This window comes from Apteryx rowi, unplaced genomic scaffold (assembly GCF_003343035.1).
Source record: "Apteryx rowi isolate R43461 unplaced genomic scaffold, aptRow1 scaffold_87, whole genome shotgun sequence".
NCBI classification, from domain to species: Eukaryota; Metazoa; Chordata; class Aves; order Apterygiformes; family Apterygidae; genus Apteryx; species Apteryx rowi.
Window position 1 is genome coordinate 2,433,715 of NW_020451171.1, and position 254,503 is coordinate 2,688,217.

Here is a 254,503-nt window from a genome sequence, read left to right on the forward strand (position 1 = left end):
AATACATACAGCTGAACTAGAAGCTGTACTAGAAGTGGCTAGAAAATCAGACTTATGTGAGTGCTGTTAGCATGCTGAAATCATGTTTTCAGGGTTGAACTGGAGTRAAAATTTGAAACTTTCAAAAAATTTTCAGAGAACAGAAATACTGAAACTCCTCATTTAGAAATATTGATGTAATATTTTGGAAAAGTAGAAATGTTATAATGTTGAAAAACACTGTAATAAAATATTGGATATAATATGCTATATTAAACTACATGATGAAATTAGTAGTTGCTAAAAGTCAAAACAAAACAATATGATAAACTCAAAATTGCATTTTTTGTTTGTCAAAACAAATCATTTCTACATTAGTGGCACAAATAAGAAAATCAAAGCAATTTCCTGAGACATATTTTGCACTGAAAATGTCATTGAAATAGTCATGTTCCTACAAAATATTCCAGTTTCAATGAGTTTTCATTTTAAACATAAAATTGTTCTATCAAAAATGTTTTGACTGGATTTGCTCCATATATCTCATAAGTTATGAACAGTTTATATTTATATTTGATTTTGCTTTCATATGATGTCCTGAGACAGGTTAGTAAAAAAGAAAACCTCGCATTAGCAAGCTGTTAGGAAGTCAAGGGACAGATTTCTGAGCAGTATAAATACATGAGCCCATACCAGCAGAGTAACTGCCTCTGTGTTTTGAATTATTTTCATATAAAATTTAGCATCGACACGTCTGACATAGATGAAATCCCTATTATTACAAATATGATGTTTGGCATTCCGGGAGACTCACTTTGTATTAAACATCGGGAATCAGYAGGGTGGTCAAGCACATATTCTTATTTGCAATACGAATAATTTCGCTGAAGGCCCTGTGAGGACTCCCATCCTGAAAGGTGGTTGGGTGCTGAACTTGGCCGCGCACTTTGGGAAGACACAGTGACCGCCCTAAAGGGATTGACCCCAAACTTATTGAAGTCAGTGAAAGTTTTCCACTTAGTTCAGAGGTCTTTGGATCACACCCAAAGAAGACAAGTCTTGTGTGAAAAAGATGAAGGGGAAAGCTGRTATGTATTGCACTTGTTTATTTTGTTCTCAGAAATAGTTACAGCTGGGATCTACAGATGTAATCTCCCTCTATTTCTTCATGTCTAACAGTATTTGTTGCTAGTTGCTTGTAAGCTTTGTTGCAGAAGAGCAGTGTTGACTACCGGGAATTTAACCGTTCCTTTGAACACACCCATCAAGCGCCAGAAGGTTAAGTAAAGTTGAGAATAACTTAAATCAGCCTTGAGGATGAGTGTGTGGATTCAAGTAGCAAAGCCAGTAAACCGGGAGCCGAACACTCGGTTCAAAGGTGTATGAACACAGAACAGATTTATCGTAAGATAAAGGGCAAGGGGTTTAAGGCAGTCATTCCCGAGAAAGAGTAGCTCTCTAGCAACATGAAAAGTAAAATTTAGTCTGCAACTCCGTTTCTCACACTGAGATCTTCCAGGTAATAAAACAGTCTCTCAAGGGAGGTGACTGGAGCCTCGCTGTTTTGAGACGTTAAATGCTTGACCGGACAGAGCATCAGAAAGTATGTTGAAGAGAACAATTTTACACTTATAAAGAGAAGTCAGGGTTTCATAACAGATCTCTTCTACTTCTAGTATCCGAGATTTAGAGATAATTCTATGTGTGACCTTAGCAAGAGTACAGGGGGAAGAGGACAGTTCCACTGTTACCTTCCAGGACGAATCAGATTCTGAATCTTTTCTTTGCTTTTTCAATTTTTTTAACTATCCAGAGTTGTGAGAAAAATGAGATTACGAAAATCCTTTGTACAATTTCTAGTTAGTCTTTTCTTTTACTTTGTTTCCTGGATACAACTTTTTATATCCTGTAAGAACCTGCCCTGATCATTTATATCTGATTAGAAGCTTTGACCATGTAGTGTTTTAGCAAGCAGACTTTTAGTATGCGTATATGTATGTTTAATCGTGGGGTGGAGGTTTATGGGAAATTAGTAAGAGAGAAGCACATGTTCCATTTTAAAACTTAATAATTGATTAGAGAGATAAGTTTTCTTAAGTGCATTAACTCTCAGAGCACTGAGTGATAACATAAAATGTACATTTATCTGTCTCACTTTCCAGCCAAAATCTGTCATGTAAATTTAACTTACCAAGCTTTCCTTAGAGAACAAAAATGATCACACATCATTTCTTTTTTACCCAACCATTTTTTTTTGTAAAAGTAGCATCATGTGYTCCTCCTGGCCACTGGAGGGCAACATGTAGAGGGGAAATTCAGGGTCCTGCAATTATGATTGATTGGCTGGTGAGTCATTTATGGTTTTGAAGGAAGCCCATTTGAATATATTTACTGAAAGCAAATGACATTGTGAATTTTAATGTAATGTAGAGGAGCCCAGAGCTTTGGATGGGCGCCTGTTATTGTTAAAAATTCAATGAGCAAAAGGAAAGAAATGAGTAACCAAGACCAATGTGACCTTTACTAGTATTCAATAGGAAAAGGGTGCAAAAGTCTGACTGCAAAAATGCGCCCAAAACTGGCATGTAGCAAACATTTATATCTACCAACTAAGAAACCAGACAGAGATCCACATTACTGCRTTTCGATGCATAAGCCAGCCACTAAGTCAGAGAGAGTGCTAGGGAAGAAAACGATTCAAATTATGTTAATCTCGCCGTACGGTATAATTAGTGTCACTAACATATGGACACGGGGACTAGGAAGAAATCTCTCATGTCGGGGTTGTTCAACTCCTAGCTGCAACCTTTAGGAATGRTTTCTCCTACCTTTCTATCAGAGGCAGAAATGGAGAGCAAAYGGACCTCTGGGCTTTCCTGACATAACCACCCTTAGGTTGCTGTCCCAGCTAGGGAGAAGGTACCGTTGGGAAGGACACACCTCCGCTCCAGCTCATCATGTCAGATACCTTGGTGACACTGAGCAACACCAGAATGCTTAAAATTTCTGTACTACGTTTTGTGGCTGAAAAACAATCAATGTTGGTGCTGTTAGATAAATAACCTCCTTAATCAACTGCTCATAGGGCCCTGAAACCTTTTTAGTGTTTCTGTGCCTCCCGTTCTGAAACATTCCTGTGCTCAGCCAGGTGGTGACGAGGAGATGACTTCAACTTTGGCAACAGCTAGCCAGGTAATTAATAGGGAGTTATCTTAAAGGTACTGTTCRATTTCGTATTGAGGCTTGATGTCTTTTGGATGCTGTGTTGTACTTTGGTATAAAGAAGCRCTGGGCTTAAATCATTCTAGGGGGTTCTTTGGTGCTTAGGASACATTATTATATTCCACAGAGCGCTATAAAACTACAAATCACGAAACCAAGAAGAGTTTCCCAGAGTTGCGTAGTTTATCTTCRGCAAGTTGCTACATGTGCTTTTCATATTCACTTCCAGTTGTTCAGCCGCTTTAGTCAACACACGCAATTATGTAATCACCATCCAAATGTTTTCCTCACCGACTCCGGCCTTGACTGCAATATATAATACAACAACACACAGAGATCCCAACCAAGCTAGTACGGCAGCCAAAAGCATTTCTGCTGTATCAGCTGAGYGATAATTAATCCCGCTGAAAGGCCAAGCTAATTAGCATGCTGCTCTGCCCAGGCCACCGCGCAACTCTGCTTGCAGGACCTGAGCCGCTGCCTTTGCACGGCAGGAGCTGTGCAGGCCAGATGTACCCTGCGGTGGGAGCTAGCCCAGGTCTCTTCGGTGCAGGTGAGCCCTGAGGACCTGCACCTGGGGTGGTTTGCTCTGGTTCYCACCACTCCTCCCGCTGGCTAAATATTAGTGCCGAGGAGTCTCTATAACCATGCGGACTTTGCTTTTTTGAAWCTTTGAGCAGAAAGTGCAACCTCATTTCACTGAATGGCCATCACAGTAGAGCACTGAYGGGGGGCAACAACATGAAACAGAAACAGGGCGGAAACATCCGTTCACAGCTCCACGGCTGATGGGCATGCAGCCCCAGGCAGGACTTCTCACCTCCCTGACTTCTGCTTCCTTTTCTTTGAAGACATTTTACCGAGGGCTTGATTCAGCTACGGGCTCACATTCGAGTTATCCTTGTGGGGCTGGCAGACATGAAGCCGGCCTTATGGGAGACCTGACTCCTTTGACATCTGGAGACCAGAYATGAAACCCTTCAGTGCCTGAAACAACACTAGGTGCTTGGGTTTAAGCAACTGAATCCCATCGCAGATGTCCATACGGCTACCAGTGGGCCAGTTTAATGAGGGATTTTTTTCAGGTTAAATGGCAGTAATTAGCTAAAGGTATAAAACCCTAAACAAAAAAGCATTTTGCTGTCAAAACAGAAATGCTGACAGCATTTGAAACTTTGAATTCAGTGAATCAGCAGTCAGTGATTCTCAGTGCACAATGGGATTCATCTCCCCTGTTTTAGCTATCTACAATTTATAGTCTTGCTTAAGCTTTTTGCTAGGTTTCCTAAATGGAGGGAGAGGGAGAGAAGCACCTCCAGGAAGTGATTCATCTTCTCCTAAGATAGATGTCTGTAATATGTGGGATGAATCACAGTTGAAAGGGGATTATCGTTCTTCTTTGGCATAAAGGGGAACTAGATGACCTGCTTAAACCTGCTGAAGTGCACAGTCCCACCATTAGGGACCTCAGCTGTGTTTTCTTGCTAAAGCCTGAAAATTATGGGACTGCAAAAACTGGTTAACGTACCAATCATGCTTTAATTCTCCTTTCTGAGAAAATAAGTCTCAAGCAGACATTGGCTTCAGTGGGAGCGGAGATAGGCCAACAAGGGCTGCTTTTGAAAAATCCCCTTCATAATGGCCTGACTTTAGGGAAGAAAACACTCACTGAAGCCTGTGGGACCTGCTGAGAGTTCAGTGCTTTTAAAAAAGCAATCATTTATCTAGATGGCTAAATACACACTTAGAAGTACTACTTTGGCCACCATTGTTGGCAGAACTCAGCCAGAGTCATGAGGTCTGTAGAGAAAATAGACGGGAGCATCTCTGTTCACTCCAGGGGGACTGAGAGAAAGATGTCCACCTCCAGAGCAGCAGTAGATGCCAAACTGGAGGGCATCCAGCTCAGTGGCATGCAAGAAATATAACATATTATTTCAATGCAAGCATTTGGGTTTATTTGGGGAATCAATTAACAGTAAGTGCATACATCCATTTACAAAATGGTAGTGTACTAGACACATACACACACAAGTTGTAATTGAAAACTGAAATAACACCAGAAGGAATAATCATTAAAACAAAACAAAAAWAAAATCTCCAAAAAGCCAAGAATAATATTTAATAAAATAAAATAATTCATCCATCTGCAGTTATATCCTTAGGGGGAGGCCACAGACTAACAAGCAAACAAATCTAGATAGAAATGAAAATAATGTTGTGAAGGCAATGGAAGGAACAAGGGAGAAATTTCTTTGCAGATTAGCTGCTTATGAACCAAAAGTATTTCAGTTTGATCACTTGTTTGTAGATATGTTTATCAGAGGATGGGGAATTCCATCATATGTTCCTAACATCCTGAAGAATAATTCTTCTCCTCCTCTTCAGACATTTTACTATCACTATTTATGGGTACGGCCACAGAGTTTAGGAGCTCTAGTCAAAGATACCAGCTGAGGTCTCAAGAGCCTACTTTCTTTCCTTAAGCCATAGGAAGCACAAAGGTTAATCAAATGTGGTCTCTTCTTCATCTTTATTGTGGAGATGTAGCATCTGAGGCACCTAGAAGCCCARGGTTCCATAAGACCCTCTTAACAGCACCTGATAGGCACCTAACAGGCACCTAACACCCTCGGTGGATTTGGATATCTGCAAATCTTGAGACACATGGGACTCTAATTCAGTTTTCTTAGTATTGCGTTGCATGCTGGGAGGTATAGTCTTTACAGATACATTTCCAAAATTAAAAAATGGGAGGGAAGTACCRTTCTATCTTCTGTACATTTGGACATATGCTACACGGCCAAATAGTCCTCAGCAGAGAAAGTCTTAGGAGCCATATAATTAAGGCAGTGTATCTGTAAGAGATGTTCATTGACTGTCACCCACCGCACTTTCATTAACTGCGTGCAGGTAGGCCAGCCTGCAGAACAGCCAATCCGTTATGGCTTTGTGCTTTCACTTGGATCGCTCTTTTTTTTTTTCCCCCCCCAAGAATGCCATTCATAGAAATTAAACTTCTGTTCTTATTGAAATTCACCAAATCTACAGGAGAAATATAYTGTTTTCCATAGCCTACAAGTCAGAAATGGAAAAGATTTACTAAGATATAGGAACGCTGCAGCTAGATCAGATTAGCAGTGCTTTTAATCCAGTATCCTTCCTGTAAGAGTTCCTCTGAGGAAGACACAAGAATCCCCTTTGAGCAACTATGGACTAATTTTGCCATATAAGCCTGTCAGCAGTTAATGACTGTATACTCCAAAGTATGAGTTTACATTACATTATATTTCTATTATGTTTCTATCCTCTGCRATATAACTGAGAGTATTCCCAACTAAATCTTCTTCCTGCTAAATTACATGCCCAGTAATACTTTATAGCAGTGAGTTCCAGAGATCAGTTAAGCACCGTGGGAGGAAAAAGCAGAATCCCTTGTTTGCAATTTGTTTACAACAACAACAAAAATGTTTCTGAGTCTACTTTCTCCCTGTTGCCCAATATCTGACTCATCCTGTCCTTATCAGGCCTTTGTCGCGGTCTCTGATCTAGTCCTGCATCTCAAACGCACCAAGGTGCCTCATGACCTCCCCTAAGCAACTTTGCCATCTTCAAACCGTGCCTCTTTCCCGTCCCACACCCCACTGCCTTCAGAGAAGATGTATTAAATTAGTGTTTTGCCAAGTTCCTTTTGAATCCTTTGCCCCATTGAAAACCAACCACTTGTCTTGCTCTTTCTTTTGAACATGTCGCTCCCAGTCGCAGCTCGCCGCCAGCAAGGGAAGTCCTGGGGCGGTCTGTCTATCCCCTCTCCCACCACATCAGCCTTTTGGTAACCTGCAAAGAGCTCTAGCAGAGTGGACAGGTGGGTTTTTTCCTTTACAAAGCTAGGCACATGCAGTGTTTCAAATTGTTTCACCCGTTTTTTTAAGCAACTTATTTGGCCACTAATGAGTTCCTAAAAGCAGAGTTTTTACCTTGCTTTAATAAGCTATATCAGATATTATATAGCCCTGCCTTGCTTCCCACCTGAAATAATTAATCTCTTTTGGCTGATGGCTTACTTCTCGTGGCTTATCCTTTAAATTCCTCACGTCCTTCATCTTGCAGACCTCTCTGTGATTTCTGTTCTGTCTCTTCAATCGCATATCCCTCTGTCCTGGCCAGCAGCTGCAGTCCTGATGGCTTCTCTGATCGCTCAGCATTCAGGTTGCTGTCCCATTTGCAGAAGAATAAAGAGGGAAAGGACAAAAAAAGGAGGGCAAAAGCCAAGCTAGGGGATGTGGCACTGCCCCCAACCCAGGCTGGGTCAGATTAATTCACCTACAGTGAGCAGGGAATTGGAAGTTTTATTCATAACCAGTGTCAAAGCCTGCAGGGAGTGGGCAGATCTTGCCTGCTTGCTTTCCTTTCCTTTCCTTTCCTTCCCACCCCAYTCCTGCAGGTCACTCTGGCCCAGCAGTCAGTATCTGGTGACCGACAGCTTGTGGCAGCGAGGCTGTCTGGGCTGCTGCACTCCCCTAGGGATTTCCAAACAGTCTCTATTTTTATTACATCCACTGGTTCATTTGGAGTTTGCTCTTGAGCCAGCAAGCCCTCCACGTGGCCAGCTGGCCAAACTCCCTCAGTCTTCATTGAAATGACAGTCACTCCCTGACTATCCTCRCAGCCAGTCTTTGCACCTACCCCAGGTGGAAATCCAGATGCCATTCATTTTTGTCTCATATCGAGACTTTGAATACAGGAAATGCACTGACTGAACTATCAAGGTATCATAGTTTCCTCTTTTGTTTCTTTGTTGGTTTTTTTCCCCCCCATGTAGTGACAGATCAGAGGTCTCCGTGCCCTAATAGCACAAGCCATCCTTCATTTACCTTCCTCCATGGATGAACAACAGCCTACCGAAATGTTATTTGCCTCTAACGCTGGGTGGGATTCATTTGCCTGTACCTAGAAGAGTTCAGTTCAGGCATCTGCAGCTGACCTGGACTCCTTATGGTGTCCTTAGAATCAGGAGTGAGTGGTAGCTACTTTTAGGGTACAATTCTTTAGCCCTATGTTAGATATTGTATCAGGCTGACATGGACAGCACCTTTAAAGTGCTTTTTTCTCCGTTAAAAATGAGAGCTCATGCTGCATAACTCTTCCATAGATACTCACATTTAGTCAGATGACTGCCACCATTCGTGAACAACCTACATTTTGCACTATTGAACCTTGCTGCATTTCTATGACTCATGAACCCTTCCACAAATCATAATTTCCCATTGCATTGATAGTGTCCTCTAACTTCATGTCTCCAGCACATTTCATCAGTGTACCCCCACTTTGTGTGTGTGTATTAAATCAGTTCAGTGGCATGATTAGCCCCTAAGAAATTCCACTAGTAACTTCCCTCCATGCTAATGTCAGTCTTTTACTGAGACCCGCTGCAGTCACCCATGTAGCCAGTTTCTTGATCATCTATCAGTTCTTGCATCTCTTCTTTAATGAGTAAATTGCCATGTGTCAACATGCAAAATGCTTGACTGCAGCAAAGATTTTCTTTTTTTTAGGGACTTTATTCTAAGACAAGAGGATAACAACTCACTGTTCCTCCAGGTAGCTACAATGCAGCAGTATTCATTGTCCGCAGAGCTGTTTCATATAAACGGGCAATTGATTATATGTGTTTAACAGATGCCTTGCAATATCAATCCCATTCATGCATGTGTTTTATCTTTAATTTTTTTTCCTGTTGCATGATTCTTGGCTCTGTTTCACTGTACCGTAAGCATGCTCAGATCACTGCAAACAAAAATGGTATCAGCATGAGCAACAGTTGCACCTTGAGATCATCAGAACTGAAGCACATACCACTGAGGCCACCTGGTGTACAGAGCCGAGCTGCAGTCCACTGTGCCCGCTCCTTCAGCACAGGATAGCAGAGATAATTAAACAAACAAAAAACTCACCATCCTTGGGGAGGGCCTAGTGTGACTCCTCAGGAGGCAGGGTTGAGGTTGAATGTCCTTGCTCTGCAGAGGGATGTTTACGGTTGCACCAATAAGCCTTAATAGTGAGAGTAGTTTAGTAGTATGAGAGGGAGTAGACCTATAAAGCACACAGGCATCAGAGTAGAAAATGGTTGTTTTTACATATGGTAATRTCTGCTTAACTCTGCCTACATCACTCCATCCCAGCCATCAAAGGGACAAAGGCTGCCCTGCCTTCCCAATGCCCAATCCCGTTGCTGACCTAGGCTCAGCCTGCATGACTCCTCCGCCCTTGCACGATGGGTTTGCTCTGCCCTTATATGATGGGGTTTTTATATATATATATATATATATATATATATATTCTTTTTTTTTTTTCCACCCATCTTGAAAAGCATTTTGTCTGGCCACTTGGGTGTGAGAACAGCCTGAGTAAAGAGAGAACAAATCTCGCCATGAAATTAGGATTTGGAACGATCTCATGTAACCTGAGCTCGAAGGGGTTGGCTTGCCCTTAGCTTATACACATCCTATAGCCATTTGCAACCAAATCGCAGGGGCTGGGAGTGTATGACTCCTCAGAGAGATGCGGCTGGCAGGACTCAACGCCTCTCGTGCCTGTGTGCACGTGAAACACCACACACTGGGTCACATCATGGATGACAGCAACATGTCAACATATTACTACCAAGCGACTGGTGCACAGGTCTGTGTGAATGCCCTAGCCATAGGACGGGCGCATCTCCACGTGCGCTGGTTCATTTGCTGGATAAGAAGCTGAATTATAGGGTCATCTTGAGAGCTGGACCTCATCAGGATGAGTGCTTGGGGCCAACAGCCAACTATCCATGCGCGGTAGGTCCAACGCGCAGACTCTCCGCTCCGCGTGTGAGGACGAGCCCTCTATGAAGCAATTCGGGCTGTTTCAAGTCTCTCTTGGTGGCAGCTTGCCCAGGGAACGTGCCCTCAGACAAGACCCTGCTGAGCCATGGCTTTTCTCTGGCTTGAAGACTCTGGTACTGCCCTGAAAATGCATGAAATGCCATAGGGCTGACCTAGGGAGAGGAAACAGGGATCAAATGCACCGGATTCTCCCTGTCAGAATAAAAATCGACACAACTGAGATATAAAATATCTGAAATACAACCAGAGCCCTTAAGGAGTAAGCCTGAGTGGAAACTTCTTGCAAAAGCCATGCAGTCTCCGTGAATGTGAAGGAGATTATTTTTGCTAAATCAAAGGCAGAACRCTGTATTTGTCACCCATCTGCTGCAGTCTGGCTTGTACAAAAAATCCTGTCCATACATCTTCCATATGTTAGGAGGTAATTTGGATGTCTGAAAGTTAGTCACAGAGATACGAGGGAGGCGCAGTGTCATCTTCCCCAACCAGTGCATGGTTGTTCCCTGCAATACATTCCACAGTGGAGCTGGATTTTTTTTCTTTTTTTTTTTTTTTCTGTTCAGTGACCAAAAAGAAACCCAGGAGAAAATCCGCTGGACTAGAGCTAAAAGAAAAAATGTTCAAGATTTTCAGCTGGGCAAAAAAAAGCATAATAACCAACTTCAACTCGAAGCAATTTTTTGTTCGAAAAATAAATGTTTTATTATGTTCTAAGAATATTTGGGGGGGGGGTTTTAACCTTTTTTTTCTTTTTTTTTCTGGTCAATTTTTAAATGAATAATATGCTGTTTTGAAACAAAAGTCAAAATAGTTCTTAAAAAAAAACAAAAAAACACTGACATGAAATGTTTTGACATTTCCTGAACTGAATCATTTCATTTGGAAAAGTCAATGTGAAATGCTTTCAAAAATGGTATCTTTTGGGGGGGAGAAAAATATTTTTCTGGATTGGACCCAGATTCATGAATAGCTTGGGTCTCCCCAGAACTCTGTTTCTGAATAAATTTATTAGTGAGCCAAAAAATATATATACATTCCAGGTGTGTGTTCCACACTTCATTCCAGATAGTGTTAAAAAGAGGACACTAGAAAGTAAGTCCTCCATTTACACTGCAACTGCTCTGCAGAAAATCTCATCGTTAAGAACTGTATTTCTCCTAAATCTCTCTGGCCTGATTTTTCTCATTCCCTGAGAACGTCTTAACCAATTTCTCATTAGAGAGGTTCTGCTGACACAGCCACTTTCAAGCATCCCAAGCGCCCGCTAGCACAACAGACACATGAATAGCTTCTCCTTTTCAGGAGCCAAACCCTCAGCAAGTGCACAGCATGTCAACAGCTTTTGCTCCCTGATGATCAAATGCTAGAAAAAAATTAAATCAGTGAAGAGAGTATTGCATGCAGTGCCCCGTCTGCGTATACTCAGGGTATCGTGTTCCCCTGGACCTCAGCTAGGTCTGGTCTGGAGGTAATGCTAAGTCAAGGTGGACCAGTATTGCAACTGCGCAATGTGGAAAAGTGGTAACTGACCCACTAAAAATAAATGAACCACAATATCCTAGGCATTATTAAAGGGGATTATACTGTAGAAGCCATCATGCCTTGGGAAGCAGAATATAAAATCACAGAATGTAGAAAGAGGAGAAACTTGTTAGACCATCCAGGCCATTTTCTTGCTCATTTGAGAGTTGTCTCCAGAATATTTGCTGATGCTCTGTTTTGCCTGGCTTAAAATCTGGCTTTTGGGAGAATTTCAAATTATTCCATGCCCCCATAGGTCTCTTTGTCAGAAAATTTTCTTGTAAGATCTGTCCAAGTTTCACATTTTCTCTGTCTTAATTGAATCCTCTTGCTGCTAGCTTTACCCTGGGTATCACACCAAATAATTGCTGCTCGCCTTCGATGTTAACAATCTCTTGAAGTTTGGCTTCTCGTAACTCCCCTTAATTGCCTCTTTCACTGTATGCATATAGATATGATTCTTTTAATTCTCCCTAAAAATCCATGCCTCCAGCCTTCTGATCAGAGGAGAGCAACTAAAATGAAGTAATCCCGCTTCTCAACAACTTGCTGGCAATAGAGAGCTATTAATCAAACGCAGTTTTCCAGCTGCAGTTGGATTGTATATAAGTGGAGACAGACTGTGCAGGTCAGGACTGCAGTGATTTATTTTGGCATGCTCACCTATCTTTACACTTCTAGAAATTAGTTGTCTAATCTACATTAGGCATGGGAGCTTCCTTTGAAGACGTGGGAGAGAGAGGARGCTTTGAGTGACCAGGGGCAGCTTTGAGCTGTCCTCCAAGGGGACRCATGGGGAGATGGGTCGACTCCCTGGGACCGGAGGCAGGATTCAGCTCACACCAACATTTAGGTGCATGTAGGTGCCAGCACAAGTGTTGGATGTCCACACACCCATTACAGTCAATGAAGACCTTAATTTCATCAGTGAAGCCCAAAGAGTAATCCAGCTGACCAAGCGTAGGTATTTACTCTAGGATGAGCAGAACTGTCCTCTTTCACCATTCACTATATTAATCAAATGGTCACCGACTGCGATGGGAGCTGAGACATACACAGGTGAATTCCTCAGTTTAGGTGTCTTACCGTGCAAGATGAATCCTGCTTGTAGGTGTCTAATTTTCAGACAGCCAATACTGGGGGAGTGGTATCCTCTAACCGCTTTTTCAACTTCAGAGCTAAGGAAGGGTCTCTCTCCTACTGCTGAGAAATGTTTTATTCCAAATATCAGACAGACCAGGTTTTCATGTTTATTCCCTCTTTTATAGGTCAAGTTCTATTTTTGATAATTCCCGTGTTGCCAAAGACTGACTTGGGCTCATTCAGATTTAATTCAGCAATTTGTGTATTTCATAGAGTTTTAATTTAGGTTTATCTGGGTGTAAGAACTAAACTTGGTGAGAATCCTCTCTTGGGCAGACCATAACAATGTTGTTCCCAGCATGCAAAAAAATATGTTCCCCTAAGTAAGAGAAGTATACAGAGAAAAAGAAACAGCTGTTTCTACTCCTCTACTGTCACATAAGCCACACTCTCAGAACAGAGAGGTCCAGGCATTTTAATGATGGTTGATGGTCTCCTTTCTTGTGTGCTCAGCCTGAAACATTTAAATGGTGCCTGATGAGGCAATGGAAGCTGGAGGTTGAAATGGAAGTTTTCACTGAGAAAAAGTTGTTTCTAAACTGAGATTTAAACAAGTAATAATAATCTATTGCTATAAACAGTTTCCCTTAACCTGGTCCAGGAATTGTCATTATCTCTGAGGATTTCTCAGTTGGAATGAAAGGGAGTTAGGTAGTTTAGCTCCTGTGAAATAAGAACCCATTTATTGAAATAAAATCCCCGTATTTTGTAGAAGTGTGCTAGGTCTAACCTCAAGATGTAGACAGGAGAGTTTTTTCTTTATGTAGCTAGTTGTTCCTCTATTGATTTAAGTTCCTGGCTGGCTCCCCAGGATCACGGTGCCAGGTCTGTGTTGGTCRTTCATGGCAGTGACCCAGCACTGCTCCCATGCAAGGCTCCTATCCAAGGCAGGGTCATCAGATGCACCTTCATCAGATTGGTGTATGACGCTCTTTTGCCTTTCACTCGAACAACACGCTCCCTACATGACTGAATTATCAGGAACAGTACATCCAGACACATCATGGGCATAGGAATTATCTGACCAGCTAATTTGTAGCCAATCATTACACTCATCTGTTCCAGCAGTATTTCAAAATACAAACACTCCACAGAAGGCAAGGACATCAGTGCCCAAAAGACACTGCTGTGCAAGAAGACCCTTGTGGTCTGGTGTTTCTCCTCACTGTTTAGTTAAAAGTCATGACTTTGACAGCACAGCCTATTTTCTTAGTCCGGGAAAGAAACAGAGAGACTCAGAGGATCTGTCAGGGTGCATTTATCTCAATAAAGAGTCCTCTAAATACTCATTAAAACTAATTCTGTTCTCTTCTTTACCCTAAGGGCACTCCAACCCCACTTTAGATTACAGAGGGCAAGCGGTTTCCTTGGGTTCCTTTCTCAGATGATCCCACCGCAGCAGCATTAGTGAGGGCATGCTGGAGAGACAACTGACCAAAGCATTTGTTTTGGAGAGCAGAATTTAAACCTTCCAAATTTTTCCCATCCAGAACATCTTGTATAAGAAATAGCTGTAAAGACCCCGTTAGTATCAGGGCTTATTGCTAAATAACAGGAAAAAAACAGAGTTTTCCGGTTCTGAAAAACTCCATCAAGAGGGGAGCTTGTCTGTGTTTGCATGTTCCCTGCTGGCAGCACTTTCTCCCTCATACCACTGATTTCTTGTAGCATCAGGAATTATTTTGAAAACCTGGCAATGCTGGGGATTGGCCTGAGGAAAATAGTTTTGAATTGCTTCCTGGATCCTAATAATCCATCAGGAGTGTGAGCTGTCCCCTGGGTTACCTGCTCACTTTTTTAAAACAATTTTATGTAGTTAGATTTCAAAATATACTGGCTTCCAGCTACAGCAACCACATCGGCATCTGTTACCTATATCAGAGCTGCCCATCTGGGGACATACGGAGCTCAGCAATTTTGTTTCACAGGGGTGTTGAGAGAAGTTGCTGTGCTGTTTCGTTTTCTTCTTTGCCTGGCACTGAATCCCAGGCATTTCTCTTGGAGCATCTAACTATGATGCCCTGGTCTGAAATCAAGGACCTTCTGAGCCATGGAAGTTGCTAACTTCTAGACGCAGCCCAGCAAGGGTAAACAAATGGATCCTCAGAGTCCCACAGTCCCAAGACCACAGGTAAGGCCACCTGCTTGYGCTCCCTGAAATGTGTCTCTTGAAGCCAACACATTGCTGCAAGCAAACCCCAAAACAAAGAAAAAATTGGTGGATTTGGCTGATTTCAGGCAAAGGCTACAAAACATCCCGCTCTTGACTGAAGCTCCCAAGAGGTTCTCTTGTGTCAGACTTGCTAAGAGATTCCCAGAACTGGTATCTACTTTTGGAATAATTGTCTTGGATTTTGACTGTGTTAATTGCATCGATCTCCCTATCGATAATACCTTTGTAGTGCTTTGCTTTCCAGCCTGTGCCTCATCTGGGAGTACGTTCCCCAAACTACTTTTCAAGACTGCAGATAGAYCGTGCCTAAGAATATCATTCTCATTATCAATAAAAAGTAATAGGTACAGAGCCTGGGGTTAGACAGGACCATTACAATCATCTAATTTAACTTCCTCTATAACAGACCAGTGCAACTCCTTTCAATGAYACTTGCATCAAGCCCACAACTTTTACCTGAACAATGATATCTCCCTTCTGGATCTAAAGATTTTTAGRGAGGGAGAAGCCACTGCAGTCTCARATAAGATGTTCCAGCCTTCATGGCTACAAATTTGCCCATTTTTCTTCCTAACCTAAATTTGCCTAATTTCAGCTTCTGATCTGGCTTAAAGAGTGAACTAGATTGAAAATTACACTATCAGGCAATTCCTCCAGTACAGGCACCTCTTAACCTTTTCCTAGATAAACTAAATGGCTGGATCTTCTTAAAGTCGCCATGGTACAAATAATAAATAGGAACCCAGGTATCATAATTCTAGTTTGCCACCGCTTTGATTTTCCTGAGAGTCTATAAGGCCATGCACATTCAAAATAGAATACCAAAATAGAATATGACTCCATATTAAGTGGAAAACTAAATAACCTAAGTTTTCAGAGCACTTTTCATTAGCATTTAAAGCAGTATCTGAAATTAGGCCATGTATTTGCATGCTTATATTTCATGTATAAGTTCCATCCTTTAGGCAATGCTATTCCTTAAATTAAGGCCAATACTAGCCATTTCTTTTAATGTCAGAGGAGTGCCAAAACAGAAGGTCTGTCTGATGTCTAGACGTTAAACAAGCATGCATAAGGCCCACAGGGTTTTGTAGAAAGTGATAGACATGTGTCATACCTGGGCACCTCTGACTCCATAACCACACACTCAATTAAAAATGGGTTAGCAGTCTTCAATAAAAACCCTGTATCCATAGCAAAGTCTCTTCACTGCTCTGCCACCACACCCCAACTGTGATTCAAATCCATTGATGCCAGCCATGGGAATGGATTTGGATGCGTGCCTTTTCCTAAATGTCATTAGATGGGAATGTTCTTGGTCGGTGTTTTGTTTTGTTTATTTCTTTTGGAGACAAATAGGTCAGAGCATTCAGTCTGGGAAAAACAAGCCCATCCTGCAATGTCACTGAGCAAGTATTGGAGATTGATGCTGATGTTCTCCAAGTGCTGGAATTCGTTTTGCAGAGTTTGTCACTTTTCTAATTGAAAAAGCTGTCTCTGCAACATTTAGCAACTAAAAATATCGAGTGATGAAGCACAAAGAGGGGAAAAAAAATAAAAAGCCAAGCACTCAGCAGCAGACATCTGCCACCCTGAGTTCCAGGCCTTACAGCAAGGACACTGAGAAATGGAGCACCGAGACGTACCGATCAGCACATCTCCAGGAGCAATGCGTCCTGGAGCAGGGCACACATTTTTTTCACTGCAGAAAAACAAGCAAAAGCTTGCAATCAGCAGCTGACTATAGGCATGTGAATAAAGGTTTGCTTAGCAGAGACATTAATTCTGCATACAAATGATAGGCAGTTATAGCCAAGACTACAGAACATTAAATATGTCATAAGTGATAAAGATAGGTTCAGGCTGAAAAATTGAATTCTGCCTCGGTGCCACCTCCCTCCTGTTTCATCCCTTGTTCCCTGGCAGAATTAGTGGGCAATCAGCTCTGGGAATCGGGTGCTCAATCCACCTCTACCAAACAAGCAAAATCGAGTTCCAAATCCCCCAAAGTCATCCTGAAAACCAGCCAAGGTCACACGATGGAGTTAGTGATTAATTTTTCAATAGAACATTCGGGTTGTTTTTTTGTTTGTGGAAAATGCATCTATTTGAGTGAAAGCTTCATCCACAAGATTTCGTGCAGGGAAAAAAAATCTTCCTGATTTACCATGTGGAGTTGAACCCAAGTTTCCTAGATTTCAGGGCTAAGGGTTTTTAGGTATTCTGAGCTCTTTTTGCACTCATTACTCTAATGACAAATTTGGAAATCTGTCCCCTTCATTCTGATGTAGAATTGTTAAAAATTTCTGAAACACAACATTTTTCATGAAATAAAATTCGTACTTTCTGGCAATGTCAGTAGTCAAAAGATGAATAAGTTTCTATTTTCCCTCCATGAGAAAATCCAAGAACTTAGCAATGAAAATTATATTTAAAGAATCTTAAAAGCTGAGATGCCTGCAAAAATATTCTTGGCATACAAAAGCAACAATAATTGTGTTTGCCCCTATCGGATCTCATTGTCTACTGTACCTTGCAAACAGAACAAAAATACTTTCTGCATCAACAAATTTTTAATGCCATCTTAATTTTAACCATCTAAAAGCTGGTGACTAACCTAAAGTAGCTAAGCTCTTCTTGAAGTCACTGTGGAGAAAGACTTTCCAGAGAACCACTGAGACCACATGGAATAGCTGTCCAAGATGAATAATACAACTAACCAGGAGATGCCTTTCTGTCACCTATAAAAGGAGTCGAGATACATTAAAACATTGCAACATCTAAATTTGACATGACTAAACTTAGGCCAGAGGAATCCTACTCTTTGGATCTCAAATTGCTCTTAGCAGTTTTGTAAGCTGGCACTGTATTTCAATGGGTTTAGAAGTGAGAAATATAACTGTGATGCTTCACCAGCATCAACACCAAAGGATAAAATGCTGACTATGAAGACCTTGGCAACACTCCTGTAAACAGGCGCTTGAATACATAGAGCAGCAAAGGAAATAATTGAAATCTAAATGGAGCTGTGATTTATCTCCTGACATTAATGATATAAGACAGGATGACCCCAAAATTTCCAGATAAATTTGTGATGGATAAAAAACTTAAAGACCTCATACACAGAAAGAGGCATTGTTCCCTAGATATAGGTAGAAAACAGAGTTGAGGACATTGCATCCGATGGAAAAGTAAAATAGCTGAAACACACTGATGTGATCTTCCTGCCAGGACAAAATGGATGGCACTGAAATATCAGGCATACTTCGGGAAAAATTCAGTTCTATAGGAATTTAGGAAAATGCATTATCTCCACAGGGCTTCACTGAACACTTGCCTCCATCCCAGCCATAGCCTCTAAGTTCAGGAGCTCCAAACATCTTCCTCATCTCTGCTCTTGCCCTATAAAATTTCATCCAAAGTCTCAGTGTCATCTCACGTACAAAAGGCAATCCTTGCAAAATCATCTGAGAGGATTTAGAGGCACAGAGTACCCTAAGTGGCATCATTAATCACGAGGATATACAAGCCCTACAGTGTAAAAGTCCCTTTTCATCTCTGCTAGCTTTGGCTCCTCTAGCCAGACTCCAGCGATGCCTCTTATCATTATTGTCAGCAATGACAATAAGGTTTCCTTTCTCCTCAAATATCTGTCTCTGCACTATTTCCCTTCAATCTGACCCATCACACTGTCCCAGTCAGGCCTGGCCTGCCCCACACCGGAGACCTCAGCTCATGCTATGGGATGATCCCCTCAACAGAACTACGCAGCCCCTTCGTTCCCAGCAGCATTTCCTGCCCCAGAAGATCCCCTCTGTGCTCCGAAGAGATACRTGGACCATTGGTCTGATCCAGTATGACTGGATTTAGGACAGTCTTCATACAGCAAGATAGCCCTTGCCTTAGAAATTCAATGCCAAAGCTGAATTCAGTGAAATCCAGCCTAACTATACAGTGATTAGCTCTGGATTTGCTTTACGCTCCTTACAGAGGTAATTTCCCATAGCGCGTATCAGCCACTGCTCATCACCAGCTGATAAGAAAGGCTGGGACTGGTTGAGTAAAAGTGCACCTTAAGGAAAAAGAAGGAAAAAAAGGAAACACATCAGCACAGAAATCTGCATGACTGGGACTTTGGCCACAAAAATAACGCTTTCCCTTCATCCTCCCTGTCATTATGTATATTTTATTTCCTTAACTTATTCCCTCTGCTACGCTCACTAAAACTAGGCAACAGCAAAAAGTTAGACGCAAACTGAGCAGCCTGCCCCTCAGAAAGCATCCTGACACGCAGCTGAGAGCATCTGCAAGCCCAGGCTCCGGTGGGATGGCCCTGCACCCGCTGCCCCTTCCAGCACAAGTCCCCGCTGCAAGCAGGACGGTGCTGTTCCCGGACAGAGCTTGCTCCGAGGTTTCACAGTGAGCGGCGAGGCTCGGCTCCGCGCTCACGCCTCATYGGTAGCCAGCGCCAGCGCTAGCCTGAGGATCCGGGCTGAAAATGAGCATAGGAATTGTCATACTGGATCAATCCAATGGTCCATCCAGGCAGCGCTCCGCTTCTGAAAACAGCTGTTAACAGATGCTTCAAAGGAACTGTAATGGACTGTCGTGCGATCGTCTGCCCACAGGGGAAGTTTTCCAGCTGCAGGTAGTCGTGGGCTGGCTTGTATCCTAAAAGGTGGAAGATTAACATCTTTTCTGGGAGAAAAAAGCACTGGCCTGGCCTCCCAGTCCCTTTGGATCCAGGGGCTTTGCCTCCGAATCGAGAGCGCTCTCTCCAGTCCAGCAGTAAATGCTCCCACTGTCCGYGTAAAGCTTAAACTTTTGCCGTCCGCTGGGTAGAAATACCGAGCAAATAGTGTGTTGGACACGATCACACGTTGCTGTCACTTGTGGCTTCAGATTATTTTTCTCATTTCCGGCGGTCGTGAGCAGCGCAGTGGTGGCGAGCCCCGCTGTACGCTTYCTAACCTATTGGCAGCAATGACAGCTTGAATTTCGCAGGTTAGTCATGTGCCAGGTACAACATATTCCTCACAAGTATTGGAAAACATGCCATTGCCTTTCCACACTTCTTCTGACTGTAAGATGACAGTTGCTCCTAAGCTCCTATGAGAAATCTCAGTAAAAGCAAAAGGGCCCAAACTTTCTCAAACCTCATAAAAGACTCAGGCCCCAGTTTTAGCTCACTGTTGGGGATAAAAGCGTGGGAAAAGGAGTATTTTCTCCTCTCTAGTTTATCTAATCCATGATCAGATGCCATCACAGAGCTTGCCTTATATTATATTTCAGCTTGGTCTGCAGCCTCAGCCCCTGAAGTTCATGACGACATCCTAGCGCAGCGAATGTCCCTGCTGTTTCTGGAAATCAATGACACTGCCATTAAAATATATAATAGCAAAAAAAAAAAATCAAGAAACCTGCAGACTTGGCAACACTGCCAGCGCTGCCGAGAGCCCCCAAAAGCTAACAATGGCCATGGCTTTGAAATACTGCTGATTCCTCCTTTTCCCATTTCCCCCTGTCCCAGTGGTGTCATTTGGAAATACATTACTGCTGAAAGACTTTGGGATGTTTTAATTACATGTGACTAAAACTTGCTGTTGCTAGAATTAGTGCGCCTATGTTTACGATTTATAGGTCTCTGTTTCGACACTAGTGAGGCCATAAATAACATGAAATGGGCCCTTTAGTATTAGAAAATTCAGCGCTCCTCTCTAAGCCTCGACACACACACACTCAGAAACCCTCGTAMGGCTTGTGGCAAGCATGGTATGAAATACAATATGATGCCAAAAGTGCAGGGTGGGGGATAGGAGCGCGGTAGTAAATTATTTATCTAGAGAGCATGAATGTCGAACCTTCAGGCAAGGACTTGCCGTTGTTTTGTTGGGGCGGGAGGATTCGCGGCACCAAGRGCTGACGGGGATACTAATGGGTGTTTATTCCTGTAGCACACGGACTCCACTTGCGTAGATATCTCAGGGAACTGTATCATGGGGACCACCTACTTCAAACAGGCTGATGCCGGCAGCATATTGGACAAGGAAATATGCATTCAATAGAGGGACGCGCAAGGTGATGGAGCCCTGACTCCTGGGCTCTCTTCCCAACTCCGCATCCCTGTGGCAAACGGGCTTGTGGAAAACCATAAGCTTATTCTTCAAATTGCTGAAGTCTCGGGGGGGATTTCACACAATGTGTAGTCTTCAGTGCTGGAGTATCCCCACCACCCCTGGGCTGAGCAGATCCGTAGGGGCAGGAGGGAGGACAAGCCCTACCTTGCTCAGGGATACGCGAGCTCTCAGGCACGACTGTGCCTCTGCAGCAAGGCAGTTTGGGATTCTTGGTAGAAAAACGCTTTGAGATCTTTCCACGAAGGGTGCTAGAGAAGGTCCTGCTAGAGAATAACACTGAAAACATACACCGTTGAAAGGAATTATGTGGATTTTGCCTTTTTCGTTTTTTTCAGGACATACCGTAAACAGCTTATTTTCTGACTTTTGCTGTCCTCTCAGTTATTTCCTCAGTAATTTCTGCATGTGGAAGTCTGTGTGTGTTTCCCGAGAAGCTCACGTTAACAAYTTGTTTACTGGAATTCAGACTTAATAGATATTTTTATCTTGACACACAGCTTTTCCCAATCTATTGTTTCTGTCTGACAGTGAGCATGGGTTTGGGAATAAGGTGTGTGAACCTGACTAATGAAACTTTATTTCCATGTTTGTAGTATTTTCTAATATTTCGGCTGCATTTGCTGAAAAAAAATGGCTCCTATTAGAGCAACGGTGAAATAAAGACAAAAAAGACACTTGTGAATGTTCCCCTTGCAAGAGGGAATGAATTACAATTTACCTAGTAGGGCTGAACAGGTGACTGCAAAAGGAACTGCTTTTGACAGCAATAGTCTCTGAGCAGATAAATATTTGAGGCACAGGGTTAACTCAGGAGAGGCAGTATCTTGCTGTACTGTTTTTGTAGAAAATATGGACTTTTCAGGAAAATAACAAAATCCAAAATATTGCAGCCAAAAAAGCGAGCTCTGACAATTTAGAAAGGGTGCCTGAGAGTTTTGTTTTGTCATGTTCTCATTCCCTTGTAAAGGGCATGATGTCTGGTCGGAATATATCTTCTCCATGCCTTTTTGCTCCCATCACGGTGAAACTTGCATCAGAGCTGTCCTTGGCCAAGTTGAAATGTGTAATAGTGGGTAATAGAGCAAAATGAGAATGTAGGAAAACAGAACTAAAATTCTGCCATAAACCATTATGGAAGAACATCTGCTCTCAGTATTTCTGGGATTCTGCATTGAGTCTGTGATTAAAAATCCAATTTTTTTCTGCAGAAGGCAAACATTGGAAAAAACAATAACCTTTCACAATACAAATTGGTTAGAAAAATGTGGAATAGCACTCAAGCCTGTGTTTGAACCCTATTTGATTCTGAAGAAGCAACATACAATACACAATACCTCCACTAGCATCAGCTGATAGTGATTCCTGCCATATGATGTTTTATTGACCTTTTAAAACTTTAAACTACGTCCTACAGTTTCTTCCTTGGCCCGGGTCACAGTTTCTTTCTGATACTCTTGTGTGCAGTACCCCTATTTCCATGATTACAAACTCTGTCTATAAGGGACCTTTGAGACCATCTATCTGGCTAATTTTGTCATCTAGAATCCAGTCCTACTTGTAGCTTGCACCAGCTGTATTTATTTAAGATTCTTTTTTATAAACTCCCCAATAAAAACCCATGGCAGTGTCAAAGAGAAGTTTCGCACTGTAAAAATGATCCCTGGTGGAGGTATAATTTATATTTTTAAACTGAAAGCCATTGTCTGTGTAATAATGTTCTGACTATGGAAATCTGTGCAGTTTTCATGATTGCAGATGTTAGTCTTGACTTCACTTTTTCCTTTCTTTTTTTCATTTCAAAATGCTATATTTTCAAGTAAAATTAAAATAGCAGGAATAACACAGAAATGTTTGTGAGTGTTCTTACACCAAGAGTGAATAATTTACTGAGTTTATTAAAATACAAGCAAGGGGAAGAGAAACRATAAATCAAAAGTGGTCTTGGAGGTGATACATTTCATGTCACTGGAGATATGGACTAAATTCATGACTCGGCCACATAGCCCTTGGGTTACCTACCTGAGGTAATTCACTTAGCTGTCAGTCAAGGAAGCACTTAATAAGTTTTACATATATGCTGAAGGTCCACAGAACCTAACAGAACTTAAACAAGTATTCACCCACTTCCTGAGATATAAGCTGTTTCCTGAAGTTCCTTATCTCAATCAGGAATGCAATAACATTGCTTCCTCTCATCTTTTATTTACCTTATTTGTTGACATTGAAAAGTCTTCAGGAAAGGCTGTTTCTTAGATCCATTTGCACAGTACCCAAAATAATGGGATGTGTAATATTAGTAATAAATTCAGAATAATTAAATGTTTCTTGAAGAGACATGGTGAAGAGCGGGATTTGATGAGCTGTGAAACACATTCTGGGGGCATGAGCTGTGCAGAGAGAGATTCTTGTTGAAACTGGCACAGGGATTTTGGGGATGGACAAGAAATCATAGCAGCATTAGGTGAGGGCAGAGTGCAGGAAGGAGGAAAGAAAGGGGTTTTATAGAGTCAGAATCAACAAATGTACAGACAACTTTGAAATATGGGGGCTGGAGGGTTGAACAACACCCATTTCAGGTGAAAGCAATAGACTTGGTTGTGTTCCTTTGCCTTTGCAAAAAAATATAATGCCCTTGCTAGAACAAGGAAGGCCATTAAGACCTCAGTTTATCAAAGCTGCCTTCCAGCCATGCTTCTTCCATGTTGCTCCCTCACCTCACCTCTGGCAGATCCCCTAACTCCACCACTCCTCACTTTCCASCTCCATTCAACCCATAGCTATTGTACAGGTTGGTGCCAGAGCCTTCAGCACTGATTTTAACACAGCCATAAACAAGGGACTTTTACAATGGTCACGGCTGAAAGAAAGGAATAATGTCCTAGAAAAAACCCTGGCAGTAACATGGAAGAGCATCTGTGTGCATGGAAGGGCCATGATGCAGAGGGGATGATGGGTGAACCTACCATCAAGCTGACTTTCTAAATTGTTTTTTTTTTACATTAGCTGACACAGAGCACTTGGTAAAAAACGTCCCACTTCTCAGCGGTAACAGTACCATCCCATGGGAAAAAATGAAAGCTTGGGTAAGATCTCATGCCGGACTTTGCTACCGTCAAGGTCACGTGAAAGACACTACTCGAAGCTACGAAAGGTTTCTAAATTTAAAACAGACCCCACTTACCATGGCAGGCAATTGAAACTGTTTATCCACTTTGAACAGATAGAGTTACCTAATCCTTCTACGATTAGAGGCTAGCGAAGTTAAGCTAATTCTGTTTCTGCGGGCGCTGCTGCCTTTGATGGAGGCAGCTCATCTCGGGGAATGGCCCGCTGGTGTGATGGCGAAACAAATAGTTTTGTCCTTTTGAGCCAAGAAAAAAAAAATTATTATTGATTTTGGCTTAAGAGGGGTAAGTGCTTTCTTTACGAGTCTCATCATGGCTGGAGAGCTATTATTTTGGACATGAGCCTCACATACACTGCTGTGGAAGATCCAGTGTTGCAATATGCTGTCTTGCAGGAATTTACTGGGGGGTTCCCTCGGTCTCTCCAGGTTTTGGTTTTGCAGCCAGGAAAAGAGGGCTGAGTATACGAAACAGGCTCTCTACTGGCACAGAGTTTAATAGGCTCGACAGCCTACAGATATTGATCGTTTTGGGAGAAAGGTCAAGAGAACACAAGAGCCTCGCTGTTTTTCTACTTACGACGGGAGGTTTGGTTTATCATGAAAGACCACACAACCATCATCTAAATTCCCCTCTAAAACCACCAGCCTCACAGGGCTTTAAGACTGATTAGAAAGAGTAACAGTTGTTTTCTGAAGCGGCAGACAAGTTGAAAAGGACAGAGGCAGCGAGCCTGGCGAGGCCCCGCAGATGGGCAAGCCGCGTACAAGCGTTGCAGCTAGCAACACTGGGACGTGATCAGAAATGCAAGCGCCGGAGGTAGAGAGGCAGCCCAGGAATCGCCRCGTGGTGCAGCGCGCTTTGAAGATCAGTCTCGTGACAGCCAGATCCTGAAAACGGTCCTTCCGCTCAAAAAGGCCTCCTGCGCTCTGCAAAAATGAAGAGTGCTTGAGCAAGTAATAAATCTAGGACCGGCTCTTGTGGCCGTCGAAGGGGCACAAAGACTGTATGTGAATGAAGAGGGGCTATTTTTTTCTCTGCCAGCCTTTTGCATAATTGGAACCAAAACATTTAACTTTCCCTTGTTAGGCGGGTGTAAAATAAAATACTCCCTTTATAGCCATTAGTCACATTAATTGGGTAGAAGATATGGGGAAATCCTCTATAAAAAAGAGCAGCTATATACAAGCACAGTACTGCAGATCCTGAGACCGGGTCTGAAGCCTGGAAGCAGAGCAGGTCAAAAAAACCCTTTTTTTTCCTAAACAAAAGGCAAAATTAAAAAAAAAATCCCAGATGTAATTTTTCTTTCAAAAATTCACTGTTCTTGAGCACTTTCCAAGAAATTCCAAAAAGCAAATTATCTCAGGGTGATGTTTCAAAAAAAAAAGATGTTTTCTTTTAAAATATGGGGGAGTTTTGCCGAAAAGAAAAAATGACAGTTTAGGTTGCACTGTAACACAATATTTCATCTTATTTTGAAACGATCATTCAAAACAATTTTTTCTTTTGAATTTCCTGCAGGCAAACTTTTGTGTGTGCATATCTGTAYAGCTGACATTTTCTTGCCAAAAAGTAGGTTTGACAAAACTGTATTTTTTGGCAGAAGCACTTTCCTCCAGAAGTTTCAATAAGCCTTAACTTTAAGAAACAGATATGTTTAAACAAAAGGTCAGAGTAGAAAAACCAACAGATCCTGGGCTAGACACCCAGACAGCACAGGCAGTGGGTCAGCTGGAGAGCAAACTAAAAAAAATCCATCATCAGAAAGACTCGCTGCTGAAAAGAATTGTTGATGAATTGTACGTCAGCGGGTGTCTTCGGCTGTGAACCATAGTCATRTGCGAATGTCTGGGTGTGGGAGGGTTGTGAATGAAGGATTGTTCACGAAGACACCATAAATTAATGTTGTTGATGAATTTTTACCAYGGAGCACATGCAGATCCCGTAATAGCAAAACTTTATAACAAAATATCGTTAATCCTTTTCCCCTCCCCAGCTACAAGGGCTTTCCCACCTACCARGACAAATGTCATGGGAAGAAAGGCACCTTTTCTGGTCTACCCAGTGGCAAAGCCAGTTCTAAAAGCCTGATAACCACAGAGCCACGGGGACCATGGGGATCAGCAGTGCCACCTTTGCACATTTATACGTGTTCAGCCAAGGGAGCAGTCCCAGTGCTGCCTACAGGGCTGCTCTGGCGAAAAAGCTCCACCTACTATGAGAAAAGACCGCACAGCTGCATTATCATACCAGCAATGTCACGCACACATGCAATACAGACAAGCTGTTATTTTTGTCACAGGGCTYGCCATAAAATCCAACAGCAAGTCAACGGAAAGACTCTTGTTCATTTTACTGGGCTCCAAGTCGGGCATCCAGCCATGATCAATGCTTGCTGCAGTCGCCGGAAGTGCTGCGCTAGGCAGTGATTTAGCAGCTGGAGGAGCTTAGCCCTTTAACATGGGGGCCATCAAACAGGGGGTGCTCAGCCTGCCCCCTCCTAGGCACCCATCCTTGGTGTTCTCAGATAACTCCTTGTGAGTGTCTGCCTCTCCTTCCCATCTGGGAAACCTAGCGTGGGATTTAGGTGCTCAACTTTACAGGTCAAAGATGTAGATGTCACCCTAGCTGGTCACCTGACTCACAGGAACCACTCCAAAGGACAATTCCTGTAATCTTAAATCAGAGGATTCAGATCCCCACTTTCTCCACTGACTATAAAATGAACCACAGATGAATAGCTCAGGTGGAGACATCTACTCTTTGGACTCTTTCTGCCTCAGTTCCCCTGCTCTAAGYAACATCCCCACCTCTCATAAAGTATGATAATCTTGGTCTCATAACTAAATCAGAACAAAGGGCTTGCAGAGGTCATCGGCTTTAGCAATGTGTGGCACCTGTCCCGCCAGCCCAGAGCACAGGCAGTGTGAGATTGCATCAGCCTGAAACACTGCATGGGAATGGCTCACCCAAAGCCAGAGACATCTGTGGGAAAAACCTTGATTAGCTTCTCTCCTGCTCTCATTAGACCATGAAATACTAGCCCATTGGCACCTGCTCATTCAAACTTGGCCTGCTGCCCTGAAAGAGAATGGAGGACAAAGCCACAAACGGCACAGTTCCTCTCCTAAACCACAAAGAAAATAGAGCCAAAGTCCTTCCTCCCTGGTCACTAGATACTTGTGCACGTCTCACACACACAAACACATACAAACTCATCCAGAGGGGGCATCAGCCCTCAGGTAAAGCATCTCCCATCCTCCTCTTAATTTCCTAAAGACTTTCATTATCATCCATATATTATATGCTAACAAGAGGATGATATTACCAAATATGAGATCTTAGTAACAGAATKAGAACCACTTCTCTGTCAGTGCAAGAACACTTGTCAAGGCTTCAAAACTGGATATCTTAGAGATAAGCTCCTACTTGGACATGATTTTCAAATGTGCCTTGCACTCTCTAATTTCTGCATAGGAGAGACTTACCAGATGCTCACCAGTTTCAAAAAGCAGGCTAGCTTTTGTTGGGAAARTAAATGTGGATTTTCTATACTACGCAGACAGCATCTTGAGCTATCAGAGTATCTCTCTGTTAACAATTAGCAGCTCTTCTCTAAACCCGGTGGCTGCCMAGTAGCATCTACACAGTGTGGTAACATGTGGGAAAGGTATGGTTGAGGATTGACCACAATGTCCAGGCCATTGCTCAGTTTCTCAGTAGTGTGAGGTGATAACCCTAGACTGCAGAGCATTTCTAATGAGTTACTTTCTAGAACAGAGCTACAGCTTAAATAAACCTGTCGTAACGGTTTCACATATTGGTAAAAAGTTGCTTATGAAAGAGATACCCATGCCACACACCTCTGTAGACTTAATGAACAGAGTAGCTGACTGTCTCTAAGACATACAAGGACCACATCTAAAGAGGCTGCAAAAGACAACCCAGGGAAGAAAACCTGTTGTCAGAAGGTTTAACTTTGCAAGATAGGAATCTGCATCTCCACTGAAAATATAGTAAGGTGGAAAAAGTTGAAAATCAGTGGTAAATTCACCAAAACTGACTCAAGAATGACTRTGTACTTTCCWCAAGCCATAAGKAGCTCCCTGACAAGAGGCCCTGGGYACCATCTCCACAGTCCCATTAGGAAATACAGATACATTTCCTGTTCATGCTCACATGTATACATGTGAGTAGAGCAATGCTGTGACAGTGACTTAGACTCCATCATAGTTTGGTGATGTGTCCTCACCYGACCAGAGTTTTCAGCTTGGGGTTCTTCTGTGCTTGGACTTGGAAGTGTTCTGGTTCTCCGTGTTTTCTACTGCTATGGAGGAAAAACAAACTCCAAACTGAAGTGCCAAAGCAAAGCTGAGCATTGGGGCACAGCTCTGAGGTGGTAGGCATGGGTGGAAGTGTAACACCACATTTTTAATCTCTAGGAATTTGGGCCATGGTAAAGTCTGCAACGRAGTGCAGGGTAGTCTACACAGAGTGTTAGCAGTGGTTGTTTATTGGGTCTACAGGCATGTGAGTACTGGAGCAYGGTGTTACATGATAGTTTTTTAAATTCAGTTCTGCTATTGTCAAATGTTTTTTTGGAGACTGTGCTAGAGCACTTGCTATATTTGTTAGGATGTTGCTTTTCACTTTGAGGCTGTAAGTGATGTTTTCTGCTGGTCTTCCTGCAGAAAACTGTATCTCAGCCAAGAATCATAAGGATGTGTGAGCAAAAAGGGAGAAAACTGCACTGGAACTATATAAACACCTATTTAAAAATTGCATTGTTAAAATAACAAAAATACAGGACCAAATTCAGCTCTAGCTGTATTTACATATCTCTTCTGATATCAGTGAAATTGAGGCCATTAACACCAGCAGAACATGTGATCCATAACTATAAGTTCTGGTCACACCAGAAGAGTTCCAGGAGGCAAATGTTTTACTTGGTAAAAGAATATGTGGTGTCTGACTACGCGTCCAAATTCAATATATGAGATTGCCATATCCATGATATATATTTGCAAGGCATTCACAGAGTATTCAAATATATAATTTACAGAAATTAACATTATCCAACAAACAGGTACTCAATATYACTCAAAAACAACCCAACAGATTAATTTACAAAGATTGCATTTCTTTGTCACTTTCTTAACCTTTAAAGTAAAGCCTAATTCCAATCAGTTCAGTTATAAAGTCCATAACTCTTGTAGGTACTGCAGTGTGCAACACATTATCATTTTACAATGTTCTCCCTGATTTGCAGCACAAAACATGCACTCCTTATGGGAATTTGTTGGCAGGCATTTAGGGCAGCTGGAAGTGATCATGAAGTGCAATTACTGTCTGTGCATATCCACATCTGGAAAACAGTTCTTTGCAGATTTCAAAATAGCCCTAATGAAGAATGGAACCTTGTACTTGAATAGATGGAAAGGGTGAAGGGGTCTCAACGCCAAATTTGTTAGAGAGCTAGAATGAAAAGAACACACTGTACAGAAATAGAAAATAATTAACGGAAAATTAATTATTGTCAGAAATGTTTGCAATCATTCTTCATGGAGGGAGAAATATCATTCTTGGGCAGGGGTGAAGGGAAGTTCTCCATTAAATAAAATATTTAACATTTGCCATTAAAGATTTAACAGTGATGATATTGGCTGAATGAAGTATGTTAGGTGATATTATCTTTAACACGTAATCTCATGAAGTCTTGTGGCCAGAAAGACATCGGTTGGTGTGAGACATGCTAGGAGGTTTATTGAAAAAGGTCTAGGGGCAAAATGGAGGCAGCCCAAGAAATACCAGTATTAACATTTATGGGTTGCAACAATGGATTCCTTGTGATGGAAACCACTCCGTGACATGCTGCATTCARTCCTTTCGTTGCCTCCGAGAGTCTCCTGGATGGACACTCAAATGAACTTCACAGTAATTATTACTGCGCCATTGTCATCTTGGCCAGACTGGCCAAATTTTGAGTCTCTTTAGGATGACAGAGAGCTGAGGGTGGTCACTCCATAACATGCTGCTAGTATCTGTAAATTAACATGCACAAAAACCTTACTCTGGAGATGTTCCCATATTTTAGTCTCCGGTTTAGCCACACTGGGCTCAATTATTCTGACAGTATTGATATCCTTCAACTTGAGTTCAAAAGAGTGGATGCTGCTGCTACTCAGCACCTCCAAAAAATTGGACATATTAAACATASGGTACTCAGAACACGCAGTAATTAAGACACACATTTTCCCTACATTTAAATGTATTGCACAAACTGTCTAAAATTGGTCTAGTTTATGGAATTACCTAATGCTTTCTCTTTTGTTCCTTCTCAGAACAAATAATCCATTTTTCTGCTCTGTTTTATGTGATCTATATTCATTTTTTAATCCTCCCTCACGCACACTTTGGGATAAGGCACAAAGCTACAGCTCTGACCACTCAAGATCATTAAAGATCTCCAAATGCTGCGTTCTTCCCACAGTCTCACTTGTGTGAAATCATTCTGCCAGCCTAAATCTGCCGTAATGTTTTTCTGCATTCCTCCCTTCCCATGTTTAGTTGTTGATGCCACTAAATAGTTTTCGCTTTCTGCCCTGGAGGTAGGCGCACCATTTTGTCTGAGTCTAATAAACTGGATGTGCAATTTGCAAAATTTTTCGGCATCCTTCTGGTTGCAATGATCTTTAATGAATGTATCCGGGCACTTCAGTCCTCCCCCTTTTTTCCCCAAAGACCCATCTAAATCACTGAGTTTCACTCATTTCAACAGAAGCTGGATCATGTCCTATGTGAGCACTTCTGCACTTAATGAATATTAATTATTTTTCACAGGCCAAAGCTAAACAATACAAGTAGTTAACACAAACATAATCAAACAGAGCTCTACGATTATAGAAGACCATAATGACAAAGATTTTTGCAACCATGCTAAGAGGTCTTTTCCCTGAGGAAGGAAACGGAGGATAACGAAGGCAACAAAGGTTTGGGGGAGAAAAAAAGAAAAATTAAAGGTTAGTGAAGCCAGAATGGCTCAGGTGGAAATAGTGAAGTTCTGCTATCTTGAACTGATGCTACTCAGGAACAGGTTGGCCAGATCACCAAGCAGGATGGTCCCCACCATAGCCAACATACTGCCCAGAGCAGGACATGCTGCCCCCAGGTTTCCTAACCAAGCCTGACCTCTAACTAGCTTCTCTGCACATTGGGGCAAAAATCAAAAAGATAAATTATTGCTTGGGCAGGTTGTGATTTTATGCAAYATCCCGAGCCTCCTGGGTCAGCTCATCCCCGCATCCAAGAAGTGTTCCTGATGCACGGGCAGGACTGGGTGTTGCGATCTTGCTTGTAAAACAGAGTCTCATGGTGCAGCCAGATTTCATCAAAACAAAGCCAACATTAATGCACAGCTAGGYCCCTCCAATGGTGTTTTCTTATGAGTAAATGTTAGACTAAGCATCATCGAATGAAGTGGATTTTGGATTCCTTAGTGCAGAAGGAACCATCGGGAGGATCTGCCCCTAAATTAGCATCGTTGTGAGCACAAGATTTCACCCCATAATTCCTGCAGCAAGCCAATAATTTCTGGTGGAGCCGGAGAATCTCAGAAACACTTTGAGGGCTTTGCTCGAACCCTCCTGAAGTCACTTGTACCCCGGGAATCTCTGCCTTGAAACGGCCCCAGCCRGCCTCCTGTCCTCAGGCATTGCATTCCCATTGCCCCCTCACCTCTCCATCGGCTCCAGGGGACCAAGGAGGGGAATCAGAGGGGGAGAACATCGAAAATCTCAGCTCATGGTCTGTGTGTTGGGGGGCAATTCCAGCCCTCAGGCAGCCTTCAGGCAAAGGAACATTATTATTATTCTTTATCACAGTAGGACCTAGAGTCAGCCAATAGTTACACGAATAAAAAAGCATCTCCCTTGTAGCATTCACAATATAAACACACAAAAAAWAATAAGCAAAGCATCGCTGTCATTAGCATCATCCATACATTTTCTCTGGAAATTGCTTTACATTAGAAAACTACCTTTATAGTGAAACTTAATTTGTAATTAACMGGAGCTGTTTTCCACAGAGCCTTTTTTATTATTTTTATGCTAGAAACACTACCACCACAAAAGTCTTAGACAAATATTTTTGGTCAAAAGAGAAGTGTCATGAAGGCCTCAGGGGTGAATTTTGCTGCCTGCAGTCCCATTCTCACCTGGAAGCTGAACTCTCCAGCAAGAGTCCATCTCCCATAACACATCACAATCTGAGATTTCCCAAACGTACAACTTCCCTTCAACAAGAAACGAAACCACAATGTATTACAGGAGATTTAGTCCCGCTAGCAACTGGGTGCTAGAGGAAGATATGAGGAGCAAACTGCAATTTCCTTGTGGCAAAATATTGATAATATTTTGGGGACTGAGTTCATCTAAAATGAGATATTACATGGAAAATCATAATAAAACTAATGTTTTTCACCCCCCATGAAATTATGCAGAAAAGAAACTCCCATCCAGAGTTAATTTTCCCACTTCTCAGATGGAAAGAAAAGCACAGGGGAACTAAATGCATTTTCCAATAAATACATACTGAGCCTGTGACAAGGTATAAACTCAACATCAACACATCATTCCTAGCACTGCACAGATTTTTCTCTGCTGGAAGCAGGAATACAATTACACATAGGCCTCCAGACAGCTGGCTTGCAGTAGGAATTTTTCAACACTTTGAATTTGAGATAGATGTGAAGAAGAAAAAGCAACTATACCACAAACCTGGAGGGAAAAGTTTTGCCTATGGGAGATAATGAATATTCAAAATACAGCTTCCGCGAAACACCATAGCACCTTCGTCAAATACAGTTTGATACAAAATCATTCCTTGAACATTTTGGGTTTGGTCCACAAATCAAAGTGTTTCAGTTCAAAACAACAAAAATAAAAAATATAATTTAATCCTTCCCTAATGAAAAATATGATACTTCAGCAATATTTTTTCTTCTCAAATCCCTTTCTTCTCCATAGCCAATGTTCTGTGCAATCTGCATTCTCTGTCTTCATCTTCCAGATGAGGGTCTTTACACATATGTAAGTGAACAAATTTGCCTAAGGGCCACATGCTTATTAAGTCTTAATTAAGACTTAATTAAGTCTCTCACACATGCTCACACTGTCCTCTCTTGTCCTGTGGCAGTGAGTCCCATAGTTTAATTTTACATTAAAAGAGAAAGACTTCACTAAAAATACAGCCTGACAGATACTTAAGGAGAAAATTATTTATTCTGTCAAAYACTTTGCCTTCCCAAACAGAAGGTGTAAACCCTAATAAATTAACATGGTCATGAAATTAATGATGACTGTAAATTACTGAGATACTTTGCTCCTTTAATCAAATATATCCTAAGCAATAAATAAGAAGAAAATGTATACAGAGATATGGAAGGCATCGTTAAAAATAGTAAATAAAATTAAGAAGCTCAGGGGAGTACTGGAACATATAGGTCCATGCGATAAGCACTAGTTGATAAGAGAATTACTCCTGTTCTTTCACGGCAGACCCTACAGCATGGTGACCAGTATTTCTGACAAGTCACAGGAATAGAGCTTGGAAACACAGTGGAAATATTCAAACATGGAAAGAAAAACAACACTGAACATTATCTCCATTTTAAATCTTGGGTCGGGATCCAGTGCAACGTATAAACAACTCGGGAGCCACAGTGAGAAGCCGTGGGCTCCTTACAAGCGGAAAGAAAACACGTCAAGCTGTAGCGCAGGCAGTGACCCCCTCCTGACAGCAGCATCAATGCTCAGCACTTTGCAGGTTCAAAGGCGCTTTACGGGGGCTCCACGCAGCGCCTTGCGAGCTGCGAGAAGGGTCCCTCTTGGTACCCACGCCCTACAAGTGGTGAAACGAAGACCCCAAGGTCCAGTTTCATTTCAGTGAACTTCAGGCTGCTCAAGCGCTTGGGTTTGGGACACGATTTGCCTACGCTAAGGGGAACGGAGGGACACCCTCAGTCCTAATTCACGTCCTGTATCACCCAGTTTCCCCACTAGACATGGCAGTTTGTGGATTATAGAGCGTCAAAAGCTGCCATCTCAATTTAGGAGCCTTACTTATGTGTCTAAAGCTCAGGCAGGACAAATCCAGACCACGGCACGTACRCAGTCAGCTGAATGCTACACAGTAATCCAGGGGGAAAAGGGAAGGTCTGGATTTTGGTCATAATTATGCCAACTSAGATCTTCCACCCTTGTCCCTGTGTCTGTCCTCCCTGTGGACCAAATCCTGCTTTGTAGTGTCCTGCACACCTCTGAGCTTTGAGTGCCTAAAATAAGCCACTGTAGCAAATAATTCGCCCAGTTAACGCAGTTGCCAAGCAGGCGGGCTGTGGACCTTGGCTTTAGCACAGCAAACTTTCCCCCAAGGGCACGTTTGTGCCAGGCACTCAAATAAATGCACCCAGGCACGGAAATGCTAATTCCTTCTAGCTGTGCATCCTTCCTGGCGCCCGGATGCGGACCGCGGCAGGCCTCTTTGCAGCAGTATTGCTAGGTAATGACATCCAGGCGCCMCTAGCAAACACACATGTGYGTGCACATGCACACGCGGCGGAAAACTCCTCTTCCCCTGGCTTGACCTTGCCCTGAAGAAGCAGCCTCAAATTACAGAAATAATACAGAAATTGCCTCTTTCGTATATCAGGAAGAAGGGAAGATGAGGTGGCCTTGGGAGTGTTTTTTCCAGCATTTATAGATGTAGCATCTATAGGATTTCCTTTCCCTACTTAATTTTCCTATTCCTCTTCCCATTCACTGGGGAAGGAAACTTTGCAGGGACATTGTAAGCCGGCAGCTCTGGCAGAGACCGAGCACAGCGGTCCCTCGTTTGAGAAGGAAACTCATATTCCTGGAGCTCCGAGATCCATTCTTCCTCCCCATGGATGAATGAGTTCGTGGGGTCAAGGCACTTCGGATCAGCACCATGAAACAGCCAAGAAAGGAGCTCCCAGCGAAGCTACCCAGCTTTCCCCAAATGCTGCCCACTCCCAACTCCGCTTTCAAAATGCTTTGCCTACATTATCTCTGGCTCCCTTCTCCCCACCTGCCACTCAATCAGAGCTAAATGTCAAATGTCTTTGCCATCAGCCATGCCAGGCATGCTATAAAAAGCAGCTGTCTTCCTGACAAACTGCGCTCCCTGAAAGTCACTATTATCTCACATGGCTTAGTCCTGTCTTCAAATTTAATTTGCAGACTTTTTTTATTTTATTTTATTTTTAACACCTTCTGCCTCCAACAGCCCGTCTTGTCACCTAGGGTCATTCTGCGGCGGCGGCACTGCCCATGGAGCTTGCTCCCCTCCACACCACCCTGGTGCTCAGCTGGAGCAGGGACAGGTGGGAATGTCCGAATCCCCATGGGCACCAGGATGGACCCAGCAGTACAATAATCGCTACAACAAGCAGATACAAAAATCCCTCCTCACTCCCAACACCTTCAGAGAGGCGCTGGCTCAGGGCATGGCCTAAGGCTCCCTAAGGCTCATCTACCAAAGTGTGGTCATCAAACATGGCACCTGAGGTGGGTTCCCCACATTGCAGAGGGATGCCAGCCTAATCCCCCTCCCTGTGGCTCCCAGCCCAAGCAGGAGGGGAGGAAGGAGAGAAAAATGCCTTTTTCCCACACAGCTGGCTCAGATTCCACCACCGTTCCTCCCTTCTCCTACTGTAATTACCTGGTCCCTGTTTCATTCCCGAGCATCCACCACCCGTGATGTCTCCTTCAAGAAGCTGCTGTCAGCATCGATGATTTGCACAGAGCAGCAAATGGGGCATTTTACTCTCCAGTGTGACTCTAGCCCATCCTGCTTGCTTTAAACTTAAAATAAGGTTCTATTGTGAAAAGAGACTTTTCGGAAAAAAAAAAAAAAGACCATATTGACTACCATGTTTATTTGATCCCTGTGACATCAACTCTTCTTTGTCGCTGGGAAGGAAAGATATTTTTAGCCTGACTGTCGGCCCTGCAAATAGTCCAGAATTCAGACTACCTTCTTACTGCCTCGGCCGTTGCCGCCGATAAAGATTTTGCAATCAGAATGCAAGTTTACAGTGCGATGTGTTGGCCGCGAGAGAGCCCAGCTCTTATTCCCAGAGATGCGTCAGCTCTGCAGTGATAGGAAGCAAAACGCGGCAAACTTGCTTCTGTTCTCACAAAGGAAGATATGACTGAAATACAAAATGGTATATATAACACACAAAAAAAGTGAGACTCCCGGTTAAAAGAGTCACTTTTAATTCTTGCTTTACAGAATTATCTCTGCCAAGTTTCCTAGTGTTAATACATGTAGAAAATGCATTGCAAATGCAGGCTTGATCCAACTTAAAAATATTTGATGATGGTGTTTGTTTTAAATATTACTGAGGCAAGTCCATATTTGGGTGACCTGCTCCCAGAGGATTTCYTTCTGACACCGGATATTAAATGTACTCATAGAGTCAAGAGAATTTACTATTAAGCTAAGAGTGTGGTATGCCAGACAGGCTTTACCAACTGATTTCAGCTGAATCTGTGCCGGGTGGCCTTCACCTAGTCTCTCTTCTTCCTGTTAATTTCTACAGTCACTTAGAGAGACTTTGTTGAAAAACTAAATGGACAGAGATAATAACAGAGTCTCCTGATGTGGATGCAGAATTAATCTCATTTTAAAACTGAGACCCTGCCCAARGGCTTGGGAAAGCCCAGTTCAGCAAAGTATGTAAGCACATGCTTAAATCCATCACTGTTAAACACAACATGTTAGTGCTTCCCTAAAGGCTTTGCAGATTTGGGGCTCCAGCCTAGTTAGTAAATGTTGAGTGGCTTTGATTTTAGTGTGCCAAAGGAGTCTGAAAGCAATTTAATTTTGTAATGAGAATCTTTTCGCCAACAAAAGACAAGTGTTCTAAGTAGGCCTTTTGCTGTCTATTTAAATTAGATTAAATAAGATTATGGTATTATTAGCATTATTAGCATTATTATTAGCAAATTACTATTCACAGCACTTTTATTGTAGTATTCTACAATAAGGAAAGAAAATCTATTAAAATGATTGAGCATCAATACATAAGCTCTTAATAATCAAATGGTAGCAATGAGTTCATCTTTTAGATTCAGTTGCAAAAGTCATCATTTGCTAGTTAAATTCCAATTGTTCATTAGAAGAGATTCTCTGAGACTCAGCAGCTCTCTAATGATGATACATAGTCATTATATTTCAGTCAACCTATTCTTAGTACAGTCATTGAATGGCATTTAGTTGTTGCTATTTTATTATCATAATTGGCAAGTAATAATGATATCACGACCCAGAGCATCCCATCAGGCTTTCATCTTGTCAGACATCTTAAACCACGTCAATGAAATGTGGGTAGTACTAAAATTGGGATTTTTTTAAGGCAGAGGTACGTGCTGCATGAAGTAAGGCTCACAGATACATTGCTGGTACTCATTCCTCCAACTCAGGGCTGACCAGTAAGTCCAGTCGGTCGCGGGCAGCACGGCAGTAGTATGTATCAGAAGATAGTACCTGTGCATATCTTTGCTGTCTATGAACCACCTGTTGGGAAATTTTGAATTTCCAGTTCTCACTGAATAGTTGCAGTCTTGAACTTGAATTTGGCGGGGGCATCTCTCACAATTACTCGGCATTTTCTGCTCACACYGAAATCAGCGGCAGGACTTCCTTGGACTTCTGTAACAGTGGAGCTGTTTAAAAATAATTGTGGGTTTTCTAGGTTATTTCTAGTAATAGGGGAAATTTGTTTTCAGTTCTATTAGGCTTGATATTCTGACAGAATTTTGCACTGATTGAACTTTTGAACCTTTGATTAGCTGTAAGATTTTGTGCCTGCATATCTTGATTTCATATATTCACATTGTCTCTTGCTACACAGATAAGGAAGTGTAGACMTGCTACACTGAGCTGGTGTGCTGAGAGCAGTCAGTTTGGTCCCATATGTTCTGATATTCTAGTTTCAAACAACAGGTATCTCTGATATTGTATCTGAGACAATGATATTAGTTACATCTTTTTTTAATGTGCAAGCCTGCAGAATAAGTTAGATCAATGTGAATGAAATACAGATCCTYTGAAACCACTGTGCTGATTCCTACATAAAACTAGTCAAGTATCCTAATAAAGCCCCAGCAAAGGAGGCTTCCACAATCCCAGGAGGATGGTGATTTTGCACCAGCCACAAAATTTGGGCCATTTGAATCCTACATTTAAATTCCATTTGTTGTTGCTGTACACATTTAAACTGTGATAGCACTTTGAGCCCCACATGGGCCAAAACCCTCTGGTATCTGCTTAATTTTGGCAAGAACTTAGAAGCAGAGTTTCAGTTTGGAAAAAAGTCAAGCTCCTAGGAGAAGGATTTCAGCATACATTTAACTTGGAGCACTTGCTTCTGTGCTTTGCTGATCAGGGATGGATTTAAACACAAAGTTAAATGCTTTGCTGAATGGGACTTAGCTAAGTGAGAATGACTGCAGCTAGATAGGGCTGGTTGTGGACCCAAGGGAGAAAGAAAGAAGGGCACAACTTTGCTTCTTAAAAACCTCTGAACTGCTTCTGAACCATTTCTAGATATTACTTTTCTCCCATTTATCCTGCCGGAGTATTTATGGCATCAAGACTTAAACTGTAAAATACCCCCAGCTTGTGCACTCCAGTCAAAAACTGGTGGTGTCAAGTTATTGTCTTAGCCTCTCCTCGCAAATAAACAAACAACCCACTTTTTTAGAGAAGTGAGGTATCCATTTAACTGATGTGCATGATAGTTGGTGATAGACAGGCAAAGGGAGCATCTGCTCTTCACCAGGGGAGTTACCACAGCTGTGTGTGTGCTGCTGTTCACGAGCAGTCCCCTTCACCCTATGCTCCCCGGGACTTGCTGGAGCRCCTTCTAGACCAGCTGTAGGTCAACCCCACTGCTGAGGTAGTCCCAGAGGAAATACCTACTGCACCCTGCACTTCAGAGCCACCTAGAGCTCTCTGGTTAGAGGGAACATTGAGGTTACATCAACATTGTCCCTGTCCACCAAGACTGGGGGTGTAGGAAAGCCCCAGCAGGACCCTTGGAGGAGCTAACCCAACCAGCTGATCGCTGCCTCCCAGGAACAGAAGAGAGGGGGAGCACTGAGGTCCCAGTCCCTGTGTAGTGCCCCTACAAAATTGCCACTTCTCCAGCTGGTTTCATGATGAAACAATACATGATATTACAGTTTGTGGCATGACAGACTGCTATGTGTCAGAAAGGCTACAGCTCAGCACTGGTTTGACACATGAAAAAGCAATTAGGGAGACAAGAGAAGCCAAGTGTCTCAAGAAGAAACATGAAAAACTGTGGGACCCAGCTAATTCCAGAGGCAACACCACTTATATTATTACTTGATGCCAGCAGTTACAAAAATAACAACTATGCTCCTTAGCCCACAGTAATTCTCTCACATCGTCTGAGAAMAACCACATCACTATCAGCAAAATTGTTGCATCCATCTGGAACAAAAGCTCTGCAAAGAATGCAAGAGATACTGCAAGTAGGTCGCTACTCACCGATGTGCATGTCCCAGGGGACAGCTGCATGCACGCGAGCTAGTCATGTTGATAAGGGTGAGTCCACCTTGCTGGGATAACGACAGCACGACCCTCGGTCTGCTTCAGGACTGATATAGAAGCTGTTGTAACATCATCTCAGAGAAGGGGTAAAGGTTTGCCCTGGCTCATGTACTCTCCACTAGGAAGAAACCGTTGCCAGTGAGAAAAAGACAAAGAAAATGCTGGAATGTGGAGCGCACAGCTGCAGTATGAGGTGGCACCTATACAGAATGAGATGTCTATAGTCAGAAATCCTGGATTCCCATTGAGCTATCAGCCAAGAACAACATCAAGAATAGAGGTTAAACGAGATCCATGTCCAAGCTATGAAACTGAAGATAGCCCAAGATGTCCTACAGTCATTTAACTAATTAAGAAAACTGAAACAATCCCACAGAGTCAGGCTTAATCCTTTGCACTCATAATACCTCAACAAGTTCCTCCTGCCATGATAAAGGCTGTCAAGAAGCAAGACCAGAATATCCACAAGGAAGTTTTTGAGCCAGTCAGTAATCATTTGTATCCATGTCTTCAAGCTCAGCAAGAATGTGGGATGGGAATACACTGTTATTAGCACATTCCAGCTGCAAAATATTGAAATCTACAAACGTCATGACCTAACTCATGATTTTGGCAGCTACCACTCTCTCAAGGATCATCTACTTATATCAGATTCCTTACTTCATTTAAGAGACATGTTTTGAAACAACTGCCATGTAAAATTTCCTCTGCACTTGAGATTTTTTTTCTGAGGATGAGCCAACTATCAGAAGCCCGGTGAGGTGTTACACCCCAATGAGGCACAGCCCATGTGCAACTCTGCTCCATTTATTTACAAGAGCAGGACTCATCCTTGAGCATGTACAAATGTGGAGGGAGACAGTTCCTAAAGCGGCAGCTGCGAGGAGAGCAGAACTGAGATCACTTGTAGAACTGGGTATTGCCTTAAATCCTAGCCTGTGTACAGGCACTTTTATCCAGGGCTGGCTACCATGTTGAGCTCTGCTAATATCCGAGTTAGTGTGTGTCATCACTAATAAAAAGAATGGCAATCTGAAGAGTAAAAATAGGAGAGGACTGGGAAGAACATAGTCAAGTGAGGCGAACATCTCTAATGTACAGACTTTCTTATCCATCTTTATATTAAAGGATGCTAGTCTAAGATGGACCGCTGGGATCATTCATCATAAATCACCTCTTTACAGTTTCACCTGAAAATAGTGTCTAGCAGCTTCCTGAATGGTATTTGTATCAGAATACTCTTGGGTGGGCTAAGCCAATCACTTGTAAACCCCTGAGCAAGAAAGTGATTTCTAAAGTACGTTAAGAAAATTTTTCTTCAAAACAAAAAACTCCCAAAGAATCTAAAAATCCACACTAAAACAGCCTTGTTTGTGCCAACAAGTCCAGTTTAACACATCTCCCAGTCAAAAATGATGTATATATTAGTGTTATCACATGCAGCAATTAGAAACCTCCTGACATCCTGTTCCTTCTACTCCTTCCCCCTCTCCAATATTCAAAAGACTTAGGCTCTTAAAAACACCCACCCTCATATCCCATTCCCCTTCATGTCAGCATCAGCCAAGTTGCCCTCTTCCTTACCTTCTTTAAGTGTTCAAAGGTAATTTTAAAGAACACCTCATTTAGCTTTCATTTTACTTAGATTCAGTCTGCCCATAAATCAGAGTTGAAGGGGAACTGGAGAGGGTCTCAGCTAATCAAAGCTCCAATCTCTAAAATGTTTAAATATAAATCAAAATAGTTGAAGGCCCTCCAAAGCTTCAATTTTCTTTGAAAGCCCTAGTTCTTATTTTTTCTACACTTAGCTCTCAATTTCATCCTCATCCCTTGAAGGTATTTTTCTAAGTATTTTTTCGTCGTTTTCTCCAAGACATTGAGCTGCCTGGTTCAAGAATGATATTAAATTTTGACCTGTGAGTGAGCTGCTATTGCTCCCAACCAGAAGCGTTTTGTCCAAATTAAGGTTTTAGGGTTCAGATCCTAAATTGAAGTTTACTAATGACTTTAAGGCTAAAAATGTTCCTAGAAACTATTGAAAACATGACTTTGATCATCCATTCCATATTGCAGTCAGTACTACATGCTCCATATGTCAGAAATGATAAACTGTTCTTGCCTCCCTCTTYTGCCTCAGAAGTTTGGAAGTCTGCTAAATTAATCTGCTTACCTGTCTTTACCACATCTTATAGTTCTGGAATGCAATATGGGTTAGGAAAGTTAAGAATATAGGCTTATTTCTCTCTATTCCTCCCTCCTCTCCTTCCTGTGTTAAAGTCATTGCAAGAAAGGAAAAAATTACACATTGTAAAAGATATTTTTATCCTTGGGTTTAATCATTCRAGCATGTGAGTTTACCTAAAGAGTTCTCATTGAAAAGCCGATCCTTTCATTCTTCCCGGTATGTGTAGTATCAGCGTGTCTTATCAGTGCATTTCGTTTCCCTAAAAAAGCCCTTTTTTCAGAAGCCTCCCTTGTCACAGGTAGAAATGGGCAATGTACAACGTACAAATATACATGCATTTGTCTGGTGCGTGGTGCATGTGCACAAACATCTACRTGTGAACACGTTTCAGGATAAAAACACACTAAGTATCTAGTAACAGATGATGTAAGCATAGTTTGTATTTGATGTATTTGCAGCCGGCRTATGAGGTTATGCAAATCGGAATTTAAGAATATGTCCTGTAACATACCAGAACGTGGCCTGACCTAAGGTGCCTTTTTTTAGGAGATACTGCCCTCTAGAAGTACCTATTGCTCTTCAGTGAGTGGAGTGACCTTTCCAAACCTAAACATCTCCCTTTAGATGCCTGAGTTAGGGCAGATGAACCTCAATAAAAATACTGAGAACTGTACAGGGTTGGTAAACTGTTGAGCAGAATTTTCCATAAAAATATGCATTTTTGCTTGCTTTCATCATGAAACAAACGTGCCTAGTTTAGACTTGAATAGAATTTTTGAAGCCGTTTTGGTTTCAGCTGCCTCACACATGAAATTTCTTTGGGAAAGTTTTTTATCATTCAAAAAGCTAAGTTCCTATCAACCAAAAAAATTGACAGACCTTTAACTGCGTGTGAGTAAGGATCTCTCCAAGCTCTGTTTTGTCTTTGTATAGAATAAGTATAGCAGCTAGTTCAGAAATCCAGGACAGTACCAAACTGAATGGGCCAGTATCTCCTGAAAAGAGCAACTCCTAAATAAGCATTAAAAAAAAAGGGGGGGGAGAGACATCTCATTCCCATATCTTTACATAGAACTGCATGCAAAATCAAGGATCCTTAGGCTGACAGTCAATCAACTTTACCCTTAGAAGACATTAATTACAAAGATCTCTAAATCTCTTCAAGAGATCTCTTCTAGATCTTTTCAAGAGAAAAGCAAATTGGAAGAGGCACCATTTCTCAGTGACTGTCTTCCTTCCAGTTGGGAATAGCTAACAGAAAATTATGAAAAAATTGCTTTCTACTAATTCAAATGTTTTGCTTCACATTCTCTTTTCTGAAGTGTTACTATCTTCTAACACAAAACTGGGGAAAAGCAAAACAAAGAAGCATCAAAAAATAGTATAGATATTTTTGTATCTTGTTTTCATTCCTTTCTGAATCAAAATTCCACTAATATCTTTTGCAAAGTGTTAGCACATGGACAAAACCACTTCCTCAGGTGGGTGATAAATCATTCAGCTAAGCTTCTCTGAACCAACTGAAAATGCAAAGTAGGAACCAAACACATCTTTGAAGTGTTCCAACCCAAAGTACAGCACAATGCATGTACACACACATATACATAAGCAGAAAAGCTTTACTTGAAAATACAGGATAAAACAGTTGTCTACTTTCATAAGAACCAGGTACAGAGAAAAGTAATATATGGCTAAGAACAATATCRTGAAAATATCAAAGGAGTTCAAACTCTTTGGGACTGTATTGAGTTGGGAAGTGAGGACAGAAATAGGTCCTACGATGTCCTTCACAGTGAAAGGACGGAGAGGGGAGAAATTCTAGCTATTTTTGACATTACACTCGACCAGCAAGTGATGCAAACTATCAGCTTCTGAACAGTGGGGTGACTCGGGACCCGCAGTAGTGGGGGATCGGGTTTTAGGACTCTGATGGTTTCTTCCAATCTAGGTTCCCACGGGACCGCAGAAAGCCATGTCTGTCCTACACAAAGCTGCCAGTGTGCTATTTGAAATCTCTTTGGGAAGCTCAAGGCTAAAGGAAAGGCAGCAAAAATTGGATCCTTTCCTTCAATAAAGAGAGGTCATTTCCTTTCTTTCATGTTGTGAGCCTGCGTGACAACTAGCCGTACTGCAGGTGTCACTTGCCAATGTGCAAATGGATGACTATATAAATACTAACTAATCAATGGCAGGTATCAAAAGTGTAATTTTCTCAGGACTTTGTAGGACCTAGGTAAACTGCAAATCAGGCATGGAACTGCTGACAGATAGACAATACAGACCATTGTAYTGCTCTTACACGAGGACCTGTGGCACAGGAATATATTAATTTTTAATGGAAAATGTTATTCTTTATGGTCAGCTCTTTCAGCAGAATCATTTATCAAKACTGACACCAACCAGATACACTGTACATTGCTACGGATTGATGTTTGGGGTGGGGGGGGAATCTAGTGTTTACAAATGGCATGGTTTTTAAAAAAACACTACTTAAAATCAAGTGCAATTACAGTGCATTTAAATGAGTATTAAAGTATTTGTATTGCCAGTTTGCAAATTCAGCATCTTGAGAAGCCCAAATGGATTTTCATGTAATTATTGTCATTAACTCAAAGGAGTAAATGCTCAGCAGAGAGTCTGCTTAGAAAAAGCAAGCGCATAAACGTATCATTAAATGGCACCTTCATGCTTAATTCCTCACGTGATCTTCTAAAAAATACACCTCATAAACRTTGAGTAGCTCAGTGACATAGTACAAGCTTCCTGTCTGCATAGCATTAGCTTAAGGGAAGCTATATTTGGGGTCTTCAGAGGAGTTTCTGCTAGGAAGGTGACATYGAGAAATTTTCTTTCCCTGCAGTCCTATTTATCTGATTTTCTTGCTCACAGATCCATGCCTGCCTTTTTCTATATGTGCTTGGCAGAAAAAGCATTCCTCCATGTCCTCGCTCTCATAACTGTCCCAAGTTTCCCTTACCGCTAGTCCCTTATACTAGAAATTGCAGGGGGCAGAAGCAACTAGTACTGTGTATTTCACAACAAATCTCTGTCTAAATTGCCCAGAGTTCTCCAGTTCTTGTTAGGTTTGAGTACGCTCTAAAAGATGAGCTTTAGCTGTCGGTCATTAGCAGAGTCTAGAAATAGCTGGTAATTCTGGACTGAGAAATGAAGAATGTTGAGAAATATATCGTCTCTGCTACCACGTCTCCGAGGTCCTGCTAAGCCTTGCAGCAGTTGTGTGCACTGCAGCGCTACAAAACGCTGCAGAGACACTATAGTGCTGAGCAGCACAAAAAAAGTTTCTGGATTTGACTCAATCAGTGGCTCAGTGTGAGGCCTCAGATAGCTATCTGAYCCTCTATTTTCCAGTGGCAAAAGGGGGATACAAACACTTATTTTCATGAAATTTTCTCATCAGCGTTTAATGAAAGAGGATAGGAAAGTTCAAACCGCTAATCGATTCCAATAGTAGCATGTGGTGTCTTTTAATGGAAAATCCTCAATGTACCCCTAAAAATTGACAGCATGAGACCATGCATGATACAGGACTGTCCTTCTTACTGCTAGCTGATTTTTGGAACAAGGTGGACTTGGGATAACTTGGTAGGAAGAGGGGACAACGGAGTTTTTCAGCATTGGCTCTTCCTGCTGAGGCAAAATGACAGAGAAGGGGGCAAAAGAAAGATGACAGAATGAGCTTAGCCTAGCTTCAATGAACATCTAATTTTTGCCTAGAAACTCTGTCTTGGGAATCTTTGTCTGCATAACAAACCTCTGTCTCATGTGGTTACAGTGACATATTGAATAGTTACTAATAACAATAAGCAACATGACATTTTAGAAATTGCAAACATTTGCCCAGGATGAAATTAATTATTTCTTGTACTAAACCAATAAGGACTTTAGTCAATATTCTGAGCAACCTACTGCTTTCACCAACCTATCTCAGATGCCTTCACTGATATTCTGAGTACTTGCTTCAATGCCACAGAGGGAATATTTTCTCTCATGACTGCAACAAGCAGGTCCTTGTTCCACCCGGATGTAATATGCACTCCCAAACTGATGCATGAACTCAATTTCAACTGTTACAAGAGCAACTCCAAACTCAAAAATGTCAGTATGTCGAGCAGGGTTTTACTTTACAAACATTCCTTTGTTAATGAAATTGGAAAAGTTCAGAGAAGGAATTTTCCATGTGTAATCATTCGTCACATAAACACTACTTAAAAGTCCCTTTCCCCAAATTTGGTTTGACAGCTGCTTGGGAAAGAAAAGAAAAAAAAAATCCTAGCCTTATTGTTATATCAACAGAATGAACATCTGCAGGCTCAAGCACTGGAACCCAAATTCCTGGGTCTTCATCCAAGACGATGCTCTTTTACTTTAAGGTTGGGGTGTACCCACCCAGTTAGGACACAAACCTCAGCCTGATGGTCCATTCCCCRGAGACCAGTGCTTTTGGAGGACTCAAAGGAAACTTTGACACAGTTAGCAAAGGGGAAGCAGCTAGACTCTGTGACTTCTGCTCATTTCTCTGATCATAAAAGTCTTCTTCCTTCCTTGCTGCCGTTCATGAGATGATTGCACCTACTGCCTCTTATCTTATAAATAGATTGTCATCTCTTGGGGCAAGGGGGCTGGATCTTTGTTGTATGTTTGTACAGCACCCTGTGAAATGGTGATGGGATCTCCAAGGATTTCTGAGGTACAGATAATGAATCTGACAGACTACGCTATGGAGGGGCTGTCAATCAACAGCGAGCTATTCGCATATCCTCTGTCAGGCTCCCATCACTCCACAATAAGCTGTTGCCAGGGTTTCAGCACATAGAGAAGAGGGGAGTGGAAACAGCCTAGGGCCAGGAGGTGCAGCCAGGGCCAGCTCTAGGCAGAGGCAAAGCAGGCAGTCGCCTGGGGCAGGATATTGCTGAAAGGGGGTTGGAGGAGAATGGAAGACAGGGACAATAAATAGATATGGCCCTGCAGCCTTTCACCTTGGAAAGTTGCAGTATATAGAGTAGCAACTCCAAGTGACAGTTCCTGACTACATCTCCCCCTCCTTCCCAGAGCTCTTCCGCTCTCAACCTATCTGTTGGGTCTCCATCCTGTCCTTCTCCCTCCACTGACAGCAGTGGCCTGGGACAAACCCTCACCTGCCTTTGGTGCTTGGAGGAACTATGGGACTGATGGAGGCGATCTTCTAATTTTATGCTTATAGCCTGAAGACTATTGAGAACTTACAGAGGTCTGGGTACTGGCCGCTCTCACTGCTGCCATGAGCTTGACATTTGACYTGCTCTGTAAATCCAGCCTACCTATCACTCCAGCCATGAACCAAAGAAGGCAGGAAGTTTGAAAAATAMGTAGTCAATGAAAGAGGTTGGTCCATTTGTGTAGCTTTTGGAGAGATAAGACAGCAGGTGAGAAGGATGCCACAGAATAGAGAGAAAACCAACCAACCAAAAAATACGGGAAGTTAGGGAATACTGCAGAGGAAAAGTGAGTGTTGATGAATTATGATGTCCTACATGTCAGTGTGAGGTTTGCCCTTTTTCTGCTAATTCATACATGAATGAGAATTCTTCATGTGCATGGATGGGCTCCATAAGAAACAACGGGTGAAAAAGGCCAAGAAATAGCATTGTGTACCGTACATACTTCGTCTGCATCAGAAAAGCAGTGTGCTGTTTGAACCAGCAAGATAACTGAATGTTGAGGAATTGCTATGAATTTTGCAAAAAACAATGTTTATTTCCCTGAACTACAGTCATAATACACAGACTTTCCAAGGGTAAATTTTCCTAATTTTAAGGCTGTAGTTTCATCCCTTCCTGAAAAAAAAGGCTAAAGTGACCAAGTGATGTTATCATTGCCTTSTGCTGGCTCCTTGAACTTCACCGCTGTATGTATTTCCCTTGCTGCTGGTACCAGCCACAACCAGAATTGATGAAACTCTGCATGAAACTGAGAAAAGCAGAGATGAGGAGCAGAGATGTGCTTTGTAATGTACATAGGACACACTGAAACTTGATGTCAGGTTCCTAGGAGGAAGAACCTGTTTAAGATCACAACAGTAATGTTACTCATCACTTCTTAGTCTTGAATCTGCCTAGATGTCTCTCCCTCGAGACATAAAGAGAAAGAAAAATAGACTTTGACTAGACTTTGTCTTGGGCTGATATATTCAAAGCCTTCCACGCTTCCTTCAGGTAAGAAAGGGAACCTGTGAAAGTGAAAAGAGCATTTGTCTCTGTCTGTCTGTCTGTCTTTCTCATAAAGAAAGCTTTTTTTAAGCTCTTATTCTTGTTTTTCACTATGGAAATACAGGTTGTATCTAGGCTGGAGGACTGTCTGATGACAACCTACTAAAATGGGGAAGAGTAAGATAAGAGAAAGTGGAGCAAGTGAAAGGGGAAAGGATTCTTGAAACATATTTGTTACCTATTTATTTAATTTCAGAGCTTAAACTTTAGTTTAAGGAAACGCTGTCTTACACTTTCAACACTGGCACTTGAATTGATACACAAAGCCTTCATGGGACAGCTCAAACACTCTTCAGAAAAACTCTCAGCAAAAACAACCAGCAAAATACTAGACCTTTCAGTAAGCTTTTATCCAGCAAAAACAAGCACAACAAGAACTTCGAGAACTTGTAAGAGGAAGAGGGGCAATTATTGAAAATTCTTGGCAGGTTACCTTTAAACACTACTTCCCCTATAGATCATAACTCATAGAGGAGAGAAGCCAAGTTGCATCTCTTTATAAGATAGAAAAGAGCATAAAGATTTCCATAAATAGCCATTTTCTGCATTAAAATCTGCCTGTGGAGAATATTTCTATCCTGGTTTCCAAAGAAAATAAGGGCTTATGTGATCCAAGTTATGTATGTATCTGTTCATCTCTTTGTATCTCCCTGACAACTTTGGAACCTGCTTGAACCAAATGTGTTAGAATTGTAAAGGTTTCATGAAAATTTACAGCCTGAGGGAAGACAGAGACTTGATAAGTTGCACCAGCCAGAATAAGACAGGCTCCAGTTACCCTTTATCAGACACTGGAGAATCCATACTGGGGAGAAACATTATTCATATCACAACTATGGGAAAAGCTTCAGTTGGCACTTTCACTTGACAAGAGAGTTCAACCCCAAGACACAAATCCATAAGAAACATGGCTTCATTAATTCTGCTGCTCATGGAGCAACTCATTCCCATTAACATYTTTCGTTGAAGGTATTAGCAAAGATGACACTTCTTCCATTAACACTGTAGTCTCCAGTACTCAGAAACTGATGACACTATCTATAGCAAATCAAATCTTTTCAACATTTTGTAGGCTGGTGGCTCTTCTGGATCATATATGCAAACAAGCTCCTTATACAAGCATTTCTCTTACACAAACCTATTCCGTCAAGTGGCGAGACTATGGAGTCAGCTACAAATCGGAGTTCCTTCTGAGTGTGGTTTGAGTGTCTAGTAGGAGCACAGGACAGAGCCATCAAGGTTGCTACCTTTGGTGTTGATTGTAAAAGATCCTTTTCAAAGGAGGCACCTAGTTTCTGTTCACCACATGGGTAAAGAGTGGCTAAACCATCAGTGTCCATGGCAATCCCAGTTACTGGGTCGGTTACCTCACAGGCCCTTGGGACAAATCACAGTTCTTTTACAATCAGACAAGGGCCTGGGTATGTTGCCCTATATGTATGTCACCTTATACATATCAACCATTCTTGCTCTACAGCCCCCTTGGACTTCAGGTTCCTGTATCTCCTTTTTTGGGGAAGATGTGCCTGGGGATAGCAAGCAGGAGCCATCAATATTTCCCAGCACACTGCAGGCTGAAGTAGAGAAGGACAGGATCACCACACATTCCCCTAGTTAGCTAAGGCTTTGTGTGTGTGTGCAYGTGTGTGYGYGTGTGTGAGTGYATTGCAGCAGYGCTGCATTGAAGCTGCCCTTAAGYTCCTTCCGGTCCACACTAAAAGCCTCTCACCTGAGCATGTTGGCTGCTTCTCTCTAAGGCCAGACACTTTTGGCCATTCTGGAAACTCACCTGCTTTGCAGAGAAGACACAAGTCCATGCCAATTGCCTTTCAGAGTGGTCCCACAATTGCACCAAGGAAGCATCCATGTTAGTGCGGCACAGACAACCACGGSGATGTGCTGTGAAACATCCTAGTGGCGGACCTCTCAGTGGAGGTCCAAGCAGTGGTTCTGCAGTGCTGCRTTCATATCCAGGCTGTGGTAAGCCATGCAGTTAAGCCTGCAGTTAAGACATCCCCAAAGGTCACTTTCTGAAAGTTGTGAGGAGCAAGTGCTTCTCCAAATGACAACTACTTAGTTCAGTGCAGGATAGACATGATAATGGGGCAGCATGAGAGCAGTACCCTAAGTGAAAAGCCACCCAGGGCTCCTGTGGTKACTTGGCTGTCACCACATCCTCACYGCAATTGCAACCTGAGTTAATCAGAGTTGCACATACTCACAGCTTATATTTCCAGCAGTAGTATAGCTTCTGCCTGGGACTTTCTCAGACTGACATTGTTGAACCTCTAAAAGGTTAAACAGGCTATGGCCGTCAAAGTTATTCTCTTCACCACTGCCTCTGAACAGCCGAAAATATAGCCTTTTAGGAGAAAGGGTTTGATACCTCTTTGCCTTGTACATGTTGCTTTGCTACCCAGTCAGTCCCTACAGGGTATATATATGGTCCCATTTACAGGGTGCTAGCCTTTGAATCTGGAGATCCCAAATCAGCAGTGATAAGAGTAAGCATTTCACACCTGGCTCACGGATTTTCTGGGGAAAGGCCATGCCTAATAAAGTGTGCTTCTGATCAGGGACTCTGAGTGCTAACTAGAGTACAAATAGTATAATACTGTAACTCAGGGCCCCTCTCTTTCTTGTAAATAACAAAACATCAGAAAATTCAAGAAGATTCAACTTAAGCTACAAACTGTAAATACTGGCTGCTTTTGAGCTAGTGCTCTGAACTAAAAATCATGTTAAAGTTTTCTTATAATTTGGAAAGACACTTCATTTATACTTGCATGGTGGCAGCAACGGAAATTTTTCTCAGATTTTCCAAGGTGATTCACTCTCTGGCTTATAACAAAAAATTCCTTCAAAAAGCATCTTGAACTAGAATAAAAGTTCCATTCCTAGTAGTAACTTTAATAACCTTTCATGCTACCAGATTTCTATTTTAAGTCTTTTAGGAACCCCTCACAAGAAACAGAACCTCTTGTAGATATCTTCAGTATATTTTCAAATTCTTTGGGGAAACTTCAGTGATCCAATTTTAATTTTGAAGGTCATCTTGGGACTTGAACTTCTCTACAGCTGTTGAAGGCRTCCTGCTTTTTCCTATTCATTCCTTCCAACATTGCAGCACAAGGGCAATGCTTACAACATTTCTAATGCCTTTTTAATGATTCTTAATTGCCCTTTCTTAAAACAATTTGAGCAAMGGTCCTGATTTTTGGAATACGCTAGATAGCTTCTTTTGGAAAGTAAATCTGGTAATGAGTTGCAAATTGGATGTCCAAACACTGAGGCCCATAAAACCATCAGGCATCTTCTGTATCTCCGGTGGATCTGAAGAACAGAATCCACTGAACTCTGGCTATAAGGCGGAATCGACAGAACTAGGTGACTCCTGGTCTGTACTTGAATGCAGACTGACTCCCTCTAGAGAGAAGAGCCTCTTTGCCGTTTCACTTGCCAGTAAGTACAAGTACACTGCAGAGCTCCATGGGCTCTCTTTATGGATTCCATGCCATGTGCACTTGGCTTATTAATTAAAACATATTCTTTACTGTTTTCAATACATTAAATTGAATGCATCTAATGAATATCCAGCTGCACTTTTCCTTCTTTATACATAATAATTTAGAATCATAAATTGCACTCGTTCCAACCCGGGAACATTTTGCCCATTATATGGCTGCTGGTGATAATGTATCAGACAGCAATAATGATGCTTGATTTTCATAAGCTGCAGTAAATGGGAAGTGCTCAGAGCTACATGTTTTGATTAGCAGACTAAGCAAACCATGACATGAGAATCCTTATTTACATGGAATACTAAGACTTCTTTTCACAAAGTGATTTATTTAGCCAGAAGGATGCTTTAAGTGTATGCAGCCTGCCCTAGCTGAGATCTAGATCATTTCAAGGTGGACATCTCTGACGCAAAAACATTTGAATGATTGTCTTGTCTAACATAGATATGCAAAAATGCATGCTAAAATCCATCCTGAAGGTAATTTACCAAGAAAAGTAAGATCTTTTTTATTATTATTTTAATGCTATATGTGTGGAAGTTGAACCAAATGCAGAATATACTGGGGAGAAGCCTACAAACCTAGAAGAGATAATATTTTGACCCAAGTTAATATTCCGATGCATCTCAYTCCTTTTCTAATGCTCCTCCACCTTTCTCTGCCTAAGTCTTGTGTCCTCTCTGCCCTCCCTTCACTATACAACTATGCTGGTACCATTTCAGGAACACAGTCCCTTCCACCAGGGTATACACAAAGAAGCAAACATACACACCCATCTGTGTGCTCTGCATTGTTCCTTCAGCTCCACCTATTGGCATCCTAAAAAAAAGAGTGTTTTGGGGCARCAACCCTCTTCCCTCTATCTTGAGCACATTGCTCAGCCTTGCATGTTTACACAAGTGACCCGTTCCCCTGACAAAGCTGTAGTTTAGCAGGTTGAGGATATGACTAACCTCTAYAGGTTCAATCAGAGAAGCCTTACTCTACCAAGTTTAAACAGAAATCCTTCTTTGGATTGTGGCAGAAGTCTGTGCTTTAGTTAAGAAACTAAATACGAGCCAACCCAAAGGAAGAACTACCATTGTTACTGTATTCCTGACGGCCTGGTTTCAGATCTGATCTAAAGCCTACAAAGTCAGTGGTGGCTACCAAGGTGAACTATAGAGAAGTGGAGAAACAAAGGTGAAAGAGTAGCTGGCCAGTTATTTGTGGGGTTGGTGCAAAGTCTGGACAATGAGCGCCGGGCTACGTTTGTCTTGCTCCCTCTTTTTCTCCCCTRCTGTTGGGGACTTTTCCCCCCTCTGTAGTGCGAAAGGCCTTTGTGGGCCAGCTGAGACTAACCACATATCTGTAAAATACTGAATTGTGGAGATCTTCCTAAAAAAACCCCACTTTTTGTCATCCTTGCAAAGCTCTAAGTGGAGGAAGCATATAGGGAAGGGCAGAGCCAGACAGCTGGGGAGCTTTTGGCAGACATCTAACCTGCCACAAAGCCCTCCTCATCTCCTGGCTGAACTAAGCTTTGTGCAAAGTGCAAACACACTTCAGTTGCTCTTTCTCTGGGAAGAGCATGTTCAGCACAGGATGGCTGGTAGGTCCCACAGACATTGTACCTCCACTGCTGGCCCTTCTTGGAGGTCAGGATTTCTGTCTCTGGAAGAGTTCRTACAGGACACGAAACAGGCAGAAGAGCAGTGTCCTGCAGTGGAGGAGGCACCGGGCCAGGCCACATGAAATCTAAGCTCTCATTTGGCTCTGACTTGCAACTAGTATTTGACCCTGGCTAAAAAAGCACTTTCTCTCTTTGTGTCTCTCCCACCCTGTCTTTCATGTGTAGCTTTTAAACTTCCCTTTATGTGGGATGTACCAGGTAGTCCTCATCTTATCTGGAGCTGCAGGCACCCAAATAATTGATAACAAATAAGAACACAAGGGAGAGAGGTTTGACTTCCAGCTGTGCTACATTGCGCCTCTCCAGGCTGAGGAAGTCACCTACAGCCGAGCTGTCAGCCAGAGGTGGGAGTGGTGGTATGGGATTTTGGAGAGTTGCTCTGAAACCCTGGAATGATTTCTATTTTAAAATAACTTTTTTGATCCCTGGTTGGAAGGCATTGGTATCATTATGAAACAAGGCCTCAGGAACTTTTCTCCAGCGATATATTTGTTTAAGGTCGGTTTGGTACATAGCCCAAAGTCCTGGACTGTGCCCCTGTAAATGTTGCTGGCAATGAATCTGAGTGCTGATTACTTTCAGAGATGCACTCAGACCTCCCCAGGTCTCCAGGCATTATCTGAACCCTCCCAGTCTACAAAATGATGCTGGCAGTCACAGAGGAATGGATATTTCCATCACTTTTGGTAGAAATACCTTGACAGCAGCCTCTCCAAATTTGGAACTTCTGGTTCCAGAAACTAGAGATGGAAGGGGAGGGGGGAAGTAGAAGTATTTTATTTTCATGGCCTTAATAAAAGGTTGGCTGAAGACATCCAACATAGTCAGCAGTGAAACAGCATATCCGTCATGGGAACTGATGGGCATCATTACAGCTTTCATCTTCTCTCCTACATAGCTGAAGTTTATAGAGGACCTTGGCAAACCTTTCTGGAGATAACCTGTCACCTGGAAAGTTTACAGACCAGTACCTGCTCTTTGCTCTGCAGTATCTTAAGAGGAAAAGAAAGGGTCAAATTCATCTCCATGTAACTGAGCTGGACTGAGGGGAGTTAGTACAAGGAATGAATCTGCCCTGCAGTTTGCTGTATCTGACAGAGGTTACGTGATCTGATCTGATCCAGCTCAAGGCTTTGCAACACCATAGGCAAAAACTGAATATAGGCATCCCAAGAATGAGGAGCAGAGCTGAGATGGAAAGTCATGCAGGGGAGAGCCTGGAGAGCTGGATTTGCAGCTCCTCCTGCTGCCACAGGAATCGATTGCCATTCCTATGAGGGTCTGACATCTCCCAGGAGGAGATGCTGGGCCAGATAACTCGGTCTCTCCCTGGCAGCAGCCAGTCAGACACTCAGTGATCCTGGCAAAAGCAAAATAGACAAGAGCCAAAGCCATGGTGCCATCCAACCACTCGCAATCATGCCCACAGAGCGTACTGTTTCCAGCTATCTATTCGCCTTATATTTGGCCCTGTAGTGCCTGCAGCTTGAAACCGTTATGTTTTTGCTCACCACTTTCCTACTTTGAACAGCTCTGTCAGCATGTAGCTGCAGGAGCCACGTTTTATGTCGGGCTGCTGCAGTCAATAAAGGAGACACGTCCACACCCCGGGCTCCTTCGTGGAGACTTTTGCTCATGCCTGCAGTAGCTTTTTGGGATCCAGCATAAAAGCGGTTCCAACTGAAAGACTCATTTGAGTAGGAGAAAACGCAGGAGATGCTCAGGCTGCYGGAGGGAGTGTAGGCTGAGGACATGCAAGGTCTTCTGCCCAGGGCAGAGAGCACAGAGGAGAGCAGCACCCCTGCACRTTGTGCTCCAGCTACGGGACGCGGCTGCATCTGCGTGCAAAGCCTGCCAAGGAGAAGCTCAGACACCTGAAGTCAAAGGCACCAGATAAGGCTTGCCATTTAAAATAAGCGTGTGTGTGGGGAGGGGGGKTCCAGGGCACTCTGCGCTGGGGGGAACAAAAAAAAACAACAAAAAAAACCCCAGGCAGCCCTTGCTCTTGGTTGAAGTCCAAAACCGCACTGCCTTTTTATACATGAGTCATGAGTCTGTGGAGTTGTTCCATGGCCCCACACTATTTCTGTATCATTTCACACACATTTAGGAAACCAGTGCATAATCCTTACAGCTGTATATTTGTACTGTAAATTTACTGGCTGGTTCATTACCCCCTCCTTCCACGCGCATATATATTCATATATGCCAAGGCTGCAAAACCTAATTACAAACAGTGCCTAAAATTAACATACAAAATTTGCTCCTCTGTACTTAACTTCCTCCAGTATGATGGACAACTGCCCCTCGGTCAGGTATAACACAGGGAAAGAGAAGATTTAGATTTTTCATGTAGAAACGAGTTGTAAGGCTTTTCTGGGAAACACAGCATTTATTCCAGGAAGCTKCTATCAGAAAGTTGTTCAAAACAAGCAGTCATCTCACTAGCCTCCATTCCTTAATATTCCCCCTCCCCCATCATCTCCAAGTTATTATCTGTGTACCACATTTTTAAACTATAACAAAGAAAACGGAACAAAAAAAAAATCAATAACTGTCTTTACAGCTAGGAGGACAAAAACGTTCAACTCCCTAGCAGGAAAACTGKTTCTTTCTTTCTTCCTTTCTAATTTTAAACTTCACTTAAGGTTTAGTGATTGAACAAAAGCAGACAAAAAAATATTGCAGTTWTCTGACGTACAGAAGTGTAACACGAAGTCTGCTCATTATGGATAATATTTATGGCAGATCATAACATTAAATTACAACTCAGCCGCCTCAGCCAGAAATTTGTAACACCACACATGTGCTTCTAATTAAGGGCTTTTGAAGTTGCCCTGGATATTTATTTTCAGGGGATTTAGTGCACAGAACGATTAAAGTTTGCTCTTGTTAGGAGTTCTGCAATCTTAAAAAAAAAAAAAAAAAAAGAGAGAGAGAGAAAGAGAGACTGCAAATGGACCTCTAATATATACATTCATTTTTGTATGAATGTATACGTGCGCGTGTGTGTGTATATATATATCTATAAAAAATAAAAATGTGTGTGTTAACATAGATAAAATAATATATTAAAAGGAGGGAGACAAAGGGTTCTTTGTTTTAAATGTGGTCCAAGTCCAAAATTTGCGACCGTAATTTTGTTTATAGGAAATCCTTTATAATGCTAGTTTAGTGTTTCCATATGGAATTCTCATAGGACTCTTTTTTTTCCCCTCCCTTTTTTATTTGGATAAGGCAAGAGAAAAGTGAATGTACATTCCAAAGATGCATAGTCATTCCGGATCAAATTCAATGGATTCTGGCAAGAGTTGAAAAACACAGATGCAGTGTTTTAGGTCTCCTGCTGTGCAGCCTCCAGCCGTGAGTGTCTGGTTGAAGCACTTTGTAAAATCATGAAAACCCTATTAAATTCATGAAATATGATATACTGCATTTTCAAGCTAACTTTCCATTGAACTGTCCATGAAGATGGAATTTAGCTGGCTTGCTTATATGGCAAGCATGCACACATAAACACCCATGTGTGCACGAGCAGCAACCCAGTGGATAAGCCAGGAGTTGCTGCAATCTGTCGGGTCTTCTACAGCTGAACCTTCCTCTCCAAACCAAGTAAATCAAAGTTTGGGGATACAGTTCTCACCAAGCCTGCTCTACCTTTCGTACCGCTCAGCTCACTAAATGACCTCCCTGGAGTTAAAGTGCCAAAGAGGCCCTGAAGTTTTGGTGAAGGGAAGTTAGCATCCGACCTTAGGGCACTGTTATAGCTGCTTCCTTCTGACCAACGYGCACGCAGCTGCCCTCGTCCACGTGAAAACAAAATCCTTTGCTAGGGAGCTACCCAACCGAAAGCAGTGCGATATTCTTACCTCATTTCCTATTGGGTTTCAGATAATAAAACTATCATATGTTYAGGCTTGGATTTCTTTTCTCCTACTTAAAGAAAGGAAAAAAACAAAAGTGAGAGTGGTCCCCAGGGGAGAATTGTTCTGTTGTTAAAATGGTCCTTGAGACCCAKGCTCCTTGCATGCCTGTCAGAGTGAGAGAAATACATATTTTAGTAAAACTAGCCTGGCCTTGCTTATTTATGTCTAAGCGCTCACTTGGTTGAGAGTTGCAACAAGTTTAATAATATGCACGTGTACCTGAGCTCGCTATACAACTGCAAGAGGTWTTCTTTACCTCTGCATAAGGCAGATGGAGCTCTCCCATAAAATAAGATGTACTTCCAATTGGGCCTTTTATTCAAGGACCTGTAGGTACTTTAGAATCACTGAAATTCATAAATGTTCAGATCAGAAGGAACATTTTAGCATCCAGCCCATGTAATACGGACTGTAAATTTCATTCTSTAACTGCTGTATTGAGTGTAGTAATGTTGAATTCCAGTTTTGAGATGAAGACTTGAAGAGAAATCCCCTATTTTYGCCGGTAGTTTGGTCCAACAGCTAATCAACCCTTCTGCTAAAAACATTACCAGCAATAACCCATGAGGTTTATGATAATATTGTTAATGGGAGGATTTGAGTGGTATGTCCGTGGCTAGGATTGTCCACAGGAATCTTAACTCCAACCTTTTTGAGCGAGAATTGTGAYAATTGCTTCCTTTTCCCTCCATGATCTGATCAAATTCTGGTCCCCCCCCTCAAGACTGCAAGAGAAATATCCTGAACTTTGGCCATGTACTTAAAAAAAACAAATCCCTTTAGACTGGAAATAAGGACTGAAATGTCAGGACGACGGTGCGTGTTTGACACATTAGCTGGCCCCAGATATGCCTAGATGGAGATAATAGGTGGTTTGCTATTTCCCATTCAAAACAAGGACRAAGGAATGCCACAAGCCCCTTAAGTACTCACTCATGTTTTTATAAATAAAGTTTTGAACTTGAACTGGTGACACTGGTGTTTGCAGAAGGGTTAGAGGCGGATTCTCTTAGGCGGTGATCAAATGAATTACCTTCTGGAGCTGTCCATTTATCTCCATTGACTAAAAAGGAAGTCTAGTGTGCCTCACTCAGACTTATATGTCTTTTTAGACACTTATTTGGGGTAAGAATCCCATTTTTTCCTTAGGAAAATACACTGAGATCAAGACAACTGCCAAAGTGTTATTATAGCTGTGATTGTCTAGGAACATAAGCAGAAATGGATTTAGCAGAAATAATACCTTCTTTTTTTGTTGACTGGAGGTTACAGAGTGGTATATTTCTGTACCATGTGCCTCCAGCGTCAAAGGGTCAGACAAGTTATTTTATATGTTTTTAAATGTCATTGATATTATGATTCATAATACAATACTCTGTGGTCTTAATTTCCTTTAAAGCACTGAATCATACATTCCCAGATGCTACAGGAACATTAATTAATGAGGTTTATGTTAACAGACATCTTGAGAGGATTAACATGCAAAAATTAGATAACTAAGTGCATGCCATTTAGGCTTAAAGTGCAACTCCTGCTGTGTTGTGTGAAAATGTTATGCAGAAAAGCACCTGTATTCTCCATAGTGCAACAAAATAATGGGGGACTTATTAGGCTTTACTAATTTGATATACAAAGTGGCAGCTACAGGACGCATGCATTTACTGCTCTCTGCGTTTTGGCATGGAAGGCTGTTCAAAGGGAACGTGCAAAAGATGGTCTGGGAATGTTTTACTGGATATCCTGCGATCTGAGAGAAAAGAAAATGACAAATCTGGGAGGCCCTTGGCTTTTCCTCCCCTTCCCACTCTTACCTGAGCCCCTGCTGGGTACAGCCATCAGCTGATATCAAGCACAGGGTGCAGCACCCTTTTGACAGGGACAGACCTTTGGAAAAGTCCTATGGGGTGACATGTGACCAACATGCATGGGTTTGGGTCACACGGGGTCCCCGTCCTTTCAAAGCCCCAGGTCTCTCACCATTTCTACACAGTTTGGACTTGGATCAAAGTCTTTTCATGGAGCCAGGATCCTACTTTCCTCCAAATAAGTGTACCTCTTGTTTCTGCTTCCTGTCTATGAAATGGCTGGTGAGATACTTCCCTTCTGTAGCTTCATCCTCTCTGTCAGGTTACCCCTGGTCAGGTCACCAGATGATCACATTTCTCCTTAGTTACTCATCCAGCCAGAATGTTTCTTCCTGACAAGAACCTACTCTTTACTTGACTAGGGATTTCATATAAGTAGAAGATCCTGAAGATTTAACAGCTCCTTACAGTCTTCTCTGCACTGGCTTTCTTTTGAATTTCAAACCACCACAAAGGCAAAAATGAGCAAACACAGCAGACAGACCCCTCCTACACAAGCTTAAAGCTTGACAATACCTAAAGTTAACAGTGCTAAATTAAAATTCAGAAAGGGAATGTAGCTTCCCAGATCACCATGCTCAGTGGAACCCTTAAATTTATTTCACAGGGACCACTGAATTGTCAGTGGATAACTGACAGTTAGTCAGTTATCTGGTCAGGTAGTCTACAGGTCAGGTAGCAACTGACCTTATTATATTTGGACTGTGAACCCTTTGGAGCAGGAATGATCTTTTGTTCTGCATTTGTGCAGCACCTTCCAGTGTCCAGCTGCATGGTCAAAGCACCAAGTGCAACCGCTGTGCAAATAACATCACTTGGCCAAGTTATCACTAGGCTCAGTACAAATAGCCAATGGCTCCATAAATTGTCACTACCAACAGCCACAGCTATTTATTACTTCAAAACAGACCTGTTTAAGAACAGTGGTGTTTTGGATCACAATCTCTCCTCTTCCTCTCCAACAATAGCACTGTTAAAAAAGAACACTGTGTTCGTTGCTTAAACATAATGAAATGTTTTGTCCACCACACAAGGAGCTAGATCCTAAAATCTGCTCTGCTTCCTCAGGCAAAACTCCAGCAAGACAACTCAGAAAGAGCACATTGTTACTGCCATTCTGCTTGGTTTGCATTGGGGCTTTCACCAGGGAGTAGCAGGAATGGGCGTACTTCCCTAGTTATTTCCTAAAAATCCCATTTAGAAAATTTATAAGTGGAAATACTAGTTAGTTCAGATATAGTTCCCCTGTCCACTTGCAAACCCCAGTGACAAAAAAAAAAAAAAAGAATCCGAATGTCTCTCTTGCTTGTGATGTTCTATTTTTAGATACAGGCTTTGTGTTAGAAGTTCTATGGCAAGCTTGATTATATTCTCTAGTTTTATTCATATTATTCTTTTTAGTCATATTGTGTTCCTTATGGAAGCCTTAATCATAAATCCCACTGGGCTACATTCTGTGCATACTCAACCCAGAAAGACGGCCCTGCTTCAAAATAGCTTTGGATTGAAACGTGAAACAAGAGACAAAAGATTGATACAGACAAACAGATGGGAAAACACGAGCACAATACAGGGTCAGCTGAATAGGCAAGATCTCAACCCACCAGAAGCCTGAGTGTTACCAAATGCTACATTTTCACTGTTCAGACCACTGGGCTAATTTCACTCACTTATTTCTACAAAGGCAACTAGTCTCACCACCACCATCCGATTTGCCCAGTAAGCCTAGAAAAGACTGGCAGGTAGAGGGAAGAAGAGAAAATTGGAACCGAAAGATTAACATCAAATTTAACGAAGACCTAGAACTGCCTTTCCATAGAAACACTGGGGGAAGAAAACTGGCTGGTTTTCGAATGGACAAAGATGGGTCTGTGCATGGGATTATAAAATGTGTTGCCTGGTGGCAATCGGGAAATGGACTTGATGACCCAAGACTACAGTTACATATATAGTGAGTTTTTCTAGTTTTACACCCAAACTAAAAATACACAGGGGTATGTTTCAGTTCACCAAAGTGACATAAAGAAAGTAAAGGTTATTAAAAATGCAGGCTATACACAAAAATAGTTTTATGGAAAACAGAGGCCACATGTGGCTGAAAAGTATCAGCTAATTTTATGAGCAGAAATCACACTTGTATTGCAGATACACAAGCTGAACTCCTATTCCTGCAAACAAGCATATTCTTACTTGGTTCACTGAAGGAATCCCACTAAAGCAGAAGCTATTGTCTCCTTTGCCCTCTCAAAAAGGTAGTTTAACCTGCTCAGAACACTGTACTATCGCAGCTAAGTTACTTCTGGCCCAGATTTTTCTCACCATACTCTCCAAAAAGACTACTCCTATGCTTAAAGGAAGAGCTTCAGATCTCCTGCTTCCTGAAGCATTTAGAAGGCTCTACAACAGAAGTCAAAATAACAGAATAAAAGGACTCATGATCTCATGGTATTCTTGAAACTGCAAATCAAAGTCATGTAGCCCAAATTCACCTCTGGTGTGAAGAAGGAACGCAACCACCTTATTTTTGTCAATGGTTCAAAGCAGTGGAAATTTCAAACCAGTACTTAGTTGGGGAAGGAATGGCAGACCTTCGCGAGTGAAAGGGATTATCTAAATGTTAGCCGCTAGAGTGAGATGAAGAAAGAGTCACCAGCTCTTCTTCAGAGCTGAGACCCTCCTGCGCTCACTGTGGGCTGAACTCCTGCAGGGTTTGGGCTCTGCTCCTCATGCTTCAGCACACCCCACTCTGAATGTGGTCGATAGCCAGGATATGGTGGACTCTGCCTCACTGCAAATCCTCGTGCTTAGGTTGAGTATCCGCTGAGGTGTGATGTTATAGCTCAAGGAGAATTTGTGGGCTTGGTACAGAAAATTTTCCCTGCTTTGTTCAGCTAGTCAGAGTAGATAGTGTCAGGACTTTCTCCAGCAATAAAAAAAGTATAAATTCCTCCTGTGATTATGGGTATAATAGTTATCTATTCACAGAGCTGCTCATAAACACCTCTTCCTCATTCCCTCTGCCTCAGTAGCCAGTGAACTTCTTTCTAATAGCAGCAATAATAAATACCCAGGTGCTGGACCAGGCACAGCATTTCCCCAGTGCTGGCGCAGTGACTGTGTTTGGACACACACCAGCTACGGCAGAGCTGTCCTTTGCACAAGCTGTGGCCCTCAGTCGCCCAGGGGCTGTTTCGTACACTGCCGCTGCTGCCCTCATCACTTCAACGTGCTGCTTCTCCGCACTCCGATTTCTCTTGCTCCGGGACAGCACCTTCCACCCACCGGTCTCAGTGTGTTTGGGAACATGCATCAGTTGAAATCCAAAGTGGGCAACTATCAGTTAAAATCTGCATAGCCCCTGAAATGGCTGTATATACTGCAGTGCTAAAGGCCCCCATCCAGAACCCATTGAAGTCAAGAGAAAGAGTCATAATTGACTGCCATGGGTTTCGCATTTAGCTCATGAGGATTCGATTTCTAAGGCTGTTGATCTGTTGCCTTCCATGAGCACTAATTTTTCTAATGTATTTTTCAATGCAGTTCAGCTATCACTTGGATAATTTCAAATGTGCCTAGTCAGATGGATGTGCTGCATGCCATGGTCCATAAAAATGAAAGGTCAGCTATTAATTGGCCCCAGTTTAAGCTTAGTGACTTTGGAAAAGTCCCTTTCATAGCCACAATATTTAATTTATGTATAGATATACTTGGATTTATTTATTTCAACAACAAAATCCTCTGGTTTGCAGCCATTGATTTTATAAAAGAGATAATAAAAGTGTAATGAGCATAGAGATGCAAAAGTGGAAATGACACTGAGAAGGTAATAAACATTAAAATAAAAATATAAACAAGTCTATAAACCAAACCCTGGAGACATTTGCCATGTGTAATGTAACTTTTATACCTCTTACTTCATAATGCATAACTTTCAAAGAGAATTAATTTAATCCTTTTGCTAACCTTACCCAACCCCAATCAAGTAATAGGTAGTAAGAAAAACAATTATATGCACACACAGTAAGCTTTCATTTAGTTCAAGTGGTGATTCAAGTATTTTGATTGCATAATAAAGACCTGAAACCCATTTTACCAACAGCAACACTGAAACCCCAGCAACTCTGTTTTCTACATGAGACTGCCCGGACGTTTAAATCCTGCTTAAGTTTTTAAAACCGAGGTTTTACGGGATGCTTATCTGTGCTGGCCTCTCTAAATTTCATCACTTATTAGCCCTGATTCAGTAACACACTGAAAATACGGGAGCAGTCTTGCGGACGGGACTGGGCCTATGGCCAAAGTTTGCTGCCAGACCAACAACCGGCAGCGCCGGAGAGAATGACGTGGGGGTCCGAGCAGGCAGGAAGGGAAGGACCCACTGCCCCCTCGTCCATGCAGCACCACCCGCAGCAGAGGCTGCGGTTAGGGGCAGGTCAGGCTCAGCTGGTGCTAAGGCTTGGAGGGGTTCCTCTTCTCCCGAGGCTCCATTGGGCATGGCCAAGCGTCAGTCGAGCTCTTGGTAGGATGCCCAAGGAGCCCCACGCTGTCTGCGTGACACCAGGCAGGATGCACATCCTGGGACACCGCAACAGAGTTGCCAGGATAGACGCACAGGGTCAAAAAGCCCTTCTATTTATTTTTTTAAAATTTTTTTTTCGCGCACGCGCCTTTTTCACAGGCAAACACGCCAGCCTTAAGCATCTCAAGTCCAAGTCTCAGTTTCCCCACCTGTAAAATGGAAAACCAGACCCTTCACACACCATTCCAAGGCTCAGGATACAGCTATTCCTAGAGCAGACTGGGGCTTTAGGCAATGGAAGAACCACCATGATCAGAAAGTCCAGAGGCAAAAGAAGGTATATGCTGCAGAGAGCATACTTAAGAGGCTTCGAGAACCGGGAAAAATTAGATCTGTGCTAACAAAACCCTGTAGATTTTGCTGCCCTTGAGTTCTGGTGACGCGGCTGAGATACCTACAGTAGTATAAAGGGTGCAATCCTGTGAAGAGCTTCGTCGTTAGCCAAAGGCAAGATACACAGATTGATCGTTATTATGATTCGTATCAGTTTTAGTGCATCAAGGCAGTTACAAGGCAGGAATTGCAATGCCAAATCCCATCCCATGTATCTGGCTGCAAATGACAGTTGAACTTCAAAACTAATTCCCTTTTCCAGATTCTCAGCTTCTTAAGCATTTACAACTTAAATTACTTATCTCTCCATTACCTCAACCAACTTGTTGATATGTCAGATGAGGAACATGTTGGCAAATTGGCTGCAAATGTTTCTTCTCCTTCCCCTAGCATGTCCAAAACACACAGATTACGCCATCCTGAACTCACATAAACTCCCAACTGTGTTTATTTCAGAGCTGTAAAGCTGACTTGACTTTTCAAATTGATACAAGGAAATAGAAACAAATCACTTTACAGCCTCCAAGTTGGCTTCTGCTGCCCAAACATCTTTCTTTGTGCCTCAGGCCTCAACAATTCTCCACCAAATGGGTCTGAGAACAAGCCATGCCGATGAGTTAGTTCTCACACATGTCTTTTAGGGCCTTTCACACTCAGATCTTTTTCTTTTTTTTCTTTTAATTCTCAAATGTCTGGCTTTCTTTGATCATTCACATACTAAGGACCTTGCCAATGTCCATTAAACCAAATGAGATCTTCTCGAACAGTACTAGGTCAGCCTGTCCAAAAAGCTATCTTATGACGTTTTTCTCTAGTATAATCTATAATGAGAACTGTGCAAATAATTGATTTTTCATTTTAATGCTTGAACTTAAAAACTAAGAAAAAAAGATTAGCGTTGGATAAGTCTGAAACTGTTTCATTTCTCTCAAAGGAATGAAAACAAGCACACAGACACAATAAATGTTTTATTGTGGTATTTTTCCTCCTTTGAAAAATTATCGCTGAATTTAGCTAAACTAGGCTTTAAAAACATCAAAACTGTAACTCTTTGATTTTTCCCTTCCTGCATTTGATCTGTTTTATTTTCTTCTGACAAAGTACTCTGCTAAATACAGCTGTTATTTCTAGATGTGGAGTGACCTGAAACTTCTTTTTTAGCAATAAAATGCATCTTTCTCTTAAAAATATATTCTTCTACATACTGAGGGAGGGAGAGAGATAGCACAGAACGAAGCGATATTTTTACTCTTCCATGAACATTTTGGCTAGGAATTTCAAATGCTCTAAGATTGTTACTAAAATCTCTCTGGTAACTTGGGAGGTAGGTGCCGTTTCATCATCCCTAACAGCAAAAGTGGAAGAGCGAACAACGTTTCGCGGCGCGGGGAGGCAACGGGAACTCGCGGTACCCTGCCTAGAAAGCAGTATTCCCTCGTGACGGGGCAGGGAGCTCAGTCGCGGCATTTTGCTTGTACTGTAGAGGTGGAAAACATAATCCGTGGCTCAGAGGAGAAATATCTGACATCTAGGGCGACATTATTTATAGCGTGTCTTTCATTGACTGTATCACCACAGCATTTCAGCTCTTCCTAGGAACATGGGAAATCCCAGAGCGGCCTCGTGCAAGGCATTTTGTTCAGTAACAAGGACCCTTGGGTCCATCTTGACCCCAAATCTAACCCTGCCTTTGGCTCCCGATGAGGCACTCGGACTAAGGGATTCAAATCAAGTGGAAGCAGCCCTCGGCTTTGCTCTTCACAACTGGCAAACGTCAGCCAAAACCCTGGCTTTCCAATTCAACTTTTCATGACCCTCCAAAACTAATCCCAAACTTAGCACTGGCTTCAGTACAACTGGCAAATTGATATTATAACCTCGTTATGCATCCTTTAGTCTCATAAACACTACGTTACCCAAGCACTGGCTGCGGAGAAGGCACCCAAGGTCTCACAAGCCTAAGAACATGGCATTTAAATAAGGTGACTCGAGTTAGACATTTCCTCCACATGACAGCAAACTTCATTGAAACGAAATGTTGCATTTGGAGCATTACACTAGAACTAGCCCTAAATCTAGCTTTGGCTATAGATAAGGCAGATTCTTCTGTGTGAAGATTCACTGAGAGTAAAAGAAGCTGATACAAACTGTATTTTTCTTCACAGCAGTGCCAAAGTTCAGCAATAAGCTTGGATCTGCAATGCTTCCTTTCAAATCCCCTGAAAGTAATTTGAACAATAATATAGGGAATGAAAAAGGTATAAAGCATCACAGAAAACTTTAGCTTAAGGCATTCAAATAAACTGATACCAATATTCTGCATCATAGGAGTAACACATTTGAAAATAACCTTAGCCCTGTAATCACCAGTTTCACAGAAGCCATGCCTAATCTAAGCCTAGCCTGTGCTAGGAATATATATCATGCAAAAATGTGGAATAAGGCAACCAAATCAGCTGAGAGCAACACATAACTTTCCCCCACAGGATCAACAAAATACAACCCTAATCTTCATTCTGCAGCAATTCTTTTCACAACCATAACCGTATGCCAACACTAGCTTCTTACAGTAAAAGGCACACACTGATAACCAAAAATTAGGAATACAGCATTAAAAAAATGTAAAAATCCTGAACATATCTATTGTGAACAAATTTTAAGATTTCAAATATAATCCCAAGACCTGCTTCCATGTTCTTCCAAACCACTTCTGTACCTGCAACCAACCTTAAACCTCAGACAACCCAGGATGTGCCATTCAAACCAGTGCACACACGCAGCTGCGGGAATGAATGGGATTTTTTTCACATGCATGGGAATACATCACACAGAGACACTACTACCACATTTTCACCTCTTTCCACTCGAATAACAAGGTATGAATTGCAGGAACTGGCTATGACTTTGGCTCTTCTTCCTTGTTTCACAGACCCTAACTCTAACCTGTCTCCAACTCCCACTCCCTCATTCCCTTTCCTCTAGATGAGTTGAGCATTGACCAAATCCTGGCTCTCCAACCCTTCTTCTCTGGAAGCCCAACCTGAGCATGTATCCAACCCTTGGCAGGGCTATTTACAGTATTCACACTTGCAAATGAAACACAGGAGTAGGTCTGGCAAAATATGCTTACCACTCTCCCATCCCTTTCCTCACAAGCATCAGCGTTTCAGCTAGAGTAGATGCCTGCACAAATCCTAGTCTCCCTTGTCCACTGTACCATAGGCACTAACCCCACTCCCAATATTAGCTACAGACTAGGCATCCACTGGCCCCAGGTCCCACCATAGCTAAGACAAACTGTCACCTTGTAAAAACTACCCTCTGCATGAAAAAATAAATCAATAAACTGGGATGTGAAGCCTTGAATTTCACAAATCCTAACCCTGGCTCTATTTCGAAATCCACAACTCAGGTGATAAGTCTCCAGGAAACAAAATGCAGATTCTGGTGCTGGTAGAACTCCTCAACTTTTTCTTTTGTCTCTAGTTCAAATTCTCTCTTCTGCAGAAAAAAAAAGGCGGGGGGGAGGATATTTATATATATATATATATATATATATATATATATGACAATGTTTTCCATAGGAATAATATTTCCCGTCTTTCTGACAACATGCTACAAATGTCCATGTAAGGATGACTCTTCCTGTGCCTGGATACACACGTACCACTTCTCGAAGCCATAACTCCTCCATTTCATCATTTCCTGGCAAATGCCACTAGAAGCTTGGTTTGGCACCCAGTGATAACATCACCCCATATTTCTGGGGAGGGCTGAAACTGAAACTACACTTGACATAACACAGGGTGGCCTCAGAGCAAGCCAGGAACATCCCCCTTTGCCTACCCAGCTCACAAGGCACACTTACATCCTGGTGTCCAGAGTGGGTGACCTAGGAAAGGTCATCTACCTAGGACCCTAGGCATGACAGACCCTTAGATATGTCTATCTAGGTCTACAGACCCTACTTTAATGAAGCATATGTCTCCTTGGCCTCGCAAAATTGAACAACACAGGCTCAGAATCATCCGCTTTCCATCTTTGCTCTCTCCTGCTTTCCCACCCAGAGCTGATCTTTCTTTGGTTTGGCACAGTCCCACTCAGAGCCATGGTATCCCCTCCACTAGTACAGACCTAGGAGGCTTGGCATAACCTCTTATGCCCAGACAACAGTATAACCTGTCAGATGCTTTCACAGTCCAAGGGGTAGGGGACAGAGCTGCTGTCTGCTCATTGCACAGCACGAGGCAATCTGCTGAATGACAGGTACGCGGCAGAGGAATTTATCAAGGAGAAACAAGTCAAGCAAATTCCTGAGGTACAAATCTGACATGCACTCACTTGTCCAACACTGAGTTGGTTCAACAGCTCATGGCCTACACTGATGAGGGGAGGTCTGCTGCATGTCTCTGTTGACGTTGCCTAGATGCAGGGGCAGCGAGCGAGCGAGCCGACCCTGCACAAGGAGCACAGTGGCAGGCAGGCACGAGAAACCAAGAAATCTGACTGTGCTGCAGCCATCAGAGAAACAAAGACACGGGTTATAGTAAAGGAAGCGGGAGGCAACGTAGCAGGGCCACCACCAAGAGCGTGCATAGCTCCTGCTCGTGCCAGGGCAAGCTCAGTGGCAGGCAGCAAATATCTTCTGACCTGCCCCATGAACAATCTCCCTGGTGTGTCTGCTGGAAGGGTGAAAATTTCCTTTGCCCCCTCCACAAATCTACTGTTTAATAGCTTTGCCACAGCAGTCAGAGTTCCTGGACCACATGCTGCCCTTCATATTAGAATTAGGATTAAACTAATCTGTGCATTTGTTATCTGACCCTCATAGCACTCAAATTGAATTTAAAAACTTTTTGAATTTCTGATAAATAACACCTGCCTCTAATTAGAAACATCATTTATTCGGGTTTCACGTGCTTTCAACCTTATTAGATCCTTGTCACAATCCCGTGTGTGATTCGAGCATCATGCTTAAACACAAACACATTGACCACCAAAAACATGCCAAAGATGTCTTCTGATGGTAGGAGGCATATGATGTTTCAGTTATATGATATTACAGTTCCCAGAGTAGAATATCAAAACACCAGAGGAAAAAGTTCATAGCCACAAAACAAAGAACTCCACAGAAATGCGGAAGTCTTAGGAGACAGTGATTTCTCCTGAAAATCACTAATGCTATTCAGCTTTTAGCATTCCAGGTTTCCATCCTAAAAATCACACTTCATTTTATCTGTAACCTTTTATTACAGATATGTTAGACTGCATTTTTAGAAGGTTAAAGCAACATGAAATATTTTGAAAGATCTGAATTTTTTTTTTTAAAAAAAAAGCCATTTTCAAGTTTTCAAATTAGAGACTTTGGTAAAGGGGGGGGGGGTGTCATTCTGCTTTAGCAAAGCACCCCGTTTCAAAATTTCTAAATTCTCCGCAAAACAGCATTCCAGTTTTTCATCCARCTCTTTGTCTGGCTATAAATAGATATACTTAGTAACCTAGATGTGGTGTGCAGATATATGCACCGGTGGAAGGTGGTGTAGGACTGCACAGGAACGTGCACCGATTCAGTAGCCTGTAGAAACCCAACTCGCTCCTGCAGTAAACAAGCCACCATCCACTAGCAGTGCCAGGAGCAGCTTTGACATACATTAGCGCAAATCCAGAGCAGCTCCACTGAGGTTGAGGGATACGACCCTTCCCTCACTTATATTAGTGTTATTCTATTAACTACAGAGGAATAAATCCTGAGATGAAAACCAGACTCCATCAAGTAAACTCCGGACTTAAGCTGCTGCAACAAAAGGGACCCGGGGCCATGGAGCGGTGCCAGTTGCTGCCAGGAGACTCGGCAGCTCCGAAATTATTATCTGCAACTCTTGCTCCTCTCCACTTGCTCCATCTTGGGGTCTGAGGCAAAGGCCATTAACGTTACAGGAATCCCTCCATTGCATTCAGAAGGCTTAAGGCCACTTCCCCGTGTGCGAGTTTCATTCGTTTTGCTCATGAACAGCAAGATAACTACGCAGGTTTGGATATAAAACCCAGCACTCCAATTCGGCTATATTCCCGTAAGGTGCCCTACATTTCATTTTCTTCTAGTCAGTGAGTTCCAGTGCTGTTAGCAACTCGGGAAATTTGGCCTGTCGTCTATAATCTTTGAAGTGTAAACTTCAGACTCATGCAAAACGGAGAGCAGAAGTGATGAATGTATTTTCAGGTGAGTAACGCTGCAGACTTCAAAGGTTCACTGTTAAGTCTGTGAAGCTTCTTAAAGATTGTCACCTGAGTTTCTCAAAAGCTGGCTGAAAATGCGTCTGTACATCCAGATAAACGTATTCTTTGATCTGAGTGATAAAAACAACTGGTTTTCTACATGTAAACTCCTTTTTTTGTAAATGTTTATGAACTGTGGGAAATTATGTCTCTGCCAGAACTTAAAATAAAGTGATTCAATAGGTTTGCTTTACATTTACCATTCGTTACACTAACATAGCAAGAATCCCAACAGAGTTTTCAAGAAAGGTTCACGGTGTTGCAGTTACCAGGGAAACACACGATAAATTGTTGATATCTAAGAAAGAAAATCCCCATTAACTTTCTATTAAAGAACAAAAGATGTGAACTATATAGAGAAATGCCTTTATGGTTACCCTATTAAAACACTGTATGTTTTCCTTCAAATCTTAACCAAATATTGGCCAAGGTCYGACGTTTTTATTCGTTGTGAACAGCATCTAGCACTTTACAGTCTGTGGTCTACCATGCATTGTTAAAGACAGTCCAGTATCCAGCTGGTTTGGCCCAGGAATAGCAGACACCGGGTGATTGTTACCGCAGTTAAAATGTTTACAGGCRTCGTTCTGTTGGTGAGAGCTTTGATTTTTTCATGCTATGCTAGCAAAACCCGTGGTGTAACTTGCATCAAAATAAAGTTCTTTTGCCAATCCCTATGATTCGTACGGGGTACCAAATCCAAGTGGGAGGGTTTATGGCTATAGCTACCAACTAACTCTTTATACTATAGACAAGGTCTTTGAGTGTRCACCTATGATATTAGTATTTTAGTTTGGACCTGGAGCACACTTTTGAAATGGATCTTCCAATTGTCTCTTACCACGCTTCTGTTCACACCCCAGAGTGGTCTCAGACCATGCAAAGTGGATTTCTTTTGGATGAAACTAAACCAAAAGGTATGGTCTGGAAGTGAAGCTAACATACTCCAACCACTCATGATATTAAGCCACGTGAACCAGATTAGAGCTAGTTTCAAATAAAAGAGAAAGCACTTATAGCATGAACATCATAGCTGCTTCACTCAACAGCTCCGCTCATACTGGGCTGCTCTCCTTGCTAAAGGTGAATTTAGCCTGACACTTTTCCCCTTCTCTATTTCCCCTTTGCATTACGTGGAACTGGCCTTGGTCTAAAATAAAGTGTTACACGTCACAGACCACATTGGCCTCAGCAGATCAGTGATAGAGACGTGGATCCTTCAACGCCACCTTGCCCTCCATGCTCCAGGAGTGAGAACACCGCATGCCTTCACCTAAGCAGCTGCACTGAGATATCAGAAGACTTCCTTGTTCACATCTGCCTCTGCAGATCAGAAGGCCGGTTTAAGAAGTTATCACTCTCAGCTGTGAACCACCACCTCTCAGAGGGAGGTAATGACCCCTAGCTCAGCCTTTGGAACTGGCCACAAGAGCTGCTCCTACCTCATTACAACACTAACAGGCTGCCAAAAATCATATCTTGAGCAGCAAATAAGACCCAAAACCACAGCGGCAGCTAAGAAGGATCATTCTCATTTAATAGGTGGCCCAGAGGTAGGAAGGGATGTTCAGCAGCTGACTTCCCCAAGTTTCCACTGCGAATTAACAAGACAGCAGAGCTGTCTTCTAGTCTCTTGCTCCATTATTCTCAGATTGCCACTTTGGGGATTAAGGCATTAATATTGTTGGAGCTGGTGCTGGGACATCAATGCTTTGTCTCACAGAAGAGAATTTTTAAAGATATTTCTGGCAAATGGAGTCAGAATTATGGGTTGGGTGGATGTGGAATGAGAGAGAGAGTGAAGACTGGCTCTGAAAGTGAAGACAGCAGCTCATGGTCAACATGAGGGCTACAATCAAAATGAATTTTGGGAAGACGGTGCTACAACAGGGCAGAGATGACCATCAAGACCACAAAGACAGATGTGGTGCTAAAGGAGAAGTGATATGATGAGAGCCTAAGTGAGAGCTTTAGCTGCTTGGTTCAATAGAAAATATTTTCTTTGGAAAGACATCACACACAGAACCTGCAAGATTTAGACACAGCCTGGATGTGAGGCTCTAGACTGAGCTGAAAGAAAAGCAAGAGCTACATGTGGGGCAGACAGGATGGGGATGGTGACAGATGGGAAAGGAAAAACATACTGAGCCCAAGAGCACTCACTCTGGAGACTAGCGGTAGGGCTTTTCTTTGGCATGTCCATGGACACATCCCTACTCCCGAACAGACAAGGTGGCCTTCTGAAAATCTCTCTTACCTCTCCTGCCAGTTCTCCAGCTAAAGTGCAAAGTGCCTGTCTCTTCTTTTGTAAGAAAAGGCTAGTCCTGCTTATAGTCACGTCTCTGAGGCCATAATCCTTTAAAGGAAGGCTGATTACAGGGAAATTGAACTCTCTTTGAAGGCATGGCACAGGTCCCACTCCCCTTCTCAGCCCCTAGGTTATTTTGCTGGCTCCTCTGAACACCCAGCTTCTAGGGCATCTTAACAGAGCTGGGGCACTACTCCAGCTAGAGGTTAGACATCATGCAGCTTCCCACTGTGGATTTAGCCTTAGCTTTTAATCAGTTTCATCAAAATGTAAAATAATGGAATAAAAGTCTCATTTGAGTCAGCTGGACCAAAAGGTTGATCTGTTTTCTTTTTCCTCTCCTCAATTTTATTTTTACTGGTCTATTTCTTAAATTCATTCCTAAAACAAGCAGACCTTTTTTGTTTCCATTTGCAAAGGATGAAAAAAAAAAAAGAGTGAGACACACACAAAGCCAAAAAGAAACAGAGAATCCAAGTGGAGAGGTATGTGTTATTGGACAAGTGTTTAATTTATGGAACTTGGCCCGCAGAACAAGAGTTTGAATTGTACTTCAATAAGTGAAGCTCTTAGAATAAATGTGGCTTGTAAAGTTGTTTTACAGTCTGCTTTGCAGAGCAGCCAACACCTCATGGAAACCTTTGAAAAACATTCTGTTTAGAAGCGATGGTGTTTATATTTCATATTTTCTCTATTTGTTTTCCCCTCTGGTTTTATAAGTGAAACCATATGCAGAAAAACAGGATTTTTGAGTCTTAAAATATCTACCTGGGCTGACTACTTTTATTATTAAAAAAACAGTTCACATTTTGAAAATTCTTTATATATTAGGCACTTGGTTCAAACACTAACTTGCCCTTGTTTGATTCCCCAGCCACCTACAGATATCCTGAATGATCTTTGGATAGTCACTTAGCTGGGATTCATCTCCCCTCTCCCTAGGTATATGCAGTGCAGCTGTCTACATCTAAGCTGGCTGATTATTTTTCCCACACTATAGACAACAAATGCAACAGAGTTTAGGACATGATTCCTCTGCGCAGGATGAGATGGGATGAATCATGCTCTAGACCTGTCTATTGACCGGCTCTCCATTGACTATGGTGGGGGTCTGGATAAGTTGCTCAGATACAGACACCCAGACTGGAGATACCCTTGTTGTGTCAGATAGATCCCATCCGAGTCTCTCTGCGTAGCCAAAGGAACGGGACAGACACTTCTGGAAGGAAATTTATCCCACCTTGAGAACGACGACGGACATACCTGGGTGAACTGCCCCAGAGACAATACCCATCTCTCTACGCTGACCGTAGAGAGCGCCAAAACTGTAAGCCTTTAGATGGCTAATGAGAATTGAGAGGAAGCCCGCTCTACCAAGATCATTTAGGAGACCTGTGGTAAAGCAGGAAGTCAAACCCTCCTTCTCCACGGTCACACGCACATATACATTTATGTACAATCCATACATAAACTCACCATCTCACCAAGAGGCTAGGACAATCCAGCCAATAGACTTTGTGCCTCCCTTTGTCAGACTGGGAGATACTGCTGCAACGGAGGGGACAGAAGAAGCAGTACAGAAAAGTATCTCCTTGGAGCTAAGCACAGTATTGCATTACATAGAATACAGATTGAAAAGGAAGATACGGAAAGGCTCCAAGACCACATCATAAAAGCCAAGTATCTAAATTAGGATGTAAGAGTCATATTTAGCCACGTAAGTTAAATTGCCCCGATTGCTAACTCTGTTGTGTGGTAGTTGTGTTTATACAGATATGACAGAACTGCCTTGGAACGTGGGTTCATTTAATGCCTGTGATAGGAAATAAGTTTATTTGGGTATTTTGTTTCTTTCGGGTGGATTTGGTTTTTTATTTAAAAGTCTGTGGCTAAGCATTTATTTATTTTTTTTACCTGCTTTCTGCAACTGTATTACATTCAGCTTCGGTGACTATTTCGAAATGCCCTACTTCGTTCATTTATTTTCAGTGTCACGGGCTGATCCCTGGTAGAACCTTGCTCAGTAAAATCATTACGACTCAGCCAAGCATTCTATCACCATCCCGAAGTTTTGCCCTCTAGCTGTACACTATATTTCTTTACAGATTTCTTTTCTATTTCTTTATGGTCTGCTCTGAGAGCAACGTGCTTTTACAAAATGTTTCTTTTCAAGTCCCTATGAGGCCACATCCCTTGAAGTCAAAACTTTTTCTGATCACCTCTATGCTTTCAGCCTTCCCAGCTCCCCTGCTGATTTCTTTTAATCTCCATGTCCTGGAGTCAGGTGATACCATGGGACTCACATTAAAAAATAAGAACTGAAGTTTCTAGCCTGGGTGATTGCATGGGAAAGCTACCAAACACGACGACAAAAGACTCATATCCTGAAAATGAACATAGAAACCCAGGACTTGTTTAAATATCTTGTAATTTTAAAGCCAGGATTTTCACTCTGAGGAGGGAGGTTAAAGCACAGGCTTGCAATACTGGGAAAGGAGTAAAGAACGATTGCCCAGGCTTGGCTTCAGATACCTTAGTTTAAGGCTAAGCTGCCTATACAAACAGTAGAGAGAGTATGAGTTTAGAGCCATAGCTCCAGGCACATTTTCTCTGGTGGAAAAGCTGGTTTAAGTTTCACACATCACCCACCTCCCTGGTCACACATCATCCCGCTGTCCATGGCCCACTCAGCTGTATTGTTATTTTTTGTGGGGCCGTACAATAAGCCAGATCGCTGCAGGAAGACAGGTGAAAGCTGTCCTCCAGCCTCCCTCCACAAAATTTAAAATAGAGTCATGGCCCAGCACTGCATTGGTCAACTGATGGAGGGTACAAACTGCAGGTCAGGGGAAGTGGGAACTGCAGAGTTTTCTACCATACAACGTTAACATAAGAGCTCCTCGGTCTCCCTAGGCTTCAAGCACTTCTTTAGGGTGTGTTACAAGGTTACCCAATGAACATTTTCTCTAGGAACACAAGCCAGAGTTAAGACCTCTAGGAGGCCTAAATTCAAATCTCTGTGCTATCATTATCCCGCATACCAGAGTGCTATACCAGTAGTCTATTTGGAAATGCATGGGCACAGGTGGGTCTAGAGACGGGCCCAAACCACCAGGTATTACACTGCAGCCTGAGAAATGTTCATACGAAGCAGGACAGCTCATTACCACACTCATGAATCAGTGTTTGCTGACAAAACACCCTTTTCTCAAGAAATTCCCCATCAGTCCTAGGTGTGCCATAAGTGATTCAGGCTCTCATTAGCCCTAATTAGCTAATTGTTCAAATGATTTCTCTATTATTCGCAGCATATGAAGTCTGCGCCACAGAGCACAAGCCTATCAACTGGCAGGTGCTCACTGCAAAGAAACAGTGTCTTTCCAGGGTGACGTTCCTGCAGAGATCACTGTGCCCCTCAGAGCCCTGCTCCTCTGGCTGTTTGACCCCTTGAGCCTCTCTGCTGCAGGGCCCTATGATTCACCACCATGGTAGCACTGAGCATTTCAGCATCCCCATATCTCTTTTGCACGTTTTCTCTCCGTAAAAAGTTGGTAATTCTTCAGCTATCTCCTCTAGTTCCACCCCAGGTTGCTTTCCTGTCTGGGGTGGGTTAGCTTGCTCTCTTCTACACAGAGATTTTGTTCCCTTCTCATCTGTAGGGAGATAGCAAACAGGAATCATAGGAGAAGAGTATATTTTTTCTTAGCCCTAGAGCTTTGGTGCCCTTCTTGATGCAGATTACAGGCCTGTTACAGATGGCTCAATGATTTAAAGCACTAGCCTGGGACTCCAGATCCCTCTTCCATAAACTTCAAGGTTGACCTTGGCAAAATCTTTTAGGCTGGACTGTCTCTCACCTAAAAATAGCTATCTAAAAGCTCAGCAACCAGGCTCCCTCTATAGGCAGTGGAAAGAGAGAGGCATCCCCTTGTTCATACCCAAGATAGGTGTATAAGGAAAAAAGAAAAAAAAAAAAAAAGACATGACTCACTCTCCAGAGGCGCTAACCTTTCTCTATATTGACTGTGAAGGGCTCTCATGTGACTGCTTTGCACTGCACACCTAGAAGTTAAATTATGTGAGAAAGGGCCAGAATTTTAAAATTATATAGGTCCCACATCTCAGTTTCAGTGGGAATTAGGCAGTCTTGTAAATCTGGGCTTTAGAAGCTTTGCAGTGATGTTTCTGCTTTGACAGAACAGTAATTTTTCCTAGTGAGGATTAGAAGGACCGCAAGATGTTCAGATGCTATGAAGACACAGACACAACCATTTGGTATTTATTCTCCCCGTTGATTACAGCTGCACTGTGCTGCTGGTGGTGAATATCGTTCACAACAAAGGGGCCACTACCTTTCGTTGTGAATGTGTCCCCATGACTGGCAATCCCATGAGATGTCCCAGCCTCCTTTGTGTGGATCCCACAGCAGCTGTCCAAGCCCACCCTGCGTTATACCCTTAAACTCTTTGGAGAAGTGTCCTGGAAGAAGCATGAGCAAACAAACAAAACAGGCAATACTGAAGAAATATCTCTGATAACAGCAACATCAGTGAAACGTTACGTAGAGTAAGGGTTTTGGAGAGGAAACGACCCCTGTGACACCCTCTCCATGTGCTTGCCTGAGCCTTACTCTGGAGTCTCTTCCCTGCTCGTGCTGCTGACCTCCCATGCCTGTGTCCCTCCCAACAAACATGAGGTGTTTGCCTGACGCACCCAGGTTGAGTTTTTGCCCATTTTCCTCTACAGTCATCGGAAAGGATGGGAACTTCCAGAAGCAATTTGGGGCTGAGGTCAGTTGAATACCACCTGAAGGTGCCTAAATCCACACTGACTACCAGGAAGCCCAGGGCAATGGCACATCTTACACAGCCAAGTGTTTACAAGATGAATCCAGGCACAAATGCTCGATTCCCCAGTGGGACCTGGTCTCTTCCTATCTCACAGGGATGTAGACTCAGAATATTTGACCATGAGCAAATTCCCTCAGCCTAAAAGAGGCAGAGGAGGAGAAAGGAGACTCCTGCTCAGTATTCCCTACACTGATATCCTCCTGGCTGCAAAAGCAGCCTTTCAGAGCCACAAGCAGCTAGCCAGAAATGACAGTCACCAAGGCTGCTCTAAACTGACCAGTGATTTGACTCAGCCGCTGGCCAGAACCAGATTACAGATAGCAAAAAGAAGAAAAAGCCACCACCTTCCTCTTTTGCTCTTCTCTTGCTCCTGCACTAAGTGCAGCTGGGCAGAACCTGGGAACCTGCCTTGCTCAGGACCACACAAGACATCAGTAGCAGAAGAGGAGCTAAGTTTGGTGGTGTCTACTCCTTGTCTAACCACATTCATTATTTATTACAAATATAGAAGGCTCATTGCCTTCTATAATCTGCCACCCCCTTAGGATCAAGTGAACTGAGCACAGGTTTGGTTGACTTTTTACAGGTACACCTAATTCCCTTGCTTGCCAGTACATCCAGCCCAAGGCTGATGCTTGTGCACAAGGTCATTACAAAGACTCTTGCTGCGGTAGGGACAAGCTGCCGGCAGAGAGAGCCAAAGCACTAGAGAACAAGAGCTGCGCGATGCATTTCCAGGGCTGCACTGAACACTGTGCTTCCAGCAGTGAACGGAAAACCTCTGGTGATGTTCAAGAGCCCTCTTATTTGGGCATCCAGAACCACAGATATTTTTACTACCTGTCTGCCAGCGTTCCTCCTCGCAAAATATCCTTCCCTCCCGCCAGGCATCCCTCCTCACACTGCCCACCTGCTGCTACAGGCTTTACACTGACAGCCAGCCTGTCCGAGCTACCAGAAACCAGGCTCCCACCAGAAGGTGGTGCCCATATTACACGAAACACAGAGCAAGCTCTCTGCAACAYGGTCCACTTTTGTTCAACACCTGGAAAGGGAGCCACACAGCTCTAAAACAATCAAAGTAAAACCACAAAGCAGCTGATGCCAGACTCCCCTGGCAAGTGCAATAGCCTTTTTGCAAAAAATAACCTGCAGCGTAGCTCATCGGGGTGCAGCGCAGTGTATTTCATCTTAAGGGTTTATGCCTTAATGAGCTTTTTAGTGAATAGAGCTCTGCAATTGCAATTAGGAATTTAATAATCCTGTGATGCTGCCTGGACATTCACCTGCTAATTAAAGAGCATACAGCCATGAATCCATTTGGATCATCTTTGTCCAGAGCCACATTTGGATGTGGATTTCAGCACAATACTTTGCTGCTACCACAGTTTGCTCTTGATGGTCAAAAGCAGATGCGAAACACGGAGCCAGGGGAGGCCATAGATTTGCTGTGATATATGAGAGCACTGACTCAGAATTAAGAGGAATGCAGGCTCTGGCCTCTCCTCTGGTATTTTCTCATCTCCTGCTGTCCGCTGCTGTACTGGCAACTTGTGTTACATCCCTCAGGCTCTCTCCTAGCTGAATCGCAGCAAGCTCCCTCCTCAGCATCAGCGATAGCAGCCGTACCTGGCCAAGCGGCACTGGTCAGCATGCAGGTAGCAGTCAGCTGTGTGGCAGATATACATCTGGGTCATGTCCAGACCCTAATCTCCAAAAGCAGACACAATAGAAGCAGGCACACTGCTGCCATGGGCCGTAGCACACACGGCTCCTGGCAGTGGTTCAGGCAGGGTCATGGCCATGTGCACATCCCTTCTCTAGTGAATCGTCCCTTCCTTGACTAAGGACATCATCATGGGGCTCTAAACTACAGCAGAAACTAGTCAGGCATAACCAAAAAGGTTTTCTAATGCACAGGCTTCATGGTTTACAGTTCCTGCTTCAGCCTGAAGAGATGGAGCTTGGAGAAATTGTTGTTGCTGAATGTCCTAGTGAGAGAAAGCTGTATGCGGAGAAGAAGCCAAGAGCCCAGGACCTGCTGCAGAGAAGTGGAAAGCAAATCCATCAACTTTTTGGATATCTCACAGGAGAAATGAAAGAGTGTGGAGACTGGATGAAAGGTAAGCACAGGGCTTGTGTTTGGGGCTCTCCAGGTAGGAACAGCCAGCAGGGATCATCTGTCAGCACTTTCTAACACAGCGAGCGGTACAGTCAGAGCTCACTGGGAACTTCTGCCTTCTCAGCCCAAATCATTTTATTCTCAGAAAGGGAATCCTACTGCATCCTCTTGCCCTTACCATGACCGCTCACATAGTTCAGCGGAGAGAAAAGAAATTTTTTACACTTAATCAATCATGTGTCATTAGCATCATGTTTCTTATAGCCGTGTCCTGCATTACACACCAGGGCTGGGGAGTTGGTTTCATTTGTAAATGCTTTGGATCAATGAGTGTCCTCTCATCCATGTGTGGGCTGACAGCGGGGACTTGACTCCCGATTGTGCAGGGAAATGCTCTTGTATTACCAGCCTTGGGGGAACAATAAGCACTGTGGGTGTTATGTAGCTAAAAAATACAAAGCAAGTACTGATCTCCAAGTTTTACTGTCCAGACAGGAACAATACATGACCAGATGGCCTGTGTTATCCAGCATTATCAGGGATATGGAGCTTTGAGAGGCTGTTTAAGACTGTGGGTCCTCTATCAAGACTGGGTGCATTAACAGTACAACTCCAACAACAGAAGAGAAATAAGAGACGGTTGCATACCACCTGCCTACGCAGTGGCTATCCCTGGCGAGGAGGCAGCCAAGATGTCCCCAGGCAGGGAGCTTGGCCAGCCCGCAATGCAATCCCCAGCCACTGGAGGATTTCTCCTCCTGCTTTCTCTTTACTCCAGGTGTCCACAGTTGGTAGACAGCTTTTGCTACTCAATGTTCTGAGAAGTCTCCTGCCCCCCCCCTACTAGTTATATTTGAATACTTATAGTTAATACTTGTGTCTGAAACCAATAGCGCTGCTGATACATTTCATAGCTCAACACCATACATCAGTAAAAATTATTTCAAATGAGCCCAGTCCTTTTTCCCCTTCTGAGGGGCACATTCCTCCCTCATTGTACCTGTCCAGTTCCCCAACAACACAGCGCCTGGGGGAAGCTTGCTAAGCAGTCCCTTAGCTAGCACCCAGCCCTGGGTGATGCTGAGGAGTCCAGCTACCAGAATGGCACCCACCTCTTCAAAGCTCCTCTATCCAGGCTACTGTCCTCAGAAAACAAGACTGGAGACTCCAGAACAAATACAACATAGAAAGGAAGTGGAAGAGAAGGGAGGGTTGTTATTAGAAATAAGAGGCTGCACAGATTAAGAAGTAGTCTGACACTTTGTGCCATGCCCAATTAATAATTTAGTCAACAATACATTATTAATGTAGCTGAGTAATTCAATTAATTTTAATATTTAAGAACATGAATGAAAGATGCACATATTGCATGAACAGGTGCTATATTACGTGCAAACAGAGCTTCTTTCTCATTCAAATATTCTTAGTGTGCATAATAACACACAGCGATACAAAAATGGTTACACGCTTCCCAGAAGCGTGGTGCTAAGAGACCTCAAGTCAATTTGCAATAGAAGAAACAGCAGTAAGGAGTTATTGCAGTGCTGCTGAGACCCTTCTCTGCACACTGAAATCATGAGGAACACCACAGCTAGATAACGTCCAACAGGCAGCCCCCAGCCCTGCATACTTCCCACCGCCCTTATGCACTCACCCAAGTACTCGAGTTCAGCACCCATTTGCCTCTGCTCTGTCCGGATTCAATGGTCTTCTCTGGAGAGCAATTCCCATCTCGTATAGGCCAAGCTGCCTCTTTCCATTGAGTACAGTCAGAACTGTAACTATTCTCTTAATTTAGGTTCTTCAGTTCCTGAAGTCCATTTTTAGGGAAGGAAACACCTTTACCAGTCTGACCCCATCTCCTATACATGATGTGCCTCAATGTTCTGAGTCTCTAGCTTTCTCCCTAACAGTAGAAGTGTCTTCTTTTCATATTTCCCTATACATACACAAACTAGTTTCAGTCTTTGCCTAAGTCCCTCTGTGCAGCTGAATTATACACAGAAGTGGGTCTGCTTCCTCATTAAATTTATAGCAGAATCTTATGCAATCTACCAAGCAAGAAAGACTATTTTTGACCACCATAAATAAACCAATTTTTTTAATCCCTCCACAAACTTCATAGCGGTGCCCCATCCATCCCTGTTAGCCTTTCAAGTGCCAGATGCAAAATATGTTCAGACAGTAATAAATCAGAGACCAGTTTTACAGTCCTGTTGATACACTGCCTCTATTCTGCAGCCAGCAAGTGACTGTAAAGCCGAGTGTGCTTTGAGTGCTGCAACGATGTCTTATCTCTAGGCTTTTTATTTGATCTCCTTCAGACAAACCCCTAATGGTTCAGCTCGTGGACTGGATCTTGCGAGGGACCTCTCAAGTGATGTTTGTTAACAACCCTCTCAGCGGGATCATCATTTTAGTGGGGCTTTTCATCCAGAATCCCTGGTGGACGATCACAGGCTGTACTGGGACGGCCGTTTCGACATTAACAGCCCTGACCCTCAGTCAGGACAGGTAGGTGGTACTTGGAACAGGGTGCTTAATAAAAATTGGTCATTACATTATCACAGACATATCAATGGGTTGCAGCCCCGTGTTTGTGTAGCTTTGCTCTCCAGGGGTCGGTGGGCAGATAGGCCAGGGTGGCTTGGCTGTGCACACAACAGCACCATGCAGCTCCCTTCCCGCCCCGCGGGTCTCTGACACGCGCAGGTCAGCTCTGTTTCTGAGTCCTTCCACAGCTGCACCTGGGGCATCCTCATCCAAGAGGAGACCTCACACAGGTTTGGGCAAACCCCCAAGTTAGCTGTGTTCCCACCCATCATGTCCACCCACTCACATGGTGAGTTAGGTAGGAGACTCCGCTTTGGGGGAAATGGTGGCGGTTTTAGTCATGAGCTAGGCACCCAGTGACCAAACACTGTCAGGGCCTAGGCTAGGGAACAGCCAGCTGAGATAAACAGGGGAAGCACTGAACTCAACACGTCTCCAGCACTGGGTCACACATCTCGCTCTGCCTCAACATGTCCTCTACTACCCCACTGCAGTACCTCAGGCCCCCACAGCATCCCTACTGCCCACCACACAATGCTTTCAGCACCCTACAATGTCCCTTACAGACTTCTAAATGTCCCCACATGCCCCACAGCATCTCCCCTATCCTTCACAACACCTCCAGCTCCTCAGATGTCCCCCACAACCCCATGCACATACAGGCACACACTCTGCTCCATGTTGCTCCAGCAAAGCCAACTGTGACTTCTTGGTTCCTCTTCTCTCTCAGTCATTGACTCTTGAAAGAGTTTTTGTTCCTAAAGAAGGGAGATTTGCAGGTGCAGACTTGAGAGGTTTTTTTTGATTTCTCTTTTCCTGCTTGTCTCCTGTTTTAAGACTCCATGGGTTATTCCAACTAATCCAAGCTAAGGAGGTCTTGCAATCCCCTCTGTTTAGTGTCCCTTCCCTTGGGCTGGAAGAGGCAGACAGTGGCACCTTCACAGTGTCAGGCACAGAAGTCCCCAAGTGCCATGTTCACAGCTAAAAGCCATCAGACCAGCTTATGGATGGCACGGAGGTAGTTAGGTGAGGACAGCACTGTGATTCCAGTCCTAGGGTCCCTGAGGAACTGGCATGTCATGATAGCTGACTGTAGCTGTGAGAGCAGACAGTTATACCTCTCTGGTTACCATTAGGATATGTTATCATTTCAATCCCACAGGTTCTCCGGGTCACTCCAGATACCCCATCACCATTCAACAGGCTCCAAATTATGCCTTTCACTCCCCAGTGTGGGTTGAGCATACAGCAGCTACCTCACTGCTTTTCCACCCTTTCCCTATGGTCCCTTTACCAGGAGCAGGGCACTTGGAAATTGCATTTCAGCAAGTCCCTGGGACAGGTCACCTTCAGCAAAGCTTACTTCCTTGCACATATTCCTTTCAATCGCAGGTCAGCCATTGCAGCAGGGCTGTACGGCTATAACGGGCTCTTGGTGGGACTGCTCATGGCCGTCTACTCTGACAAAGGGAATTACTACTGGTGGCTTCTACCTCCTGTGGGGGTTATATCCATGGCCTGGTAAGTGTCACTTCTCTTTGCCCTGAGCACCAGTCACTGCTCCTCTAGTGACAATTTCTCAGAGAATGAGGATTCCAATATACTCAGCTTACACATATTGCGGGTCCTCTCTGCCCAGTCCCCTACAACAGCACCACTAAAATGATCCCCTTCTGTGGGCTGTGGCACAGCTTCTGCTGCTCCACTGTGGAGCTGGAAAGAGCATTGGTCAATGCACAGAGCTTGAAGGGCTTCAGCACGAGGCTGAGCGAACACACAACACCGATTACAGCACATGGACAAAGCTGCCCTACTTCACTCTGCAGATGCCCCTCGTCAGTAGGCCATGTTCAGGGTGGCTGAAATTGTGCCCAACACAAATGGTTCTTACATATCCAGGTGCTGAACTGACCTGGTGCTTTCCCTCCAGCTGAACTGTATCTTCCCCATCTTAGATACGCAACTAGTCATGAGCCGAATGAATTCCTCCAACTAACCGAGTGCCAGACAAGGTCCTTTTAAGATCAAGTTGACCATTTACAAATACAGACCTTAACAGCACTGCAGAATCCACCTAACAGCCTTAATTGAAATTAATTCAAGGTTTACATTTTAACCATTGTTAGTGATAAGAAAAATCATTATTGCATTTCACCACTTCTAAAATAAGATTTCTTCGTATTTTATTTCTTTAGTCACTCTGAATGAAGGTCATTTTGCAACAGCCTCTCAAAACCCAGAACATGTTGCAAGAATGTTTAGTCTGTCTTGTCTGCCAAAATTCCTTGAGGCTTTTTTATTCAGACTTTTTTTTTTAAGTTCGTAAAACTCAGGGGGAGAGCTGAAAGATTTTAAAATTAGACATTTCAGTGATTTTTTTTCCAAATGATACTTTGAATTTCAAGTTTAAAAGCCAGCATTTTTGAAATTTTTTCTTTTTTTTTTTTCTCCTGACAAGATGTATAGCTGGCAGAAATTATGTATTTCAACAGAGAAAATAGGACACCACTTTCACAGAAGTGTTGACTTTTTTCTACAGCTAAAAGCAAGGAAATCTGTAAACTGATCTGGAAACTGAACTTGTCATAAAAGAATAGGCTTCATCTGAGATTATACAGGGAGAACAAAGCATTTTCTCACTGATAGTATCAACACAACAGGACACAAGATGTTGCTTTTGAAATGCCAAATAGTTTGTTTTTTTAATCAGAAACAGCTTACGACCTTCTAGGACTCAAACCCAGCTTCTTGAAAAATGTATTCAAGTCTAATTTTAAGTGTGCAATGTCCACTCCTACTTGGAGGTTGACCGTAAGAGCTGCACATCAGGGAAGCTCAGCTGAAATCAACAGAACATGGTCCACTTCCATCAAGGACAGGACCTGGCTTTTCATCCCATCCCACACGCTTTCTGAGCCCCACAAGAACCAGATAATACCTTGTCAATATGCTCCCAGAAAGGCCATTCATGCAGGACACCCACTTCAACCAGAAATAGGGCAGTCTGGAAGTCTCCTGAGGAAAGCAGATCTTGTGAAATGTATATCCCAGTTTCTACAGCCGGGACCTTTGGGCAAAGCCATATACAGCATTTCAAATGCTTCTGAGCATTTCTTTGATCTCTAAATCATTTGAGGGTCACCCCAAGTACTTTACATACTAAATAGACTCGGTCATGTTTCTTAAGAAGGAAGCTCAGTTTACAGAAAATTCCATATTAATTTAGAAGTACTGTGCAGTGTACAGTAACATCATGAGCTTATGACCAATATCGCAGGATGCTTTGCCCCTGTAACCACTACAAACAACTCTTTTTCTTTTCAGTCCAGTCCTGTCCAGTGCTTTGGCATCAGTCTTCAGTAAATGGGACCTTCCTGTTTTCACTCTGCCTTTCAATATTGCAGTAACTTTGTATTTGGCAGCCACAGGACACTACAACCCCTTCTTTCCTACAACCCTCATCCAGCCTGTAACATCAGCACCCAACATCACCTGGTCTGCAATCAACGTGCCCCTGGTAAGCTTCCCTGCAACACCAAATTTACCTTATTTCATTAAAAAGGTGAGCGTGAAGGCATTCAGCTCTGGATATCAACTTTGCATGGGTCAGAGTGAGCATACGATATGCACAACCAGTAACAACTCACAGAAACAAACCAGGTCAGTCCTTAACAAATAACACTGCTGTAACAGACCCAGTGGCAGCCTTGGCTGATGCCCCAGAAAGGCTGATAGAGCCTGGCAGAGCAGAGATCTTGGACCTCTCACTCTACCTAGAGTTGGACTGTCCCAAAATAAGTCTCAAGTGATGTTGATACAGAAACACAGTACAAAAGCACATCTGGATACACGCTCCAGCTGTCCAGATGTGGTTAAAGGGACATCAGCAATACAGTCAGTGACAAAAAGAGGAAAGAAACACCATGGTCCCAGAGGGACTCATTTACACCCAGTCGCCTCAGTCCAGCTCTGGCACTGGAAGGGGCCTTGTTACAGAAGTAAAATACACACTCCCAAAGTAAATTCACACTCCCAAAGCAGCCTCAGGGGAACTTTAGTGAAGAAGAAAAACTATAACTTTTCTAGGCAGGAATTCTATGGTGGGGCTGGCTGATTTGAGTTAATTTGTACCACCATGACCTCCTTATGCTCTAGCCTTTAGCCAAARGGGTTTGCAGCACCTCCTGTTTACATACTTCCTATATAGTAGTTTTTTCTTCCTATCCTTTATTTCTTGGCTGAACACACACTAGAATCACAAGCAAGGCTGCTCTCCAGCTTCATATTCAAAAGAACCATCTGTTAGCCCAGAAGTTATTCAGGTATGTTAGGAGCTATACTGGGGTTACCCACTTATCTCCTATGTCATTGTTAGATGATCACATACTTCACGTACTCAGCTGCACCTCCTCTCTGATAAAGCCATCTTGTTCAATAGCAACACAATAAAGCTTTTTTTTTTTTCCCCCTCCTGAGTCTTTTCAAGTCAGCCTGATCAGCTGCATTTATTTGAAACTTTGAGGAATCACTGTAATATATGCCAAATTCTAGGATTATTGGACTAAAGTCCCTTCTAGAGCAAAACTATTCAGTCCCAGAAAGAGCTGAGACTGGAAAAATAGCGTACCACAATTCTGGTATCTTCTTCATACCATAACACACTCAGGACCAAGAGCCAGGAGAGACCATTAGAATCCCTAAGACGGACTTAATGAATAGTTTTTGCAGGCCTTCATTTTTACAGAGATATTTTCCTGAGCTGATCCCTTTCCTGCTTTCACTTTCTCAAAAAAAGAACCATATTACCACATTCCAGAAGAAAGGTCAGTCTGTCTTGGACTGATGAAGTTCAGACCAAACAGTGCACTAACTCCGCTTTGAAGAACATGTGTGCCCACATTCACCTGACAGTCCCAGGTTTACTTCCTTCCTAACCGATAGCTTTGACAAAATAACGGCTGTGTCCTCCTGAGTACAGTGATACCCTAACGTGCCCTTTTCCACTGGATGCTGCAGCTCTTGCAATCCATTCCGGTCGGTGTTGGTCAAGTATACGGTTGTGAAAACCCTTGGACTGGAGGMATCTTCCTCGTTGCTTTACTTATCTCCTCTCCACTGATTTGCTTACATGCTGCAATTGGATCAACAGTAGGGATGCTGGCAGGTAAGAAAGAGTATTTACTAAAGGCATTTTTGTATCTAGAATATCTTCAGTCAAGTCATTATATAACTCTGTCCAGACTTCACACTTCCATAGCTTTCATACTTGGGTCTCCACTCCATCTTTGAAACTGCCTGTAAATTGGAAGYCTTAGTGAAGGTTACCCAACATGGTGAAGGCAAGAATCAAAGAAGTTTTTTTTTTTTAAGTTCCGAATTTGTTACTAGGCTTTGCAACTCATGCAGGTGGTTTCTTCCACCCTGCTTACTCCTACTATTAGGGGTGATGAATCCCACAGAGATAAAGAAACCTAGAAAAATAACTCCACTGATCTCTTGCCACCACAAGCATGCAGATGTCTGCCTCAGAGCTGATCAGTCAGATCAGCTTCTTCTAGGATGCATTTTGTCCTCTCCTGCTGTAGACATTAAAAAAAAAAAAAAAGTTAAATGAATACTATCCAAAAAGGTCTGTCTCTCCACTAAYCAGAGAAACAACCTTAAGTTGAGAGAATCTGACCCTTGAAGTTAGGCAAGATTACTGCTATCTATTTGATCAATTATAATAAAAAATGTGATTGAATAAGCGTGGTCTTAGAACTTACTTAAAAAAAAAAAAAAAAGCACAGCCATCCACTAATAAGTTCTGATCTGGGKTCTGAAATGCTTTGTACAAGATGTGAGCTGCCTCGTGTCTGGGTTTTAAAACAAAACTATACACATTTTGTAYGGCTAAGAGCATTTGGCAGGTTTTGCACAGGTCTGACATTTAATCTTGAAAAGAAAGATCAAAAGAAAGTATTTGGGGACAGGCATGGTGATGAGGAACAGAAAAGAAATGAGAACATCACAGTGGGAAATATATTAATCTTAAAGGTGACATGAACAGCTACACCCAGTTGAGAAAAGCTGGGAACACCTTACAGTGGCCTGTTCACTGTGTATTGTGCTATCATTTTTAYCAGCGCTCATGAAGCCTGTGAGAAATCCTGTAGAAGCACTTATGAGGTCAGGTTTGGAGCAGACCCTCAGCTCCTATCCCACTGGAGAACTTCCACAGCAGTGATGGAGTGACCACATCCGAACATCTGGGGGACTAACTACAAAACACTTARGGCATAGCCAGAAAGTCTTGCCTGAAAGAGTCCTTGAGACTGGGCCAAACTCCAGCTCCAGGGACACCATCACAGCTCCAAAATAACAAGCCCCATCTGACTTCATCCTTCCCCTGCATGTGGCAGTTACGCGAGTGTGAGCACAGTTAAATTTGCACAGGTGTCACAGGAAAGACACAACGGACTCCCAGCAAACGACAACTCCTGCAGATACATTTCGTACCTAACCTCACAGCCCTGTTTTTTGTCTTGCAGCGCTGACCATTGCAACACCATTTGGCAGCATCTACCTCGGCTTACACAATTATAACTGTGCACTTGCTTGCATCGCGATTGGAGGCATGTTCTATGCCCTGACCTGGCAGGCTCATCTGCTGGCCCTTGCCTGTGGTACGTGTCTTATATGAAAAGGGATGCCAAAAAGATCTATGTAGCCAGGCAGTCTATGAACTGTGTAGGCTCAGAGYGAGGGCGACAGCTCTGCTGCAAAGCTAGGTACTACACAGGAGTTATTTCTGTGACGGCATCGGAGTTGAGCTTTGGACATCCAAGCAGCAAATGCAAGAAGAGAGGCTTTTAGGCACTCTTAACATAGAAATATCTAGAAAGGGCAGAAATGCAGTTTCTGTGAGAAGGCAGCTATGCCACAAGCAGGCCTTCAACAGATTAGCAACCCAGATTCACAGAAGCAGCCATTTCGTAACTATATATATCCTTAGAGGAAGCGTGTCAGAAGAACATCAGAGCTGTTGCACGTGGTCAGTTTAAGATCCATCTAGCCAAATACCTCGTGAGCAGCCAAAGACGGACACTATGGGAAGAGTTTAAGAACAGTGTAAGCATACATAATATCCCCATGAGGAGTCACCGAGCCTCCAATCATTTGCAATTTAGTAGCTTTCCTGAACCAAGTGTAGTTCCTGTGTACTTAGTATCGCTCAGTAGCTTTCTCTTCCATGACTCTGTCCTTGGGTCCCCGACCTCAGCTCCTGCTTTTCCACCTATGAAATCCTGTGACTAGGAGTCCTACAACTAACTACTCGTGGTCTGAAGCCACAGGACAGACTGGTGGAGAGTGACCGTGATCCCCCACTGCACACAAGTCAAGTTGAGTCAATGAATAAAAGATATACCACTGTCATCTATTCTTGATGAAACAGAGTGCTTTGCATTCACCACCCATCTAAACAAAGCAAATTTGGGCCAAATTTAGTTCAGACAGGCAGATGTAGCACTTTAAAATTCAACAATTAGTGAAAATGCCAATGTTAATCTCACAACAGGTAGCTGGGAAGATACTTTACAGGGCATTTGGAAAGAATTACTATTTCTAGTAATTTCTTTGGAGGGATGAGCAAGATCTTCTCCATCTTGAGCTGTCTTTTGTCTTCTTTTCTCAGCATTATTTTGTGCCTACTCTGGAGCAGCTCTTACTAATATGCTATCTGTGGTAAGTTTGTTTTTTTTGGGAGGTTTTTATAACAACAAAAAAAAAGTATTCTGGCTTTGTTATGATATCAGGACATGGAGAATTTTGTGGCATTTCCTTGACAGTTTTGACAGTACTGAAGTGCAAATTCTGCAGCCAGTGGCAGGTTTTGTACAGAGTCTGTGTCRGTTGAATTGTGCACTTACAGGCTCTGCAACCGATAATAAGATTTCAAAGACCTTCAAAGCGTCTTATCCACAGTAGGAGTATGCAYGTACAGGTGAATTCCAGCAACAACTCAGTTTGAGATATAATATTCAGTTGCATGCAATGTTTTTGAGCAAATTCCAGTGGTATAAAGTTTTCCTTGTTTCTTCTGAGGTCTTTTTCTCCCCCACTCCCATTATTATTCAAGTTTGGTCTGAATATGAGAACCAGTTTAATGAGGAGGAAAATCATTTTTTCTGTCTTTTGAGCTGTCCAAGTGCACTGGTCTCAGAGAAAGCTGAAGCTAGTACTGTCAARCTTTGTTTCTCTTTAAGGTCTCTGAGAGACCAAAGCAAAACCATATTTTAAGGAAATTGATTTGGCAACTTAAAAGAAAAAAAAAACATATTTAAAACAAGCAGCTTCACACATTAAATGCATTCACCTGGCATCCTCTCAATACAGTGYAGGTCCATGCAAAGGGTGGCTTTGTCAAGCACACCTGCTTTTAGGATGCCTTTGGGGGTTTTGTTTTGTGTTTTTTTTCCTAAAGATGAAAGACCTGGAAAAAATCAGAGACCCAAAAGTTAARTTTTTGTAATCAACTTAATTTGCCCAACTGAACCTAACTAAACCTGCTGCTTTTTCCTCCCACACACACCCTTAGGATCTTGGTTTTGGTAGATCCCTAGTCAACCCTAGAGGTGGGGTCACAGAGCAAGAGAGAGGGTTGGACTCAACACCAGTAATGCGTGGGTGTTGAGGACAGCGAGACAGTGAATCTGCGTGAATGGTACCTGCAGTACAGGGTATTTTGCAGGGCYGTGCAAGTGGGATTTGGTTTGTGGATCAGAGCACTTAAATGTCTGCCTGTGAGCTGGGTGTCTTGGCTGTCAGCAGAGCCAGCAGAGCTCTGGAGCTTGATTCAATTGCTTGAATATTGGTGTCAAGTGCCATCCTGACCTACACTTGGACCCAGGTCTCCAGTGTAGGATGCCTTACATTGCCCAACACATTTCGGATATCACTGGATACCGATGCTTGAGAAGCTGAATCAACATTTGGTCAGCAGAGTAACTTCCCAGACTGCATTGACTAGCTCTCCTCTGACTGTAGCAGGACCTTAGCCCACAGGTAGCCACCTCCACGTAGCTACCTGCTTCTGGGTATCCTCCTCTGGATCTGAACAGGGATCTGGTATGGGGGATTTGAGGAAGGCATGTCCTGTGTCAGAACTGTCCTCGGGGAAGCACAGACTCTCCCAGCTCCTCAGCTGCAAGAATTTAGGAACAGGCAGAAGTGAGCAAAGGGAACATGCAAAGAGAGATGCCAAAATGCACCTGTCTGTCCTTTCCTCTCCCAGCTGGGATTACCACTCTGCACCTGGCCTTTTTGCTTCTCCGCACTTCTCTTTTTGCTGCTCACTTCAGAGAACCCAGCTATCTACAAACTCCCGCTCTGCAAAGTCACCTACCCAGAGGCCAACCGGATCTATTACCTGAGGATGACGAGAAGAGCATCGGAGAGCAGAAGAGAGGAGCAGAAAGGAAAGCAGCCAAAACCCTCCGGCGATTCAAAAGCCCAAACTGGAGGCACCCCGCTGTGCAGTCCCAAAACCAGCCATGCTTACTGATTTCCAGTGCCCACGAGTCAGCAGTTTCAGCAGTTTTTCAGATACTAGCAGAGCAGCAATACTTTGCAGTTACAAATACCACCTTCAGCAGCGTTCTGCAGGCTGGGGAACCTGCATAGCGCGCTTTAGAAGAAACACGATTTGCCCTTGAGCTAAGCTTTCTAAAAAGCACTCAGGTAACACAGTAACAGCTGTCTTATCAATCCACATGCTGTTAGCTTGAAAGCCAACTCTTATCAACAATAATTATAAGAATGGGCAGAAGAACATAAACGCTGACAAGAGGCTGTATTTAATTTTAGATGGGTAATTTAACAAAATAAATACTCTGGGGGGACTTTGTATGTAATAATAATAAATAAGAACTGCATCAAATGCTGCACTTTGAATTAAGAGCATGTACATCTGAAAGTGGAATAAACACACTGATCTCTTCCTTTCTTGTTTCCCATCGATGTCTAACCCTCTTTATCCCACTTTAACAGCTATAGTAAACACAGGTAATGGTTTTTCAGAGTTTATACTATTTTTAKTGTTGCCTCTTGACTCATCATTAAGCTCCAAGACAATGAACATATGAATATATGTGCTTTAATCAGACTGGAAAAGTGACTAGGTAGTAACAATTGCAAACATTTTTTTCCTTGCATCGTTTTCCCTGTCTTGCAAATAGAAGATCTGTCTCCTGCTGAATGCACAGGAGCAAGTCTGAATCCCTGCACACATCCAGTGGGAAACAGGGAGACTTCACATGAAGACTGAGACAAATGTTTGCAGATGGTAGCAATTACTGCAGTTCTTTCTCTCCCCTTCCTGCAAGAGGATTTCCTTTACATTACGTGATAAGTAATGAACTAGCAAAAAGCTCTTCTTGATGTTTGAGCATTGGATTGGGATCCTCTCACCTGTCCTCGGTGTCTGGCCCGGCCCACCATATGCTCCCCAAGGCACCATCAGAGATGGTCATGGGAAACCATGTGGACCTTCTTACTGCTCTGCTCCCCATGAGTAGCTGTTTGTAACAGGCCCAAGGTGGGAGGAGAACGCTGCTGCTTTATGCTCCCTCCAAATCCTTACAACAGGGAAGGGCCAATTGCCCTAACAGGGACTTTTCTTAGGGACCTTTTCTAAAACCACCACAAAACAAGCCTAATAGAAAGGCTTCCTTGTTCTGAAGTCACTTAATTAGCGAGTAAACTCCTGGTTTCCTTCAACAGCAAAGATCCAAATCTATGCTGGCCTTCAACAGGCCCTTTTGCCAAAGGTGACTGATGGAAAAGGGCTTTCCCACCCAAGCAAACATGGAACCAAAGGACTTGAAGGTTTAAAGTAAAAATTCAGAGAGACTACACAGCCACGCAATGCTCAGATTAGATGTTGTCCTTCCCTCCTCTTGATGTGGTTAAGAACAACCACGTGAGGAAGCTTGTTCCCCTTGGGCAGCTCAGTCCCACCCCTCCAGGTTCCTCACCTGGACCACACAGCAAATCCAGTGTTTGTGTGGCCCTATCTGAACTGAAGCAGCAGAAATCCGGAGAGAGGGCTCACAGGAGCACCTTGCCCAGGCATCAGTGCTGCACCCCACAGCAAGAATTGCCTGCAAAGACTCCCGTGCAAATCCCAGCAACCTCCTGGAGATGCCGAGCTCTGATGAGCAGCAGGAGGCTGAAGGCAGAGGTGTATTTCTTTAAAACAGGAGCAAGAGAGAGGAACGACTAATTTAGGCAAAACAGATTGTTTGCACAAGCAATTTATTATCAAGGCATTGGACAAAAGCAATTAAGCCTTTAAGCTATCACAGAGGGCAGCTGGAAATGGAGCAAGAACCTTGCCCAGTGTTAAAGAGCATTTGTAGGCTGCACATGCAGCTGCCTGTTTCTGCATGGTGACTCCAGAAAAAGCAACAGAGGTCAAAGACATCATCAGAAAAGATGTTAGCAGGCAGGGAAGAAAGCACAGGGCCATAGGAAAACAGTGAGGAAGCCCAAGCTGCCCTTTGAGCCATGGTGCAAGCAAATCAACACTGGTAAAAAGCAGTCTCCTACGGTCACTGCAGACTGCAAGAGCAGGGATAAAGACACCCCAGTGTGACTTTTACTGCAGAAAAACAAAGAAAGGTGGAATAATACATGAAGTGATACACAGCTGTCTGAACACCTTCCCTTTATAACTGCCAATGAAATATTGGGCCCACCCAAAACAGCCAGACTTGTTCATCTGCCCTACACAATTTAGTTTAGCTCCTACATGCATCCAGCGTCAGAGAAACATTTGATTAGTAACAATGTTAAAAAAAAAAAACACTCTAATGAAGTCAGCTAGAATATTAGAATGAATACTACTGAAGAAAAACTCAACTGGGATTAATTACAGCATGCATATTATTTAGCTTTAAAAAAAGTCCAAGCACAATATGGATATTGGAATTTATGTCATGTAAAAGACACTACAAAAGCAATTCCTCAGTCACAAACAAATCCTGAAGTCAATTAGCAAAGCAATTGCTAGAGTTAAAGCCATCCATAAACAGCAGGGCACAAACAGAGCTGTTAAGTCTCCAGCTAATCAAAAGATTTGAATAACTACAGTCAGTACCTCTAATTCTTGAAAACAGAGCAAATATAAGGCATCTCCTAGAAGTGAGCAGTAGATGAGAGAAGTACTAACTACAGTTATCAGTGGTAGCCCCAGCAGTCTGCTGCCTATCAAATTCCGTAGGAAATACTCACTAAAAGAAAGAAAGAGTTTTCAGTTTTTAACGTGACTAATAAGTTTTATTCCAATTCCAATAGCCCCAGAGTTCTAATGTAAGTGTGTCAATTAAAAAGAGTAAAACTGTTCAGGAGAATAAAGCAAAAAACATCTTCCATAGCTACAGCTGCCACTCCAAGCAGCTAAACTCAACAGTGAATAAAATATTCTTGTACAAATACCTGCCCTAGTCATAGCATATATAAAAGCAACCCCCTGAAAATTTACCTTTAAAACTGAGCATCAGTGGCAAACAGGAGCAGACTGCAAGCAACATAGAGGAAACTGCAGCAGATGGGCATGGACATGACCATCTATGCTGTAATAACTGGAGCCCAAGGTAGAAAAACTACATATATTGTATGGCTCTAAGAAAAATCCTTACTTTATTGTTCCAAAAGTCTCTTTTCTCACTCTTCTAACTGATCCTTAACACCTCCTCCCTAATCCTTTCCTTTTCAAGGCAATGTTCCCAGCTCTTCTCACATAGACACAAGTGTTCCTGTTATTAAAATCAGTGGCAGACCCTCTTACAGGAATAAGTGAGGAAAGGCCAGGCAACCTCTCAGCTCCAGATATTGATGACTCCCAAATGATCTCTCTGTTAATCACTCTTCATAACCAATTAGCACAGCTGCACTGATAAGAAAATGTGGAGGGAAGGGATTTGCCTTCTCATTGGCCTCTAGTTCTAACAGAGATTAGTACCATGGTGCCATCCACCCCAGATGGGATATTTCCTAGCTGCTGGTGCAACATGTTTCCTATCTGGTTCCTTCCCTTTTCTTCTGATGGCCCTTTCCAAAGGGAGTTTGGGCTGCAAAACATTTGGGCCTCGGGGCAAGGCCCAGGCAATTAGATCTGCAATTTGATCTGCTATCACAGGTTAAGTGCACAAGCCCCACCACTCCAGCCCTTCCTCAACACCCTGCAAAGCCCATATTCCAGCTGAGAATACCTATTTTTTGCTTTCTGCTCATTTTCCTTTCCAACTTGCAGCAAGATGTAAGCTAAACATGAGCTCTTAAAACAGGGTGGCACTCTGTGCAGCAGTTTATAGCTTGCAAGGGCTCAGGTTGGAAATGTTTGCTTCCTTTTTGTTTTCATCAGGAAGCTCAGCTGAAGCCAAGTCTCAGAGGTTCGTTAAGACTGAAATTGTTAACTAGCCTTAGGAAGAGTTTGACAAGTTAGAGGTGCTGGAGGTTTGCAAAGAGCTGACAGGGGAAAAAAAAATTCTAGACAAAGGCTATTAGAGAATGTATGTTTAAAGATATATTTGCATCCTTCTGGATGCTGTAGGAAGTTCCTCTGAAGTTTGGGCAGCATCTTTTCCCTAGCTCACAGTGGCTGCAGCCCATGGTCAGCACCATCTCAGGTCCCTGTAGGGAAGGAAATTACCAACCAGCAGGGATTTTGACAGGAGTGAACAGCAGAAAGAGTAAAACAAACAACCTAAAATCTGCCAAAAGCCCGACTGGGGTGTGTTTCAGCTGTCTAACCCTCAGAAAGAAATTCTAGTAATGGAAGTTGTAACCCTTGGACAGGCCTAAAACTCACTCAGAGCTTGATCTGGAGCCGCAGAGTCCTTTAGACGCCCAAGCATAGAGACCTATGCATGCTCAAATCCACCCTGCTGACGTATAATAAAATGCATTTTATAAATCACTTCCTTCTTTGTGAATCTTGACACCAACAGCCTGAATATGGCTGAACCTCAGTCCAAGGCCAGAATTATTTCGGTCAAAGCCTAGCCTATCGTGGAGACATATCTACTGAGCACAGAGCAGCCTGACCTCAGCATTAGCTGAGAAATGGAGTGCTCTCTGCTGGGGTGTGAGGGCTTTAAAGGCCAAAAATAGCACTTTAAAACTTGAAAAATGCTCAGCTGGTGCTGGCCTGAGTAACTGAGGTTTCATTTGGGCCAGTGGCCAACACTGCAGCCATGTTTTCGCACCCAGACACAGAAGTTTTGAGTTCTACAAAGCTCCTCTAATAGCTGAGGGAAATCAGCACTTTTAAGGCAGTTTGCCAGACTTGCTTGAGGGTGCCATGAATAAAGGGAGCCAAATGTAGATATCTACATTTAGTCAGCCAAACGCCACCCAAACACGCAGCCTACTGCATTCAGAAGTGACTGAGAGGCACTCAGGAGAGAACAGCAGCACTTAAACATGGTTTCTATCCCAGGCTGCTCAAAACCATTCATTACAAGCTGGCAAGAACAGAGAATAATACAGCAACCTGCTGTGAATAGGAGTATGGAGACAGCAAATTAGTTTTCCAAGAGGAGAATCCCAGATAATTGCTTAATGGTGAAATGTAACAGCAGATGCACTCAGAGGAATTATCTGAAGAGAAGCAGAAAGATTTAACTGACCCTTGTTCAGCTAGGAAAATATGAAGGCTACAAAAGTAGGACTTACAATCTTCTGTCTCATCAAGAGACCAGCTCTAGACCGGGATGGGCTTTTTCTGCTTCAGAGGGGTTCAGCCCCAGAGTGCTTTTTCTGGGTACCCCAGTCATACAGGGGCTCAACACACTCTGAAAAAAAATCCCAAACTTTATATTTTGTCCAAGTAAGATAAGCTCCTAAAATTTCCACTTGCTGGAAAGTTGCTCTGTGCTTTCTCAAGGCCAGCTATCTCCAATCTGCAATGATATTCCCTAACACCTGAGGCTCACTTAGCCTTTTATAGATCGCATTTGCCGGGGTAAGAGAAATGTCACCATTTTAAGGGTGAGATTTGTGTGCTAAATACTGTCCTCTCCCTCCCCTGTAAACAGAAGGGTGTATTTTACTTTGGAAGATGGAAAAAAGAGCTCAAACAGGAAACAAACACTTGGTTGCAGTTGATTCTGCAGTTCTCAGGGGGTCTTTTACAAACTCCTGCAGCTGTTGCCACAGCTGGAATTCACACATCCCAGCAGCCGGCTGAGAAAACCAGGAATAGCTCTGTGGGAAGCAAAGGTTTCTTCCACCACAGTGTGTCCCTAGGAATGAGCAGAGAGTTTGCATCTGAGCACCTCTGACCGCAGCTCAGCAGCTCCCGAGCGCCCCCGAGTCCATCAGTACGTTTAGCTGCTTACACTGCCATGGAGCCGCATCCTCACGTCCTTCTCCGGGAACAGTCCTTTCCCTAAAGAGCTGAGGCAGGCCAAAATCTGCGCTCCTGAAATCACAGCATAGGTGGGGGCTTGGAAGGGACCTGGTGCAGCTTCACACGGTACAGCAGGGGTGAAGCACCAAATACAAATGGGAGCCCTTATGAACACAGCTATCTCAACCGCCCAAAACGCAGAGGCACAGGTGTGCGGGCTGCTCAGCACATTGCAGCAGCTGCAAATCAAATTATGCTGTGCACCGACTTGCAGAAGGCAGGGAGAGAGACACAGAGACACCCTTGAACTTTGCAACTAGAATAATCCGGAGTCTTTTTTCCCTCAGTTCAGGGCTCCCTAGTCCGCACCTGACCTTGCTTTTCTGCACTTCCCTCCTTTCAGGTAATTGCTGACAGCTTTGTTGCTCTGTCATCCACAAATTTCCGCTCTGCAAAACCACTTAGGCAGAAGCCAAGCAGCCTGCCTCCTGGCTGTGGAGAAACCCAGAAAGGCAAATATGAGGACAGACTATCAGCCCACTATAGTTTCTTACTGTAGCTGAGTGAGTGTATTTCACTTGTGTGAATTAAATCCCATTCAGGGCATTTTCCATTCCCAGGAAAAAAAATGAGCTATCCAGCAGACATGACTTTTTTTCTTTTCTCTATTACAAAATGTGAATCCTTCTTGCAAATGGATTTGCAGGTGCTTGCGTGCATGCATGAAAATGCTGCTCTGCAGTACTGCTCACAAAAATCCTTCAAGCATCTACAGCCAGCGTAACAACACCGCTACCCACTGCACTGATTATTATTTTCTATTGTTTCCACTGTCTGCTSGTTCATCTCTGGAAGCTACCGGTTGTCTTTGTCTTGTTTAGAGCTGCAACCCATGCTATGTACATCACCTTGCACTTCCACTAAGACCAACTTGGAAAGGCAATAGCAATCACTGGGATTTATATGCTGAAACAGTTTCTTTTAGGGATTATTGCAGTGTTCTCTTCTTTGCTGAAGCCTAACACATTTGTTTCCTACAACGTGCAGGTTTGTGAGAACGGTTTATTTCCTTGGAAGCTGTCACGTTCTGGGTGAGACTCAAGTCCCAACCATCAGGGCAGAGGAAGGGGGAAGAAAATAAAACTTTACTAAACTGAAATTAGATGGAGGGATAGTGCTGGCCGGAAAGAGGGAAAACAAATCCAAACAAGGGGACCCAGCCAGATGATTACACTCCGCTTTTCTTTGACCTGTATTTCACGACTCCCTGGTTTTTCTTCAGGCCTCAGAGACATCTCCTGTGCTGGACACCACAGCTACATCCATACCAGTAAATGGGACAGTGCACATCATCTCCTAGGCTTGTGAGTCCCTAGCACCATCCTTGGCATGTGTTGGCCTTGGCCAACTAGCACACTCCCGAGCAAYGCCCAGCTAGTGTCGCAGCGTTAGCCTGGGCCAAGAACCAGCCACACTAAGCAGTCTGGATGTGGCTGCCCTAGTTTCAAGGGCGAGAGAGTTTAATGCTAAACCTGGACACAGGCTCTTCCTTGCCAGTCGGCCTCAGGGCTAGAGACTGGTCCCAATGGCAAAGTAATTCCCGAGTACAGCCGTTGCCTAGATGCACTGAGGCGCAGCTCCCTGGAAAGCTGCCACCCACAAGCCATGGCTGGGACAGGGAGCAGGTTCAGGCCCTGGGTGCTGTCCCTGATGAGATTTAAAGATGCATCCCATCTGGCATATTGACTCCAGCAGGCATCCAACCAGTAGCCCTCAGGAGATCCAGTCTGTCCAAAGGCATATTACTCTTAAGAAGGTAACATATTCATGTTCTTCATTCTTGCTAGCAGCAATTTTAAATAAAAACCTTGAAAAATCTGCAACTAAGAGATGAGCTCTTTGCTAACCTGGTGCTCTAGCATTCAGAGCATCAACCTGCAAGAAAAGTGTTTGAATCTCTAGGTAATGTTGGCACCTAACTTCCGTGATGGCTTAAAGCTTATCTACACACTGCCTTGTGCCATAAACCATTTACATCCCCCTCTTCACACACGCCTGTCCCACTCCCACCCCAGGAGACAGAGACTATGGCTCTTACTCAAAAACTGGATTTCCAGATAGCAGCCACAAGCTTTTGCAGCTGCACAGACTGAGAAGGTGCAGCCTGGAGCCCTCAGGCTGGTGAGAAGGGACAGTGGGTCTCCAGAGCCAGTGGGCAGGGGAGAGAAGTGACATGAGCACATTATGAGAATTAACTATTTGGGGAGTTTATGTCAGCAGCTGTATGCAGAACCTTACAAATGCCCAGAGCACAGGGAGATTTGACTGAGCCAGAACCAGGGAACTGGTGTTTGATGATACTGATAGTTGAATATTTGCTCTGATTTTCATACGTGGCTGTGCTGGAGAWATACCACGAGAGGGAGACGGACACCAGAGAGGGCCGGCCAGCTCTCCTCTGCAGCCTTCCCAACAGCTGCTCGCTGGAGAAAATGTCACACGGTTGCTGTGCAGAGGAATGTCAAACAGCAGCTTTCTCTAGAGAATTTTTACAGGCCAAAATGAAGGGATAGAAGCACCCGCTCTCTTAAGTTTGGCTTTTGTTCCACTCTATATAAACCCAAAACTATTTCCCTCAACAAACAAGTGTGAGGTTGTGACAGACCTCTCGCATGCTCTGTGCTGAAACAGATTTTTCCACTCTGCTTTTGCTCATAAAAATGAGATGATGCAAAGCAACAAGATGCCAACAGACACAGCATTGCTGATGTTGCTCTTCTAGGCACCCTGCATCTGGGACCATCCAGCCCTTATCCAAGCAGAGGAACTGCCTTGCCAGCTCCCRCAGGATCACTCACAGGCTGGGCACTAAGCTCAAGCTATTAAAAGCATTTTATAATGATGACCTTTTGAAGCGAAAAAGAGTCTGTAAGAGTGCTGGTGAACAGGGATACGATAGGAGTGAAACTGTGTCTGAAGGAGTTTTCAGTCCCTCTTGTTCCAGACTTGGGCTGCAGGGCTGAAAGGAAAGGCTGGATGGGGCTATCTGAAAGCATATTAACTTTTCAATCCTTTGAGGAACAGAAAAGTGGTAACCGATTGCCACCACCTGGGAGACCGAGTGCTGCGGACAGATTTTGCCCACCAAGGAGCTCYTCGGAGCTGCTCACAGAGCTGCGGAGCTGTGATCCAACATACCTCGATTGCCATTGCAACCTCTCCACCCTCCTCCAGGAAACCGCAGCTTGGGAAAACTTCTGAAAGGGAAGCTGGACATTTAAGTTGACCCTGTGTGGAGCAGGAAGCTGCACAAGATGACTTCCAGGGTCCCTTCCAACCTGAATTATCCTGTGATCCTAACTCACTGAAGCAATTTGGTTGGAGAAGTGAACAGTATCATTTGGTATGTAAATTCAGCTTCTGGGACTGAATTGCCCATGAACAAGGCATGACGAGGAACCCATTAATACTGGCTACATTTCACACATCCATGGCCCAGTCTAGCACAGACAGGCCAGGATCTGAGTTTTAGCAAGCTGCAGCACTCCATACGTGGATTTACGTCATTTTAAAGCACCTGTTGGAGTCCACGAGCTGGTGCAGCTCTCTGTGCAGACCTAATCCCTGCAGCGTAACCTGAGCCGAGGAACACAGCCAAATCCAGCAGTATAATGGCAACCTGCTGCTGAGTGATTTCCAATGCATCTCTTGAAGGCAACCGAGCCTGGAAAGAGGTGTGGAGAAAGAGCATGTGAGGCTGGAGTAGGGCCATAAGAGTCCTTCCTGGAAGAGCTGACAAGTTTGAGTGCTGTACCTGATTAACGCAGCTAGACAGCTTCTGCCTGGCAGGCTGACGTGCTCAGGGATTGTTCAGGCATTTCTCTGGGATAGTCCAGATGCTATGCTGCGTGGCTCAACAGTCCCTAACTATCTGCTACTCAGGCTGTTTGGACACTTAAATGCTTCCCTCTGTATGCCCAGAGCCACTAAAATATTGGCAAAACTGAGCTTCTCCAGATCTTCCTTGAGTCCAGTCGGAATCCACCCATCAACTCCTCTTGTGACTGTGTCAACCACTAGGCTCAATCCAAGAGTCATTCTCAGAGCCACCTTCCTGCTGAGCACGGGAAGAGAGAGAAACACATCACCAGCTTCGCTGGCTGAGAGGTGATGAGTTAAGTCACAGATTCAGCCCTCCTAAATCACGCAGGATTTAGGTTCCAAACACCAACCCCAGTTGCCTTGTCCTCAGCAACAGGTGGTCTTCACAGGTGCCTAAAATCAATAGAGAACTCACCAGTCACTCATACATGTTACCTGTAGGCTCAATTCTCATCATTACATGATTTCCAGGCCTGGCACAGAGCTGGGGGACTGGGAGCCCAAACTAGTGGTACTCCAGCTGTCAGGCTATCAAGTAGTCAGCACATGAGCATGGTCCGCCTCGTCTGTTAAAASAGGAGCCAAACTGTGCAGGCAGAAATGCAATACTTGGGCAGAAAAGGAAAATGTAATAAAAAGCCTGTCTTTGGCCAGGGATGGGCCTTTTAAGCAGAAGTGAGGTGCTGTGGGTTCTGCTCTTTCCTCCACTGTTTAATCTGCAGTGCAAAACTCATCATCTGGAAAGCTAGGACCCTGTAGGGATGTGGCAATGGAAGTTCAGTCCCTTCCGGATACAGGCAGACCTGGAGCTGAGGTGTCCCACTCCCCAGGGAGAAGGTAAACAACAGGCAYATGACACCTCTTCCTCCTTTTTAAGAAGAGTGATCTCTGTCATTTTAGTCTTTCCACCTTGAATCCCAAACCCCAAAAGACAGGAATAGACACCTCAGCACTTGAGTCCTTCATACTTGTCCTGCATACAGCTGAAGGTTAGTGGTGGGCACCTAACTTGGACCGGACTGAATTATGCTAGGGAGGTTTTCCACGGCTCCCACCTTTCTACRTTGGTTGTATAGCAAATTTCAGTCCTTAACTTACGCAATCAGGATTATTTTGGCTGGGTAACGCACACAGCCATGGGCAGGCGTTCCAGCACCTGACTCCAGCACCCAAACTGGGATGCAGCCCAGACCTTTTGGGAAGATAACAATCTTGTTTGAACCTCAGGGAATCCCTAAGGCAGTCGCTGCAGTAGTTAACTGTGCCAGGAGTTGGCTGCGTCTACAGTCGAGTGAATCTGTCACRTGGCAATGGATCTCATCACTCCTCTGCCTCTAGTTCGCACAGTAGCTGCTATCAGAGATCTCATTCCCACATAGGGATCAGCAGACTGTGATCCCGTTACTTATTAACCAGCTCTTTGATAAGCTAAACAAAGAGTCATTACAAGACATCCCACCCAGATGTCAAATCCCGTGGCTTTTTTGTGAATCCCCTCCAATATGTCAGCAACCTCTTTAAGGTGCCAGAATTGGACAGGGCAGTCCTGAACCCGGTTCCCTTAGGACAACTTTGGCTGCTGGRCACTCGGAGTCACCGCAGGCGCACTACAGTGGGAAGCAGCGAAGTCCAAGAGCCGTCTCTGCGTGTCTGCCGCTCCCTGAATCCCAGCCCTTTCCCAGACTGCAGAAAAGACGCTGTTTTAAATGACACCGAGGCCGGGCAGCCCCCTGAACATCCCTGAAACGTAGGAGACATAAAGTCTAAACCTTGATCCAAGCTCTCTCCCAGAGGCCCAAATTCTCCATGAGGATCTCCCATCTAAATTACCCACTGCGTTTCCCTTCTTTTGAGATGCAAGGATTCATTTTACCAGGAGGAAAGCAAAGGCAATCCAAGGAGAAATGAACAGCAAAGAAAAGGAACTGTACTGAATAGGAACGAAGCCGCTTCCCCTGCAACGTCTCCTTATCTCATGTAACATGTACTACTGGGCACAGAGTCAGTGGACGGCAGCATCTGGCTCGCTCGCAAAGACTGCTGCCCGTGAGATTAGAGAYGGACTTGCTCACGCAGCAATACTAAGCTGACAAGTGCTATCAGAAACCCTGCGCTGAGAAAAAATGAATGCAGTCTCCTGTTAAAAACATCTCCATCAAAAGCAAGGCACCCTGGGAATGAACAAAATGAGAATAACATCATTTCAGTTAACACAGACGCTGAGCTTGTATTTCCACGGAGCTGGAAGCAAAGCCATAAAGCTAGATGGGTTCTGGTTCAACAACAAACTATTCACTTCGGCACTTGGGTGAAATTTCAGGGTCGCTTCTCTAAGCGATCGCTCTTCTACAGTGGTTTAAATTAGCATAACAGATTCCTTAAATTCACAAGCTTTTTCTCTGCCCTTTCCCATATAGTTCGCTCTCTCAAGACTTCCCTCTCCAGGCTCATCTTTGCCTTTCATAGCTATTTCACAGCCTTATAAACCTCTCAGATATGCCACAGTTCTAATATTCCAGATTCCTCCAGCAAGCCAGGGAGGTCAGGTTAAAAAAAAAAGGAAAAAAAAAAAGAATTTCTCAAATTACTGGTAAAAAACAATTAAACAATGAAAGGTCACCAGGTACTCGCTGGCAGGTCACCACTCCGGTGTGTTAACATGATTGTACCTCYGAAAGCTACCCAGAAACAGAGCCAAATGGACACACTGCTACACGGACTCCCAGTTCAGGGGTGGGCTCAGGGCAAAGTTTCCATGTCCGGCTCCAAATTATTATCGTGGCTCTGAAGTCTCCACATTGGGGACACCTCAACCAATGCTTTTGCTCTTGGTTTCCCCCTCCGCTATAGAGCCAACAACAACATCCATGCGGGGACAGAAGGATGCTGAGTTGCCTTRGATAAGGAGATTAACACTGGTGAGGTCTAGCTCAGGTCCACTGCGAGTCTGCTTTGAAGCCTTAGAGGCAGAGTCCTTTTAAGCGGAAGAAGGAGGAGAAAAGACTGGGTTAAAAGAGACTTAGTCAAAAAAAAAAAAAAAGGCAGCAGGAAAGAGGACATTTGGAGAGGCTGTTGGCAAGAGACCAAGGACAAAACAGAGGAAAGGTGGAGAATTCAAGCGGGAACCTTCTTGACACGTGTTTGGAGCTTGCAAAGTGGGAGGAGAAACAAGCTAATTAGTAATATCAGGACAGGAGCCATGCTAGCCTATATAAGCTGGTGGGGCATTTTCTTTTTCTATCGTAGCCCTTCTGYACTGCCCAGTGAAGCAACAGCTCTTCCTGAACTCATCGAGAAGGTAAGCATACTTTGTTCGTTTCTTTTAATGCACAGCAATAAACACGTACCACGTTACTGACTGACTGACTTATCTCTGAGTCTTTCTCCTCCACCAAGACACAAAAGAAACAGCCTTTGGACCATCCTCCTGAATGAAAGCAGTTAAGGCAGGCTCAGGAGGAACATTGAGGTTCGGGAAAGTCGCAGGGATCTTAATTATCAAGAATTTTCTAGCAGGCTGAGGACTTACTAGTATTTCTTAGCCCAGTTGGCTGAAACTTTGAGAAAAACACTGGAAGTCTCTACCATCTCCTTTCATTGCCTTTCTATTTTGCACAATGAAAAATGCCCAGATAGTAATAATATGCAGTTAATGTGATAGTATCTCTGGATTTCTCTGTCACAGAGACGAATCTCTGAAAATCGAAATGGGAATGGGTGTAATGAATATTTGAATCTGAGATGAGCTTCCTTTTTGAACTAATGCCTTGAAATGTATCTTCTGTGGGAAACCCTGACCTTCTCTTTAGCAAGAGTCAAGTGCATTATAATGCTCTGCTTTGGGGAATGTGCTTGAGCATGCATGTGGTCGTATACCCGACACAACACTTTATACCTGTCCAGCTTTACTCATCCTCTAGTAATTGCACAGGCTGTGCTGAAATCAGAGTGGGAGAGAATCTGGCCCTTTCCTCCTATTGTACTTGGATGCAGGAATTCCTCTAAAAACACACTGCGCCCAGCGCCGGCTGGCTGCACGCTGCACAGGAACAATTCCGAGAATGCAAGGTACAATGCCTGCAATTGTGTGGCAGCAGCCGCTCGGGCAAGCAAATACCACACGTTAATTCAAATCCTCTTGATTTACCGAGAATTACTTGAATTTTGTCAAAGAGGGAGGAAAATTCCAGCCAAGAGCAGAGAGCACCAGATAACTTTGCTGTATTTTCAGGGACAAAAGACCAATACTCAGTGACACCGGCACCAAGCTAGAAATAAGAATTACCCCTGAGAGTTAAAAYAATAAGCCAGATAAAAGCCTCTCTTCCTATACCAGCCACAAGCAGACAATGAACRTGTCTGGGGCTTGTCCCAATTTCAACAAGTGGATAAAAAAGTATTTGCAGGCCAGATGCTGCAGGACTGCGGCACCAGCATGGAGTTTGCTAGGCTGCAGCTTTAATGAGGCATTACTGAGATGCCGGTTGGTATGGCGTGACATGGAAGAAATGTAGACAAGTGGAAGAGAAATTGATTTAGGGAGACACAAAGTTGCATAACATCAGTTCTTTGCTACGAGACATTTATTAACTCTGAAAAGACGAGAAAAAAAATCAATAGATTGGCTTCTTGGCCCTGCAATGACTTCTTTTTCATTCATGAGAAACTTTTTTTTTCCTGTTCCATGTTCAGTGGTTCCATTACATAGCCAATACAAAAGTATTTAGATGCTTTTAGCTGAAAAACTTTCGGTCTTCCTTATGTGAGCATCCTTACTGAGGAAGGCAGTGAGATACTTATCCAATGGCACAAAGTTTTCTAGGTAAGAGGGGCCGCAAACTTCTGGAATCACTGGGGAACAGCAGCAGTACCTCAAATCTAGCTCTCACTTACATGATACACCACCCTAAAATAGTTTGAAAYGGTTACCTTGCATTTACCCCGCAGCACAAATCAGTACTTGAACCCCAGAGACCGGAATCACATCCTGACTGCTGTCCGCCTGGGTCATGCTGCTGCTCCTCAATCACGCTAAACTTCAACACCAGCATCAGGAATCCACGCTGGATCTCCTACCAACTGCACATCTGGAGCCTCTCTCCAGAGCTTATTCAAGATCATGTAGGGCACTTAAAGCAGCATATCTGAGCACAGAACTTACAGTCTTTAGTTAAGCAACTGAGATCAAAAAACACTTTTATAGAATGATGGAAATAAAAATATCCCTCCTCCCCTCCCCGCCCCCTGGAAAYCAAACACTCTGTTCCAGCAGAATAGTTCTTTCACAGTTATTTCCATTTTCCTCTTCCCTGCATCAAGAAAAAAAGCCTACTTCTGGACACTGAAAACCAATGTTAATTTAGCTTTAATGGCAGGTCTTTAAAAGATCTGCTGTAGACTGCCTTCACGCAATGCCCATCAGAATACACACTTTTCAGCTTATCTTTAAATTCAGACACCACTGTCTTAAACTTCTCTGAGCATCTCCATTGTTCTGGAGTCAACAGCTGGGATGAGACACCATTTGAAGGACTAACTCCCTGTTTCTTAYATTCTTTTTTAAATAGCTGCTATTGGCCACTCCATGAAACAAGATAATGTGTTAATGGACCTTTGGTCTGAGCATTTGTGTCAGTTACTGCTTCTTATAATGTCACAASTCAATAAAAATGCCCCCCAAATCCTTTTCTACCTCTCCTGATGTTGGTTTCCAAATGACTCACTGCTCCTTTCTGCTTTCTTTTGTTCACTAAGTAGAGCTAGCTTAAGTCCTCCATGGTCTGTGTTTTCAGACAAATAGGAGCTTCTGGGGAAAAGGTAGATACACATTTTGATACTTTCTAATGTAGATGCTTGCAATCATCTAGGGCATTAAACCCATGAAGGGAAAATGCAAATCATCCAGGAATCTTGGGCAAAATGAGCTGATCCTGCTCACCCCTAGCCATGGCGAGAAAGTCCCCACTGCTGTGGTGGTAGCCGAACCACCCCACGCAGGAAGACAGCCCTCACTCAGAGCCTGGGATGCGATTCGGGGCGGCAGTGAAGCCAGCGGACTAGATCTGGCTCTTTACAGTGCCATGAAGACACCACCTGAAACCAAGCATGCTCTTAGCCTGACTGTTACATACCAGGCTGCTCTGCAGATGATGGGTATGTTTCACACTGATTTCCTTCCCCTTTAGCACATATAAACTAATAGGAATGGCGACCCGAAGTTCTCTGAGAAATATATGCGATCCCTCCAATAGCCCACTCTTGAAAGACACATCACTTGACGGACAGAGACATAACGAATGTGAGTTTAAGCTGCACTGCTGGCCAGAACGTGCCCATGATCTCCCACCAAGCACTTCACTATTGAATACTCTGGAAGAACAGGTACGCAGAGCTTTGACGCAGCCTTCACTGGGGGTGAAGTTCAGGCCAGGATGGTGGCAGTGACTCACTTGGTCACCTGGTCTTCCTGCSATGCCAAGTGCATTGAGCTGATGCCCGTGAAAATCCAGAGCAAAGGAGTTCTCCAGACACAGACTTGCGCTGTGCAGTACTGACATTGGCTCTACACAATTTCCATCTTGGCAGCAAAGCCCAGGTCACTGCCAAATAGCATCTCAAACAGCAGATGAAAGGCTTCACATCTCACGGGAGCTTTTGTGCAATTACTATATATTCCAGGAAAAAAATTTGCATGAACAAGAAAGAAAAGAATCTCCACTCAGATGTTCACCACAGGAGAAGTCCTTTCCAGTTCATTTTGGCCCTGATTCAGTAAAGCCATGATTTCACGTTGCTTCACTAGGAATTTAATTATGCACTAAGTGCCTTCCTGTGGCAAAGCAACAAGTATGTGTTTTGATGAATTAGGGCCTCTAACATGACCCATTTTCTTCTCCACTGTGCAAGTTGACCAGACAATGGCTCTGACATTTCTCTGCGTGCACATTATGTTCCAAGCTGCAGAACATCTCCAAATTCCCGCAGTGCAAACAGCTCCCACTCAGCATGCAGGGAAGCATACGAGGTATGCTAGCACTGGACACACAACTTTTCTTTGCAATTGCAAATGCAAATGCAGCATCCCTTGCTTTTATGAATTAGCAACACAAAAAGCATAAGTTAGGTAAAAGAGAGAGATTCTTTAAATTGAAAATGTAAATGCACTTTCACCAATGAACAGCATTTATCTTGGCTGGAAATTTTTGCTACTTGATTTAACTGAAAGTGCATCCAATTCACTTATTCCATTATTTCAGAATAAAATATGAGAAAAGCAAAGGTTAATGAATCAAGGTAATGAATTATAACTGAGCCAGAAAAAAGCCTTCCAGCACTGAGAAACTATCCCTAGCAACACTCTCATCTTTTCTTCTCTTCCTTCTCTATTTAAGCTCCTTATCTATTGTTTCCTATCCACAGCTAAACTCCACACCCTTCTACCTAGTGGTGCTGTCTTCAGGCATTTCCTTGTGGAACCTACGCTTGCAGTAACTGGGCTCTTCCAGAAACAACAAAATCTTTATTTATTATCTGTGCAAACATTTTCTACTTCATGAACTGTCACTATCAGCCCTCCAATAATATATAATAAGAAATTGGCCAGGAGGTACATTAACCAGCCATTCCCTCAACCAGACTCAAAACCGCTTAACCATGTGTCTTAGATCTGCATGACTAACACCCAAGGGTGAGGCTGCTTTAGCTTAAGTAATCAGTCCCTATATTTTTGAAGTATGAATTCTCTTCCCCAGCTGCCAAGAAGGCTTATACTGAAGTCGCAAGAGAATCAAAATCTAATTCCAACAGTTATGTGCTTATATCATCTGATTTAGACTATCATCTCACAACCTAAATTCTTTATTTCTCACATAAGCTGTTATTCACCAGTCAAAACTGATGCAGCTCTAGTTTTGTACTCATTCAACAATGCACTTTGTCTCATGTTTTCTTTGCCCTGCCAACTACCAAAAATCAATCTGATTCTGCAGGAAACAGAATATACTCCAGGGAAAGGTTTGGCCATTTTTAATTTGCTGGCTCAATATTGAGAATTGGTTCTTAAACATATGAGGAATTGGCTATGAGACATGTTTAAAAATCCAGTATTTAAAGTTGGATGTAAGGGTCCAATCCAGKGGTCTGAATGTAGTTGTCTAGAGCCGTATGAAATACCCAAGGGTATTCCAGCAGCTGTTAGTCCAAAGAGCACAGGTCTCCGAAAGGGACAACATCTCTGTCACCCTTGTGTGGATGCCTCAGATACCCTCAAGCACCCTAAATTAATGCTAAACACCTCTGTTCAGCCTACAGTGCTCCCCTACCTTACTTAAGGCTTAATATAGTGTCTGCTAAACTTAGTAAGACTTTTCATTAGTCCCTGAGGGTTACTTATTACAACTGCATAAATGTGGTCACCTATCTTGTCTTATGCTGAAGAAAAATAGGCAGCACAGGCCACCTAACATGCAAGTCTACTGGGCGACTGACAGAGAGAAGGCATCATGACTAAAGCAGAATGGAAAATAAGCACTCTAAATATGGCCTATAATCTCTTAAATCAGTGCCTGGCACTTCTGAAGACAAGGCAGCTAAAATATAATTAAAGGGAGCAAAAAAATGTATGTAAGCATGTAAGTAACAGAGTGAGGCACTGCAAACAAGCTTCAAGCTAAGCCCATGTTCATGAGAAAGGCTGAACTGACCTCAGTAGGTGACCATGTAGAGACCTATGAACACAATTTTAAGTATCTATTATTGATGGCTGCAAGAAGCACCTACATAAATTCAGACTGGAAATACGGCTTAAGCAGCAGGGGAAACTTAATCATTGAGATAACTTCCTAGATGTGGTGGAATCTCCATCACGATAAGTCTTGAGATTCCACTTCCAGGGAGGCAGTGTCTCCTAACGTAATCCTGCCCTTCTTGAGAACACCTTTTCACCAGGTGGCCCTAGTTTCCAGTATGCAGCAATAATGAGCGGTGGGGAGAATAAATAGAGGCATTGTAATGTAATGTCATTTTTTTTCCATGAATTCTACCAAAGGCTCAGAACATCACCATGGAAAACAGCGTTGATGTTAAGATAGAAACCAAGGGGGAGAGAAAGCCAAGAAAGCAGAATCCATTGAGCAAAGGTGGAAAGAGAGTCTGCAAAGCTGTTGGCTACATCACTGGGGACATGAAGGAATTTGGAGGCTGGCTAAAAGGTAAACCTACTTCATTTTAACTAATTAGGGGATTCCAAAGAACTATATCAAAGGAATAATAAGTAACTTCTCAACCGTGTGATTCAAGTTGGAGTGGAACAGAAACGACTGCCTGGATCTATTTCATTTTTGTAGGAGAAACTCAGCTTTGTGCAGAGAGCCACATACTGCTTAAACCTTGAGGATGACTGAGATGACATTTACCTCCCAAGATGCTATGTATAACATGAATTTTGTCTGAGGGAACACAGCCCAGAATGCTTATTCTGTGTTCTGTCATTCCTTATAACATTCCCTCTCCTTTCAGCCGAGTAGTTTCTGTCAAGCCTAATGCCACTGTGAAGTTAAATTACACATAGGTAGGTGTGTTTGGTCCCCATAAAAAATCAGCAATGGGATACTCGCACAATTTGCCATCTGAGACACAGATGTCATAAATTAGCCAGTACATATGAAGCTGGTCCAGTGTACTTTATAACAGGGGACTCTGGCAACCACACTGTTCATCTCAGCTTTCCAGCTGCAAGACTTAATACAGACCATAATAAATCCTGGTCAGCTTTTACAGCCTTGTTGATCCATCGCTTCAGTCGTGCTGCCAAGTTCCACTGCCAAAACTCTTCTTGAGTTTCAAAAAAAACCATCCCAAATCAGTCTCATCTGTGCTTTTTTGTTTTTTTATTTAATTTGCTCTCTTCCAGATAAACCTCTCATGATCCAGTTTATTGACTGGGTGCTGCGCGGGATATCCCAGGTGATGTTTGTCAATAATCCCCTTAGTGGGCTTATCATAGTTGCTGGCTTCCTGGTGCAGAATCCTTGGTGGACACTCACAGGCTGTTTGGGAACAGTTGTCTCAACTTTAACAGCACTTATTCTGGGCCAGGACAGGTAAGTTCATCCTTTGCTCCTTGAAAACCAAACTGTCACTTCAATGCTGACATAGGTGTTAAACAAGCGACATGGATGAAAAGCATGTGTTTAGCCTTAGCTAAAACTGTTAGGAACAGACAGATCTTCCAACCAGCTTCATCTGGCATGTAGGGACACAGGGCACACAGCTGCAGTGCTATGCTAGGCTGCACAAATGCGTAAGGAGTAGTTGGGGCTGAGAGGACATTTAACTCAAGCATGTGAGATTGAAGGTCAGTGCATGAGATGTGGCAGGTCGTCATCATCGCACACAATCATGACTGCGCATGTGGAAGAATAGTGTGATGCGAGGGCAGCACCTGCAGGAGAGAAGAGTTCAAGATGGTTGGTTTTTGTTCCACACAGATCGGCCATAGCAGCAGGCCTGCATGGCTACAACGGGGTCTTGGTGGGATTGCTCATGGCTGTCTTCTCTGCTAAGGGAGACTACCACTGGTGGCTTCTACTTCCAGTGGCACTGGTGTCCATGACATGGTAAGTCACACATCTCTTTGGCTTCTTATTCCAGTCCCTGTGTCTCTGCACTGAGACTGAGCCATCGTATATTTATGTGCTGTGCTTCACAGGATCCAAATGAAAAAGAAACATAACTGGCATGCTTGTGCTTCTAAAACTATACCATTATCTGTACTTTTAAACTTGAATGTAAGTCCAAAACAAATGAAATACACACATAATCACAAATAAATCCAAAGTCCATGTGGAAAATTGATGGTTAACCATAGTTAATTCAATGCCTTAAATGTTAGCCATATTGCTGTGATGCATCAACTCATTTTTGTCTCATGAGAAACATTATTTTCACCATTCTCTGCCACCATCAACCACAAGTGTTTCATCTATTTAAGCCACCATATAAAAATGTCATGAAAATTTACCACTCTGGGTACAGAGATACAAAAGCTGTTCAGTAGTTCTAAGATGATGACTGATGCTCATGAAAACGAACAACTAATAATACTTTACTCACATATGTGACACCATACTCTGTTGGGTAGTTGGACAGCAAAAATTTTGAAAATTGGTCTTTGAGCCCCAAATGTCTGGCTGGAGATTACTAAACCATCCATGCAGATCATTGGTCTGACTGAAGTTCATGTGGTTTTATACTCACTTTAACAAGCACACTTTCGATGCCAGTATTTACTTCTGATGACTCCAAACCATAAGCTTAAACGAGGATACTTCTTTGCAGTTCACTCAGACCTGATGTCTGAGTGTCCTAAATTCAATCCATTTCAAGTACTAAAAGAAAAATTAAGCACTGAGACTGAGCTGGGGAATAACTCCTCTGAATCACTGGAGCTTCACCAGTTCACACCAGTAGGATCTTGGCCCCTTCATGGTCACCAAATTAAACACAGTATCATATTGCAAAACACRACAGGAACTCACACACTGCTAACTGAAATGCCCGGGGAAGGGTATGAAATTTGCAGAGTGACCCTAACATATCTCTCACTGTCAGAAAGACTGACGAAATCAAACAGCTTCTAAGAAAAAAAAATGGACAAAATGAATTTCCCGCAGTTGTCCAAATACTTTTTTTTTTTTTTTTGCCTAGCAGAGTTACTGAGTCATTTGTGATCACAAGCTCCTAGTGAGATCATTATGTTCTTCTTTCAGCCCCATTTTCACCAGTGCTTTAGGCTCAGTCTTCAGTAAGTGGGATCTGCCTGTTTTCACCTTGCCTTTCAACTTGGCCTTGACTCTCTATCTGGCTGCCTCAGGACCCCATAACCTCTTCTTCCCTACAACTCACATTCAGCCTGCAACAACAACTCCCAACATCACCTGGACTGATGCTGAAGTGCCAATGGTAGGATTCCCTAAAAATACAGCCTTCTCCATTTACAAAGAAATCCACTAGAGAGCCATATTACCTTCCTTTACATTACTGCAATAGGGCCTGGCAATACAAGGTTGCATTTATAAAACAGCTATTATCCAATACATAAGGGTTGACTCTAGGAATTGACATTTTTGATTGATAGCTTCAAAATGAGAATCTTTTTCATATCTGGTATCTTTTGTTTACAATTGGACCTAAATGTATATATTATAATCTTCAAAGAGCCTCTAAAAYCTAATTATCCATTACTATGGGTATACTGGTCACGGCTCCATAGCTCAGGTTAYGCTGAGACTCCAGTTAACTCACAGGTTAATTTTAGCGTTCTACACATAAAGTGTTGTGTTTTCAAAAATGCATCAAAGTGCAATCCTTCTGTTAAGAAATGAGCAAGCAGATATTACTATGACAGAATTATTACAAACTTGGGTGCAGGCACATATCCGTATATTTTTAGCTAATATTCAAGTGGGACCTATCCAAAGCATTATTTTATTCTCCTGCATAGCGCAGTAAACAACATGGATACTAGAGTAATAGCTTTCCCCTAAGGCTCGGTGGACTATTTTAAGCAGTTTCCAGGGAGTGATTAAGAAAAGGAAGTTAATTGATGCTAAACAGCAATCCACATAGGTGACATTTCTAAAGGGATCTTTATCTATGATGGATAATTTTATGGGGACAATAAACGGACTATTCCACCTGGGTGGAACAGAACATTTTGAGGAAGAGTGTCTCAGAATCACCTCTGCGCTGTAACCAAGTAGGACTCTGTCCCACCAACTCTGTAGCTCTCACGCATTCATATTCCTAGTGAATCCCAAGGGCGTTTGAGGTATACAAATAGATATACCCTAACCTGGAAAAAGTCTTGTAATTCTGGCCAAGCCAWACTGGTGTTCTCGTCCTCTGGTCTGACCACCCAGAGGTGAACGCCTTTTCGAAGATATCATCTACCCAAGCACTTCCGTCTCCTACATTCATTCTCATGTTCCATAACAACCTGTAGAAATGACCAAGACAAAGTCAACAGCACATGTAAAGTCAATAAAAAAACCCTTCTGAGCCCTTTAATGGAAGATATTTACCTTTGACATTATCAGAGACCAAAAATCTGGCTGAGAAACTCCCGATACCAGTTTAAGGAACAAGGCATTATTTATTTTCATTAAAGCCCTGTGGAAATGCCGTGCTGTCTCCCTAGAACTGTACAAACTTTCCACTTATAATCCGGAAAGCGAGACTGCATCCAGCAAATGCTGGATAAGAACCAGGCCTGTATTCTGGAGGCTGTCACAGTCTGTCCCAGTTTATTTTTTTCTTAGTATYTTAGAGATAAAATAATTAGAGAGATCTACCTAACTAGAGAGGTGTGATGCAGTGGGCAATACTTGATACATAGGGTGAATTTCTATACTGACGCAGAAGGTAAATGTTCTCATTTCTTGTGACTGACAGCACACCAAGATCCCCATTACCTAGCTTGCTTTTGGGTTACCTATTAACACATCCTATTGCTAGGTTTACAGAGGAAAACAAAGAAGCAGCTCTGGGGGATAAGAAATGCATGAATACATGAGAGAGAGAGTCGCAATAACTACCAGCTTCATCACACCCTGAGTCAACTGCCCAGAATAACTGCTCTGTTGCTAAGTGAAAGGAGAGTCATCAGTGAATTTGACAGGACATCAGAAATTTCCCTTCTCATCTGTCCAAAGTAGGGGCAAATCCATTTTTCTGGCAGGGGTTTCTAGGCCATGAATTATTATAACAAGGAGCCCCCTCAAGAGCGCATTTGAAGCCAGATTTCCCTTGGTTTCAAGGCTGACGTACTGAGTTGGATTTTTTGATGCGTGGTAGCACAGGCTGMTGCTGTGGGCACTAAAAGTCTGTCTTTTTCTTCCATCCAGCCAGCTGCTTTTACAAAACCTCCAGAACKTAACAGAACTTCTATCATTCAGTCAAATTAGGTTGAAAGTGGCCAAGAAAACTAGGTTTTTCAAAAAAACAAATCAACAAAGCAGATAACAAATTGTCCTTTTTTTCATTCTTGCAGCTGCTCCAATCCATTCCGGTCGGAGTTAGTCAGGTATATGGCTGCGATAACCCCTGGACTGGGGGAATTTTCCTGGTTGCTCTATTTATCTCTTCTCCACTCATTTGTCTGCATGCGGCAATTGGATCAGCAGTGGGGATGCTGGCAGGTAAAGATTTGATTTCTGTCACAGATTTATACAGAAGCAGAGCAAATAAAAGAGCTAAAGTGACTGGAACATTTACAGTCACAAATGTTTTTTCCATTGCAAAATGACGGCTTGAAAAACCATACAAACTTCTGTCTTAAAAATTCTTTTGATTGACTTCCCCATGTTCTTAACTCATTTAAGGCAGTGGAAATGTTGGGAAGAAAGAAATGCATTTTTGGTTGAAATGAATTTTTATCATGAAATACTTAATTTCTGGACACATTCTGATGTTTTTAGTTTAATAAAACTAAATTTAATTTAATAAAAACCACAGCCATGAGTCTGAATGTGCAGGCCTCAGGGATGCATTTACAGTCCAAATGTATCCTCGTTCACCCATATATCTTCCACTGAAATCATAGGGCCAAATTCAGCTCAGCCTCACCAGGGAAAGTCCAGAGTGGCTGCATTAGATTAAAGTGGCTTTAGTCTCAGATCGTAACAACATGACTACAAATAGGAACTTGGTGTACATACACAAGCTTGAGCCCTGGAAAGCTTGGATTCACTCCATTTCTCAGCTGCTTTTATCTCTTTGGCCAAGGAATGACACATCTTTGACTTATTTTACAGCACTGAGCTTAGCAACACCTTTTAGCAAAATCTACTCTGGCTTGTGGAACTACAACAGTTCCCTCTCTTGCATCGCAATCGGAGGCATGTTCTACGCTTTCACCTGGCAGACACATTTGCTGGCAATTGCCTGTGGTACGTATCCTATGGATTTTCACTACTGCTGTATTTCCTTTTGAAGTGATACAAGATGCATTTATACTAAGGGTGGGCTGAAACCAGATGGTCACATCTAGACAGGCAGATGGACTTAGGCGAGATGGACAAGTGACTGAGCTGGATGTTAGAGCCATTGCTATAACATACCCTCACAAAATAAAAACAGCGCAATTGCCTTCAGCCAAGAATTACATTCAAAACAAAAGAAACGATCAATGGAAACTGATTAACTAAGGTCTTTGAAATCAGATGCTTTTCGAGGTATTAAATATGTTCATTTGGTGTTGCTGGATGCATCATGTTGGTCTTTCTCAATGAAAATACATTCTCAGATTCCTTCTTTGGAGATGGTCATATCTAACCCTTGAGAAAACTGGAGCTCAAGATCAGCCTGCACCTGAAACTAGACAGTACAGTTTCCTAACTCTATTGAAATAGATACCAGAGGCATGAGCTAGGCACCACAGAATGACTGAAGAATTATTTATAAGGCAATTCCATATGAAATTTCAATATCACGGAGAGCTGGGACTGAAACTATTGCTCATTCAGCGCGCATATAAAAAAGATTTAGCTTTGTATCTCATTGACCCACCTTCTAGCCCTGGAGGCAGGATAAATGTGGGTGGAAGGGTTATTTCCTTATTTAACTCCATCCATCAAGCTTACATACTTTCCACATCAGCACACGTTTCRAAAGCCTCTGTTTCCATAGTCACATTTTTCATTATTCTACCTCTTTTTCTGCTTTGCCCTTTCCGCGGGCTCCAGGTTGAAGGGGACACTCTGTGCAAAGGCAGGTTTTAAGAGGGGGCTACCCAGAGAGTTTTGTAAATACTTATTAAGCAGGAGGARGGAGTTACCCGAGGCAGTGTGAGAGCTTGCTCAAGATGTTTGTCCTTTCCAGTCTCCTCAGTGCTATAAGCAACTGAACTCACCAGGAATTATCTTTCTTTTTACAGCGCTCTTTAGTGCCTATCTGGGAGCAACACTGGCTAATATGTTGGCTGCGGTAAGTAGTTTGTTAGCTTAGTACAACACAGTAGGAAGGTCTTGTTTCCGAGTACAGATTTGAACACTTTGTATGTTTTCCTAGCTCGTGAGGCAAAAGACTGAGACTCGGAGAACAATTTGGCCAAAGGCAGAACGGAGTTGGGAGAGGGGACACAGTCTGCCCAGGGGGTTGTTGTGGTCCCCACTGAAACAGGTCACTTTTACAATAATTATTTACCACTTTTCATCCTCGGAGCTTACATGAACTTCCACAGATCAGCCCTCAACACCCCCAAAATAATTACATGGCCATACTTTGTGCCTGAAGTAACTGAGAAAGGGACCCACCACATGTGTGAACAAACCCTGAGTTTGTTTCTAATTGCTTTGCCCAGGTGCCAAAAGGCAGTCAGTACAACAGCCCGGGGTAAAGCTGAGTGTTTCTGGTATCTACTCCTACTTCAGCTCCATCCAAAATCACAGAAGATACATAAAGAGAAGGCAGCCCTCTCACCAGAGCTGATAGATGCTATAGGTTAACACACAATGTCAAGGTCTCATTAAGAAATCCTGCCTCCCTGGGAAGATGTTCCACCCAAAACCAATTCAAGGTTTCCTTGAGAAAGCTTATTCCAAGCTGCCTGGCTCTGAGTTTTGTTCAAGAGCTGAGGGATCAAATGAAAGAAAGTCTCATATTAAATAGGGCTTCTTTATTTTTTTCCAGTTTGGGTTGCCATCGGGAACCTGGTCTTTTTGTTTGTCTGCACTGACATTTCTGTTAATAACCACAAACAACTCTGCCATCTACAAGCTACCCCTCTCCAAGGTCACCTATCCAGAAGCCAACCGAGCGTATTATCTGAAGGTGAAGAGACATCAAAAGTCTTGCTGCGAGGTATAAAGGCCCAGGAAGAGAGATACTTTGCAGAGTGTAAGGCAAAAGCAGAAGGTATTTCCCCCCAAAAGTGATTTGCGTGCTACAAAGTCAAAAGACAAAAAAATCGCTGCCTTCTGAGTGAAAAGACTTTTTCCTCCACATTTGTTTGTTCCATCCTGTTTAGATAGATAGAATTGTGCTGTGTTGGAAGAACCCCTCCCAAGAGCAATCTGTAACGATTTAAGAGCATATATGCTTAAAAAGACACTTGAATTTTAAACAGCAGGGAAATGACTTAGAAGTTGAAAAGAAAACTTTGTTCACGAAATCCAGGTCACACCAATCAGATGTAAAGCAATGAAGAATAGAACATCTCTTGACATCTGATGGGACTCCTAACTTATGGCTAAAACCAGCTTACCACAGCAACAGGATATGTCTTAGAGAGCTTCATAGTAGCAGAGAACTGGAAAAAGAGTGTCTTTTGCTAAGTAGAAAATAGGTGATGGAGAATTCTACCTGGAGGCTCTCTCAAGCCTAGCAGAGAGGGCAGCTCATTAATAATCACTGCGCACAGGATGGACACAGATAAATTATGGGCAGTGTTGCTAACACATACAAGACTTGTGGTAAAAATCACAATAATTGGGGGGTTTGTAAAGCCCTAGCTTTTGGATGTTTTAGTTTGCACCACTCCCTAACATTTTGTAAAAAAATTTCAGGCCCACCCAGCTGCAGAAAAAAGTCTGTAAATCTGAGGCCAAGAAAGTAAATGTCAGTGAAAAGAATCTTTTTCTTAAAACAAAAACAAAAACATGATTTTATGTTAATCTCATGTTGCTGTTTAACAGATTTGGTCATAGGTTGCAAAAGGAGGGGACAGCAGCAAAGTCGTTGTTGTCCCAGCCCTATATAATGAAATGGCTCCTTTCAGTCTGTGCCATAAGTAGAATTAATTTGAACTGATCTTCTTGACCTCCCTTCCTAAGCTTTCCCCCAAGGACCTACAAATATCAAGCAGGAAAACAGTGTATGTCCCAGCCTGTTGCTGAAGTCACTGAAGGGGACAGGCGGTGGCATGGCGGATTGTAGCATAGATAACCAGCATCTCTTGCCAACTCCAGTCCTGGAGAATGTCATGGCAGGAGATGAGTGTAGGTGAGCTCTGCAGCAGACAAGTGGTGTGCTACCCTTGCATGGACTTCTAGGGTCTGGAGATAGTGAAGGAGGAAGTTGACTTTGCACCCACAAACAGACTCTGGTGACTACTTCAATGGGTGTTATCTCAGCCACCTTTCTGCTTGACTCATCAAGATGAGTCAAGCCCATGAGCCTGCTTTTCCTGGCCCATGAGGCTGCTTGGTCACCATCCTCCCTTCCCTAAATCACAAATAAATTTAAGATCGGCAATAAGGAAGCTGACCACTCCAGGTAATAAACTACCATAGCGCATGCAGTGGACTTCATGGAATAATTGTCAGTGAGAGTTCAGCTTCTAATCTGGGTTTCTATGAGATGCATAGTTGGTGTTGAAACTAAATACGCAGCAGAAACATAGAGGGGTCACCAACCAGAGAATACAAGACAGATGCTGACATCTTCACCACAAATACTTTCCTCCGTGCTCAGGTCCTTCAGTTGGCATTAGTCTACATGCAGTAATGTTGCTCATGGGAAAGTGGATCAAAATCTGTTCCTCTTGTGGCAGAGTAAATAAAAAGTAGATTGTGAATATGGCAGCTGATTTATGAGGCTGGGAAAGGAAAATGTCTTTTATAAACACCAAAAAGATCTGAGTGAAAAATACTTGGGATGAACTGCTGGCAATATCTTCTGGTGAAGTGTTAGGTTTTCAGATGTTTGACAGTATTTCTTTATGAATACCACTTCAGAGATCGTTTGTAAGACGTACCATTTGCTATGTTTTCCTTGGTAAATATCTACATAATATTTTGTGGTGTTAAAAAAAATACTCATAGATCTTTGAGTTTGATATAAGTTTTCCTCTATTTTTCATCACTGAGCTCTTTCAAAGACAGTTCTGAAATTACATCAAATGGTCTAGAAGATATTGGAAAATAAAATTATGAAATTAGTGGTGCGAGGGAGAGGTTCCAGATATTTGGGAAACTTCCATGCGTTACATTTAAGGCATTTGACTGCATCAATAACTTCTTAAATATACAAGTGCAAAGTCTGTTTCTGTAACAGGAGGTAGAGTTAGCTGAAGGCATAGAGTTGTGCCTCTAGAAGTACAGTCAAGGCTGAAAAACTCATTGCAAGCAGGACATAAGGACTTGATCCAGTTCCTAGGGAAGTCCCTGGACCCCTAGATTGGGGTTAGATTAGGTCAGGGGATGCATCTATATTTCTGTCAAATTCTCACGGAAAGGGAGAGCTGTCGGTGTCCAAACCAAAATCTCCCTTGTCAGGGATACATGCCCCAGAGAGAGGGGCTGAGGCTAATGCAAGAGGCTAAAGGCAAAGGCTAGGTTTCATTCATAAGTCAAAATCTGCACTCTAGTATAGAGTGCACACTTTACGACCAGTGTAAATCAGCACAGTTTCTTTGACTGGTGCTATTTCAGGTTGCTGTTGCTGAGCAACAGGACCATTGCAGCAGTACTGTAGAGGAGCCACACGTACGGAAGAGAAAAACAACAAAAGAGCAAGGCCATGTCTCAGCCATTAGCACGACTTTGCACATCATTCAGAATTAATTCTTCATTCAAAGCTATCCAGAGAATTCAGAGTCTTCCCATAAACCTACACAGAGTAACATTTATTTGGTAACTTGTCACACGTATCACTCGGTCAGAATATGCATATCGTGCTTTTTCCCAATATCACTCCTAACAGTCTTTTCTTACATACTAATTTATCTTGTTATTGAAACTGTTCTGTAAGTTTTTTTCTTTATATCAAATAAATACTATTCAGAGTTCACAAACCACTGGTGTTTTCAAGCACTCTTTTTGCATCCTTGGTTTTGACACATAAATATAAGCAATATCAGAAACGTAAGAAACATTTCTGCAGGACAGGAGTTCTTTGGGCTCCTTTCTGGACTACTTCTTTCCCCATGCAAACATCACATCGTGAAAAAGATCTCACAGTATTAAACATCTTTTAAAAAGGAGCCACTTAAAACACTGACACCTGCTTGGAAAACAGCTTTCATCCAAAAGTCAAATTCAAATGAACTCTCTCACTGTAATTTCCCAAGCCAGTCTCATTGCTTCTACATCTAATGTATATTAGACTCCCAGCTCCACGTAAAACAACTCTGCCCCAACCTCCACTGTCAGACACTTGTGTGTCTCCTGCCACTCAACACTCACTGCTCTAGCTCAGTTGCCCACTAGCCCCAGCTGCAGCCAAACACCCTTGCATTGCAGGTCTGCATGGGGTCCTCTCCCCTCCACCCTAGTAGACCACGGGAAGTGGTGGCTTTTGAACCCCAGAGCCGTCCACTAAAGATTCGGCCTGCTTCTCCTGGTTGTGAAGGTTTCATGTCTTGGAGGGGTGTAGGGGGATCAGAGATGGAGGCGAGGGGAGGGGAGTTGCAAATGAAAGAAATTCAGACAAACATCAACAGGGTGCTGAGCAAGGATCAGTAGCTTGCTGTTGGCAGAACTGGTTCTTCTGCTCCTGCCAGAACAGTGTCACTTCCTCAGGGAGCCCAGCACACCCCAGCAGTGGCACCAAGAAGTGGGCTATAGCCTTCATTTCCTCACACCCTGGCAAACCAGTAGCTGGGCAAGTGCAGGAGAGGCAAAGATTTAGCAGTGCAGCAAACATGTTCATCTCCTTGGTGAGGCTGAACTGGAAGGAAAAGTTCAGCCTCCATGACCTGAAGACCAAACCCAAGAGTCAGTTGCCGAGGCAGGCCCAGAACCCAGGAGTTACAAGCGCCTGCTGCAGCACAACGCTATTTTAGATGCCCAAATCTGGGGACATGCAACAATACAATCTCCTCCATCTGATTCTCCTGGATTGAAGGTTTTGTTGTTTTGTGAGCTTTTTTACCATCCTGTACATGAAATACAACCCATATAAAGAACACTTGTGTTGATAATTATCTAGTCTTTTGAATCTTGACAGTCAGTATAAAGGATAAATTGATACAGAATTTGGCCATAACTAGGAATAATTCACTTACTAAGAAAGAGCCCAACAATGAGAAAGAGGAGCTATGTATTCAGAGCAAATACTTGAATACTACCCCTTCCCTTAGAGTCCAAGCACAGTGAAGGCTAGTATGGCAAGAGAATTATTAGTCACAAATGAACATCTTTCTGATGCTTTCTTTTCGTAATTCTCAAATCCTTACCACGGAAATGTATCCTCAGTTGGTAAAGCCCTCTTTTCGTTACCAGTAGTTCAGTTTCCCTTGAGATTTTATACAAGATGGGGAAAGAGTATAACTTGCAAAGTGAAAACACCCCAAAGATTTAAGAACCTCACTCTTTGTTTATTCTCAAAGGCATAGATAGAACAAGGTAATTAGACTCCCATACAACAAATGGGAAGTGTTTAAGCAGCAGTTGGAAGCCTTAATAATTCATGGATCTGGGCCAAAAGACTTGGGTTAGGTCCCCAAAGACTAGTAAATATACCAGTAAATGGAAAAGATCAGGTGCTGGCACACACGCATCATCACTGCTTAACTGCTAACACAAGCCCTGGCACAGCCTCAGCTTTTGTCAACCAGCATCTCCCAGGCAATGCCTAGACATGGCTCAGTGGACAGCATGGACCTCTCTTATCTCCTCAGCACATCCTAAACCACCTAACATCCAAAACATTGCAAACGGGCCCTCGAGGTTAAATCTCTGAATGGGCTCTGGAGGTCAAATCTCTGGTTGAGACCTCCTGACTGACCATGAGGGCTTGCTATCCCATTTTAAGGAAGAGTAAAACAATTTTGCTTCATAGCATTCCTGCAGTTTTCATCAGCAAGAGCCCCTTCGTGCCTCTGTCAGCCATACAAGTCCTCATGGTGCCGTACAGGCTGAGGTTTAGATCCTGAGCTACCCGCGTTGCTGCCTACCCTGCCTCCAGCATCGGAGCTGAAAGATATCCTTGGCATACACCAGCTGATGGTGCCGTACACGCTGCACAGCCAGGAGAAGACCACAGGGGATGGCGGTGTTTGCCCATCACCTGGTACAGCATTCCTCACTTCGGGGTAGAAAGAGGAGCAGAACTAAGGAGGGAAAGGGAATATGAGTAACCAAAACCTGGTGGTTCTGGGTATCACCCAAAGACACTGCTGAAGAATGACACCAGCAAGAACCAGTGCCTACTTTTCACTTGCTGGGGGGAGCCTAAAAGGGCAAACATGTGACAGAGGCACTCGTATTGCTTAACGTGCCACAGGAAGAGCATCCGATCCTGGGGCAATAAGATCCCATCTGAGACTGGATGAAATCCTGCACACAATCCCCGTATTTCAAACTACCCTAGGGAGAGATGCAGCTTGAAAGCTCTGCCTTAATGCAGAGCATATTTAACCACCATGAGAAGAAGTCCTTACAAGAAATTCAAAGGCTTACAAGTGAGCAATGAAATCAGTCCTGCAATCAAACAAAAGTACTTATGTAGGAAAAGATGACTCGGTTGTACTTGCAGCATCAGAGCAATTGTTTCTGCTTTTAGGTCCAGTGAAGTCACTGGGATTAATTTTGTGAGTAAAATAAAACCACATGTGCACATGATAGCAACAGTGGGACTTTAAATGCAAACACTTTCTATGAAAATCTGTATTTTCCTTTCTTTTGCCTCCAGTAAAAAATATATAGATTAGAAAAAGGATGTGAACCATGAGCTTGGAAAACTGGCAAACTACTACAAACCCTCTCACTTCAGATTAAGCATTCTTGGATCAGTCATCAGTTTAATCGGGTAAGTCCGAGATCAGCAGGAGTTTGAGGATCAGATTTGTTAATTAGTATAATTAAAGAAATAATACTAGGAAAAGTGTGCTCCTGGCATTGGTACTGGAAAAAAAAAAAGGAATTTTCTGGAGTGGAATTTTCCAGCAGACACTGCAAACAGTCCCAGTGTCTCAGCCATAAATGAAGCTGACAACTTGCTATAAAACACATTATAACGTATAGTTTTGGTGGAGGAGGATGTGATACTCCATAAAAAAATCAGCCACTCCGGACTCCATTGCTGCACAAAGGATTTGCTAGAGATGAAGGCACTATTCATATCGTTATACTGCACTGACAGCATAGCACATACCACAGCGTAGGACAACCCAGCATTGTGGTTTTCCTACTTTATAGAAAATCTTTTGATGGTCTCCTAACAAGATTTTTTTTTTTTTTTTAAACAAATTAAATGAAAGTAAGTAAAGACACCTTCTCTTTATCTTTGGGCTTTCCTTCCTGGTAAAGGGGTGACTCTAAGAACCTTACGCTACCTTCTCTTTTCATATTAGCTGCTTATGAGACACACACAGAGTAGGATATTTGAAAAGATAACAAAACCTTAATACAGCTCCTAAGAAACAGAAAGGAAAATTACAAACTGATGCGAAAAAAATAACCTCATGGGCCCCTCCAGCACTAGCATTGCAAATTGTGCTGGAATTCACTCTCGTGCATTGGATGAGACCTTCTGCCACACTGACACAGTAACATTCTGCATTTTTATTGCAGAGACGGCAGTGTCTGTGAAAGACACTACACATGGCAATCAAATTTATATGGCAAGACAGTTATACACATCCACAAAAAAAAAAAATGCAGAGGAGCAGATATAGCCCTAGACTCCAGAAAAAATGAGAAAATAGCTCAGAACACCAGTGAGCTACGAATTTAACAGCCTGACTGCTATTGAAGATCTGCACATAAATCTCTAGGGCTTATTCCTGAAAAAAATCAGGGCAGGACAGAAGCACGACTTGGTGTTGAATGTCCAGCACAAGAATCCAATATATGTGCCTCTGACTACACACTTCCTGGGCAAACTCTATGTGTTTGTCTTTCTTATGCCTAAAAAGAAGATATATCAATCTCTTTTTCAACATGCCTTGTTTATCTTTACCTTTTTGATTCTTCTGTGGTCCAGGCAATGTCTGTCTCCTACTGTGCTCTCTATCGCAACAGCACCTGGTACTCACCGAATGCTGCCCCACTAAGGCCTAGATAAACCCCATTTAACTTCAGAACCCTACACTGAAACGCCAAAGTTTGAAGTCTGGTTGCCCCAACCACTCCATATAATTTATGGAGAGTCAGTGGAGAGGGATAAGCACTTGAGTAAAACAATTTAATCCTTCCTAAAATAGATAGCTAAGAAAAGTAGGAGCAGCTTAACTCTCTCTACTGACTACAGAGGGGGCTGAGGGCAACTAGAAACAATTTTACTTACAACCAAGTTAGATGGGACAAATCTGGGCTTTAAGAGTAGATCCACAAATGGGCTACATCCACAGTGAGCTAGTTCCTAAGATGTACCACATGACTACAAGTTGGCTAACTACCAACTTAAGCCCTAATTCAAGGCTAGATTCTCAAAATTGCTGCCTAACTGTGCCTTGTACCCTAGATGCACACTGAGCCTTCACCCATAACATGTCCAAAGGTAGGAATAGGTCCACAGACTAAGAAAACTAAATTTAGATGTCTACATGTTGGTATCTGCATGCTTATTAAGTGTCTAAGTCCTTCTATAGGCAATGGAAATCCAATCAATGCAGCCTTTGGAGTCCAGGCAGCAATTCAGCTGGTCAAATGTAGGGGTCAATTTTAGGGTGAGCTGAATCACTCTCTAGACTGCATGGACAATATTCACTAGAACTGCACTGACCATAACAAGAGCATGGATACCTACTCACACGTAGACACCAGCAAGTAGGTTTATCAACCTGGGAGTGACCCCACCCCAGATGCACAACTCCTTGCTCTTGGACACCTCCAGACCCATCTGCATCTTGAGCCACTCGTGCCTAGCCCATAACCCTCAGGAACCATGTGCTCCCCCATCTAGCTTGCCTGGAGGATCTAATCCAGCAGGAAGCCTGAGCATTTCAGAGCATGCTCACAGACCCCATGCACCCATATACACCAAGAGGAGGAGGAAGTGGTGTTCCTTTCTCCATCTTGAACTGGTACCTGTATTCAGCGCTATACCATGTAGAAATATACTAGCCTTACCTACATCGCTATATGCTCTAATTATCTCACATTATGTATTAATTTGAACAGAGACTGGAATCTCTACCCTACTGAGTCATGAATGTTGATAGTTTAATGAGAAAACACAAAACAGCTTAGTGGCCTAATTCTAGACTGTAGCCCAAGGAATGGACACAGACTCTGATGGACTTAACAGAAGTGACACTTACATCACAACTTCTCCAAAAGCCTTCCTAGTGGGTAGTCTAGGCAGCTCCCTGCCCACCACACTGGCTTTGGTGAATCTCACTGATATCTCACGATATTCTCCAAGCTTGGACATCTGCCTCTGGCTATGAACGTCACAGACAACATTACAACTCTGTAAACTTAATCCATTTACTTGACCTTAATATGCATTCATTAGCAAAAGATAACATTAGAAGTAGGTTAAATCAATATAGATAAAAGCTTAGTAAAAATTGAAAAGGCAGCATAAGTCTGATTTTAATGTTAGTTATATGAAGTTAAGCTAACAGGATAACAGGAGAGCATAAAAAGCAAGAGGCAACACATGATTTTTCACAAGTGAGGCTAACAAAATACAAGCTCAGCCCTCCAGAGTAGAACAGGTACATTTGTTTGTCTTATATAGCAAGAGTGTCACGGTAGATAATAGAAGAGCTGCTCTAAGACAGTGTCCTTTTCTACCCTTTGAGATGCAATTTAGACTCCCTAAGTATAAGAAACCTTTTCTCTCATCTTTGTTATCTGCAGCTTCATAGGCTTTGTACTGCAATCTTCCACTTCACCATGGATAATCTGTATTGCATAGTTCTTATTCACTGTGTTACATTTACATTTTTAGTAAAGTACTTAAAATATCCCGGGCATTTCTCTAGAGTGGTTCCTTGAACTCCCTTGTAAGTGCTTTGCTTATGAATCCCTGATGCAACCAGGGAACCGTAAGCAAAGCACTTACAGGCTAAGAGGTGGACCAGGGAACCACCCAGCATTTCTGTCCTTGCGTAGACTGAGCCTTCATGTGATAAATGCCACCACAATCTAGGAGGTTAGACGCTACAGAGAAGGAGAGCAGTATCCACCTAGCTTTGTTTCAGGTTGTGATTCTGAATTTGGGTTTCTTGTACAAGGAAAGAGAGATGGAGGTGGAAAGTTATATTTCTTTGGAGAAAGCAAAGAACACCATTTACAGGTGGAAAAGGCTTGTTCTCTAAATAAAATTGGGTGTGAAAATGAGCGGGTTGCTCTTCAAACAAGCAGAATGGAATTACACACTCATAAAATACAAGTGTGGGTTTAACTGGAGTTTAACTATTCATGGAGGAAACAAATACCACATCGATTTCTTTGTATTCAGATGCTAAAACACAAATGGGACTCTCAGGAGTCAAGAGGCATCTAAGGACTCTTCACTGCTAGTCTGTGAAAATGCCATCACCTCATTTGTCAGCCCTAGTGAACTGGCCATTCATCTCATTAGCCATCCTAACGCTGACGACCTTTTGTGTGGGTAAAATAGGTAGATGAGATCCTTCCAGTGCCTTCAAAGCCTCCTACCTAACTTTTGCAAAACTGCTGTATAACAAATAACCAGAGTCAAATGTTCTGGTAAGACATTTCATAATGATGAGTTTATTATTGTGTGCTGTAAAAAACCACATAACTGATTCTTCTTGCACTCCAGTCGTATTATGTGACTCCATGAGATCAAACCATTGCATATGGCCTCCCTTCCAGGTATCGCTCAAACAGTACAACATGCATCTTTCTTGTATGCATCAATTATTATTCTTCATTGTAGAAAGTAGGCAGGTTATTGCTTCTACTTTACCACTACTGATTTTGCTTCTGCTTTACTGCTACTGATTTTGAAGACACAGTTGCAATTCAATGTCTTACGCTTTCTTCTTTCTATGGAGCATGAAAGCCTGGCTCTAGAAGCATTTTGCACCCATTATGGAAGGTGACAGCTAAGATCTGGTAAGACTTAAAAAGCAGTATGAAACATTTTGCCACAGATACTTTAGAATCAAAAACTGGGGTTTGTCTAAGCATAAAATTAACTTGGTTTGTGACACTCAAACACTGAAGAATTCTACTGAAAATCAGAAGTCAAAAGAATTCAGAGCTGAAAGATCAGAGCTGAAGAACAGAAATAAGTTAGTTTCAGAACTTGAAATATCTACCATATTCTGGTTTTTGGTTATAATCTCCTGAAATCAATACCCAGTACAAGAGGTTGAGCATGGAAAAGTGAACTGTTTAATTTAGTCCCATCTCATCTTCCCAGCCCCAAGTTCTCATCATGGTTTCACTATTCATTTTTTGTGTATTTTCATTTAATTTTTTTCTGAGTACGTTTCCCTATGGAACGTCTTTTGTGGCTCTTTTTTTGTTAGCGGTGACAAACAGGCTACACAAGAAATAGCTTGTGTTACCTCTGTCTCCCCTGCCTCAAATCTTCTCTTGTCTGCAGGACAAGACAATAAGAAAACCTCCTGTATCTGGAATAACTTTTTTCACTATAAAGCCTTCATTATATGTTTTTCTTTATACATTCCCAGCTCCTCACCATCTTCCCTTTGCTCTCTTTTGTTTCTGTGAGCTCCCTCTTCTCCTAACTTCTGCTGTTTCCACACAGCTTCCTCTCAAGTCCATTTTCTACCCTTGCTCCGTAACCTTAAACTTCTTTTTTCTTTTTCCTTCCCTTTTTACCTCCTTTGGCTCCTCTCCCTCTAAACATCCCATCTTTGCTATCTGACTGTCCCTTGGGACACCTCTTCTATCCCTAGCAAAACTTTTTACTTCTTCACCCCCTTCATCACTTGACCATTGCTCCTCACCAAGACCTGCTCGTCCCAGCCCTGCTCCCACAGCCCTCTACCTGCTCTACCACAGGCACTGAGGTGAGCTGGAGGATGACTCCTGCATGYCTTCATTGGGGTCACACAGGTACTTGCAGGACAGCATCAGTAGCGATGTGCAGCACAGTCGTAATTTTTGAATGCTGACCGCAGGGTACATTTATGCTTCCAAGTCCTGGGGTTGGAAATGTTACCATTCGTTCTTTTCCGTTTGCAATGATCACTGTGCTAAAACACACTTCCAACATGCTGGAGGTTTTCAGAGGAAGAGCAAAGGCAAGTCAGATTTGGTGTGTTTACATGAGAGGAAACAACACATTAAGCATGAGACTTCTTCAACTGTCCTGTCCAGCACAACCTCTGTGCGGACCACCCTGAGCAGAATAGAGCAAGAGGAAAATATAAGGAAAGAGTTTCAGCACCAAAAAGGAGGCAGAAATTTACAGTGGCACTTTAGCTATTTTCAGAACAGCTGATACTGTTTTTACTGTTAACAATACAGTACAGCAGTAAGGAGAGTATTAGTGTTACTACGCTGTGGGGCCAGGACTCCACTGTGCAAGCGACTGTGCAAGCACAGAATAAGATGGGAGACCTGTGCCTGCAAAAGTGCCCAGACAGGTCATACGGGACATCTTGTCACACAATGTATTTGATGTCTCACATGAAATAGACCCACACAGGCAAACATTCATTTTAGGTAATATATCATGCTTGCTATATATGTGCTTGAGCTTTTAAAAAATGTTTATGACTTTATGTTTGGTTTACAATTTTAATTGCAACAATACTGGATGCTAGCTTTGCAAAAGTTAACTGAAGTTTGGAAAGTGCTTGAAGTGTCTACAGACTGGAAATGCCAAAAGACAGAAGCATTAGATTAAAAATAGACGGATACACAATTGCATAAAAGATATATGCATAAGCACATACACTATACGTGAGTGTATTTGCATTATAGTTCTTCTTTACATGCTATACGAATTCTGTGAGTTCTGGATTCTTTGGCAGAACTGGCAACTTGGGGAAAATCATGCCACTCCTGCATATGGCTATTTCTACCCTGAACAGTTGTGTGTGATGCTTTCCTCTACTCACAAAGCAGAACATCAACAGCAAGTGGCAGCATCCGACAGCAAATGCAGGATCTTCAGCCATCTCCTGCTCCCTGAAGTATTCTGCCTTCACTCTCAGGCAGAGGAAGATACAACCCTTCCTTACGGGAGGTTCACGCACTCCCTACATACAAAGCAGCATTTTTCATCTGAACAGGAGGATCCAGAACGATAATCCCCTAGACTCATCTCTCCAATTCACATAAGTATAACCCAACAGATCTCTTATCTTCTTCAACTTACCTATACAATTTAGATAAGGATGACTCAACCCTACCTACGCACAGAATATCTTTAAAATATACACCCGCCTCCCCTGGAGAGAGAAATCCCACTTATAGCAAGTGTTGTGCAGTGGTGGGGGGCTTAGCAACAAGTCACACTTCTGTAGGTAACCTTTTTGCCAGGCACTGTTGGCTGCACAGCAGCTAGCAAGCTTTCTGCATGCAATAAACACAAGTTTCATCCTAGGCAGAAGGAACACAGCAGTAATTTGGAAAAACTATGCAACAGTGAATCAGCAGCATGCAAACGGCAAGTCAAAAAAACCTATAAGGGGATATTGGGCTGCTGTCCTTTGCCCCAAACACCCCTTTCCTGTTTTGTGGATATTGCAGTGAAGGGCTCGTTGAGCCCTCACTCCCTCTTCCATTTCCCCATTCCTGGGGGTACTCTCAGCGTGTTGTTAGTGATATGCTTCGTCACCAATCCATCTGAGGAGGCTTCTCCAGCACCACTGACCACTTGGACTTCACTAATCCTTGAATCTCCTTAGCCACAACGTGTCTCTGAATGCCACTGTCACAGCGACACCGTTGCAGCTTCTCCGAAACAATGGTTGGGTCTGAAAGCACCTCCACGCAACATAGCCATTTTTATATCCATCAGATAAGAGGTCCCCAGCAGGAGTGCACGTAGTGCTGCTGCAGCGCTCAGCGCTTTCCACGGACAGGGTGTGCAAACCCCCCCGGTGCAGGACCAGACTTTGCTCTGTGGCTCACACATGCTCCAGCCACAACAGCATCCACCTGTAGGCACAAGCTGAAGTAGGACCCTCACTTGAGTTCACTCAGGCCTTGCTGCCCTCTGCAGCTCCGTGGAAAGTACATACTTTTCATTTCTCTCCTAAAACACCTGAAGGTATAGTTTCATCTCTACAGTGTGAACTCAGGTGAGCTCACAGCACCTTTGCCCAGGGACAAGAGCAGCATTCCCATAGGACTCGGAGAGCAACAAAACTCTTACTGAGGTATTCAATTAAGGTTTCATGAACTCCTCCCTCAAGGCAAATTACATACCATTTGGTTGCTCTTTATTCACACAATAAGTAAGACAAGGTCTGATTACCTTACCTGAACCAGAAAAGACAAAAAACAGATTCTGGAAAGAGAGGTTCCACACAGCATCCCACCTAAAACATAGCAAGGATTTCATGTAAGGAAGAATGGGATTACATTCAGTCAAACATGACTGATACAACTTCGGGATGAACTTGCTGTGTTATAATTTTTTTCCCCAGCCAAAGACGAAAGCTGATAAGATGCAGACTCAGAACTGGATTAGTTTCAGAAGGGCAAATGCTCACTAACATAGCAAATGATAGATGCTGTGAACTGAAAATCATGCTGGGAATTAAGAGGAGAAGAGACCAAAACAGAAATGGAGATCTATTCTTATCCCCAAGAACTTTGCACGTGTGCTGAAACAGGGGGTCACAGAAATAAGCTATATCAAATGTGCTTGGGAAAAGGGCTCAGTTAGATTGAGACATCCAGACTTTCTCCACTGACTATCAAAAGTGTATTTTTTTCAATAAAAATGTTTATCGCTTTATATTTTGCCTGAAAGTAAAATCCCCCCCAAAACCTTTCCCCTGATATTTCTTGGAATCTGAAGTTCTTTCGCATCATCAGCAAACTGTTGTCAAGCACAAACAAGATTCAGGAGCAATAGGTGCCAAAGAAGAAATGACATTTTCAGGGGATTGCAATCTTCATAGCTCCAACTTAAATCCCTCTGAGATCTTGGGGAATGGTCCCTCACAGCAAGTCAAACCACCCATCAGCCGCTTTCCAGTATAGCTTTAAATCATAGCTGCAAGCATTTTGCTCCTTCCCAGGGTGGCAATTCTGCAAACAAGCAGGAATCCAAAAGACTCCCGTGGACCAACCAGGCAGAACCAGTGTCATCCTTCAGGCCACAGCACATGGCAGGCCAAAGACTTTGGAAGTCTATGATAACAGAGGAGGAATGTCAGCATGAAAGTCATGCAGGAAAGGCACATTGTCATTGTAACAATTCTCCCAGAGGAGGTCGCTAACATGTGTGTTGCAGATTTACGTAATAAAGCTAAGGAGGTAACAGAAGGCCTATTTGCGATGTAACCGATAATCACATTGGCAAGTTTTGCAAGTTCATTTGTTCCATTGTGCCTTCAAAGAATGATGGCTATTCATAAGACTTGCAAAAGCCTGTGCTTTTGGATGAAGCTGTGAACAAGCAATGAAAGAAATGCATCTAAACATCTCTGACTTCAGACATGTGGGACTGTCCATGTGCTCTTCAAATATACATAGCCAGATTTCTCCTGATCACGGGAGGGGGAACCAGCCACCAGTGATGGAGAAGACAGCTGGTTTCAGGCATGTGACAAAGCCATCCATGATGTAAATTCTTCTGGGAATCCATCCAAAAGCATTCAAAGGATAACTGAAAGGCATTTATACATTCAAAGAGAAAAAGGGCCAAAGGCTGGGAAACTAATATTTATTCAAAACAGTCAAGCCTGACAGGCAAGTAAGTGATTATACTACAGAGAATGCACATTTCTGTTCTGACTTCCCTTGCTATATCATAGGCTAATTTTTCTACAATATGATTACCTGCTACAGGGGTAAGTAATGCCTTCTGCCTACAAGAACTTGGCTCTATTTCACCAATGTGGGCTAGACCAAAATCCCTCTGTATGACACAGTCACCTGCAGTCCACTCCTTCAAAGCCTGTCTGTGGATGGTGTTAGCCAGCTCCCCATTAGAAGTGGAAGCACTCCTTTCCCCTCTTACTGCCAGAAACTACAACATGGGGAATCTAGGGCCAGATACATATCACTATTTAGGTACTTAAGGACATGCTGTGACAAAGCACGGTGATTTTCAAATGTATGCAGATAAGCTCACACCCAACCAATGGATTGTGGAAACCCCAGAAAGGGTTTACTTCTGCCTTTTTGGACTGCAGATCATTGCCACATCTTTGCCCAACCCCAAGTTCCACCTCTTTTTCATCCCACTTTCTAACTGCGCTTCCTCAGCTTCCCTCACTTCACCTCCTCTGGGGCAAGCAGCTTCCCTCCTCTGGTGCAATTTGACTTTCTAATCTTGCCTCAACAGGAACACGAAGCTTTCATCAAGGTCCCAGTGGTGATTCAACGGCCACTTGCACAGATGGTTGCGAGCAGGATGTACTAAGTGATGCAAATTGATGTATTGTTTGCTTCAGCCCCGTGTGTGGTGAGAACTGATATGAACAATGCACTCCCCCAAACACTTCTCCTCCACATTATCAGCCTCTGATCTTAATCCCAGGAGTCATTGGCATAAGTCACCACTCTAAATGAGTGCGAGCTCCCCTAGGCAGGGATCTTATCTCACTTTGTATCTAAAGAGCCATGCAAGTTTATGGCAATAGTGCAATTAAGTAAAGGTTACAGAGGCCTGAAAGTGTTAGCATGAGCTGTTTGGGAACACTTCTATTTTATTGGGGACCAGAAGAAGCAAAAGTAAGTGCTTTTATACGCTATAACTTACATGACTCTTCCCGGCATTTTCACCACTGGGACCTCCCAACCCAGAAGATTCTAGCACCAACACAGAAAGAGAAACTGCCAGCTTTGGGCACCTACCAACACACACGTGAGCAAGCGCAGTGATTTGAAAGCAGCGTTCAGCGCTCTGCAGAACAGTGACTCAATAACCTTGAAAGGAGTTTGCCATTTATTGCTACTAAAATCTTCCATTGGCTATCAGAAAGCTCTTGTGAGGCAATGGTAGATAAGAAATGAACACATGGGCAATAATATTTTAGCAACATGTTCTATTTAGCCCTGTAGTCTGCACCTATCAAAATATCACACCCTCTCTCAGCAAACAGAACTCCAAAATAACAACCCCAAATGAGATAAAAAGCAATACAATCCCATCTTAAAACCACCTCTTAGGAAACCCCTGCTACAGAAAGCAAAAACGATTCCTTCTCCTGGCTCCTCCAGGGGCAAATCACTCCATCAGGGCAAGCAAAGTTGCCACTGCACCACCTTCATCTAAGCTAATTCTTCTCCCAGCTAGAAAAGGAGCTGAGCTTGCAACCCCAGGCTTTCCTGAGAATTCAGCCAAAGGCCTCCTCTTTCGGCAGCACCTACACCGCCTGCCCTTCATGTAGGTCACGAACTACCTAAACAAACTATTGGCAGTAGTACCCTTTAAGGCAAAAATGTCTATAATACTCTAATAAGGGCACATCCTTAAAATATAATTGCTTCTGCCTATGACTCAATTGCAGATTTAACTGCAATGCAGACAATCCTAGGACAATCAGATCAAGGTTGTCAAAGAACATTGCTTCTGGATGCAGTTCACAGGAAAGAGTCATCACTCAATCTTGCCTCATTTATCACCTCAACAGCTTGGCTTCAAGAAGCCCATCTGCAACTCACCTTTCCTCCCACATTTTCCCTCTGTGGTGGGGAAGGGCCTGAGTGCATTGCCTCACTCCTTCCTCCCACATGTGGTAACTTGATACCTAGGTCAAATTCAAGCTTTGTAACTCAGTTCAGGAGCAAATGGATGAAAGCCATCTGTGTTATAATGGAAGTTATATACTAGGTCAGATTAGATGGTACAGTGGTCTTCTCTGCCCTTTCAACCTACCCTTGAAAGTCATCACTTTCAAACACATGTTGGGCTATATTTAAGTGTGAGCTCAATGGCTAGATGCCTACACAGAATGGAGAACCTCTTGCTGACACTAACAGGTGCATGAGCTGAGGAGTAGTCAAAGCACCTTTGGAGCAGTAAAGTGGCAGATTATGCCAAGAGAAGAATTTCAGCCAACAGCTGTAGATGAGCAATGGAAAAAAGCTGAATAGTCCAGGCCTTAATCACATTTCAGATATGTGCCAGCTTAGAGCAGTATGGTTAAAATAAAAAAAAAGTTACATTTTGCATTTGGGTTAATGAAATGCTATGAACTATTAGACACTACAAAAGACAAAGAACAAGAGAATAGTATATTTTCTTGCAGAAGATGCCACACTAAACATAACTTCAGTCTAGAGGGGTTGGGTAAGGGATCTCAGGCAAGGCAGAGTGCAAGTGAAAACAAGAGGTAGAGAGGTACTTTCCAGAGGTACTTCCTTGAGAGTGGGCTTTCCATCCAGTGCTGCAAATCTGCCTCTAAGGACTCAGATCATCAGGTGCTTCTGAATCTGCTCCGAGTCTACCCGTATGAAGGAGGTACCCGTACAAATGCTGTATCTTATGCAAAGTGCTCATCATTCAGCATTATTGTTTGCAACATAGCACTTCCACGGTAGGGAGGAAGGACAGTCAGTGGTTAACTAGACCCAAGCTCACTTGGATCTGAGGAGCACTGTTTTCAATCTTAAAACTCTCCATTGGTGTCCTTAAGCAGCAGTCCAGTCAAAGGTCTCTTTTAGGTTGTCAGTCTGGTAACCTGATGGTGACATCAGGCATTTCAAGTCAAAGCAGTGATTAAGGCAGGTGTATCTACATTGTTGGTTAAGCTTATGACCAAGCCCAATGCTGAGATTAGGTGACCCCACTAAACTCTGCAAGCCCATAATAAAAGGTTGCCTTATCCTGAGCCCTAGTGCTGCCTGGAGAAGGTGGACACAAGTGTTATCATGGCCCCAAGTTCATTCTCTCCTATGGTTCTGACCTRTCTTGGTACAGGCAAAGTTGAACATATCATGTCCCCATCTATCAGCAAGTGTCTCAAGATGCTTTGAACAGCCAGGCTAAACAGCCAGCAGTGGGGACAGAAAGTCTCATTTTAAAGAAAGCAGGCCCATTCTTCATTTCAGCATTTGGACATGACTGCAGAAGTCAAGAGATATGCAGACATCTTACTAGAGAGATGCTTCCTTATGCATTTGTTCTTTCATCCATGATCCTCTGACAGCAGTCAGACACAAGCCTCCTTTTTCCTACAACAGTTGCGTGCTAGAGGAAAAACACCCAAATATGGGTTTAACTCCTTTTAGCTTACTTTCACTAAAGGCAACAAGGGCTCACCAGCATCTTTGTTGATGCCCCATCAATTCACCACTGCACCTTTGATGATGGAACAGCCCAAGGCACTGCAGGAACAACATGGCAGGCAGGAGAGTTTCCCAGGGCAGAAGCATTGGTAAGGGGCTAAAAAGAAACACAGGCCATAGGCGAACAACCGAGCCTGTTTTCACACTGGATCAGCAGGAGCTCGACACAGGGGTGACCATGTCCCGTAGCAGTGCTGAGTGCCAGTAAGCAGGCTCAACGTCACCTGGAGGAATGCTGCCTGGCTTAGGCACCCTCCATCCCTTATTCACCCCCCAACCCGATGTACTTTCCTTGCACTGTAGATACTTTTGTTTTTTCCTCCAGCTCTGTGAGGATCAAGTGGACACACAGGGGAATGTGGCAGTCCGTCCTGAGAACCGCAGCAGCTCCCTGAGAAGCTCAGCATGGCTCAGCTGGCAGAAAACAGTCGGAGGGAAAATTCCACTGGCCTCTTGGATTCACCTCCCAGCTACTTTGCAGGCCCAATCTCTTCAGGGAAGAGTGCCAGATTTGACAAAACATAAGGCTTTTGCATCAAACATGTGCAGACTGGCACTCTCAAAGGAATTGGAATTAAGACTCGGAGGGAGGGAGGGAACAAATAGCTGCAGTCTGGTCCTTGAATAAGGGGGTGCATTGTCAGCAAAGGCACAGATACACCTGCACGGAGGAAAATCTCGTTGTGTAGGTCCTGACATGAGTTCTAACATGCCCTTCTCCAGCGACACGTTGGAACTTGAGTGCACTTTGCTACCCTCTGGGACTGGACGGACGCTCAGATTGCAGCAGTTTAATACRGTGTTCAGCACAAAACAAATCCAGAGGGTTTACCTAACAAGCTGCTGTCTGCCAGCAGATGTGGTCCACGGGATATCACTGAATGGAAGGGCCCATCTGCTAAGAAGTCATTTTTGAGTGCTTTCTGGTCTCCCTGCAAAGACTGTCAACCGTCCCTTACAAAACGCTGCTGGAATCTCCCAGGAAGCTAGGAGACCTTACATGGAGCCAGTTCATCCTCACAGACAGCAGCAACACAGGCGGATACAGGAGACTCAACTTGTAGCACTGGTTAATACCAGCAGTAGGAGAATGACACTCAGTATCAGCCACATTTCCACATCTCCTCTCAAAGGCTAACCTCTACAAGAAATCAGCCAACTAGGAAAGGTTAGAAGAAATTAGGAAAAGCTGCAGGCCCACTAAAATATTTGTATTAGCAAGATAAAGCCACAGACCACTTCATCAGCTTATTTGTCCGTTATTCTCCTTTTCTTCTATGATTTCTCTATTGGATTGTCCTTTTAAATTGCAAGCTATGTGCAAGCAGGTAACTCCTTACAGCGCTACTAACAGATAGTTACTACAGCCATAGCAACACCCAGACACAGACCTCCTGATGCCACACATCTCCCACCTTTCTCAGTGCCACCAGGACTAAGGGCAGACAGATGAGGCAAAGTCCAGGGAAGCAAAGGCTGATGATGGCACTTGCTAAAGGCAAGCTGACACCAAGTCTGAAGCATATCAATCAATGGAAGAAGACTAGGACCACCGTTCATCACTGCAGTTCAAGAAGTTGCATTAGCAAGATGCTGCTCTGAAAGAAAGCCTTGTAGTCAAGCTGGTCTCCATGAATTTGCACACATGCAATTGTCTGGAACATGGTAAATGAGCCTGCTGATACAGTGCAAGAAAAATGAAGTCAAGCTCCCTTGCTCCCAGCAAAACTGCCAGAACTAGTGTTTTACAGGACTGAAGAACAAGACACTAGCTCGCATTTTACCTCAGACTGGCACCTTTGCTGTGATTCAATGCCTCTGAGAAGTATAAATCACAGCCTGAGAGCAGAGACTATTGTTTGAAGAATTTTATTTGCAAAAAACATCTTTCTTCCACTTGTCTGGGTTGTCTAGCTAAGCTGTACACCCCTCAGCTAGGAGGAAGCAAAACGCTGGTTAGCGGAGGAGGTTTCTTGTTTGTATATACTGTGTTGTCAGGGCTTTTAATAAGCCTAAGAACACTGGTATGGCAAAAGGCAAATGCAATTTGTCTGCTGGAAAGGGGGGGTGAAAAGATCAAAGATTAACATACTTTTGGTATTTCCATTAGTGGCTAAAAACAGAGATACAGCAAGGCACTTAGATATACAAGACGTAACTCTTCAGAGTGCACGGCGCTCTGGAATGCACACCGAGCAAGGACGAGCAACGTATCGGTGCCTGAGCATCGGACAAATGCCTAGTAAAACCCATCCCAAATATCTTAAACTGGGCTACAAGTCTTCATTTACATCACAGGACGCAACACTTGCCTGCTAGAGACGTTGCACGATTCCAGCTGCCCAAAGCATTAACTCTTCCTAACCACCAGACATATTCCAAGACATGGTTTTAAACACACTGAATGAATGTGTAAGTCACAGTATGTTGTCAGCAAGCAGAGTATACAATTTTAGAACAAAACAGCCCTTTTTAAAGCAACTGCATGCATGATGTGGGGGAAATCATTTTTCAAAAAGAGGTTTAAGCAAAAAGAGCTCTCTTCCCCCAAAATTTCTCTGGCTTTGTCACTGACACTTTTTTAAAAATGAAGTTTGTGGCTGTTTCAAGTATTTTGCAAACATTTTCAGTTAAAGATTTTCACCTCTATTTTCAAGTATGGGAAATATTTCACTACTAATAGCTATCTCCTGGTCCAAAAAGCAAATCAGTCTAAAAATCAGCAAAACTCAAAAGATTGATACTTCTGTACTACACTGGTGACCCCTGCTAGCAGGATGTGATAATTTTTACACCCAAGAGCTGAGAAACTTCTTGTCCACCATATCCTCCAGGCATCCTCCGTACCCCCAGCCTGACACCTGCTCAGCAAGGTGCTTCTTTGCCTTGGTCCAAGTATTTGTAAGCACTGGTGCAATCATTATGGGCTGTAATCCAAATGCTTTAGAAAGCAACAAGATTTTTTCCTGACCATTTCAGTAAGTACTGGATCAGGCCCTAAATTACTATAGTCACACCACTGTAAGGAAAATTCAGCTTGCAGTATACAATGGGCAAGATTTATTAGATATTAGTCTAGAAGATGCCAGAGTAAAACATTAGAGAGGGAAAGTTTCATATTAACTGTAAACTACAGCTATTCTTTCCACTGATCATTTATGCCTCACCGTAGCAACATGCTTTACGCATAGACTTCACTTTAATCTTAAACCTGGTGAGACCCACGGTGCTAAGAATGGTGAAATGCTTTAGAGATGATCACGACCCCCAAAGGTTTGCAGCACAAATAGATAAAAATCAAACACAGCACACAAGGGAAAAGGGGGAAGCTAGACAGAAAAGGTGTATAACAGATGGGATAAGAGCACAGATCTCTTATCCATTGTTTCTACCACTCGGATGCCCAGATTACTCTGCTGACTGTGGCATGTGTTACTTCTCACAGATCTCCCAAAAGTTAGGGCACAAAGGGCAGCCCTGGCATCAGCGTTGGGGGAAGAAGCTGGCTCTCGGGCACAGAGAAAGCGGCACTCGTCACTAAGCAGCTTTTTCTTACATCGGCCATGGGAGCCCTCCAGTGGCTGTACACCTGCTGCTGTCCAGAAGAGGAATCACAGAGGTGCAGCTGCCCTGGTCTCCAGACCGGAGAGAGGCAGCACGAGCTCCTACAGTGGACTAGCTGCAAGGAGGAGAGGAAGGAATCACTCTTGCCTCAGGCCTGAAACGAAAGCAGCAAACTTCAAGCTAAGCCCAGACAGGGAATACAAGCTCCAAGACTAAACTTCATGTCACTGGATCACTAAATGGGAGAGGAGAGTGAGGGGGAGCATGGGCGGCATTTCATAAGCCCTGATCCCTGCAGGTTAGCAAACTGCGCAGCAAGTTTGCTGTGGCTAAACCCAAAGGAAAATACTGAGCATTTGCACATGGATTCTGAGCAAAAGCTGGAGCTCAGCTTATTTCAAATGCAGGGCAACAACAAGGAGGGAAATGATTCATCATCTGTCAGAGTCATGGGGATCTGGACAGAACACGGACCACGGGGCACTACCAAAGAGAGATCACAAATGAGGCTCTGTGCCTGCTCTGCATCCACGATATTCAAGATATTCATGATGCTGAATATATTCAAAACACATGCAATTCCTGCCATCAGCAAAAAGCCATCAGAGTTGGGGAAGACTGGTCAGTGATCTGTTCTACTTCGTGCCTCGTCGCAAGTGGGATTGCTGCCTTTCTACCAAAGTCTCTAGTGCTAATTTTCAGATTGTAAGCCAGAGAGGTCTTGTGTGTGATGCCCTGAGTGACATCCACCATCAAATTCATCTGGTGAGCCCTGTGGATGGTCAGAAACAGGTATTTTAGAAAGCGGTGGTAGACTGTACAGCCATTCTCACCCAGCCTTGCAGGCAGTAGATGATATCTTCTAGACAAGTGGCTGGAAGACTTGTTTGGAAATAGAAAATCCAAGGGCCAAAACCACTAGAATAAACACAGGAGAGTACAAAGCCTATGCACAGAGATATAGCCCAGCAGGGTTTATTCCTCCAAGTCAAAAATTATGTTGTGCTTTACAAGCCATCTTTCTCACTGATAGCAGGGAGAGATGCTCATGATGAGAAGTGGCCACATCATTTCCAAAACAATCTCAAACAACAACAGCTTGGGGCACAGTGGTCACCAAAGGCCACTGGAGGAGGTGGTGGTTTACACCGAGGGATGACAGCAACCAGGAAGCACAAGGGGTAGAGTACAGCCGACTTGCAGAGTCCAGATTCAAGACGACAAATTGCCTCAAGCAAGGAGAGTGAGGGTCTCACTCACTGAGCTCCTTTGGCAGGATTTCCTCCCGATCAGCAATTTCGTAGCACCTGAAAGCTGGTTCCTTTTGTCCCTTCACACACATGGAGTGGGAGTTCACAGCCCCAGTTTGCAGCTCCCCTCCCACTCTTCCCCTTCAGCTGGGAAGTGGTAACACTTTGATTCCCTCCCTTCTATTTTGCACATGACTGACCACGAAACTATTAATATCTGAATCCAGTCTCAGTTCAGCCAGACAACTCATTCCCTCCAAGGAGACAAAAACCACAGCTTCTTCCATTCCGGGAAAAACCTTTTGGGACTGTGAGACCAGTAGCTCAGACATAGCAGAGACAGCTCTGGTTTGCTGATACATCTCAGTGGGGCACGTCAAGCAGCATGAAAAGGTTTGGTTTGTTTCTTCTGTGCCTCCTTTGTATCTTCAAGAAGGGTGAGTTCTGAACTTGCTACAATTCCCTGTCTGATAAAGGCTTTTCTTCTCGCTCTAGTCAAAGTGCCAGTGGAATTGCCTGGTACAACTAGTTCTCTAAGAATTGTCCAATCCATCATGCTGCTTAAAAGGATCCTGACTCCAGTTGCTTGTGACAATACTGGAAAACCTGAAGTTTGACTCTTCAATTGTCAGAGATGTCTTTGGTTTGCTTCCTTTCTTTCTTACCTTGTGGAGGGAATTCATCTTCATCTAACTTTCCCCTACTCTGTCAGTTGAATGCAGTATTTTCACCATCATCCAGGAACACTGTTTGACCTTCCTAGGAGTTATTTTGCAATGCATGCAAATTTGCCCCAATTCAACTGAGCACTTAAGCTCATGTTTAAGTATGTGCTTAAGTTCCATTGAAATCAATGGGATTTGCTTAAGGGTACTGTCAAACAGTGTTTGCTAGAGTAGGGCTAGTTCTTAACAGTGTCTGTGGCAGCCTCCAGCTCTTGATCTTGTCATCATGGTTTGTGACCTCAAATCCTTTCTATCAACAACTAGCAGATGCACTTACCTGACAGCTCATTTCAGGAGTTACCTTGTGTGAACAACTATTTTCTGCTATTTGCCTGTGACCTTCTGTTTCTTATGAGGCCTTCAATCCCAGGAACAAATGGAGGCTGGATAAATAGCATGAGGAAGCCATGGAAGACCCACCATGTCAAAGCTTTAAGGATGTAACAAAAGCTTGACAAGGAAATTATACACCAGATGCTGACAATTCCCTCCACTCATAATCTGAGGTCTTCAGGCAGACATGTTTCTATAGAAATGGATGAAGCTGAAGACATCAGAAGCACTTATTTTTAACATTATTTCCCATGTGGCAGGCAAGGGGATGTTTGTGTGCTAACAGAATGCTCTTTGCTTAAAATTAAAAAAAAAAATGCAGACCAGAAAGGTGACAGAGGAAAGCATATCACATACTGAAAGGTACGTGACTTGCAGTCCTCCAAAACTAATGGGTTACACTGACACACTCGAGAACTCAAATGAACTATTCAAGCCATGGTCAATCAGCCACTGTTAACCACATTTCACTGCCAAGAGTGGCAGGAATGGAAACAGTAAGATGTCAGCCCTGCATTCGCTGTACTCACAGGCCTGCCTCTAATCAGAAAAACGGCCAGAGCAATGGTAGGATTTGGAAGATCCGAAAGAATCAGACAGCTGACCAATAGGGAAAAGGGCTAATTTTGTAGTGTCAAAATAAAGAACATGAAAGAAACTGGAAAGCAACAGCATTCTGTGTATTTACTGCCAGTTCCTAATGTTCAGAGTCCATGAGCTTCATGGAGTTTCCATGGCCATGTAGCCTGCTATATTAGACTGTTCAGGCTGCAAAAGGTAATTGTACTGTTATAGCAAATGACAAGGCAGCCCAACTCCAGATTTCAGTGATTAAAATACTGGCTTGGCACCAATTCCAGATAAATAACTTAGAGAATCAGTCCTATACTGGCCTTTGTCCATTGTGAAGCACACAGTAGATTAATACTGGCTGCAGAGTCATGGAGGAATTTGCCAAATACTATGGAAAATAGATATAAGAATGAGGAATAGCCCTTATCTTCAAATTTACTTGTACTGATTAACCTGACAGCTGAATGCCCACAAATCACAGTGAAGTCAGCTAGACCAGGGATCTGCAGCAATTATTTAGTGGAGGCCACTTCATTTTTCCCAAGTATTCTCATCTCAGCTAGGAGAACACTACCAATTTAATGAAGCCATCAAGGAAGCTTTATAAAACATAAATGTAGCCAAAGACATTCCTGATGCCACAGTCTGGGGTAATAGCTGTTGTAACTACCAGCACAGTCAGTAGATAGGCATATCTATGTAGAAAGGTGAGGGCTTCCTACAATTCCTGTTTGTTGATGCTTGTGGTTACTGGTGGATGGAAGCGGGATGAGACATCGAGTCTTCCCTAAATATGAATCAAAGATGGGGTGCGCTGATTCAGGTGAAGACTACTTTTATCATCAGGCAGAAATGACGAAATTGAGTCTGGTGGCAATAAGGTTCAACTCCTCCAACTGTGCTAGGATGCACTGTGGCCAGATTTGGCCAAGAGAGCAAAATTCCAACTCTTTACAACATCTCAGCTGGAAAACTCAAAGTTTCCCCTGTTGTGACAAAAGGGTAAGACCTGTCTGGGAAGTTACTGGCAGCTCAAGTCCATATGATGATAACCTGTTCTGGTAACAGAGGGCGTCCTTCCTCCTACAAATCACATGTGAGGAGATATAGGGAACTTGTGTATTCACACCAGCCTTCATAAGATGAGTATCTCTGAGTCGGTATTTAGATCTTCTCACATCTTACTCATGAATAAGATGTCACTGTGTGATGACAGCAGCATTAGCTGTTAGAAATATCAGACATTATAACCTTCTCCAGAAATACTGTAACAACCAACTGATTTGCGTAACAAATACTACAACACAGGAGTGGGGGGAAGGGGGGCACATTCAAATACAGGGCTGCTAACTTGCTGTATTTCAGTGTTGACAACCACTAAATTTCTGGATACGCTCAAAATTTTTTTTGCTTTTCTCAAATTCCTTGCCTCCAAGCGCACAAAAGAAATGACTGATAACTGCAAAAGACTTAAGGTGCCATTGTTCACTTGAAAAGCAAGATGCCTGCTCAGACAGCAAACTACTTCCAACACGAGCTAGACAGACAGTCCCCTCAGTCCAGCTGAAGACCGGTAACTAAGTACATCACACTAACTGGGCTGCTCAATCATCTGCAAGCCCTCAGCAAGAACATCAGTGAGCGCAGGGCCCACCAAGGGAACAGAGCACCCACTTTCTGACTAAAAACAGAGTAGACACAGAAGGGATTCCCAAATTCCCTCTCCCACAGGTGCAATGCTCCAGGTAAATCAGTCTCAGTTGTCTCTTTTTGCTTCTAGGTCTGCAGACCAGTGGCTGGTCCGTTCAGGTCCCATCCGATGTTACTGGTGAATTAGGGAAGATGGTTGCTCTGCCCTGTACTTTCACGCACCCCTACAAAACATTTGACCGGACCCTCACTGCCATTTGGAGGATCAGGGAACCTTACAATGGTACAGTCGTTTTCAAGTGTATTACTCAAGGTTCCAGTGAACTCTGCAAGACTATTGTCAGCCACAAAAACAAATACAAACTGCTTGGCAACCCACGGCACAAGGATCTTACCATCAGGATCGACAATCTGACCTGGAGTGACAGCGAGAGATATTTCTGCCGAGTGGAGTTCTCCGGAGATATTCATGACAAGTATGAAAGCAGGAATGGGATAAAGCTCCATTTGATCGGTAAGAGAACACGAGAGCCAAAAGAGGCAAAATCACCCCACGGCAAAGTGCGAAAGCCAAAAAGATGAGGAAATTGATGAGACCCACCATACCAGTGACAACAGACATTCACCTGAGATGTTCTCCAAAGGGCTGGCTTTTCTAACCCTGGTCAGCCCTGGGGAGAATTTATAGCAATTGGGCTAGGTATATTCTTTGCCTTCTAAAGTCTTCCAGTAAGAGGCAATGTGAACAACGCAAGGAATGGAATAGGAACAAAACAGAGCAGAAACCATGGCAAGGAAATAGCCAGCCTCTGGCTGCCAGGGATAAGGGTCAGCCAAGTCCCGGGCACCCCACTTCTTCCCTGCAGCAGCAGATCTGTGCAGCCAACAGTCAGCAGCTCGTGGGGTAGGGTTAAAGATATCCTTTTTGTCAGGACTTAAATTGGAGAGCTCAGCTGGTGAGTATGCGTGAGGAAACAGGCCTGGATGATAACAGGGGCTCAGGAAGACAAGATATCTGGCACCCCTGTGCCAGGATTTGTAGGTCTAAACACCTTTGGAGCAGGAAAGGGTAAGTACCAACAGCTCTGACTGACAAATGGCAGATCCTAGGAGGTGGCATAACCTCTTCATAGCTATAGACACCTCTCTATCTTCCCCTCTCACAGCCACACTATATTCCCATCAAGCTCCCTCCTTACAGCGCCTTGTCCTCACCACACAGGAACACAACCAAGCCACAAGCTCCTTGGTCTCACTAGAGCATGGAGCTGCATCTGGATTAGAGGAAGCAAGGAGGAGCTTCACCTTCTCTTGAAGGTGTTTATGGTCTCCAGCTTGGATTGGGAACCCTGAGCAGAAAAACCCTAAGCTCATACTGATGCCTGTTACCCCTACCTGTCTGTGAAAGCAGCATCTCAAGCTACGTTAGCCGCATGTAGCTAAATGCACCTAATATTGTCCTGCTGGAGACAGCATGGTCCCAGGTCTCTCCAGACTGGGCCAGAGAGCCTTTAGAAACCACAGATGCAACAGGGATAAGGCAAAGCATCTTTGAGGGACTGCTAAACAACAGTCCCACATGGTGAAATACCTATCCACCCACTATCAGTGACAGAAAAAAGAGAAGAGGGACATCTGAATCCCTAAGTGAGTTCAGGACCCACTGCAATAGTTGTTAGATGGACATAATGGACATGCGCAAGGAGTCACTCCTTCCTGAGGCATCTATAGTCTAAACAGACACAGGGCAGGAGGGAAATACAGACACAGAGGTGAATCACACAGCAGCTCAATGCCAAAACCTCCGTCTCAAAGTTTCACCCTACCCCTGCTAGGATCACACTGCTCCTACTGAAATCCATAAGGTGTTCACAGTACAGAAATCCAGCATAAGAGCTCACTGCTGCAGCAGGATTTCTTGTTCTTTTTCAGCTGATAATCTGGCTGAAAAAATACCTTCTTTCAGGGCTGCTTAGCACGGCAGAGACACAGCAGAGTGAGCAGGAGGTGAATTTCCAGCACAGATCACACAACTCCATCTGCACTCCTCTGCTGTGTTCCCTCGCGGGCACRTCCAGGGCTAGCACGCCACATGTGGCAAACTCACCCCCAGGCTGCTCTGTGCTCAATTCACACCAAGCATTCAAATTTAAGGAGACTCAGTTCAGAAGAACTCTAATCCTATATCTGAGGATGTGCTTACAGATGTAGAGAGCACTAGTAGACACATGTGGCCTCAGGAAGAGACTCAGACCTTAATCAAGAGCGCAGAGATACTGTGCGTTGCATGATTTTGCTTGTGAAGTGAAACTACCTTATGCCTGCTGTGCACTGCAGGTGTCCAGACAAGGTACAAGAACAAGTTAAGTTACTTCTTGGGAACTTCTAGGTATTCGAGGCTCTCATTTAAAGCAGCTCCTTGGCTTTCCTAAGTACCACTAACACAGAGCATGACCAGCGCAAAACGGCAGCAGGATTTGTGTCCCAGGGSCTGCCTGAATTTAAACACTAGAGGCATGATAATCAGCCTTACTCCTCTCCATGTCTCCAGCTCCCTGCACAGCTCCCTCTGCACCTTACCATGCTCAAGAGGGAACGTGGGCTCTAGCTGGTTGCAAGCTTTGTACATGCCTGACTGGCCAACCACACACACACACACACGTATTGTCTGACTAACTGGCCAGGAAAAACAGAAGAGAAATACTGAACTCCTACGGCAGCCTTTTCCTCCATGAGGACGCTCACTCAGTTCTGTTAGTCACTAGTTTTCACAACGCCTTTAGGAACCAAGTGTCTCTCAAGTATGCGCAAAATTGGCCAACATATCCAGCAGGAGAGGACCAATGGGCAAGACAAGCTTGGTCACATCAGCCACACTTCCTTGGGCTTCCTTTGGTCGAGTCCATGAGACTAGAGCAAGTATGACACGTTCAACAGTACCTCTCAACATTTTGCTTCCCTCGAGTGCTCTTTACCACTTTCATTCAGTCACACAATCCCATACCCTGCAAGTACAGGAGACACAATCAACAGCCCTGTCTTGGTATCAACATGCTACCCCAAAGCAACCAGGGAGCTAAACCAGCTGTTCAGTGCTCACTACAGGGCTGGAGTAAAACACCAAATATTGACTGTACCAGAGGGTGGAAGGAAGTTAAGTGTCCTGACAATAATTTGTCAAACCTGGCAAGCGTCAGGCACTGAGCAGAGGACTCGCACAAATGGATCCCTCCTTGTGGGCTCTGCAGGTCACAAACCAAGCAAACAGTCATGAGATACTTAGAGGAGAGTACCAGGGTCACCTGCTCTGTGACCCACTGCCATATGCAGCCGGCCTGTCTGAAAAGCTGACCAGCTGCACCTACTGCCTAAGTCACAGACAGCACTGGGCTGTAATTTATGGTAAAACCACAGAAAACTGCCAGTCTTCAAGGATGGCTGCCCTGCTGTAGCACAGTGACTCTGCCTTGTCCTATCACACCAGGGTGACATGGGCTGAAGTCAACCACAGCTTAGTAATCTGCATAAGAAATGACAAGGATAAAACACAGTTCACGTCTCCACACTCAGTGAAAAAAGTGGGGGAAAAAGTGAAAGTGAAAAGTGAAAGAAAGTGAAATGCGATCCCAGTGTTACCCTCTTATAACACACAGGGTCCACTGCGACCAAACATTTTGTACGAGACCTAGCTTTGAAACTTAATGCACTTTCTCTCTTTTGCTGTGATTTCTGCAGCCGCCCCCAGGATCATCAACATCACCGTTAGCTCAAATAGAGACCACACCTTCAAAGCACGCTGTACAGCCGAAGGGGAGCCAGCACCTTCGCTAACGTGGACCGGCCCTCACTACAGCAACCTCACCTCCGTCACGAACATGAATCACCAGGTCACCAAAGAGCTCCAGTACCTGACACACGATGGAAAATACACATGTACAGCTGTCAACAGCCACGGGAGAGCAGAAGGGGCTGTGTACTTCTATAAATTCAAAGCGTCCAACAGCTCCCTTTTCCTGATCCTGATTTTTGTACCGTTGGGAATTAAAGTACTTGTTTTGCTGGCGATAGTGGGCTTTACTGTTTTCTGGAGAGGAGGTATGTATCACTCACTATTTCCTTTGGCAGTCTTCCTCCATCAGACCTGTAACAAGCAAAGCGACGCAGCAGATAAAATCAGGCAGGAGAGTTTTTTTACAATTATTTTCCACCTTAGGAAAATGACATTTATAATGGGAAACCCAAGAACAAGTAAAAGGAAACTCCTGGCTGGCTGGTCACAGCCTACAGAAGTGAGGTCTTATTCTGGAAGGAATCTTTAAAAAGACAGGGTGAACAGGAGTTTCCCTAGGCCTGAGGAGAAAGGTTAATAAACTAACAGATGTGCAATTAGTTGTGAAGCCGCTGACTACACAACCACTTTTTTTGTTTTCTTTCTTTTTTTTTTTGAAGTAGACTAATTACTAACTCTTTCCATCTAGCCCTTGGGCTGGATTTACCTTCACTGCATCCCACAAAATAGTTTCATCTCCCCAGCTCAGCATCCTCATTTTACAGACTGCCTGTCTCAGTCCCCAGGGCCTCAATATCCGAGTGCTTCATGATCATTAGTGAAATCTCAACTTCCCAGTGTGCCAAAGCCAGGAGAGCAGGGAAACATCTAATTGTTAGAGATGAGAAACAGCTCACAGAGCGAACTAAGAGACTTCCCAAAGGTTATAACGGAAACCTACAGCCAAGAAACCCAAAAGCCCCTGGTTCCCACACCCAGCCTAGCACATCATCGCTGTTGTCACAGAGAGGATCAGGCTAGAAGGAGTTTCTGGGTCCGAGTCTCTGGCCAGAAGAAATATGATGCTACCAGGTATAACAGTTTGATAGCAACAACTCGCAGAGATCCACTACTTGCCTTGAACTGTAGGTGGTGTAAGAACAGCCAGAAATACTTTGCTCCTTATATTCAGGTGCCTAATTCCTACCTTCCTGAAGGCCAACCACAGAACTAATAATATTTTTTCCTCCGTTCACTGGCATTTTATAATCACCCTGTAGTGCAGTTTTCCCTAAAACTCTAAGTCAGTCATGGCTTCCCAGCTCACTCTGACCCCACTGCTAACTCACATCTTCCTTCTCGATTAACAGGTCCCTTCACTACCCCAACCAGCCTGGCCCGGTAAGAACATCCTGCCTTCTATTCATGTCATCCAGTAGGAAGTTGGAGATGACTAAGGAGAGAAATGCAACTTGGCCTTAGTCTTGGCAACAACCTTCTGGCCTGAGAGCAGGCTCCTGGGACAAGGACAGGGTTGGGCTGATGGCCAAGTGACCCCACATGAGGGACCATGGCCTGGGCACTGCAGGGAGCAGGCTCTGGCTTGGGTATAGGTGAGAACAGACCCTACTGATTTGAGTACAAGCTGCTCTGAGAATGAGCAACTTGGACAGCAGCTTGGAGAGACTGGATGCAGCAGCAGCAAGGGACTAGCAGAAGTTCAGGTGGGCCATGGGCCCAAAGTGTGGTAACTGCAATGAACTAGTAAAAGAACCATCCACCCCCAGGATGGGTGCAGGAACCGGTGGGATGGGGTCACATCCCACCTGCGTTACCCTGTGACCATTACTTGATGTCTCCTTCCCCCACACACATCCAAGAAATGAGGCCATTTGAGCAGGACATGTGGGCATGAAGCATCAGGTCATACTAGCAGAGGGGACCTTAAGTTTACAGGTAATTAGTAAAAGTATTTAATTGTAGAAGCATAGCTTTGTTGATTTAACAATCTAAACGATACTGCAACCTTGACTACATGTATCATGTATTTCTATCATGACAAGAGATGAAAGCTTAAAAGCCAAGATGCTCCATGCTCTGCATATGTATTTGATGTTCTTTAACACTACTTCTAAAATGGGAGAGATGTGTCAACCATCCTCAGCCTCTGAAACAGCAGGACAGTCGCAGTAGCTAATGCTAATAGTGTTGGAGGTCATTCTGGATCCTTTAAGATGCAAAACATTAGATGCAAATCAGATACTGAAAAACTGTCTGCTATAGAATGGAGGATCCGTATCCGAGAGTATTAGGGTCACACATACTCTGGTGCTCCTTAACTATTAGCTGAAGCCACATATAAAGACTAGCGCAGCCAGAAATGTGCCTTTACCTTATTCACTTCTCTCATTGTCAGGCCCCAGCCGCAGGACTCCACCTATGAGAACCTGGACCGCAGGCACCGCGGCAGCCCCACTTTGCCAACAGAACAAACTTCAGTGCCACGCAGCTAAGGACCTGGTCTCTGACACTTGCACCTGCTTGCACGGTTTGATTTCCTGCTTGTCAGCTGCAAAACCAGGTTGTATTAGGGTGCTTATCTCCCCAAATATAAGACTGCTATTGACTGACACATGGAAGGTCAAACAGGCCTTTCAGGTGCACGTTCTCCCTCCTGGCTGTGACTTACAAGCAAGAGCAGTCGTCAAAGGGAAGATGGATAAAGAGAAAGATGCAAAAAGAAGATAAAGAGAAGGATGGAGCTGGAAGAGCAGAAGAGGATCTATCCAAGATGTCTAGTCAATCTGTAGTTTTCAGGCTACATCAGATAGTGTTTAGCAAGCAGATGGGAGTCTGCCATTTCCTCACGTCTTTTTGCTACAGACTTTTTTCAAAAGTTACTTCAAAACTAGTTTTTCCCCACTCCACTTTTCAAAATACATGCAGCGTATTAGCCAGCAACTGGACTATTCTGCTCTTTGAAACATCAGGTGGGAAGAAAAACGCTTGCAATTTCTGTAGGTTTTTCTTTAATTCCTTAGCTTCCAGAAGACTTTATCTGAAACTTTAAAAGAAATCTTAACTTTCAAGAGCAGCCCAAGCAAAATGAAAACAGGAAAAAAGTTTTCAGAAAGCTGGGAGAGTTGAAAACAAGAAATTCAAAGGTGGTCTGCACTGCAAGTTTACTTGCAACTCTTGCTAGTAGTACCACAACTGGTACATAAGCACACATGCACAGACAAGCATAATTTCAGGGCTTTGAGATAAATGTCATGACAATGTTGTAATAAAGCAAACTATATGGGATGGCTGTGTTACAAAATATAACCAGTCTTCCCCCAGGAAAACTCAAAATACTTTTCAACTAAATTCAACAATTTTTTTTTTTAATTAAAAGAAATTTATTTCTAAGTGGTTCATCTGTTACATGAAGAAATTCCTTTAAGCCCTGACTACATATCCCTTAAATTCTTCTGAGCTGAAGTCACTGACTAACACTTTCCACTAGCACACCACAGTGGTTACAGATGTGTTTGTGTGTGACCCTAGCAACAATTTGGGATGCAGGTGGTCTTTACAGCATAAATCACACAGGTGTTTGGTCAGTCCTCTCCCATCCACAAAAAAGTCTCTAGCTGAATCCCAACCATGCTCCAAGATGAAGCAAGCCAACCTAAGACTCCGTCAGGGACCTGTGATCCAAGAGTCACAAACCAAGACAGGCTGTGGACACCAAAGGGTTGGTATGGAGGAGGAGAAAGAACGAAGTGGGGAAACCTCATCAAGCCTGTGATCCTGCTTGGAAAAATCATTCCCTCGCTTGAGAGCCCTTATTTTAACATTTACTTCTTCATAACATCTGTGCTGGGAAACCAGAGCACAAAGCTGTAAATGGGTAACAGGATAACAGTCCAGGATAACAAGGAAAATCAATGCAAGGAGATATTTTAACCTCAGCTTTTAAATCCTAGTTTGTAATCCTGGCAGTGGGGGAACCAGATTTAATGAAAATAAGAAGAGATGGAAAGAGGAAGAGTCACAAAACAGCCTGAGATGCACAAAACATGCCCTGAATATCTGCATGTTGTCAGCATCTTAATCACTCAGAAGCGCTGCCAGTGTGTCACATAACAGCTGCAGTAATTTAGATCGCTGAGGAAACTCATGGATCAACATTGTTCAACTTCTAGTTATTTGGCTTCAAGTGCAGCCCACAATAGTGCAGCAAATGGAAAGAACTGGGATGCCCAAGAACAGGAGCCCACACCATCATCCACAGTGAGCTGGGGGGACGAGCAAGCCAACCTCAAGCAGGAGACAAGTGAGCTTGTCTGAATCCTGCCCTTTCCTTGTGAAGAAACCTACTTAATCCATACCCAGTCCCTGGGAGATCGCTCCTCAGTGGGATGAGCCCGTCCTCAGCATTTCTCTCAGCTGCCTCCTCATCCCTCAGCAGCGCCCCAAGCCTTTCCGCGGCTCTCGCACATAAAGGGCGACTTCTCTGCTCACCTTCCCAGCCTGGAAGCAGCTTCACATTCACAGGCCCTGGTCCTCATGGGGGATCTCAGCCACCCCAGTGTCTGCTGGAGGGACAACACAGCAGGAGACAAGCAATTCAGGAGGTTTCTACAGAAGAGGAGACTATTTCAGAAGAACAAGAAGGGAAAGAAGCTGACCTTCTAGTACTGACCTTGCTTTGCCTAACAGTTAAGTGTCCCAATTTCTCTTCCCCGCCCTCCCCCCCAGTTTATCCATATATGTATGCGTATAAGCCATAGGCAGGGTTTGGGAGGATTTGGCTATTGCTCCATTGATCAGCATAGCTTCCAGAAAGGAGCACTATCTGGTCTCAGATGATACAAATTCCCATCACCACCAGGCCGTGGTCCCTGTGGGATACTCTAGAGTATGCGTGCATATGAAGGACTAATGTATGTATTTCACGCTTCTTGATGTTCAGACGTCAGTTTTTCCACTCCACTGCATTATTTCAAGTTAATGCCACTTTCAATTGTTATGTCCATTGCCCTATTTGCCCTATTTTCCTAATAAAAATTTAAGCCGCACTCCTCAGGTAACAGTTCATTCCATTGCAGTTAGTACTGGCAGAGTCAAACATTGCAAAAACTGCATATATTCACTCTCTAAATTACACAAATTATTCAAAAGGTGTATCTGTTATTAAGTAGTTAACATTCAGATTTCATCCTTCTACTGTGAGCTACAATGATAAAAAAAACAACACGAAACTTAGCTTTCCTTCTGGGATTACCTGTTTACACTTAAGACATCAAAAAAGCAATGCTGCAGGTTGGAGGGGGTGAGGGGGGAGCGGTTGCAAGGACACTGTAGCACCAGAACTGAAAGCATAATTTTTCCTTACTTCCCTCCACACTATCATCTTCCTCCTTATTCAGGTTAAATACAAAAGCCCCTGGTCTGGGTCGCCTGTGAATGGTGAAAGAATGGAACCAATGCGTTGCCAGTCCCAGCAATGCCAGAAAACAGTGCTGGACCGGAACGCAGGGCCACGTCCATTTACTGCATAGCCCTTTCATCATGCACAAGTAGACAGACCAAGATCTTAGCTTTAGTTTGTCCAGCTTTTATGAAGTATTTAACATAATAGGGCCTAACCAAAGAGCAGCCCTAGACACCCTACTGAAACATGTATAGCAAGACCAAGTGTTATTAAAAAAAGGGGGGGGGGGGGAGAGGGACTTTCCATGCTTTTTTCCCCTCTCTGTTTAGAAATGCTGCTTTAAGATTTGATTTGGGGATGGAAACAAATGTATGGTGTAGTAAGCGGATTTGCATTCTTCCTTCCTACCAATGCTAAATGAGATCAGTTTAAGAGAAATGGAGACAGCACACGCAAGCTCTTTACTGCCATCAGGTATAACAGAGTAGCTTGAATGCAAACCACCTTCAGCCAGGGCTTCYGGCAAATCATTTCATTTGCAGCCCATAATGAACAGTTCTCTGAGGAAAAATTGCAACTGGCTGAGCTTCACCAGCAAGAGCAGCCTGAAAACGGGATCCCATCAATACCACGTCCTTTGAAAGGCTTTACACATCAGCCTCTGCAACARTTATGGAAAGGCAAGAATCACCATGCTGTATAGAGGGCCATACAATAAACAGGTTTGCTTAGACTTGAAAACACTGTAGACRGACAAAGAGCAAGACTGCACCTAACATTAATGACCCAAAAGTCAGCATCTGGGTTTCGCTGTAGGCAGAGCGAGAAACGGGTACCGCCAGATGGTAATTCATTGCATCTTTTTCAGACAGCTTTCTTGGGATGGGATGCACGTGCACCTTCAGAGCTGTAACTACAGGAAACAGGAGGAAAGGAAAAGGTGACACTAAAAAGGCCCAAGAGGTTTGTGGAGTTTTGCTAGGACAGAGAAGCATCTTTTCTGCCATTTCATAGCTGAGCTTTCTCCTGGGCTCTGGGAACAAGCTCACTGCTSTGTTACGTACGGGTTAGGATGTACAAAAGCAGAGTATGGATTTAATTCCTGCATTTCAAAGAGAAGACTCCCTAAACCTCCACCAACTGAGTAACTGAGTGGCATTCCCATGCACTTTCACCTCCAAGAACAAAGATGTATTACCTGGTTTGGACTCTTCCGTCAAGTTGAAAATATCGTGGTGTTGGTCAGGAATTACTTGATTTTTCATGTTTATTTTGCATGGTCTTTGCAGACAGAGCATGTTATAAATACATCATTTGTAAAAACTCAAAAGCTGAAACAATATCATTTTAAAAGTGCACGTCATACATATATTTCTGGCTTTTTCACATTTCTTACGCAACCGATCGATAACATCAAATCTAATAAAACCAGTGCTTTTCAGTCTTTGGGAAAAGAAAAAAGCAGCAAAACGTATTCTTCCAGTTGTGAATTTTCCAAAAGAGTCTGTTAAAAACCATGCTGCATTGATGTCTGGTTAATATACAGAGGGATGTACATAAATGTGTAGGCTCGCAGATAGAGCAAAGAACTGTAAGACCACGTGAAGGTGAAGGTGATCGAATGACCCAGCTGGCACAGTTAGCAGGATCTGTCGAGAAGACAGAGGTGGTTTGTTCTCCAGCACTGAAATCACAGGTAAGTGCAATCCTTCAAAGCGATGCGGTATGGAACGGACAGTAGGTAGCACATTTCCTTTCCTTAGCGACCAAAACTAAAGTTTAATGTGTAACCACGTTCTAAACATAAAGGCACAATGCAGAAAAGAAGCTGTCGCTGTTCCTTCGTAGAGGTGTACGGATTGGGACCTTGGGCCCCCTGGAATAGATCAAAGCTAAAATGGCCAAAGTTAGGCAAGCAACTTGGGGAACTCACCTTCTGCTTGCCCTAAAGAAAGGGGCAGCTTGCAATCAGACAAGGCAACAAAACCAGTGATCTTTCAGCCAAAATAACAGATTTGCAGGCTCATTGTTCATGCTTTGGTAATAGAATTTTAACGAGCGATCACCAAATTCAACACAAGATAAATAGCTTTTCACAGTGTCATGTAAAAACCTGTCACATCACACCCAGCTAAGAATAAAAAAAAATAAACTTCAAGCAATGTCCATTGGATAAATCACTATCTCCTAAACAAAGAGACTTCCAGAATTAAGGAATCACTTATTTAACGTGAACACAAGTCACCTGTTCCCCTCCCAGACACTGAGGRATCTTGAAAATGAGCTTCTAGACTTTATCTGACTTAAAAGCAACATGGCCAGAAATTACTTGCGTTTAATTAAGCAATATGGAGGCGGACTCACTAGGTTTTAGAAAATAGGAAAAAAAAAAACATAGTTCTTTAGTTCAAATTTTAGCTTGTATTTAGAGAAGCGGGAGAAGACTGTAAACATGCCTTTCAACTACAGAGTTCTGTGGGAGAGCAAAAWAAWAATAATAATAATAATTTTTAATACTATCTTCCCAAATACAAGTTTGCAAGTCTCCAAACACACAATCACTTAAGATTTAGAGGYATCCTGGGTAAGACGGTCAAAACCTCTTTTAGACACAACCCTCCATCCAGTTTGCACTGGCTCAAGCGATGACACATTGGAAAAATGGAAAGGCACAAAGCAAAAACTTAAGACGCTACAGGAAACAAGGATGAGCTTTGCTGTCTAATGATTTGCGCATCTATTCTCAGGTACCCTCCTCGCAGATGTGCACCTCRCACAGGGGGATACTCAAGTCTTTTCAGCAGACAAAAACTGAGCAATTCCACAGGCCTACGTATCATAAGGGCTTTAAAGAAAAGAAAGAAAAGGATAAAACTTGCCAGCGTGCAGTTCTCACTCGCACCTCTGACTTATTTAAAGTGGAACTCTGCAGGCAAAAATTACTTGTGCAACAGCTTCAAATGTAAACCAGAGCAATCCAACGTTGCGTGATGGTTTTGGAGCTCAGTGCTGCTACCGTATGCTGTCCAAATAATGCACTTCTGGGTACAGAGTGTTAACAAGGAGAGCCAAGAGATTATTGCCATCTCGAAGACAATGTTCTGGATGCTTGATGAACTGAGAAGCCTGGGAGAGCTGCTCTTGATAATCCATGTACTGTTTGTTTGATGCCATAGATTCAAGAGCATTCAGTGCCTATAGACACAAGGGAAAACGCTGTTAGCTACGTATACTTCGGTCCACATCTTTCGCAGGTGTAATAAACCAGCCGCTGAGCCACCATAAGCACGATTCCACTGGAAGATCCTTATCTGCTAGAGATCACGGACTATTCYGAATAAAGCATTTGTACAAATATGATCCCATGATACTGTTTCAAGTCACCTCATATCTTCCAAGTTGTTCTTTCCCCGAGATCAACACAACGGATATTCTATTTTAAGACTTGCTGTGACTCCGCAATATAAATATTGACATATATTTACATCATGCACTAAAGACATGGTCTTAGGGGAAATTAAAATACACATCAAAATATAAACTGCAACAACAACATCTTACGGACATCTTTGACTTTCATAAATATATTATTTTGCTCCCAGTAATAATATTACAGGGACAGCATCAGGTTAGAAATTGTATGTAAAAAAAAATCCTCACCTATGTTAGCGGTACCGCCTAGRATGAATGTTGGAATAATGTCTGAATAAATTTCATTTATTTCTCAGAACAGAAACAAGCTATACCAAATAAATTACTGYGCTTTCATTTCTAGTCATTTCCAGTCTATAGTTCTTCCTATTCTTATGCACCTACTTACTGAAATAACGTGGATGACGCACACACTGGAAAAGGAATATTCATTTATCATAGGGCTTTTAAGTCCRGTTTTCACATAAGCAAATGTTAGTACGAATATCGCCTTAATGTGACTACAGCCTACACATTGTCCTGAAAAGTAGGACAATCATGACATTGTTTTTATTATTTTTTTTATTCCTTCTACCAGTTATGTTCCAAAGTTTCAGAACTCAAGGTTTATGGACATAAATTGATCTATACCTTTTATTTTTTAGTCTACATTTAGAAACCAGTACCTTCATATTCATATAGAAGACTGTGTGAACAGGTTTACTTGGAGTCAACTTACGGTCACTTTAGTTTAGGGCTCAGACACACAATCCTCCAACCACAGTCCAACAAGTTACCATCCATCAGCCGAAAACCAGTGTGCCAGCCCTCAAGTCCATGACAACGGCCATGTAAAGCACAGTAGTCCAGACTCCACTTAAAGATGTTTCATGCCACTACATTTTATCTTGCACGTGAGATGAACTGGTATGTACACACCATCGCTCACAGCAGCTCAGCTGGACCCCAGAACATGCCCAKGGGAGGTCCAAAAGCAAAGTCTACTAAAAACTCACACCATCACCAGGCCTACGCTGCACCTGCTCTCATGTCTGGCAAATTCCAAGACGGTGTTTTGAAGTATAGCAAATGTTGCATGAATTTGCGATACACCCTTTTCCCCTGAGGACACAAGTGACAGCAACAAACTATTTCTGAAATTCAGAGTTTGATGTAAAGCAGTAGCAAAAAAATAAAAACATAACCCCCCCCCCCAAAAAAAAAACAGAGGGTATTCAGTGCTGAATAAAAATCAAGAAGTTCATATGAGGACTTAGCCTGAAGCTTCAATGCTTGCAGTGACCGTTAGGAGCCTCACCTCACAACCCGAGATAGCACACAGACAGAGCACTCCAAGAAGCCGATGACCGGCACRCAATACCTGCTGGGCCTTCTGCGACAGCTTCGGCTCTGAACCCGCTTTCAGGCGGACTTGGGTCTCTGCAGGAATCTGCACCAAGAGGAAGGTGGACAAACTGCGGGCGACCACCCGGAACCTTACACAGGGAAAAGGAGAGAGAAGGGGACATCAGATTTGAAAGTCCTCAACAGCACAAACTAAAAGTCCTATCCTGCGAGACATCTCTTAGAGATAGAAATTGAGCCAGAATCACACTCACTACAGTTACTACAATTCACTACAGCTTGGGTCCAAGTAACTTCATAGATTTGGGGACAGCCTTGATTCAGAACATCTTTCGGCACTGCTCTGTACAGTCTGGATCCAGGCTGCAGCTTTTTCAACGCGACAACTCACACTGACTCAACGAAATTCACTGCGCCTCCAATCCTTACCTGGGTGACAACGGAGACCTCCTGCCTAGTCCAATAGCACCAAGTATGCCAGAAGTCAGTCTCTCTTCAGCCAGCTGACACTGCCTGCCCTGTATTGAGAGCAGCGTCCGAATGACAGATTCGATCAGAATGGCATCATCTTGCTCCATCTGGATTAGGGATAACTGCATGGCTTTGTGCCACCAAAGAAACAGCTTTGCCTCTTCCTTTGCTGAGCTTTAGATAGATTAAAAAAAAGTCAGAAGTGTAGGTTAAGAATATTGCACATCTCCTCAGTGGCCCTGTGAAGAGTTCAGGTGGAAAGTTAACGACAGCTAATCTTAGTTTATCATGCCCAGTGTAACTGTATTATCCCACAAATTATTGTGCAGCTGAAGCTCTTATTGTTATGGACTTGATGCAGAAAACTGTCAGCAGGTTTTAACAACCTTTAAGAGGACAAAGAACAACACTTCCTTTCAAGTTTTAAATCTAAGAATTAAYGATATTGCAGCCATAAGTGCATTTAAGCCTATCTAGAACTTGGTCTAAAAGGGATGAAGCTGGATCTCTACTCCTTCCTTTACTTACCATTAAAACACCTTAGGAAGCACTAGCTGTTGTTTCCACAATAACTTAGGCTTTTGATATGATCTTCTAGAAGAGGAAACACCGAAGGCTTTTGCTGAGCAAAGCACAACATGAAGTTCCCCCGTGATATTTTTAATTCTTCCCCAAACAGTTGCAGTTGAAGTTAATGAGCTCAGGTTTTCCACATACAGCACCACCACGAGCTTTCTGCATCAGACCATCCTCAGRCTGCTCTACCCAGTTGTTTCTCTCAGGCCAGGCACCCACAGTTTTGAGGGTTTAACTGGCTGTGTAAGGTGACTTTGCTGTCTTCTCCCCACTTTGGCACTGAAATTACTACAACTATAAGCTACCTGCATCAGTCAAGGTACTCTTTGAATTCCAAGAACACAGTGTGAATGCACGTTTTCCTAAAATGTTCTCTCTCAGCAAATATGAACATTACCAACATCAAAATACAAAGACATTCACCAAGTTTACTAAATTCAAGCAGCCTGTAAATACAGTTGTTACATATTGTAAATACTAAGTATTACCACTTTAATGTCAAAGCTATCTACAGCCATCCACCACGTTGTCCCACCAGAACCTTGTTATTTGATAAGATGTTTTACAGCAATAGAGACCTCTAACTGTAGGCACCCAACCACAGGCACTGGATTCAGATTTTGTTCAGAACTGCTGACATTCTGCCTTGCACAGCTATGAACATCAGACCTTTAAAGTATCACAGAGTATTTAGCATATAACCCATCCCACCTAGTGGACAATCTGGAAAGTGAATCCCACAGTGACTTAGAATTTGTTTATAGTAATTTTAATTGAGCATAAATCCAGGCTGCCATTGAAATCAAGTTCCTCTGATTGAAAACTGACCAAAAGAAAGTAAGAGAAGTGTTCAACCAGAAAAAATTCCCCCTTGTGTTTCATCACGTGGCTGTCAGTGTTGGCACTGGGGCACGGGCAGGAAGATGACATTTGTGATACTATGGAAGGATTGACTATTACATCCAGCAGCCAGATTATAGTGACTATACAACCACAGTCTTACTTAAAAGTCAGGGCACATTCAGAAGACTGGAGGTCTGTACCTTGGATATACTTGCTCCAGCCATTTGCTAATGGTTTGCAGGATTTTCATTTCATTGGTAAGAGTCTGGTCAGTGTTTAGACATTGCAGCAGGTAGACGTATAGGGTCAAGTAGCTTCCCAAAGACAGACACTCCTGCAGAAACTCCTCCATGGTTAGCTCAGGAACTTGGAGGGAGGCAAGTACAGGGCCCCAGCCTAAATCCTGGTGGTGAGGACTATCTAAAAAGAAAGCAAAAGGACAGCATAAACAGAGTAAGCAAGCAGTGCTTGGTAAAACCCCAAGAACTAGAACTACCTTGCTGTGTTCCTTTAAATTGCAGAATTCAAACCATTTTAGCTGTGTTCCAAATAATCAGCTTGTGACACCACTGTGGTGGCTAGAGATAAAAAAAATCCACTATTGTAGTGCATCTCCTTGAAGTCAAAGCGAGATGTTTTCCCAGGATTAACTCAGTATTAAATTTCAAATTTTTAGCAATGGAATTTTAACCGTTTCTTTCAGGTGAACTAAAAGCTATCAAATAGAATGTGGGAGAAATCATTATGTAGATCTACAGGGTTTATGTGGGAGGAAAAAAAAGGCCACAGAATTTGAGAGATTTCACAATAGTACTCCCCCCRCTCGCCCAACCCAGTCCACAGAACCCTACAGGAGGGGACACAAATCTCTGTTTTGTCCTCTTGGATAATTTAAGAGCTATCCCACCTCTTTAGCAACAAAAAGGGTAACCATTACACAGAGCAAGTCAGTCTTAACAGAGACTAGACAGTTCCCAAGAAAACAATTTTAACAGTTAAAAACAAACCCCAGCCACATGACATAACTTCCCTTTAGCTACTTCTTACGGCACATACACATGTGAAAGTTGGGAGCCATCAAATACAGAGAAAGGAGCTCTGATTAGGAAAGTCAGACTAAAACCCAGTTCAAGCTACCATGCAGCATGAAGTTAAAAGGAGTCCCAGGTGATACATATTTAATGGACACCAAAAGACTGATCAACGCTCTTGACACAGTGGCAGAACATGACACTCTCCTACCTTCATTGAAGTAAGCTGTGATACAAGCTTCTGTTGTCTCGGCCATGTGTCGGACGGAGGCCAGACTCTGGCACGCCGCCGTGAGAAGGGGCATCGCCAGTAATCCATGCACTTTCCTGTCAACCCACGTCCGCAGGCTTCCCCGCAACGACTCAGCTGTCGTAACGCTAGAGTTGTTCATCATCATCAGGGTTTCTGTAAAGAGACTGCTGAGGGCCATGTGACGTGTTTGCAGATCCATATCTGAAAGTCAGGAATAAGGGAAATACAAACCATTTTAGTAAACAGAGGCTAGATCCTAGATGACCTAAATTCAGCTTCATCACCGAACATTTCTTTAGGTCCTGGGAAAAGTCACTTTCTCATTACATATCTGCAATAAGACACTCGCTCCTAACAGCCTATTTCCTTGATGACTTAATTCATAATTTACAAAACAGCCAGAGACAGCTGATAAGACTGTACAGCACCCAGTATATCTAAGCCTATTTTTCAGTTAGGGACTTTCAGCACTACTGCAGTACAAATAAGTTGAATAGTAAAGCATGTTTACGGTCTCCATGAAAATGTAGGTATAAAACTACAACTTAAAGCACAGCTCAGAGCTAAATCACCAAATTTTTAAAGATTCTGTTTGAAATATGCTCAGGTTGAGCCCTGAGATTTTGTAATCCTGTCCCGCATTTTAGACTACCTGCCAATCCCAGTGTTCAAACCCAGCATCTTTTTTTGAAGCCATCTCTTGCTATTGTCTAAACACATTAACATGGGCCACGTATAAGTGTCCTTGAAGCACACACATTTCCTGCACTTAGCTCTTAAGTCTAATCACAGAGTAGAACTTGCCATGCATTAATGAAAAAGCAGCATTGCTATAAAAGAAAGCTTTCAAGCAATGTCAGATGGTAGCAAGGGAAAATTTCAACTACATATAAGGTGGGGGGGGGGGAATGCACAAAGAGGGGCTAATTATTGGAAAAAAGTTGCCCAAAGTGGCTATGAAGTCTCCAAAGTGTCTCCAACCCCTGTTGGGTCAAGCACAGAAGCTAARTCTGATGCACACCACCACTCTCCTGCCACAACGCAGCAGGGCTCCTACTCCACTCCACAGCCTGGTCGCACTGGGTGAACAGCACGGAGCTTTCATCCATCCCTTTCAGCCCCTTAACACTTGCACGTACACGCACAGGCTCAGGAGACGGAGAGGTTCCTCTTATAATCGGAGCTCCTTTCTCCTCCAAATTCTCCCTGAACTTTCTCAGCTGTCAGGAGTGTCAGCAGCAATAGGCAAGCTCTCATTTCTATTTCAGCCACAAAGAATTCTTCCGAACAATTTTACGGCTGTCCTATAGAGCTATTTGTACAGCTGTTGCAATACAAATACTGAGAGACATTTAACAGTGTCACAAATCTGCAAACTGAAAATGACGGGAAGTCATCTCTATTCTGCTAGTGCTTGGGGAGAAATGGTAAGAGCGAGCTGTCTGCAGGCTCAGGAAGGTAAGTTGCTAGAATCACGGCAGGAATGTTATCTTGACAACACTAAAGCAAAAAAATAAAATAAAATAAAATAAAAATCACATTCTAGTCCCAAAAGCTATAGTTTTCTAATATAGGGAACACCTCTGCTCACTTTTGCTAGTACACTTGTGTGGGTCATGGACAGGAAGAGATATGACTCCTAACAAGCACTTCGCTGTAATACAGCAAAATGACTGTTTTGACCCAAACACTTATTCTGCTTGGAGGAAGGTCGGGGGGGGGGGGGCACTAGTACCAAAAAACTAGGTCAATATAAAACCTGCAGGTGCGGACACGCCATACTACTAATGTACATCAATATAATTTCCCTACTTCAATATTGTAAGTTTTCCTGATTATACAGTGTTTTAGAGTCCCTGTTTTAGAATCACTTGGGACTGAGAGCGTGTATTTGAAAGTGTCTTTCGGAGGAGAAAAAAATAAATAAAATAAATAAATAAAAAGGCACTGACAGCAAAGAAACCCCCCCCAAAAAAACTTTGTATTTCAAAGGTTCTTCATGTTCAAACCAATAATTTGGGGGAAAAATCTGTCTCTAACAGATCTAACAATCTTGGACTAGGAAAACTGTATGCTGGCCAGTTTTACTTGTAACATAAAAACATTTTGTTTCTGTTGGTCCTAGCCCCCTTAACAGCTCTTTGGAGGATCATATTTTTGTTTTGTGCTCATATATTACCTAAAGCAACATGCCCTACCCATAAGGGAGACATTATGGTAATGCAATTGCATAGTCAACAAAAGTTCAAAAAATCCATGTGCTAGAAAGAAGGATCTTGACAGCTTTAAAACAATTTGTCACCTCATTAATACAAACCTGGAGGATTAAAGATGATTATATCATCTAGCAGCTTGGACATTTCTTGCTCCAAAACCGCAAGAGTAATCTTTCCGCTTTGTTCTAAGGTGCTAAGAAATTGAACCACTTGGTGAATGTATGCTCGGCATTTCAGCGTTGCATCCTGTTAATTAAAATTAAAATTAATTTTAAAAAATCATGCCTAGTAATATTTTCATGGTCTATGTATGACACACAAAGGGCAGACCTTGCAAAYGACCAAAACAGCTTAGAGACACTGCAAAAGCAATTCAACTTACAAGGTGGATGTGACTGTCTGAAGATGCGCCAAAGCCTGCTGAGATTTTTAGGAGCTTCACTATCAGTTCAGCTGCAGCATCCCTGGCAAGGATAACAGAAGGAGGATAGTGGCTGTTGCAGTAGCTGATGATGCTTTGGTAAGATGAGATGCCCACAAGTTGCCAAGGAAGGGAGCTTGTCTGTCCAAGGAGATTAATTACTGGTGATTCCTGAAGATTTAAAGACATGATTCTAAGTTCCACCTTCTTTGCTGTTTTAAATTAACATTTACAATACTTAATATTGGAAGCAAGTTCAGACTCCAAAATTTAAAGCAGGCAGAGCAGAAACCCCACAGAAATAGATGATTGCTGGGAGTCCAGCTGAAAAGCAACTCCTCATTTAAGCAGCAAGCCAACACATGTATTTCACCTCCAGTAGTCACATAACAGTATTCAGACTGCTGCAACAGACTTAACCAAGCACTGCAGCCAAAGTAAGAGACATTAATGTTTGACATCTAAATATATAAAGAAAGTTCAAAAGAAATGGAGAGCCTAAGAGGTAAAGCAGCTTGAGTAGAGGTTAAAAAAGAAAAGTAAAAAACAAAGTTCACAGCGGATCCAGGGACAGAAGCTAGGTCCCACAGTTTTTATGAATTATCTACCAACCTGGGGAACTCCTCAATTATACTTTCTCATAAATAACATCCTGAACAGTACCAATAGTAGCCTACAGCATCCACAACTCACACAGGCAGTGCAAGTATGCAGATGAAAGTTTCTCTGTCAAAAAGAAGCAGAGAGTCCAGCTTCAGCTACCACCATCCTCCTCTTGAGGGTTCTTCCAGAGACTTCCATACAGAAGGGCATCACCCGGATGCTGAGAAGTATCAAATTACTTCAAATTATAGAATGAACAAATACTGAAACTGTGTTGACAGCCAACAGAACCTAAATTCTTTAAGAATCCAGAATTAACCCAAATGAAATTATATCAGCAAGAACATTACACTGGTTACATCAAGTATTTCTTAAGTCGTGCGTGCACTGGAATACAGGGCTCAGAAATAAGAGACTGACATTTAGGTCAAGCTGCCACAGAAGCATCCTGGGAGGTAAAAGCAGAATAACAACATGCCAGTTGAAACACATTCCTGGAGGCTAGAAAGAAATTCCTAAGACTGACTCATACAATATACATATAGGCACCTTCTGAAGCTCAAGAAGCTTCTTATAAGCAAAAATATTCAAGGCAAAAACAGCCTGCTACCCACAAACTTCAGTAATTTTCCTAAGCTGGAATACAATGTTGACCAAAGGCTGCAGGTGACATCTTGACATAGTATCATGCAGTGCCTCACAGGAAATGGAAGACAGAAGACACTGCATATGGAAGAAAGCAGACGTGAAATAGGACTTCTTGGAGATTTCCCAGCCCCTCTGGAAGCAGTGCACTGAACCGGACTGTATCATGCAAGATTTACCTACATAGAGCTCTTAAGAAAAGCAGGGTTTGGAAAGCTCATCATAACACTCAGTGTTTCTCTTTCCTATTCCAACACGTCTTTTCTTTCTCAGGCAAATACTGAAATGCAACCATAAATGGGACAAGTGCTGAGGAATCATCAGAGATAATGAAATCTGTCTTCAGARCAAGGGAAGCAGAAAACTCAACCAGTTTCAAGAGATGCAGTAAACTTTCCCCAATAACTTGTCACAAGCAGACATCGACAGGCTTCTTAAAGATGTATTTGGTCTTCAAGACATTATATCACTGTGACATGTCATCACAATCTATATGTCACATTGAGTTAGAAGGGGTGCATTTTATGGTAAGAAATAAATGTTTGCAGAAGCAGTTCTGAGGCCTGAATGACAGTTATAAATAACTTCCCAGAAAACATGTTAAAGCAGATGAATGGATATTTTCCTCTTAGACAGCTATAAAAGTATAAAGCCTGTTTTCAACTATATCAAACCAGAGGAAAGACATTTCCAAGTTTATTGTTTTATAGTTCTGGGTGATTAGAGCTGGAAGCCTGCACCATATGGAGCCTGGCTTAGCTTTAGGTCCTGAACGAAAGGAACAGCTATCCTGACGCTGTAGGGGAAACAGATAAGGGCGGCATCAGACTAGTCGCCCCTAAAAACGTGGAGACAGAAATAATAAGAGATGCATGTTCCTGCAGAGGGGAAAAGGCTACCGCAGAACCTGGAACAACTCAGTTGATGAGTGGACACAAGACTCATTTGTGGAGCCTGGTAATATGTCTRTGAAGGGTCCCATATTTAACTATAAAAGGAAAAGCAATTGCACAATAGCTTTACTTAATAACTATAATTTTTAAACACTAATGAAAGTAACCCTACGTATTTGTTCCTCTCCATACCCCGAGAGTCACTTTAACTCCTGGAAACTGTCAGTACTTATTTGCTTACTCTTTAGACACAGCTGGATCACAGCTCTTACAGAAACTTCTTAAAATGAATAGCATCTCTTCCTTTCTCACCCARCTGATACAAAAAGGCCCACGTAAGGATTTAAGTCTTAACCATCTCAGGAACACTACTGTGCTCTACACTTACAGATAAAATACTTCTGTGTTAATCATCCTACAAGTGAGGAAGAAGTCAACAGCCTGTCTCCTTGCCAGCAAAGTCGTCTTCTTCTTCAAAGACAGACAGGTACRAAGCTTGGCAAAACTTACCTCTTTGCCTGTAAGCTGCTCCTCCTTTGCCAACAGGACCATCATATACAGCAAGCAGACGATCATGTTGTGAGTCTCAGGGTGGGGGTTGGGATTCCAGGCATCAGAGAGGACACTGACCCAGTTTATTTCACATAAAACATAACCCAAGAATAAGAAACAACTCTTGGGGCTGCCTCTTTCAACCTAGCAAGGAAAAAGAAAGAAAAAAAAAAAGCATATAAAACAGTGTGAAATAAAAATAAATCCATACTTTTCAGCTCCTTAACCAAACATAAATCCGCAGCAGCATTCTAGGTCAACAGAGGAGTAGGCATACACCATCTCTCCATCACTTTTGCCCCGTCACCCATATAACCTTCTATCCCTCTCAAACAACTGGTACTACACGCCAAGCTACTGTAAACCAGAAAGAAATAATCTATTAAGTTTAGTTGCATGATTGCAAATTTTTTTTTTTTTTTTTTTTTTTTAAAGGAAGACTAAGAAACTCTAAAACCTGCTTAGAACTGCATGAAGAATTCAATCCATCATGCCAGCATGATGGATACGATGATCACAGCAGGACCAAGCTGATAACAAGCGTAATTATTTCCAAGAGGTGTAAACACCCAATGACAACAGGCTGGAAGCAAGTATGTTGTGACCCGCTGCCCGCTATCCCCGACTCCTAGTATTATCTGTTGTTTTATCTCCCTCACTAATTAGCGCTGATCAAACTCTAGGCCTTTTATGGCAAGTTTACTGGGGGGTTGTTCTGGTTTTTCCCTCCCAAAGTCAAACACTGTGCAGAGACTGCAGTGTGAACGGTCAAGAACACCGAAGGAGCTTGTAGGGTTTAAACCAACAGCACAGCCTCAGGGTAAAGGAGGTTTGTTTCTTCCTGCCACAGAAGCCATATGAGCCTGTACAAGTCTTTATGGGACCAAGGCCTCAATAATTAGTGTCAAATCTATGCACCAGCAGTACCAATTTACAGGCACGCAATTATCTGCCAAATTAGCCAGAGTACAAAATATGGAGCTAATGCTGCTTTTGAACTTACAAGTCAAATCTCTTCCAGTTGTGAGAAGATGGGTAGTATCTGATGCAGCATAATAGTCTGCTCATACAAAGTCAACTTACCAACGTTTTGTGAACAAATTTGAATCAGCCCCAAAAGGTGCCAAAGATAGATACGTTGYGTCACGCTATGAGAAACTTTTAATATAAAAGTCAGCAGCCTAAAATTTGATTCACTTCATCAGTTGAGACTTCTCGGCCTCAGTTCTCAAACTGTTACAGCATTTCCCTACCTTGTAGGGTGTTACGAGAATAACATGGTAATAATGAAATATGAACTCTAACTACATACATATTAAATACATGTAATAAATGAGACATTCAGATACAGCAGTGACAGACTACGAAGTCTGCCTTACAGCTCCCCACAACTTTGTACAAGACCCAATAACATTCCTTCACAAATACAATGAATCACAAAAATGAGCAGCTTGAATTCTGCAATAAACTTTAAAAGCTTACTGGTTAAAGAACTGTCTCCAGCCCTCCATTACTTCCAAGGACAACAAAGATTATGAGCTTAATTCAACACATACTAGGTACTCACTTTAAAGAACTCTTCCATAAGCATCCGGTCCGGATGCATTTCTTTCCAAGGAAGCCTTCTGAATTCAGTATGGAAAGTATAGAGAATAAACTCTGGCATTTTGGGGGCTGTGCAACATTCACAGTAATGCATTAGATGTAACCAGAGAGCCCCATGGTGGCCTGGCAACAGCTTATCTAGATCAAAAGGAAATAGTCCAATTAACACCAGAAAAAAAATCCAGGGAAGCTTGGTTACAGGAGGAATAAACAGTTTTCAAGACAACAAATGATAATTGCAAGTTACAAAGTACATGAGCCAAGGGGAGATGGGGAGGGGGGGCAAAAAAAACAAACAAAACCAAAGAAACACATCTTTAGGCTTTTAGATTTTTCTCCCTAAATCCACAAGTGCGGAAATTGTACAGCTTTCATGCCCTTCCTGATTCTTTCAGGAGAGTTGCTGGACAATAATCTGAAATTACAAAGCACTCCTTTCCAGTAGAACTTCACTGCTTTTACAGATTCTTTAAAAAGAATTAGTGAATCTTGAATCTTAGATGATGATGACATGTTGCATGGGGATATGTTATTTTTATTTATTTCTACAACATTAGTTTGAATCCTGTTCATCCCTAGAAGTTGTTGGCTGTTAAGCAGTATCCGCGAAATGAATTGGTGGGTATTTTCCATTCCTGTGTCTAGCTATGCATTAGACACAATAAGCAATGTTAAACACCAGGTCAAAATGACTGAACCTAGAGATTAAACTACACCTCCAGACCAGCTGCTGAGACGCATGCATCGGTCGCTGCTACATACCACTGCATATGTTTTATGGGCACTAACATGTGGAATGGAGTCATGTGCTTCTCATTAGAGCTGTGTTTTGCATTCCTTCATGTTAACTTTCCCATCTGATATCCATCTATCAATCACCTTCTCTGCCCATGCCACAAAAACAGTTGTCTTTTAAGGCTGAGATAAAGAAACATGCTGTTGGCACCACTGCAGTCATCATCCTAGCTAAAAGTTCATAACAAACAGAAGAATCCCCTCTTGTCCCAAATCTCAAAAAACATGTTTAGATGTGATAGAACAGAAAGTGCCACTGAACTGAAACAGTGTGGACTTCGCTCACCTTTAAAGCTCTCGTGCAAAAGCTCGATGCAGCCTGTAAACAAACAGACCACGCTGGATGCTACGGCAGTGTCACTCTCTAACCAAGGGTAGCAGGGCTGGTTGCTTGAGAAAACAGAGGAAGTGAAGCAATATAAATTTCAGTGCTGACTTACCAGCATAAACGCTTAGATAATTTAAATAGTGTAAATCATAGTAGACAAATATAGTACAGGGTATCAGCAGTCTTCAAACTCAACTCTTCAGGACCATCTTTTTCTTCCTTAAAATAGGAAGGTACTTTAATGTCACAGTGAAGGACCTCAGTACCATCGAGTAAGCAGAGATTGCTTGTTTGATATTTCATAATTGAATCACAGTTCAAAATGCAAGAATTTCTGAATGTCAGCACATATCACCAGTAGTAGTCAACCTTCTAATTAAATGCTGGAGATGCACTCACAGCTCAAAAGGCATTTGCCTTTGAAAGAAGGTTGAATTTAAATGTGTAACGTGAGAAATAACTCTTCTTGTGAAAACAGAGACAGGGAAGACGACCGCCAGTAGATCATCATAGGACTGATTTGGCCAGATGTCTCTTTACACACTACTGGCATTTGAGGCTGTACTTGTGTGGGTATTTGGGGAGGGTGTTTGGGGTTTTTTGTTTGTTTGTTTTTTAACTAGAGTTATCTGTATTGTGGAGGCTTAAAAAACAAACAAAAAAACCCCCCACTAAACTGTATTTTAATGAATTTCCAGAACTAATTGCAATCCATGTTTTTCTCACCTCCGCTTCTCAAGCAGTAATTGGTTATATTTCTTGTACCAGAAGCAATTATTCTACAACAAGTCATGAAAAGTTGACTTAAGCAACACATGATTTAGTTTCATAACCATTGAGGATATGACACAAGTAACAGCTATTTAAATGAAGGGTTACAATACAATCATGAGTTGGGGGGGGGGGGAGAACAGGTGACAAAAAGCCATTACTACAGGGCTAAAGTCCTTACTTTATCAAAAATTGATTTAATTTTTAAATGCATCAGTATATACCTTGCATCTTCCTTATCTAAGACCAGTATCCACGGTTTAAAGAGTCCAGCAATGACTGAATACAAGGACTGCAATGCTAGAAGAAAACAAAGCATAAAAGTTTGTCTGCAGTTAGCAACAGTATCCAAATCACACTTTTCCAAACTCAGATAAAATGACCTTTGCTTATTCCAACATTAAATCAGTTCTGTAGGACCAAATAAAAAAATGAAAGTGCAATATGATTGTTATTAACTTTAGTTAACAATTGTTTTAACTTTAGATAACAAAAATAAAGAGCATTTTGCATTGTTCACTTCAACACATCTTTCAGGTTGTAGAGGTTATCATTCACATTTTAAAGCTGCCTATACTAAAAGAAAGGGTGTTTAGGCTATTTTCTCCAAACCAAAATCAAACCCCAATAAAATTCAGTAGGCCCTTGTTCCCCAACTTATGCTCAGTGCAAAAGATCATATTTTTCTCGGAAGAAATTTGAAAGCATGTTCTGGATCAGAAAGTAAAAACAAGCATCCTCCAAGAAACAAAGATTAAAAAAAGGGAGGAAGTGTCACACAGCCATAAGGTAGCACCAACATATCCAGTCCGTATTTTAACGGATTCATCACTGTACAAATCCAGAGCAAGCAGAACTTTCTGCAGGCTGGCTAAGTACAGCAACTGCCCTTCCTAGCACTGCAGCTCCCAGGGTCTCCCAGTGCTGAGATGTTGGCAAACTCTTTAGGACGGCACTGACATCCTTGTAGAAACCCTCACAGTTAGGATTGTATATTTAAATGAAACTATCTTCAACAGAAGAAATTAAGAACAGGATGAGCTTCTCTAAGTCATTAGGTTTTAAGACACGTTACCTGCTAGAATTCTGTTACTGCCAACAGGCTCCTGGGCTAAACTGACAACTTCAGTGTCAATAAGCCGTTTAGTAAGATACTCCAAAAACGTATTCACTTCAGCCACGTAAGGACTCCACTTTGAGAACAGGCCAAAGGTCCTGAAATCCACTGAAGCCAGCCGGAGTTTGCAGAAAGAGGTAGAAAGCCATTCTATCGTCTCTCTAATCTGTGAAAAGCGGAAAGTTATTAATCAGCTAATGAAAGCCTGCACAGCAGTGTTATTTGTCCCTGGCGGGCATCTGTTTCAGCTGCAAAATCTAGTTAATCAACCAGAGAGGTGCCCACCTGTTCTTCAGAGAGCAGAGCTTCTGCAGCATCCTGCAATACAGGGCTTCTGGTAGAATCGCTCTTCTTGAAGCCTCCCTGTTCAGTCACCGAGGAGCCACAGCCCAAAGCTTTCAGCGATGCCTTCCAGCAGTCAGGACTCAGAAGCTGCTCCGAAGAGCCTTAGGAGAAAGAGAAAGCAATGTATTTATGAAAGTCATGATAAGGATATTAATTCTTTTCTCAGTATAAGTTAGAGAAGCCTGAAATAGGAGCTACCTGCTGCAAAAAAAAAATTAGGTATGGCAATAGTTTGAAAATCCCAAGTTTAACAGCAAGAGACATCTAATTCCCAAACACAGGTAATGTAGATGCCAAAAAGAAGCATTAAATACTTTCTTCATTAAGAGTTTCCCAAGCACTTAATACATCCCTGGCTACAAAAGCATATTAAGAGATAGTTGCTGCTCATCATATAGTTTGACAGAAAGGAAGCATTGCTGTTCCCATTTTAGAGGCACAGAAGATTATAGGTAGAATCTAATGTCAAACAGAACGTGTACAGCAGGCTTCAGTATCAGTCCCAGGTCTTCATAATTCTTGGTTTGACAGTGAAGACTGCTCAAGAATAGGGGTGTTGTATTCAGATGGTGGCATAATTATCAAGTGCTTCCATTAATAGAAAGCTCTTCTTTGCCCTTCTCCTGTAACATGGGCTGAAAAAATCTGTCATCACCAAGGTGTGTACTTTGGTCTGCAGAAGAATGTTTCCTTCAAGTAAAGCTAAATTATGTCTAATAAAAAGGTATCACATAGCATGCACACAAAAGTGCATAAAGAAACCTAAGAAAAAAAAAGGTAAATCATTCTGCGTTTGTTGCCATCTAACTTTTCTGGCCTAAAAATATGGACGGCATGCAATAACATTCTGTATGAAAGAGCTGGAACGCACTGATTCAGATACTCACTTTGCATGAACAGTCTTAAAAAGTCACTATAGTGATCAGGGAACTGATACTGGAGAAGCTTAGTCCAATGCTTGCAGAAGATATTAAATGGCATTAAAATATCTTCTTCAGGTTCCAGGCCACATGCATTGAGAGCCAAATGAATAGATTCCAGGAGCCTGGTACGTTCAGATAAAGGCGGCTTAGTAATGTTCAACCATTGCGTAAGGTCAAACTAAAACACAGAACAGGAAGCATTTGTAAGTAGAAGCTTTAGCATTTAAAATAACAGTCACAATATCTTTGGGAAGACAAAGAGGAAGAAATTGTTAGGGGAAAAATTCTTTTTTTTTTTTTTTTTAATATATATTCGAGACAGATCTGATATATTTGCATTTCATCATCTCTAGCTCAAAACCAAGGTAACCCTCTCTAAAGGGACATTTAGCATATATTTTCAGCCTATTACAGATGTTCCCGGCTTCATGAAACAACCCTTTATCTGTTCTCCAATTCAGAAAATGCATGCAAATTTGCACACTTTAGCACCACTGCCAAACCTTAACACTTGCAAGCCGGGCTAATCTGCATAGTCCATAAATTTAAGCAGTAAGGCAAGGCCTTTGGAGGCTCTAGGCCGCCTCTTCAGACCTAGGTCGGCAGTGACAATGTTGATTTTTGACACTAAGGACAGCTCAAAGGCATGAGCAAAGGGGATCACCTGCTACTCACAGCTGTCAAACCCTATCTGTATATAACCAACGAAGAGAATCCGCACGGTATCAAAGTATATACTAACTTCACTGATAATACAGGGAGCCAGTATCATGCAGCCCTGAAACAAGAGACGCGCAAATTACTTGCTCTTCTCTAACACTGGTATTTTTTAAAGATTGCATATGTGGCACCAACGTCCTTCCCACATAACAGAGGTGAGAGATTCAGCCATCATCCCCATTTATTTTTAACACAACTGGGACTGACTGGCTTTTGTGACGATTGCCTAGAAGAAGCCATGAAGAGCCTCCATACTCTCATATCAAGAGTAAGGGCACCCTGAAGAGGCAGCCCAAGGAAGCTCACCCTGCTGCTATCTGGGCTAGGAAAGGGTAGTTGAAGCTTCCTATTCGGCCTTGGCCCCAGCCCCTCTTCAGCTTAAACACAACAAGCACCATTCAGACGAGCAACACAGATACAAATCTGGTACTTTCAAAGGTTCTGTAGATCTTTCTTCCTCAGCATAAAGTCATAGTCTTTAGGCATACAACACCCACGTAAGCAACCCACAAACCAGCAAAGCAGACTGCATTCATGAGTATTTTACCTTTGTCAGCAGCATGAAGACAACGTCACTGTTATCCTCGCTCAGAAAAGCCACCACTTTCTCATACAAAGTCACAAACTCACTGGGAGAGGCAACAGGAGTGAAGTATGGAGAGAGGAGAGTACAGAGCCTTCGATTCTGGAGGATTGTCTGGAGGAGACGCTTGCACTCTGATTTGGTCCCACTGATAAACACCTGAGAAATCAGGAACGGAGAGAAAAACGGCCCGGCATGAATCTACTGGAAAAACACCTCTTAAAGCTTTTTGTCAGGACAAGCAATTTTTTCCCCCAAAAACAGCTTTCTCAAAAACAAAGACAAACCACATGTGATCAGCTTCAATTAAATACTTCTACTCCACAAAATCTAATTGTAAAAGAAATGTGTTTACCTAGCACACTTAAGAACAGCACTTGTGGCCACAGAAGCTGTATAAAAACACCTAGAGAGCCAAATTTTCTCATAGGTTAACAAAAGAAAATGAATCCATATTTCAGCAGCACTGGCTGACTTTAGTAAAAATTTAAACACAGCTATGACTACGGAGAGTTCTTCTGCACCTCAGCCGTCAGAGGCACATAAGGACAGTTGTACATGGAAACAAATAGCATCTAAGAAATCAAAACAACTATTTGGGCACAACGTAGAGGCTAATGTTTTGGGCTGTGGGGTTTTTTTTCCCCCCCAGAGCACTCATGCAACAAGTGCAAACACAGCAACCACCAGGCACTTATGCTGTCTACCAGCCAGCTTCTGGCTAGCTCAGGACACAGAGAACATCACAAGGCTTTAGAACGGAGGTGACTAAACCACACAGAGGCTGACAACACATACACCAGCTAGGAAATAATCAGTAACAGCAAACTACACGCCAAAACTCTCTTTTAAGCACTGCAACTACCCAAAATTTAGGTACCACGCAGAGGATCCAGCCTGCTTCGGCATTAACTAACATACTGAGTATTTATTGGCGCTAAGCAGGCATCTCAGAGCAACAGGTTTTATTTTGCTCATATGCAAGTTTAAACTCTTCTATCAGCTATGTATGTTATACAGTTAGCTGAGATAAGAATGGAGGAGAAGCTCAAAAGTGAATTTTCAAGCTTCTGAAGGTTTTAGACCTTCAATATCAGCAGGTTATTGGTGTACACGTTAGGCATGCGAAACTAGAGAGAGAATAAACTCACCTGGCCTAGAATCTCAATGCAGGAAGAGAAGAACTGCCTCGTGGGAGGGTTGCGCTGGGTTTCATCACACACATACTCCACTAATGTAAAAAACAAACTAATTCCAACTTTCTGAATTGCAGGCAGGGGCTGCACCTTGTAGATATTTATTAAGGCCCTGTTAAAAAAAAAAAAAAGGCAGATTAAACTTAAGTATGGAAATCAATCTGTGATAAGAAAGAAAAGGTGTCTTATCAGTGTATAGCTATTAAGATGGTTACTTCTGCCTTACATGATAATCCAGTGGGGTTTATCTTAAGTAATTTCACTACCTTAAGTGGTACCTCCAAACCTCACAGAGTCTCCATAATCAGAGTCAGAAAGTGATCATTAAGACATTTAATACTATAGTTCAAAAAAAAAAAAAAAAATACTCCCTCAAATAACACGTTCCTCATGTGCTTACACTACACTTGTACTGCAAGAATGTTTACCTCATTTTACTTGCTAACTTAAAAGACTCAGTAATAAAAGAATATAAACAGAATCATTTTACTTGCTAACTTAAAAGACTCAGTAATAAAAGAATACAAACAGAATCAATCTTTACCATCACATTGCCAATTGAATGTTTTATTGAGCTCAAATCAAGCCCTCTGCAGCCTGAATCAGAGTAAGTTACATTAGAACAACATCAGAAGAACATGGAATTCCAYAGATGTGGATCCCAAAGACTAGATCACATACAGAATTTTTCAGATTAATGATAAAGAAGAACAAGCAGAAATAGTTATTGTTTTACTTGTAGAGCGAGTACACCTTGTAGGAAATCAACTACTAAAAAATAATTTTCCAACACCATTCTTCTTGATCTTCTAGACTTCAACTAGGATCTGGGATGAAGTCTTCAAGAGGCCTTCAAGAAGAGGAGGCCCTTAGGCTAATCTATTGAGTCACCCAAAAAGTCAGATTATATAGTCCTCTTCCACTGCAATATTTTGTTTCACATTTTACAAAGTTGCTATGATTGCTTCAGTTCATAACTCTCATCATCACAGAACTACCTTCTCCACTATTAAAGGGAATAGCCTACAGACACAGGTATTAAAAATGACTAGTTACAGTTCATGGCTGAGCTGTGGTACAAGTTTACTATTTCTTATAGTTTCACACAGCATCCCTGGCATTACAAACTTGCTTTTGCAAGGTTATAATGGCTATTCTAAGGCAGAGTACAATAAATTGAAGTATAATCCAGTATTATATGCCCTGTTGAGGCTGAATGACTAGGAGTTACCTCTTCTGATAATACGTGGAGTTGCTCCTTTAGAGGATTTTGCTACAAAAATACAGATTCAGACTCTGTTGTCCAGGCGGGCTGATATGCATTACCAGAAGCACACAAGCAAGTTCCACATTTTAACTCCAATACACAGAAAACCAAGTATAAAACAACACTGCCTAAAACAGTGTCTGAAGAACCTACGTTATAAAGTTTTCCACATGTACTGCTGCTTCCACAACACCCAGAGAAGGTGGCTTTGTAGCTTCTGCTTGCAGTTGTCTCACTTCTTTACGCAAAGCATGAAGCTGCTGGCTCACTGCTTCGTTTTTGTGCTTCCCTTCAAACTAAATGAGAAAAGGTATTCATTTCAAAATAATATCTTCTCCTAAAATTCTTCCAATGCTGCAACTAATTGCGAAAATGAGGCAGAGCCTGGCAAGCAGCTCAGAGTATAGACTGTTTTCCCCAAGAATTTTGATCAGATTTAGTACATGCTGCCCAAGCACACATTCTTGGTCACGTTCCTATTTAATTATCACATGATAATATGTTCCATGTCTTTTAAGTAATACTTTTAATTCGCAAGCACTGAAACTTAGAGAGGATCAAGAAATTCACATACCAAGCAACAGGCAAACACTTCTATAAACACTTTCATACTTTTGTTCCTATCAGTGAGCATATTCCTACGTTCACACATCAGGAAGCAATTTAGACTGAAAGCTGAGAAATACAAACCTTATGCAAGGACTAATTCTTCAGCAGTTGATCTGCACCTCCTTTTGAGCAATACATATTAGGTATGCAAGGGTATAGGGCAGCACTACACCAAATAAATCGATTCTTGTAACCATCCAATCATTTCATTTTCATTATTTAAGTCCAATAGCCCAAAAACAGAAACAAAGCCATGTCTCTCACCTGGACCGTTAGAAGAGCTGCTCCCTGGCAGCCTTTATTTGAGCTTCCCCGGCACTCCAAATGGAGGGTGATCTGTTCTTCCCGGTTCACATACAGCTTGGGTACTGTGTCCAACATTTCACTGTTGAGAGCAACATGCTGGGATTCCCAAATGGCTGCAGTTCTGAAAACCATTTATTGCTAAAGTTACCAAAATCTTTAGTGAAAACAGGAATGCTAAGAATTTAAAAGCAAGAGATGGGACTTCAGCATCATGTGCTGTACAAAGACACATGACACTTTTCTAGAAAATATAAAAGGTTATTAAATGAAATTGAGTTAAGCTTCAAAGTAATAAATAGTTTTGTAGGAAAAACAAAGCTACTGAAGTCTGCATGAGATTTTTGCTTTAATTGTTCTACTACAAACTGGCAGAAAATTAAACAGATTGCCTACTGTAGAAGATATAATATTTTTCATCAGACAAAGCCAGACTGTGGGATGATTCAGTCAAAAGAAAAAAGCCCACTTAAAATTGCTGCTGGAAGCATTTAGATACAAACCCTTTTAGCCTTAACAAGCTTTTTTTTAAAAAAAAATATTGTTACTAACCAATTATATTGGGTGAGACTAGCTATACATTCATTAGCTCTGTTTGAAACTTTGAAAGAACGTTAAAAATGAAGTCTCCGCTCTTTCATACACAAAGCGAACAGCACCAGAAATCAGGTTTCTCTCTGGAGGGTTCCACTGCCTCAAACAACCATCACTGAGTTTGTTTAAAAAGAGTCAACTAAATGCATTGTCAAGAAAAATCTAGGCTAAGGGGAGGCTTTGTTTTATGAAGTGTTCCAAATAAGAAAAGAAACTGCAGATGTTAGATGTGAGCTGGTGTAATCTCAGTCATTAGATACAACTTGTGGAGTTGATTAGAGCAGTGGAATAATGATATGATAGCCAAGGAAGAAACACTGGGCCAAGAAGCAGAAATCAAGTACAGCTAGTCTTATGTTAACAGCACAAATAAGGCTGCTGTAAATGGCAACTGAAGACACAGCTAGATACACTAGCAAGGCAGGGAAAAAAATAAATAAAACAGCTAAGTCTTACTTGGCATGTTGCTGCAAGATGTTAAGGTCCGTGCGCATAAGCTGAATTGCTTCTTTCTGACTTACTAGACTGGCAGAGGAAATAACTGGCACAGGAGTTTTCACTGGCTGGAGTGGAAGAGGGGGCTTGGGAGTATCAAACTTCTTCAAATTACTCATGATTCTCTCTTTGGCTAAAAAAGGAAATCAGAAGAACATTTTGTCAATGAAAAAAATTTAGGAAAAAATGGAACTAAAACATTACTTACAAGAATTATGATTTTTTTTTTTTTTTTGGAAAGAAGCATGTTTTTAAACAATGGACAAATATTTATACCCCCAGGATTCCTCACTTTTTATAATCAGTTAACTGATCTTTCTGTTTGCGTTTACCAAGCTCATTTTCATTCACTAGCTGCATTACACACCATAAGATCCCAGGCCCCCCTGCTTTTCTCAGTTTCCCCCAACTATTCCTACTTTCTGCTCTTCCAATTTTCTACTTCTTACCCCATTATTTTTTCCTCATCTGACAGAGGCTCCTGCGATGCCAAACACATCTTCCTTCCTCCGCAATTCGTCCTGGTCTCCAGTGCAGCCAGCTCCAGTTCTTTCTCAAAGCACAGCCTCTCTCCAGGTCAGTTCTCTCCTCCTGCTGGTTCCCATCCGGTTTCCTTGCCCAAACCATGCCAATTCGCCTATGATCCTGTTCCAGTTTCCTTCTCTTCCCTCTCTCCCCTTCTTTAATCAGCCCCTCCCCCCCAAATCCAATCTTGCCTTATCCTTAATAACCTACCATGACTCTAATCCCCTTTGATGCTAGAACAACCCTTTCACTGTGCCATAATTCCAGGGAGCAGCAAGTAAAGGCACCATGAGCAAAAACAAACAGAAAAAAGCTAACAAAAAAAMCCCACAAAACAAAACAGAGACAATCTTTCTCTTTTCAGCGAGCGTTCTTCACCTTTGCTTGCAAGCTCCCTTTACCCAAATTGCAAGGAAAATTCAGCCAGTCTGGAGCGTATTCTGTATGGAGTAATCTTGGGGGAGTTCACCCTTAAGCTCTAGCCACTGCATTACCTACTATTTTGTGGTGTGGCTAATTTTGCACCAAAAAAATGCAGCCTCTTACATGGGCGTCTTAGCAAGAACACCACAAAAAACTTCATGTGAAATACTGTACCAACAGAAAGCAAACTGTATTAACAGCTTTATTCACAGCATCACTGTGTTCCTAAAGGAACCAGGACTTCTACACGTTAATAACTCTTTCCGCCCCAGTTTCATTAATGCTATACTTATCTCCTACCTGATAAAGGGTTGGTGAAATCCGTTTGCCCTGCAGAAGTAGTAGAGGCTGTATGCGATTCAAGCTGAACCTGGAGCCAAAGGTTTAGAGCTTCCTGAAACTCATGGTGTACGAGCTCAACGTTGACATATTCCATCCACAAATCCTACGGCACAAAAGAATCAAGTTATCATGACCATTTTGTTCATTATCACATATTGCAAACCCATCCCAGTAGCTGGGGCACTAAAATAATTAATAAAACTAGAGCCTGTGGTTTTAAGTCACAGCAATATATTGCTAGGGAAAAACAAAACCTAAAATACAGAGAAAAGCAGCAGAAGTCTTATCATATATACAGATAAGCCATGAAAAGCATTCATGACCCTTAGAGAAGTCTGACAAATGCACATGGTGTAAATTCTAACAGACTAGAAGAGAGAGGAAGGGTAGAGACAATTAAAACTTGGTTCTTTTTAAAAGGAACAGAGAAAACCAAATTGCCTGAGTAACTAAAAAAAAAAAAAAAAATCAGACTAAAGCAGGCTGTATTTTCAATACTCACATATGCTGCAGGAACAAGAGCAAAGCAGAAATACACTAGGAGGCACAAGATGAGGCTCTTCCAAAGCCTCCCTCTCAAAGCCCTTTTAACTATTAATATCTCTTTAGGCTTAACAGACAGAATAATATACACTTCCCACTCGCTAACTTAAATTTGATCCAGACTTCTTACAAACTAGCAATGTGAGGAGATTTGTCCTTCCAGTCTTTTGTTATTTAAAGATCCAGTTTAGATAATTCTCTAAAGCTCTCTGAGAAAGCAAAAAATAAATAAATAAAATTATAGAACCATACAGAATAAGGACTGCGTTCTCATTAAGACATGCAAGAAGCCTGCACATGAATTCTGACTTAAATATAAAGTAAGCCAGTTTGGGATAGCATAGGATTTTTAGCAAAAAAAAGTTAGAGCTGTAAAGCTACCGTACTTGCCAYATGCCACTTGGCATAACTGAAGACCAGTGACACCAAGTCTCTCATACTGCTTAAGAGCATCCTCTTTACCAAAAGAGGCGAATTTTGGGTTTCAGATTGCCAATGTTATAAGCACCTCACCTGTTGATTCTGCATGATTTTAGCAAGTCTGTAAGCATCATACTGCTTCGGTAAAGATGGAATGTACGTGTCTCCTTTCTGAAAACTCTCTTCTTCTAACCACAACACAAAAACATTACAGAGCCTGAGAAGAAAAAACAAAAAAAAGGAAAAAATAAATCAACATGAACTTTAACTGCATGCATGTGCAGAGCATATATTACACAGTAGAGTGATTCTGGGAGTTAAAGTTAAGGCAACCAATCATGCTATAAGGTGACATGGTTAAAACTTTAGATGTTTCAGATGCTCTGAGATTAGTTCACAGACCAGCAGTGGAAAGATGCTATTTAGAAAACACAAAGGGCAATAACCAAGAGTAACACAGTGAATTTTAAAAAAGAAAAATATTTATTCTAAATAGCACATGGGACCCAGGACAGGAAACATCTCTTATGTCAGGGAACCACATCTATAATCCTGTTCAAAAGGTCAATGAAGAGAAAACAATGTTTGAGCAAGTTTGGCTTCTTGCCCCACTGCCTCTCTAGAGAGCCTGCTCCAAAAGCTCACACCTGAAATGAGTTGCTACACCTTCTAACTGCTTTTCAGACTCGAATTCATGTCCAGTTTATTCCCATTTCTTCCTCTGCTAACACTGTACTTCAACATACACACACACACACACACACACTTTCTTCACTGGCATCACTGTATTTATCACAAACAAATACATCCCTACTTTTGCGCAGCTGGCTAACAAGCCAAGTTTTTGGTCACGTTCCTCAACCGAAATAAGCTTTTTCCATTCCTTAAAACATTCTAGTAGCTTCTCTTTGCAGCTATTCTAGTTGGAATTTATCATTCCCTCACGCTGCTGTGCACCTTCATACACAGTATTGCAAACAGTATTTTGCCAGTGTCTAACTGATGAATACTATGCATTAATTAATTATATATGTAAGTTTTTACAGCAACTGGAACAACTTTGCCCAATACATACTAGAATCATATTTGTCTTTTCCACAAACGTCATCCTCAGTCATCCACACGAGTTCTTTCCCTGTCATTCCAACACGTGTTCCCAAATAGGCTGTAAGGTCTTGAACTTCATACTACTGATTAAATACAGAACTAGAACATTCTTAAATCTTCACATTGTGCTATTAAATATCACTAGCAAACTCATGTTTTCTATTCTCATCGATTGCATTCGTAAACAAAACTAGACTGGTCCCAAGATTCAGCCCTGACGAACTCTACCAAGATTTCCCCTTCTGTCCAGCTGGCCATGAAACTTCCTGAGCATAAGGTTTACTTGGCTGTGGAGCAGTCCAATTTGATGGAGTGGAGAAATCCTTTGAAATGAAAGGCTGACAAAATATTAAACAAGTTATAGCCAGTGAGCATGTCTGGATTATTTTTCACATAGGACTGAGAAGGATTTACAACTTCCCTTGTTTGTTTGTACAGTACTTATTGATTGCTGGGGAGGAAGCACTTAAAAGCTTAAATTCTGTACGCCCAAACACCCAGAACAAGGGGCTCCTTCCAAATAACCCTTTCAACTATAGTTTCTTGAAAAATCCAGATACCGTAATACTGCAAATATTTCTAAGGTAGGCTTCTCATTCCAGAAGTCTCCATGTAACAGAAACAAGAAACACGGACGTCAGAACAGCGTAGTTAAGGCTGCAGCATGCACGAGGCACAAGGCGCTGAGAAACAGCCAAGTTACAACCACCCACAAAAATGAGCGTTCATCAGCTGAGCTGCAGTGGTCGACCACGCACATCCTCCTGGCCTCCTCCAGCGCCAGGAGACTCTCTCACAAAGCTCTTGGTTAAGCAAAGACGTTTCACTTTCCAGCTGGCATCTAATGCACCGACTGCTACCGCAGCTCAACTTCAGCGCAGCAGCTGGGTAAACTGCACTAACTGGATCATGCACTGAAGTCCCAAATTTACACCCTGCTGAAGCAATCTTACTCGGACTTAAATTTGGGCCCTAGATTGTGACAAACAGACATACACCAAGTAGCACATTTACGGCGAGTGATGTACATACAGGTAGTGGCTATGTCTAAGCAAATATTTCACCAGTATGGGGATGACATTAATTAAAAAGCAAAGTTCTCCCAACAGGAGAGTGTCAACCGTATCAACGTCTTATTTCTAGTAGTAAAATCAACCCCTTGAAACAAAACAAGCTGCGGCAACAGAAGGGCAGACTTGACCATGACTCCACGTGTACAAGGACTGTCTGCAGTAAGCCTGGCTCAGGCAAGGGTCACATCCCTTCACACCTCCCACCGCTAAGACTATGCTTGAGTAATTGCCCAGGACGTTGTGCTGAATGAGACCAAACGGGAAAGGTTTTCTCTACCTGACAAGTTCCTTATGCAGTTCTGGGGACGTCAGGTAATCTGGTGAGCAGCTCCTCCCCTTCTCCGGTGATCTGTCACTGCCATCTGCAGGACTGTCCACTCTAAGTGCTTTGCTAGCAGCATGGTGGAAGTCTGCTACCTCTATTAAGCGCTGCTTCATTTCATTTAATAAGTTAAGATGAGCTGCACTCTGGAAAAACCTTCTTCCAATGCAGCCGTCTACAGGTAACCTAAAAAATGAACAAAAAAGGCATAGCAAAAGTGTCAAATCAGCATCTCTGCAAATAAATTGATCTTTGCTTTAAAGAAATTGCAGGCACCCACTGCTTTCAGACAAGCTCTTAGCACAAAGCATTTACTAATCTCACTTAAAATACAACATATATTACTGCTTGCTATTCTGCTAGAGCCTTTACGATCAATGGACTCACCCATACTGTGGTCCTGGTCGGTGAAGGTAAAGGAGGAAGAATTTCTGCCAGATTAGTGGCATGAGAGGGTGATCGGCAGGAGTAGCAAGGGCTTGGTGAGCCCAGCGGTAAATCATTAGCCTCTGAAGGGAAGGCACAATGGGCAGCTTCAGCTGGGTCTGGGCTTTCTGCAAAAAGAACATTTTCAAACAAGTGTCCTGCTGAAGTTCCCTGTAAGAGGCCGTTTTCCATGGAAATACAGATACGCAAACCAAGGCAGAAGTGTCCTCCAGACTAGTTCCCAAGGGCCTGATACATGTGCCAGCCAGCCTAGACGTAAGTCCAAGAAAATCTATTTTCATAGAGTTTCCAGTTTAACTTCTTCATCAAAAGATGCTGAAACAGCTGAGATGAAGGACAGCCCAAAAGTTACACTTCCAGACTGGAGAGCTTTGGTTTCAACTTGCTTCACTCCAAACTTTCTAACTGAGTTTGGGCAGGAACATTGCAAACATGGCTTAAACACACCTGACTCTGTTGCCTTGTTAAGGGAGAGACCTAAACTGTTCTGAAAGTTTGTGAAAATAATTCAGACACACCTGCAAGCAACCAAATACAAAACACTAAAAGCCCAGACTTAGCTGAAATTCAGATAATCCGAAAAACGTTCTTTGACATATAAGACATCTTCCAACCTGTAAGATAAAGTATCTGCACTTCCCATCTCAGTGGTATAAAAATAAATCCACTGTAGATTGTAAGGTGTTCAGATGACCCCCCMAAAAAAAATCATATAAAAGCACTAATTACTGAATCTAGTTTTCAGTAAACAATGATATATTAAGACCAGACATTTACATAGGAGTTTTTAAATGTGCCATTCAAAAATATAAAGGAAACCTTGCTCGAAGTATATATTCTCCTGGAAAGCTAAGCAGGAAAGGCCTTAAATAGTTATACTTTTGCTCTGGTAAGAAAAAGTGCATGAGGTAAAACTAAACAATCCAAGAGAATACTTTCCTACAGCAGTTTTCTATAAGAGAAGAAGGTAAACAGTTCTCTCACCTTCAAAGCTTGATCAGGAGTTAAAGCATTAATAACCAATTCCCCCTCCACAACTCTGCGAAGCTGTGAGTCTTCTTCAAATATTGACTCCATATTTAACACTACCCATGAAAACCAGACCTGTACAACACAGCAGTAAAGAAAATATTGATCACAAAACAGGGCAGAGGGAAGGGATTTTTGCTGTTTTCTTAACCGGAATGTCTTTTCCGGATCCTCATTACAAAGTTGCAAAAGCAGTATCACATGAAGACATGAAAACTGAGTAGTTTCCTCCCTGTCTACATTCATCTACTCCCTTTTGTATTCTGTTCCAACCTGTGCAAGGAAGAGGAAAGCAGGTTTATGGAACCATATATAGAATTATCCAGAGAGTTCTAGATTAATTAACCTGCTCAAACATTGTAATAAGGTCTCCTCTTTCCCACCTGCACTACACATCTCCAGTTGGGATACTGCAGGGTTTTTTGGGGTCATTTGGTTGGGTTTTTTTGCTTTTTTTTTTTTTTTTTGCTTGAAGAGGTACAGAGAAGGGAGAGAAAGTGCCTAACATTCAACATACTCATCATAAAAGAACTGATTTAATAGAAGAGTAAGTCTCTGCTTATTTTCCCCTCATTAAATGTGTCAGGAAGAAATGAAGAAGATTTAGTATTAATTTTTACTAATAAATCCGATTATATGAATTCTCAGACACGGATCAGGCTAAAGCTTGCTCAGTGCAAAATGTCCATCTTCCCTTTAGTGTAATAAAGTTGCAGAATTAGGCTAATGAGGATTTTATCACAAGAAAACATAAACACAGAGAGAGGGAGAAAGAAAGAACAAGCAAATATCTGCAAATAGCTGTGACAGCAGGAAAAAATATAACATCCATATATTGCTTATGCCGGGAGTGTTCCTACAACACCACCATACCACTTACCTGAGAGGAATTTGCATTGCCCTCGATGAAGGAAGGTGTCACATTGCCTGCCACAATCCAGCTAACAAGCGAGGACAGCAGACCTTTGTCACAGTGATAGCCTAAAGCATTCTGCAAGGAAACACAAAACACTGTTTTTTGTGAGGACCCAACAGATGATCTGCAACCTACAAAAATGTCACGCGCCTCAATCCAGGTTCCTTCCTACATTGTGTAGCTACTTCACAACCTTCATTTAGAAAATCATCACTGAAATGCCTGCTTATACTTCCTTTCCTGTTGGTGAAAAGATTCCATTTTATAGTTTGTCACTGTTTGCTTATGAAATCCAAAGACTGCAGAATAAATACTACGATAGAACACCTTCAAATGAAATCTGTGTTAAAAATAGGTTTCAGTTATTCAAATATCAGCTATGCCATTAATTTTGACCTGTTCCAAACCAGATCGGATAGCATAACCTCATTATCACTCATCATCATGACTGTTCTTGTAACGCTTTATGAAAATATATGCACATCAAAAATTAGAATGAGCAACATGTGAATTGACCACTGACTCAACAGCCACACCGACACACCACACCCACTTACCTTGTGTTGTTGGTAGAGCAGCTTTTGCACGCAGTCTTCTTGACTATATTGAAAAGCAGCTTTACATAAGTGATCCAGCAAGAAGAGTGTTGCCCTGTCCCTGTGCCACAGCTGCTGGCTGGTGAGGACCTGAACCCAGAACTCCAGTACTGCTGCTGACCCCACGCCATTCGGCTGGCTGCTTAGAAAAATGTGAGTCTGCCAAATTAAAGGGTAGAATTATCCAAGAGCTTGCAGCATGAGGAAAAGAATTTAATGAAGAACTGTTTAATTCACATGAAGCTGTGGGCCTATCCTTAAAAAAAAATATGTATTATTTTTACATGGGCATAAAGAGCATTGCTGTAAATTATTTGCCATTTCCAGCCTTCAAGAGAGTTGCTGCAGCCTAGAGATCTGTGAAGTTTATGCAATCAGCAAAAATAGACACAGAGGCCATACACAGGACCCTCTGCAACCTGCAGGTATAAACAGCACCTATTTCTGAAGTGTTGCCTGCTGTTCCTGCAAAGAGGACTTCCCAGAGCACGTGTGTTCCTCTTTAGCCCTCACYTCTCTACAATGTTAGTAGGTCTTAGTTCATGACCTGTTTGCGCTAAGAAAATAATAGTATTTTATTCTTCAAGCCAATAATATTTTTCATACCTTCGCCATAAATCAAGGGTCAAAGGCAAGAATTTCAAATACTAGTAATCTGCTGCATTCCTCAAACACAAGCAAGAAAGTAGTGTTATATAACACATTCCTTTTTTAACAGAGCTTTGATCTGGCATTTGAAAATCTGTTTTCCAAGAAATCTGGATGGCACATCTTGTTGACATGCTCAGAGTCACAGAGATTGCCAGATTTAGGGTAAGGATAGAATTCCTTCCCTATCCCCCTCCCAGTATCAGACTGGTACAGATCTTAAGGGTTTTCCACTTCCCTCTGAAACATGGAAAGCGTTCTTCTGCTGAAATTATCTCAGACACTTAAGTAATCCCAGAAACTCAAGACATCACTTTTCCTGTTCTCAAGAACACAGTTTAAGCCAAAGCATTTCAGGAAAAACAAACCCAACTCTTTGAGCCTGATGCAGGATATTCCATGGCAGATTCAGTATCCATTCTGACCTTAAACTCTAACCCAGCCAAAAAACCCTACTGTTGGGGTGCACCCCAATTTCTTTCCAACCCTCACAGGTGCACATAGGCCACAGAGCTTTAAAAAGGGGAAAAAATAAATAAAAATAAAAATCTTACCTGCATCATACTACTGAGCAGCTTAACATTTTCTCCATAGCTCGCTCCTGTCAAGTGTTGTGTTACCTTATGGGTAACCTGCTGGGTCACGCCTTGAGGAACTCCACTATCCAGGTGAAGGAACAGCTGGACGTAAGATAAAAACCTGGGGATGTGAACAAATCCAATTCAATTAATTCCAAAATTTCTCCTACAACATAATATTCAGAAGAGCTGCTTCTAAATAATTCAAAACTTATATAATATGCAGCACAGCTCAGCACTGCTGGCTGACCCCAATAYACAGGATTTTGCTTCACAATCATGCTGCAGAGTATTAATTGCTCCACTAAACCGTATCATAGGCATAGTATGCGCAATTCAAGGCAGCTTGTAATTCAAGACAGCTTATCAAGACTTACAACATGCACACTTGCCCAAAAGTTAGGAAGAATTTACATGAGAAAGGAGTCTATGCATTGAAGATTATCTACACTGAAGTTACCTTGCATAGAAAATTATAGCTGCAGCACTGCCTGCTTTGGAAAAAAAGGGAAAAAAAGGAAAAAAAAAGGGGGGGAGAAGAGGAATGGGCAAATTCAAAACTACTCTGACATTAATGAAATAACTCAAAACTATCCCATAAGTATTTGAAAACATAGGGCATTCCCAAAACCCACAAGAACTGAACAGTGGCTGACACTGCAAAATAAACCTTGTTGCCTGGCCTAACTGCACAGCAATATATCTTGAGTTTTCAGACAGCAAACAGCAGTGCATATGTTTGACATCCCAGAAACTCACTTTCCAGCTTTCTGGAGAAGACAATGTTATCAGAAACATCTGGCAGGCTCTAACAGATGTTCCAGCAGTAAATCGCAAGGCATATCCTTGTCAGTATTTCAAGGCTGCAGCATGCTCAACAGAACTGCAGTAACTAATTGACAGGGACTCTGTCAAGCTAGAAAGTTAAGCGTGCCACAGACCATTTTCCGGCACTGAACCCAAGTGGCATAGAGCAGCCCATGTATCTACTATTAACTCTCCTACTCTCCAAAAGAGGATGGCCCCATCAAGGCTGCCACTTGGGAATGGTTCTTGACCCACTTTAACACCCAGATCTAGCTCAGAAATTGTTTGGGAGTCTGCTAGATAGACCAAGCCAAAAAGCACACCATAGGACCGTATCGCTAATTTACCAAGACAGACAGTTGAGGTCCAGCCCTTGGGAAAGCTCCCAGCTGTTGCTCCACTTACCAGTATGGACACAGTTAAACAGTGTTGCCTGTTTATCTATCTAGCTTATCTAAAGACAACTGCTCTTGCCAACACAGCCATCCAGAGACCAGCTGTGCGGCACGGCGGCAGTGTCACGAGAGATGTCTGTACACCTGATGTCAGCAGCCCAGGTTTCCATAACTGTGTCATCAACCACAGCCAATGACAAAAAGAAACTTGGCAAACCAGAAGTTTTTCCAGTCGTGTCACATTCATACTAGATGCAAAACCCAGAATGAAACACAATATGTTTAACTGTTAAGATTAACTTTCACTGTTCTTTAGCAATAAACATATTAGGAACATATCATGCTTACTGTTCATTCTTCAGGAGGTAATACTGACAAGAGTAAAACAGGGGTAAAATTTTATCCATCACATGGACTACTGTTCTCAGGTATCTGGACTGGACGAGTACACCCAAGAGAGAGATCCCTTCGGCACAGAACTTCTCAATACTGTCAAAACAGAAACAAAATAAATAAGCAAAAGCACAGGAACTGTCAGCAGCAAGAAACAGCTTTCTTTGTGAACTGAGATATAAAGACATTCGTATCTTTACATATAACCTTTGAAGTCCTAGAGAGTTAAATCCACAGAATTTTTTCTTCAGCTGGAGGAGTCATACAACAGCTGACAGATCTGATGAGTAGTTTCTGCTCTTTTGGAGATTTGCGTCCTCTCTTCTAAAAAAAGACTGGAGATGGGGGTAATGACCATATGTGGGTCTTCATCCAAGGTTTCAATCATTTAAAGGTCAAGGTTCTGGCCTAACTAGTCAGCTAGCATCCCGCTCCAGGCAATGGAAACACCTACACACGGAGTTTACCTTTGATAGCAAATTAGGATGGACGATCCTCTGGACGTGAGCTTTCTTTCTCCACCACGTACAGACGGAGCTCAAAGGACTACCTTACACTAAGTATTTAGGTGGCTACAGTTAGTGGAGATGAATCCTACCCCAACTGTCCAGAAAATGGGCAACTAGTCTAGGGGAAGGAAAAGAACTCTAAGACAGTTTCTCTTTGAAGAGTAAAGCAACACTGTAGGCAAAAAACAAAAGTAGCCAAAACTTTGAATAAGAAGATGACATAACTAAAGTGATCACAGATTCAGAGAAAACAGTCCTGGGAGAGACTTTGACAGAAGTCTGCCCCTGTATCTGTACATTACTCAAATAGTACATTTGATTCCATCAGAGGAGAGCGTTATCTACAAACCAGCTGAGAAAACTGGAAAAGGCTGTGTTGGAACGCTTCCAGGGCTAGGAACTTCAGTATTAAGATTATAAAGCTCTCAATTTATTATATCAGCATGAGAGTTTTCCCCCTCCCCCCAATCTATTTTCTGACTCTTCTGCTAAAAAACCTGAACTGCAGGACAACCCTTTTGGTAGACACAGTTAAAAGTTATTCCTGTCCACAACGGTCACGCTAACCCCAGTAGTTTCACTATTATTTCTAATCGCTATTTTACCCAAACATGCAAAAGACCAAAATTAGTACTAGCAAAATAAAGGAAACAGCACGTCTTTCAAAACTACTGTCCTTGATGACAGCTCAACCCCTTGCATCAGGAGCTCTTTATCATCTTTACATTTGCACAGAGATGTTAACAGCCCTCAGCTCATCATTAGGTAGGATGCTCAGCAACGGGGGCCATCTGCTCAAGGCGGACACGAGAAGGCACACTTACTTGTGACCGAGGGTGGTCATTGCCAGCGCCAGGTAACAGCCGATAGGGATGCCTGCTTTAACAGCCTTCAGGAGCGGGTGAAACGTGACTGACTCCGTCATGTCGGGCACGCTGTCAGGCACAGGGACCGCAGGCCAGCCCTGCTGCACGCCACGGTCATTTCTGTGAAGCTTCAACCTCAAAATCAACCCCCATGCCCACTGATTAAAGGAAGTCTCTGGTGTTTCTCCATAACGAACAATGCTGGCTAAGTAGGAGACCTGAAACAGAGAAGCAGCAACGGGAATGAGAGGAAGCACAGCCATATTACAGCAAGTACAGCACTCGTCTAGGGCTTGGGTCAGCTCAGACGACTTTCCTCTAACATGACCCTAGAGTCAGAGACCAGGGCAGCAGTGGTTATTTTTCTGACACACCATGCAGCACCGCCAGTTAAGTTTAGCTCAAATCCCTGTTTCTATGTTCTTGTTCACCCCAGCCCTTTTGGTAAACTCTATCAACCTCTGCTGCTTGGCCAAAGTTTTCCAAACTAGGTTATCAGTCTTGGATTCTTTTTTTTTTTCCATATGTAGCATTAAGCCAGTAATACATATATATATAAAAAAAATATTATTATATATTATTTTATATATATATATATTTCAGTAATGTGTTTATTTATATAAATATATATATTTATTTAAATATACATATATATAAAAAAGTTATTTTCACCAGCAGTCTTAAGCATTACTAAAAAATACACAAAAATACCATCTGACAACAAAAAGCCTAAAACATGGCAGTTCTTCTTGGAAAGGAAGTCTGTAATGTAGATAGGGAGAGTCTCTGCATCAGCCAGGTATGTGTGTCTGTTATCATGAAAAGTCTGTCTGGACTCAAATGAATTATAAGTCTTGGGGGGGGGGGGGGGGAAGTGTCGTATATGCTCTTACAGACCAGTGTGAGGTTCAGATTTGGAAAACAATGTAGAGATTTCATCCTCCCTGAGTAGGGGGTACAAGAACCAGAGCAAAATTTTTACTTAAATTCCAGCTATGGGCTCATGCGCGTCAGGACAGACCCAGCAATACACGGGGCAACCACAGTAGAAATGAGGCGAAAAAGAGAACTCATCTAGCCGGCACAAGGCAGCAAATCATGATTAAACAGCACAGAGAAACAAGACAGGACAGAGAAGAGACAATAAGGAACAAAGTGTGGGAAGAAGAGACTGGGAAAAATACACAGGAGGAGAGGAGAAAACGCCGTACAAGAAATACTGAGAAGACAAAGCACAACACAATGCTAAGAGCTCTGAATACATACAAACATTTTGGATTGAACATCCAAAATAAAAGGGATTTTTAACCTTGACCTTTCTATCCTTCCATTCTCCTTCTGTAACTTGGGGCCATACCTTCCTCAGTCATCCATGTGCTGTAAAAAATGTTCATAGGCTGTTCACCAGTAATATTAAACAGCCTTTCATTAAGCAAATATTGTTCAACTGTGAATGGGTAAAGGATCCTTTGGAAAAAACAGTTTGTGACCATGTAGCTACAGGCTGGGCAACAATGCAAACCAGAAAGGGGGACAAATTTAAGTTTTGTTTCTTGTATAGACGCTCAACTTTCAAGACTAACAGTATTATTTTAAGATAGCACTGTGGGTGCAAAAATCCCCAAGGAGTTGGTATTTTATGACATTCTAATACTAACAGGAAAAAAAAACAAAAAAAAACAGCAGGGGTCTTGTCCTGAAGCTTTTCTGCCATTGGCAATAAATTATTCCTTGTAATTCCGAAGAAGGAATACCTGTTTTATGCTTTCAGAAAGCAGTCCAGCATATGGTTTCTGGGGCAGATATTTCTGATATGCTTCCAGGACCATCAAGGCAACTTCAGAATGGACAGCTGGATCCAGATGAAGAGCATCCTGCTAAAAGAGTATCACATCAAACCTTGCTTCATTTAAAAAGGTCTCTAAAACCATATTGTTCAGTTGGACTAACAAAAACCAGCACTAACCAACAAAAAAACACATCCATCAAAAAAATAACCTTACTACAAATTGCATCAAAACACTAATTCCTCTTATCAACTGCCACCTTAAAGAACTATTTTTCCCCATATCAATGGGCTCCAACATGACTCTTATCTCACAGCAAAGGCCTCAAAAGTGTTCCCAGGACCTCCATTTTCACACGTGTTACCAAGAAATGGGGGGCAAAAGTAAGGCAAGCTTCATGTCGGAGTATCAGCACAGCAAAGGAAAGAGTTTAGTACAATCAAATGCACATATTAGAATACTGAAATGCCTCACTGTAGTCATAAATCTAGTCTTTTAACACAGGCAACAGGACTGCCCCAAATTAATTTCTGCATCTCTGAAAAAACAATTGACCTGGGTTGCGTCCTGAACAGATGGAGCTCCTGGAGTAACCCATTTTATGGACTATTTTCCAGTMTTTTAAATCACACTCAGGGCTCTGAAGCCTCTTTATTTTAATCTTAAGTTTTCTTGAATTGTACAAAACATACCTGGATATAATCCTGAAAACTACAGTCACACCAATGTCACACACACCTCTTGGAGGATTCCTCTGTTTCTGCAGCCACAGATCACCTTAGTCAAGTGACTCACAAAAATTGTCCCCCTGGCCGTTTCCTCTGGTTTAGAAAGGGGAAATTCCTGCTTAAATATCTCTTAATCTCAGCTGCATCACTACTGAAAAGCGACACAAACAAATCCTCAGGCAGAACGCTAGAAAATCATGGCAAAGTTTGCAGTGCCATGCCCTCAAACGCACACAAAGCAGTTTACCATATCAAAAGCATGTAATTTTAACTGTTTCCACAAATTCATAACTATAGTCTCAGACTGAATAATACTTTTTCCTCTCAAAAACTGAYCAGGTGTCCGGCCTCCTGTTTTTTTTAAATACTTACACGTTCACCAAATCCCCAGTTTAACCCTTCCAAGATAATGCAGGCGAGCTTATTCTCCACTGTGGTCAGACTGTTATTTAATAACCAGTCACGAATCAGTGCTATCTCAGATGAAGAAGGCTTCCACAGGTGCAACGGCAGTTCTTTAAACAGATATAAAGAAACCTTTGAGGACACAAAACAGAACAAAAGGCTAATCAATACATAGTATGAAACAATAATCAGCACTATGCCTTTCTACCACAGACTTAAACAGTGATATGATCAAAAAAACACCGACTGCTCTTTAAAATGATCCAGGCATACCAAGCTGTATCTTATAACACTGTCTGGTATGGTCTCTTCCTAGTTTTAACTGGGTGCCAGAGGTTAGCACTTACCATCCCAACTTTTTCAATGGTGTCTCTAACTCGATCCAGCAGGACAGAAATAATCTGTGTATGGGTGCTGGCAATGGTTCCCAGGAGTTCTCGACCAACTTTTGAAAATGTCTCTCTTGTGGAAAGACTAACGTAGGACACCTGAGAAGATGAGCATAGAGAAGTTACTCCTTATGGTTGGCCTTCACTGATACTGCAATAAATAGTGCACCAGTACCACAATGAAACATCTTTTGGAGAACACAGAACCAAATTGCTCTTGCTGATCCTGGACAACAAGGCTGATAAATGCAAATGCCAATATTAAAACTGATTATCCTAACATCTACTCCATCTAATGAAATTGTTACAACACAAGGCCAAAAACAAAGATCAAAACTGAACATACAAACAACAGAAAGGAGAGAATATGCACAAGGAAATTCAGAGCTACAAGTTAAACCTGAGAGGGAAGAACCAAGCAAAGGAAAGGTTTGTTTGTTTTCTCCATTCTGGCTTGGTCTAYAGAAAAGCTATTTTCTCTCCCAAAAGAAAACAAGCACTTTAGGATATTCTAATTCAGTCTTAGATTGTTCGGCCATGAGACTAAGAGAGCTACTTGCAAGGTTTATAAGCTATGGAAGGGAGGAATGCTTCACACTTTTCACCGTCAGAAAGAGCAAGAGCATATTCATCCTTTTGCTGAACAGACCAGTAACACTCTTCACCTCGTATATCTCCAGAACAATCATTTTGATAAAATCCTCATCCGCATCAGCCCGTTTGGTTTGTGCCATCTGAGCAAACGTAGTGAGCAGACAAATCTCTTCCGAGCAGTTCATTGATTGGAGATACTTTTCAAAACTTTCAAGGTGCTCTGGATCTAGGGGGAAAAAAAAGAAAAAAAAAAAAAACACGAAACAAACATAGTAAGTGAAGTGTTACAGGAAGTACATCATCAATACTTATATATTTATTCACAGTCCAATCCCAGAGAAGGAATCAGAGACAAAGGAATTATCATCCCTGGCGGTCTGCAAATTAGTATCCTCTCTTCAGAAGTGACTGGTACCAGCTGTTTTGAAATAAGGTGCAAAAAAATACCATAGTGGGTAGTGATAGAACAATGTGCCCACAKGCTTTGGCAAATACAGCAGTAACTCATGATGAAAGCTAATACTGTTTTAAGAAAGGCTAGAATTTAATTGTTAATATTAATTTTTAATGAGGCAGTATTGATTATTCATAGGAGGACCTGCTTGGATCTTTTTGCTTTTTAAAAATATTACTATGRTTTTAGCTTCCAGTATATATTGTAGCAATTAATTCCATAGATTAAAAACAGAATTTTCACATAACTTAGAGTTAATTAGCACTGCAGTCAAAAGAAGATTAAAACTGAGCACACATCCAAGCAGAGCAGTGGGGTTTTTGATCAAGAGACTTTGCCCATTCCCCATACCATGATTTCAAGCAGCAACTAAACTAGGGAAACCAGCACTGAAAGCATCTAGCCGTTGGCCTCAGTTATGTCCCAGAGTTGCATGGAAAGCTCACTTTCATTTCTCAGACTCAGTAAAACAAAAGTATTGAACACACGCTTGGAAAATACCTCTGCAAAACAGAGAACTGAAGCAGCACAGAAGCACACGAAGGGTAAGAGATGCTCTCGCGTGGATTCAAGACAGGACTCTCCTCACAACCAGTACAGACATGCTGAAGGCAAGTTTCAAAATAGGAATAGAAAGTAGCCAAATGTAAATAAATATTTCTCTCCATTCCTCCCTTCAGGAGCTACCACAAAACTTGAACAGCATTTAAAAAAAAAAAATTGTCTTCAATTTATTCTAAGCAAACTAAGTAACGGGGTCTGTGCTGAAAAGCAAAGGAAGTGTTGAAAACTGCATCTGGGCTGTAAAACGGTTTGGCTAGTGGTCTGCTTCCTCTGTAGTATAATATACCAGCAGAAATKGTTTACAGCAATCTTATCACAGCAGTTGAATACACTGAAAAAGCACTCACCRAGGTACTCAACTACTCAATCCGCACAGCCATGTGCGCTTAGCATGCTTGGGATTAAACACTTCCACCTCGGTTACGTTCTATTTCAAGTGCTTTCAACAATCTTGCAACCGTACCTCAACCTGAGAAGATCGACTTAACAACCAATACATCTCATGAAGAACGTGCCAGAGAATTGTGCAATCTGAGTAAGGCGCTTCTCCATATAGTAAGATAAACTAGATTCTTGACACATACACGTAAGAAGTCACAAAGCTGCAGCAATCTCTGTCCCATCCACTCATCTCCCTTTTCTTCTCAAGTTACCTTTTGCCTTAACAGCAGAAGTTTGGAAGTATATTTTTAAGGTAGTGGATAAGGACCAAAAAAGATTGGGTCACCCTTGTATAAAATGGCATAGCAGAGTGAGCCACAGAGCAGGGAAGGGGTAGAACACACAAGTCACGAACAACCCAGTGACAACAAACGTCATATAAGCACTGGGATTTGTCCGTGTGTTTAATTAGGCATAGATTAGCTAAGCAGAAGAAAAGGGGTTTGGAAGGGGACAGGGCAAAAGASAGAAGAAGCGTCTGGCAAAGTCAAGGGTGAAGACCACAAACTGAAGGGAGTGAGTCGGAGCCAGCTGCCAAGCAGATGTGCACAAGACCTTCTCTGCTGCAAATCACAACTCYGCAACGGGCTGTCACTGTAATCGGGGTCTCCCACGGGCTCCACTCTGCAGGCCCCAGTGCTGTCCCCACGAACTCCCACCGAGCCACATCTTGGGACTGAAGGATGGGGAGAAGGAGAGAGGGAAGAAGACAGGCTCCATCTAAATCCCATTGCCTCGGAGCACAGCGATGATGTCTTCTCCAAGCAGTTGCTACTTGACCCAATTCCCTTTCTTCTCTGYCCATCTGATTACACTGCAGCCCACTATTCTAGTTTAGAGATCCTAAAAATCACTCGCCCCTCAAATCTTGGTAGTTTCCCTTAGACATGACAGTAATGAAGCTGAACAACAACTCTGGTTACAGTAAGTTCTCACTGCCCAGTGCAATGGAAGCAAAATGACAAAACTGTCAATCCTCATTTATGAAATTTAGGGAGAACAGAAATTTGTGCCCACACAGATATCAAAGATCAAGAAAAAACCTATTAGGTCATCGCTTACCAGTGAAAACTTGTGTTCCACAGTAAATTTAACACTTGGCCCTCTCAAGAATACTTGAAGTAACCAGACTTCCACGATTTCCCCCAGGGGTTTATTCTACATCTGGCAGCTCTCACAATCCAGAGGTTGTCCTAATAACTATGTTCCATGGCTTTACTCCATTTTACCATGCTGATTCTGCCTATCCCTAAAAAGCAGTTATTCTCCTGCCTTTATATGTGCAAGCCTAAAGCTCCAACCAACGACCAAGCCTTGCTAGCATCTGTAGATGCACCACTGTTAACATTTCTCAAAATTAATTTGGGAGATGAAATGAATAAAAACAGTCTCTCCCCACCCCAGAAGAATGTTAATGCCAAGGACTATTAGGGTATGATTTATGGGAAACTAAGTCAGCATTATATCATTAAGTGTCAGTCAAAAGACACTATTTCAGAAGATTAGATGGATTTCACTGAAAGAATTGTTGATTTTCCCTGTCTAGACATTTGTGAAAAACACCAACAYGCTGACATAACCCAGCAAGGAGAATTAAAAGGATAAAAATATCCTGCATCAGCATACCAGGGACTTCAAAACATAAAAGTTAGCTAGACGCAAAACAAAGCTCCAACAAAAAAAAAGCGCTTGTTCCTGCCAGAGCTGCAACCCACTGCACTGTATTATGCTCTTTGTTTGAGATGCAAATATGAGACCCTATAGTAAAAATTTGGGGGAGGGAAATCCGTATTGCCACTGAAACTGTTTCCGAGTAGCACTGGCCAGCCAAAACATATCAGCACTTCATAAAAAGTACACAGCTATAGTCTTGATATCACAGAATCACAGAATCACTAAGGTTGGAAGGGACCTCTGGAGATCATCTAGTCCAACCCCCTGCTCAAGCAGGGTCACCTAGAGCATGTTGCACAGGATTGCATCCAGGCGTGTTTTGAATATCTCCAGAGAAGGAGACTCCACAACCTCTCTGGGCAAGAGAGGGCAATATCCCTGTCCTAATCTGTATAAACTGCCTTACRTGTTTGCTGACCTTGTACAAATGCAAGAAATATGCTCAATAAGCTCTCAAGATCTCTATTTTCATCTGTTTCTCCATCAAAAGACTTTTTTTGTGTGGCAACAGCTATTTGGGCTAGCAGCTAGCTGAAGAGTAAAAGCGATTGGGAGTAAGATTTTTTTCCTCCATCTGATGGTCCCAAGAGGGAAAGAGCTTGTGAAATGGGGAGTTACTGCTTTGTGTACCTGTCTCCCTGTCAAACAAGTCCTGAGATGTTTTCCATGTAGAAGGCAGCAAAAGGAAAGTAGCATTCAACTAGCTCCAAAATAATCCTGCTATAGCTAAAATTACATTAACTAAATTATTAAATTACATAGCTAAATTACCACAATTACTGCAGAGATCAACACAGGACAGAATTGAAGGGGAAAAAGAAAGAATAGATGGCACAGAGCAAGAAAAGCATCAAAAGAAGGCATGAGATAAGGGCAACATATGTAGCTGTGAAAAACAACAAGCAGAACTCCAACATAATAAGCTCCTGAAGACAAAACTAATAAGTTTAGGGAAAAAAGGAAAAGACTGTTGAATTTATATAACCAGAAACAGTCAACAGCTCACAACCGAAAAAGAGCTAGAAGCACTACAAAATTCTGTATGTCTGGATTTAAAAACTCAATCTCCAAATACTGCTAGAGACCAAGATGGGACCTGACACRAGAATACACAACATATACCTACTGCTTGGCATTCTTACAGCTCTCTGAAGCAGCCAGTAGCAGTCACTGTCACAGAGAGAAAAAAAATCAAAAGGACAGTAGATTTAAGCCTATATGACAATTCCTGATAAAATGAGAATTCAGTCAAACCGGTGCTACAGTCCCACAAACTGCCCGAGAYACTATTGAGGCCTCTTGACCAGTCATGCAGTTGAGCGTTTATTTAACAATGGATCCCAACCAGAATTAAAACTGTTGCTGATGTAGCAGTAGCTGAATCAGTCAGAATTGGTTCTGAGCAAAGGGATTCTACCTTTGAGCCTCTGCTTGCAGTCAGCAGGTTGTAGAGTAGAGCAGAGCTTTTCCAGGTGCTCGCTCTCTGCACAGTGCATGACGAAGAAGAGCTTCCAAAGCATATTGCTGGACAAAGTTCCATAAGGCATCCCAGACATGAACAACCAGACTCCCAACCTGTTGGATTTGAAAAGACAGACAGTGTTTCGCCCTGATAAATCCCAAACACTTGAAAAGATGACACGTGCCCAAATTCCTAATTCTATAGTACGGCAGAGAATGTGAGAATGTGTCTTAGCACCTCTCATTCTGAGCTGAGCAAGTTCCCCTAGTCAGATCCTAGAAATCAAGGCTTAAAATTCCTGCCCGTCTTGATACTACCAGTGAGCAGAAAAATCCTGCATATTACAGACTTGTCTAAATCATTAAGAGTAAATATTAAAGCTATTGCAATTCACAGTTTCAAATATCTAACTCCCTCGAGCCAAAGCCAGTTTCCACTGAAAGGGGACATCAGGGTGAAGGAACCGATTCAGCGTGACCTTTTCTCACGACCCTCATTCCAGGATATTGGCTTTTTAATGCAGTATTTTGGTATCAATCACTGGACAACCTACCTTTTGGCCTTCAGAACATGCAGAACAGCTCTAAAAAACAGCTCATCAAACTCTAGTTGCAATTTCTCCACGGAGTAGGGATGCGCTATTGATCCATATTGTTTATTGCAGCTAACATATTGGGCCCAGTGGTCACTCACGTGACAAAGCGTCATCCTACACGGCAGAAACAGAAGAAACAAGTTGCAGAAAGATCATTAAGTATGTCATCACAGTATAAAAACAAAGAGACATGCAATTAGACCAGAGTCTAGTTACGAGATAAACAAGTTTAACCCTCTACCCTCTGGTTTCTAAGAGACTTCTGTATAAACACTATGTACTTTCCCCACCTCTTCGGACAAGTTGTCTATGAACTCCAGTGCTACCCCTTCTTGGTTTTGCAAGCAAAGGGTGCATACTGTTAGACCAAATTAGTTTTTTTTAATGAACTTCTAAGCCTTAAAGCAATCTTATCTTATGAACTTGCAATACACGCAAAAAGCCCAGACAGGAATAATTACCGCAGCACTAACTTACTCAGTATAGCACAAAGAAAAATATGGATTTTGTTTCAAGGAGGATACTATTAAGTCAGAAAACATAATTTAACAATAAAAATTTAACAATAAAGAGCAACTTTTCCAATTGCATTTTCTTACCGCCACAGCATTTAGACCCTGCAACTCCCCACTACATGCGCAGTTTTGGAGTCAAGGACTCCAGGGCTTCAGATTCCCAGATCAGCTAACCCTACTCTCAGTKCGAAGGCTACCCAGGAACTGACTTTTCTGTTTTATTAGCAGCTCTGAATTTTAAAACAGAAAGAGAAAGCATGAAGACAACATCTTACAAGAAATACATTTTCTTCTGCAATGGAAGACTCCACAGGAGCAGGGCAAAATTGGCACATACACACATCAAATTGCTACCTACTCTTTATAARCTGCTGCAGAAGGCAGTGCTAYGCAAATAGTCCACTCTGCCTTAAARCTTCAGCACTTCAAAAGACTTCATCATGCTGGCAAGCACCCGCTTGAACAGCGAAGTCACAGTAAGGATGACAGCACCACAATAATCCAAGTAACAGATTTTTGCAGCAGAAGCACAAGCTCATACACACGTCTTTAAATGTACTATATCACTTGTTACTAAGAATTCCCCACTTAACACAAAAGTAACAGAGTCTGTGCAGATCCAATCATAACATAGAGAAGATACGCTCTTACTTGATCAGCTGACCAATTCGTTTCACAAACTGCCTGTAGCGGGCTCTGTTAAATGTTTCCAACCCCACAGACAGAAGTTCTACTAAGGAGTTTGCAAAAGCAAAAATCTTCATCATCTCGTGGGGAGTTGTTTTCTCAGGAAAATAAGAACCTAAAAAAAAAAAAAAAAAAGGAAAGGAAAAAAAAAAGCAAGTATTCATTGTCAAGTGAAATATTTAAATATGAAAGTACAAATAATCTATGCAGATTATAAAGTCTCCATCAAGCAATATCTTCATGTACTTGTCCAGAGATCAGGGGGAGGAAAAAGGGGGGGGGGAAATCAAGTAATTGGAGAAAAATCACAGTAACATTACAGCTAACAGGCAAGGGGGAAAAGATTAGCTCTGAAAGCACATCTGTGAACACATCTCCTGAGCAGATCAAAACTAAAGGGAAGGACTCCAATATTTTGCCTGCTGGCATTGCTATGAACTTGCTAGTCCCCAAAATGTTCAACTTTAAGTTAAGTTATCTCATACACACAGCATGAACTGCCATCTCATCTATTTAGCCTGTGACCTGTTTGTGCAGGTTCATTAATTACTCGTTTTGAAGAGCATCTCTCACAACGCAGCAGCACTTTTAGCTGGTTTAGTCATTAATACATTTAGCATAACCAAAACAAAGAATACTTCTTCAGCAGCTGATTTACCTCCAGACTTAATTCCAAGGAACTGTTGAAACAGTTCATGAAAGGGGAACTGTGACAACAGGACAATCAAGTCATCTTCCAAAAGCAGGATCCAGCTTGTTTCAGGATCTTCATCCTGCAGACAAATTTAGCTTTTAATAACTTTCCCAATAAAAATCATGGTAGAAGGACTTAGCTATTATACCAATTCCAGTTTCCTTGTAAGGGGAAACAAAGAAAGCATGTAAGAAGGGACAACTGAACTCCCCTTCCCACACACACAGGCCCCTAAATTTGGGCCTGTTTGTGTTTTTACATAAYGGCACTCATCAGCTAGGAAACAGAACTAAACATAATGTAGCCTGTGGTAGTCCAACATAACCCCTAAAGGGAAGCACATACTCAAATGCATGTCTATTTTCGTATTGTATAAACATTTTGAAAGCCATTACGTTGCCTTAAATAAGCTGTATTTTTCCCCTCCTTTTGCATGCAATAGTTCCAATAAAGTTTAATTTATACCTGTTAATATTCATTACTGGAAACCTCCAGTTTCCAGTACTCCATAACTACCTACAGTCACACCACAGAGATACAAGGAGACAAAAATAGGTCAAAATTTAAAATGATGCTTTATAACTGAGTAAGAGTCAGCTTTACTTCCTCTAATTCACAAGATCAGTACAATAATCTTAAGCAAAAGCATTAAGGAAAAAAAATGTTGTTTGTTGTACCTCTTCTCCTCCTTCATCTACTARTGTCCAGTTTCCAGATTCTTTTCCAGATGAAGAGGAAGTTTTTCTTTCACTTGGTTTCATATGACACATAAAGTCCACCCGATTTCTGAGGACATAAATCCATTTAATGTGAAAACCAATTTTTGAAAAATTAAAAAAATAAAATTAAGAACTCTGAATTTAGTCAATTCTCAGTTAAAAGAAGATATTTTAAAACAGATAAAGGAAATCAGTAAGCACGTCAAATACCCTGACATCGTACAAAACTCGCACCAATCTGATGTCTGAATTCAGTTTTYGATCTTCCAAGCGATATTCTGAACAACGTAAGCGGCTAGCATCCCTGTACAGCATGTCACATTAACCATGCAAGAGATAATAACACTATTCTTTGTCCGTCTACACTAAAAATCCAGAAGTCAAATTAAAGGAAGTTATATTTCAAAGAAGAGGTACTTTACCGCAACCATTTAAGGCTATCATCTGGTGAATCAAAGACTAACAGGGTGAGTGCAGGCCAGCTCCACTCCACAACTTGTACAGCCACATTAGCTAGGCGTCATATCAAAATTAGTAAGGCTCATCTTAGGCACTCTGAGCTACCACAACTAAACAACTTCCAGAACAGAGCTGCCTCGTGTCAAGCCAGCTCCAAGAGCRGCACAGAGATTCAAGTTTGTCTGTCTGAATCCATTCTGGCACATGTTAAGAGCTGCCCTGTTCTAACACTCACTCATTTATTCTAGCATTCTTCAAATGGGAAAGCATATTTGTTTTAACTTTCAGTACTGCTAACTTGACAAAATGCAGAGAAAAAATTCCATATATCAGACCATCTTAAAGCTGGGATGCTAGTTTTAAGGCTGTACACCGTACAAATTCTTAGTTGTATAGACATACACCAGGAAATCAAATGAACATGCAAAAAAACTATATAAAAAAAGTTAAAATCATAATGTTTAACTTCCTATTATCTAGGAATTCCTATTATCTAGAAATATACTGCACATATTGCCACAAGACACTGGCAGAATGTCACCTCAGTGGTCACAGAGCGGAGGGGGAAAATAAATAAATAAATAAGGTCTCCCAGAACTCATACTCTGATAATAYGGACATTTTACAAATGCAACACAAGTTCTAAGATACCAGTTTCGCAAACCAAATTTAAAATTAAAACTTGTTCTTGACATGCAGCAACTGCATCAGACAAGAGTCCGAGACATGGGGAGAAGAGCCACAGTGGAAGCTCTGCATTCTTGTATCACCAGAGCTGGGAGAGCCACTCCMGACACCCCAGAAGAGTCCGTGTTCAAAGTGCAAGCACCAAAACATACCGGCAAGGTGCACATCCTCAACACACACTTGTTTCCCAAAAAGCTCTAGAGAGGAACTGGAAAACAAAACCCTTCAGGAACTAAAATAATAACCTGCAGTAAACAGAAATCAGACATAATTTAGGGTCAAACTATCAAGATCTGACCGACAACCCTAAGGATCAGCAGTTTGATTCTTTGAAAGTAACATTTCTACAAAAAATATCCGTCCACCAGTCTCAACAGGTACAACCTCAATGTGTCCAGGCCATGGACTTGCGACTTTCCTATTGCAGSGAGCATACACCAGTGAGCAATTATCTCCACGCACTAGTCTCTAGCGAGCAAATCAAAGAGAAAGGCTAACAACTAAAGAAGAACTCAAAGGGGGAACAGATTATGGTTTGGGGCAAGTTTTATGTTTTATCTGAAGCACATAACAGCAGTTTTCACTAATAAATGATTTCAATAACTAGCTTTTCCAAGCATCGCATCTTCCTTCCAGCTAAGAGGAAAAAAAAAAAAAAGTACGGAGAAAAAAAAAATTAAAGCACACAACCAATGTATACTCCAACTTTGCAAAACCCTTTACTCAGGCACTTTTGTTGCAGAAACACTATTCCCAGCAGGTAACTGTGGAAGCACGGTCTAGAATTTTATTGCAGAGTTCACAATAACAAACACGCAGCAATGTCAGCTATCACTAGCTATTTGACAGGTGAAAGCAAGTTCTATCATACTGTGTGCAGTAGCGTAACGTACTGTCAAGGCTGTAACCTGAGGTGAATAAAAAAAGATATGAAACTCTCAGTTGTGTCTGCTTTTACGACTTTGCCTGCAGTACGCTTTCAGGGTTGGATAAGTAGACCCTGTGTCATTACGTTTTCTACTATTAAATAATCAGAGTATGTTTATAAAATCACATTTTTCACACTTACTTGACAGGAGACATAAGCAAGGCAAGAGATTGCATGAAATGAAAGACACCTGATGGGTTATCCAAGACTTTGATCTGAAATAAAACACAAAATCTAGTCTAAGTTAAAACTAACTTGCCTTTTGTTTACCAGAGAAATTCATATTCCGAGTTTCATATTCCTCGCTACCAGCTTTTCATTCAGATGAAAAAGTACACATAAAAGACAACTTCGACCCTTTGGAGGAAACAGTGCTATGGCCCAAGATTGGGAGATTTGCTCGACAGAAGTAGGTAAAAAGGAATTTAAAGGAGAAAAAACTAAACCCCTTAAAAGCTCCACAAAAAGAAAACTTCTCTCTTCCCTTCGTGTCCATATGAGAACCAGGGGGGAAGTGAGGAGTTGAGTAAAAGGGAAATTAAAATGCTGCATTCAGTCTCCCTTTTATTCTATTGCTTGCCATTTCCCTGTTACTGTAATTGCAATCCTTTTCCCATAATTAGAGTTCCAACATAGTCCCCTCTTGAAGGGGCAAAAATGCTGCTTTGAAAAACGCTCTGCTGCCTATGGACATCTTCACTCCCTCCGATCTCTACAAAGTGAACACTTTCTGTTGCATCCCTAATTAGCCAGCTAATGAACTTTCCAAGGAAACAAGCCAACCCATTTCAATGTGCGACGTTTAGAAACTGCTCTCGCTCATCCCTTATATCTCACAGAGCTGCCTCCAGTCTCACTTGTCTCACATACAGTAACTGTTTCAAATCTAAATAGTCTCTTCCCTTTTCCTTAAGAGTTCTCCCAAAACCTGCTGCTGCATGAGGCCTTCTGAGTCGCACCTTAAATCCTCAATTCCCTTTTGAGTCTCTCTAGCCRAGAAGCAGCGAGAAGAGGTATTGTGTTTCCTGTCGCGGCTGAGATAACACGTGTACATGCACGCCYTGACAACCTCCTCACTGCTTTCTTRGCTCCACACACCCGGAAATGCGCAGCGATCACAGGGGATTGATTAGGTACCTGACATCCTCTTCTCCTACCCACCCCACTCCCACTCCAACTTTCCAAAAATAAAGAATTAAACATTCACACCTGAATGAACGGAACAGCCCATTCACTGATCCCAGCTGGGCACCGGAGGATGTGGTTCAAGAGGAAGAGATGGTCRCCTGGACAGCCAATTCTTTGCAACACTGACACCTAAAAGGAAAGTATACGGGAATCTTGTAAATAATTTCAAGGTTCATTCTTTTACAGTCTTGCYAAGCAGAATAATAACGCTTTTTCATTTCTCACACTTTCCAACGAGCCTTAGTTTTCAGAGCAAGCAATAKGAGAACAATATTGAAAAGCTGCTGTTTGGCTTATGAGCTACAGCACAAACCATTTTCTTCAGTGTAGAAAAAAAAAATGTAGTAAAATTTTAAAGTAATTAAAACTAATTTATTTCAAAGTCAGCAAGAAGTTTCCCAAAACTGATGGGTCTGAATACTCTTACTTCCGAGACAAGAACAGTAATGCTCAGCATCCATTAAAAYACTCAAGTCCACCTTGAGCCGTGTTGGCAGCTCACGTGACAGACCTCATTAAGACTGTTCATCTCCACCGACTTTATCAGACAAGGGAATTTGTTTTAAAGATTCAGCAACAGATTCTGTTCCCCAATTAGAAAAAAACCCAGGGACTGATTGCACATGGGACAAACTAACACTTTCAGAAAAGACTTCTGAATTGATCTCAGGTGCTCGATCACACAGCTATATCCATGCTCACTCCCTCACCAGTCTCCGCAACCAGGTGAGAAGGTCACTTTGAAACTGAGGGTCTTCGATAACTCTACGAGTGAAACCGAAAAGAACGCTGATACATTCTTTCAAGTGGCTCAAGTCTGAAGAAAGATTTTCTGATTGCTTTGAAACTGTAAATTAAAAACAGAATTAAGGAGCTTTGATGAGTGACTCTCACAGTAGTAGCACAAGCAGTGGTTTGGAGATTATATAGAAAACTTCTCTCTGTATCTATAGATATCAAGATATTTCAACACAGCAGCTCTCTAGAACTGAGAGAGAAGGTGACAAAGTATTTTATTTAATCTTAAGTACTGGACACCAATTACAAAAAGAATATACCATGGCTACTCTCATAAAAGGCCTCCCTTCAACATGAACTTTGTAAGAACCAGCACATGCATATAAACAACTGGGGCTGGCAGAGGACTAGGAAGAATAAAGATACAGTGGGAGGAATATTTTAGCTAAAAGATGATATTGCCACAAGCCCAAAATTGGTGACACGCTTCAGATGAAAACTGAAAAGATATCTAAGTATTAAAGCTGCGAGATTTCAAACAGTCTTCSAAGAGGCGTAAAGCAGCAAGACCACCCAACTGCTTTTAAAACTGTCTATAATCAATCCGGAAAAGGGATTGTATTGCATGTTGCCTTTGACAACAAGAGATTGGATTCAGGGTGTCCCATCCCACCCAGTATTCCTCCAGGCTGATCAGCGGCAGTAGACGGCCTAGACAGAAGGGGGCACTCCTGCATTCAGCTTCCACTCTACAGGAGACTAAGGTTAGAGAATTAGAGCTTTTCTGCAAGAGAAGAGTTTCCCTGATCACTATGTAAAAATCAACAGGTTTTAGCATCAGAGGAGAAACACTCAATATACAAATCCCACCACAAGAACTCCAAAACTCCAGGCAAACAAGGCGTTCAGCACCCTGCCAGCACAGGCAGCTGTCCAGACAAGCAACGCACCTTGTTCTTGCTGCTGAAGAGCCACCGATCTCAGCAGGGATGAGCTGTTGAGCAACCTGTAGATATAAGACTCCACTTGCAACCGGGACAACACTGAAGTGTACAGGTGCAGCGCCAGTGTCTGATGCACATGCTCTGCTTTGGCTTCAAACAGCTTTTTCAGTTCCCCCAACACACTTTCATTCATCTCTACCGTCTGATAGCGATGGTGACCTGACACTTTGCACTGATCTGCACAGACACCCTGAAAAGAAAGCAATTATTTTACGTAAGCGGTTTTTGTAATTTTGTTTGGTTAAGGGTGCTCACAGAAATTAACCCTGACATAACCCCCCACTCAACAGATTTCAAAGCTTTCATGAGAGTGGCCACTTTACAGATGGCAAAGACAAAAATCTGGGAGCATCCTACTTATTTTTCAGAGCTGCTGGCTGCTGCTGATGCAGCAGATCTCCGACTTCTAAAAAAAACTAGATTCTATAAACCCTCAATAAACCAGAATTAGCAGTTGACATCAAATGAAGTGACCTGTCTTTATCAGCAACAGATGTGAACAAAATCAGATCATTCTACTTCCAGCTGAGTTCAACTGCTTCTTAGTTTTTAGATTTTCATAAATATTCAGATCTGCTGTTTTAAAGCCAAAACATACACTGACACAAGCTAAAAGCTTTTACAGGCTCCTAGAACTCAATATTTATTAGTAATTCCCCAAAATACATTTAAAATTTCTTAAATTAATTGTACTCTAACTTTTTCCAAACTGGAATTCAAGCCTGAGAACAATCTTCCTCTGCCCCAGCTCTAATTCCTTAGCACAAGGAAACCACAACACATAGCATCCCTGTTATTCTTTTATGCAGCCACAAAATGTGCTTTGCAGGATGCATTTAGGAAGCTTGGCTTGCAAGTATTCTTGTTTTACATAAGTTATTAGAATAAAAGAGTTTTGAATTGGGAATAAAAGGACAATTATTTGCACGCACACACAATAAACAGTAAATTGGGAGGGAATAAAGCAAGCAGCACGCCAGCAAGCTTTGCTAACTGTACGTTGACCAGTGGAGATGTAAGAGTGAAGACAAAATTGTAGAACACAGATAAAGCAAAACTGGAAGTCTAATAATGTTCAGTGGTACAGATTCATCGCATTTTTATTCCCTAGTGAAAAAAGACTCAAATCTGTTCAGTGGAAGTCTCTCTACATCTTGTCAGCTCTAAGGAAATGCACTTGTAGGAACAACAGTGAAAGCCACCACCGACAACGGTCTTTAGCACTCTTCGCCATCATGTCATCAGAACTGGTTACAAACAGCATCAGAGGAACAGCTCCATCGCTCCCACAATCGCCAGTTCCAAAAACAAGTTACGCAGAACAAGTTCTGGGGAAGACTTCTCTGGCGCAYGTACCAGAAACCTCCCCAGGGCGCTCTGGTTTGCAGACAGCAACGCTACAGAGCACTACGGCCACCCTGGAGGTAGCTATAACCACAGTTATGGGAAGCGGATGCGTCTCATGCTCCCTGTGCTCCGAGTAACAGGGTCACCGGGAGCAGGACTCTAGCTCCACCGCACCCGCAGCCTCTGCCAGCAGGACAGGCAGGAATGACGTCAACGAAAATTATCACTATAGGCAGCAGTCCAGATGCAACATGCAGAAGCACCACTATGGTCATTTTGAAATCCTGGCTATAGTCCTATTCCACCACAGACCCCTTGTGCCTAGCCGAAGCACTGGGTGGCACAAATTTGACCCAACACAACAAGCAGAATTGGCTATACACATCTCATTCTGACTGACTACAGACAGGAGCTTGCCTCCAGAAGAGATCATTAACAGAGACTGCAATATCCTACGTTTGTCAAAGTCTAAATCAAGGAACAAACTGCCTTAAACATCAACAGGATGATATTCTTAAGTACTGGAGGGTGGGAGGGGGGTCACTGGGACAGTGGAGAGAAGGAAAAGCAAAGGTAACCATCTCTTTCACAGCAAACCAGCCTAAATACAGCGAGCTCGACAGCAAGCAAGATTGATGTCCGGAATCATGTCCAAATAGTTTTGGTTCAAAAGTAGTTTCAGTAACAGCACCTGCACAGTTTTCTGTTCTTCTTTAAAAGTCCATAATCTCCCCTTTGCATTTTGGCAGTCTGTCGTCATGGCCTGCAGCTCAGCCTCAGCCAGCAACAGCTGCTTCCTACAGCGCATGTAGTTCAGGAGCAGTTCGTGAAACTCATGCCTGTCCTGATGAGCAACACTTTCGAATTCTTCTGCATAGGAGTCAACATTCTCCAGCCATGAACACGGCTCAAAAATTTTCAGCTGCTCTCTGGTAAATGGCACCAGTTCTGGTTCGGTTGGGATTTCTGGATACAGCCTTTCGTTGTGTAAGAGCGGTTTGACCGCTACTATGGTTGGTCTCTCAAATGCCAATTCAGCTGACAAGTCTGGATAAACAGGTTTCAATCTCGAATGTTGAACATGCACTTTGGATTTCTCGCAGAGCTGTGACACGGTAACAGGAAGCTTCTCTAAAGAACGGACAAGAGGATTTTTAACATCTTGAACGCTTTCTGTTCCTTTTTCCTGTACAAAGTCCGCTCGTGTACGAGAGCCAGCAGCACTGGAATGAAAGGTACTACCTGATATGTCACAGCTTCCTGACTTACTGCCAAGAGCCTCCCCAGGGCTCTGGGTTCTGTCCAGCTTGCTTTTCCCACTCTTCTCAACATTCCCCCTATATTCCTCACTTAAGGGATGGGCTTTGCGCTCTTCTCCAGCAGCTGGAGGCCCTAAAGTCACTGCTGAAGATCCTTCATTTGCTAAGGTTAAAGTACTCGAGGGGATGTCACACACATCATTTACAGTTCTTCCATCCTCTGCTTCATCATTGAGCTGGATTTCTGCAAATCCTTCAGGATGTTCCACTTGCACTTTACTGGCTTGAGAAGACACTTCTGCCACAGGAGGGAGGAAGACATCATCAGACTCTTGGATCTGAGACTCTTCATTAGTTATTTTCTTTTTTTCCTAGAAATAAATTAACAGAGAGTCATTAACAAACGAATCGCTCTCCCATGCATCCCAAATCCAACTATCACCAAAAGCAGTGCTTGTCAACAGCACAACTCCAAAAGCCCCTCTTACCAGGTTAATTTTCATAATATTAAAGGTAAAAAGAAATGCACCAAACACAGATCCTTGTTCCTTAGTTCCTCTTTGAAGACTATCAATGTCTATCTTCTTGGTCAGTTCTGGAATGATGCTTCAGTGTTTCTCCATAAAAAGCTATAAACATCCCAGAACAGTCTGTCTTATTAACATGCAAAATAATCAAAGTACTAGGACCCTGACCTCTACGGAGAGTCACTAGATTTTACCACAGTAAATTACTTAGAAATTCCTCTTCAGTTTTATCAAAATATTTTAATGAACTGAAAAGAAAACAGTTTTCAAAAGTACTAATTTTGGAACAAAGAGAGGTCTCGAAAGCATCTGCAAATTACATTTAAGACCATCATGAAATCTGTACAATTACCAAAATACCTGTTTTCAATAGGTATTACATGCTAGAGACATAGAAAAACTTAAAAATGACAGACATTTAAAATGTAAAGAGATTATTTACTTTTAAACTAGGATCAGTTTTGCGTAAAGTGTCTCCATAACCCTAAAGTGTACATTTGTAGTCTCCTTCCAAAAGCACAGTTTGTGAAATAAAGTTACACAGAAAAATCAATAAAGACGTGATAAAGATGCACTTGTAAACAGCGCATACTTATCTGTTTCTAAAAAGCAAAACTGGGAAGAGTTGGGTTACGCCCCTCCAGTTTTGAACTGCCCACAAAATATAACAAAGAACAGAACCGAAACTTTAAAAAGCTTCAATATTCCTCCAGAAGTAGGGAAAAATTTTGGATACTTGCTGGCAATTTCACGCACACTTTCACTAAGCAGCTGACGTGATTTTGCCTTACGAGCGGGCATATACAAAACCAACTCTAAACATCAAGGCCTCAGCTAACCTTGATCTCAGCTGCCTACTTTTAATTAAAGCACATGCTCACAGCTCCCTTACAAAATGGCAATACACTGGCTTTCGCTTTCAGACTGCTTTCTACAGTGTATTAAAATCTGCAAATACTTTTGATCACAAAATGCAGCTGACACACTCCAGTTAGAGCTATAAGGGAAAAGTTAAAAATAGATCAGAACAATTCCTTGAACTAGAACTCGTAGTTATAATAAACATCTCCTGACAATTCGCTCAGAAAGTCAGCGTTTTTCACAGGGTACTGTATCACAGGGTTGTTGACAGTACCGTGATGTGCAGGCTTCACAACCATGCAACACCGCCGGTCCTTTCTTCTGCACAATCTCAAAGTTCCCTGTTGTAGCCCTCATCCAGATGAAATTCCCTTCATCTCCGAGTAGCGTTCTCCCGTCACTAGGGTATCCAAATGCTACTCTTAGACAAAAATAGTTTCTTGTAAAATTGATGACGTGTTTGTCAGTTCTCACTTTCTGAGGCAAAAAAAAGGTGTCATCTTAACAGGTATTTCATCTGAGAAGGGATGAGAGAAATCAGGCCCTGAATTAGCCTAAAAGCATAACTTGTCGTTCTCTCTTCTGAGGGCTTAGCCGTTAAGTCAACGATGACATCTGCTCATTAGGCTTGTCCAGGGCCTAACCACCCTCCTGTCCTAGCATTTAAGTGAACTAGTTCCAGTGAAAGACATGTATATAAGGATAACTAYCACTTTCAGGAAATGTATCTGTAGTAACTGCTACTCGCTTGAGACGCGTGCGCAGCCTAGCCTTCACCAGCGCCAGCTTCACTGGTTTTGCCGCCTCACTGCGTTTGAATCGCTGTTGTTACCGGTGTCGCAGAGGCTCAACTTTGGGCCCGCTGCTTTCAGAAAGTCCTGGGCTTCATTCCTCTGGGCAGCAGCTTCACAGCTGAGCCCGTCTGGGGCAAGTCAGCCCCTCTCCCAGCACTCAGGAATTTCACCTTTTCCAAAGACCTGGAAATCAGAATTTCACCTTTTCCAAAGACCTTTTCCAAACTGCTGCTTTGGGACACGGGAATGAAAAAGTTCTTACTGTGGCTGGGCCCCAAACTTCACCCTCAAACACTCCTGCACATAAAGGCAGAATAAGGGTACAGAGCACAACGACGACAACATCATCACCCAGAAAGGGAGCGGGTCGCATGCAGCACTGAGGCGCTTCTGGATTCTCACACGCGCCAATCTCCCAGGAATGCCCCCCAAATTGTTTCACAGTGAATTACACCCGGCAAGGACAGCCAAGGACCACAGCCGCCAGAGTCACCATGCACACGTAGTTAATGAACCAGCACAGTCACCTGTGAGTCACTGCCTTCCTGCAGGGAACTGATTCTCTTAAACAGCAGCCTTAAACGTCGACTGCCCTCACGCATACCGTGGGGCTGAATCAAAACAAAACCATGACACGCTTACTCTTCCGGCATGGGATTTTTTTCCCCACCAATCCTTACTTGCCTTGAATTCAGGAATCGCAGCTGTAGTTAGCACTTAGGTCTAACCCTTGTTTTACTAAACAGCGGTCAATTAATGCATTCATTTCTCTTCAGAGAGCTTTGACAGCCTTTGCTCTATGTGGTACAATTTATAACACGCAAGACAGAAAGACCTAAGCAACAAGGTAGATGCGTTTCCATTTAGACTCAACTCTGAGGCGAGATATTTGGGTTCCTCAGGTCATCTTCACGCATCGCCGAAGAGCTATACAGCGCAGCTGCAGGAAAAGCAAAGCCTTCGGGAAGCTGGTGGTATCGGCGCCCTGAACGGGGAACACACTCGCATCAAATCAAACCCTAGCAAGAGTTACACGTAGCACCTGAGGTACCAGCTGCCGAAGAAGATGCGCTGCCCGGCGCCACGCACGGCCTCGCTGCTGAACGATGCGCAGCCAGAGGCGCACGCACGAGGAGCATCGAGGCTGCAGCCCCGCGCTGGACCAACGCGCGGCTAAGAGCCCACGGGCACCTGCGCGGCCTCGCCTCAGCGGCGGCTCCGGGGCTCTCGCTGCGCAGAGCTACGCGAGAAGGGCGCGCACCATAAGCACAAAAGTTTTGTTTGCAGYAACGCAGAAGAAAGCCGCTCTACAACGCGAAAGCCGCCGCAGCTTTCCCTTAGCTGCCAGTTATTCTCAGCCTCCTCGCACCGCCTCAGAAAAGGCCCCACGCGCTCAAGGCCCCAGCACGAAAGTGCTGTTAAAACGCACCACCGCGGGGCCGCTGCCAGCGCACGGAGAACGATAAACAAGGAAACAAACACCGCCGCCCGCCCGCCTGCCGCCGAGGCCCCGGCGCCCGCCGCCCTCGCAGGGCCCCCGGGCTCCCCCCCCGATCCCGATCCCGGACCCCCGCGCCGCGTCCTACCTTGGCTCTGCCCTTGCTCCGGGCCTTGCGGGGGGGCCGCACGGCCGCGGCCTCCGCCATGGCCCCGCCGCGCCCCCTCCCGCCTACCCTGCTACCCGGGCGGCGGCGGCGGCGGCGGCGGAAGGGGCGGGGGGAGGCCCCGCGCGCGGCCAATCAGCAGCGCGGCGCCTACGGCGGGGGCGGAGGGACAAACCGCGGCGCGGCGGCGGCGGGCGCTCCGCAGCGCCCCCCCCCTCCATTCGAGTCGCGCACGGGTTTCACCGCACCAACGCCGCCGCCGCTATTGAGCCAACATGGAAAAGTGCCCGGGAAGCCCCGATAGGGACAAGCTGCGATGTGTTTCGGGGCAGAGGCCCTGCCCATCGCCGTGCCGAACTCCTCGCGGCGGCAGCCTGGAGGAAGCATTGCTGAGCGGGGCCAGAGCTCGGTTTTCCACCTCCGTCTCCTGCTCCGATGATACCCGCGTCTGGCGCCTGCTCTCCCGAGCCGAACTCAGCCACCTACGAGCCGCCAGCGGTACCGGCGGATGCTGAGTATATATTAACGTGTCTGATGAGTTGCAGATCCCACCAACCCTCAAAAAAAAAAAAGGCCAAACACCAGGCAATTTGGGGCAAACTGCCTTACACGTCCCAGGCCTGGCGGGTGAGATTACCTTTGGCAAAGAATTCCGCACCAAACCACAAGGTTTGTTCTCCTTTTAAAGGCCACTGAGATCGCAATAGGATATGAATTGGGAATGCAGTAGTGATTCCTGAAGGACTCCATGCTTAGGCAAGGTATAATTTGGGCGCTGTGGCATTGCGGTCTAAGGGACGTAACAGTTCGTGGCTAATCACGTTTATTTGTTGTCATGCTAACCTTCCCTGGTGCGCTCTCTCCCACAGCTCTCTCGGTACTTATAAAGAACAACTTCTGACCCAAGGGCTCAGAGAGGACATGCCCCTGGAGGCTTCCTTACAAGAGACGCTCACCCCACCTGATCACCCGAGGAYGCTTTGAAGGTGCATCAGACCCAGCCCGGATGGGAAATGAACAGCACAGAAAGCAACGCATCCAGCACACAAGTCTCAAAACTGTTATTTTAAAATTATATATTTAAAGAACTAAAACTACAGTAGACTCCTTCAGAAGAATATTAGGAGATTTGGTCTTCTAGAGAAAAATAGGACAAATTATTCCTTTACATGTGCACTCTGTACATTTCATTACAATGCAGCCAGACAGAATTTAAAGCTCACTGTGGCCTTTTCCACACAAGGAAATACAGCAAAGCTCCACAGACCGGCAGGTTTGGGTACACACTGAAGTCATGCAGATTCAACTTGATGAACATCATACAACTGGATGAAGAATCATTTTTGTTGCTTCAAAATGAGCAACGTGGCACCAGATTTAGACAAAATGCTGTCTTGATCCCTATGTCTAATTGACGTAAGGCACTGAAGGAGCTGTTAAGTCACACTGCACGTAGAGACTTCAGTGAGACTAACAGCCCTGAAAAATGTGTGCTTCTGAATCAAAGCAATCACCAGGCACGAGGTTACAAAAGGGGCACAAACTCTGAGGGGATCTGATTAGGAAAGAGTTTCATGGCTCTAAGCCAACATTAGTAGCCAAGTTTGTTTCTAATGGTGCATAGCCAGTCCCCAGTTGTAAATGAAAATTCTGCTATGGGCTTCAGAGGGAAACAGAACCAGATCCCAGCAGGATTAGTGCTGAGTATGCCTCTGGGAGACAGGGAAAGGTGGTCAGAAAAAATATTTCATTGTCAAGCTTATTAGAGTAGAAGAGGAAGGGATTAGGGTAGACAACTGACAATTTCCCTTTCATTTATGCCATCACTCCCCAAAAAAATGGGTTATGAGTATGGATCTATCACCAATATTTGTCCAAAGTATAGGGACTCCTAGAAGTTAGCCGAAGTGGGGTCTGCAGAGCTTGTCAGGGACAAGCTATCCCGTGAGCCTGAAAAAATGCAAGCCTTTCTACAGAGAGGGGTGGCTGGAAGAGCTGACCGACTTCCTTCAGATCCTCAACAGATCCTCACTTGTAGGGTGAGTGACTTCCCAGCAGCTCTGTAGCAGCACAGCCTTTCCCTAGGTAGCTGTGGTGAGGGCTGCTACACCAGGCAAGATACAAAACAACTTTCAGTATCAGTGCCTAAGCCCACAGCACCTGTACAGCGAAGCCAGACCCGTGTTTAGAGTTGTAACCTTTAGCGCTGCTCTAAATAAACTCCCTGAGAGACATCACTAAAATAAGTGCAGATTACAAACTTAATCACCATTAATGACAAACTTTAGAAATGGGCCAAAGTGCAACCTCAGCTTTGAATAATCTTAGATCTGAGTGGGATAAGTATGCTCTGAACACAAACCAGCGTGCCCAAAGTATCGCACAGAGCTCCTCTTGGCACATGTGACTTCTYGGTTATCTAGAGAGTAAAAGGCTCCAGACTCTTCCAGATCAGTGCACATTAAAAGAACTCCAAATAAAAACTTCTGCTGACACAGTAGATCCCCTTGCATCCAGGTCCAGTGCTTATATTCTTTTTCTTTCCCTGAGTGTGAAGATGAGATGTCTGTCGACAGAATTTGCTGATGAACAGATTTTTAGTAGCCACTTTCTGAATGTACAAATAATTATCAGAGTCCTCAATTACTTTCTTAAAATGGAGAAGCACTTCAGTTCTGTGTTGCTGGGAGTAACTAAAAACACCACCTCTGCCATGCTGATCAGACAGACAATGTCTTCTGCTCGGAAGTACTGCCCGGAGAACCTGCAGAACAGGATTGACGGTGTCAGCTCTGGACAAGTGTTGGGAGGGCTGACATGATTGTCACTCACAGCCGGTCACCTCAAAATGTCATCCCCTTTCTTTCTCAATGACCCTCCCTCTGTAGCTGCATCTCGCATTAAATCCTTTCTTCACTGAATTCCAGTACTTACTGTGGCTATTAATGATGTATCAAGCTGTAGCCATCGACTGTAACGTAATCAGGATCATCTAAAACACAGCAAAAAAATATTAGGTCTGCTCATGAGAAATGCTTGTAAGAGCTCAAGGGACTTTACAAAAGGACAAAAACATGATGTACTGCCCACTCACGTTAAAGGGATGGGAGGCAGGGATGAATGGAGGCTCAAAGAGTAGACTTGCCTAAGACCCAGAACAGAGTCCCACTACAGTATCCCATCACTAAAGCAGCACTGAAAATGATCTAGCTAGTGCTGTTTAAGCAGAGAAAGGCCCAACCTGCAGAGGCAGGCTGGATCAAAAGCCTAGACATCCTTAAGCTTCAGAAATGCTTATATACAAAGCTTTGATTAGAACATGTTCTTGGGTGAAATCTAGGCTCCAAAGTCAGTGGCAAACTTTGCAGCAATTTCTTTGRGGACTGGATTTCTTACAGGAGCTGGGCCTAAAGCAATCCTTTTAGAGAGCTAATGGTCATGATCCTATGGGGAACAGAGAGCAGAGAGATCTTCTGTGGTGGCAGAAGCCACATAAAACAAGGACTGACACCCACAAGTAACTCACCTGGCCCGCTTGTCGGGGTGGGTAAAGGTGCCCTCCTGCACAGAAAGAAGCACAAAGCTGAAGGTCTGCTACAGTATTCTCCCCCTTCCTAAAACATCTGTTCAGGCTGTTGCTGTGACTGTGTGACGCCCCACACTGCACTACCCAGAGCTTGTGAGAGGGCAAGAGGTTTGGCTGGCCTGGGTTTTACAGAGATCTGTTTCCAAGTCATTTCATGGTTCGTTAACCATCAATAGCCTGCTTGGCAAACACAGGAATCAAAGCTGATACAGCATGGGAGAGGAAAAAATAACCAAAAAGCAATGAGTTGGCAAAATATTCACATGGAAGCCTTGGGGTACAACATGTGCACTTGGCAACATTTTTACATGCAGACTGAGACACCAGAAAGTCATAACTGGGCATGACTCACATAGTGATTCAACAACCAAAGTGGGACACTCACCTTTAGCAACAATCTTTAGCCCTGAATCCTCCTCTTCCCTGTGGCAGAAGCATCCTTCACTTCACCCTCCCTGCCCAGCTTCTGCCCTGGAATAGTGTATCTTCTTGTCCTCTCCTCTCTCACTGCAGCTGATGCTGTTCTTCCCTCTACCCACACACGCTTTTAACTGATTCAGCCCTCCTCAGATAGACAGACAACAAGGCGGGGAGAGGAGAACCGTGCAAGGAAACCCAGAAGGTTTCGATCATTCTTGGTAGATTAGGAGTCAAAGGCTCGTTAAGGGATCTCTGATTGTTTCCAGAGACAGCAAGACACAATACTGAAAATTGCCCGGGCTGCCCTGCTTCTCTGCTGTCCAAGTACCGCAGCCTTTCACCTCAATCCAAAGGACCGCCAAAGAGGCTCAGTACAAGAACAAATGAGCATGCACTGTCCAAAAGCACTTTTAGAGTAATGTTCCCAGCCATGAAAAGGGAGAAATGACCCCAAAAGAGAAGTGGGAGCAAAAAACTCTACTCTGAGTGGACTTGAGGGAATCATAAAGCAGTTTACGATAGGTAGTACATTGGTATAAATCCTGCCGTAGAGAGCAATGGACTACATAACATGGCAAGTATTTCCTGCAACACTCCCAAATCAGGATTCCAACAGACTGAAAGCAAGAAAATACATTTTTTTGGAGAGCTTCATTTGCAATAGCTAGTTCATCATTTGAAATTGCACATTATGTCCCYTACCTTGATATAGGTACAGGAGCCTGACTTCTCGCAGGTGTTGCATTCCTCTGTGTGTTATAGTAGTTTTCATAAACAACAGGAGCTAGGAAAAATTCACAGTAGTAAAGTACAGACCTTTTGTAAGTATGAACTAATTGCCCATACCAACATTCAGCTGCTAAGTCTTTCCCCCTTCCCTGGGAAGATGTCTGATCAGCTTAAAAACTTTAAAAGTGCAGAAAGGGGAGATCTCTTCAGGGACTGGTGATAAGTGAGTGGCAGAGGCACTAGTGCTGCATGCCAGAGAATGAATGGAGGGACATTAAAAATGTTTTTTCACCCAAACTGATGCTGATCAGAGCAACAACACCATGAGGAGGACAAGCAAGTCAGTACTAATTTGGGAGTCTACACTGAGCTCTTACCTGGGGCCAAACTTCCAGTTTTGCGTAAATTTACAAAAAATTCAATATCCTTCTCAATGCTGCACATTTCTAAACTCTTGCGGATGTCCTCATATTTCTGCAAAGGGGAATTAAAAAGCATTGCTATACATCATGTTGAAAACCAAGCGTTGGGTTTTTTTAATCATTTATCATACCTAGGGGGAAAGCACAGTGCTCACCCCCAGACACAAGTTTCAATGGTAGAGGAGGCGAGGGGGGGAATTCCTGGAGGAATTCTCATCTGTAAAAGCTCTGGCCAAAATCCTCCTGCCTGGATGCTGCTGTTGCTGTCTGGTGGCTGATCAAAGGCCACAGGCCAACCTGGACGTAACACAGTCCAGCGCACAGGAAAGCAAATGAGGCTCTGCTTTCCCATTCCCAGCCTCACCAAGGAGTTCCTGCATAATCTTTGGCAAAGTCACTTCCTGCTACACTTCCATTGCCTCATCTTTTTCAGCCACAAGTTTCTTAAGCCAAGGAGAACAGTAATTGGGCTGAGGACACAGATCACAGCAATGAAGGTTGTTGTCTATGAAGTTCTAACTGTTATGCCAAGACGCTTGACCGAACTCTTGGAAACCCCCCTGGCTGTGCTGAGGTTAAAGCAGGTAGCCACGGCGAAAGCAGTGGAGGAGACCGTGCAGCAGCAGGTACAAAGAGCTGATGTGGGTGTCTGCACCATGCTGCCCAGCACTTAAGGAGAGTTTATTAGCCCACGTATAGAGCAGCATAGAGCCAGCCCACTGCTGGTGCCTGTCCTGAGTTGATTAATCTTCCCAGGTCTTGGAACCTGGGATACATGGTACAGAGAGAGCCAGGGTCTCTGCAGTGCTGATTCCTTACAAGTGGGTTCATTGCAGTGTGCTCCTTCAACACATCCAGCTCTACCTGTTTCTTCCTCACTATTCCGAGTGYTCCAGCCCATTTTGCATATCCCTGTATATGGAATAATGAAGAATTGGCTCTGTGTGCATGGATRTGCTCATAACCAACCTGCAAAACTTTTGAAAGTGAAACAATCASAGCTACATGCAGGAACACACATCAGCTCCTGGGAGACTTGATTTTATAGGAGCAATGCCTTCCTTCTGATTCATTTTCATTCATTTACTGCTATCTGTTTTCTCACTATTACTCCAACCACCAATACTCACAATAGCTTAGATTTAGAGGGTCACGATTGCTACTAGAGCCTGACAAAAAGCTGGGTAAAAAGAACCCAGATGGGTCAGCAGGAATTCAAAAGAAGACTTCTCCAGTCCAAAGCAGAAAAATGAAGGTTTGGAGAGCACTTGATTTGACTTACCTCGTCATTCTGGACACAGTCCTGAGAGAGCTGGTTGGCATGAAGCCACAGGGCATTGCGGAAGTAATTGATCCGTTCGCACTCCTGAGTCTCAAAGAACTGAAAGAACAAAGACAAAAAAGGACATAAGGGTCCTCTGTCAGCACGGTGAAAGGCCATGACTGCAGTGGGGACTGGTCCTCTGAGTCCAGCTGCCCACACATGTTCTAAGCAGCAGGGTGATTYGAGTTCACATTTCACCTCTTGATCATATTTTAGTCTTGCCTCTGCTGTCTGCCAGAGAACTTTACCTGACCCTGACGGGGTCAGTGGACGTGAGCAAAGGCACTTCTAACTGCTGTGATCCTACACTCTGTCATCCAGCAACATCTTTAAATGAGAGTGCATCTCTTTTTGCTGGATGGTTTGCATCCCCAAGTATCATTACAAAGAAATCTGTCCTCAGCAAGGAGCAGGTCAGGAGACAGTCCTCCAGAGGAGAAACCATGCCCTCTATGCAATGAGGTATTTATATCAGTTAAATATATTTTATATATATATATATAAATAAAATCAGTTATGACCTTTGCATTGTCACAGTGAAGTGACTATTCTAACCAGATGATGGCAGCACCAAACATGCAGGTAAGTAACACACAAAAAGGTCACTACTTAGTGCATTGACTCTCAATTTTAAAAGGTAGGGGAAGAAAAAAAAAAAAAAGCAGAAACCTTGAAGCAGTGGGACCTTAAATCCAGAAGACAAGCATTAGAAACATGCAGGGTTAGCTGCAACAAGTCCTGCTGTATTACTGTGGAGGGAATTACAAGCAGAGGGCAARTCTGCTCTATCCCTAGCCCTGGCAGTGAAGGGAAGGAAATCGGAGGACCACACCGCAGCAGGAAGGCCTTTCACAGCATTTACCTCACAAGCTTTGATGTGTTCTTTCTGCCACTCTTCCCGGATCTTCTCCAGTGCAGCAATATTCTGCTGATAACCCCTGTCTGTGATGGAAAGCAAATTGTCAATTCATTTTAAATCAATTAATTAAAAAAAAAAAGCTTACAGCTCTTTATGTGGAACATTCATGCGAACAGTTCTTAGCAATGCAATGCAAACATGTGGAGAGCTGTTGGTCATCTGCAGTACACAATGTGAAGGGGACATAGTTTGGCAAATGCATTCCCATTCATTCTGCTTCTCTGCAGTGTGCAAGAGAACTTGCTTGCATTCCTTCRAAGGCATAAAAGTGTCTACACTAGCTGAGCAAAGCCTGGATCTTCTCCCTCCCATGTGCAGCCTTATGGCCTTGATGTGCACGTGGGGCCCCCCACAGCCTGCCCCACGGCTCACCAGAAAGCTAGGGAGACATGACTCTTCATTGCAGTGCTTTGGCAGTGTTAAACCGTGYGACGCCAGGCCTTGAGCTACACATCTCCTGAGTTCACCCTCTGGACAGGGAGATCCAGGGCACAGGCACACAGCCAGAGCAGACGCAAGAGCTCCTACCCTCCCCTCCTGCCCCAGGCACTGGGTCTGGGTGCTGGCCTRGCACCGTTAGCACCCCCAGCCTCGGTGCCTTGCCCGCTTGCCCATACTGCCCAGGGGAAACGGAGAGAGCAGTCATGGTGGGGCCATGCAGGCAGGGTGGCAGAGGCCCCTCCAGGGCAAGCTCCTGCCTCATGTTATCTCTGGACCCGTGTTTCTGAGGAGCTGCAGCTAAACCAAGAGCCGGAGCTCACCCCAGYGTCCAAGTGCCTTATCACAGCTTCACGCCTCGCAGGGCGACCCTCTACGCTGCCTCCTGCCCCAGAAAACGCTCCACTCGCCCTCCAAACATAACCGATGCACTTCATTTTCACACTCACCAGAGTCTTCCAGAGCCGACTTTGTCTGAGCCAATTTCAGGAATAGCTGCCAAAAATAGGAGAGAGAAGAAAGGTATAAGACAGCCCTGGTGCATTGCCTACAGCAGTGCAGTTCAACTGGGGAACACTACCAGCCTTCCCATCTCACCGCAAACCCCAAAGCTGAGAGAAGAGACATGAGGCAAATTCTGACCATAAAGAGGTACCAGCTTGGCCAGCAGTGAGWCTCTCACGCAGCATAACACTGCATAGAGGTGTAGGTGCTTCCCAGTTTGGAGCAGGACCTTGAAATGGTGCAGCCTGCTGCTCCGCTTACTTCCCCTTCTGCCCCTTCCCCATGGCCACCTGCCTCCCTTTACCTTCTCCTGCTGCTTCTGCGTGACCAGATTTGCATTGCGGTGCACAGCCTGCTCTGCCTCGTCTTTATCCCTGCAGCGTTGTTCGTAGAGCCGCTTCGCCTAGGAGAGCCACCAAATGGAGCAGGAATGTGTCAGCAAGCAAAGAGATGGAAATACAGCTAATAAACTCTGGCATACAGGATACTTTAGAGGAAAGCACAGACTACAAATGAAAAGGCTGGTGCAGGCAGAGCAAGGGACAGCAATCAAGGTCCCAGATGTCTCAGCCCTACTGCCTGGGCAAAATGACAACACAAGCTACTCTTTGCTCAGGAAGAAAAGCTCACGTACTTGAGTCCCTGACATTTAAATCACCCTTATCTGAGCCTGAAAAACTGCCACCAGCTATTTCCCTTGCATACCCTTCAGTTCTGTTAAGTATGCTCTGCACACCATTTATGCAGACACAACACAGAGTTGAGACACAGAGGAAGGCTCTTGTGGTTAGCTCTGCCCCAGCTCCGTGTGCATGCATTTTAGCTGTGTTAACTCGTATGGCAAGAAACAACTGTACACAACACAGGTATAGTGCGTGCGCCTGCGAGTTCCAGGTGTGCAGCCGCAGGAAGCAGAGCAGCACATCTGCTTTACCTCCATGGTCTTCTTGTACTGCAAATTCCTGTTTTTGTGAATCGCCTCCATTATGAGCTCTATCTGTGAAGAGAACAGATCCTRTGTCAGCATGTCACTGACTGGAAAGCCCAAGGGTGGACTATGAAGAGGCAGGGACCAGATTATGAGATGGGTTTAGGCACCTTTCTCTACCTGGAGTTAGGCACTCCAATATTCAAAACCAGTCCAAAACATTCACCTTTCTTTGCTTCTGTGTAAGCCTCCATTTGTATGGAGCTTGCAAAGGAGCTCTACAAATGAAATACTAACAATATATAGTACTCTATGACCTCCATAGGGCCTGGCAAAATTGGCAAGCCCACATTCCCCTCTGCTGGGCCAAACCAGCCTCTGGTTCCAATAGTTTTCCCTCATTTTCAAGCCAAAAGAAGTTAAAAAGGTAGGCCCAAGTGCCCTCAAAATCACAGCTGGAGTCATGTTCCTGGCCCTCAGCCCGTAATGCAAACCAGCAGACACCAGCGCTCCCAGCCGTATTTCAGGAGCTCCCGTGGCCACGCTGAAGTCTCCATCACCCTGACAGCCTCTCACACCACTCCTGACATGCGAACCCCAGGCGTCAGCTCACACCACAGAGAGAAGGCACAAGCTCCATGAAAGGGAAGGCACCACATCACTAGGCTGCTACTAAGGAAAGTGTTTCCTGTTCTGGGAGAACGGAAGGGGGTCACATCCAATGCTCCTGACACGTCCCCAGCTGTCCTGAGCAAGGCACCTTCATGTGAAAAACCTTCCTTATGGGGGCTGGAGTCCGTGGAGCTAAGCTCCCTCTAGCTATCACTGGCCCTGGCAAAATGACAGCACGCAGCCACAAGGAGGAGGAAGTCGGAGGTTGCTGCACCAATGCGGTTGCAACATTTAGGAACAAACTCTGGACTTCCCAGAAGCCACAAGCCCCTGACAGCAGGGAGGGGGCTGGGGGACAGCAGCAAACACGAGCCAGGGCAGGAGCTCAGCATTCCTGCAAACTCTGGTACACCCTGTGGCAAAGGTGCTGGTTCCCGCGTCTGCCTCAACTCCTGACCTTTTTCCGATGCAGTTTTTGCTTTTCCCTGAAGTCCTCCATTTTCTTTGCTTCCTCACGAAGGGTTTGTGCCAGCTGGATGTGACTTTGCCCAACATTGTCTACCTCTGCAAAGAAAAAGAAAAACCAAATATATGCCTAAGAAGACTGTGTTGCTCAAGTCAACTGCTTTAGCTGACATCAAACTGACCCAGGAGACCCCTTCCATCCAGGGTCCCTTATCATCACAGGCCTCACCTCACACATCCCCTTGCAGAAACATATAAAAGCAGTGTCACTTTTAAAACATCTTTCAAACAGAGCCTGTCTATGTAAAGAGCTATTCAGGATCAGTCATGCCAGGGCCTGCACTTCCATTTAATAAAATTCATATTCAAGGAAAGTTATTCAAAAGAGCACACTCACATTTCCCCCTCATCCAGATTAATTCAGGCATGTTTCAACACATYGCACCCTAAAGCACTTGTCTGGAATAGGCATTGCCCTTGGCTAGCAGAGCAGCAACCTGGGGCACTGAAAAACTGATGCTAAAAGCTTCAGGCACATCTTCACTGCTGCACTGAGCTGACCTGGCCGAAGGAAGGCAGCCATACCACGAAACAGTAGCCCGTTTGCAGCTCATGAAGCTAAGCTCATTTAGAGCTAAACCAAACTGCAGCATGCCGCTAAGCCCTTTTTGCACTACTAGCTCACGATCCGCAGCTATTAATGTGTCAGCTACTGCAAGGACAGAGCACGCTACAGACATCAGCCAAGGTACGAGGCAGCAGCCAAATCCRGCTAGGGTGGGCAGCAGCAGAGCTCTAGCTGCACACATGAGTAGAGCACTGGCCCTCTGTGTGCAGATGTGGCTGCTTGCTTACATACTTCCACTGCTCTTATCCAGGCTAGCTAAATTAAAGCCAGCACATGTGCATTTACCCAGGCAGGCCATCTGGCTGACGCAGGCTCACAGCCAGGGCAGGAGGTGCCCTCACGAATGGGCATCTGCCAGGTTTGAGTGCCCAGCTGGAGATTCTTCGGGGAGAGGTTTTTAGACGCAGCAAGAGTTCACAGGACCCCAATTTCTGCTCAAAAGACAAGCTAGAGCAGAAGAGCAGGAAAGAGACAGGGCATCACCAAGGAGCCCTGGCAGGGTTTTGCAGGTCAAGCTAGAGCATTGCAGGTAGACAAGCAAAACTGCTGAGGGCAAAAGGATGTATTTTGCCTTTGAGATGAAGTGCTTGTCCCTTCACTTACTGCAGTTCAGCAATAAGGCACTGACAAAAGACCTCGTGAACCCATGGAAATGAATGGACTACATAACGTGGCCAAAGCACCATCTTTTAGATGCTCTGATTACTGAGTATCTGTGTGAAGAAGCCAGTAAGAGCTGGTCTGAGAAATTCCAGCTGAGCTTTCGATGTACAGCTTCTGATGTATAACCTAAGCACACTTCTGAGCTCCAGCCARCCTCAAAATCCCAAGAGAGCCCAGGAGGGACTCCCCACAGGTGGGCTTTCCTTCTCCCACCTTTGCCTGGAGCCCTCCATCCCCAACTCAATCTGCTGGGCTGCGGGTCTCCGAGGGGCTGAGCTAGKCCTGTAGGATACCCGTATGTAGTCCTAGGATGACCACTGACCTTTGGAGATTGTTTTACCACTTTCCCTTCTCCATGCATTTCTATGCACCTGACTGAGCAGACAGGTGAATTATCTACCCTGCTTCTGGTACCCAAACTACCTCTGTCCAAGCTCATTCAGGTATCTCAGCACTGCACTGTACACTGGAAAGCTGTGGTGGAAAGACGGACATCTCAAAAGCAGGGATAAATACTGGAGGTATTTGTGAGGATTATGAGCCTGCAGCTTCTGACACACCCGGATAGCTCTGCTGTGACACACTCTTCATACACTGCAGTTGTTAAACTCGCCTAGAAACCACGCAGCTGGAGGAAGCGCTGGGGAAACCTAAGGAGAGGAGAGGAGCAGCARGTTGCCTCCTTTGCCCTACAGTCTGATTTTACAGCCTATGACTGATCCAAGTATAATACAGTATAGTATTCTCTATATTTTCTCTTCTCTAGTATTTTCTTCCCAAACAGCTGCCTGTAGGCTTCAGTGCTGCCAAGTGTCTTGACAAACATGAAGAAGTTACTTACGTTGCTTAAAAACATCAAGAGATCTCTTCAGGGTGCTGAAAAACACAGGCACAATATTAAAAGAATAGGAAAGCACTGCCAGGCCCACTGTGCAGGCTTTACCAACAGTAACAGCAAAGCACTTCTAAACCGGCAAGTGAGTCCCTGACTGCACACTGGCCAAAGCAGCCTGAAGCAGGTTTATTTACCTTCTTTACACTTTCAGCTTTTTCCCTCTGAACRGGTATAATACAGCTCACTTGCTTAGATATCTACTCTTTATCTTTTTCCAAACACTGAATATTATTAAATATTCTGAGTTTCAAGACAAATGTTTCAAGCAGCCTMCCATAAGTATCTCTTGGACATATGAACATTTTTCTACATGTTTTATTGGCCAGTGGTTGGAAATGTAGGGAACTTTTCTTCCTGTAAATATACCATGATGGAGATTTCAGAAACATATTAAAAAATAGTCCAAAATAAAACTGTAAACAAATAATCAGAGGATATCAAACTGACCATGTGTGATGTACAGAAACAAAGCAGGCAACAGAAGCTGCCAAGGGTCATTGGGGAAATGGAGTTGGAGGACTGGGRACACCTTCGTTTTCTTCCATCTCCTCGTGGGGGATTTAGAGGTGAGATGCTCTAAGCTGTCCTCTTTCTTCCAAGGGCTTACTCAGGGAAAGCTGGCAACACCACGTGCTTCAGAGCTAAGTTCTGCTTACAGCTTGCCAGRTCCACTCTCAGAGCCAACCACAGTGGCAGCACTGCCCGCGGAGGATGGCAACGCAGTGCCTTTGAAGATCTGCACAGTTTGACTCAAGGAAGTAAAGGTACTTCCCTCTGGCTACAAAAAGTCAGGAGCAAAACCTAGGTCTCACGAGCTTCACCCCTCTGCCTAACCTCCAGGCCACATCTCGTCTGAGTGTTCACGAAGCAGTGCACTTTGGTTAGTCTATAACTGAAGGGAAGCTGGTGCAGTCCAGCTCGATTACTGGCAAAGGCCAGCCTAACTGTGCCCCTCTTCATTCACAAGACCAATTTCAGAACACCTTTGGTAACATTGCTATTGCATTTCCAGATTGTTTTGTCTCTCACCAGCCTCCTTCATTCTCCTCCTCCTTCATTGTTCCAACTAAGGACACCCATAAAAGTAAAACACACAAGTGACTGAACTTACTTCAGCTCTGTCTGCCCACAGGGCTTCTTCTTTGACAAGTTAATGAGCTCTTTGCCATATTTTTCTTCTATGATCGCCCTGTTGAGGAAAGAGGGAAGTTAGAGGCAATTCACATTTCAGAAACTGACTCTCATTTTCAGCAGAAATCAAGAACGGCAGGAGTTTCCCAAGAGATGTCCCCTGAGTACAGACAAGGGAATAGCGGATGAGCAGAACAACATCCCACGACTGCAGCCAGGGTTCTAGCACGGCCATTTCCCTCCCAGACCACCACAAACAGCCAGTGCTATATTCAGAATCCTGCCAACTTCCGACCTGGTAGAGGTTACACAGGAAGGGAACACAGTCACACTGCTTGGTCAGCCCACAAGGAGCTAAGATCCGCTCTTATTAGATACCTCATCCAATCTCCTGTCCTGCTACAAACAAACTGTGCACAGCTGGTTCAAGTAAGGCTGTTACTGGTAACTACCCAGCAGTCATTCTAATGAAAACACACTTTGCTTTGCTGCAGCTCTGGTAGCGATGTGTAGCCCTCCCCATCTCCCAGTAGCTGATGGTTGTAACAACCACCTCCACAGGTGATGGAGGATTAAGCAGGCTGTGCACTTGCTGGCTAAGTGCAGTCAGGCAAGTCGTCCGAGTAGTTTTTAGCTCGGTTTCCTAAGGGAACAAGGTTTGTGTGATCACACATTTTCTGCACCTTGGTCATCAGTGTCTGTCTGCACCTTCACAAAGATTGTTTTTCAATCCACTGGCTGATTTCAGCCCAATGTGATGGAAAGGATTAGGGGGTCTCAAAGACAATTCAATTGCCCTACACTCATCCCAAAACTCAGCTGGGCCATTTCAGTTGTTCAAGAATTGTACAGGACTTTTTAAAATGAGGCAATAGTTACCCTCTCCTCCCCTCTTCTCACCCTTACAGACAACTTATGAGGAAAAGCCTACTGTCCTCTCTTCTTTGAAGAGAGAGTTCAAACACAATACACAAAAAGATCACAAAAGAAAACATGTGGGTGTTGTTTTCGAACACCAACCARCCTTTTGCAATTGGTTTGAAATCTGTATGGACAATCAGGGCTGGACTTGCGTGATCAAATGTGGATATCTAAGTCTGAGCTAGCTGCCCTAGCTGGCAACAGACAGTCAGGGGAGAGAAACAAGTACTGCTACAGGCTTGCCCCAGAAGCTCTACTGGATAAAATAAATTGTTTCCTAAAATGCCTTTATCTCTAACTCAGAGGCAGATGGTTATATTGTTATTTCTACAGTTTGGGGGTGACGTTCACTTCATTTACCTTTTTAAAAGCTACAAAAGCTTGTAGAGGAATGGAAAAAATAAAGATTATAAATTGACTTTTTCCTCTATCTAACCATATTCTCATGAACTTCCATCTGAGACAAGGCATCAGCTCCAACAGGCATGTCCTCCATGGCTAGGACTGTGTAACAGCTGTGCTATACATGGAGAACTGTGCCATGTACAGAGAGGGATACCAGTAGCAAGCCCAGATTCAGGAGGAGAGCACTCTTGAGACAGCCTGAACTTCTGCAATCTTCTCCTGGYGAGACACATTGGTGAGGACCTACAGCACCTTCAACAGCAAACCTGAAAGGGGCACAAGGCGCAGAGCATGCATTTTGCACTCTCTCAGTTGTCACTGATGAGTGGGCTGTGGTTCTCATGGTTCAAGTACTCAGTGGATGGTTCCTTTGGCAGCTAGTAAGCCCACATTTTGCTGGGACATGGGGCTACAGACTATACAGATGTAGGTGCATTAGACAGGTTTTAATTGCAAGTCCTCCTGCTCTGCATCCCCGTTACATTTGTTTCAGGCTATTTTATCCCAAGTCTTGTATTCACAGTTTGTTTCCTTCAGTTCTGAACACCAAAATTACATTAATTCGGGGTTGTTCTGCAACAGTCTTCATATTTAGCCATTGCCAGCCAAGTGAACCATAAAGCCAAAAYACTTTACTAGACCAACTCAGAGATGCCTTTTTAGACACAGAACCTCCACTTAGGTCAAATCCTCTGATTAATAAACGTGCTATCTAATGCTACTATTTCTTTTTAACATAAAGGCTGTAMGCTGTCCACAATGCACAAAGACAGGAATAAGAAGTTCAGAACTTCTTGCAGATTTCGAGTTCTGTCTGCAACGTCTCCCATGCCAAGGTATTCAGCTGATCTTCTGCAGGCTGAACGGTGATTCTGTGGGGACACTCAGCACAGTGAACTTCATGGGAGAGCATGTGACCCAGGCAGGTTACCGACAGCTGCAAACACATCCCCTTCAGTAGGGATGCCTGGCAGCATGTAAGGCTGAAGTATTCAACTGCTCCTGACTCCTCTTTCTTTTTAACACAGATCATTCAAAACGTGAGCATCAGTGGAGCCCTGGGCTTTGTAACTAGCAGCATCAGTTGCTTAACAACTGAGGACTGCTGGGTACGGGACTTCATACCACAGTACCAGCCTTGTAAGGAAAGGACAGTGTAAAAAGACAAGTTCCTCATCAGTCAAAAATCAAAGATGTTTTACATAGTGAATAGTTAAACACAACAGAAAACAAACTGGGAATACAAGAAATAGAAGTGCGTGCAACTGCTTCACTTCCCAGGTTCAACCAAATCCATTTTCAGAGGCAACTCTGTACCTTTCCTTCAAAAAGTCTTCAAACTCTTTGCAGTTCTTCCTGCCGTCATTCAAATGTTGAACGATGTTGTCATAGCCAACTGTGCTCATCAAATCCGTACTCTGAAAACACAAGAACAGGAGTCACATCCCTATCAGTGCAATCCACGGCCATTGTCACCTCTGGCAGGATTTACACAAGAAATAGCTCAACCAGGAGCCAATGTGCCAGTGCCTGTTTCTGTTTCACCTAYAAACTACATAAAAGCATATAAACTTTTTGTTTTGGGCTACGAGACTGTTCCAGAATGACAAAGTCATGGCAATTCAGGACAAGGCTCTTTTATGGCTTTCAGAAAACAGAAGAACTCAGCTTCAGTCCTACAACATCCCAGAAACATGCTCTCCCCTGGCCTGAGCACGGCTGGCCCCAAGGCACACCAAAGCTGCTCCTTTAGCACTGTCTCCCCTCCAAAGCTGGCATAGCCCTTTCCATCCTGCCCCTTCACAATGCCCATCCCTGTTCTGCAGAGGAGGGACCGAGGCATAGCCCAACAGATTTAGATCTTGAAAAATATATTTGAGAACTTGTGTAGCTTTCAAAAGAAAATGGACCTACATGACTCACTTGGGTTTATACCACAAAATCACAAGGATTAAATCTAGATCTCCCATGGCCCACACAGCACGATGAGACATCTCCTCCTACGAGTTTCGCTGTCCGCTATAGCTTAGTGAAATAAAATGCTGAAAAAGCTCCACATCTCAAGATAAAGCCCATGTTACTACTGCTTCTCCCAGTTTCTGCAGACACCGAGACTGATCTTGATTATCATTCACTTGCACTACTCTGGGCATCACACTCACCTCTGGCCTCACTGTAGGACGCCCACATCCAGGCTGGAGGTGATCTTGCAGATCTTTCTGCCTGGGATGTCTATGCTGCARGCTGTCCTCACCACCCAAGCAGCAGTGTATGGAGGCATCCAATGACTGCTGCTGCAACAGCCTTTTCTTTGGCCTTGTGAAAAGTAATCCTGTTCCACTCACATCAGTTCAAAACACTACTGCAAAGACCATTTCCCCAAGTACCAGGTCCTCCCCTGCCACTGCTGTATGCCCTCCATGAACCCCCAACACCTCACACAGGGCCAGCGTCTTCAGTTCTCACGAAATATCAGAGCTACTGAAAGGTCCTGCATCCCACCACCTGTGGGGCCAACCCCCATCTTCCAACTAACAGGTCCCAGCTCTGCAGTGCCACTCACACCGGGGGAAGCTTCCCATAGACTTCTGAAGCATCACTGCTTTCCTTCAAATTATTTCTTAAAAACACATATTTTGCTGTGATGCTTACCAAAAAAAAAAAGATACATGTGACAATGATGTTGATGGGCTAGGATGAAGGTTGAATAACACAACCCCATTCTTTCCTCATAACTCTACCATCAGCTGTCTGAGGCCATATGCTCCATAGGACAAAAAGTGGATTTTTGTCCTACAATTGGTCAGGATTTACCACCYTGGGGGCCTGGGCCAAGAGCAGGACTCCTAAGTGCTATGATAATATAAAGAGGGATGCTCTGACCATGATCCCTCCTTCTCCAGAAAAAGCCCAAAGCAGATGCAGGGAGCTCAACAAAAGGTGCTACCCGTCATCTTCTGCAAAAAGGAGTGGTTAGTGTTGTACGTATAGGAGCAGAACACATAAGGAAACAGGCTGCAGAAAGGAAGCAATGGCAAAAGCAGATAGGAAGCTCAGAGAAAGGAAGCAAAAGCCACAAATAGTTATTAAGAAGCTTAAAAAGGAATAATGGCAGGATGGAGAGATTCAGGAAATGGTTCAAAGCCAAGATGACAGCATGCAGATAACTGGAGAGAAAGCGTGGGAGGCAGAGGGAAGGATTTCTCAGGAGTTTGTACCCAGTGTGAGAAGCAGGACTGGTATCTAGCAAATCAAACATTTCATCATTGTGGACTTCCCTAAGGGGTCAAGGATTTGAAAGTCAGTGGCCAGAAAGCAAGAGATGAAGCAGAGATCTGGTGAAGTAGGACCAGTTGGAAAGCCCCAGGTATATCACAGGTCAGCTTTGCTCTCTCTGTACCATGGACGGGCAAGAGGGGACTATGGAGCAGGATCTAAGGGACAAGCTGATCCCCAAACAGCTTCTGTTTGTCTAGTGAGCTCACACCTCCCCAAAGTGAGCTTACTACTGAAAACACGCAACTGGTTCGCAGCTTGTGTTGCGTCTTTGCTAATCAGCTATGTGAAAAAGGAAGCACRCTTACGCTGAAATCAATTCTCATGACCATTGCGAAATTCAAGAACATCCTAACTTGACTTCCTATCCCCCATTTAAAAGGAAATAAGACAGATGCAGAGAGCGACTGCATACATGCTGCTTCGTCAGTCTCAGCCTGGGCGCAGCACAGCAATCAGACGGGCAGCCCTCTGCGTGCGTGGAGCATGGGGGTACTGGTGTTAGTAGCAGAGAGAGCGCTAGTAAATGAAATAAACAGGGAAWGAGCTCTCAGGATCTGCACATACCACTCCGGAGGTGGTCAGGGATCCCCCTCCCAAAAAATCCCAAGACTTTCCCAATAAAATAGCAACACTGATCCAAAAAAGGCCCAAATTAACCCATCAGAAAAACCTCAGCTACAGTTCCCCAACTGCCCACCTCTCAACTTCTTTTTCAATCTGCAGATGCTCTGGACAAGTCAGAAGAGGCTGAGTGCAGGGTCTCTTCCTCCTGCCCAGGCCACCGTGTGGACAGACAAGCTGCCTGGCCTCCATCCCCCGAACCCCGGCGTCTGCCTCCTGCCCCAGAGAGCGGAAAAGGAAACCAACCTTCCAGCCTTGCAACCGGAAAGCTTAAAACCCACCACTTCAATTGTCTTAAGATGTGTGGGGGGGGGGGGGTTACCCCCACCCTAAGAAAAATGGCCATTTGCCTTTCCAACCGATTCAGATACATTTTTGCCTTCTATTTTGGGGAATGAGCCATTTTTTCCCTCCTTCCTCCACRGACAAGATGCAGAAGATGATCTCCAATCTCCCACACAAGTTGGGGCTGAGTGGCTTGTTTGGAGAACAGGAACAAGCCAGAATAACCCTGCCCTTATCAACTGCTCTTTTTGGAGAGAAATGTTCACAAAAATGTGTTTTGTATTTTCACAATCTCCTTAGCTCACAGAAGGATGGAGATAGAGAAATAGYTACCCTCAGCTCTACATCCAAACAGCTCCTACGCAGTGCTTTGCTGCCTGGGACTGGCAGCTCGCTATGCCGGACAGAAGTGCTCAAGGATGATATGACATGTCAGCACAAGTGGGAACATCTGGTTCACCTGGCCCCAGTACTCAGAAAAATTGTGAGGGCATCCATCACCAAATGGATGCCCTCACAATTTTGTTTTATAGTCCTTCCTCCTCCGTGAGAAGGATTTAACTTCAGCATGCATGTATTTCCTAAGCGCCTTCAAGCCCAAGCCTGGACACTGTGCAACGTGTTATACAAAACACAGAACATAACCAACCCCAGCACCAGCAGTAGTATAAAACCAGCATAAAACAGGTGGATGCTGGCCCGTGGGAAGAGGCTCCTTGCCCAGCAGGAACTGAGCRAGGCAGAGTAATAAGCCAGGAAAACAACCTTCACAGCACCGTTCTGGGCAGAGGTCAGAATGAAAGAATAAAAAGGAACAATGTGACAGCTCACGGGATCTCCCAAAGGCAGGGCTGGGAGGTAGCAATGGAAGAGGAAGGGGAATAGGGAGAATACAGAGCCATGGATGCTGAGGGAAGGCATGAAGAGTAGGATGGAGTCCTCAGTCAGGGATTTAGCTGAAGGAAGGACACTGCAGATTTTAGGAACTGCTGCTAAAGGATTTTGTGTATTTTAAGTCAATTCTCCATTCTCCACTAACACAACAGCTGAGCAGGAAGAAAACTCGCTGGTAAAGAGAGACCTGGCCGCATTTCAGGCATATGGCTGCTTTCTGACAAGCACCAAGCCGGCAATCCGAGCCGCGCAGCACCTGGTCCTCCTGGTCGTCCTGTGGGCTGGTAAACCCGCTGCACCACGAACACGGCACGGTCYCGCTGTCGCGGCGCACAGCGAGCAGAACGACTTCAAGGCCACGCTGGTGTGCTACGAGCCCCGGGCTGGCGGCACAGCAGCCATCCCAGGTTGCACCAAGCTCTCCCCCTGCAAACAAGGCTTAAATGTCCCCTCACTCCCTGGTGATTTCTTTTCTTTTGAGTATTTAGCAGGAATAACACAGAAGGTTATATGAGAGCAGAGGTTCTCCTTGGAAAAGGGAAAAAAGAAACGGCTGCTCTGCTGTTGCACCTTAAGAGAATAAAAGTTATCCAAAAATTGCTGCCAACCTCAACTTCGCTCTGCCAAAACCGACAGCTTTCTTCCCTTACAGATTAGAGACTCATTTSCAGCAGGGCTCTAGGTTTCACAAAACCAGTTCTCCTCTGTCCCCTGCTGCCATGAACACAGCACGAYTGCCAGGCTTTTCATTGGAAACCACTACGCTGGCACGCGTTTAAAACGCCTGCTGTTGGAAAGGTGAACTGAAAGGATCTGATGCCTCATTTCCTGAACTCATGCTAGGTTTATCAAAGCACATTTGGCCCAAAAGGGGGTAAATGACCTCGGTGAATTACATCAGTAGGGAAGTTTCTACCTAAAAGCACCAAATCAGATCCCACCTCCGATATAGGTCATCAGGGAGACACACAGCAATGGCGGTGATCTGAAAAGCACAGATGTGAACTCTTCTCCAGTCTCAAATAGTCTCTGGCACCTCAAACATCTGCTAAAATTGCCATGTTTTCCCCCATGAGGAGCCTATGGCATGGCTGAGCTGGACTGATCTGCACCAAGGAGATGCAACAGTCCTGTCCCCTACGTGCAGCACTGCCCTGCCCGCGGCAAGACCCTCGGGTGGCAGGGAGCATGCTGTTGGCATCCACCAGCCCTGCGCAGCTGCCCGAGCCACCCAAACCAAGCTCAGGGCAGAGCTCGAGACAAGCATGGCACACGCAGGACGTCCCCGCAGGTTCGGCTGCAGGAAAAGACCCATCAGCGCCCAGGGAAGGGGGAAGCAGCTGGAATAAAATCAGATTGGCTCCTTCAGTCTGCTCTTCCCCATCAACAGCAGGGCTGGGTGTCATCAATAAAGTACCCGATAAGAGAGGGATTTAAAAAAATCATCCCAGGCCCATTTCACAGCTGGGAAACTGAAGCACGGCGAAACGATTCATCGCCAGCGTGCAGTGATTCAGTGCAGAGCCAGTGAGGGAAGCTAGGTCTCCGGCTCCCAGAACAGTGCCCTGCAAGCCGCTTCCCTTATCCGGGGCAAAGCGTCCTCAAACTCCTTTTTTTATGAGCTGGACATAAAGTTTTGCAGAAGCGGAGAAGATGAGCAATGACAAACTGACATAGTTTCACAGCAGACTCGACGCAAAGGCCAGAAGGATTTTCCTCCTCTTTCGAGGGGCTCCTTCTGAATAACGTCTCTTTAGCACTGAGCTCAGCCCATTGCCACCAGCCTGAATTTGGCTTTGGGTGCTGAAGAATTGGCAGAGCCCTTACTGGAAAGGCTGACGCATGTTGGATATGCAAACCGGAGGGAAGCAGGGAGGGTATCGTGACTGGCACGAATCAAGCTGTGGTTTCGGACACAGTCCAGCGCAGGCTGGAGCACTGGCAAGCGATGGCCCCGTTTCCTCTCTCGCAGGCTATTTTGGCTGGGTCTGAACTAAATGGTGCTGGGGGAGGAGTAAAGAAGCCAAAACTCATTTAAAAAAAAACAAAGGAAAAGGCAGGATCTAGGAGCCTCCAGGAGGGTTTGGACCCAGCACATGCAAGCTGGAACGCAACGCATGGAAAACCAGAGGGACATCAAAGAAAGAGTGAGCCACGACTGCGCTGCTGCAGCAAGGTCAGCACTCAGGGCTGTCTTTGCTCCTTCGGCCCCTTCCTCCTCGCCAGCCAGCCTCTCACCCCCTGCTTGTGCAGCACGAGACCGTCACGGTCCTCACCACTTCTCGGGCTCCCTTGGTGGAGCTATTAACGGACWTGCTATTTAGGGTATTGTCCACGGAAACTGTAAATAGATGATTTTAGGTGACAAAGCAGCAGCTGATGTTTCCAGAGAACGCAGAACGGATGTAAAACTCCAAATGAATGGAAACTCCCATTTCAAGCTTTTCAAAAGCGCTCCAGGGCTCAGCACGGCACGGCACCACTTACCAATAGAAGCAGATACTGCCTGCTGCCCCGGTTTGCTCTATTTCACCCTTATAGACTCCTATAGACTCCCTATAGGAGAAGGAATTTATCTGCTAATGAATAACTCTGGCAAGATGAAATAATTTGAAGTTTCACAGAACAAAAAAGTAAATAAGGGATTCAAATCCACACCACAGGCGAAAAAGTGCCATTTCTGTTCTGAAGTTCGGTACTTCAAATTGGCATAAAATTACTGTCTGAGATTTTGCTTGCATTTTTAGCAAGAGGGGCTAAAACGCTGTAACATGGCATTTGAAGCCATGTTACGACCTTGTGTGAGTCACAGTTGAAAGGAAAAATGTTTGATTTGACCTTCCAATTTTCTGCCCTGCTTTTTAGTGAAGTCTCCCTGCAGATCCATACCGTACAAAGACAACAGTGTGGGATAACAAGATGTTTGTCCTAACCTCCCCAGAAATAAAAGGTTTTGGGCACAAAAAGATTTGGTGAGTACTGCAGTTTACTATTTGGTCCTGGCATTTTTTAACCATGCCTGTATATACACCCATGCTCGATACTTAGCTCTTCAGCTTGAGCTGCCAAGTAAAATCTGAGCTGGGCAGCTGGGGCCAACAAGCCAAAACACTCAGCAAGGGGCACTGCGCTGCTCACTGAGTCCTGCCTATTACTTGAAAGATCTTTATTTATGCACAGCTTTTAGTATCTCTTCTCAGCCTTACGTGCTTAGAAAAACACAGCAGCAGAGGGATGTCTATTTTAGTATTCAGAAACACTGCACAGAGATAAATGGCTGTGCTATTCTGGCTCACAAGCAACCTGGTCTAGTCTCAAAGTTTCTCAAGGTCCTGCAGAGGTTACTGGGACCAGAAAAAAATCTTTACACAGATTTCTCCAGGGCACAGAAGTAGCCCCAACACTTTTTAAGGTATCCCTTTCCCACAGGAGAATAAAAAAAAAAACAGATAGCAAAGCCCAAACCAAGAGGACGGACCCAGTTAACTGCAGGTTGAAGCTGCTCTTTGCTCTCGTTCAGTGCAGGTGCCATAACAGAAGAAATGAGTGTGATTCCCAGGGCAGTGAAGGACCCCAGAGCAACATCCTGCAGCCACGCACAATGCGATACCTGCCCCGGAGCAGCACTGACTGCACGGCAAAGTCTGCCAAATTTGCTGTGACGGGAGAAGGGGGAGCAGTTTGTATCATCCAGTTGTGCATTTTCTCCCGCAGATCGACAGCCCGCTCGGACACGTGTCTAAATTCAAGGGCTTGCTGAATTGTGGCCACTTGGCTCTATAGGGATAAGAGTGCAGGAGATGGTGCAAGAAGCTGCAGTTCCTCCCCATGACGTAACCAGGTGGGTACAACATACCAGACAAAACTAACTGGGAGGGAGGAACAGGACTCTTTGTATATCCGGCCACCTTAGAACAGCATCCTATGAAAACCAACATTTCAATTCATAATTTTCCATGCAAACTTGTAAGAACTGTCCTCGCCCTATGTCAACAAACATGCATCCTGACATGCATGTCCCAAATCCCAAATATGTATGTTAAAAAAAGAATAACAGGCCATCAAACTCTGTGCAATTAGATCTGCCCATAAATCCCACCTTGTTCCTTTTAAATGACAACCGGAGGATTTAATAACACTGCTGATAAACTCTACAGTACAAAGCCAGTCCTATTTTAGAGAAAGACAAGCGGAGGTAGAGGGAAGTGAAATGGCACACCCAATGTCACGCTGTGAGTCAGCAAGCAGGGAAAGAATGCAGGAGTCTGGGCTCCCAGCTCCCCCGCAACCACCCACCACGCTCTCCTCTCATCCTACCCCAGGGCAGCGTGCAAATAGGAGCCGCTGAGAAAGGAGACAGACTTTACCCCAGACCAGCCTCACGAGGCCCTGTGGGTGCTGCACAGCTAGAAAAAGCACAGCAATGAAGAGGAAATAAAGTCCAGGTCACTGTTTCAACGTGAACGACCTGAGCTGCTGGAGCACTGGGTTCACCTCCCTGGCGGTGCGACCCAATCAACCAGGCTGAATTTCCCAGGGTGCAAACAAAACATGCTGTGCTAGCCACCCGCTACACCTTCCCCCTTGCAAAATATCAGATACAGCTAGTGATAACAGGGGCCCACAGCGAGGAACCACTGGTTCCTTTTCAGACTCTGCATCTCCCTTGCTCTGCCTTTTGGGGCAAACCATTTCTTTTCCTCTGCACTTCATTTTTGCTGAAAGAAATGCAAGAACTCTTTGCTATGTACTGGGGGGATAAGCAAGTGTCTTGCAGAAACTTTGCCATGTACTTTGTTAGAAAATGAAATACATAAGAGCATCTTTTACTCCAGACAACTTGACTGAGCCATGGACTGTTTTACTAGGATCACTTTTTCTGGATGCGAAAAGTAAGTATTTGTGAGTGCCTAAAAGACTTACACACCTAAATCTCATTTTCAGAAGTCATTTCAACTGACCAACCTCAGTGAAAGTTAGCAAGTCTCAGTCTTCAACATCATTTGGGCATCTTTCTAATGTTTTACCAAATACTTCTTTTTAATGAATCCTGCCACACAATCTGCAGATAGCAGGGCGTTGTTTCTTACACGATTCTAAGCACGATGACAAAGAACCTGCTCTCCAGGCTGTGAGTTGTTAGCCAGCAGATCAGACTTAAAGTCCATTTTAGCATTACCATCATCTCTATTTTTCCACTTAGTTTTACAGGTAACTACAACGACCACTATATTCTGATCAGACCAAATGCCTTGCTGGTGAGTTACCTGAAATACTCTGCAAGAACAGGTTTGGGGAGAACCAGGCGGAGATATCCGGGAAAAGAACTAAATGAAAGAAGAGACCCCATATAATGAAAGAAGAACAACAGGTTGCAAAAACAGATGGAAAAAACACCCCATGCTTGCTCAACTCACAGCAATTGCTGCAGGCTGGGCAAGAGGAAACAAACAAGATCTTAGGCATATTTTTATTTTTGGTGCAGCTGTCAAGCTATCTGCAAAAGAGCTCTGTTAGCGCAGGCTGCGGAAGGCAGCGTCGCTCAAGCTGGGGCTGTTTGGGGGCAACACCGGCCTACGGCACTGCTGCTCCCCACTGCTGCCAGAGCCCCCCTACATACAGCTTTGGGCGTCTTCCAACCTCAACTCCCAAGTGAGCCAGAGCTTTAGTTGGATGCAAAAGAGCAAGACTTCTTCACTCAAGGTGGTTTATGAGCTTATGCTGAGACCTAATAGGATAAGCAAAAAAAAACAAGCAAGGGAACGGAGGTTACAGCAGCAAGACCCCATGGTTTTCAAACAATTCCCATGCAACATGTCGAGCAGCAGAGAGCGAACTCAAAGCATGCTTTCTCAAAGCTATGCTTCTGCTCGCTCAATGGCGAGGCCACGCCATGAACCAGGTCAGGGAACAGGTTCCAGTACAGGAAAAAATAGACACATGCAAACCACCAAAGAAACGAGAACAGCCAGGGTTTAATGCTACCTCTGCCCTCAGAGGAGGTTCACAGCACAGCCCCACTGCCTGCTGCTCCAGCAAAGCAGAGGGGCTGCAGTCCACAATGGGGGGCTCGAAACGAGCCAGGGAGATGGGGCTACTGTTGCTTTTTAAGTCCCCAGAATGTGRAACCACAGCCTACGGTCCGTTCATACTTGTGATGGGACCAAGGTCCCAGCAGCCAAACAAAACAGGTCACTTCTGCTCTCGCAGAAAAACTCAGACATTTATCTTCATTCAGCAAAGTCTGAACTTGTCCCCACAAATAAACTTGGTAGTCATGATTCACGATTCGCAGCATTTCAAAGCCGCAAGCCGCAATGATGAAAACTGCTCTGTGTTTGGGGGGTTTTGTTATATTTAGACTTTATCCCATCAATTGCAGGGTTGAAATCCTCTCCCTGTGTCCCCAGCCCATGCCTAGCTCACAGGGGAGGAGAAACACAGTGTAAGGCTTCCTGGAACAGACRTGGCCCTCCAGAAATCCTCCCTTTCCCATGGAGAAGTCCTGGCCACTGCAAAGTCATTTGGTTCAAAAAGTAGAGTTCTCCTTCTCCTTCTTCTTCCCTTTTTGGTTTAGATGAAGTGAATAACGGGGAAAAATTGCAGCAGGAAGTCAGCACTCTTTCACTGTACATACAGCATGCTAAAGCCGTAAAAGCCATAATAAAACTCAGATGTTTCTGTTCATCTCTCATTCCCCTTCCCTCCCAAGCACCTGCAGCTGATACACTGTCCCTTGTAATTTGTCTGTAGACAATTTGGGATAGTATCTGCCTTTTCCATATATGAAACTAACACAGCAGGGCCTTGAGCTCTCCACTGAGTCAATATTTGTCACACTCTCATCCACCCTCAGCCCCGCTGGCCTGACCTAGTCATGTTTCGTCAGGCAAGATGGCAGAGCGCAGGGGACGTTCGGAAGGCAAAATCCATGGCAGCATCGACAGTTTTGCCTRAATAGGAACTGCAGAGCATTTAGCRAAGAGCTGAGAAACAGCCGCTAGATACAAAGCCAGCTTTATTCTCCCAACCTTGTTTGAACCATATCTGTGATTTACGCACTGAYGGCGCTGCACTAGATAATAAGCTAACGGTGTTGGAGATGGCATGACCACAGCGCTATGCACTTAGACCTCATGTTCCAGGAGTACGCGGCAAGGATCGATCCAGCCCACACTTCTCAGAGCACTGGAACAGGTTGCCCAGAGAAGTTGTGGAGTCTCCTTCTCCGGAGATATTCAAAACCCACCTGGACACAATCCTRTGCAACGTGCTCTAGGTGACCCTGCTTGAGCAGGGGGGTGGACTAGATCTCCAGAGGTCCCTGCCAACCTCAACCATTCTGCRATTCGGTGATTCTCCCGGGCCGATTGCCCATCGCACCTTCCCCCTCCTGGCTCAAGCACCCCAAACCTTTAACCTGCCTCCCAATTTCAGGTACCTTGAGGAGAAGGCATGCGCACCAAGAGGAACCGAATAACCGCAGCTCCCATGCCCTGCAGCAGACGGGCGGCTATTCGGCACTTCTGCGTCCCRAGAAGCAGGGTTCAAACTCAAAACAGCGAACAGCAACTTTCCCTGAACCTTGACTTTTCCTTCACAGCCAGTCGAACAGGAGCAAACCGAGGAGAGACGAGCTCCCACCCCGAGGATTCGCTCGCCATCAAAGCAGCCTTTCCGGCCACGGTAACCCCGAGTAGTTCACAAGGAACCGGTTTTTCACATCGAAGCCTCAGCCCAGCGCCGACTTGGGGGGCAGGTRGCAAAGCCGAGGGGCTCACCGTGTCCCAGGGGAAACCCTCCCTCGGTGCCCGGCCCGCTCACCCAGAAGTTGTCCCTGAACCGAGCCTCCCTCATGCTGCTGCTGCTGCTGCYGCCGYCGYYGCYGCCGCYGCTGCTGCCGCYGCTGCYGCCGCCGCCGCCGCCGCCACGCTCTGGGCGCGCCCCGCCCCGCCCCGCCCCCAACGGCCCTAACGGCCCCCAACGGTCCCCAGCGGCTCCGCGCAGCCCCCAGCGCCCCAGCGCGGCTCCGTGGCCGGCCCGCCGCGTCCCCGCCGGGGGCGAATTCACGCAATATTCTGTGGCAAACTTAAGGGGGGTTTTTTTGTTTGTTTTGTTTCTGGGTCTGTGAGGGTTCGGAGGAGCGGGGCGCGCTGCTGAAGGCGGGCGGCGTTTCCCCTTCGCCTGTTGGACAGACGGAGAGCTGCGGGCGTGGGAGACGCGTCGAATCACCACGAGAAGAAATATTTTAGCGACAGCCCAAACTCAAGTTCGCTGCACACCGTTTACTCATCCGGAGGAGAAGGACACCCACCTCCGTCCCATCAGGCTTCGGCCACGGCGTTGCAAGCGGTGACGCCGTTTGCGCCCCGCAGCACGTGGGGCCCCAGAGGAGCCCGGGCTGGGCTCGCGAAGGAAACGCTGCCTGCCCCAGGCCAAGGGGAACCAAACAGAGCCAGTCTGCTGGGATGGAAAGCCTCCAACTGTGGTAGGATGGAGCTTAGCTCGGCTCTTACCGCTTACAGACTGTGCCGTGCATGGGCCTGTCTCTGCTCTGGGGCTGGTTGGCCCCTTGCACTGAGTATTAAAGAACTGAGCTCCCCCAGCGTGAGGAAAACGGGTGGTTGGACAGAGAAGACGTCCTCCGGCTGAGATATGGGCAGCGGTGTGAACTCGCAYGTTGTTAGACACCAAAACATCCTCACAGGATGAGGCCCTTACAAATGCCTCGACCTTCGGTAAAGTCCTGAACTTGCTGCGTCACAGACGCCAAATTCAGCACACCGAGAAACGTGTCCGCAGGGAGCCAAGCATCACTCGTGCCAGCGCTTTTGCAACAAGCTCCACAAATGACATGTTTTTCTGAGAACGCATTAATTATCATAAACACAGAGCGCATCACTGGGTGCTCGGAGGCATCACCTTGCACAGCAGCACACGATGCAGCCAGCACTGCGCAGAACAGYAGCTTGTAGGAGCACCCTGCAGCACGTAGCCCCCAAGGAGAGCAGGCAGCAAGGGCAGCTGGATACTAGAGGGGGATTTCAGCAGGACAAATGAATCACTTGCACTGAGGAGGTTTGCAGAGAGGTGCTTTCTTTGCTCTGTGTTCCCCAGCCTCACCACAGGAAGGTACGGGCTCAGTGAGATAAATTCACCGGGGGGGGTGTGGAAACAGGCAGCACCTCTGGCTTAGGAGCTGCACTACAACTCAACGGAGTTTGGAGRAATGGTTTGGGAAAGTTTCACAATGCATGCATCCCATTCTTATCTCTGCCTTAGGAGTTCGTGGTATGTTTGTTGTATGTTGTTTGTTTTTGTATCTGCGTGTGGTTTCACTCAAGGCTTTGAAGAGGTTATAGCAATTTCATCTAAAAATATATCGGTTGTAGTGCAATCTGATCAGCTGCAAATATACAAAAACCTCTGAAGTGTGAATTCTGAATAAATTTTCAGTCACATTCACTAGCACATCAGGGCTGGGTTTGTATTTGATGCGTTATCAGGGACGGACAAGACCACAGGAACTTCTCATGAGATTAATGACATTTCTTGCTGATATCAGTTTCTTGCTAAGAACTGTTAGCCCATTTTGGACAAGGGCTCCATGAAGTTTCATGTGTGAAAGCTCTGTATGAGCAGAGTCTCTCATTATTTCTCCTACATACACTCTCCCTCTGATCTGATCTCACGGGAAGGGCACACTATAAGAGAGGCAAATAAGACCAAACAGGGTTGAGAAAGAAATAAAGCAGGACAAAATAGCGTGGCTCAAGGCGCAGCAGCTTAGAGCAGCATACGCAGCTGTTGTCATAAATATCACAACGCAACCACACATCACAGCTTTGGTAGTGATCACACATAGATTGGGCATTCTTGCAGCGTTATGTGTCACCGTACAAACAGAGCATGCAAAAACAGACACCGCAAGCCCGGAGGAAAAAAATGTAACAGACACAAAGCAAATGGTGCTGGAGCAGCACAGCAGGTTGATTCAGGAGTATGGGGCTCATCTGAAACCTCACAAGTGTTTCCTTGTTTTAGAAATTTTCCTCCATTCTGGGTGTTTCTGTGATCTCCTCCCTTGCTATCTGTTCTTAAGATGATTTATTTCGACCTAGCCCATACATACACCCAACAGAAGAGGACACAAAGCCCCCCAGTGGTTACCAAGAAGCAAAAGTATAACACCCCCACACACACATCCCTTTCTCTGCTTTTCAGCACCACCCCGCGGCCAGAACATCCCACAGCACCTCACAGGACTTCCCAACTCATCTCACTTGGTTGGACTTACCAACCTTGAGCTTGCTGCTTTCTAACTACAGCAGCACAGAAGTAAAATGTGACACAGCTTCGCGCTAACCAACAAGTAATTTGGGTTCAGTCACTGTGCAAAAAGAACAAAGAGAGCAACAAGCTATAAAGGCCATCTTGAAAGCAGTTTGGAGGGCAGGTTTGTTCCAAATTTTTATTGTCATACAGCAATGAACCATGAGGTCAGGTCAGCGCTCTTCAAATGGGAACATACGTAGCAGCCTTAGAGTCATACAGCAAGAGTTAATGCATGAGGTACTTCAAAGACAGTGTCTGATAATAACAACTATTGCCACCTTCAGCATCCCCGTTACATTTAAGTACCACTTTCCTGACACAGAGAACTCTTAGACTATACAAGTAATTTAGGGCAGTCTAAGCAAAAAGGCTCAACCACAATATTCTCATGCTTATGAAGCTTCCCAGCCACGTTCTAGTCACGTGTACAGAGATGGGATTGTGAAAGAGAAAAGCAATTCAGTCGGAAGCCCGCCCCCAGAAACACAGTGCTATTTTAACTTGCCAGCTCTTCCTAGAAAGATGTGACACTACCGGACTAAAAATAAGTCAGCTTTCCTCAGAATTTCTTAAACATTTTAGTGATATATTCCATAGCTTACATAATTTGCTTCTGAAAAATGCAACATTAAAAGATAACAGCTTCACCTTAGCATGTCTATGCTGTGTGTACATAGGTGTTATCTGTAGTAGAGCAGCGTTTGCTCCTGAAAAATTTTTTCCTTTCCTACAAGGGCAAAAGGAAAGGATGCTGACTGAGGTGATCCCAAGACAGGAACCTGGGTTGCCCCATGCAAAGCAGTTATGCTCTGCTTTGGCAGTATTTATAGCACTTTCACTTAATCAGATCTTGCAGAAGGCCCATAACTGTGCTTAGTGTCCCATATTGCCTGATGGCAATGAGACACTGCATGGGACCTACACAATAGTGTTGAGGGATAAGTGGGATTTGGTAACTGCCAAAGGGGGGAGAGGGTGGGGTGACTGTCTAGAGMGCTGTTGCAGAGGCAAGTGCTCACAGCCTCAAAGCACTCAAGCTGATACTACAGAAGCTTGTTAGCCTGTAACTGTGTAAAAGACTGAGATGAATTGCTTTCTGCTACTTGTAATAGCAACACAGGTTTGAACCCTCAGGGGCAGGAGGCTTCTATGAAGGGAATAAACTGGGGTTAGGATAAAATAGCCCCACCAGAGGCCCTGAATAGTCACAGATGCTACACAGTATAATGTTCACCTAGGGTGAAGGGCAGGGTTCCAGCGTACCAGATGAAGTGTGAATACACCACAAGAACTGGGATGACAACCTGAATTAACTGGCAAGTACTCTGCTTAGTGTCAGAGTCAAGGCAGAACTACAACATTTTAATTTAAGGACAGAACTGAACATTTTTTCCACACACACACACCCCCCAGATACATGCTCCAACACCATAAGGCCACCAAGTGTAGCATGCAGAAAGTCAGGCATAAAATAGATGCTCAGGTATGTAACTCCCCCTGCCAAGCCATTAGGGATTGCAAGGAGTTTACTGACAGGACTGGAGTGTTACTGACAGAAAATGATGGCATTTAAATCTGTAGCAGTTCCTGAAACAGCTAAATGTGCAGCTGTCCTAAGATACCAGGAGAGACAGTTCTGAAAGAACCAGTTCTCCAAAAGCAAGTACAGTAATAGTTTCAAGATTGGCTTATACTAACAGCTTACTATTCAACTGGCCAGGGTTTCCCCCTCCCCCTTTCACCTACTACAGCTTCTCAAACGCCATGCTCCAGCTGCATGTTTTATGTTTAACACAAATCTAACCTTACCTGTGCCTTACTTTGTAGCAGGAGACAACTTCAGAAGCAGCTTAATTTCTGCCAGGCACACTTCTATTGAGCTTCCTTTGACAGGCATAACTTCAGGAAACTCAAGGCACCCAGAAAACKAATTACACAGCAACTTTGAGAAATAGTTTGTTACAGTATCGGACTTGTGGCTGCTAGAAGATAAAGAATACTATGAGGTCCAGATCAGTTGTCTAGCAAAAAGAATAAAAGCTGCAAGAATGACCCTTAGTTCTGTCACTAGAGAARCTGCCTAAAACACAAAATCCAACTGCTCCCCCTACAATAAGTACTGGTRTGGTTAAGTTTGATCCACTCAACAGTAAACATGCCCTGACTTTTCTGAGTTCCTTTAGCAAGCCTGTGTCCAAGTTTGCTTAATTCCTTGTTCTCCTAGGCATGTGTTGCTAAAGCAGCCAATGGGAAAGCCAATAATTAGAAGAGTCAGAATAACCAAGCCTTTTTACATGGAAACTTTTATTCTCAGTGAGATCTGTACATTCAAGTCGCACATACTTTTATGTCTTTGATGGAGCCGGAGCACGGGATCATGACAAGAGCCTGGTCTGTGTGAACGGTTAAGAGTTTATGCCTCAAAAGTAGACAGGAAACTTGTGACTATTTCCTTCAACTTAGCTTCTGTCTGGTCAGAGATCTTCCCTTCAGTCCTGTTGAGACAATTTAGTTAAAACTTCTGACCCAGGAGTATGATCAATCTCTCACTAAGGCAAGAAAACTTTACAATGAACCTTCCAATTTCTAATAAAATTAAAAAATGAATTAACACACTTCTGCTTGATGCATGAAGCTTTACCACTGAAACTAGTATTAAAGCTCCCTTCTCCCCAAGAAGGGTTAGCACTGTAAAGGAACTAATGTTTGTCAACAAATACTTTGAAAATAGCTGTACCTAGTGTTCAACAAGGCTCTGTCTTCCAGAGAGGACTCAGTTTTAGACACAGATGAAAGGTGCGTGATCTGACTCAGAGGAACACAAGCTAAAACCATTTGACAGGATAGGACTGTGGAAATACTCAAGCTTCCAATAGCCAACTCAGTGGCAAGGAAGGCAGCGAGCAGCACTCAATCCACAGAACTGCAATAGTTTACAGCTATCAAAAATATGGGAACTGACTAGGCAAAGTGATTTCAACACCAAATTACAGGAGAGGCATGCAAGCAGGTTTATTTTAAGCATCAGGTGGATTTCTTAATTAAAAACTGCAGATGAGAAACTGAACTCTGAAATGCAATTGAAGAGCAGTAGGCAGGTTCATTTAACTTCTGTAGTTCTAGAGATCGGCATAAGGCCTGATGTTTTAGGATACATTACATTAACAGTTCAGTGATCAGTATTTAGGCTCTAGTTTTCAGGTCACTACCCTCAGAATGAAGTAAGATAACAAATTAACATACCTGATAGTAGAGAGGAGTGCCTGGTGCTGGCTCAGAACATGAGCTAGGAAAGCACTCTCAAATTTAGTGATTTTGCTGGGCTCCAGCTTGTCCAAGTGACCTCTTACTCCAGCATAGATGACTGCAACTTGTTCCTCAATAGCCATGGGAACTGCATAAAAGAAAGCACTGATACCATTGGTACGTCTTATATCAGGATACGCCAGTACTACACATACTCCTTTCTTTGAAGACTGACTGCATATATAGAAAATATGGTTCAAATAAGCCTTCATTTAGCATGTCCACAGAACTCTGCTCTTAGTGCAGGCACAGAAACCCACCTAATTAGYGCACAAGATTCGTAGGAAATGCAGACTCGACTCGTTACAGCCAAGACACCCACCGTACTGTCCCTGCTTGAGGAGCTCCGTCAGGCGCACGCCACGATTCAGCAGCTGTTGTGTGGCAGCATCCAGATCAGAACCAAACTGAGCAAAGGCAGCTACTTCACGATACTGAGCTAATTCCAGCTTCATGGTACCTGCCACCTACAATACAAGACACAGGTCAGACTGAGTTTGACCAGCTTTGAAATTAATCCACTAGTTAGCAGATTATCTTCAGCTGACAGTTGTCACAAATCAGATTTGCCTTGCATACCAATCAAGTGAATTTTGAACATATCATTATGTGATTATGTGAATCTTGAACAGATCATTATTTCCCAAAAAATCACAGTCTGTTTAGCTTTGTAACTTGTGCTACAATTCATGCTTCAGACCTTTCCCTTGACATCTGATCATTTCCACTTCAGAGCAATCATCTGAAACACTTCCCAGGCTTACTAAAAAGACAAGGAGGATCTCAGAGTAGGTAAGGAAAAAAATCAGTAAGCTGGATACCAAGAGCAGAGTCTGTAGAAGGCATGCTATTCCAGTTGATATTAAACCTCTGCAGTTTCATATGTAGATTAAAAGTAGCATGGGGTTAAGCAAGCATTCTCCRTATCTAGGTAGATCAGTACCCAGTGAAGCATAATGAAAAACTTACTAGTCCTGCATCTTTAAGCAGATGATCATTCCCTTCCCACCTCTCAGCAGGAGAGGGAAATACCAAAAGAGATCACACAGATTTGCTCTTATAGAGCTTCAGAAATTATTTCAGAATGCTAAGGAATTCGTGCTGTTTCCTCTGTATTCACTACATGTTAGAGTGAAATGGGTTAGACAGACTCATTTCTAATGAGAGAGTGAGTAGCAGTTTCATGCTTACCTGCTTCATAGCCCTGGTCTGAGCAGCAGAGCCTACACGGGATACAGACAGACCAACGTTGATGGCTGGACGGATACCTTTGTAGAACAGCTCAGTTTCCAAGAAGATCTAGAGGAGAAAATTGTTTTATTATCTTGGTCAGAAGCCTGAAAACTTACTTTAGAGACCTGCCACTAAGTTACACAGAAATACRGACATGTAGAGCAAATCCTACCTGCCCATCAGTGATGGAGATGACATTAGTTGGAATGTAAGCAGACACATCACCAGCCTGAGTTTCAATGACAGGCAAGGCAGTCAGAGAGCCACCTCCAAAGGAATCGTTCATTTTGGCTGCTCTCTCCAGCAGACGAGAGTGCAAGTAGAACACATCACCCGGGTAGGCCTCACGACCGGGTGGACGACGCAGCAGCAGAGACATCTGACGATAGGCAACAGCCTGCACAGCATAAAGGCAGCTCTCAGACTTCAATACTTCACTTGACAGCTTGCCTACCTACACCTGAGGTGATCTTACAGCTACAGACACCAACACTAGAATATGAAGTCTACAAGCGATGTTTCCTGACCTGCTTGGATAAGTCATCATAGATGATAAGAGCATGTTTTCCATTGTCTCTGAAGTATTCCCCCATGGAGCAGCCCGAGTAGGGAGCCAGATACTGAAGGGGTGCAGCATCAGATGCTGTGGCAGAAACCACAATAGTATACTTCATGGCATCTGGAAAGAATTGTAGACACACGACACCATAAGTATATTACATTATCATGCCAATAATTAGCAAATGCAACATGCATGTGAAGTACTAGTTACAAGGCAGACAAAACTATCTGCTGAAGTGAGAGCAGGCAGCATCACTATACAGTTCCAGAAAGAATGTTTTGACACGCCAAGGTAGCATTTCTATCTGATTAACTCCAGGAGTTTTAAGAACAAAGTTATGGCAGCTAATTTTTAATACTTAAAGACTTCTTTCCCATTTAAAATGAATTTTAGACTTTGATTAAACACACTTAAGCTCTAGAAGTCAGAGGCCCAAAAGTCCATGATTTCCTGGAAACCACGGTTTCCTGGCTTCTGCAAGGAACTACCTTACTTAAGTACCTTTTGTTTCACAGTTCCAAGCAAATTAGTGTCATTAAAACATGTTTCTTCTGCTAAGTATGACTCTACTTGACCAGTAGGCAAGAGGTAAGGTGCCTGATCTCTTGCAAGTTTTGTTACATATGCAGCCTTGGTCAACAAGATCAGTGTTTCTGGAAAGATGCCATCACTTAATCCCTTACACATGGGGTAACGAAGTCTCTCCACTTAAATTCCAACTGTCATTCACACCAATTTACCTACATTTGAAACAAATGCTACATCAATACTTATAGATTATAACTGTAACCAGGCTTGCCTGACTGCCAGGAGGAAGCTCTCTAAACTCCACTGAAAAAAATGGAGACTTCAAGAAGCAATTCAGTAGTTTTGGAAGGCTTATGTTAGAATTCTAATGTTCTGTGGTGAAAGCATTCCCCCCCCGCCCCAGATACCTAGAAGGATTTCTTGTCCAGAGAAACAAGTGGTTCTCACAGAATTCTGTCTACACTTGCAACTAGGAGAGTTCATAGTAGTGTTCAGCATTTCAGTCGATTAGCCAGTACTTCCAATTTAGTACACGTTATAATAATAATGAGAACAGGGTACCACTAGCTCCCACCATGATCAGCCTTCTTCAAGCCCGTACCTGCATCAGTGAGCCTCTTCACCAGCTGAGCAACAGTAGATCTCTTCTGCCCAATTGCAACATAGATACAGTACAGCTTCTTTTTCTCATCTGTTCCATCATTAAACCGCTTCTGGTTGATTATTGTGTCAATTGCAATTGAAGTTTTCCTGTGCAACACAAATAGAGATTACTGAGTTAAGCTGCCTATGGTTCTCCCAACCTCCACCTAGTTTTGTGTTTAGCTTTGTACATTCAAACACACTGTACAGTACTGAAGTTTCTGTATATGGAAACAATTTTAGCTTAGACATTTAACTTACCCAGTCTGCCTGTCACCAATGATCAGCTCACGCTGGCCACGGCCAATGGGCACCAAGCTATCCACAGCTTTAATACCAGTCTGCATAGGTTCACGCACAGAGATCCTGGGAATGATCCCAGGAGCCTTTAAGCCAACTCTCCTACGTGTCTTAGAAGTAATAGGACCCTTAAAAAGGGAAAAGAAAAAAACCTGTTGCAGTCTATATCACATAGAAGCAAAGAGAGGCAGTAGACACCTAGTTACACTTACCTTCCCATCAATGGGATTGCCCAGGGCATCTACAACACGGCCCAGCAGCTCTTCCCCAACTGGAACATCCACAATGGCACCAGTCCTCTTCACAACATCCCCTTCTTTGATCAGTCTGTCATTACCAAACACGACAACACCAACATTGTCGGGCTCCAAGTTCAAGGACATACCCTAGGACAAAGATCATGCCATCCTGAGAAAACCCATACCAACGTTTCCAGTGAATTCTTGCCAGTTTACCACTTATGCGATTATTCTACAATGTGCATTAATGGACAGAGGCTACCTCAATCTTATTTGTAACAACACAATATTCAGTATTCTGCTTTTATGTCCAATGCATCTATCTTTTCCCATACTGATGAGAGAATCTGCCTAATTCTTCAGCTTATTAAATAATTTATTACATTTGCAACAGTCTAGCATGAAGTCACTTCTCTCCCTAAAGAAAACAGAAATAAGCAGGGCTCAAATAGGAATTGGACAAGGGAAAAAAGATCTGGTTTCTTATCTGCTTCACTTAATTAAAAAGCAAGTTAGCTCATTAAAAATGCTGGAAGATGTCTGACTTTTAGGGAACAGTCTAAGCCTTTTTAACTCTGGCCTGTTCTTTAGACTGTAAGAAGTCATACTGTATTGGAGCTTAGAGGCCATTCAGCAGCAGTAAACAGAAAAGCCAGCCTGAAACTAAAGAAAGTAAAATCCTACAGCAGATTAGCTCTTAATACTTCCCAGGTAAAGGCAAATAAAGCTCAAATGTTGGCCAAGAACCAGATACTGATATTGAAAGCAACGCATTATAAATAAAAAGAACATTTCTTTTTTTGCAGTGTTATTTCAACTAGTTACTCCATATTTAAGTTATAATGAAGTCAGTAAGAGTCCCATGTGGGTAATTCCAAGCATCATCTCAGACTCCTTAGAAAAGTCTTCTTTATATTTGCAAGCTAAACAAGGGGATTTAGTGAAAGCTTACCTTCAGTCCAGAAGAGAATTCAACCATTTCTTCTGCTTGGACATTTCTTAGGCCGTACACACGGGCAATACCATCACCAATCGAGAGCACACGGCCAGTCTCCTCAAGTTCAGCAGAGGTATCAGCTCCCAAAATGCGTTCCTCAAGAATAGAGGATACCTCAGCAGTGCCTGGAAAGAAACATTTCAAATAAGATCCAGCATATTAAGGTGTAGTATGAAATCAGCAAGCTCATCTTGAGCTGACTGTTTCAGGTATTCCACAAGACCCAGCAAGCATCACTCTTCCTTAGACATAACGCACAAGTGACATTCTTCATGCTCACAGTCAATAAAAGCAGTTTCATCTTATCATTATGAACCATCGTTAATGACTATATTAAACAGACACCTAAGTCCTTCAATACGTTCTACGCTATTAGCAACCTCTCTCCCTGGAAAGCCATTAGACTAGATAGGTTAGACCTAGATCAGAAAGTACAGAACCGCAGGCAGAGCACATACTTTGACTGTAGGCATCAAAATACATTCTCAACTCATTTTTAATCCAAGATCCAAATACATTTAAATATTTAATACATTTAAGGAATGAGTTGTTCAATATAACCTATAAGAAATATTCCTCATCTTCTTCCAATTTCTATTTGGCAGCATGTCTCCAACAAGTTGTGATTCCCTCAGTTGGGAAGCAGTAACCAAGGAACACTGAAACTCCCATTTCCTAATAATACCTTTAGTGACCTAAACCCTTTCAAAAACTGTACATGAACAACTACCAAAAACAGAGCTATTTGGTGCCAACACCTTCTTTAAACACCAAGATGCTGGCAGTGGAAAAGTTATACTCAAGGACACAAGGTCAAACCCAAGCACACTTGGGAAAGTCATCCACTCCCTTCTACTATTATAAAGCAGATACAAAACTGGAACTTGAGGCTTTTTCAGACAATTCTGCAGGAGTTAAAGACAGAACTGAACCACTGTGAAGCAGTTAAACTGAGTAAGCCAGGTTTGACATGGGACCACTCCCTTGAACAGCCAGTTCACTATCAATCGCTGCCCTTAAGGGTTTTGTCAACTGATGTGCACACCTCATGTTCTAAATTCAAATTCTTATTTGCTGTTAACTATTTCACTAAGTTAACAAGTTTGAAAAAGCAAATTCTTAAAGAGTACTCTTATGTGCATACATTTTTAGACTCACCAGTTTTCTGGAAACATGTTTTGGAGGCATGGATGTTTCTTGTAGCAACAAATGCTGCACCCAGGGTGTTTCTGGAAATCTAACATAAGCAATTGTTTCAGCAAGAGTAAAGTTTCCTTGATTAATCAAAAAAAGCACTATTTTAAGAGATATCACAGTGAAACTTCTTATCATGCTTAAAATGTCTCAGTTTTGAATTATGCACCACAGAGCTCCATTCACAAGGTGTAGCTCTGGAAGCAGGTCTAACATTATTAAAGTAGGACAAATAATATAGGAAACTGTTCTAAATTATTTGCTGCATTTTTTGCATGGCCTTCATACCGCACTAGTGTCACCACTGCAGCACTGCGGCAGCTTCCACAGCAACACCTCCTCTAATCAGCCCCTTTTGCTCAAAACATCAAAAGCTTGAGGCACAGAGAAATCAGTGCCTCCCTTACAGTTCTGCACAAAGGAAAATAAGATTTAGCCTTCTAAGGGCTGGCTTCTCYCAGAAAAAAAAAAAATCTAACTGCAGAACTGCTGAAAAACAGCTAGAATATAGAGAGTTTTAGGGGAAAAAAATGATGATTAATGATCTAAATGGTTATGGCAATCTCACGTCTYAGAGAGAGCTCCCAGTGCAGTCCTGCAGGAGCGCTAATGACGCTTCCCTGAAAGGCCGGGAAGGCCTCTCCGTTCACCTTCACGGGGACGGTGACAGGGAGCRGATCGTGACAGATCTCTGCACCCCACCAACACCGAAACACACCCGCAACGAGGCCAGGCTTTGCAGCTCGGATGCCCAGGCCCCGCCAAGGCCTCGCAGCTTCGGGGCCACTGAACGGGACCCGGCAACACCGCCTCCAACCTTGAGGGAAGGGCGCGGCGCCCCCCGCACCCCCTCCCCGGGGGGCGCCCGCTCCCCCGCGGCTCCTGCCGGCCGGGCGCCGCCGGTAGCAGCGCTGCCGAGACGAGGGTCCCGGCACAGCCGCGCT

General features: G+C 43.4%; 6 protein-coding genes and 1 long non-coding RNA gene across 12 annotated transcripts in view; 3 read left to right on the forward strand and 4 right to left on the reverse strand.

Annotated features, from left to right (window-relative positions):
• Positions 1–79,585: 79,585 nt before the first annotated feature.
• LOC112977848 (urea transporter 2-like) lies at positions 79,586–91,847 on the forward strand. The gene is made up of 8 exons (XM_026090651.1): positions 79,586–79,751; positions 82,075–82,264; positions 83,696–83,824; positions 85,628–85,820; positions 87,320–87,467; positions 88,834–88,968; positions 89,979–90,028; positions 91,578–91,847. The coding sequence occupies exons 1-8, from the start codon at positions 79,586–79,588 to the stop codon at positions 91,845–91,847; spliced, it is 1,281 nt and encodes a 426-aa protein (XP_025946436.1).
• An 18,626-nt stretch (positions 91,848–110,473) lies between these two features.
• Positions 110,474–118,445, forward strand: LOC112977849 (urea transporter 2-like). The gene is made up of 8 exons (XM_026090652.1): positions 110,474–110,788; positions 111,490–111,679; positions 112,067–112,195; positions 113,348–113,540; positions 115,630–115,777; positions 116,393–116,527; positions 117,514–117,563; positions 118,269–118,445. Exons 1-8 carry the CDS (start codon positions 110,641–110,643, stop codon positions 118,443–118,445), a joined length of 1,170 nt encoding a protein of 389 aa, XP_025946437.1. The 5' UTR covers positions 110,474–110,640.
• Positions 118,446–119,499: 1,054 nt separating this feature from the next.
• On the forward strand, positions 119,500–149,057 carry SIGLEC15 (sialic acid binding Ig like lectin 15). Its single transcript, XM_026090653.1, has 4 exons — positions 119,500–119,575; positions 145,120–145,503; positions 148,725–148,981; positions 149,037–149,057. Exons 1-4 carry the CDS (start codon positions 119,500–119,502, stop codon positions 149,055–149,057), a joined length of 738 nt encoding a protein of 245 aa, XP_025946438.1.
• A 39-nt stretch (positions 149,058–149,096) lies between these two features.
• On the reverse strand, positions 149,097–155,367 carry LOC112977850. Its single transcript, XR_003257651.1, has 3 exons — positions 154,685–155,367; positions 153,268–153,341; positions 149,097–149,130 (listed from the first exon to the last, which is right to left on the reverse strand). It is a non-coding gene; the product is annotated as an uncharacterized LOC112977850 (long non-coding RNA).
• A 62-nt stretch (positions 155,368–155,429) lies between these two features.
• EPG5 (ectopic P-granules autophagy protein 5 homolog) lies at positions 155,430–214,231 on the reverse strand. 4 transcript variants are annotated; one of them, XR_003257650.1, is made up of 45 exons: positions 214,137–214,231; positions 209,801–210,739; positions 207,709–207,952; positions 206,731–206,867; positions 206,042–206,149; positions 204,974–205,047; positions 202,717–202,825; positions 202,004–202,118; positions 201,310–201,460; positions 200,102–200,257; positions 199,504–199,661; positions 195,025–195,179; positions 194,318–194,458; positions 193,938–194,102; positions 192,805–192,927; positions 191,009–191,268; positions 189,631–189,771; positions 188,057–188,201; positions 186,816–187,013; positions 186,223–186,333; positions 185,298–185,417; positions 184,254–184,420; positions 183,822–184,052; positions 181,458–181,581; positions 180,360–180,504; positions 179,073–179,244; positions 177,984–178,146; positions 177,264–177,406; positions 175,799–175,955; positions 174,612–174,806; positions 173,309–173,522; positions 172,362–172,522; positions 172,035–172,242; positions 171,184–171,259; positions 170,147–170,250; positions 169,028–169,203; positions 167,419–167,604; positions 164,729–164,938; positions 164,448–164,592; positions 162,089–162,331; positions 161,047–161,266; positions 159,386–159,601; positions 158,973–159,087; positions 158,331–158,713; positions 157,288–157,375 (listed from the first exon to the last, which is right to left on the reverse strand). XR_003257650.1 is itself a non-coding variant. In XM_026090649.1 (44 exons), exons 1-44 carry the CDS (start codon positions 214,194–214,196, stop codon positions 157,193–157,195), a joined length of 7,761 nt encoding a protein of 2,586 aa, XP_025946434.1. In that variant the 5' UTR covers positions 214,197–214,231; the 3' UTR covers positions 155,430–157,192. The 4 variants fall into 4 exon arrangements, 3 of the variants coding, with proteins under 3 accessions (XP_025946434.1, XP_025946433.1, XP_025946435.1); XM_026090649.1 differs by lacking the exon at positions 158,331–158,713 and having other exon boundaries at positions 155,430–157,375; positions 192,805–192,924; XM_026090648.1 differs by lacking the exon at positions 158,331–158,713 and having other exon boundaries at positions 155,430–157,375.
• A 999-nt stretch (positions 214,232–215,230) lies between these two features.
• PSTPIP2 (proline-serine-threonine phosphatase interacting protein 2) lies at positions 215,231–242,099 on the reverse strand. 3 transcript variants are annotated; one of them, XM_026090666.1, is made up of 15 exons: positions 242,048–242,099; positions 230,462–230,562; positions 227,799–227,876; positions 226,634–226,668; positions 224,494–224,600; positions 223,431–223,493; positions 222,801–222,899; positions 222,442–222,487; positions 221,498–221,577; positions 220,594–220,692; positions 219,267–219,363; positions 218,863–218,944; positions 217,681–217,715; positions 217,089–217,146; positions 215,231–216,918 (listed from the first exon to the last, which is right to left on the reverse strand). In XM_026090666.1, the coding sequence occupies exons 1-14, from the start codon at positions 242,078–242,080 to the stop codon at positions 217,097–217,099; spliced, it is 1,005 nt and encodes a 334-aa protein (XP_025946451.1). In that variant the 5' UTR covers positions 242,081–242,099; the 3' UTR covers positions 215,231–216,918; positions 217,089–217,096. The 3 variants fall into 3 exon arrangements, with proteins under 3 accessions (XP_025946451.1, XP_025946453.1, XP_025946454.1); XM_026090668.1 differs by lacking the exon at positions 242,048–242,099 and adding an exon at positions 241,665–242,026; XM_026090669.1 differs by lacking the exons at positions 215,231–216,918; positions 217,089–217,146; positions 217,681–217,715 and adding an exon at positions 217,730–217,943.
• A 4,743-nt stretch (positions 242,100–246,842) lies between these two features.
• Positions 246,843–254,503, reverse strand: part of ATP5F1A (ATP synthase F1 subunit alpha) — a 7,963-nt gene continuing 302 nt past the window's right edge. The window contains exons 2-12 of the mRNA XM_026090655.1: positions 253,524–253,602; positions 252,321–252,490; positions 251,342–251,515; positions 251,091–251,257; positions 250,789–250,937; positions 249,625–249,776; positions 249,270–249,494; positions 249,056–249,163; positions 248,187–248,331; positions 247,802–247,952; positions 246,843–247,053 (exon numbers count right to left, since the gene is read on the reverse strand). Coding sequence (XP_025946440.1) covers positions 246,972–247,053; positions 247,802–247,952; positions 248,187–248,331; positions 249,056–249,163; positions 249,270–249,494; positions 249,625–249,776; positions 250,789–250,937; positions 251,091–251,257; positions 251,342–251,515; positions 252,321–252,490; positions 253,524–253,602 — 1,602 coding nt within the window. The 3' untranslated portion in view covers positions 246,843–246,971. The remainder of the gene's footprint in view (positions 247,054–247,801; positions 247,953–248,186; positions 248,332–249,055; positions 249,164–249,269; positions 249,495–249,624; positions 249,777–250,788; positions 250,938–251,090; positions 251,258–251,341; positions 251,516–252,320; positions 252,491–253,523; positions 253,603–254,503) is intronic.

Coding starts and splice junctions, on each gene's coding strand:
- LOC112977849 (XM_026090652.1), top strand. CDS start 110,641: ATGGAAAACAGCGTTGATGTTAAGATAGAAACCAAGGGGGAGAGAAAG. Junction 113,541..115,629: donor CTGATGCTGAAGTGCCAATG/GTAGGATTCCCT, acceptor TCATTCTTGCAG/CTGCTCCAATCCATTCCGGT. Junction 115,778..116,392: donor AGCAGTGGGGATGCTGGCAG/GTAAAGATTTGA, acceptor CTTATTTTACAG/CACTGAGCTTAGCAACACCT.
- SIGLEC15 (XM_026090653.1), top strand. CDS start 119,500: ATGGCGGATTGTAGCATAGATAACCAGCATCTCTTGCCAACTCCAGTC. Junction 145,504..148,724: donor GATAAAGCTCCATTTGATCG/GTAAGAGAACAC, acceptor TGATTTCTGCAG/CCGCCCCCAGGATCATCAAC. Junction 148,982..149,036: donor TGTACTTCTATAAATTCAAA/GCGTCCAACAGC, acceptor TGGGAATTAAAG/TACTTGTTTTGCTGGCGATA.
- PSTPIP2 (XM_026090666.1), bottom strand. CDS start 242,080: ATGAGGGAGGCTCGGTTCAGGGACAACTTCTGG. Junction 222,488..222,800: donor CGCAGAAGCAGCAGGAGAAG/GTAAAGGGAGGC, acceptor TATTTTTGGCAG/CTATTCCTGAAATTGGCTCA. Junction 218,945..219,266: donor AACTGGAAGTTTGGCCCCAG/GTAAGAGCTCAG, acceptor AATTTTTCCTAG/CTCCTGTTGTTTATGAAAAC.